The sequence below is a fragment of the Saccopteryx leptura genome, chromosome 3 (genome assembly GCF_036850995.1).
Source record: "Saccopteryx leptura isolate mSacLep1 chromosome 3, mSacLep1_pri_phased_curated, whole genome shotgun sequence".
NCBI classification, from domain to species: domain Eukaryota; kingdom Metazoa; phylum Chordata; class Mammalia; order Chiroptera; family Emballonuridae; genus Saccopteryx; species Saccopteryx leptura.
Window position 1 is genome coordinate 43,659,769 of NC_089505.1, and position 288,358 is coordinate 43,948,126.

The 288,358-nt window shown below is 39.5% G+C and overlaps 2 protein-coding genes across 2 annotated transcripts; one reads left to right on the forward strand and one right to left on the reverse strand.

The window, feature by feature from the left end:
• Positions 1-60,539: 60,539 nt before the first annotated feature.
• LOC136398847 (collagen alpha-2(I) chain-like) lies at positions 60,540-61,805 on the reverse strand. Its single transcript, XM_066373369.1, has 2 exons — positions 61,456-61,805; positions 60,540-61,249 (listed from the first exon to the last, which is right to left on the reverse strand). The coding sequence occupies exons 1-2, from the start codon at positions 61,803-61,805 to the stop codon at positions 61,228-61,230; spliced, it is 372 nt and encodes a 123-aa protein (XP_066229466.1). The 3' UTR covers positions 60,540-61,227.
• On the forward strand, positions 61,776-212,703 carry MAN1A1 (mannosidase alpha class 1A member 1). The gene is made up of 13 exons (XM_066373368.1): positions 61,776-62,006; positions 62,264-63,058; positions 107,677-107,773; positions 110,241-110,356; positions 116,955-117,035; positions 147,046-147,140; positions 190,686-190,809; positions 192,279-192,372; positions 197,661-197,776; positions 201,728-201,947; positions 202,710-202,882; positions 209,524-209,639; positions 210,004-212,703. The coding sequence occupies exons 2-13, from the start codon at positions 62,510-62,512 to the stop codon at positions 210,128-210,130; spliced, it is 1,908 nt and encodes a 635-aa protein (XP_066229465.1). The 5' UTR covers positions 61,776-62,006; positions 62,264-62,509; the 3' UTR covers positions 210,131-212,703.
• The last annotated feature ends 75,655 nt before the right edge of the window (positions 212,704-288,358 follow it).

Below are 288,358 nucleotides of genomic sequence, written 5' to 3' on the forward strand. Positions count from 1 at the left end.
GAGAGAGAGAGAGAGAGAGGAAGGAAGGAAAAGAAAGGAAAATGGAAGTAACTGCAAGAATTTCATCAGTGGAGAAATAAAACCAACCAAACAAAAAAAACCCAACAGGCAACCAGTTTTTTTTTTTTTTTTTTTTTTTTTTTTTTTTTTTTTTTTTTTTTCATTTTTCTGAAGCTGGAAACAGGGAGAGACAGTCAGACAGACTCCCGCATGCGCCCGACCGGGATCCACCCGGCACGCCCACCAGGGGCGACGCTCTGCCCACCAGGGGGCGATGCTCTGCCCATCCTGGGCGTCGCCATGTTGCGACCAGAGCCACTCTAGCGCCTGGGGCAGAGGCCACAGAGCCATCCCCAGCGCCCGGGCCATCTTTGCTCCAATGGAGCCTTGGCTGCGGGAGGGGACGAGAGAGACAGAGAGGAAAGCGCGGCGGAGGGGTGGAGAAGCAAATGGGCGCTTCTCCTGTGTGCCCTGGCCGGGAATCGAACCCGGGTCCTCCGCACGCTAAACCAGTTATTTTTATCTTTTTTTTTTACAGCAAAATTGCCTTACAGCCAATTATGTGGTAAAAATGTTTGCAGCAAAATATTTGTGACAAAGGTATCTATGGCAAAAATATAGAAACTATATTTTATGTAAGTATAAATGAACTACACCCTTCAAACAGACAATTGCTTTTTTGAAAGGTTTTTTCTAAACAAAATTAATCTCAAATCTTAGGTGACACTATTAAATATATTTTCAGCTTGATTTAGAATTTTTAATAGTGGAAGACTTTAGAAAGGCATTAATGAGCTTTTAAAATACTTCTGTGTTAAAAATAAATAAATAAATAAATAAAATACTTCTGTGTTGCAAAAAATGAAAGGATTCCATACCTACCTGAGCCGTATAATAATTTAACAATTTTTCAATTCCAAGCTATAATTTCTATCTGAGTAATGATCCCACTGTTATCACTGATGTTGAAGCCTTCCCAATGGGTTAAAAAGATTTCTTTTTATCATATCACGGTAGAGCAAGATGCTTTCTTTTGATAATCTTGTAGCTATAGAATTCTAATATCCAACTCTTTATAACTTCAAAATATTGAACACGGAGCACTTTCCGTGCTGGTTTGCATGGTCCTAACCTCTACGCTCCTCTGCCCTTCAGCGGGGCCGTTAATCAACCAGCAGAAGGTATGGCAAAGGGTACATGCTCAAGAAGTTGTTTACCAACAAATGGATGAGCTTTTCTGAGCTTCCCCTCTGATTCTGGCTTCCTTTGGGGATGATAATCTGATGGCCATATCCCTGCTGCTGGAAAGCTGAGCACAAGGGAAGGTCACGAATGGCAGCAAATGGGGAACAGCGACCTGGCTCAATCTTTCTCAAATTGTCACTGAGACACACAAGTCATAGAGGTGTCATTTGAGTGGGTGATAATAAAAGTTAAATGAATGAAAATCATTTTGAAGTGTTCTACTTTATTGAGTGATAGGAAAGAGGACTTAAAATGAATCCTAACTAAACAAATGAAAAAGATCCTTTATCTAAATCTCTTTCTTCCCAAATACCATGAAAATGCTAGAATTCTACCCTTAGCACATAGATGTTCATGGCCATGATTAGAACAAAAGCAAGAAGAGAAAAAGCATTTTATTTACCAATTCCTTTTCCCTTCGCTTCAGCCCCTAGGTTGTGGCTGATTATGGCAGTGGGTAGTTAGCATGCTACTGGATGAGGAACACTGATGCTAAGAAATGAACTCTGATGCTAAGTAAAGGTGAAGGCTACCCATGAATGCAGGACATATGATCACAGGGTAGCAATCATCCTAGATATGGTAGGATCCTGACACCAATTTCAATATGTGTGGGGCTTTCTACACCAACAAGCAATTTTTGGATAACAGCTGGTGTCCTACAATTCAGCTTGATTCTGATGCTGTCTGTCTGGAGATCGCATCGGATTCCATGGGTGAAGGACTCAGTCCTGCTACCCTGCTCTCCACTTCAGATGCCAACTGAAGTCCAGGCTGTCACCTATCAGCTACAAATCAGGGGTTCCAACAACCCCCTCCTTGGGTTTGATTAATTTGCTAGAGTTTGATTAATTGCCTCATGGAACTAGAGAAACATTTTAGTTATTACCTGATCACCAGTTTATTAGAAAAGAACAAAAACTAGGAACAGCCAGAGAAAGAAATACACAAGGCAAAATGTGGGGGAAGGGGCAGAGCCCCTACACACCCCCTCCCAGCGCCTCACTCTCCCAGCCTCTCCACTCGTCCCCCAACCCAGAAGCTGTCTGAACCTTGTCTTTTTAGTTTTTATGGAGGCTTCTTTAAGGAGACATGATTAAATCACAGGTCATTGGTGGTGGAAATCAATCTCCAGGCCTTCTCCCCTTCCTTGGGGGCTAAGGAGAGGAGCTGAAAGTTTCAGCTCTCTAATCACATGGTTGGTTCCACTGGCAACCAGCCTCTGTTGTTAGGTTACCTAGAGACTTTTCTAAAGTCACTTAATTAATATGACAAAATGCACCTCGATCACTTCCTTCACTTAGGAAATTCAAGAATTTTAGAAGCTATGTGACAGAAATGAGGATGAAGACCAATTAAGTATTTCTGACTATAAATCACAATATCATATATAAACACAGTGGAAAGCGAGAGGCACTATAAGCATCGTGACCACAGCGAGAGAGAAAAATGGTACTGAAGTGGAAGTCTAGCTAAAAGAATGAGAACTGACAAGAACAAGAGAGTGAGTTTAGGAGACGGAGCACTAGAAATGTGCTCTGACGCAATGCTGCATGCAGGAAAAGGGTATAGTAATCCATATGTGTTTTCTTAGGCAAGAGGTTGGGGGAAGCAGTTAAAGGACATCACAGATGTAAGGACATTTTTAGGATCATACTCTCAGTTCTTTACATGCTGAAATAATAAAGTAAGGACATAATGTGTGTGAATGAGTGTGTGTGTGTGTTGAGAAGGATGTTTCTACTTTGTCCCTTAAGGCTTCACAATGGCAACCAACAGTCTCCCAAGTAGGTAAGTCATTAATTTGGTTACTTGAGCATAAGGTAAGGCACAGCATTGGGCTGAGAAAAAGGCTGTTCTTCATATCAGTAATCCTGCCCAGAGAAAGTGTATTGTTCAGCAAGAGCAGAAAAGTGAGCTAAATAAAGGCTCTTTTCTACAAGGTTTATGACATTTGAAAAATTGTGTAGGTGATTGTTAATATCAAATAAGCTCCCCCTAAAAATATAAGAAAAATGCTCTGAAGGGATATGAATTACACATATGTGAAATATGCCCATATCTGCTAAACTGATGTGAGCCACAAGGAAGAAATAATGTGGAAATAAAACAGGCAACATGAAACAAACAAAACCATTTATAACACGTGAAAATGGGCAGGCAAGAAGGTTGGCAAGCATGAGGGATAGAAAAAGAGTGCACTTGTTTCTAATGCTCCTGATGAATTGTTCAAGAACACCTCACCCTTGGAGAAGGATTCCGTTTAATTCTGTCAAGGTTGGTGTCTGCATGGGTTATGTGCCAAGTAATTGTCCAGTCTCAAGTTAACAGTGTCGCGAGGCTATTTTAAAGATGAATGGGAACATAAAACATATTTTGTCTCCACTTTAAATATGTCTCTGGAACAAAACTTGTACTTGAAATGAAATGGAGAAATGTGATTTTTATGAGTTACACGTTCTTTTTTTTTTTCTTCACACCACTGACAGAACAAAAACATTTAGAGAAAGACAGCCCAAAGTCATGAAAGTATTTGTACATTTGTTCTTACCGTGGTACACAAGGGACATATGGAAGCCCCTCCCTGGCTAAAAATAGGACATTATTTAGGCTCTGCCATCATACTCCAATGCTTTTCTATAGCTAAAAGAATTTTGCATTTCTTCCCATTGGACCTGCAAACTAAAAAAGAAAGATTCTTCTGCAACACATTCTATCGATAAATTGTATGTTTTACTTTCTGAGTTACTTTAAAAAAAACATATCCTAAGAAAAAGGGAAAGGGAAAAAAAGAGGGCCTCCATTTATGAATTGCTCTTTCTTATTCATGCTATTTATTTATACTATTTCCAAGACCAGGCAAATCATCACCATCTTCCTAATGGAGGTCTATAATTCCACCTAAGAATTACCATTTTTCCTAAACCAGTAAAAAACCGAGTTTTCATTTGCTGGATAAGTCATCTGTATGTGCTCATATGTGCACCCTGTCAATTTCTTTTGAATTTTAAGGTTATAAGTAATTCCAAAACTCAAGTTTGTGCTGGTATTTTAATACGGATTCTTTGTACTCCTCTGCTGGTGTTAGTCCTTTTGATTTAATCATTATCTCTTACAGGCTGGCAGTAGTCCATTCAGTACACTGATGGGAACCAAGCCATCACCCCACCTCAGAATATCAATTATGTTTTGAAAGCATACATTCGATTTATGCAGAAACCACTGGACGTGCGTCATGGTGTTTTCACAAAGGCTGCTTTATTTACTCAGTTGGTCATGTAGCAACCGTTTAACCTCCTTAAATCTTTTCAAGAAATCTTAAAGAACAAAAAGGAAAGCCTGACCTCAAGAATACATTTTTTTTTTTGTTCTTATAAAAACCAGCTCCTCTATGAATAGCTAAAATGAGGCAAAGCTTCAGTGCCGCAGCCCAAAGCGCCATAAATACTGCACTGGGGAGACGGCTTTCAGCCAGGTCGGATCGATCAGCAGAAGGGAGCCCTCTGTCAGCTGATGTGTTCTTCACAAGTTTTTCTCCTCCTCTAAAAAGGATACCAGACTACAATCCCTACTCGATTTCCCACTCAAGGCCTCTTAGCAAGGGATTCTCACAATAGAAGCAGGGATATACACACACACACACACACCACCACCACCACCACCACCACACTCCTTCACTCAGGATTATCAGGACTCAGCCCTGAGCCAGCTCTGCTTACTGTGCCGCCTGATTTCTGGAAACACAAAGAGGCTCAAATGAGCCCAATATTTGCACCCCCACCCCCCGCCACCACCATCAGAAACAAACAAACAAAACCAAGCCTGCCTTTCTCTATGCCTTTTGAAATAGGATCATGGGTGGGCCATACACTGCTCAAGCTCTCTGTGCCTATGGACCAAACCACCTGCATCCTCTTCGTACCCATGAGCTCACCCACCAGCACAAACACACAGACTCACAGGTGCGTGCACGCACATGCTCTCAGCAACCTCAGAGTGGCCACCCTTCCCTTCACACACCCCCGTACCATGTGACAAAGATTGCGGCAAGGATATAAAATTACTTCGTCTCCCCAAACCAACCCCGACGCCCTCCCTTTGTTCAGTGGAAATGACACACGTTTCTGCACAGCGGCTTCCATGCGGGACCAGAGGCTGGGCTTCTCCGGACACTCACTCATCAAGAAATAATGAGCACAGCTGTACAGTGGGGCACACAGATAAACAACTGCAGTACAGTTGAGAACGGCTCTGTGCAGCCTGATCATCCACAGAGTGCCATGCTCTGCCAGGGTCAGCGTTGCAGAGGGGGGCTGTCTCCTCCATGTTATCCTTCTAGGATCAGTTATGACAACTCATGTAGAAAACTCCTCATTAAAAACAGCTGATGCCAGAAACCAGTAATGCACAGGAGAGAAGATTCTGAGGATATTCGTTCATACACCCCTCCTTGGTTGGTGTGTGCACAGGTTTGCCTGGGTCTACATACTATACCTCTTAGGATGGATTTTGAAATAAGACCAAACGATTTTAGTCATTTCCCTTCACTTTAACTCTTCAATAAACCAGCAAATAAAATATCTTTGTGACAACTTCTGCAGTGTTTTTATAGGCATACCTATGTATTTTTTAAAATTTACAATCGCACTATATTATGCTTTTTAAAGCATTTTTACTTACATATTTTATTTTTTTCACTAAATGTTCTTTGATAATAATGTTACTGATTAAATCTTCTTGGATGACATTGTTGGCCTTTATTATCTTAATTAAACATTAAACATTTAGGTGTAATTGGGGACAAACTCGTCTGATAAAGCGCGCTGAGGTCCAGATCCCACTGCGCCAAGCAGATTTCTTTTTCTGCGTTCTGTTATCGTTGTTTGGTATATGGATTTGTTCATGCTCACTGAAGGTTTCCAATTCTTGAAAGCTTATGTATGGGTCTTTATTAAGTCTAGGGGTGCTACTGTCTGGCTGAGTGTGACATATGTAGTATTTATTTCATTTGTAAACATAAGCAATTCTTTACTAATCTAGAACTAGATTCTCATTTGTTGTTAGACTTTCCATATAATTCGTACAATTACTCAAGTCTAATTTTTAGTCTAACAGAGCATGAGGAGAGCTTATAATCTTTATCATCCCCTCTCTAATCACCTTGTAAAGATGTATGTCAAGAATAAAACACAACATAGTATTGGTCACACAAGCAGCCATTCTGGTACAAAATGAAAGATTGTTGACTGTCCTTGGCCTTCAACTCTGCCAACCAGAAACAATCATAGGTTAAGCCTGTGCCCCAACCTGGTAACTCTTCCACAGAACCCGCTCTTTAGTGCCATCCTCAGACTGGGATCTGTAAAAAGCTCCCTAAAAGATCAGACCATAGTTTAAACCTTTTAAAATTTATATTATAATGAAATAAAAACCCCTTACGATGATTTGAAAGCACATTCTCCAGCTACGAAGAGAAAGAAAAATATCCCTCTCATACATTGATGACATAGTTTTATTGTCATGAACTGAGAGCAGCAGTAGACAATTAATTGGTTTAGGTGTCTAATGATTGTTCAAAAGAATAGGTTATGACCAATAATTCTGAAGGTAAAAAATCATTATTTTTGACAGTTATTCCCTGATTCAATTGATTTATATTTAATGATTTCATCTAACAAATCATTCCTGTGGTCACTTAGCGCCTTGACAGTTTCAGTGAGAAGCTCTTTTGCCAAACCAGATGTTTCTTGAACAAACTACTAACAGCTCTCTATGACTGACAGGCAATTGGCAACTCCTCCTTTGAAAATATTCTAGGATACATTATATGCCCCACATTCTATAGTATATAGCTTTGAAACATTGATAATTCATTTGTTTTTGTAAATGAATATAGAGGGGCTTTCTATAGAAAATCCTACACCCTCCCAAAGATCTTTTGAGCTATCTCATTGGAAAGTTAAAATAGCCATCCATTCAGGCGTGTAAGTTTTAGTTGTATTCCAATGGGAGCATCAAAAAATGAGATTGGCTGATAATGGAGGAAGGTGAGAACAGGGGAGATTTCTAGAGAATGTGATCCTTGATATGATTTTGAAGGACAAGTGGACTGGAGCTTGCTAGGAGATGGGAGGAATGACACGCCAGGTAGAAGGAGCAGCAAGTGGAAACAGGCTATACTGTAGAGAATGGTAGGAATGAAGGTGCCAGAAATAGGAGGGTGGGTGGGAATGAGGCTATAACATGGTCAGGAGACAAGCCATGAAGGACATTTTGCGTCAAACCAAAATGTCCAATCTTTATCCTGAAGAATATGGGAGCTCATTCAAGGATTTTAAAAGCAGGGACGTGACATCTTCTGATTTGCCTTCTAGAAAGGTTACTCTGGCAACAGTGCAGAGAATGAAGGTCGGTAAGACTGGAGGCAGAAAAGACAGATCAGATGTTATTGAAGCGATACCAAAGCCAAAGGGCACAGGAACGTGGTGACAGTGAGAACAAAGAGCAATAGAGAGGTGCAAAGGTATTTAGGAAGTAGAATTAACAGGACACATTGAAGGCAGAGAAAGAAAAGGAGAACAGAATTAAGAATGGTACTCAGGTTTCTGGCTTTGAAGATTACATGCATAGTGGTGCCAGTCTCTGAAATAGGGAATACTACAGTAAAATCAGAATCTTATACCAAGATAATGAATTTGATTGGGGACATGTTGAATTTGAAGTGCAGGTAGGCTATCCAGGTAGAGCTATCTTATCAGCAACTAGGTTACATGAGTGTGGAGGTTGGGAAAGAAATCTGGGCTTTGAGTAGATCTGAGATTTATCCATACGCAGATGGTAAGTAAAAGCCACTGGTTTAAAGGAAGTTGCCCAGGGTGAGTGAATAGTGATAAGGCAGACAGCCAGGGACAAAGATTATTGTCCACTGGAAAATCATCAGTAACCTCACTGGTAGCATTGTACTAGCATATTAGGAAGCAGGAGGCTCACAGCCATGAGTTAAGAAGTGAGCGGCAGGTCCAGATATTGTTGAACCTCTGGAATCAGTACAACCAATGCAGTAAGAAAACTAGGAATCTAGAATGAAGTCTGTAAAATAACTTACATAATCATAGGTTGGATTAAAGGGCTGTATCTGAAACTAAAAATGTTGTCACACATGGAATACTACACTCAATTCTGGGTATCACCTTAAATTTCAGCTTAATGGACTTTCAAAGCTCATAGATTTGCCCCTCCTTCCCATCACTGCTGCAGCAAGTGAAGACAAGATGTCAGCGATTAAGCCAAAAGGGAGACCAAAAAATATGATTTATCATTATGACAAGTGTTGGGCTTTATAAAAAAAAAATGGGAGAAAGTGGTGGGGCTCCTTTCTCTCAGCCACTCTGAATTTAAAACAGCCAGGCATACAGGGTATGGCTGTCCTGGAATTGGGAAAATTGGAAATTAAAGCAGAATCCTGATACTTCCTGACCACTTCTAGAAGACAGTCTCGACCCTGCCTCACATGCGCTCACTAGCTGGAAGTAAATAGGAGGCAAGAGTGAAGTTGTATGGCCCCTAAGGCTCAGGTGGACAGTGAAATAAATGGAATAGAGCCTATTTATCGCCTTTGAGGTCAAGGAATCCTGGTCATTGTGAGAACCTTGGCCCAAAGGTTATGATTCTCAACAATCAGATTAGCTACAACTCTTCCTCTCCATAAGAATGAAGAGAAAAAGTGAATGGAGAAACTATAAAGTGTTCACACCCACCAACTCCCGCACAGAGAAGGAATGTTCCACTCTTGTGTGGAAACATGAGGGTAGGAATGGAGAGCACTCCCCCGGCAAGGACAGCACAGTCTGAGCAGATCAAGTGCAAAATAAAGGATCTAAAACTGTCAGCTGAGAGTTTGGGGAGCAAGAGAAATAAATGTACCTTAGCTGTGTCAAAAATGGATGTTGTTTGGAAGAAGAAAAAAAATAGCACTCTTTGCATAGCCAAAGATGGAGAATAAGTCCAACAGATGAAAATAAATAACAGAGTGATCGGATATCCTGATTTTCCAGGACTGAGGGCCACCCCAGGATCCAGGACTTTGCTGAGCAAACAAGACCAGTTGAGCATCTGGAATGACATTTCAGTTCATTCCAGAAGACTGAAAAAGAAGACACTTGTTAACAGTTATAGGTGTCCAATGGGAGGTAAAAGTGAGCTCTCATTGGAGATTCTCAAACTGAGCTCAGCATGAGGCTGCCATTGAAAGTGAGAGCTGATGACTTCCCATGGCAAACCCATCTATGAAATCCAAGACTTCATAAAGGGTTTGGAAAATGAGGAGAAAAATTTCATGAGCCACCAAGGAAATGTTTCTTTACTATCAAACATGCTTCCTATTCTCAGTATTTGTTGTTTTGTGTTGTTTGTTTGCTTGCTTTTAGAGAGAAAGAGACAGGAAGAAAGGAACAGATAGGGAGAGAGATGAAAAGTATCAATTCTTCGTTGCAGTGACCCCTTGCTCAAGCTAGTGACCTTTAGGTTAAAGTCAGTGACTATGGGGTCATGTCTATGATCCCACACTCAAGCCAGTGATCCCACACTCAAGCCAGAGACCTTGTGGTTTTCAATCCGGGTCCTCAGCATCTTGGGTCGACACTCTATCCACCGTGCAACTGCCTGTTCAGGCTTTTGTTTGTTTGTTTGTTTGTTTGTTTGTTTTTCTGATGGTTGGCTGTTCATAGCTTAAAGTCAGTAGGAGGAACAGTGCTGGTGCCTTGCCCCAGGTCCAGCCTTAGGGTCTCAATTAAAGGGAAGTAACAAGAATCCCCTCACAGGAGCCATCCTAAAGGAGACATAGCATCCTAGTGTCCTGGCCTTTTCAAAATCTTACTGGAATATAGCATTATCAAATTAATGATTGGGTTGTTTTTGATATCTGTATAATAACCTTCCTTTAAAAGACATATTTGTTCATGCATTTCATATAAATATGCATGTATACATATATATGTACACATACATATTTACACATTTGAAGGGAGAGGGAAGAAAAATTTAGCTCTAAATCTAATCTCAGTTCTTTTCCATTCTCTTTTTCACCCACCCCATCATGTCTAACACACACACACACACACACACACCACTATATTTATATTTTTCTTCAGTTAGAAATTGCATTACAAGTAAGATTCTCTCTACAAAGGACTTGATTTTACTTGCCATAGCAGATTCTGTTTAAATTAAACAGTATTTAAGCCGGAAAAGGGAAGTTAGTTCCTCAAACCACTCTCTCACTTCCCTCTTAAAGTAATTTATTGAAGGCCTGCTTCACATGGAGCCTATATTGGGCATAGTCAGAGTAGGGGCTGAATCAGCATAGTCAGGGACACTTGATTACCCCTCTGGCTCTTTCTGAGTGTTAGATTCCTAACATATACCATGCTGAGTTTGAGTCTCAAGCAGATGTTTATGCCCATGTGTATGTAACAGAATTTTTATTATCATTAAATCATGATGAAAAGGAATATATGACCACTCAAAGAAGACATAAAACAAAATTAGAATTCAAAATGTTTCCCAATAATACCTTTGTGGGCTTTTTTTTTTCTTTCTTGGTCTTCTTGTTTGTTTAACACTCGTAGAATGAAGAACAGCATTATCTGGCTGGTAGTGGTAATTTTTTTTTTAATTGGATATTCTTTTTGGCACTGTTGCTAATCTGTCCTGTCAGACTGGCCAAATTCACCCTAGAAAAACATAAAGGGAATTCTCACAGGAACACTCATTCTACTTTTCACTATCAGTATGCTTCACTGGGTGACCACAATAATTTAGTGGCTAGATGACAAAAGTCAAGACAGCAAATAACTGTGACCCAGATACTTAAAATTTGAGAAAACTGCAAACAAGATCTGTAATGTAGCCAGCTGGCCCCAGACAGGGACATTTTCTAGACTTATAGAGCAAGAGCCAGACTGCAACATTCTCAAGCTGGTTCAGAGATGCCCACCAATCACCACTCACACAGTGACTTGTAATTAGTGTTTAAGAAGGAGATTTTAAAACTGAAGATCATGTCAAAAAAGAAAAGACAAGAAACATGTGGCCAGAATAGTATGGATAGGTGGGAAGAAAAGAGGAAGAAAAGGTGGGAAGCATGGACCAATTGTGTGGCTGGTCCAAGAACGAGGGCAGCCCACTAGGAGGTCCCCTTCTTTGAGGGTCTAGACAGCTATACTAATATGAAAGAGTCAGGCAGACAAACTTCACCCAGTTAACAAAAGCTTTGTTGTTGGAGAGGAGAGAAGATTCTCAATATAGTATTGTGTCTGTCACTCAACAAACCATTATGGGGCATCTATGATGTGCCAGGCACCGTTCTCTAGGTGGGGGCAGGAGACGCACAGTCAACAAATGAACAAATAAATGTACAAGATAAATTCAGATAAGTGCCATGAGGAAAATGCAGCAGAGTGATGTAATGGTGCCATTAGGGAGGAAGGAAGGGACTATTTCAGCTATAGTCATCAGAGGAGTTCTTTCTAAAGAGATGAAGTCGGAATGAAAAAGGGAGCCATCCTGTCTGTGAGTGAATCAAATAAAGATAAAGCAGCATCCACCGGATTTGACAGCATGGAATTCATTGGTGACGTTACAAAAGCAGTTTCGTTGGAGAAATGGTGTAGATGACAAGAAGGTGGGTGTACAGTAATCGTGGGGTAAGGAAGAGTGGAGACAGAGATTGCAGAAGTTCCACGTCAGACTAAACTTCCTAGAAATCGAAAGGATGTGAGCAACTGCAGGCGAGTTCCCTCCAGGAACATTGCTGAGAGGGAGAGTTAGACATGAAGAAAAGAAGGAAGAAAGTTGTTACAAATGCAGTAGAGACTCATATCCTGAATACAGGAAGAGGCTGGTCTTTGACAAGAAAAGGGACGGGAAATCCCTTTCTGCCTATGAACAGGAGGAAAGGAAGGGAACGAACTAATGCAGGGGTGGTTTCATGGATCTGGCAATGGGAAGTGGAAGAAGTTTCCTTTCTTAATGAAGTAAGAAACAAGGTCATCAATGAGAGTGAGTGCTAAGAGAAGGTGTGCAATATGAGAGATAAGGGGAGAAAGTATAAAATAATTATCTTGAGAGTGGTTAAGTTTTGCTAGAGAAACACTATACTTCAGACAATGCCAGTGCCAACTTAGGGCACTTAAATAAGATGATTAATTTTTCTCATGAAAGAGTCAAGCAGCCTGGTTATTGATTTTTCTCTAACCATACGCAATTGTTCAGATGTAGGTACAAAGAATGTAGCTCACTGGGCTCCACCAGTATTAAAGTTCTCCGGATGAGTGTGAGAGGCAGAGAAGTAAATAAGGGAATTGAGATCCTCTACAAGGACATGGTCATGATTTGAACCATCAGATCTGAGCTGGGTAAAAAGACAAGTGAAAGATAAATAACAAAATATTTGTGGTCATTACAGGGTTGGTGTCTCAGTGAGGATGTACCAAAGTGGCAGTGGGCTGTGATGACATAGTGAGAGAGGCGTTGGTGACTTCAGAGATGGTGAAGGATGCAGGCTGTGTTGTTGCAGTGGGTGGCTGAGCTAATGTGAAGAATGTAGAAGAAGGAGTTTCAGCAGAGGAGACAAAGAAAAGAAGAATAAATGGGGAATGAGCCACCCCCTCACAATTTAAAAAGCCTAGGCTAACTAAAGCAGAAATGCTTTAAAGCTGTGAGCCAAGGATATTATTACTGAATGAAGAGTGGTCAGTAGCGTGTGGCCTGGCCATGCATAATGATTAAGAATTATGTTCTAGAGTCAGACTGCCAGGGTTTGAATCCCAGCTTCTTCACTTCACACGGATCTCCCTTGAATAGCAAAAGTAACAGCAAATGTTTATGTGGTATTTACTGAGCACTTTATATAATTATTTATATCTCCCAATAACAGAATGAGTTAGACACTTATACCCACATATACAGATACGAGTAAGTTTCTTGGCCTCTGTAGAGCTCATAATGACATGATGATAATAGTTTCTACGTGATGGAGCTATTGTGTGTGTTCAGTGAAATAATCTGTGCAACATGATTAGCATACCACCTGGCTCAGTAGAAGTGTTCAATAAATTAACTGATATTGTTAGATGAGAAGAAAAGGGTTAGCCTCAAAGGAGCAGAGTTTTAGTAAGAAGGAATAATGCTCTGAAACCAATACTGGCAAGCAAGGACACGCTCCCACTTCTGGCCTTGAAGAACATGCAACATCAAACAAACAAACAAACAAACAAATAAAATGAAAGTAAAATCCTGGCTGAGAGTGTCCAGCTAGCTGTCAGGCAAGGAAAGGAACTAGAGAAAGGAGGTCAGCGAAAAAGGCTAAGAATATCGGAGAGTTTGCTGCTCAAGAAAGAGGAGTTTGAGGGAGCAAGAGTGAGGGGCAACAGAGGGTGCTGGGCTGGAAGAGAATGTACACGGGAGTGTGGGTGGTACTGAGTCCAGCACAACCTCATCACACACACACACACACACACACACACACACACACACACACACACACGTCTGACAGGCTGAGTTCAGATCTTAACCCTTGAGGAAGTTATGACTCTACTTTGGGGTAATGAGACCAATAGCCATAAAAATGACAGCCATCCAAAGAAGAAAAGTAAGTTGGAAAACAGGAAACAGCTGGCCTATTTTTAAAGAAAAGTGTATATGTTAATGTAACCAAGCAAGAGTTAACCTTGAATTCAGCAAACATTTTTTGAGTGTTTACCATATGCCAAAGCCCGAGCGAGGTACCCTTATGCTTATTATCTCATTTAACCCTTACCACCAAAAATCAAGCTGTATTAAGATTATAAAGGCTTAATAACTTTGCAGTCTTAATATAGAGTGATTACTCATCAGACGAGCTAGAATATTTCAGAATCCTGCACCCCATTTCCTGTCGGGGGTCATGGTTACCTTGAAGGAGATTAGTCAGCCACACCTGCCTGTACTTTTTCCCTTTGTTCCTCCCTTTAGTCTTCCTAGTGGTTCTCAAAGAATTGCTGTGGAAAGTTGCACCTTAAAACCATGTAAACAATTTTGCGTGGATAATTTAAAGGGTTTTCAAGAGTAATTCTGACTTTACCTCAAACACTAACTACAGAGCCCAACTTCTAAGTAAGATGGAAGTACTTCTGTCCAAGAATTTACAGACACATGGAGAGGCTTGCATTTTGGATAAGAACCCATAAAACAGGGACAATGGGCAAGATGGATCATTTCTAGTTCCATCTCCAGTGGTTTAAAAGCTGGTTGCCCTAAAATCCATTTTAAACATTGAGTCACAAGGCAGTAGTACTTTGGCCACTTTCTAGCAGAGTATTATATCCAAATAAAGAGAGAATGTCTCCCCAAACTGGCTTATCAAAGACAGATCCTGAAAGTGAAGCTAAAGAAAGAGTGAAAAACAGCGTTGATGGGACAGGGGAGAGTGAAAGTAAGATTTTGCATTAATTGAGGAGGGTGTGTGTGTGTGTGTATGTGTGTGTGTGTGTGTGTGTAGGGCAAAATTAGGTTTACAATTGTCAGTACACAAAGCACAGAGTTTATTACTTTTCTTTTTTTTCTTTTTTAAGATTTTATGTATTCATTTTATTTTATTTATTTATTTATTTGTTTGTTTGTTTGTTTTTGTGTTTTTCCAAACTGAGAAGCGGGGAGGCAGACAGACAGACTCCCAAATGTGCCCAACTGGGATCCACCCAGCATGCCCACCAGGTGGCTATACTCTGCCCATCTGAGGCATTGCTCTGTTGCTACCAGAGCCCTTCTAGTTCCTGAGATGGAGGCAATGGAGCCATGCTCAGCACCTGGGCAACTTTTGCTCCAATGGAGCCTTGGCTGCAGGATGGGAAGAGAGAGATAGAAAGAAAGGAGAGGAGGAAAGGTGGAGAAGCAGATGGGTGCTTCTCCTGTGTGCCCTGGTCAGGAATTGAACCCAGGACTTCCACACACCCGGCCGATGCTCTAGCACTGAGCCAATCGGCCAGGGCTATATTCATTTTCGATGGAAGAGAGAAAGACTGGGGGAGGAGCAGGAAGCATCAGCTCCCATATGTGCCTCGTCCAGGCATACCCAGGCTTTCAAACCAGCTACCTCAGTGTTCCAGGTCGACACTTTATCCACTGTGCCACCACAGGTCAGGCCTCATTTTCTATATAAAATACATATATGCATATATATATCATATGCAAAATTCTTGGTGAAAGTGAATTGATACAAGGCTAGACTTCTGCATGATCAGGTAGGACAAGGTTACAGATGGAAATTCTCAAAAATAAGAAAAATATTTGGTGGTGGACTTTAGAAGGATTTGTGCTTGTTTTGGTTGTTTATATTGTTGTTACCTGTTTACTTTTAACTTTTTAGATTAAAGCATCATTAGGCATATCAGTTTATTTATCTGTTCTTTAAATTTACTTTGAATTGTAAGAAGTTTTTTACCATTCCACAGAAGTCTAATAATGCTTAAAGAATAGACAGATATATGAATGCATACAACTACAGCACCCAGCATTGTATTTTTAGACCCCTAATAATTGCAGCATACCAAATTACTTGCTGATTTATTTACAATTACAGGTAATAGAAGCAAAAGTCAAACCCATTGTCTTAGAGTAAGTAGAAAAAACATTTGGGTGACTGTTGGCCAAATAAGCTTGTAAATATGATGTAGGTCTTTGCTTGCTTTGGGTGTGGGAGACAGGCTGTAAACTGGCAAAGTCATTATAGCCTAAGGCTTAGTTTTTAAGACTAAGCCTTTCCCTCCCTTCTAATACTAAGATCTTCTCAAAACTAAGCTTTTCCCCACACCCTTGACTGTTGCATGATAGGGAGTGGTGCACTCTTATGAGGAATACTATTTATGCCTCAGATAAGTGGCTTTGTATCAGAGACTTCCTTATTTGTATGTTGGCTTAAAGCAGGGGTCTCAAACTCGTGGCCCGCGGGCTACATGCGGCCCGCCGAATAATTTTGTGCGGCCCGCAGACTAATCCACGAAGTTCAAAATATTTTGGATAAAATTAAGTAAGCCTAGGGGCCTACTTGTATTTTTCATTTCTCTAGCATCCTAGCTAGATATTAGCTTAGTTAACAGCAGTTGTGATGCGAACTACAGTTTCTGGTCGTTTTGTGACACTGAGTAAACTGTATGTACGATTGTGCTCGTTGTACTGATTTTTTTTTGTTTTCAACTGCAGTGAGAAAAGTGTTGCATAACAGTTGCCTTTTGTAGAATGTAGAGCCAGGAGCCACGGCCAGAGCCAGCATCAGAGCAGCCCGGCCCATGCAGGTTCGCATTGGATTCGGACAGTCGGTAAAGAAACCATGGAGCCAAAAACTGGTGGGCCATAGTCTTTAATCTAGCTTGCACCCGGCGGGCAAGTAAAAATACACACTGGGCTCCAAAACCCACTCACACTCAGTGCTCACAAAGCTGCTGATTTATCCGAGTTTCCTAGAATCAAAGGTTTCTAGCTCACCAGCCTTATTCTCCTCAGTTCCCCATCTCCTTCCTTATCCCAGATACAAACTCTGTACAAACTGGCATCTCACTCAGCACTCCACCATCTTGGCTGCTTTTCCTGGCCTCCTCCACGTGGCTGCCTTCCGCTGCTGGCTCTACTTTCTCTGCTCTCTCATGCTAATCTCAGGAACCAAGAGCCGCAAGCTCCCGTTCTACCCCTATTTTATAGTGTAGTTTCACAACCTCTAATCCAATATACAAAATAGGGAAGTCTCTAATACAAAGCCACTTCTCTGAGGCATGATTGGATTGTACCACCCCACATCAAAAAGGGTGGGAAAGGCTTAATCCCAAACCCAAGCCCCAGGCTCCAACGATCCCCAACACACATTAATATCACCTGGGCGACGGCCTCACGTGGGCAACGTCATCTTTAACAAAGTGAGCATAATATATTTTATCTGCCCAACATAGACCTAGTGCGGCCCGCCGAATGGCTGTGATCTTGCTCTGCAGCCCACATGCTGAGTTGAGTTTGAGACCTCTGGCTTAAAGGCTTTAATTTTCTACACTATAAAATGAGGCAGACCAGGAGCTCTCGCTCTCTCTGGGTTCCTGCTATCAGCATTGCAGAGCCCTCCCTGATCCCTTGCCCTCTATGGGAAAAGCAGGTTTTCTGCTTTTCTTATGGCTTTTCTTATGGCTTGCCTGTCTTGGTGAGACACTGTTGGGCGGATAAAATGTATTATGCTCACTTTGTTAAAGATGCCGTCGCCCAGGTGATATTAATGTGCGTTGGAGGCAGGCAGGATCATTGTAGCCTGGGGCTTGGTTTTGGGATTAAGCCTTTCCTACCCTTTTTGGTGTAAGGTGGTACAATCCTATCATGCCTCAGAGAAGTGACTTTGTATTAAGAGACTTCCCTTTTATGTATATTGGATTAAGGGTTTGGATTTCTACACTATAAAATGGGAACGGAGCGGGAGTTTGGCGCTTGGTTCCTGAGGTTAGCATGAGAGAGTGGAGAGAGTAGAGCCAGCAGCTAAAGGAGGCCACGTGGAGGAGGCCAGGAGAAGCAGCCAAGATGGCGGAGTGCTGAGTGAGATGCCAGTTTGTACAGAGTTTGTATCTGGGATAAGGAAGAAGATGGGGAACTGAGGGAAATAAGGCTGGTGAGCTAGAAACCTTTGATTCTAGGAAACTCGGATAAATCAGTAGCTTTGTGAGCACTGATGTGACTGGGTTTTGGAGCCCAGTGTGTATTTTTACTTGCCCGCCGGGTGCAAGCTAGATTAAAGACTATGGCCCACCAGTTTTTGGCTCCATGGTTTCTTTACCGACTGTCCGAATCCAATGCGAACCTGCATGGGCCAGGCGGCTGCTGTGATGGTGGCACTGGACTTGGCTACTGGCTTTACATTTGGCGTAGTCTGTGGCAGGATTCGATACAGATCGGCAAGGAGCCTTTGAGCAGTGGAGTAGAGGACTGGCTAGTGTTAGGGTTCCCCATGGCTGTCCTCTTGGGGATCGTAGGCTGGCTGACTTTTACAGCCATGCGTGAGGAAACTGAGAGCTCTGTGGAAGAGGCTGCCCGGGACCTGCAAACCGAGCAGCAGAACGAGATGGAGCAAACGCAGGAGAAACCGATGCTGACCCTGGAGCTGGAGGAAATGCTGGAGGAGGAGGCCAACCAGGTGTTCGAGATTCGCCTGGAAATGGAGCAAACGCTGGAGGAGGATTCACAGGTTCGTGAGTTGCAGATTGCCCTGGATGTTGCGGAGAGCCAGCAGCGGCAGGAGGCCGGGGCTGAGGCTGAGGCTGAGGCTGAGGCTGAGGCTGAGGCCGGGCCCGGAGCTGCAAGGTCTGCGGAGCAGAAGGCTGCGGCAGACGGAGGCTCGAGCCCGGCAGCCGGAGCTGGTGTTTTCAGTCCCTCTTTGGAGGATGAGGAGAATCGGACTGGAGTTGCAATCCGCAGTCTCCAGAAGGTGAAAGCACAGCTGGAAGGAGCACCTACTTTGGCCCTGGTAGGTCTGCGATTTTGGGAAATAGGGCTGGACATGCTTTCCGGAGCAGAGATGGAAATGCTGACTGCCATTGCCACGTGCCCCTCTTTGGGACAGTGTAAGACCTGCCAGGACGGCAGGAATGAGGGGGGTGGCTGATGACCCACGTGCGTGGACTGATTTCCTGGACTACGACCGGAGTGGGCATTGGCTCCTTTGTTGGATGGACTTTCGGATTACGGATTTTGGACAATGTAAAATACCTTGATGGGGGTGGGGGATGGCTTTGCTGGAAGCACTCCCCTACCCCGGGAAGCTTTTCCCGTGGCTAGAAAGAAGCCAAGGACATTTTGCGCTTTGGGCTAAGTGCTCAGAGACTGGTGAAATGTACCTTTGTAATTGTTGAAACTATGATTTTTGCTGTTGTAATCTGTGTAATGTTCTAAATTCCTTGCACAGGGATGCCGGTGGTATAGATTGTGGGTAGTAAAGTGAGCATAGGGGTGGATTGTTGGGCGGATAAAATGTATTATGCTCACTTTGTTAAAGATGCCGTCGCCCAGGTGATATTAATGTGCGTTGGAGGCAGGCAGGATCATTGTAGCCTGGGGCTTGGTTTTGGGATTAAGCCTTTCCTACCCTTTTTGGTGTAAGGTGGTACAATCCTATCATGCCTCAGAGAAGTGACTTTGTATTAAGAGACTTCCCTTTTATGTATATTGGATTAAGGGTTTGGATTTCTACACTATAAAATGAGAACGGAGCGGGAGTTTGGCGCTTGGTTCCTGAGGTTAGCATGAGAGAGTGGAGAGAGTAGAGCCAGCAGCTAAAGGAGGCCACGTGGAGGAGGCCAGGAGAAGCAGCCAAGATGGCGGAGTGCTGAGTGAGATGCCAGTTTGTACAGAGTTTGTATCTGGGATAAGGAAGAAGATGGGGAACTGAGGGAAATAAGGCTGGTGAGCTAGAAACCTTTGATTCTAGGAAACTCGGATAAATCAGTAGCTTTGTGAGCACTGATGTGACTGGGTTTTGGAGCCCAGTGTGTATTTTTACTTGCCCGCCGGGTGCAAGCTAGATTAAAGACTATGGCCCACCAGTTTTTGGCTCCATGGTTTCTTTACCGACTGTCCGAATCCAATGCGAACCTGCATGGGCCAGGCGGCTGCTGTGATGGTGGCCCTGGCCTTGGCTCCTGGCTTTACAGTGAGACACCAATAAACAGAATGGCCCACCATCCTCCGACTCTGCCATTTCTTTACCATCTGCCCAAATTCATTGAGAACCTGCATGTGAATGACGACAATGGCAGCCCCTGGCAATACAGTGACTGAGTTGGATTACTTCACAAGCATTATACTTGAAAACATAGTGACAACATCAAAATGGCAATGAAAACTTGCATGTGGTTGATACACGTAGTAAAAATTTGAGAAAACATAATAATATTCTTCCTTTGGATTTTGAAGCCATTCAGCCACAAAAATCACTGATACAACACACTCAACTACACGAAGAGGAGTGGAATCAATGGAGCAAGTGGAGATTAAACTGACAGCAGGAAAAGGAAGTACTCTAAAATGGAGAAAGTACATTACATCTTGGTAGAGAGCTATCTTGGTAGAAGAGGGTGGAGAAAGAAAGGAAGTTGAAGTTGTCTCCTTCAGACTTCTTCTGGTTTAGGAGATTAAACCATCTGCTGAGAGCCTGGAGAATCCTACAGGGCTAGGGAGGAATTTCAAAGGTCTGGGATAGCTTCATATATTTATGGATGGGCTTGTTTGCTTATTGGTAAATAGCTTATTAGACAACTAATAATTTCATAATTAAAAACTTTTGTCAAAATGAAAAAATTAAAAATTATATTTTCACTACCCTAACGGTTGTTTTTTAATTTGGTTTGAATAACTGTTCCCTGCCAATAAGTGGCATTACAAGGATATGCTACTCAATCAGCAATATGCTTTCTATTAGGTGAATTGCAACACTCTTATAAAACAACCACAAAAGGTTATTGTCTCGATATATTTACCTTATGTTTACATTTACCATAAATTCCATTTCTTTCCGAGATGGTGAAATTCCTTTCTAATACTAGTGATATGAGAAGACCCAAGATTATTTTTATTTTAATAATAAAACTCTGCAAATTTAATTTTTACATGAAGAAAATACAATGTAGCCACAGTGTACCTAAATGTTTAACAAAAAGCTGTTATAATAAACTTTCAGTTGTAATCTTTTTTTCTTATCCTGTCATTTTAATTGTATTTGAATTGCATTTTTGATTATCTAAAAGAGAAGAGTAAAAATAAATGACACAAAGATTTACACATTGCAGTAATTTAGCCTAAATTACAGATTGATGATATATAATTTAGGTGAAATTTTCAGGGGAAAAAAATACCCCTGTTTTCATATGTGGTTAATAGTTGAATTCCTATGGAATCACATTTCCAAGCCAAAAGTAATTATCTAAATCTGAACAAAAACTTTCAATGGAAGTCTCCCAATAATTCATTGAGAATGTAAATGCAGTGAACTGTAAATGTATATTGCCTACAAAGACTGAGCTGGACATTTCTCAAAGTAATAAATTTGCTCAATATATTTTTTTTTATAATCTGTTTTATTCCTGTAAAGGACAAACGGCTACTGAGAATGACAAAAGATCAGTCAATCAGAGTAATAGTGGCACAAAATAATAGAGCTGTGTCAAGTACAGATTGCTGTTAGACAGAGCATCTTAAATTTGGTACTTCTATAACTGGACTACATCAAATTTGAGTTTGAACCATTTTCATTTTACAACAGTTAAGGATTAGTCTCTGGAAAAAAATTTTAAACATTTAGCTAACTAAGTACCTCTTTCTAGTGTTTACAAGAATTGTACTAAATTGGTAAACAGAAAGCCTACACATATAATCTCCTAATTATAGTGCAGTGCCTGATAAAAGAAAGTAAATTTGTAATTGTAGAATGGGCAATCTATTGATGAAATTTACCTATTAAATACTAATGCACAGTTTAAATAATATACAGTGTGTCCGTAAAGTCATGGTGCACTTTTGACCGGTCACAGGAAAGCAACAAAAGACGATAGAAATGTGAAATCTGCACCAAATAAAAGGAAAACTCTCCCAGTTACATACCTATTCAGTGCAGTTCGATGTGGGCTCATGCACAGATTTTTTAGGGCTCCTTAGGTAGCTATCCCGTATAGCCTCTACAGACTCGTCACTGACTGATGGCCTACCAGAACGGGGTTTCTCCACCAAACTGCCGGTTTCCTTCAACTGCTTTTCCCACCGAGTAATGTTATTCCTATGTAGTGGCGCTTCATTATAAACGTGCCGATATTCACGTTGCACTTTGGTCACGGATTAGAACTTAGCGAGCCACAGAACACACTGAACTTTCCTCTGTACCATCCACATCTCTACTGGCATGGCCGTGGGCTGCTCTGCTGCATACACAGTATTATGTCATCATCTGCACATGCGCACATGCTGCCACATCATCCTACAGAAACTGGGAGGGTTTTCCTTTTATTTGGTGCAGATTTCACATTTCTATCGTCTTTTGTTTTTTTCCTGTGGCCGGTCAAAAGTGCACCATGACTTTACGGACACACTGTAGTTTATTTCAACTAAAATTCTTTTGTTTACTCCCTAGCTTTTATTACTTATGAATATAAGATACTTTATTTAATGTCAAAACACTTTAAAAATTTGAAAGCAAAAATGAAAAGGTGATAGGAGTCTGTGTTTTTTCTTCTTAACTTTAAAATTTAAGAAGATTAAAAAGTTGCACTTTGGAACTGTTATATAACACTAATTGCAAAGTATCTAGCAAATGTTCTATCCTTTTATAATCCTATTGTAAAGGCATACCATTTAAACTCACTGCCTAGTAGCAATGCCATAAAACATTGGGCAAACATGCAGAAAATAGCTGGCCAACCTAACTCGTATAGTATCAGAACATACAACAGAGGGAAAATTAACTGGCTCAAAGAAAGACAATTACTGTTCAGTTTTAGATAAAAATTAAGTTTAAGATAAACCTTATTGTCTGCTCTAACTAATTGAGCTAATCAGCTATCATACAGTATTTACATTAAGAAATATTTATGCTTAATTGTGATAAAAAAGCATTAAAATTTACCATTCTTAAGTGTATAGTTCAGTAGCATTAAATACATTCAAATTGTACTGCGACAGATCTCTAGAATGTTTTTGTCTTACAAAATTGAAACTCAGAACCTATTAAACAACTCCCCATTTCTCCTCCCATCTTATAACCCCTAATAACTCTCTTTGAGTTTGACTCGCTATCTCATGTCCATGGAATCATACATTATCTATCTTTTTGTGACCTGTTATTTCACTTAGAATAATGTCTTTAAGGTTCACCCATGTTGTAACATGTGATATAACTTTCTTTTTTTTTAAGCTGAAAACATTTGCCTGTATGCATATACCACCTTTTTTAAATTTTTCCCCAATCATCCCTTGATGGACATTTAGGTGGCTTCCAACTCTTGACTATTATAAATAATATCACTACAAACCTGGATATACAGGTATCTCTTCAAGATCCTGCTAGTGATTACCCATTTTTAATCAAATAGTTATAAACTACGTAAAATCCATGTAAAGCCAAAAGCCATGGCCACTATCACAGCAGCCTGGCCCATGCAGGTTCATATTGGATTCGGACAGTCGGTAAAGAAACAACAGAGCCGCCTAACCAGGCGGTGGCGCAGTGGATAGAGTGTCAAACGGGGATGCAGAAGACCCAGGTTCAAGACCCCGAGGTTGCCAGCTTGAGCGAGGGCTCATCTGGTTTGAGCAAAAGCTCACCAGCTTGAGACCAGGGTCGCTGGCTCAAGTAAGGGGTTACTCAGTCTGCTGAAGGTTTGTGGTAAAGGCATGTATGAGAAAGCAATCAGTGAATAATTAAGGTATTGCAGTACGCAACAAAAAACTAATGATTGATGCTTCTCATCTCTCCATTCCTGTCTGTCTGGTCCTTGTCTATCCCTCTCTTTGACTCTCTCTCTGTCTCTGTAATAAATAAATAAATAAATAAATAAATAAATAAATAAATAAAAACAACGGAGTCAAAAACTGGTGGGCCATCATTTTTAATCCTAGCTTGCACCCGACAGGCAAGTAAAAAACACACACTGGGCTCCAAAACCCACTCACATTCAGTGCTCACAAAGCTACTGACTTATCCGAGTGTTGGGCAGATAAAATGTATTATGCTCACTTTGTTAAAGATGGAGGCCGTCGCCCAGGTGATATTAATGTGTGTTGAGAATCCTTGTAGCCTGGGGCTTGGTTTTGGGATTAAGCCTTTCCCACCCTTTTTGATGTGGGGTGGTACAATCCAATCATGCCTCAGAGAAGTGACTTTGTATTAGAGACTTCCCTATTTTGTATATTGGATTAAAGGTTGTGAAGCTACACTATAAAAATGGGGGCAGAACGGGACCTTGCCCTCTTGGTTCCTGAGATTATCAGAGGAGAGAACAGAGCAGAGAGCAGAAGGAGGCCACGTGGAGTAGGCCAGGAGAAGCAGCTGAGATGGCGGAGTGCTGAGTGAGATGCCAGTTTGTGTAGAGTTTGTATCTGGGATAAGGAAGGAGATGGGGAACTGAGGAGAATAAGGCTGGTGAGCTAGAAACCTTTGATTCTAGGAAACTCGGATAAGTCAGTGGCTTTGTGAGCACTGAATGTGAGTGGGTTTTGGAGCCCAGTGTGTGTTTTTACTTGCCCGCCGGGTGCAAGCTAGAATTAAAGAAAATGGCCTATCAGTTTTTGGCTCCATTGTTTCTTTACCGACTGTCCGAATCCAATGCGAACCTGCACTGGCTGGGCGGCTCCGATGGTGGCCGTGGCTTCTGGCTTTACACCGAGTTTCCTAGAATCAAAGGTTTCTAGCTCACCAGACTTATTCACCTCTGTTCCCCATCTCCTTCCTTCTTCCTGCACAAACTCTGCACAAACTGGCTTCTCACTCAACACTCCGCCATCTTGGCTGCTTCTCCTGGCCTCTTCCACATGGCCTTTCTCAGCTCTCCTCTGCTCTCTCCTCTAATATTAATCTCAGGAACCAAGAGAGCAAGTTCCCATTCTGCCCCCCATTTTATAGTGTAGAAATCCAAACCTTTAATCCAATATACAAAATAGGGAAGTCTCTAATACAAAGTCACTTATCTGGGGCATGATGGGATTGTACCACCCCACATCAAAAAGGGTGGGAAAGGCTTAGTCCTAAAACCAAGCCCCAGGCTACAAGGATCCTGCCTGCCCACAGCCCGCCCCAAACACACATTAATATCACCTGGGCGGCAGCTTCCATGTGGGCAGCGCCATCTTTAACAAAGTGAGCATAATATATTTTATCTGCCCAACAATCCATCTATAAAATAGAGAGATTTTTGATAGAGAAAAGTCCCAAACAAAATGATAAAAAAAAACCTACACACACAAACCATGTTCACTACTTAACTAGGCAACAACTTCAAAAACAAAAAGAACATCCCAGATATTATCAGGTTATGTTTGAATCTTCCAAGGCCCCGGCCCAATTGTTTGAGTCCTGTTAGGAATCGTGGCAATTAGTTGAGTTCAATTTGTTTCTCTGGCCTTTAATTCTGGCTGAGCAGATGCCTGAATGCCATTCTGAGGAAAGTTCAGATGAGGCTGGCATTGCAGGGCTGATTATGAGCAGCAGGACTGAGCGGCTGCTACCACCCGGAGCTTGGAAGCAGATGAGTCAGGAGGGAAACACAGGAAGACTGGAAGAGGCTCCCAGGAAACCATTTGTACTGCTTGTCTTTAGGATCTGACTTATGCATATACATGTTCTCATTCCTCTCTAAAGGACTTATCAAAAGTCAGTAGAAAGTTCTTGATAGTTTATTTAAAAATAATTATAATAAATTCCATCCCAAAAAAATTTAATTTTAAATTTCGACTCATACAAATGAGAGAAAAACAGTAGATGTCTAAATTAATAGTAATGTTCATTAACTTCTAAAAAGTCTTATTCATATGTTTGCATTAAAGATAACAGCTATACAGGGTGGGGCAAAAGTAGGTTTACAGTTCTGAGTATGCAAAACACAGAGTTTAGTCAGTATTATTATTTATTAATTATTATATTATTTTCATACAAACAAGTATAAACCTACTTTTGCCCCACCCTGCATATTATATGTAGTTTTAAGTATCAAAATAGATTTAATAGAATAAAATTCCAAAAGATATCAAAACATTTGTCCAACAATACAAAAACATTTCCTCACATTTTCTACCATGAATTTTTTTCATAAGAATAAAAAAACATAATAAATATTAGTTTTTAAAATACACAGAAAATTTGTCAAAACAATCTATTGACCATCAAGTGTTTAAATAGGTTAGAAAAATACTTCATGTTTACAGATTGAACTTGACGTAGTCAGAAAGAATGAAATTTCATGCCTAGACATCAAGCAGTGCAGCAGACAGATGAGTCAAGGGCTTTCTGGTGTCAGGTAGATTTTTTCTTCACTAGAGGGCTGGTTAAAATGGTGTTCTGTGCACTGTAATGAAAAGCTGTATCCTTCAAATGGCTCTATGGTGATTTAGCTTAGAATAAATATTTAATGCTACAATCTTAGCACAACGGATACTAATTATCTTCATGTTCACTGTCCCAAAAAAGATCCACAAGAAAACAACAATTCCCAGTCGCCCTCGATCCAGGGCCTTGCTTCTAGAGCCAGATTAACATCTGTTGATGAAGTCGTCTGGGAGGCTGATGCTGTTTCCTGTCTTGGAATTAGTTTCGAATAAAAACCAAATATATTTGCTTACAAGTCTGTCAACCGGCCTGAATGGGAGTGGCACAGTAGATAGAGCATAGACTTGAAATGCTGAGGACCCAATTTCGAAACCCTGAGGTCATCGGCTTGAGTGCAGGCTCACCAGCTTGAGTGTGGGGTCATCAGCTTGAGCGTGAGATCATAGACATGACCCCATGGTTGCTGGCTTGAGCCCAAAGGTCGCGGGGTTGAAGCACAAGGTTGTTGGTTTGAGCCCAAGGTCATTGGCTTGAGCAAGGGATCACTGGCTGAGCTAGAGCCCCCTGGTCAAGGCACATATGATAAGCAATCGGTGAACTAAGGTGCCACAACTACAAGTTCATGCTTCTCATTTCTCTCTCCTCCTGGCTGCTGTCTGTCTGTCCCTGTCTGTCTCCTGTCTCTCTCTCCTTCCCTCACTAAAACAAACAAACAAACAAACAAAAAGCCGAAAGGGACTGTCAACTAGCACTTCTCAAAAACCTATAAGACATATACATACGAGAACTCCATCTTTTCTGATTAGTCAGTGTTGAGGGAATTGGAGGAAATCGATAATATTTTCAGGACAATATGACTCCTTTTAGCAGGTCTCATTGGTTAACAAATAGAGGGTGCACTGCTCTGACTTAATAAAACACTAATAAAAATAAAATAAACAAATAATGACAGAATGAATAAAGAACAGGAGAATTCTTAAATCAATATTGATTAGATATAGTTTCAAATATTTATCTTGGTGATAACACAATTATATTTTACATAAAATATTTTTAAATTATGAGTGCTTCTTGTTTTTCCCCTACTTGAAATAACAGCTAAGAATTCTGATATTTCTCACTAACCCCCTCCATAAAATCAATAAATAAAATCTTTTTTTAAAAAAAAAAAAGAAAGTCTTTTAAAAAAAAGAATTATGTTTTAAATCTCTTAAGAAGCAAAGCTGACCAAAAAATATGATATATTGAATTTCTATGCCAGAGGTCCTCTGGCTTTGCAAACTAAACTTTATGAAAATATTAATTGGGTATTTATTAAAATACTGACTCAGGGTGGGTCTTAGTCCTAGAGTGTCTGATACAGGACGAATCTGACTCATGGGCATATACCAGGTGATTTTGAGGCAAATGGTCTGGGGAGCAGGAACGGCTATACAATTTGTGGAGCCCAGTGCAAAATGAAAATGTAGGCCCCGATGTTACTACATAGGCCCTGTGCGCATGAAGCCAGACCTGCTGGGAGATTTATAAATATTGTTCTAAATAGAGTTGAAGACAGGCAGCTTTGGATGTCTCCAGAACCCTTAGAGACTCAAATAGAACCTACTACCATTGGACCAAAACAGGTATTAATCCAGAAGGGGCAGCCCAAGATGACTTCTATTTCTCAGAAATCTTTGAGGAGTGGAGTAGTACCTGAGGACCTTCTTCCAAAAATGAAAGAACGCCTTTTAAATCCTGTTTTTGGAAAAATTAAAGAAAGAGCCAATTTTCAATAGGCTAATTTGATGCAAATCTGTGTAATTTCATTTTTCTCTTTGATAGCTCGTCTGCAGTTCCATATTATCCATGAGGCCATAACGAGTGTAAAGAGAAACAGAGGAGTTACAGAACAGTGTCGTGTGAGCCTTCTCACAGCTGTGCAGAGATCTGGCCATGAGCCTTAGCATGGTTTTAAATCCTAGTCTAACCCGCATGTAGAAAGGGTCAAAAAGCAGAAAATGACTATGAACCAGGACGTCTGTGTTTCCTCAAGGACAGTCTGTCCTGAGGCATTCTGCCTGGAGTCATTTCCTCCCTATTCAAAACTCCGGAGCAGGATAATGGCTCCTCTCTCCAGGGCAAGAGGGAGAGTCCCCGTGAATTCCTGGACACAAAGGTCACATCAGAACACAAAGGAAGAGTCTGAGCTAAAATGGTAGTGTCCAATAATTGAACGAAGGGGTCCTCAGACTTGCTTTCTGAGCTCAGGAGGCCACAGAAAATGTGTGTGCTTAGGTTACACAGCTCAGCAGAACGCAAGCATGAGGGAAGCCAAGCCCAGCACGGGGATTGCAACACAGAGCCCAAGTGCGCTGAGCGGAAAGGAGAAGCCCTGGCAGGAGAGAATCTATTGCAGCAGGTTGGCAAGTCATCATTCTAAAGCAATCATGAAGAAAAAGCCGTTAGGAAAACTAAAATTCTACATTAATGGTGAGGAGTATGCAAGAATCAGAGGAAAACAAAGAAGGCCCTGGCCAGAACTCAGAATTGGCCTTTAGTCCTAGGGAGAGGAAGATAGATGAAAGACAGACAGACAGACAGACAGACAGTTGATAGATAGAATCTGCCTGGTCTTGAGGAGGTAATAATATAAATAAGATAGTTCTTGTTGTACACATTGCAAAAAAATTTTAAGTATTTTTTTTGTTTTCTAATAGCCTGAGTTGAAAAGAAAAAAACAAAACTCAATTATTATAAATGGACAAATTAAACCAAATGGACCTTAAAGACTATATCATGCTCTGAGTTCCTAATTGGGGAATTAGGTTTTCCAGGTCACCAGTTACAAATGCATCTCTGCTACACTGCTAACTAACTCAAACCATGTAGGGTCCTGATCAAGAATTTCCAGATTATTTTATTCTGCAAATTGTGTTAAAATAAAACATCCTGATGATGGTTTATTGAGGTAAGTCTTTAAAATATCAACATCAAATATATAGTATGTAGTTGAAACAGCCTATATGTAATATAAATTAATGAGACAAAAACAGAGGGAGTGGCAGATAGGAGAAAATAAAGCATTAAAGTGACATTGAAATGTGGACAGAAAAGGGAATTGCAATAGAAAAATACTTCATGATATTCTACTTGAATATAGGCTTCAAAAACCTCCACCTTACTATATTATTCATTAGAAGCAAGTATATGGGGTTTCTACAAAACCATGGTCAAGTCATGTAATTTTTCTGAACTTCTGTCTCTTCACCAATAAAATGGAAATAACCTTTGAAATTATTAAGATTAAAGTAAATAATGTATGAATTAGGTTCTTTCAAGTTCCAAGGGGAAGGGATGCCTATTCCGAATGCTTTAATTTCAGCAGCTACAGTGCCAGGCGCCCTGGATGGAGAAGCAGCTGATCCCTCAGAGCTGAGCACCCTGCTCCCTCTCTAGCATCTCCGGTTCCTCTGCCAGCTTCCCTCCCTGTCTGCTTCTACAGCTTTCTTCCCTTGACTTACGACACTCTCTTTTTTCCTATTAGCCTCCACTGCCTCGTGACATATGCTTCCTCTTTTCTGGACGCAAGTGTGATCCAAACCTACCCTGGTAACCTACAGTCAAGTTCTTGAAAGAGAGACACTGCATGGGTTAGTCAGACACAAACTAGAAAGAGCATTCTGCTGGATAGAGTTCTCTTGCCAGGCCCACTCATGGTCACTGACTTGCCTTTGGACAATCAGTCTGTTGTCTCACCAGCTGTTGGGCAAATAAAGATGAATTGCCTGCAGTATTGTTCCTCAGGAAGGGCAATAGCGGGGCAGGCATTTAGAGTGCCCAGTCCTGGCCCTATGAATGGGTAAGCTCTTACTCGGTAAGGAGCAGGAGGCGTGGATTCCCAGATGTGCTGCAAGTGTAAAAGGAAGAAGTCCTAATTGGAATCAGCCTCTCTGTTCTCTCCATTTTCAAATGGCATACAACAAATCTTGACAAATATTAATCTTGATGTATAGCAGGAGACCAAAGAGAAAAAAAATAGTATGGGTGCGTGAGGGTAGCTTCAGAAGCAGGGAATATGAAGAAAGAAAAAAAAAAAAACAGTAATGAGGAGGGAGAAAAGAGAAAGTATGTGTGGCCGGGATAGGAAGACAATGAATAAGGACAAGTGACAGAAACTGTGAGCGAAGGGATAAACCTAGAGAAGAGTGGAGATGAGCAGAAAACTCCTAGAGAAAGAAATGCAAAATAGGAGTGCTCTCCTCAAAAGTCTCAGAATAGGACCTGGCCGGTTGGCTCAGCGGTAGAGCGTCGGCCTGGCGTGCAGGAGTCCCGGGTTCAATTCCCGGCCAGGGCACACAGGAGAAGCGCCCATCTGCTTCTCCACCCCTCCCCCTCTCCTTCCTCTCTGTCTCTCTCTTCCCCTCCCGCAGCCGAGGCTCCATTGGAGCAAAGATGGCCTGGGCGCTGGGGATGGCTCTGTGGCCTCTGCCTCAGGCGCTAGAATGGCTCTGGATGCAACAGAGGGACCCCTCAGAGGGGCAGAACATCGCCCCCTGGTGGGCATGCCTGGTGGATCCCGGTCGGGCGCATGCGGGAGTCTGTCTGACTGCCTCCCCATTTCCAGCTTCGGAAAAATGAAAAAAAAAAAAAAGTCTCAGAATACAGCTCACTGCAGAAGGCCAGCTGCCTGGACACTGTAGTCTTTCTACTTGTGATCTTCATTCTCAACCAACCTCCAATGGGGGAGGGGAGGGGAGGGTAGAGGTAACAGGAGACAAGAGTCTGAGTGGGCTTCTCATTTCCAGGATTTTCTCACTTCCTGCCCCTTAAAATGTGGCCGCTCTCCAGAGCTGAACCTGTTTCCTTGACAAGGAGACTTGACTATGGGGGGGATGAAGATACAATACAGTATACAGATGATGTATTATAGAATTGCACATCTGAAACCTATATAATTTTATTAACCTATGTCACCCAATAAGTTCAATAAAATTTTTTAAAATAAAATAAACAATATAAACATTTTATCAGCCACGCTAATTAGAAAAAAAACATAATATCCTCTTGCCTGTTTGCTACACACATTAATCAAGAACATGATAAAAAAACATAGCTGACAGTACAAAAAAAGAGGGAAAAGGCTCCTCCTCTCCTGCATTTCCTTTTTTCTTACCCCACTCCCACCTTGACCTGCTTAAATTCAGAGATTACCAGAGCAAACCGGTGCATTCATCAACTCCCTTGAAGGTGGACGTATCAAGCACATGCAGGGCAGGCATGGTGATTATAGCTGCACAAAAGCTGGGCCAACTTCTACCCTACCTCCTTAGAGGACGGTTTCTATACAGTATCCCATTCAAAAGATTCACCAACCTGACCTCCAGAAAACAAATGAAAATCGAAACCTAAAATGTCTCTAAAAGAAAACTGAGTCATTACATGTATAATGTGCAGCAGAACTTCAAATTAACCCTCACCCCATTTTTCTCTTAATGTATCCTATAGCATGAAGAGCTCTCCTCTTTACCTCTATTTTAAAATTCTCCAAAATATTTCCCCTCAAAACCAGCCCTTTCTCCTCCTTTCTTTCTTCCTTTCCTGAATCTAGTCTCTTTTTTTTATCCTGAAGAAACTTTATGGCTTTTCCTATCTATCTATCTATCTATCTGTCTACTTATTTATATATTTTTAAGTGGCCTGACCTGTGGTGGCACAGTGGATAAAGCGTCGACCTGGAAATGCTGAGGTCGCCGGTTCGAAACCCTGGGCTTGCCTGGTCAAGGCACATATGGGAGTTGATGCTTCCAGCTCCTCCCCCCTTCTCTCTCTCTGTCTCTCTCTCTCTTCTCTAAAAAAAAAAAATGAATAAATATATATTTTTAAGTGGGAGGAGGGAAGATAGTGAGACAGAGGTGCATGCACCCTGACCGGGATAATTTTTATCAGTATTTTCCATTAGTTTTGTGCTTTTACATCTTCTTTAGAAATCCTTCCCAGCTTTGATTCATAAAGATATTCTCAAATATATTTTTTTCAAAAGTTTAAAATGCTGCTCCTCACATTAAAATCTATACTTCTCCTGGAATTGAATTTTGTAGTGGGTAAGAAGTGAGATCTCAATTTAATTTTTTTTATGTTGATAATTATTTCCATATAGTTTATTGAAAAGGTTATTCTCCTACTTATATTTGATAAAACCATCATCAATCATGTATCAAATGTCCTTATATGCAAGGTCTGTTCCTTGTTCTGTACCACTTACATTTTTGTTACTAAACCAATATCTTACTGTATTAATAACTACAGTTTTCTGATACAATCTGGATATTAAATAGAGAAAATACCCTCCATGGTCTTCATAGTTAAGTGTCCACTGGCCATTCTTAGCCTGTGGAATTTTACATAAAATTTAGAATCAGCTTGTTACATTTGCTTGTTACAACAACTTCCCCCTAAATCCAAATAGAAAACTTACTTGAAACTTTAATGGACCATCATTGAACCCACAGATCAATTAAGGAAGAGTTAAAATATTTAAAATATTAAGTCTTCCAATCCACGAATATGGTATATCTCTTCTTTATTTGGGGCTTCCTTATAACTTTAAATAAAGTTTTATAATATTCTCTATCATAGTGATGTCCATGTACAATTATATTTATTACTCTATAGTGGATGTAATAATGATATTGTTGATGAAATCACTTTTATTTTATTTATATTTTTCATTTATTTTTTAAAAAATTTCATTCTCCAAATATTTTTCTTGTTGTACAGGACTTCAATTGATATTTATACAATGTGTCAGTAAAGTCATGGTGCACTTTTGACCGGTCACAGGAAAGCAACAAAAGATGATAGAAATGTGAAATCTGCACCAAATAAAAGAAAAACTCTCCCAGATTCATACCTATTCAGTGCAGTTCGATGTGGGCTCACGCACAGATTTTTTAGGGCTCCTTAGGTAGCTATCCCGTATAGCCCCTACAGACTCATCACTGACTGATGGCCTACCAGAACCAGATTTCTCCACCAAACTGCCAGTTTCCTTCAACTGCTTATCCCACTGAGTAATGTTATTCCTATGTGGTGGTGTTTTGTTATAAACGCGCTGGTATTCACGTTGCACTTTGGTCACGGATTCGAATTTAGTGAGCCACAGAACACACTGAACTTTCCTCTGTACCGTCCATATCTCGACTGGCATGGCTGTGGTCTGCTCCGCTGTATACACGGTGTTACGTCATCATCTGCGCATGCGCACATGCTGCCACATCATCCTACAGAAACTGGGAGGGTTTTCCTTTTATTTGGTGCAGATTTCACATTTCTGTCGTCTTTTGTTGCTTTCCTGTGACTGGTCAAAAGTGCACCATGACTTTATAAACACACTGTATATTGATTTTTAGATCTAGAAATACTGCTAAATAAGTACAGTAACTCTAATAAATTTTTAATTGATTCTTTTGGATTTCCGTCACAATTAAATTTTTTGAGAAAGATGTTTTATTTCTTTTTTGTACTATGCATTTTTTTTTCTTGACCTTTTTGTACCAGTTAGGCCCTCCGTGATTAGAATGAACAGCAGTCAAGACAGAGGGCATATTTATCTCCAGTATTAAAGGGAAATATATTTAAGATTTTACTATTAATATAATGTTTTCTGTAGTTAATTTGGGGTTTTATTTTAAAAGAGGTATTTTTTATTTTGTTGAAAAAGCTTTCTATTGCTAGTATAATAAGAGAAGGTTTTAGTTTTATTTAAAGTATAAATGGGTGTTAATTTTATCACATTTTTTACTACATCTATTGAAATTTTATATAGTTTTTCTCCTTTAACTTGTGATGCTGTAAATTAAATTAACATTTTAATATAAACTTTTTATTCCTGGGATAAAACAAAATTGGTTATTCATTCATTCTACAAATATACACTTTACTCCTAATTTGCCAGGCACTATTCTAGACATCACATAAATAACCTTGTAAGTATACTATAGGTAGAAAGCTGTAGAAAGAGGAATTGTGAAAAGAAATTGAGATGCTTGAAACAGAATTTTGATAGTATTAACAGTGATATTGAAAAGGTCTAGTGCATGTTATCCAGAGTGAATAGCTGGGGTAGACTAAAAAACATTATCATTAAAATAGAGGAGTTCTAGAAACTGAAAGGACAAGGTCTTAAAGGAATTGCTTATGTGAGTATTAAAATCTCTCATAATTCAGATAATAATAAGGTTGGAAAGAATAAAAGTAAGTCAGGAACTAAAAATTTAAGGATTGTGAGTGACTTAAGTCTAAGGAAATGACCTGAAAATGCAAAAAAAGAAATGCAGGAAAAAAAATTAAATAGACTGATAATTTGAAATTCAAAGCTTGAATAGAGGTAGGGGCGAAGGGCAGGAGGAGAAAGAAAGAATGACTTGGAACAGCAGTATGTCTGAAGGGCCATTTCTGGGAGCAGGGAAAAATGTGGTAGGTAAAACTGCCACCACTAAAGAAGGTTGAAGAGGGTGCAGTGTCCTCTGGAGAGGGATAGGTTTCCTCTAAAGCGAGAAAGGGAAGACAGTATTCTGACAAAAATGTTGAGAATGAAAGTTTTGCTAAAGATGGAGTGTTAGTTGCAGAAGACCCAGTGGAAAGCGCAGATATTGAGGAGAGGTGGGTGAGGAGAGAAAGAGCATGTTCAGAAGTATAGGGAGAGAGGGCTAGAGATGAGGATGACCTGGGAATAAAAGGTTTCTTGTGGCCCTGGCCGGTTAGCTCAGTGGCAGAGCGTCGGCCTGGCTGCAGGAGTCCCGGGTTCGATTCCCAGCCAGGGCACACAGGAGAAGCACCCATCTGCTTCTCTACCCCTCCCCCTCTCCTTCCTCTCTGTCTCTCTCTTCCCTTCCCGCAGCCAAGGCTCCATTGGAGCAAAAAGTTAGCCCGGGCGCTGAGGATGGCTCTGTGGCCTCTGCCTCAGGCGCTAGAATGGCTCTGATTGCGGCAGAGCGACGCCCCGGATGGGCAGAGCATCGCCCCCTAGTGGGCGTGCCGGGTGGATCACGGTCGGGCGCATGCGGGAGTCTGTCTGACTGCCTCCCGGTTTCCAACTTCAGAAAAATGCAAAAAAAAAAAAAAAAAAGGTTTCTTGTGGAACTACCATAGAAAGGGATAGCAGGCATAATGAAATGGTTTTGACGCTCTCTAGGTAGACAGTGATGAGCAGCTGTAAGATTGGGAGAAAAGAGTAATGGGGACCTGGGCTGTCCTCTTCAACCTTAGATGTGATAACAGCGGTCTTACTCCAGTGCACATGGAACATTTTCTTGGTCCAACCAATGGAAAGGGGTCAAGATGTGCTTTCTTTGATATTCGTGTGTGTGTGTGTGTGTGTGTGTGTGTGTGTGTGTGTGTGTGTGTGAGAGAGAGAGAGAGAGAGAGAGAGAAATACATTTTATACATTGTGGATTCTATTTGCTAATATTGTTTCTATGACTTTTCCATTTGTGTACATAAATGAAAATGGCCTGTCATTGTTCTCTTTCTATCTTTGTCACGTTTTGCTATCAAGGTTATGCCATTTTCTAAAATGAGTTGGGGATTGTTGTTTTTCTACAGCCTAGAATAATTTGTATAATACTAAAATTGTTTCTTCTTCAAATGTTTGGTAGAAATCAGCCTTAACATTATATGGGTCTGCAGTTTCATTTGAGAGAAGATTTCAAAATAGTGATTCAATTACTTTAATGAATCAGCAACCCTTTTCTGCGAAGGGCCAGGTAATAAATATTTTAAACTTTGTGGGTCATATACAGTCCCTGTCATATAGTCTTCTTTTCTTTTCCTTTTTTAAAAAAACCTTTTAAAACATAAAAACTATTTTTAGATTGCAGGCTGTGCAAAACTGAACGCAGGCTAGATTTAGCCTGTATACCGTTGTATACCAAACCTAGCTATAATGGACGTAGGATATTCAGGTTTTCTATATCCACTTGAGTCAGTTTGGTAGATGACGTTTTTGTATATAAATGGGCTCATTTCTTTTAAAGTTTTGATTATATTGGGATAAAGTTGATAAAACACTCTTACCTTTTTAATACCTGCCACATCTAAAGTTATGTCCCTTTCTGTTTTTCCAATGTTATTTGCTTTTTCCCATTTTTTTTTCTAATCGTGCTTGCCAAAATTCAATTTCATTAGTCTAACAAAGATCTAGTTTTTATCTTCATAAATACATAAATTCTATCTAGTGCACACAATTTTATATTTTTTTACTCATAAAAAATATATACTTACAACCAAAGAAGAAATCATTATAAACTGTTAATGTAGTAAATTTGGGGTGGAGCTCTATAAGCAAGAATTATCTCCCAAAGTTCTCTTACCCTACCATGTTTTTATAATTAAAATAGTTCAGAGCATTGTGCAGAATAACGTTAAGAAATAAAGGTACCAATTTTACATTGAAATCCAGTTTTTATCTATGCTCCAGGAATATTCATGATTACAATAGAAGTTAATATTTTGACTATTTTAGTCTTTATATATGAGTTGTCTAAAACCATTATTATATAACACTGGGGAACAAAATTTTTGTTGCATCAACAAAAATACTTGTTCTTACCTAATTTGAGTATGCTAATCTCAAATCTGACATTAGTTTTTCTCTGTAAGCTACAGTTTATTTGCAATTCAATATTTTAGGTTTTCATCTTATTGTAAAATTTTCAACATTTAGTTTAACATAATGAAGTAGAATGTCTTCTTGGGCATCATCTTTGTGAAAATATAGTAAGTTATATAATGCAGTAAATATACTAATACACTAAAAGATATGATTGCATCAGAATTTGTCTACAATTTCAAAATAGAACATATTAAAACCTTATTTTAATCATAAAATTTGCTCAAAACTTATTTAAATTCTATTCAGGCAAAATTTTGTGTTTGTAGCTCTTGCGTTTGTGTACTTGCTGAGGACAATCTTGTTTGAGGCTCCAGCAGTAGTCTGCTCATCACTAACAGCTCCAAGATTTTCAGGAAACTTATCAAGGTGACTGTTCAGGAAGTGAATCTTAACACTTGTTACATCCAATGTCATGGAAAGCCAACAGTATCCTTTGATTCAGAAGTTCATAGTTTTCTGCTTTTTTGTTGCCAAGCAAGTTCTTTGTAACTGCCACAAAAGACTGCCATGCTGCTTTCTCCTCCTTATTCACCTTCCTGGCAAATTCTTCATCACGTATGAGGGTTCGAATTTGAGGTCCATCGAATACAGCTGCTTTTATCTTCTCAAAAGACAAGGCAGGAAAAGCAGAAATAATATGTTGAAAGCATTCACTTTCTCTATTCAAAGCCTGAACAAACTGCTTCATTAAGCCAAGTTTGATGTGAAGTGGGGGGGAAATGATCCTGTCTCAATTAACTACAGGTTCATTCACAATATTTTGCATCCCTACTTCCAGAGCTTCACGTTTCAGCCACTCCTTCTGTGTCCAGTGTTTCTCCCAAGCTTGGCTGTCCCACAAACACAGAAAGCAAGGATAGTTTGTGAAACCTCTCTGTTGTCCTAGCAAGAAATTTACCATTTTAAGATCCACACAAATGATCCAGTTATGCTCCTCATACTTCGAAAAGTCAATGACAATTTTTATGTCATTCTTACTAAATCATTCAATTCAGGTTGGCTAAACTGCTGAGGGGTCAATGACTGCTTGCCACCAGATGAAGACCCTTCAGATTCTACAACCATTTCCTCAGGCATCTTATCAAAATACACTTGATCACCGTGTTCACTTTCTTAGTCCTTGGAAGAAATAAAACCATTGAAAACCGGAACCAGGAGTGTCTCAGAGTGTGGAATAGGTTGTATTGCTGAAGGAATATTAGGATATGCAATCATATGCCATTTTTTCTTGCTGATGCCCTTTGTAGGGATCAAACAGAAATAACAGTCACTGCTGTGGTCCTTAGGTTCACTCCAAACCATGGGAATACCAAAAGGCATTCCTTTGCGTTTTCCTTTTGTCCAGTCACAAAGCATTTCCTTACAATTATGGCATACAATATGAGGAGCCCAATTATTGTCTTGATCACCCAGGGGAACTTGAAAATGGGCAATATATGCACGTGTCACAAATGATGAAATATTGCACCTTTGACATTGATGTGTGTAACAGCCACATATATAACAGAAGGTGTCAGGACTATTCTTACATTTATGCCTACTCGAAGAAGCCGTGATTCAATCTTAAAACAAAATAAGAAGGTGTTTTTATCAGATAATAATTTTTTACATTTAAAAACAACTACTATTATGTAAAAGTGATGTTTGTAAAACATTAATTGCCTTGTGGTTATGTTCAATCCAAGAGCCGTTGCCCTTTAACTCCAATTTAAAAATCAATGCATGCCATTAACTGTAACAAAAAAGAAATTAAAATTGCATAAAAACTAGAGCATGCACTGAAAAACTGATTTCAGATTTGGAATCAGTGATGCAGAGATATATAGAAACAGTTCTAAAACTTCATGCAACAAAAAATTAAAAAAAAATTGTTTCCCAGGGTAATTCATAGTTTATCCATACATTTATCTTCAAGATTAAAAAATAATTTATGTAAAGCATTTAGTATATAATAAACATTTGGAAATATTAGGTATTGTCAATTAATAAATGATGGTATTACACACACATGAACTACCTTATGCAGAATATTATACAACAAATCTGAAGACATTCCTTCCAGTTTTGTCAAACCTCAGTGATAAGGAATGGCTAGTTAAAATAATATACAGTAGAAGGCATAGGGTAGAGGGACTTTTTAGAAACAATAAGTTTATTATTTACTCAGCCTATTCTACAATGAGAGAATAATAGAAACAGCATTCAGTCATCTAGCAAGTACGGTACTGAGCATCTCCTATAGGGCAGGTGCCGGAACATAATAGCAAACAACACAGGCAGAGTCCCTGTCCCCACTGAGCATGCCATCTGTTATGAAAGAGAAATATTAAGCCCATGAACAAATGTGATGAGTATTAAGAAGGAGAAACAAAAGCAAGTAACAAATCCTGAACTAAAATTGATCTGGGTTAAGAAAAGCTTCTTTGAAGAAATGACATGACCTCACATTTTATATAGATATGTAAGATTTTGTTCCGTTAGAGCAGGGGTCCCCAAACTACGGCCCGTGGGCCACATGCGGCCCCCTGAGGCCATTTATCCGGCCCCCACCGCACTTCTGGAAGGGGCACCTCTTTCATTGGTGGTCAGTGAGAGGACCATAGTTTCCATTGAAATACTCGTCAGTTTGTTGATTTAAATTTACTTGTTCTTTATTTTAAATGTTATATTTGTTCCCGTTTTGTTTTTTTACTTTAAAATAAGATATGTGCAGTGTGCATAGAGATTTGTTCATAGTTTTTTTTTTATAGTCCGGCCCTCCAATGGTCTGAGGTACAGTGAACTGGCCCCCTGTGTAAAAAGTTTGGGGACCCCTGCGTTAGAGATATTGAAATGCTAGGGACTGGAATTTCCAACTTACATGGGTGCTTTTAATACTTGTAGTAAAGTCATCTTAAGCAATAGTTAAATTCTGCAGTTGCCACCTGATTGTAGTATATAGTGTAAATTACCTTCGAAAAACTTCTTAAATTACCCTCCAATATTCAGTATCTGTAATAATATTTATATGCTCCTGACAACATTGAATTTTAACTGCACCCTGTTCTTCCGGAAAACAGCAAAAGTTAAGAATTGCCATCACCATCTTGTGTTCCAGGAAATGACTCACGATGAAGACAACCTTTTTCTAAACGAGTTAGATAAGAATTAGGGATACCTCTCTAGTTCCCTTTGATGAGACCAGACACAGACCCTTCAAATGACCATTCTTTGCTTCAAAAAGGATTAGCCGAACTGCTCACCCCCACTGATCAATGTGGACAAAATGCTTCTTAACTGAGTTTTGGTTAAGTTTCTCTCCCTGCCCAAGGTTCCCAACCCTCGGGTTCTCTTCAGCCTGAGCCATCACGCAGCTGACTCGGGGTAAAACCTCCTCTGAACTCCTCTCAGGGTGAGCCACTCTCTCATCCACTTCTCCCCGCCTAGACTCTCCGGCCTTATTTCTTCATCTTATCAAATAAAAACCAACCTTATTGCCCCACTCTTGAGATGCTTGTCCTTCCCCCACAGTGCAGAATCCTTTCAAATCAAAGTCTCTCCTTACTAAGTCCAGATTAGATTTTTAAAAATATAATTTGACACTAAATACTGGAAGCTAACCCAATAACTATAATACACTCTTTTTTTTTTCTACTCCAGTATTTGAAGAGTTTAATGTTTTCTCAGTTCAACAAATAAAATACTTATTTGGTAACAGGCACAAAAAATAAGTGCTTCAAACACTATCATCACAAAGCAGATGCTGGCATCATTAGAGCCCTAAGAGTAACTGAGATTAAAGTGACAGCAAAGACCTGTCTTCCATCTCAACGTCATGCCAAACTATGTGCGCACTGAGTGCAATGGCTGCATCATTTTTTCTACCTTTTTTTTTATTGTCCTGCATACGTACAGTTGCATTTAGGTAAGTGAAATGCAAGTGCTTTTCCCATGCTCTAAACCACTACAATAGAAAGGGAGACAAAGAAAGTATAATAAATCTCATCTATCAGGAATCCTTAGAGGATGTGTCACTCCGAAACATTGAAGATTTGCTCACTTAAATCTCTTTATGGAAATCTTTCTGAATTGTACTGCATATTTTATTGCTTTCTTAAACAAAGTGCTCTAAATAGAACTTAACCTTTTCTTGGATGATGTACAATGATCCTTATGTTGAAATGAAATTCCACTCCAGTGTAGAACAATGACGACTGCGTGATCTGCTGTGATGCATAGGACTATCACTAAGCTTTCGGAGTTCTCTCTGCTCGGCCTCCTTTTTTCTTTTGACTAGTGTCTCTTTTCTAATAAAAAAAACCTTTTTTTTTAACCTCATTGTATCACTCTGTGATTAGAACTCTTCCTCTTCCAAATGCTGCTTTTTATATGCTTTAAATTTCAGTGGAGGGGCGGGGGGAAGGAAGGATGGTAAAAATCCCGTACTTCCAGGGCCAGTGCCAGGCCATTCTGAGCCTAGCGGGAGGAGAGTCCAGGGCTCTCTCACCTGAGAGACAGTTTCCCTCTGGGTAAACTGCACAAGCTTTAGCATTTTGATCTTTTTGTTTCCACTTTGGCTGTGCAGAACTATCTTTATTTCCTGACTTTCAGCCATGTTTCAAACATCAAAAAGTAAAATATCCAGAGAATATCTTAGAAGAACATGGTGATGATAGGGTAAAGGCTGTTTTCTGGGGAATTGAAAGGGGCAGCCAGAAAAATCATGTGAAAAAATTGATTGGAACAACCAATTCCCTCTCAAGTAGTACATTTCCAAATCAGCTGTTTTTAATAGATAGAAGAATCTGGAAGGGCAAGTGAATGAAAAAGAATACTGACTCGGTTCAAAATAAGACCTGTCATGTATTAGCTGTGTGACCTTAAATAAATGAATTATCTATTCTAATTTTTAGTTCTCAACTATAAAAAGGAAATAGGATTGCTTGCTCTATCTATATGACAATGTTTCTGCAAAAATAAAAAAGTAATGTATTTTTTGATGCTGCTTATGAACTATAAAAGTATTAAAAGGGAACGGACTGTCCAGCTAAACACCATCTGTCATGGACAAATGCTCTATCCACAAGTTTTCCGTGACTCAAGCCTATTATATTCTCCATGGAAGTTTCCCTAAATTTCCTGATACAAAGCAACTAGAACAGTGCTTCTCAATCAGTAATCAGCACGCATCATCTTAGAATGCCTTGTTAAATGTAGATTCAAGGCTGGAGATCAGATGGAAATTCTGCATTTCTAACAAGCTTCCAGACCATGCAGATGCAACTGACCTGGAAACAGTTTGCTCTTCACCTGAGAGTTTATTTGACCTGCAAAATCCCCAACCTCACCCGGCCTACAGAATCGGAATCCATATTTAACTAGATGACCAGGGACTCATGTATACCTTAAAGTTTAAGAAGTGTGTTCATAATCTTATAGTAGTGATTCTCAAAATTAAAAATGCAAACCCTCAGACAAAAATGAGGAACAGGTCATTGGAAATTGGAAGACAGGTAATTATTCTTATAAAGAGGAAAAGGACTTAACTGAATTGTATTGTACTGTTATATGGAAGGTACAACCTTTGAGCAATGAAATTGTACATAAGCAGAGGAGATTTCTAAAAAGTATTGAAGGTGCAGCTTGAGTCCTTTTTACTGCCTTAATAAGACAATGAGAGAAAACATGAATTAAAGAAAAGATTTTTAAGTATAAAAGAACCAGCACTTGGAGATTTGGAACATTCTATGCCTATCCAGAGAGAGAGAGAGAGAGAGAGAGAGAGACAGAGAGAGAGAGCTTGTTCTGAAGAGAATACTAATGGATGGCTGAACAATCATTTGATAAAGAGATCATGGGTGTGACTCACGGATTTAATCAGCCATCTCAGCAGAAGTCATGAATAGGCTTGAGATTACACAACCCAGCAGAGGCAGAGAAAGTGAGACAGAAGGAAAGAATACTGTGAGGGTTCTTGGATTCTAAAGGATGGGCCCAGAGAGCTATCTGGCTGAGAACATGCTCTACCTTTCAGAAAAGGGAAAATGCCCCCAAAGGTGAGTCAGAGATCATCCCCAGTTTCATCAGACCAGATGGAGTCTGCGTGACAGAGCAGAGAAGATGTGACCCCTGCCTAGGATCTGGAAGGCAGGGCACCAAACCAGAGGATCGTTTCTAAACCTTAAAATCTAATGGAATTTGCCTTGTAGGGCTTTGGGCTTGCTAAGGATTCATCATCTCTTTCTTCCTTATTTCACCCTTTTGGAATGACAATATCTATCCTGTGCCTGTCCCATCTTTGTATTTAGATGCAAATAATTTGTCTGATCTCACAGGTTCACAACTGGAGAGGATTTTGTTTCAGAATGAATTATACCTCCAGTCTCACTTATATCTCATTTAAATGATACTAGGATGAGACTTCAGACTTTAGTCCTTAGAGTTGATGCTGGAATGAGTTAAGACTTTGGGGCTATTGCAATAGGATAAATATATCTTGGATGCATTAAGAACATGAATTTTGGAATACCGTGGGCAGAATAAATTGTGTTCTTCCAATTTGTCTGTTAAAGCCCTAACCTCCAATGTAAGTGTATTTAAAAATAGGGTCTTTGCGAGGCAACTAAGATTAAACGAGATTACAAGGGTAGGATGGTCATATAAAAAGAGGAAGAGATCCATCCTTCTCCTCCACTTCCTGCCTAGGCACTAAGAAAGGCCATGTGGGGACACAGTAAAGCCAGCTGTCTGAAAGCCAGGAAGAGAATTCTCCAGGAAACAAATCAGCCAGCACCTTGATCTTGGTCTCCCCATGCTCTGGAACTGTGAGAAATAAGCATTTGTATTTAAACCACTCAGTTTGTGATATTCTGTTACAACAGCCTGAGCATTCAGGGTCAGACAGCAATCATGAAGAAACGCTATGTGACAGAAGATGTGAAGGATGAGTATGAGTTAACAATGTAAAGGGTAACAGAGGAAAAAGCAAGCTATAGAGAGAAGGAACAGCATATGCAGAGACCAGGAAGCAGGAAGCAGTAAAGCAATCTCCCAGGTGACTGAGAGAGGATTTAACTGGGATGGGGGCTGTGTGTAACAGGATCAAATTTTACATTAGAAATGAATAGATCAGAGGAGGGGCAAATATACAGCTAGACCAGTGGTAGTCAACCTGGTCCCTACCGCCCACTAGTGGGCGTTTCAGCTTTCAAGGTGGGCGGTAGCAGAGCAACCAAAGTATAAATAAAAAGATAGATTAAACTACACTAAGTTGTTTTATAAAGATTTATTCTGCCAAACTTAGTGAAAATCTGACATAAAGTACTTGGTAAGTAATTATTATTATATGCTTTAACTTGCAGTAACTCTGCTTTATAAATTTTATAAAGTAAAGTTACTTCCCTACTTTATAAATCGCCATTACTGTGGAACCGATGGGCGGTTAGAAAATTTTACTACTAACAAAGATACAAAAGTGAGTGGTAGATATGAAAAGGTTGACTGCCCCTGAGCTAGACCCAATAGGTTGTTGTAATCCAGGTGGCTTGCACCTGGAGATTTGATGGTGGCTTGCACTTGTTACTGTTGATGTTGGTAGAGTTGGAGAGAAGTGGATAGAGTCTAGGATGTTCAGGAGGAAAAAAGAAATCAATAAAATTTAGTGATGGATTAGATGTGGGATCGAGAGCGAGAGATTGTCAAGGATGTACCCTGGGCTTTTGGCTTGTTCAGTTCAATAAATAACAGTGTCATTCACTGAGACTGGAGATATTAGAAAAGGACCAGGATTATGGAGAAAAGAGCATTAGCATTTAAATTCTGTTTCTATTAGGATACAAATAACATGTGCAGGTACTATAAATGAACTCTGACTAGTGCAAGAAAATGGAGGAGAAATGCTATAAGAAGCTCACCACTTCAAGTACGCTGAAGCACAAGCCCTGAAAACCAGGAGGAAATCACAGCTGGTCTACGCGGTCAAGAAGAGGGGTTATAAGAAGTCTTTTGACACAAATCATCAGGCCAGTCACCTCTGACTCTGCAAGAATCATTCAGTTATGCTACCAAAGATGACTTTTCATCTGTCTTCATTTATGTGCTCCATGCTTAAATTTACAACCCAACGTAGCAGTGTCCAGTTGGCTAGGTTGTATGCCCAACTTCATCATCCAAAATCAGGGAAAGAAACTGACATCTTCAATGTCAAGGTAGGAGGGGGAATGCTTTTCCTTTCCAAGACAATCTTCACTGGGAAAGGCCCCAAATAGGAATGTAGTAAAATGGTAGATAGAAATAAAATTAAAAATGTACACCCACCTTTGGTAGACCAACATCCACTCATGTCTTTTTTCCTAATATTATACTTCCCCCCAAATTGTTCCTCCTAACCTAATGTATACATTACTTGCACCACAAAAATACACTCTTTTTCCAACTGAAGACAATCTCAAATCTCATCTCTTACTCTATATCATCAAAAGTCCACAAACTCCAAGTAATGTCCCTTCCTCCTTTAGTTTCATGGTGATATATAGTCTGTAGCCTAAAGGATAAATTTTAGAGTTTACCACCACTAATAAGCTACATATGTTCTAGTATAGCATGTGGAGAAAGAACTCTTCACCAGACCTGTAGTTTTTGGCTAGAGTAATAAACTAATCTTATGGACTGTTTCTCTAATTTAAGCTCAAGGATTACATGATTAATTAGCCTCTGACTAAAGATTCCTATAATCATCCTGTTTCATATCCTGCTACATTCTAGGAGTCAGGCCCACCATTCCTCTAGTGGTGAGTAACTTATATCCCTTCTACCACCTTAGGGACTCGTTGTTTCTACTGAAATCAGGAAACCTATTTCTGTTTCAGTTTCTCCCACAGCCTCCAGATAAGAACCGTTACAGTCCTTTGGTAATATGCCAGAGCTTCCATCATAATGCATGTCTCAAAATCCAAGTGAAGGAATGTCTCCAGGGCCTGCTGGAGGAATACACTTATTGGATGGACAAATCCAGTCATTCTACATTATTTCTCTACATTATTATTCTAAAACATTTCTAACATCATCTCAAGTTCATTCATAAATTCAGATTAGTGTTAACTAGCCCAGCCTCTTCCTGTTATGTGGCATCAGGAATCTCTGATATGAACTTATATCAAAACATATAGCCTGGCCCTGGCCGGTTGGCTCAGTGGTAGAGCGTCAGCCTGGCGTGCAGGAGTCCCAGGTTCGATTCCCCGGCAGGGCACACAGGAGAAGCGCCCATCTGCTTCTCCACCCCTCCCCCTCTCCTTCCTCTCTCTCTCTTCCCCTCCCGCAGCCGAGGCTCCATTGGAGCAAAGATGGCCTGGGCACTGAGGATGGCTCCTTGGCCTCTGCCCCAGGCGCTAGAGTGGCTCTGGTCGCAATAAAGCGACGCCCCGGATAGGCAGAGCATCGCCCCCTGGTGGGCGTGCCGGGTGGATCTCAGTTGGGTGCATGCGGGAGTCTGTCTGGCTGTCTTTCCCTGTCTGGCTGTCTTTCCCGTTTCCAGCTTCAGAAAACAAAACAAAACAAAACATATAGCCTAATCTAAAATTATGTTTCTCCATCTTTGCTCAGATACCCTAAAATTCCACTCTTACATATGTTCTCCTAATTACTGCTGATGTAATTTGGTAACATCCTATAATGTTTTGATGTCTAAGCCTTCTCTTCCCGGGTTTTATTATAATTGGTGCTCTGGATCTGTCTGGGTTCTGGGTCCAAATCTACAAAATATTCTAGTTTTCTCTAGCAGCAAACCACCTCATGTAAAGAAATAATAGTCACATATTGATTTCATGAACTCTATCTTTCTAAAGCATCTTTTATTTTTTGACAGAGAAGGAGAGAGAGAGTCAGAAAGAGGGACAGATAGGCACAGACAGACAAGAAGGGAGAGAGATGAGAAGCATCAATTCTTTGTTGCAGCACCTTAGTTGTTCATTGATTGCTTTCTTTTATGTGCCTTGACCAGGGGTCTACAGCAGAGTGAGTGACCCTTTGCGCAAGCCATCAACTTTTGTGCCCAAGCCAGTGACCATGGGGTCAAGTCGATGATCTCACACTCAAGCCAGTGATCCTACACTCAAGCCAGGTGAGACTGCACTCAAGCTGGATGAGCCTTTGCTCAAGCCAGCAACCTTGAAGCTTTGAACCTGGGTTCTCTGCGCCCCAGTCCAATGCTCTATCCACCGCAGCACTGCCTCATCAGGCTAAAGCATCTTAACTTATAAAAGATATTGGAATCAAGAAGTAGGTTGTTACAGAGAGCCTCAAAAGTCTCCTTAACATTATAGAACAATAATCTAGAAGTTCATGTCATGCAATAATCAAAAGCTAATTAAATTATCATCTTTGGTTACCTGAACTCAAGTGCCTAAAATATCTAAAGGACAATGTTGCCATCAACAGTTAAAGATTAAACAAATTCAGTGACCATGAAAGGAATTTAGTGCATTTGATGGCATTAGAAATTTAAAGAGATTGCTAAATTCAAATACCTAATTTTTGGCCCACAGTATAAACTAAAACCTAAGAACTTTCAGTGATTAGGCTAACTGGACCTTTTATCTGAGGCTCTGTTATCCAAGAAAAACCAAAAACAGAGTTTCCTTATTTCCAGCATGAATTCTTTCTGAGTTGCCACATTTCAGTGTCAATCGAGTCAGTTCTTGAATAAAAATAATAGTTCATCGTGAAGAGTAGTACCAAAAGAATGAAGAAGGCATAGGAAAGCACCCCTTCCAAATAAGGACACTTACCCTCAGAAGAAACCCCTAATTTTCTGAATGATCAGGCTTAGAAAATATATTGCTCACAAAAATTAAGGGATATTTTATTGCTTCACATTCATTTAAAAATATCCTCTAATTATTCTCACAAAAATTAGGGCCTATTTTATAACTTCATATTCATTTTGAAATATCCTCTAATTTTTGTGAATGGTATAGATAAGAACTGAGGTCACTCTGTAGGTCTTAAAATCACAGAGGATCACAAACATCTTTTAGGAGCAACAATCTAGGCAGAACACTAAAACTACTGCTGCATTATTGACATCTAACCTTTGAATGAATGGTGAATACATCTTTGTCTTTCACACGGTTATGCAAGAGGCAAAAAGGTAATTGAAAAAGGCTTGATTATGTGTTCTGAACTGGATGCCTTGATGTCAGGGAGAATGAGGACTAGTTTCTCTTAGATTTAGTAGTATAAGTTTGGGAATTTCTTCTCGTCAAGAGTGGGGAGTCTCCCCCCAAATTGGAAGGGAAATGTTGGAACAAAAATGGTTTAAGAAATGAGGCAGATGTCCATTAGAGATATGTTGAGCTTGAAATGTTTTGAGACCAACAAAAAAGAAGAAGGAGGAGGAGGAGGAGGAAGAGGAGGAAGAGAGGAAGAGGAGGAGGAAGAGGAAGAAGAGGAAGAAGAAGAAGAAGAAGAAGAAGAAGAAGAAGAAGAAGAAGAAGAAGAAGAAGAAGAAGAAGAAGAAGAAGAAGAAGAAGGAGGAAGAGGAGGAGGAGGAGGAGAAGAAGAAGGAGGAGGAGGAGGAGAAGAAGAAGAAGAAGAAGAGGAGGAGGAGGAGGAAGAAGGGCGGGAAGAAGAAGAGGAGGAGAAGGAGGAGGAGGAGGAGGAGAAGGAGGAAGAGGAGATGGAGAAGAGGTTGAAAAAAAGCAGATAAATCAATATACAGATCGAAAACTCTGAGAGGTCTGTACCAGAAATATTAATTTGGAATATTGTGTGTGTGTGTATTAATGTACATATATTAAATAAAGTGATGAGTCTGAATGACATTAGTCAGGAAGAAAGTGAAGATTAAGTTGTAAAGTCCCAGAACTGAATCTTAAAGAAATGCCTACATTTAAAGGCCGAGAAGATAAATAAGCCAGAAACAAAGGAATTGATTAGAGGTGTTGAAAACCAAGAGACTGCTGTGTCTCAGAAACTAAGGGAAGGCTGGTTTCAAAAAGCAGGGAGTGATAGAATTGTTGAATGCTACGGAAAGGTAAAGTCAAGTAAAGACTTAAAGTTATCTCAGGAATTCATAACGTGGAAAGTGTTGGTGACCTCCATCAGAGCTGTTTTAATGGAGTGAGGAGGCCAGAAGCCAGCCTGCAGTAGGTTGAGCAATAAGTAGCAGGCAAAGAATTCAGATAGCTGGTGTCTTTAACAGTTATTTGGAGAAATGTGACTGCAAAGAGACAGGACAGGGTAGTACCTGGAAGGTAAGAATAATTTTGTTTGTTTGTTTCCTTTAGTTGAAGAAATTTAATCATGTTGAAAATCAAAAAGAAGAACCCAGAAGGTCAAACTGAAATTACAAAGAGAAAATAAATGTTATGGAGAAGATGATAGGCTTTGAAGTCCAAAGCACATCAGTGGGGTTAGCCTCAGCCAGGAGAAGGGGATAGCCCCCTACTGAAATCAGACGGGAGGCCAGCAGTGTGTGTTTGAAATAGAAAAGATGAAGGAGTTCCCAAAAGTCAGCAGCTATTTTCTCCAGAAAGAAAGAAAGGCATCTGTTGAGCATGAAGGTGCTAGAGTGGGGTTTCTCAATCTCGGCATTATTGCCCCGTTAGACAAGATAATTCTATATTGCGTGGGACTGTCCTCTATCTTGTGGGACATCAAGCAGCACACTTGGCTTTTACCTACTAGATGTCAGTAGCAATTCCCCTTCCCCCAGCAGGTGTGAAAATCTAAACAGTCTTCAGACATTACCAAATGTGCCTTAGGGGTTAGGGATGAAAAGAGGAGAGCAAAATTCCCCTGGTTGAGAATTACTGGGTTTGGGAAAGTAGAAGAGAATGGAGGATGGAAATTCTAGAGGTGAGCAGAAAAGTAATTTGACCAAACAGACACAGGAGGCTTGCTGGTCAGAGTCAAGGCCCATTTGAGGCTGGATATGTGCCCTGGTGGAATCAGTCTGTCATATTGTACTTTTTCTCCCAAGGTCTGGCTGCTGGGGTGCAGGCACTAAAGAAGGAGGTGTTTGTGTTCCCCCCAAATTGAGGTTTGGCCAGAGAAGTGTGACAAGAAGATAAAGGGCTTAGTATATGGGCAAAATTGTATTGAATTTATGAACCACTGAATCTATGCAGGTTGAGGTGGAGAGTAAGTAAGAAAAAATCTCTCTTTTTAAAGAAGAATGTTGAGATAACTTTAAGTTGAAGCTAGAAATAAAGTTTTAGCCAAAACATCTTGGCAATAAGCGCTTGCGCGCGCGCGCGCACACACACACACACACACACACACACACGCATTTATTTCAGTTTTACGGGATTACCTGATCATGTATTAAATGAAGAAAATGAGAATAGAAAATAACATGGGTTCCATTTACTTTATATCCTAATTGCAATACATTGTTTCCATCATGTTCAGTTGTTTATGAACTAGATCTGAAATCCTGCAATTTCACCTTTACATTTCACATTAATACATAAACAGTGAGGTACTTACGCATTGACAAAGGACTCTGTTTTTTACTTAAAGATTAGTGACTAAAACATCACATATGGCTGTTGTACGGCAGTGCCCAGAATTAAATCTTTATCTTTTGGAAAGACCAGTAACAGTGAAGGGAGAAATTAACAACAGAATCTATTTTGAGAGGTGGAAAGAACCAATGAATCAATTCCTTCTAGCCCTGGCCAGATAGCTTGGTTTGTTAGAGCATGAGCATCACCCCAAAGTTCAGAGGTTGCCTGTTCAATCCCCAATCAGGGCACATACAAGAACAGCTTAATGTTTCTCTCTCTCTCTCTCTCTCTCTCTCTCTCTCTCTCTCTCTCTCAATACCCCTCCCTCTTTCACTGAACTCAATACAAAAAAATTTAGCCTGACCGGGCGGTGGCGCAGTGGATAAAGCATCAGACTGGGATGCGGAAAACCCAGGTTCGAGACTCCGAGGTCGCCAACTTGAGCGAGGGCTCATCTGGTTTGAGCAAAAAGCTGGCTCGAGCAAGGGGTTACTCGGTCTGCTGAAGGCCTGCGGTCAAGGCACGTATGAAAAAGCAATCAATGAACAATTAAGGTGTTGCAACGTGCAACGAAAAACTAATGATTGATGCGTCTCATCTCTCTGTTCCTGTTTGTCTGTCCCTGTCTATCCCTCTCTCTGACTCTCTCTCTGTAAAAAAAAAATTATTAAAGAAAATAATCAGTTTATTCTAACTATACAGCATATAAAGGGTAAGGCAAAATAAAACAAGAAAGAACCATACATTTTAAATTGAACTAAAAACTTGAAACAAAGGGGAAAGCAAACCATAATCAAAATGAAAGAGTAGCTATATCTTTTAGTCAACCAAACAAGATTATATAATTTGATTATAATAAGCTTGTAAAAAGAAGCCCCAATGCTAAGAAAAGTCCTCTTTGACTCGTTCAGATAACTTTAATACTCTCTACATGTCAAAATTCAAAGAAATTCTCCTGATTGTTTAGATGTTTTACATGTACGGATTTAATACTTTTTGTATTCATGTGTATGTGTTTTTTTAATGACAAGGAAAATATAAAAGTATATTAAATGTGATTATTTCTATGCAGTGAGAATAGTTGGGTTTTTTTTTTCTTAATGTTTATTGTCCCAAGTTTTTATAAAAAACATGTCTCTATAATAAAGAGAAAGTTACCACAGTTTAATGTCTTGGCACCAAGTGAAAGTAGAGAAATAGGTGGTCAGCAAAAACAGAAAAGTGTAGTGATTAGAAAGAGGAAATCAATGATAAAACCTCTTTCATTTCCCATTTGTTACATGTTTAAAAATGAGAAGCTTTAGGGGTTTAACAAAAGCATTACACATCCCCATCTACAAGGTTAATTGAAAAGAGATATTAGTTACCGCAATAGAATTGTTCATGGTGACACAGGGAGAAGGGAGTAAATCCAGAAACAGTGTCTATTTGAACACATTAAAACAGAGCATGACTATGCAACTTTATATGTACAAATGCATTACTGTTGTAAGAATTTTGTTTATTTTACTTTTTGTTGGTCCATATCTCCTAAATTTTCTATAATAAATGGGTTACCTTTGTGATAAGATTATAAAACTATAACAGAGCAAAAAAATAAAAATCAACTGGAGAGGAGAAAATGTCAGCTTAATAAGGGGATGAATACTATATGACAGCAGAAAATCAGAAAATTTCTTAGGATGTCTTTGTTCTTATTCTTTATGAAGATATGTACAAGAATGATTTCTAGGCCCTGGCCAGTTGGCTCAGTGGTAGAGTGTCAGCCCGGCGTGTGGAAGTCCCAGGTTCGATTCCCGGTCAGGGCACACAGGAGAGGTGCCCATCTGCTTCTCCACCCCTCCCTCTCTCCTTCCTTTCTGTCTCTCTCTTCCACTCCTGCAGCCAAGGCTCCATTGGAGCAAAGTTGGCCTGGGTGCTGAGGATGGCTCCATGGCCTCCATCTCAGGCGCTAGAATGGCTCTGGCCACAGGGGAACAATGCCCTAGATGGGCAGAGCATCACCCCCTTGTGTGGATGCCGGGTGGATCCCGGTCAGACGCATGTGGGAGTCTGTCTGTCTGCTTCCCCACTTCTCACTTCGGTAAAATACAAAAAAAAAAAAAAAAATGATTTCTATTTTGGTAGGATTAACTGAACATAGAAGAGTTAAGTATAGGTTCTGCTTTAAATTTGATAATATGCCCTATTAAATATTCATGATGTTTTAAAACTTAAAAAGAATTATTTATTTTGATGAGAGCAACGAAGTGGGGGAGGACCTAGATACATTCTTGTATGTGCCTGACCACGGATTGAACCGGCAACCTCTACATTTTGGGACAATGCCCCAACCAACCTAGCTATTCAGCCAGGCTATACATTATTTCTTTAAAAAATAAAATAGCAATAAATTTTTCAAAATATTTCAACATTTTTTGTGTGTGAGAGAGAGATAGGCAGGCAAGAAGGGAGAGAGATGAGAAACATCAACTTGTAGTTGTATAACTTTTTAGCTGTTCATTGATTGCTTCTCATATGAGCCTTGATGGGGGGGCTCCAGCCAAGCCACTGATCCCAAACCAGAGAACTTGGGCTCAAACCAGCATCCACAGGGTCATGTCTATGATCCCATTCTCAAGCCAGTGACCCTACATAGCACGCTCAAGCCAGATGAGTCCCCACTCAAGCTGGTGACCTTGGGGTTTTGAATCTGGGTCCTCAGTGTCCCAGGCAGATGCTCTATCTACTATGTTACCACCAGTCAAGCCAAAATATTTCAACATTTTAAGTTAAATATTTTGAAGATAGGTAGATGATAGAGAGAAAGAAAGAGACAAAGAGAGAAAGGAAAGAAGGAAGGAAGGAAGGAAGGAAGGAAGGAAGGAAGGAAGGAAGGAAGGAAGGAAGGAAGGAAGGAAGGAAGGAAGGACAAAAAAAATCAAAGAAACAAGGAAAATTATCCCTTTGGTCTTCTTAATGATAATTGTGTTGAAATTCTAATGCTAGGTTCTCTGATTGCTTAATAATAATTATTATTAAATAATATTATTGTGTTAAGTAATATTAGTTAACAGTTGTCATACTTTATAGCTGTTGATTATTCTCTGATATACATACAATATCTAATTTGATCTGCACATCAATGCTTTCAATTAAGAGTTCGCATCATTTTACGAAAGAAGAGAACGAGGCTGAGTGTTTAAATAATCCAATGAAATCAGAGCTAATTTTAAAAACAATGTATTCTGATACCTAATCCAGCTCTCATGCTCCTACATCATTTTGCCTAGTTAAAGCTTCCTACTTTGAGCAAGATAACTTCTCCTGGAAACATTTTGGTAACTATAATGCTATAAGGTAATTTGATAGTAATTTTCTACACATCAAAAAATATAAATAATTTTACTTGTCCATGTTTTACTTAAGAAGGAGTGTAAAGTGATTCATAATTGTAAAACATTCCCTCGGTCTGACTACTCAAGAAATATAAGTGTTTCTCAAGCTGAGAAATTGTAGCATTTTCTTCTGTGTTCTTGAAAATGTTTCTTGATTTCATATTCTCTACTTACTACTTTTTGGATTTAAATAGTTAATAATACCATTTAGTATAATGTCAACTCTATGTTGTTATTTTTATCTTGTTTGCATAAGGTATTTTTTGGTTCTTGGGAAAGATTTTTATAAACCAGTTTTGAAAGGAAACATTCTTTCTTGCAATAGCTTTATTCAAATACAACTCACATACTATAAAAATCACCCATTTCGAGTGTACAATTCTGTAGCTTTTAATATATTCACAAAGCCATGCAACAATCACCACAATCAATGTTAAAACATTTCATCACTCCCAAGAAAGAAACCTTGTATCCTTCAGTGGTGAGCCTTCATTCCCTCAGAACCCCAGCCTAAAACAATCACTAATATACTTTATGTCTCTATAGATTTCCCTATTCGAGACATCTCCAAAAAATGGAACCATATCATATGTGGTTTTGGGTTACTGGCATCTTCAACTGAACATAAAGTCCCCAAGATACATACATGTTGTATCGTATTTCTCAGTACTTTGTTCCCTTTTCTTTCTTTCTTTCTTTCTTTCTTTCTTTCTTTCTTTCTTTCTTTCTTTCTTTCTTTCTTTCTTTCTTTCTTTCTTTCTTTCTTTCTTTCCTTTCTTTCTTTCTTTCTTTCTTTTCTTTCTTTCTCTCTCTCTCTCTCTCTCTCTCTCTCTTTTTCTTTCTTTCTTTCTTTTTTTTTTCCTGAATCATATGCCATTGCTATACCACATTTTATCAGTTGATGGATATTTATATTGTTTCCTCCTTTGGCTATTATAAATAATGCTCGTATGTGTTGTGTAATAATGTTATGTACAGTCATATACAGATCTTTACATACACAAATGTTTTCATTTCTCTTGGGTATAGACCTAGGACTAAAATCGTGGGCTGATATAATAATTCTCTATTTACTCACCCTTTTAAGGGACTGTCAGACTCTTCTTCAAAGCAGCTATACCATTTTACATTCCCATCAGCAGTTCATATCAATTTAAAACTTTTTCAAGGAGAGGAAAATGATGAAACTACAAGCCCTTAATAAAATGTACTTAATGATAAATTATACCTAGCCTATTACTTAACTGAAAAGTTTTACGAATTTATATTTTCTAACTTTCTTCTTATAGTAATTTATTCTACCTTGTTAACACCTACGGGACAAAAGAAATTAACTCTACAATTACTTAAGTAAATTAAATTCTTTATAATGGTTACTTACTTTTAAGAATATTGAAATTAGTTTCTTTTTATTGAATTTATTAGGGTAAAATTGGATAATAAAATTATACAGGTTTCAGGTGTACAATTCTATAGTACATCATCTTTACGATCTATATGTTGCATTGTGTATTGACCACCCCAAGTCTCCCTCCGTCACCATCTATCCACCCACCACCCTCTTCCCCGCTTTCACTTCTGCACTCCCCACACTGTTGGGTCTATATATTTTTTTCTTTGCTTAATCCCTTCATCTATTGCACCCAGTCCCCCAACCCCCATCCCCTCCAGAGATATATGTGGATTTTATATAAAATGGATGGCATCGTTAGACACTAGGAAGTTTCATTTCTTGTTATTGTTCAACATATGATATTATCATAATTGTAAAATACATTAACCCCAACTACTTTTTTGGAGAAACTAGGGAACCTAATAATTTCAGAGGATGTTCAAAACTGTATATAATCTAAGAGCCAGATTAAGTATCTCAACCGCAACACATCTTAAGCCAAGTTATCTGCAGAAACTCTATATGAGACCCTGCCAGTTCCAGATCATTAAGTTTAATAGATACACAGGTCACTGGTTTGCAATTCTTCTCTTCTTTTTTCTATGTTAATTTCAGTATGTACTGTTCATTTTTAGAGTTCAGACCTGTATTAATTATACCCCCCTCAATATACCACTAGTCACACATTCAGTAGATATTTGTTCAGGATCTATCTGCAACACAGATCTGCTTTTACCTTAGCTCCTCAATGAATCTATATATTTATTTCAGGAGAATGCTCTGCCTGAACTTGAAAAACAAGTTCAGTGGACAAAAAAATCACAAGTGAATTCCTATCCACTTACAGGACCCAGAACTAAAGCGAAGCTCTGCCCTGAGGACAATGTGAAAGACTGAACGTGAGTGCTGGCAGCACATTTAATGTGTAATGATAACGGGAAGCCAAGTGCTGTCGTGTCTTAGTTGCAGATAGTGTCTCCAAAATAGGAACAAGCACATGTGGTTTCATTTCACTTTATTTCATAAAAATTTTTTTCAACTGGGCAGAATAATATATCATAATTTTTCATTTTCTGAGTTTCTTTGTTTTTTTCTGGAAAAGCATATGATCTTTTATGGGACAGAAAATGTAGAGAAAATGACATTTTTTAAAGAAAAAAATTTCTAAATTTGCATTGTATCTAGTGAATTAAAAACTCAAGAAAAGTTTTGTATCTGTCTCTGGCCACCAAAAGAAAGTTTTTTCTTTAGTTTACACTCAGTTGAAATAGTATATTCTCCTCAAGTCCTAAAATTCAAACATTTTATATACAGCATTCCTAAAGATTGTTGGCACTCTCTGCCCAGCCCTTCTGCCCTGAACCCTTGGCTTCCTAATTCTTCAAGCTCTGAGCAATAATATCCTTCTTTCTACTTTGAAAATTTGCCATCATTCACATTTTCTCCATCCTTTAGAAACTGTAAGGTTGGTTAGTCAGTAAATTTTTTGGCCCTATTTATATAAAGAGTAGAGAAACATTGTAGGAACCTTTCCCTATCAAACCTGGGGCTGTTCTCCCCACTCCTTCTCCAGTGCCTATTGTTTAAATAGAGAACAGGAGTTGAAAAGTGACAAGCATATGAAGAACCACAAAATCCAGAATTTTTCCCTTGCCGCACCCTCTTCTGGTTCTTAGTTATAAGAATCCGATAGACAGTTATTTCTTGACTTCTGACCTGACATTAATTCCCTTTTTAAGAGAGGAGAAAAGGCCCTGGCTGGTTTGCTCAGTGGTAGAGCATCGGCAGTCCCCGGTTAGATCCCCGGCCAGGATCCCAGGATCGAACACAGGAGAAGCGCCCATCTGCTTCTCCACCCTTCCCCCTCTCCTTCCTCTCTGTCTCTCTCTTCCCCTCCAAGGCTCCATTGGAGCAAAGTTGGGCCTGGCTCTGAGAACAACTCCATGGCCTCCGCCTCAGGTGCTAAAATGGCTCCAGCCACAGTGGAGCGACACCCCAGATGGGCAGAGCATCACCCCCTGGTGGGCATACTGGGTGGATCCTGGTGGGGCACATGCGGGAGTCTGTCTGACTGCCTCCCTGTTTCTAACTTCGGAAAAACACAAACAAAACAAAACCGAGAGGGAAGAAATTGAATTAAATTTCTTGAATGCCTGTTGTGCCTGACACATTAGTAATACCACTTAATCTGAGAGCTGCAGCAATGTTACAGATGAAGAATGAGAGATACAGAAGATAGGTGACTTATAACCATGGTCACACAGCCAAGGACATGCATGTCCTCTATAATAAATTACTCTCTCATTCAAACCCTTGCCCAGTTACCTCAGGAAAACCTGCTTATTGCTTTCAGTCTCTTTTTAATCAAATAAAAACAAAACAAAAACACCATAAGGGTCAGACTAGTGGTATACATGAAATCGAAGGAAAACTTACTTAGTGATGAAAAACTATAGCTAAGAACTTCTATAACCTATATGACCTTGAAATATGCTTTAAACTCTTTCTGAAACAATCATTGTGTCTCTTCTTCCAAATAAATCTGTTTGTCTTCAGGCTCCCACATTTGATATAAATAAAACACTTTCTAATTTAATGCTACTTTGATTAGTAAGCATCGCAACAGTATTTTTTCCAGTATTTTATTCCCTGGGGTCTTAGATCTTTGTAGAGCAGCCTAGCAACCCAAAGTACCATTTAAAACTTTGTTTCTATGGAGAGAGATGTTTTGAAAATTTCAGAGAGCCAATGTACAAATACTTTGTGGGACACACAGTTTTTATGTTGGGGACTGCCAATATTTATGAAATGAGTGATCAAAACAAAACAAAAGATCTTTCAACAGGAGATTGTAGGGGCAGAGGAAGCTCATTAATTCATCTTCTTACTCACTGCCTCCCCCCCACACAAAGTGATTGAAGTGAAAAATAATGATAATAATATGCTACTTAGCAGTTCCAAAGTACATTGCAGGGTGTGGGGGGAAACGGTTAGGGGGCAGAACCAGAGCTATGACTACAGGCCCTCATATGACCACAAATATTACTGATAATTTTATATTAAAACTTTGGTTAATTCCCATCTTAATAAACACCATATGAAATTCAGAGTTGCCTATTAAAGTATTAAAATGTCAGGGTTAATGTTCAAAATGAACTTTTTTTGCATACTACATTTTGGTTTTTGTTTTTTAAATAAAAGCAAAAACCTATTCTGACTTGGAATTTGAGGACATTAGAAAATCAGCTATTGGAAGATTTTAACAGAAATCTAACTTGTTAGAGAATTTCAGTAGATAATTATTACATATATGTATTAAATTCATTGCTTTTATTAGATTACTTTTTATTTTTAAATAAAAAAATTTTTCAAAAGAATTCTTCCATAAACTTACTCCTAGTATCTTCTGGAAACTTCTTACTAAGAAATAATTTTGCGCTTTAATTTTTGAAGACTTCTAAGTTTCCAAAAATATTCATATAGCAGTTTTTATAAAAATATTGTCATTTTCCCCTCTGCAATGCTGTTTATAATTATTATTATATTTACTTTTAGGAATGTTAGTGTAGAAGTTAAATCTACTCTGTGTTAAATATAACTTTAAAAACAGAGAAATTCAAGCAGCCAAATAAATTGGGGATTTTAAAAATATTTTTTGGGGAATATCTCTAACCAAAATTACATTTTTTAAAATTACTTGATTCTAAAGATTTTATCTTGAAACTCAAAAATTTACAAATTGTTAAGGAAAGAGATAGAGATAAAATGAATAGGGAAAAAATGTAAGAATTTTTAAATTTAAAAGATTATTGATTTTAGAGAGACAGAGAAAGGAAGGGAGAGAGGGAAGTATTCATTTGTTGTTCCACTTAGTTGTGCATTAATTGGTTGCTTCTGATGTGTGCCCTGACTGGTGATGGAATTGCAACCTTGCCATTTCTGGAAGACATTCTAACCAACTGAGCTACCCAGCCAGGGCAACACAGCAAGCATTTAAACAGAATAACCACATGGAATTACTAAGGTTGCTAAATTTACATTAGAACATTCATAATGAGAAAACAGCAACTGTATTACAATCATTCTATTCACAAAAATCATGACAGATCTTCAAGTAGATATGGTAGGGGAATCTGAACTTTTATTATTTGGGGAAAGAATCCATCAGCTTTATTTTTGCTTTATTTTAGGATATCAAGCTCTATTTTTTCCAACTGTAGAATGTGAAGTGCTTATGGTATTGAAATCAGGGCAAAGTATTAGATTTTGCTTCAAAATGCACGTTTTTATTTATTGACCATTCTGTACTCCTCCCTTGTGCACACACAGGTCTATACATGGTTATTTTAAAGGGTTTTATGTGGTTCATTTAGTTGGTATGTCTCTCCAAATACCTTCTGTGAATTTTTTAATTTGCTCTAGCCCAAATACAAGCGCTCCCACATATTTCTCATCCAACCTAATACAGACTGCAACCCTTTAACACATATCCCATAATCAACATCAATGCTAATTTCTTGTTTCAAAAAGTTTCTAAGCCAGGTTTTACTCACAATGTCTTTTATACGAATACAGGTAAAAAGAAAGCAAACTTAAAAGAAGCTTCATAAAGGTGAACAGAAATAAAGCAATCATTTTAAAATACTTAAACACAGTATAGAGAAATCAAATTTAAAGTTTTAGGGGGAAAAGATAATCTTTAAGTCCATATGCTAAATTTAGAGTGTTTCCACTATAGGTGATGGTTTCAATGTCCAAACTAGTTGCGTATCATAATTAAAGAGTACCAGAAATAAAATTAGGTTATATTAAAGCCTCCTTTCCTCATCATTTTAACATGCACTTAAAAGCTGATTTTATTGCTTTCCTAGAACACTTGGTAGTATTAATTTTAATCAAAGTTTTAAAATATTTTGTGGCTATAAGATATCCCATTTTTAAAGCATAATAGTGAAAGTAATAAATTTATTGTGAAAGAGATTGACTTTTAGGGTAATTAACCCTAATCATTACCTATTTGTTATCTATCTGCCACGAGTAAATCAATTTTATAGTTGTTGTTGAAAACAATATTATTTCACAATGATCAAACTTTTCAATCTACCCATAACTTTGAAACAAAAGTTACCATTTTAGCATTTTGTTTTCTTTTCCAATCCTATATTTAGTTACCCTGCTTGGATATGCTGCACTCTTCTGGGCATACAATTTCATAGCAGTTATCAAAATAATCAAGCCATAAAGTTGGCTTTATCAAACAATATTTTTCCATCAACAGAAACTTTGGATGTATGATTCACTTCATACAAAACAAATATACAACAAATAATGATGGTTAAATGAATACTTAAATAAGAACTGTAATAAGGATTTCTGATTTACTTTTATATTTTCTCCTACAGTATAACACCTGAAAACAACTATTGTGGGCACTTCCCAGAAAGGTGCCAGCTGTTTCCTTTGTTTCAAGACAATAAGCACAGAGCTAAAATCACATTTCCAGAGAAGGGTGAGGGGTAGGATACGGCTGCTTCAAACTAGCTTTCAGAAATGGGAAGTCAGTCAGTCAACTATTTCTTCTCTGATAACCCTTTATTTGCAGAGCAACAGGGGAATTACGACCACATTTTGGAAAATAATACTGTCTTGAAAACAATCTCTTTTGGACAAAGTCCTTACTTCCACAGAAGTAGTCAAATCCAAGACTTAATTTCAACACAGTGTTCAAATTTATTTATTGCTTTTATGAAGCTCTGGCAACATAAAACTGTCTTCTTTAAATGGAAAATGTGACAACTATGAGGTAAATGAATTTCAAAGTGGGAGTGGGTGGGGGAGGCACACACACTTTTTTTTTTTTTTTTAAGGGGGAGGATGCATGCGAAGAATTCTAAACAACCACAAAACCCTCTCTAACGGCGTTAGACCCGGCTGCGAAGAACCTCCCCGGAGCACAGATCCTCACCTGGGGACTTTCGGTTTAACCGCTACGGGGCATTTACGGAATCCCTGCATGGGGTAAAAAGAGGGTAATTGTTGAAACCACGCGCTTCCAAAGGATCCAGTGTCCGGTGATTCTCTCGGAGACCCTGCCCTTCCCCGACCCCTCGGAGCCAGCCCACCTGGCCCGGCCCGAGTCCGAAGGGCGACAGGGTCCCCCGTCAGCCCAGGGACCCCTCAGTCACTGGAGAACAGCCACGACCCGGGGCCCGTACCCGAGGCCAGCGCGGAATGAACTCCCTGACATCGAGGCCCTCCCGCGGTCCCGCGTCCCGGGCCTCCGCCCGTGTCGGACCTCGCTCCCCACCACGGCTGCTGTCCGCCTCACGCCTCGGGGACCCCCGACCTTGCCACCCCGGGCCGGGCCCCCCAGAGGCTGCGCTTCCCGTAAACTCCCCGCCCCGCGCGGCCCCTTCCCCGCCTCGTCCCCGCCCCCGAGGGCCCCTGAGCGGCGTGTGATTGGCCCGGGCTCGCCGTCACTCTTCGGCCGCGTAACCGCCCCCGTTTCCGACCGCCTGGAGACCGGCAGTGGTGTTGGTGCTCGCGGGGCCGCGGCGGAGGGCATCGTGCTACCCTGCTCCGCGGCGTTCGCCCGCGGGTCGGCGCGCTCGCCTAGCGGAGCGGCTGCGGGGCTGCGGGGCTGTCGGGCTGCCGGGCTGCAAGCTCAGCAGCCGCCTGGGAAGCGGAGGCAACTAGTCCCAGTGTGAGATGGGGACCGGGCGAAGTTGACACGCCCGCACCCACGCTGCTCCCCGCCGGTCCCCAGGTGCGCCCCTCCGCCCGGGAGCTGCCCGCATGCGGGCCTGCCCCAGGTGCGCGCAGGACACCCCTCCTCCCGGGACGCGGAAACTTCACCTCAAGTCCAGAGAGTGGACTTGGAGGGCGGTGTCCGGGGCGCGACTCCCGGCTCCGCGCAGGGGGAGCTGTCCGGGAGGCTTGCGCGGCTGTCGGCGGGCGGAGATCCGCTGGAAACTTTATCCCCATCCTCGTAATTACTGCGTGTTACTGTTTCTTTCCCCGCAGGGGCTGCAGCCAGCTGTCTGTCGCGCTTGCTTGTTTGCCAAAGGAGCCACCCCAGGAAGAACACCCGGAGGGGAGGTGTTCGCCCAGGGGATCCCCGCAGCCCGGCCGAGAGGTGTGGGCGGCCTGGATGCGCAGGACCCAGCCCCGCAGCCGCTGACGCCGGGCGGCGGCGAAGTTTGGCTGCTGAGCGGCGGGGCGCGGGGCCATTGGCCAGCCGGCAGCCCGGCGGCCGCGACGGCGGGAGCGATGCCGGTGGGGGGCCTGTTGCCGCTCTTCAGCAGCCCCGCGGGCAGCAGCCTGGGCGGGGGGCTCGGCGGCGGCGGCAGGAAGGGGTCCGGCCCCGCCGCCTTCCGCCTGACGGAGAAGTTCGTGCTGCTGCTGGTGTTCAGCGCCTTCATCACGCTCTGCTTCGGGGCGATCTTCTTTCTGCCCGACTCCTCCAAGCTGCTCAGCGGGGTCTTGTTCCACTCCAGCCCCGCCCTGCAGCCGGCCGCCGACCGCAAGCCCGGGCCCGGGGGGCGCGCCGAGGACGCGGCCGACCTGGAGGACAACTTGGCCAGGATCCGCGAAAACCACGAGCGGGCTCTCCGGGAAGCCAAGGAGACCCTGCAGAAGCTGCCCGAGGAGATCCAAAGAGACATCCTGCTAGAGAAGGAGAAGGTGGCCCAGGACCAGCTGCGTGACAAGGCGGCGTTCAGGGGGCTGCCCCCGGTGGATTTCGTGCCCCCCATCGGGGCGGTTGGCCGGGAGCCGGCAGACGCTGCCATCCGGGAGAAGAGGGCGAAGATCAAAGAGGTGGGTGCACCATGCTAGAAATCCCCTGAGACCCGCTGTGTTCTTCAGGGAGAAACGAGAAACCTTTAAAACTCTTAATTCTGAAACATTACAGTGTAGGGGGACATGGAGGTTTAACACCTCCACCAGGTGTAGAGTCAAAGGCTCTTTCGTTTTCCTTTTTTCAGTATCATAGTAGATGTGGCCAGTTACCATCTGAGGTTGAATCTCGTTGCTTCTAACTTGCATGCTCGGCTGAGCATAAGCAACACGAGGTAGGCATTAAATATAAGGGCAGGCAGTGTGCAAACCTCTTCTTTCACTGACAGATACTGTTAATTGTCCCTGAAAAACAGTGACAGTGAAGATCCCAAACAGCCCCCAATAAGACTTGGAATGAAGCTTTAATGTACGGTAAATGCTAAGCATCAATCACGCTTGATAAAAGGGTTCTACAGCAAGCCAGCACACCCCAGCGTTCAGTCATGTGGCCTGATTATGCCAGGTGGCATCCTCTGTGTACTTACAGACTATAAAGGTGAAACTTGAGAACTGGCTACTATAGAGGATACACTCTTTACTTAAGAAAAAGAAAAAAAAAAAAGAAAAATTGAAAAAGCCAAACCAACTGCCTCTTGTTTTTTAGTGTAGTCAGAAAAAAAGTATTCACGTGATGCAACAGGTTTGCTCCACAGCAGCACAATGATGACAGGCTAGAACAAACATGGACTTTGATAAGTCTTTCATAATTTCTTTCATGTCACATGTGGTTGGCTCATGACTGGCTTAAAGCTGAAGAGAACCGTAAAATAATTTTAAACTGTCATTGTAAAGATGAAAGTTGAAGGGCCCAGAGCCCTAGAACCTGTTATTGATGGAGTCAGGACTTAAAACCTGGACTTCCTCTAGGTCACTTGTCACCAGGCATGTGGACATGTCTTCTTCTACAGCTGTTCTGTGTGAAACTACATACCAGCCTGGATGTTTACACAGTCCAAGAGCTGTAGGAAGCATATTAAAAACATTTCATCTCAAATCTTGATTCAGATTGCTGAAATACATTATGAATGGATATAATATTTCTATCATTTTAAAATTTTTTACAGAGTCTGAAAATAAATTCTGCATTGTGACATTGGATAGATAATCCGGAGAGGAAGCTTCCTAATCCCCCCTCCCCACCCCATTTTCAGACAGTAAACAGAATTATGAGGTGGTGAAGACGTATTTAGCTTGAGTGGCTTCAGAATGGAGGTAGCTCAATGGTCAAAGAATTTGTGACTTGATTTTGTGATCAGATGAATTTGCTTAAGCTGCAGCTGAGCAAGATAAAGTGGATTTGGGCCCCTTTCAGTGGACCCTAGGGAGAGTGCCTTCATCCCTCCTGTGCAGAGAGAGCTTCCTTCCACAGCCCTTCGGCCTTTCTGTTTGGGGACCCCTAATGGATTTTGGCTTCCTCTGACCATTTCTGGCTAGCAGTTTCCCTTCCCCATGAAATTCTACCTGGGCTACCAAACCAGGAAGTTGGAAAAAGCTCCACTTCTTACCAACCATTTTCCTCCCCTTTTTATCCCCAGCCTCCTTAAAAATATCCCACCAAACCCCAGAAGTAAATCAACCCCAAGTCTGTATCTGCTGGTATTTTCCTTAAGTTTGAAGCAGTGTAATTCACACGTCTCATGCCTCTAAATTCCTTGAGCTGCCAATTAATATAGCTCACCGTTGTCCAAGGAAATTATTTTAAATACTAAAGATACACGAATGTTAAAAAGCTATTGGTACTGACCAGTAGTGATTAAAAGTGCATTTGGAGCAGAAGCAGTGGGACAGTCGTAGTCCATTCAGTACAGCATATTAACAGTGTGCATATCTGTCCCCATCAGATCCGTGTTACTTTGTGTCTCTATATCAAAAGATCTTAATTAACCATGTAAAGGAAATTTATTTAGCCTTCTGTGTCTGTGTGGTGCTAATATCTTAGATCCTAGATGTTTTGATATTGCCCAGTCTTGCATAAAGTGGTGGAACTAAATGCGTTCTTTAAATTGCATGTTGTGAGAACCGCACCCCCCCCCCCAAAAAAAAATATAATTAGCTTCAGTACTTAGTTGAGGTCTAAAGGGAAGAAATGCATTATGGTTTTTCTTCAGATTAGTTCAGGCAGATTTGTTCCTGTGTAAACAAACAAAAAGAACTCATGCTATTCCTAAAACTGGGCTGTAAATGCTCGGTTTAAGAGAGGAAGAGCTGGTTGCCTACTGTGAAGAAGGCACTGGACTTGAACTTAACACATTCAGATTCAGTTTCAGGTACCACCACGGACTCTCTGTCATGGGCCAATGGCTCTTTGCCTTTGTTTTGATTTTTATTTGTTCCTATATTTTATAGTTCTCTTTATATACTTAGGTGCTCTATCACACCTAAATGTACTCAGAGTTTTATAGTAAAATTAAAAAATTAAATACAAGAGTCTGATATTTTGGGAGTTAGACTATAATTTAAAATTAAAACTTTTATATTGTAAATGTGGTTCAGAGATAGCCAAAACTATTTTTATATTGCCAACATGGTTGTGTTACTGATATTGTGTTAAATTTTTAACAAATTTGAGCCTAAAGGAGACAGTCTGTAATTTCATGTAGGATTTTGCCTAGCATACTTCACAAAAAGGCATTATCTGCTTTCCAGGACTTACTGATGGAAGTTAAATCTTGAAGTAAAACTTGAAGTTGAAGCACCCCTTTGATAACTTTGTAAATAAATTAATTCTGGAATTTCCCTGAAATTCATAATACATGTATACTACATATTTTCATGAGTTTGATCTTTTTAAAAATGGTACTTAAGTTGTTCTTAGCTTTAAAAGCAGTGTTAGAATAAAGAAGCACAGAAGTTAAAAGGCACCATGGAATTCTTAGAAAAATAGTCAGTTTCCCCTATTAAATTAGGAAGCTTGCCCTTTTTTTATGGGGGAGTCCCCACTAACATAAAGGAGGGGGGTTAGCAGCTGATTAGTCAGTTTAGGGTCTATCAGGTAAAGTTTTAGGACCTATCAGCTGTGGATCACTGTTGGTTTCCCTGGGTTTCTCAAAGCAGGCTTGAGTTTTTTTTATTACAGACCTATTTATATAATCATAAGTTTAATTTTTTCATATTGATGGCTGATAATTAAAATACATTTTATATGTTACACTAACCTTAGGTCATTCTTCTTTTATTTTTTAATTTATTTTATTTTCCCAAAGTTAGAAGCGGGGAGGCAGTCAAACAGACTCCCACATGCACCTGACTGGGATCCACCCAGCATACCCACCAGGGGGCGATGCTCTGCCCATCTGAGGCGTTGCTCCATTGTGGCCGGACCCATTCTAGTACCTGAGGTGGAAGCCGTGGAGCCATCCTCAGCACCTGGACCAACTTTTTTTCCCATGGAGCCTTGGCCACGAGAGGGGAAGAGAAAGATAGAGAAGAAGAAGAGGGGGAAGGGTGGAGAAGCAGATGGGTGCTTCTCCTGTGTGCCCTGGCCAGGAATCAAACCGGTACTTCTACACGCTGGGCCGACGTTCTACCGCTGAGCCAACCGGCCAGGGCCTAGCCTTAGGTCATTCTTAAGTCTATAATTTATGTTAATGATTGACAATTAACCCTTTTTTAAAAAATATCAGACATAGGAATACTCTACCTTGGCAGATTAAAGCACTTTTATTTTGAAACTTAACTTTCCAATTTATTGGTAGTTCTGGTGCAGAAAATAATTTTTACGAAATAATAAAAGCCACAATTTGAAGACCTGACTCCGAAGGAGCTTATTAAATACCTTTGGGTTGTTACATTGCCTGTTTTGCTCACCCTGTTCTGAAACACACACACTGAATATGGGCAATGTAAGATTTCCCCACTCTTAGGATCTTTCCCAGATCAAGTACATCATGGAGTGTTTGTAAAGGTTTCTCTCTTTAACAAGTACATGAATAAATTCAGATTTCAACAGTGTAAGTACTGGAGTAGATGGTGACTGTTGATCACTAATATAGGAAAGCAAGAAAAAATTGTTAGTGGATAATGAATTATGTTCAGCTTAATTTTTGTAAGCTCTTGAAAATTTGTGTGAAAGAAGTATTCTGTCTTTTCTCTTATCAGGTAACTTAAGATTCATATAAAGAAGCTGTCTTTAGGACTTAGAACCTAGTTAAGGGTGTGAAAAGAGGTAAAAAAAATGCATTTTTGAGTTAATGCATCTGCATTTTTTAATATGAGCTAGCAAACTAAACCATCTTGAGAAGTTTATCCTAGTATGTCACATGTGTAAAAAGTGCCTTTGTATGAGATCTGAATTTGTGGGCCTTCAGTGGAGAACTTACATATTTGTATTAAATTATTTTGTAATTTATGGTAGCACAGGCATGTGTCTCAAGGTCAGAGGGGCGGAATACCTACAGGTCTGTGTGAGTGATGAGGACTAAGTGTACAGGCATACCTCAGAGGTGTCACTGGTTAGGTTCCAGACCACTGCAATAAAACGAGTGTCGCAATAAAGTGAGTTGGAATCTTTTTGCTGGTGGAGGGTTTTGCCTTCGGTTTGTAAAAGAAATGCCACGTCAGTGAAGCATAATAAAGCAAACTGCAGTAAAATGAGGTATGCCTATACAAGGGCAGATCAAAACTGCCCGAAAGCCTGTTTATACCCTATAGCCCAGGAGAGAGCCTGTGGCTTTTTAAGTTTTTACAGCCTATAAAAATAAGAATGTCTGTGTTTGTCAAAGATGAGTTTTGATTGGTTAAAATAGAAGAAGCCATTCCTGTGAGCTTCAGCGATGTGATAAAATGCCTTTCCCATAAGTAGATTAAAATGATAAAAGAGAAACTAATGTTGGATAGTTTAAGGAAGAGATTCTTTCTCTAGGTGAACTTAAGACTTCTTTTCCCTCGGCGTCTTTAGCTCGGTGCCTTGTTTAGTGTTAAGTAATTGAACTACCGCTAACAACCTCCCCACACCCAAATCCTCATTCTTTGAAGGTCCTTTACACAAAACTCTGCAAATTAATGTTCCTGTTACCATCAATATGCCATGAAAATGATAACTTTTATTTTTAAAAGTAAACATTTGCTCTAATTCAGGTATTGTATCTGGATGAGACCTTAGAGATAGCTCAACTTGTTTAATATACTGTAGAGGCCACTGAGGCACAAAGATTGTCCTGGAAGTCACATTGCCAGTTAGATAAGTGTAGTGTTGAATGGTAGACCAAGAATGGAAGCCTCGTCCTTGGTGAGCATTGCTCATTATATTATCACAAGTTGCTTCCTAATTAAAATGCCAAAAAAGTGGATAAATTGATTGTTCATTTTCATTATTTGAGCCTAATATAGAGTGAATATAAAACACATACAACATAATTCTTCAGAAGTGTAAATATGACTTTATATTATTAGTTAAGTCACATTACCTATAGTAATTTTTTTAAAAATCTTACTAGTGGCATGATTTATAAGATTTTATCTTTCTAAAGAGACCCAGGGAAAGTTTGATAGACATATTTTTCTCCTTATAAATTCTCTGCAGGAAACAGAGGCATTTGTAATCATTCAGTTGGACATTTTTATTTTATCATAACCTAAGATGCCATCTGTTTTCTGTTTTGTTTTGTTTTTAATGTAATTACTTTTCTTATATCTTTAAATTTAGAAATTTCCCTTTTAGTTCTTTCTGAGATTAAGCATTTAAGAAATTTTTTCCATTGATTTGAAAGAGAATAAGGGAGAGAGAGAGAGAAAGAAACGCATCAACTCATTTGATTTAGTTCCATTTAGTTGTGCACTCATTGATTGCTTTCTCATAGGTGCCTTGACCAGGTGTTGAACACACGACCTCTGGTGTGTGGGGTTGAAGCTTTATCTACTAAGCCACCAGGCCAGGGAATTGGGCATTCTTTAAAATGGGAGGTGAGAAAGAAAAATGAGAGGGAGAAAAGAAGAGAGGAGAGAGAGCCTAGAGAAGAAGGTTATAACAACATGGGGGCTTTTTCAAACTATAAATATATATACTCTTTTATTTTTAATTTATTTTTTAATTATGGTTGACATACAATATTATATTAGTTTCAGGTGTACAATATGGTGATTAGACATTTATACACCTAATGAGGTAATCAGCATGATAACTGTAGTACCCATCTGTCATCATACATGGTGATTATATTATTGACTATGTTCCCTGTGCTGTACATCACATCCCTGTGACTTTTTCTGTAACACAGTTTGTGCTTCCTAATATTCCTCACCTTTTCACCCATCTCCCCACCTCTCCTCCCATCTGGCAACCATTAATTCATTGTCTGTATCTATGAGTTGTTACTATTTTGTATTGTTCGTTCATTTGTTTTGTTTTTTACATTCTACATGTAAGTGAGCTCATTCAATATTCATCCTACTCTGATTTACTTCACTTAACATAATACCCTCTAGGTCCATCCAAGTTGTCAAAGATAGCATAATTTCATTTATTTTATTGCTGAGTAACATTCCATTGTGTGTGTGTGTGTGTGTGTACGCACCACATCTTTGTACATACTGTCTTGACATTGCACTACGTGTAACAGAATTGACAGCTAATTTGAAGGATTTTTTTTTTTTTTTTCATTTTTCTGAAGCTGGAAACAGGGAGAGACAGTCAGACAGACTCCCGCATGCGCCGGACCGGGATTCACCCGGCACGCCCACCAGGGGCTACGCTCTGCCCACCAGGGGGCGATGCTCTGCCCATCCTGGGCGTCACCATGTTGCGACCAGAGCCACTCTAGCGCCTGGGGCAGAGGCCACAGAGCCATCCCCAGCTCTTGGGCCATCTCTCCTCCAATGGAGCCTTGGCTGCGGGAGGGGAAGAGAGATACATAGAGGAAAGCGCTGCAGAGGGGTGGAGAAGCAAATGGGCGCTTCTCCTGTGTGCCCTGGCTGGGAATCGAACCCGGGTCCTCCGCACGCTAGGCCGACGCTCTACCGCTGAGCCAACCGGCCAGGGCTTGAAGGATTTTTTAAAGGTAGTCATACATTTAAAAATTACACCAATCCCTAGGCTCTTCACTCTAGGAGTACACTGTCTCTTTACCTGAGTCAGTGCTGAAGTTTCTGGATGCCCTTCCCTTTCCCTGCTCCAAACATTTGTGACAATATGGTGGTAAGAAGGGCTGGTTCCAAAGCCAGATGCCCTGGGGCTGAATTTGGCCTTTTTCATTTACAAGATTTGTGACCTTAAGTAAGTTTTTTGATCTTTCGGAACTTCAGTTTTCTCATTTGTAAAAAGGGGGATAACAATAGTAGCTGTTTTGTTGGATCAGAAGGCTTAAATATGCCCTTCCACACAAAGCACTTAGAATGGCATCAGGCATGCAGTGAGTATATAATAAATGCTACTTGCTGTTACTACAGCTATTAGTAACTACCTAAACTCATCAAACAAAGACCACATTGTTTTATATACTGTTGAATAAATTGTGGAAGTGGGTAATGAAGTTTCAAAAAGTTACCAAAAATAGTTCAAAAAAGTATGATGCTTAAAGGGACACAACAACCTTCCTAGCCAGCTCTAATTTTATTGTAGTACTGTCAACTCTGATTTTCTCAGATTTCTGCAAAATTCCAAAATATTTAGGTGTCTTTAAAATTATATACTTCTTGCCTGACCAGGCGGTGGCACAGTGGATAGAGCGTCGGACTGGGATGCAGAGGACCCAGGTTTGAGACCCCAAGGTCGCCAGCTTGAGCACGGGCTCATCTGGTTTGAGCAAAGCTCACCAGCTTGGACCCAAGGTTGCTGGCTCGAGCAAGGGGTTACTCGATCTGCTGAAGGCCTATGGTCAAGGCACATATGAGAGAGCAATCAATGAACAACTAAGGTGTCGCAATGAAAAACTAATGATTGATGCTTCTCATCTCTTTCCCTTCCTGTCTGTCCTTATCTATCCCTCTCTCTGTCTCTCTCTCCGTCTCTATTAAAAAAAAAACTATATACTTCTCTAGCTTCTGTACTTCAAAATATGTGTTAAAGAGTTAATTTGTCTCTTTCTCACAGTCTAATGTGCTTGTACTGAAGTACCATCTTCTCAGCATAATCATAGTTCTTGTGTTACCTCCTTAAGCATGGAAATTGTTCCCCAAAATAGAGAGAGAGATTGAGTAAAGTGCATTTTAACCTATGTTGTCTTTGGAGGGATGTTTTTAAGAGTTGAGAAGAGCCCTGGATCACTAGCTCAGTTGGTTAGCGCCAAGGTTGCAGGTTCAATCCCCAGTCAGGACACGTACAAGAATCAACCAGAGAATGTATACAAACCATAAGTGGAACAACAACTCAGTGTCCCTCCCTCCCTCCCTCCCTCCCTTCCTCCCTTCCTCCTTCCTCCTCTTCCTCTCTCTCTTTCTCTAAAATCAATAAACAAAAATTTTAAAAGTAAGAAGAAAATTATTTTAGACTTGGCAAAAATTTATATATCATAATTATCAAGTCTGTAACCAGAGTTCAGTCTGTCACCTGATAGTAAAATTTATATAAATCAGTTGTATTTTATAATATATATAACTCAAAGATTTTGGCCTTTATTGAGAACTTTGAATTTAGACTAAGTAAAACCTATGTAGTAAGTCTATACTAGGTTTTCAGGCCCAGTCGGACCTCAGAGAGCCTGAAGCCCAGAACTCATTTTATGTCTGAGAAACTGGGCGCATGATCTGGGACATCCTGAGACTTCCCCAGTGCACTGGGGAAGAGATGGGAACAGCCCCGTAGTGCCCAGGCCTTGCTAAGCCTGGGATACACAGCTCCAGTGGCCCCACCCCACCTCCTGCTCAGCGAGGGGTAGGCCAGCAGCAGGGGCCCCACTGAGACCTAAGGCGCGATGAAACATCTCTGCTGGTAAAGTATCCCCTGAGAAAGCCATACTGGCTCTTTGCTTTGCTCTGAAGAATGCATTAGCCCTCCCCCAGCCCCACTGAGTCCTGATAAGGACTTCTGTGATCATTAGGTGCTTGAAAGAAAACCTAATGAGATTAAGGTTTAAGAGCATTTAAAAGGGGAAGCCCTCTTCTCAGTCAGGAATACTCCACAGTGGCTTTTGGTACTTTGGAGCCCAGCAGTCCCGCTGATAATTCAGAATAGAGATAATGAAATGAAAAAGCACAGGTAGGTATCCTTTGTCAGTACTTGACTTGTGTAACTGGAATGCCTCCTCACTTCTTTTTTTCTGTCAGCCCTCTGTCTCTCTGGCTCTTAAGCTTATCAAAGGCCCAGTCCCTGATTGTCCCCACTACTTTCTGATCACTCTTGCTCTACATCTTTTCACACAGTGACACTCGGGCCATGATATATTCTCTTTCGTTTGCAGTTTTCCAGGTACTTATATGTGGGTCTCCCGTTAGATCAGGGGTCCCCAAACTTTTTATACAGGGGGCCAGTTCACTGTCCCTCAGACCGTTGGAGGGCTGGACTATAAAAAAAAACTATGAACAAATCCCTATGCACACTGCACATATCTCATTTTAAAGTAAAAAAACAAAATGGGAACAAATACAATATTTAAAATAAAAAACAAGTAAATTTAAATCAAGAAACTGACCAGTATTTCAATGGGAACTATGGGCCTGCTTTTGGCTAATGAGATGGTCAATGTGCTCCTTTCATTGACCACCAATGAAAGAGGTGCCCCTACCGGAAGTGCAGCAGGGGCCGGATAAATGGCCTCAGGGGGCCGCATGTGGCCCACGAGCCATAGTTTGGGGACCCCTGCGTTAGATAGTCCTGCTTCTGATTCTTAGTGTGGGAGGAGACCTGAAGAAGGACATCACGTGCCCACGGGGTAGCTTAATGACACAGCACGCCGCACACTACGCGGTCTTTGTTGTGACGCTGGTGGGGATGCCTTTCTGCAAAGGGCGGTAGTTTATGACAAAAGGTGTGGCAGTAATTGATGTGCACAAGCTGTGAATGACTGTATTTGAGACAGGAGCTCAGCCGTCCAGAGGCCATGAGCTACTGCTCAAATCTGCACATCTGCCAAACCCTTCTTCATTGAATTGTCTCATTGAAGTCCTGTGAAGAACACTTGATTCCTCTTAAGGGACAAGAGAGTCAAAAGATGGAAGGCTGGGCCCATCACCCACACTGGCAGTGGTTGTGTCCAGCTTTCCTGAGCTGGTGTTTGGAGCATGACTGTCTGACCCTAGTTCCTCTCTCACCAGGTTATGTGATGGAGCTACTGAAAGGGGTGTTTTCTCACTGCGTCTCTGTCAGGGCATAAGGCAAAAGGACAAACCTGTGACATGATTAAGGCAGCACAGGAATGTGTGGCCGTTCTCAAAATCTTGTTCCCAGCTGCCTGAATTTTCAGCATCAGAGCCTCTCTTTCATTGATATATTGCTTCTTAAAGGCTGCTGTTAAAAGTCTTATCACTAGTTGCCTCACAAAAATTGATATTGGACTCGCAAAGGAGACAAAGTCCTGAAGAGCAGTAGAGAGCATTTTATTTTTAAAAAACATACAACAAAATATGCTTCCTGCCTGGGTTGACACCTAGGATAAAATGTAGTGTTTATTGCAAGGAGCACAGTAGTGACCCCTTATCCACGGGGATACGTTCAAGACCCACAGTGGATACCTGGAACCACGGATAGTGCCAAGTATGCTGTGTTATTTTTTTCTGGACGTACATAACTTTTAACTTAAAGAAAGCACTGTACAGCTGCTCCTCTTTGGTATATCCAAGTTGCCAGCATCACTACTCTTGTGCTTTGGGGCCATTATTAAATAAAATAGTTACTTGAATACAAGCACTGCAACAGTTGATCTAAGAACCGAGAGGGCTACTGAGTGACTGACGTTGAGGTCTGGGAGCGTATATGTCCTGGATACTCTGGAGAGACGGATGATTCAAACCAGCATCAGAGCAGGTGAGACATACCATCATTTTATCACGCTACTCAGAATGGCACACCATGAATTGTTTATTTAAGGAATTTTTCATGTAACATTTTGAACCACAGTTGACTATGGGTAAAGGACTGCTAAAGACACCGGAAACAGCCCATTTTATGTCAGTTAAGCCTCCTTCAGCTCGTCTTCATTGTTAAATTATAGTTGGATTTTTGCACCAGATATTTGAGGAAGGTTACAGCACCTCTGAAGACTGGGGGTAGGTGGGGAGAGATCTTCTCTTTTTAGAATTCATCAGGATGATTATTATTTTAAGATTGTAGTTGAAGATCAAAAATAATTCAAATAGAATTTCAGAAGTGATTTCAGTGATGCCAGAAAATGGCAAGTCTTAAAAAAACTAAATCCTTGAAAAAGAAAATTAACCAAACGGAAATCATTAGTTAGACTTCATAGCAATAACTGTATACATCTTTATGTTTGAAGGGGCAGGCTAATCTTCTGTATGTTAGGGGCCTTTCGTTTTATTTTTTAAAATAAGGTAAATGTGGCTTTTTATCTAAGGTATTTTATTTTAGAATAAAAGAAAAACAAATTTGTTTATGAAGTTTGGGCTCTTCATTTTTATTTTTCACTAATTCCTTCTAGTAACGTGTTTATAGTTCTGATTTTTTAATATAGCAAAGAAGTGCACATTTCAAAATGCATTTATAGTCTGACCTTCGCTATTTCATAAAAGTCTGCCAAACACCAGAACTGTTTAAAATTGGCTTTGAGACTACATTAACATGGTGAATAACGATTGACATAAAGGTACTATATTATTTTTATAAATTGTGGTTTGAGATGATAGTAATTTTAGGATATTTAGGATGCTGTTCTCTAAGACATTATTTTTATAGTCGACTAGCAGTGTAGACTGTCAACTACAGGTTTTCATCTTATAGTTAGAGATGCCTCAAACAGTACATATTATGTTTTCAGGAGTTATTAGCCCAAGTCAGCAATTTTATAAGGCATTCTTACTGAGTGTAAAAGGAATTTTATATGGTTTAAAAGCATATTTTATCATTGGCATATGTTAATACTTTCTGAACATTCACCCATATTAAGCATTTTGGTTGATCTTCATTATATAATCCTCCTGGGGGTTATTTAACTTAAGAGAGTATGAGGAACTCAGTAACTTTAAAAAGTGGGGAGCAATATGAGGGGCATAAAAAGTGAAGATGATTTATTAATCACTGTCAAAAGCTGCGTTAGCAGTTAGGGGGAAAATTAAGATTAATTAAGTGTTCTATCAGTAATAAGATAAAATTGTTGCATAGGTTAGAAGTACTTCTGTTTTTTCTTACTCCAAGAGTACAGAATCTCTGGGCGTTGGCTCTTCATAGCCGTGAAGCTGTTCCAGAACTACCATGTTGAGTAGGAGAAAGATTTCTCCTTATTCATCTACCAGGTCCACTAACTCTAGGCCTTGCCCGTAATGACCCGGTAAATATTTGTTGAATGAATATGCTTTTTTTTTTTTTTTAAGCGAGAGAGAGAAAGAGAAACAGGAGGGGGAAAGATGGGAAACATCAACTTGTAGTTACATCACTTTTGTTGTTCGTTGATTGCTTCTTATATGTGCCTTGACCGAGGGGCTCAAGCTGAACCAGTGATGCCTTGATCAAGCCAGCGACCTTGGGCTCAAGCCAGTGACCTTTGGGTTCAAGCCAGTGACCATGGGATTATTTCAGTGATGCCACGCTTAAGCTGGATGAGCCCATGCTCAAGCTGCGACCTCAGGATCTCGAACCTGGGGCCTCAGCATCCCAGGTTGACACTCCATTCCTTACACCACCACTGGTCAGGCTGCATGAATATGCTTTTTAAAACAAACATACCAAGATGAGTTAACTCAGGTTAAATCTGGCAATTCTCCACCTTTATATAATCTCATAATCCAACACATTTCTAGAGCCCCTCTACCTATCCTCAGGGCCTACAAGTCATTGTCCTTTGAGGGGAGACTTGATTTTTTATAACAGTCAAAAATGATTCAGAACCAGATCTAGTGAATAAAGGAAGTAATACATGTAGGAAACACCCTTTTCCAAATTTAAAGTTGTTTTTAGAATGATTTATAAAAAGAAAAACTGTTTTCAGTGAAGGTGATTCATAAAATATCTTTTGAGCAGATGTAATATTGCCGAAATAAGTGTAGATACTTGTGAGATTCCCTTGAAAGTACACACTTAGCTGAAGATAAAAGTTCTATTTCATTTCAAACTTAGTCTGCTTTATGTTTACACCCAGCATTTTGTTTTTCAGGTCTAGTAGTCCACCTTTGTCCATGGTTTTGCTTTCTGCAGTTTCAGTTACCCACCATGGTCTGAAAATATGAAATGAAAATTTTCAGAAATCAAAAATTTGTAAGTTTTAAATTGCGTGCTCATCTGAGTCATGAGACGAAATCTCTGCTGTGCTGTGTGGGGTGTGCACCTTCCCTCGTGCAGCGTCTCCACGCCATCTGTGCCCTGCTCCCCGCCCTTAGTCATGTAGTAGCCATCCCAGTTACCATATTGACTTTTCCTGGTGGTAGAGCTTGGGTTCAAGTAACCCTTATCGTCAGTAGTAGCCTAACACTCTGTCACGGTCAGTCTCTATGTCGTTCACCTCACTGCAGCTCCTCACGTAGGCATCGTGTCATCTCACAGCATTGCAAGAAGAAGAATGAGTTCAGCACAATAAGATACTTTGAGAGGGAACTACATTCACAGTACTTTTATTACAGCATATTTTTATAATTCTATTTTATTATTAGGTGTTAATCTAACCATGACTGATTTATAAATTAAACCTTATTATAGGTACATCTATGTATAGTAGTAAGAAACATGGTATATATGAGGTTCCATATTATCTGCAGTTTCAGATATCCACTGGGGATAAAGAAGGCTACTGTGTATGACTCTAATTTAGATAGCCCTCATTCATTTCTGCCCATTATTATCTACAGTTGTAGACTATATTTAATAAGAACTTTTTTTTTTTACATTTCAATTTTACATATGATGATACACCTAATTAAAGGTTTTTTCCCTATCCTAGCAAACAAACTCTTAAGGAAATGGTGTTTTAATAAGTCATGCTAACAGTACTACACTGAAATGAAAAGTAATAAATTAGGTGTTATGTTCCACAAGAGAAGTTAGAATTAATAAAAATTTTCTCTGTAAGAAGGTATATTTTGAGAAAGAACCTTGGTCTTCGGTTTCCTCATTTAATATGGGATCTCCTAAAAAGTGCTCTCTCAAGTAAATATTTGCATGGTGCAGGCTCTATGAATTTTATGAATTTGCAAATGGTCCCTTTTCCAATTCATTCTGCAGATCACTCTTAGATTAGTCTTTAAACATCCCTTCTCTCCTGTTGCCCAGCTCAGAGGTTTTAGTGGGCCTTCAGAGAGTCACCTGGAGGGCATGTGAACAGTTGACTGGGTGCTCTCCCCAAACTTTCTGATTCAGTAGGTCTGGGGAGGCCACAAAATTGGCATTTTTAACACATTCCTGGGTGATGCTGGCACTGCTGGTCTGGTGGCTGAAGTTTGAAAACAGTGCTCTGGAATGAAGTCCCAGCTACTGAGGCTGATGTTCATGGTCTTCCACAGCCTGCCTGGGGTTGCTTCTCAGTCACAACCCTGAAATCAGGCCGGACTCTGCTTCGGCTAACTTGCATATGTTACGGTCTCTGACACGCATCTATTCACGGTTTTGTCTTACTTTTTCATTCTCAATCTTTGCCAATCTCTTCTCAAAATTCCCGTGACATTTATGATTTTTCTTTGGCCTGTGTTTTGCTAATTTCATAGTTTTTAATATCTTCCAAGCAGACCCCCTAAATGTAAAGACACCTTTTTCTGTCTCTCACATTCATGGCCCAGAATTTAAAAGTGGATGGCAATTTGTCTTAAATTTAACCAGAATGAGAAATGCCAAAATTCTAGTCAGCCTGTGCGCCAGTGTGGCAGAGTGGAAACCCTTCTGAGCACCCCTTTCCTCCTCTGTGAAATGGAGCTAATAATCTGTTTTGCAGAGTTGTTGTAAGCATTAAGGTAAGAAAATGTATGTGACTCTTTCAGCACTGTGTCTGGCATGCAGCATAGCCAATAAACAGTATTTATTTATTAGCAGCTAGGGATTGATTGAAACAATAGCTTGGACTTTTCTTAAGAAAAGGGGTTGTTCATAAGTAATTGGATTCAAGAAGTCATTTCCAGGAAAGGAAAGGAAGTTTGGCTGCAGTATTGCTGTGTTAACCAACAGTTGTATTGCTGCTGCTACCACCCTGTTTAGTTGTTGTTGCCAAAATCTCTGCTTCCTGTGGCAGGAAGGGAAGTACTCTTTTGCCTTGTTTCAGTTGTTTCCTTGTAGAAGTGATGCTCATCCTTAGGAAAACCAGGGAAACGGTGTCCAATTATCAGTGTCCAATTACATCTGGCTTCCTGGCCTCCTATCACTCAAATATACACTCAGATGTATTTGTGTGGGGAGGGCCGGCAGAGAAAAATAAAATCTGGAGAGATACCTTCAGGGCATAGAAAGAAATATTTTGTGAGCCGAAAAGCTGAAAATGTTTCATTCTGAGATAGCTATGGGTATAAATTTAGCTTGATAATTAGGCATATGGTGCTTTCATTTAGGAAGTGTCTACACCCTTTGTGATAAGATCCGTTGAATATTAGAGCTGCTGCAGCTTTAACTACTTTGGGAGCAGAGATTCCTAATACATTTAAAAGAAGAATTGAAGAGTGAAATGGAAAAACGGAGTTAATAATTTGTCCTTGGTTGGTTTTAATCTGCTCTTTATTAACTTTGTAGTTTATGCCTGCAGGATTAGATTTGGAATCAGAACACCAAATAATGCTCTAAAACTTTACTTCCTTTTATTGGAACATTATATTCTTAAAGACTTTCTAAAAAACATTTTGGCTGAATTTAGACTTAACATAAGAGATGACATGTTTTTATGATTCAACCTAAACTAATAGAAAGCTTTTGATCTATGATGTTATTTTTAAGTTATTTCATGTTAGATTTCAAAGTAGGATTTATTTCATATAAGCTAATAACACAGAGAAGTAAAGGTATTCTTTCCTGGCTACAACTGTGTTTTAGTTTCCTTTTTCTAGCTTTTTTAAATGCCCCCACCCCATCTATTGATTTTAATGTTAGAATTTTAGGTCCACTTGCCATTAATTATAAGAAAAAGTAAAAACCAAAGGCTATTTGTACTTCCCATGCCTTGTCAAAATCAAATACTTCTAAGATTGACTGAAAAAAAAATAGACAATTGTAACTTTATAAATAAAAAGTCCTGCTCTAAGATACATAGTATATTCCAAGGGTCCTATTCCAAGATGGACTGAAATACAGAGTTGTAAAAACAGTTGCCCTAGAGGGATTGGGGAAGGGAGATTCTGTTCATCTCTTTCTTCCTTAATGCTTCTTTAATGTAGTGCTATTAGAATATGCCTGTTAAGTTGTGTATTTGCTTCTGTGGTTGTAGTTCTCCACCCACCTGCGAGCTAGAGAATTACACTCCCAGTTTGCATAAGGTAAACTAAAGAAAGGCAGGGAAATTTAGGAATCTAGGTTCTTTCTGGGACTAGGTAAAAGTTTGGCAAACTATAATATCAAGTCTGAGAAACCAGTTATAGAGTCCTCATTAGGAAAACTGCTCTGGGTGTATGTATTCTTGATAAGTAAAAGTTCTGACCTAAATTCTCTACTTTGATGTGATAAGTGAAGTTTAGGGTTTTATAATCATACAAGCCACGGGTAATCAGGTATTATTAGTTCCTTAGTTATCTTAATCTATCTTAACTTTAGTAGTCTTTTTCTGTCATACTTTTTACCCATTGCTGTTCATCATCTTCCATTCATTTGTGTTTTCTCTATAAAGAGCAGTGTAGCAGAAGTGGGATTCTGTATATTACACCTGTCAGATTACTTAGTAATCAAGCAGTGACCGTGGTTAGCAGGGACTCAGCCCTGTTGCTTCCCGGAACCTTGGGAGGTGAATTCCAGACGCTGGCACTGACAGAACACCTTTTCCCTGACAGCTGAGCACTGCATTTTAGAATTCCTGAGGGAGAAAGCTGTCTTGTAACATGATTGGTTAGTATATTTGTAGGCCTTTGGTTCTCAGTGGAATTGCTCAAAAGCTGTCTCAGGAAGGGACTGCCTTTGATAGACTTGAAATCTTTTGCATTACCATTGTGTTTCTAGGGTTTTCCCAAACACTGGGAGATTTTTGCAGATAGCACTTTCAGGAGCTAATCTGAAGGTGGCAAACCAAACTGACAGGGAGGAAAGGTTCTTCCTCCACCTCTGGTGAGACCCTTGCTCCTGCGCTTCACTCTGGAGCATCCTGTTTTCACAAACCCCAGAGGCACAGAGCATATCAGTGGGCATAAAAGACAGTGTCTGCTGTATATAATGTACCCCAGACTTTTCCATCATTATGTAACAAGACCTCAAGTTAGATATTTATTTTTTAAACAAAATTTTGCCTTATTTAAAATAAGATTTTTATTTCTTAATTGACTCTTAAGCCTCAGATATTAGTTTGCATGTATATTGGGTTTATGAAAAACAATAATAACAATGCCTGATAATTTTTCCTTTTTCTTTAGGTTTAAAATAGAGGTGATTAGTTAAGACCACACATTTAATAAAAAATACAGCTCCTCAGTTATACTCTAAAATATGCTCCCTTCTTCCTCCCAATAGAATGCATGTTCTTGTCCAGAGAATGGTCTCCTTAAGCTTGATCTAAACATAAGTAAAGCAGCCAAGATCTTGATGTTTACAGTCTCATCACTGCATAGATGGTTTTTCTCCTTTTAGTATGACTTCCTTCTAGTGTGGTAAAAGTGGAAAATAGTTAGAGCATACCATTTGTTGAGTGCTTGCTTCTCGTCAGGCAATATGCTATGCTCACCACTTTATATACAGAACCTCATTTAATTTTCAGAATAGCATTATGAATTCAGTATTATTTCCCCCACTTTACACCTGGGAAATGGAGGCCAGAGGGTCACGCAGATTGCCCAGGGTACAGAGTTTCTATGTGCCCGACTGGGATCTGCCTGGCCCTGACACACAGCCTGCTCCCTCTGCACTGGCTCCCGGTGCACACCCCAAGCCCCACCCCACGCCCACCGTGGCCCTCTTGAGGATCTTAAGGACCTTGGCTAAAGAATGAGACTCTTGTCTGAGAGTCCCTTCTTTGCTGAGAAACAGGAGGGAAGCAGGGGCCTGAGGGCTGACACAATTTCCATCTTACCTTGTGGCAAACAACATGCTGGGTGTTTTTTTAACTTAATTCTGAAAGTAAAACCCATGATCAGTTTGTTTGGAAATGCTTTCCTTAAGAGAAATATTGTGTTCAACATTAAGCACATGTTTATTATTGTGTATTAATGTATGTATATACACCGTAATGATATGTATATACACAATATATACATGATTATGTATGTGTATATAATTATCTAAAATAGTGCTTTTAAGCATTAATAAAAGTAATGGGGGTTTCTAGAAAGTTGGTTTTGTTTGTTTGTTTGTTTGGTTTTTTTTTTTAATTTAAATTTCTGAAGCTGGAAACGGGGAGAGACAGTCAGACAGACTCCCGCATGCGCCCGACCGGGATCCACCCGGCACGCCCTCCAGGGGCGATGCTCTGCCCACCAGGGGGCGATGCTCTGCCCCTCCGGGGCGTCGCTCTGCCGCGACCAGAGCCACTCTAGCGCCTGGGGCAGAGGCCAAGGAGCCATCCCCAGCGCCCGGGCCATCTTTGCTCCAATGGAGCCTCGGCTGTGGGAGGGGAAGAGAGAGACAGAGAGGAAGGAGGGGGGGGTGGGGAAGCAAATGGGCGCTTCTCCTATGTGCCCTGGCCAGGAATCGAACCCGGGTCCCCCGCACACCAGGCCGACGCTCCACTGCTGAGCCAACCGGCCAGGGCCTAGAAAGTTGTTTAAATCAAAATGAAGAAAAAGAAGACATCTCTGAAGGTAATTCTAAATTTGCTTTCTTTTCTACCCCTAGTCTTGGGGCTAGCTAGTATAACTTAAATTTTAGAGGAAATAGTCTTGTAATTATTTAATTTTTAAGTGAGTCATTTTATAAAGGACATAATAACACAAATGTGATGTGAATTTTAAATTCATAATGAGGTATATTACCAAAAAAGATTCTCTGAGTCAAAGTAATACACTGTTACTGACTTGACAAAAGCATATTGAACTGGTCCCAAGCAGTGATACCCCAGGTAGTATAACTCTTCCTAAAGTATATACAAAAGGGAAATACAGTAATCATTCATATCCAAATATCTTTTAAAATAATCTTAGTGTTGTCTTCCTTTAGTAAATCAAATTAAGAAACATTTGCCAGTAGTCCTCCTTCCAGAAATATTTAGGAGTACCACCGGTGGCGCTGGAGAGAGAGCAGTAAGCAGGACAGCTGTAACAACCGCCACTAGGAATCCAAAGAGCTGAAGCGTGGAAAGCCAGTGTGAAGTCTTAGGATGTTTGTCCTTTTCTATCTGATTTATTTCACTTACCATAATACCATCAGGACCCATCCACATTTTTGCAAAATGCGAAACATAAAACAAAAAAGTGTGATGAGCACACAACTCAATCAACATTTCAAATGGTGTAGGGTTCACCTGAACCCTATGTGCTCTGATTGATCAACGTCACCCCATTAAATTTAATATCAAAATAAAATATAAAAACCAACAAAAAGTAATGAACAAACAAATAAAACAAAAACAGTCTCATAGATGACAGACAACAGGATGGTGGTGACCAGAGGGAAGGAGGGTTGAGGGTGAGCTAAATGGGTAAAGGGGGTCAGATATGAGTAATGATGGAGCATGCACGAGAGTACACAGATACCAGATTATAGTGTTGTACGCCTGGAATTTATACAGTGTTACTAACCAGTGTTACCTCCAGAAATGTAAATAGATGAATACAATTTTTAAAAAGGTTAGTGTGATAATTGCTTTAGTAGAGGAAATGAGGTGTGGTGAAAGAGTGTGATCGGGAGAGTTAGTTCAGATTTGGGGGATTCGGGAACACTTTTGGAAGGCAGTCAAGTATTAGGGGAAACTGAAGAGGAGTAGGGTTAGCCACCTGAAGGGGAGGGTGAAGAATGCTGAAGAAATAGGAAATGGGCCTGACCAGGCGGTGGCGCAGTGGATAGAGCGTCAGACTGGGATGCAGAGGACCCAGGTTCGAGACCCCAAGGTCACCAGCTTGAGCACAGGCTCATCTGGTTTGAGCAAAGCTCACCAGCTTGGACCCAAGGTCACTGGCTTGAGCAAGGGGTTACTCGGTCTGCTGAAGACCCACGGTCAAGGCACATATGAGAAGGTGGTCAATGAACAACTAAGGTGTCGCAACATAAAACTGATGATTGATGCTTCTCATCTCTCTCCATTCCTGTCTGTCCCTGTCTATCCCTCTCTTTGACTCTCTCTCTGTCTTAGTAAAAAAATAAAGAAAGAAAGAAATAGGGAATGGACTAGGTGAAGGCTCTGTGGATAAGCTAAAGAACCAAATCAGGAGGTTATGCTAAGAGGAGGGCTAAGAAATGGGCCAAAGGCATAAAGCAGAACGTGAATCTTATGACTTTATCTTGAAGTCACTGGGAATCATAGAAGGGTTTTTTTTGTTTGTTTTTTATTATTATGTTTTGTATGTGAGAAGAGGGGAGATAGTGAGGCAGACTCCTGCATGCGACCCTACAGGGATCCACCCGGCAACCCCATCTAGGGGTGATGCTCAAGTACTGAGCTATGTTTAGCACCTGAGGCTGATGCAGTCCAATGGAGCTCCTCTCAGTGCCAGGGCCATGCTTGAACCAATCGAGCCATTGGCTGCTCGACAGAGAAAGGAAGAGGAAGGGGAGAGGGAACAGGGCAGTGGGGGGGGGGGGGAGCAGGTGGTTGCTTTTCCTGTGTGCCTGACTGGAAATCAAACCCAGGACGTCCATATGCCGGGCTGGTGTTCTATCCACTGAGCCATCTGCTAGGGTCATGGAAGGGTTTTACGTTGGAGAAATAATATCAAATTTGCATTTTTGGATGAGATTGGAATCAGGGATATATTTTAAAAGACTCTGCCATATTTTGGTGACAAGTAATGATGTCCTTAATGCAGAAAGGGGTAATAGGGATCCAGAAAACTCCTTGAGCTATTTAAAAAAGAACATTTACAAAACCTTGTGAGCACTTATATGGAATGGGAAGGAGAAAGTGGAGTCAAAGACCCTGCCTGGTTTCTTGGTTTGTGCAAGTGGTAGAGTGAAGGTAGGTACACAGGTGAAAGAGAGGAGTGGAGAGATATGATGGATTTATTTTGGGGTGTTTCACATTAGGTGAGAAAGATGTCCAAGAGCAGAGGGTCCCCTGTAGGCAATTGGAAATATACATTAAGTACTGCAAAGAGAGACCTAACGATACCAGTCTTAAGACTGGCAATCCGTGGATGTAAATGACCTCCCACAGGAATGTGTTGTCCAATCAGAAGAGTCAGGGCTTGAGGCACATCAGCATTAAGGGATGTGCAGAGGAACAGACAACAGACAGGGAGCCTGACCTATGGTGGCGCAGTGAATGGAGCATCGGCCTGGGGTGCGGCCGCTGCCAGTTCAGAACCCTGGGCTTGCCTAGTCAAGGCACATATAAGAAGTGTCTGCTATGAGTTGATGCTTCCCGCTCCTTCCTCCCTTTCTCTCTCTCTCTCTCTCCCCCCCTCTCTAAACCAATAAATAAAAAATCTTAAAAAGAAGAAGCAGCAGCCCGAGCAGGCAGTGGCGCAGTGGATAGAGTGTCGGACTGAGATGTGGAGGACCCAGGTTCAAGACCCCAAGGTCGCCAGCTTGAGTGCAGGCACATCTGGTTTGAGCAAAGCTCACCAGCTTGGACCTAAGGTCGCTGGTTCGAGCAAGGGATTACTCAGTCTGCTGTAGCCCCACAGTCTAGGCACATATGAGAAAGCAATCAATTAACAACTAAGGTGTCACAACAAAAAAACTAATGACTGATGCTTCTCATCTCTCTCTGTTCCTGTCTGTCTGTCCCTATCTATCCCTCTCTCTCTCTGTCTCTGTTAAAAAAAAAAAAAAAAAAAAAAAAAAAAAAAAAAAAAAAGCAGCAGCAGCAGCAGAGAGAGTAAACTAGCAGAGTGTGGCAGTGTGGAGTGTTTTTGGATATTTACTATTTGAAGGAATGTGTCTCAGCACTGTCAAATGCTGCTGGAAGGCAAGACAGGGAACAAGAACTGGCCTTGGGGTTTGATGACAAGCAGGTAGAAAGTGCCCCCCCTACTAGAGTAGATCTAGTGGCGTATTCTGGTGGGAGCCACATTGCAGTGGAGGTAAGGAAGTGCAGAGGCCCCTCTTTGCAGAAGCCACAGTGGATGCAACTGGAGAGATAGGGTGGTCGCTGCAAGATGACAGTAGGCAACAGGAAGACTGAGTAGAGAATCTGTTGACTTGTGGGACACTGCTGAGCACGCAGGTGGGGCTGATACCCATGGGTTTGTGATGGCCCCATCTGTCCATTTGTTTGATTCTTCCTTAGCAGGATTCAGCCACTCTGATATACTTGGAGAAGGCAGACAAGCAAATTGACCTATTCTTGGGGTTTTTTCTAACTTTGGAATAGAGCAGGGGTTGGGAAACTTTTTGGCTGAAAGAGCCATGAACGCCACATATTTTAAAATGTAATTCCGTGAGGGCCATACAATGACCCGTGTATGTTACACATTATCCAATAAAAATTTGGTGTCGTCCTGGAGGACAGCTGTGATTGGCTCCAGTCACCTGCAACCATGAACATGAGTGGTAGGAAATGAATGGATTGTAATACATGAGAATGTTTTATATTTTTAACGTTATTATTATTTTTATTAAAGATTTGTCTGCGAGCCAGATGCAGCCATCAAAAGAACCACATCTGGCTCGCCATAGGTTCCCGACCCCTGGAATAGAGAGAAGTCTCATGGTCCCAAGTGCTGTTTTTGAGAGTCTGATAACAATGATCATTGGGATAAGAGGGGGTTGTTTCATGGATCCAGGAGAGAAAGTACAGAAAGACCTCACAGGGCTTGAAACTATGAATCCAGAAGGCCCCGGGAACCAGGATTGCTAATTCCTCCAGTTTCTTTTCCTGAGCTACTTAATCTTTTGTCTATAGACACATCTGCTTCATTCTTTCCTCTGCAAACAAGCTCCTTACAAATCAATCCTCTAGTTTACATGGCCAGTGAGTTTAAGTACTAATAAAGGTTCTAAAAAGCATCTCAGAGGCTCAGTTCCAAATTCCCAGAACGGAGAGTCTGACCTAGCTGTAGTTAGGTGTCTAATCAGCTATGGCCAAAGGAAGGCATTTTGATTTTTAGTACCAGTGTAGCCAGGGCATAGAGCCTCTTGAGTCTTGGAGAGGAGAGGGTTGCCTGGCTGCACAGCGGTCTCCCACTTCCTCTGCTGCACCAGCTGCATTTATCTTATTGGGGGGTCCTCTGTTGTAGGACTACTAGTTATAGGCAGATTGTCTGGGCTTCTGCTATTAGTCACTATAGAAGGTTCTACCTTCTTGAAATGACAGTTCACCAGCATTTGCTTTTTCATGTTGTTTCATTAACTGTGATACCAACGTATCTGCAAAATATCAGTTCAAGAACCAAACATACCTGTCCTGAGATGTTCACTATTTAACAGCCTGCCATAGAGCTGCTTCATAACGTGATGAAGTCCAAACACTTTCACTCTGATGGCGATCAGTTAAAACACGTGCCAACACAAACACACACCAGAATTTGATTTCAGATTTACAAAAAAAAAAAGCAGGAGGTCTTAACATTCATCTTTTGAAATCCTATCTGTCCTTCAAGACCCAACTTAAAATCTCATCAGTTTCACTACGTCTTACCTCTTCCTAGTCCCCTTTGGCAGGAAAGCATCTGTTCTTTCATGGCTTACTTTGTCTAATCCTCTTTAATATATTTATTACATTTTTACTGTTAAAGGCAGTACATTCAAAGGCAAAGATATGAAAGAGTGTGGCTTTGTCACTTATTAACAGGCCAAGCCTGTGTAAGTACACAGTGCTGCGGAGCCCTTCCCATCTGTAAATGCCTACCTTCCAGTGGCTGTTCGGGGCCACTGAGCAAATGGGTGCAAAACTATTCACTTCCACTCTGATGCAGATGTTAATTATTTAGGGAAATAGTCTGGGGGTTGAAAGGCCAGTTTTCTAAACTCCATCTGCTACATGGTAATTATCTCAGGTATGTTGTGTGCTATGTTACTCTTCTGTCGCTGCTGTAACAAATTATCACAAAGATAGCAGCATAGAGCAATACAAAGTAATGTCTCATGGTTCTGCAGGTCAGAGTCCAAGAGGCCTTGTTTGGTTTCTCTGTACTGGGTCTCTGAAAGCCAGAATCAAGATGTGGTCACGCCTGATTCTTGCCTGCAGGTTCTATAGGAGAAACCACTTATAGGTTCATTCAGGTGGTTGGCAAAATTGAGTTCCTTGCAGCAGTAGGTCTGAGGCCCCATTTTCTTCCCAGCTGTCAGCCAGGAGCCTGTCAGCCACACGAGCAGTATCTGCTGAACCCCCAACTCCCCTTCCACTGCCCCTGTTTCCCCTCCAGACAAAGACTGGTCTCTGCGTTTAAGAGCACAGGTGACTAGATTAGGTCCACTTGGAATATGTTTGTGTTTTAAGGTCACTTTAATTATCCTCGTGCAGCTGTCATTACATCTACAAACTCTCTTTTTTGCCATGTAAAATACATAGAGCATATTCACAGGTCCGAGATGGAGGAGTGGATATCTTTGGTGGGGTGGGGGGGATGGGGAATTTCTGCTTACCACCTGTGAGTACTGCGTGTGTGGTGCAGTGTGTGAAGCTAGGTGCAGTCCCTGAGGTACAAGAGCTACTCAACGACCATCGGAAACTTTTGTGGCCTGTTGCTGTGGTTTGTGATGGGACACACTGCTATGCAGGAGGTATTTTGTGCCACAGATGACTGGGAGGGGTGACCTAAACCAAAAGAAGCCAGGTTTCATAGTATTTCTTTGTATAATCAATTCTAATTATATGCAGGTAAACAGGGAAGAGAAACCAAAGATGCATTAACATGTAAAGAATATATTGATAGATAGATAAGAAAGAATATGCCATTCTTCATTCTTAGAGCTTTTGTTGAAACCTTACTGAATGCCTTCGATAAAATACCGTATTTTAATTTCATATTGTTCCTATTTTGCAGATGAGTATCCTGAAATCAGTAGGGATGCCCAGTGTTATAGTGCTACTAAAAATCTTGAACGAAAATATCATTCTGATTTGTGTTTATTCTCATCTCATAGCAGGTAATAGTCAAAGTGAGGAGCCCAAACTCTGCAGCCATAGTCCTTGGGTTTGACTCTTCTCAGCCACTCATATGTCCAGTGGACAAGTTACTTAACCTCTGTAACGCGATTTACTCATCTGTAAAATGAAGATTAAACTAAGCCTTACTTTGTAGAGTTGTTATTGAGGGTCGAATTGAATTGTGCCTAGTACATAATGCTATATTAGTATTAGTATTATTATTGTAATCAAACAATTTGTGTTAACCGTAGGTAAGGCCAGGATACTGCTCAACATCTTAATGGGACAACCCCTACAACAAAGAATTATCCACCGGAAATGTCAGGAGTGCTAAGGTTGAGAAATCCTTTTTTAAGCCAATGGCTTTTTATGGTTTTAGTAGCAACTTTCTTTGCAAGTAAGACAGTCATGTTTCATTAGTGCCTTTTAACACGGAGGATATTCAGGCCTGGTAGCCATGGGGCTCTGAGTTCCTCAGTCAAATATAAAGAAAAACAACTAAATTTCCCAGTGATTAAAAAAGAAAACCTTTACTCTGTGTCTGTTTTTGTATGTAACATAGATTTCACAAGTGTATGCTTAACCTCCAGAATATGCAGTTACCATAGGTGTTAGAAACACTCTGTTCCTGTGAAAAATTGAATGGCGTTTCTAACTTTCTTAATCCAGTGAGCTTTCTTCTGAAGATCACAGGGAAGAAGTTACTTGAATTTGGGAATCTGCTGTTACTATATATGTTGAAACACTATAATAGTCAAGGCAACTGCCCCTGACAACGACCTATTTAGAATTTACCTACATTGTAGTGTATGACTTGGAAAAGCCTGAGAAGTCTCTGCCAGTGTCATTGTTACTGCTGACTGTTGTCTTAGGCTGTGTGTTTGCAGTGGCCACTCCTCCCCTCCCGTTCTTAGACATGCCTAATGCTTTGGTCGCCACTCCTCCCCTCCCATTCTTAGACATGCCTAATGCCTTGCAGTATTCTTTAACTGCTTCCTCTCTAGCACTCACCCGTCACCTCCACCTCCAGTTTAGCTATTTGAATTGCCTATCTCACTCTCCAAGGCTCTTTTTATCCATTCTCAGATTTTAGTGCTTGTGCCACTGATGGTGTGGTAAGTTACCCATCAACACCTGCATTACCACTGGGCACGGCGGCTGCCTAGACTGGCATCCTGGCAGGGAAAGAATTGGGCGCATTCCCATGCCTCCCACTCTCATCTGCCTGGAGAAACTGTGACCACAGGACACAATCACAACAACCACAATTGTGAATAGTTACGGATTAAGGGAACACTGACACACAGGGTACCAGTTAGGTGCTTAAAAATACTTAATAATTGATCATATGGTACAATTACTAACTGTTGCTAAAATATATGATTGTGATCAAATCATAATGGAAATAATTTTTCTTACTGTATTTAATAAATTCATGGCTTATATAAATAGCATCAAAAGGAAGGTTTTAATTGGAGTGGGGATGACATCCACTGTACTCTTTTTAAGTTGTTATGTTACAACTTTGACTCTTCTGGTACAAAGAGAAACACTGAGGCACTTCATTTAAAAGGAACAAACAAACCATTTTCAATACAAACCCTATCTGTCATGCTTTGTCATTAAGGCTAGAAACTACGAAAAGCAGTTTACAATAGAATTACATTTTTAATGGAAAGCTTCACAAGTTTGTTTTTGTGACACACTCTAGAAGTTGTGGAACAGTGATAACTGCTTCTTTACAGACTTCATAATGAAGAGGGATTAGCTTTAAGTGTGATTGGTATCTCTCCAGGGTTTGGACGGAGTCCAGCTTTTCTCCTGCGATCTTGGGCTGTTTGAATGAAGAACCTTGCCTGTCCATAGTCACCAAAGGGTCAAGCTACGTAGCAGTTGAAAACTGGTTAAGGCCTTTTTTTCAAATTTGAAATGACTGTTACCCCAATCTTATTTTGCTACTTCATAATTTAGAGCCTTGTGCTGAAGACATTTTGGAAAAACACTTAACAGCTATGCCAGTGAAATATGGGGAAACGCTTGAGTTTCTCTATCAGTTTGATGGAGGGGGGACCTTGAATTACAGTGAACCAGCATTTATGTGTATTATGATATAGAAAGATATTGTGTTAACAAGATTATCTCAGAAGCAAACATCACAGGACCATGCTCATGGAAGTTTATACACTTCTAAGTGAGTATAATGGCATTTTATTGTGATGGCCTCATCCATGGCTGCAGGAGCCTAAAGGCTAGATAGAGTTCATTCTAAGAAGGCAGTTCTTTTATAAGAGATGGTGACTAGTAGTTCTGAAAATAGTGTTGAGGTGTGAGTTTGGTTTTCAAAGAATAAGGACATTGTATAGGGCTTCAAAGGATGGCGTATCATGGTAGTCATTGGTGTAAGGTGAGTAGAGGCCAGTACCCAGAGGTCCAAGTGGATTAAGGAGAAAAAAGACAAGGGGAACCAGATTGCACCTTAGTAACATTGATAAGACTTACCACATAGACATATAGCCGTGCACAGGTCAGCCCCTGTGGACAGGAATTGAATGTGGTATTGGCTATGGAGCAATAGGTGTCCAGATGTTTGTGAAAGGGATGAACAGTTCAGCCTGGCAGATAGGAACAGGTGGGAATGGAGTTGGGAATTGGAGTCCAGAGATTTCAGCAGGACGGACAGCTGAGCAGTTGCCCCCACTGCCCAACTGGATATGTTCTAGCATTTACTCCCTACCTGGCTGACAAAAGTTGGTCTCCTTCCTTCAGTGACATCATGTCAGTAACCAGCCAGTGTGATGGAAGACTAAGGCTACTGCAGATCTCCACCATTGTCCAGGGTAAACATTTACAGGCCATGTATTTGATCTTTTAGATTCAGGACCTCGAATCTTTGCCAGTAGAGTTCAGAGGTCAAGTTGGTTGCGGGGAGAGTATCCTGCTAATATGGGGCGAAGAAAGCAGGAAGAATGAACAGATCTCTCATAGATCCTGATGGAGTAGGAAAAGGTGAAATATTCTTCTGGCTCTGAGAAGCATTTTAAACAAGGATATTTTAAATCAAGTTAGTGAGTCTAAGCCAAGGACAGTATTTTATATTCAGTACTAGGAAGGTATTTTCTGTCAATGGTAGAAGGTCACATTTCTCTATTTGGAACAACAGTCTTGTTTCCAAAAAGGAAAGATATGGAATTCTAATATTGTTCAAATGGTGAGAAGAAAATATACAATATAAGAGAGTCAGTTTATATGGAAATTAATAGTTGAAGATCACAAGTGTACTGACCTATTTTAAACAAGATTTGGTGTAGTTGCAATAAAACAATGGTAAAAAATGTATTTTTTCAAATATAAGTATATATATATATTTGATAGAATTTTTACATTTAAGAAAAAGAAATTGTAACTCAGCTATGATGCTCTATAAAAGTACAAAATCAAACTTTTTTTAAAGATTTTTAAATTAATTTTTTAGACAGATAGGAGAGAGAGAGAAGGAGGGAGGAGCAGGAAGCATCAACTCCCATATGTGCCTTGACCAGGCAGTCCAGGGTTTTGAACTAACAACCTCAGCATTCCAGGTTGACGCTTTATCCACTGTGCCACCCTAGGTCAAGCCAAAATCAAACATTTCAACTAGTGTTAATTTTACTAAGCAAAAGACTAGTCCAGTATTTAGTAAAAATAGTAATTATAATTTTTAAGCTAGAATTTTTTTTTACACATAATATTATTTTGTATTAGTTTCAGGTATACAGCTTGGTGGTTAGATAAATATATATATATATATATATATATATATATATATATATATATATATATATATATATAATTTTTTTTAAGTGAGAGTAGGGGGCATACAGAAACAGACTCCCACATGTGCCCTGACCAGGATTCACCTGGCAACCCCCATCTGGGACTGATATTCTGCCCTTCTGGGGCCACTGGCAACTGAGCTATTTTTAGCACCTGAGGCTGAGGCTCCACAGAGCCATCCTCAGCATCCAGGGCCAGTGCTCTCCAATCAATCAAGCCATACCTGTGGGAAAAAAGAGAGAGAGAGAGAGAGAGTGGTGATAGGAAAGCAAATGATTGCCTCTTCTCTGTGCCCTGACTGAATTGAACCTAGGACTTTCACATGCCAGGTCAATGCTCTACCACTGAGTCAACCAGCCAGGACTGACAATCATATATTTTACAAAGTATTCTCCCTGATATTTCCAGTCCCAGCCGACACCATACATCATTATTACAGTATTATTTACTATATTTTCTATGCTGTACTTCACATCCAATGACTATTTTGTAACTACCAATCTGTGCTTCTCAATTACTTCACCTTTTCTCCCAGGCCCCCAAAGCTACCCTCTTCTGACAGCTGTCAATCTGTTCTTTGTATTTATATGTCTGTTTCTATTTTGTTTCTTTGTATTGTTTTTTAGATTCCACATGTAAGTTAATCACATGGTATTTGTCTTTCTCTGTCTGACTTATTTCACTTAACATAGTAACTTCTAGCTCCATCCCTGCTATCACAGATTGTAAAATTTCATTCTTTTTACAGCTGAGTAATATTTCATTATATATATGTACTACAGCTTTTTTATCCACTTGCCTGTTGATGGGCGCTTGAGTTGTTTTATAGCTTGTAAATAATACTGCAGTGAACATAGGGGTTCATATATTAACCAGAACCTTTTCTAGATATCTAAGGATAATTTTATAGTTAACAAGAATTGAAATGAAAGTATTAGGATATCAGTTTTTAACGGCACGGTGATAAATTATACCACAGAAAATACCTTAATATGTGAGATTTAATATTAATTTAAATATAGAATAGTCTTCTTTGATAATATTTACTTGAATAATTTATCCCATTTTGAAAAAATATCCTACTTTTTTTCAAGCTAAGTAGAGGAACACAACATCTTCTTTTTCTAGCTTTTTAACCTTCCCCCAAGCCCTGCAATATATCAGACATTTAGACCTTGAACAGAGGACTTTACCCTAAATTCATTGATAAGTCATACAATTTATCATTATATAACTGTTTTGATCAAACCTTTATAGTACCAAACAATACTATGAAAAGAAATAATATGGAGAAAAACTTGCTATTTCTCCAAATTTTAAGTATGGTGTAAGTACAATTTTGATCTGACCATTCATTTAAAAGCTCAACCAAAGGATAGGTACTCAAATGTTTAACGCTTTAGTGGTGACAGTCAATGAGTTAAGTAACATGATAGCCTTGGTTTGAACTTAAGGCATAACTGGGAACAGGCTGTCACTGTCTCCTCCATCATGGCAATGCGTCTAAAGTTCTCCTGGGTTTACACTCATGTGGTAGCAGAACAGCCGCTGTGACAGCACATCCGCCAGCATCACACCTTCATTCAAGGCAGAAAGGAGAGGGGAAATGGGGCTGCTGGCTGGCCTCGCACATGTTTCATTGGCTGAAACTTTGTCACATCACCACCTCTCACTAGAGATAGGCTTGAGAAGCACACATTTGGCTTTTACAGCTTCTGTTCAAGGGACAAGCAAGGAAGAAGGAGATTTTGGTGTGGGATGAATTAGTCGATAGTTAGTATCTGCCTCAAGTAGACGATATATTCATTTTTCCTCATTTTTATTATTGTTTTTCAGTTTTGTGTAGTCTTTTGAAGAGAAGAATTTGACCTCTGTTAATAAACTTGGCATCTTTTTTAAAATTCTTAAATGTATAAAAGCCTGCCTTCTTTTTAAACTGTAAAATAGCTGAACAAAATTGGAACTCATTGTACCCAAAGCTAATACTACTAAGTAATGCGGTCTACTTTAACAGATCACTGAATTTTGCATATATTTAATGCTGGGCACTTGCCATCCAGCAACAGTAGGATGAATGATGATTATCTTTTTCTACTATTTGAAAAATAATTCAGGCTTTATCATATTTTATAGCTCTAACAGAATGGTTAGAGTAATGCATTTTCAGACCAAGGAAATATTTGCCATCACTTACAGAACATCTCAAATGATCTTCTATCATAGGAAAGTGTTTGTTTATAGAGAGGTAGTGATACAAGTATATTAGATGTTAATGCCTGCCTTAAAAATGATACCATATATAATACAAGATAAATTGTTTTTTACCTTAAGTAATAACCTTAGTAACATAGTAGAAGTCTATATGAAACTATAGTAGAAAGAGCATTGAAAAATAGTCTATCTATACTTTATTTTTGCAAGTGTTTAGTAAGAAATCTGATGTTGCTAATTTAGGGGCAATTTATACTGTTACTGACATGTAAAGTCATATTGAGCAATGTGTGTTTTTTCAATAGCCATAAAACAAAATTATGAATATGTAATGTGTTCTGTTAGTGATAATATATTATTTATAAAACCAACAATAAAGGTTGTGAGCTAACTCTATAATGATGCCCAAATAAAGATGAACAGATATCTTTCAAAGGAAGGAAATGGTAGATGTTAAACTTTATGTAAAGCAAAATATTTTTTCAACCTACATAAGATATCTTTATCCTAAGGGCACTAGAAGCAAGAGATATTCTTATTTTCATTTTTGTCTCTTAATCTACCAATACATTTAATGTTTCTTCTCAGTATCAGTGAGGTTTGCAAAAAACATAATAATTAGAAAGTAGTTTGCATATCTTGTTTCCCAAATTCTCATTATTAAAAGTTAATTTTTCCCCAAATAATTAAGTAGGTAATAGGAAACATTCAAAGATATATATCAATAACACAGGGGCTAACAGTTTATTTCGAAGCTTATTTGGAACTTGTGTTCCCCAGATTACATGGGTCACATGCTTAGATCAGGACAGTGTATAAGACATGTATATCATAGGCTTCAAAGTCAGCCTGAATTCAGAGCCAGCCTCCACCCATATGCTAAAGATCTGACCATAGGAAAATTGTATAACCTTTTGATTTCCTCATCTGTGCAAGGGAATGTCAGTAGGGAAACTACCTTCCTTGTAGGGTTGTTGAGAGTCTGAAAGAATATGCAGCTGCTTTGCATATTTCCTGACACATGTTAGATACAAGCTGGCTTCTTCAGTTTTTAAAAATGATGATTACGTACCCTTTGGAGACACACCAAATATGGAGTTTAAGTCTTCCAGAATCACTAATTATTACTCTAAGATTATACTCAGGATCCAGCATTTTTGGTATTCAGTACAAATACTACATTTTATGAGTAATTTTAGAAGTACCACCTTTTTATACAATATTTAAATTATTCCTGTGCCTGAATAATATTATCTAAAACTGTTATCTGCAGTGTACAAAAGGGTTTCTTTCAGAAAATCAGAAAATCATGCATTCTAGAATGACAGTGGGTGTCCCAATTATTTATTAATAATGGACAGTTTTAAGAGCAGTTATTTCAGAAGTTTAAAAAACATTTACCTATGCAACATTTTATAACCAGTATTTTTTATGAATTCTACCTTCACATAGTAATAGCTTGTAAAATTATGATTCATAACCTTTTAGTTAAGAATTTCTGGTTTTAATTTGTAGAGGAAACACTTGTGCCCTGCAACGCTCTGTTTGACAAGAGCTTTATTCATAATTGACAAAACTTGGAAGCCACCAAGATATCTTTTAGAAGGTGAATGAATAAATCAACTGTGATTGATCCAGACAATAGAATATTAATCTAAAAAAAAAGAATTATCAAGCTATGAAATTTTAGACATAGAGGAACCTTAAATTTATATTTACTAAGTGAAAGAAGCCAATTGGAAAGGGCTACATACTATGTAATTTTAACTATATGACATTCTGGACAAGGCAAAACTAGAGACAGGCACAAGATCAGTGGTTGTCAGCAGAGGGTGGGGATGAACAGGCGTCGCCCGGATTTAGGGAGGTGAAATTACTCTGTATAATGGTGGACACAAGTCATTATACATTTATCAAAGTCCATAGTACATGAAACAACAAGAGTGAATATAAACTGTGGACTTCAGGTGATAATGATATGTCAGTAGAGGTCACTGACGTACTCAAGTACCACCCAGGTACATGATGTTGATAATGGAGAGGTTGTGTTGTGTCCCAGCCATGCACATATGAGGAATCGTTATATTTTGTGCTCAATTTTGCTTTGAACCTAAAACTGCTCTAAAAATTAAGTCTACTTAAAGAACATACACACAAAAGAAAAAAGAGAGAAGAAACACTTGTGTCCTACAACATCCTTAATAACTGAAGCAGAACAGGACTTGACTCTCTAGGGCTAGTGGATTGCTGAGAGGGAGAGAGAGAAAGAGAGAGAGAGAGAGAGGAAAAAGACTAAAAAGGGAAATCTGCTAGCTCTTGCTCATTTTTATAAAATTCAATCTAATTATCTTTCACGTATTATTAGTTACACTGTAACTTCATAATATTTGTAAAGTTTAAATAGAGAATATTAAAGAAAAAATAAAAAGTTATTAGTCTTTATGAACTTGATATGTTCATAAACTAATTCCTTAAGGAGAACACATTTCAGTTCTAAAAATATCATTGTGTCACTACTGCAGAAAGGTAAATGTAGTGAAATTTTTAAGCTGTAGAACAACATGCCCAGGGGGAAAGAATGTTTGGACTTGCCTTTTAATTATAGATATTAAACCTACAAAGGGGGCTCTCTTAAGAAATGGAGTAGAAAGAATTAGAAAGGAAGAGTTCACAGCCTTGCTGTTCCTCTGAGCCATGCTGGGCCTCAGTTTGCTAATCTGTAAAATGGGGTCATGATACCCCAGAGAGCTGATGCAAAGATGAAGAGTGTGATGAGTTGTTTCAAGTTCCCCACTCAGTTTCTCATGATAGGCGTTTGACAAAGTTAAGTCACTTCCTTTTTTTCAGCTTCTCTGGTTGCATTTGGAGAACAGAGTATTTAGAATTCTAAATGCTTTCTAAAATGTGAAACTACCACTCATCTAGAAAAAAGAGAATTACTGAGAAGCGTATGCATAATGCTTTCTATATCTCAAGTCTCCAGGACCTCAGTCATTTTTGGCAGAGAGATAGGGCGACAGTGCGACGGGGGCAGTCCCTTTGGGCACTGAGGGCAGCCCGCGCCAGGAGCAAGCGGGCGCTGCTGGCTGAGTGGTGGGAGCAGGCGTGAGGGAGCGCCGTGCCCACAGGCTGAGGCAGTGCAGTCAGGTCTCAACAGGTGCAGACTGTTGGTCTGTGGGCTGTCTGTGGCTCACAGACATATTTTTTACCCTTAGCTAACATACCATTTTTTTTTCTAGACCCATGGAAAACATTTTCCATAGTATTTTTTAATGGCTTTAAGTCAGGGCCTTTACTTTTGCTTTGCCAAATCTCCATCATTTTCAGTTGTCCTAGACCTGGTCATTCTGTTGCTGTCTGGTCCCTGAGCTTTATGACCCCTCTTTCCAGCCCAAGTCAGAGCAGGGCCCAAGCCAGGGAGCAGGCCGTGGCTGCAGAGCCAGGATTTGAGTGTGTTCTCTCTGTCCTCGGGTTGCCAGATGAAGTGCAGGGCTCTCTGTGAAACACGCATAGCAGACAAACAGCAATACTTTTTTTAGCATAAGTATGTCCCATGCAATCTATTTATTTCTTAAAGCTGGCACCTTTCTCTGTCCTCATTTATAATTTATGCCCTGCCAACATTAGGAACTCAGTAAGTAGTAATTGTCATTGCAACATTGAGAAAAAGAATCTTGGAAATAGAACACCTTAGCCGCCTTGGGGAAAGGGAGAGAAAAATTGATCAAGGCGTGTGAATGAGTGTCTTAATTTGATATGGGTAAAGTTGGAAACTCACGGCTGAGGGTGTTTTTCACTGTGCTGGTTGATGACAGATAAGAAGGTGACTGGACTGAGGCCCTTGATCAGTGAAAAACTGTGTCAAGAGCAGATCATTCCTAGGGCTATCTCAGGTCGCATCTTGATGTTAAAATGAGAGGGTATTAAATGCTGGAATTCTGAAAGACTCCTGGCCAGTGAATGCAGAGTCATACCAAGCTCTGTGTCTGTCACCTCTAGGTGACATTGGCCTCTTTCCTGTTTTGTTCATTAACTTCTCCCGAATTGCCCTGCCCACTTCAGTGTAGTTACGTGTCCTCTTGCCTTCTGGCTGTTCTCCCTTATCTTGTTTAACTCCTGTGACCTAGAAGGACCGTGAGGAGGTGGCATGGATGAAGGCCAGGGACACTCACTGGATATCTTCCACTGGCCAGGAGTATTATCAGATGTGATCTCCAGACCATATTGTGAGGAAGATAATGTTATTCTTTTCTTTCTATTTATTTTTGAGACCAGTTTTAATATCATAGCAAAATTGAGTGGGAATATATCCCTGAGTTTGCATATAGAGTTTGCATATATCCCTGGCCAAAAACATCCCCTCTGTCCCCACTATTAACATCATGTATCACAGGAATATGTTTGTTAGCATCAATTATTGTTTTGTTTTTAATTTACAAATTAAATTTAATGGGATGACATTGATCAATAGTATTACATCAGTTTCAGGTAGACATTTCTATAGCATTTGAACTGTTGATTACGTTCTCTGCCCATCATGCAATGTCAAATCATTTCCATCACCTATATTTGTCCTTCTTTACTCCTCTCTCCCTGGTAACCACTTCATTTTTATCTATGTCCATGAGTCTCTGTTTTATATGCCACCTATGTGTGAAATCATACAGTTCTTAGCTTTTTCTGATTTACTTATTTCACTCAGTATAATATTCTCAAGGTCCATCCATGTTGTTGTAAATGCCAATATGTCATCATTTTTTATGGCTGAGTAGTATATAATAAAACTAACAAAGCTCAGCAATAAACAAGGAAACCATCCAATTAAAAAATGGGAAGAGGACCTGGTCAGACACTTCTCCCAAGAAGACATACAGATGGCCCAACAGATATATGAAAAGGTGCTCATCTTCACTAGGTATTAGAGAAACACAAATCAAAACTACATTGCGATACTAACTCACACCTGTTAGATTGGCTGTTATTAACAAGACAGGTAATAACAAGTATTAGAAAGGCTGTGGAGAAAAAGGAACCCTCATTCACTGCTGGTGGGAATGTAAACTGGTACAGCCATTGTGAAAGAAAGTAGGTGGTTCCTCAAAAAATTAAGAATAGAACTACCATATGACCCAGCAATCCCTTGACTGGGTATCTGTAGTACTCCAGCCCGCTGGGAACTACCAGTGTCGCGTGGAAGAAACCTACTCAAGACACAAACTTATGGCAAGAGGAAGAGGGGGAGGCCTACCAAGGAAGGCAAGGAAGACCTGCATTTTCTTCTCCCTTAGCTTTTATTGATCAGAAGCAGAGCAGAGGTAACAGGATTACAAGGAAGGGAGGTCAGGTGATAAGGGGAAAGAATGACTAATGGCCATTTTGCTGACATGGAGAAAGGGCTAATTTGATAGTACATTCTTTTTCTTTTGCTAATTAACAAGTGCAAAGGAAGGGCAATCTAGAACCTCTAGGCTAATTTTCTGAAGCCTGTTCACATGCATTCCTTTCTGTCTGCACAAAGGTCACTCACACAGCTTCTTAGTGTTTGCATCCAAGAGACATTCACTCAGGGCTTTTAACTAAAATTCCCCAATTCAATTCATAGAGGGTTCAAGGTTAGATGGGTGATTCCCTATAGGTATCTACCCCCAAAACTCAAAAACATTGGTACGTAAAGACACATGCACCCCATGTTCACCACAGCATTATTAATGGTGGCCAAGACATGTAAATACCCAAAGTGTCCCTCGGTAGAGGATTGGATAAAGAAGGTGTGGTACAATGTTTAACAAACATTGATTATTGTTTGTTAAAGATGAGAAAACTAAGAGTTTGAGAGGTCAGACCTGTGGCAGCCATCCTCAGCAGCAGGACCACCCCTGGCGGTGTTCCTGCTGGTCCTCTTGGGCTCCGTCCCCTTGGGAAATGTAGGCAGAGGGCTGGCATCAGATGAGAAGTGGTGGCTAGATTGTTGTCTGATAGTCACATATCTAGAAATTCTTTTCCAACAAACGAGAGGGTTTGGGTAAACTGAAACTTGATTCCCCCTCAAGTTACATTTTATCTTCTTCTTTTCTTTATTTGCCAGTTCTAACACAGAGTAAAATAAAAAGTTGGTACAATGATTCTAAAAGTGTGCTGTGTTGAGCTTTTATCTCAAAGTTGTAGAAGTTAGTTTCATGTTGACAATCAAGTGATTTTCAGGCAAAGTTTTGTGAACACTACCCTCCGGCTTTTAAAATTATTATTTTTTTCCCCCAAAGTCTTAACTGTGAGTATAATTTTAAGAGGGAAGGCCATGAATTTCTGTTTTAACAATCCGATAGGTAGATTGACCTGCCACCAAGAGCTCCCTGAACTAGAAACAGCCCTTCATTTCCTTTTGAACAGTGGAAATGTGTCATTGGTCTGCAAGCCTTCCCTTTCATAAAATGACAAGTAGTTGTGTAAATGAGCCAACCATGGACTTTGGGTCCCCAGGTTGCTTATTACTTCACTGCAAACTGCGACTTGTTAGCACCAAATCTAGCTGGCACCAAATTCAAATTTTTGCACATCCAATTGTTTTTAATACAAGCAGACTTTTAGCCATTTAGAGCCTGCCTGCTTTACATACCCTGCAAAACCTTACTCGGCATCTGTTGGCCATTGATAAGATAAAGCCTTGTGGTTATAAAACTCCAAGCCGCTGCTGCCTTTTGGAGTCCTCTGACCCAGAGATTCTCTACCATCCTCTGAGTGACAGCACTTACACATGCAAGCCCCTCTCTGGGAATTTTCCTGCCTTTCCCCTTCTGGATGCTGACTCCTCCCCTTAACCCTCTGGGCAGTGTCATGCTTGGGAGGCTGTTCCTCTCATGCAGTCCTGTCCAAGCACCACCCCATAAAGCTTGTTGAGTATTGCTTACCATCAGGGTATATCCTCTTTTTTTCTACATCAGCCCTAAAATTCCTCAGGCAAACTAGGCACAACCAAGATTTCAAAAAAGCCAGTATATGAACCTTCAGAACCAAAGCTGATTCATACTGCCTTAAAACTGGAGAAGACTCTTTGTAGAAATGATCTCTATTCTTTCTTCCTTCGTCTTTGAATACCAAATAGTTGTATATATTTATAGAGAGGTTTTGTGTACTATATAGGTTTGCCTGGTTTTGTGTAGATCGGGCCATCCTGTTTATTATAGCATATGTTACTAGAAAAAAGTATGAAGCTCTTTCACATTGCAAAGACCAGAGACATGCTTGAATTTTTAATAAAAATAATTATATTATTTTTATTAAATGCCTGTAAGTTATCAAGCATTTACTATGTGTCAAGTGACATAGTAAGCTCTTTACATGCATTATTTTATTTAATCATTTAGTAACGAGTGAGACTGGTATTTTTTTTTTAATTTGCATTTATGGGTGCAAGAAGTGAGCTCACAGTGACTAATTGTCTCATTAAGGGTCAGTGATGGCTGAGCTCAGATAGAAACCCAGTTTGTCAGCTGCCCCTGCCTGGGACCTGCTCTTATTCATTCCTCCTCAGTGAGTGAGAGGTCTTCAATAAGGACACATGGAGACTAAAGTAAAAGTCTCAGTAGCCAAAGGGCAGTTCCATGGAGTTTAGCTCATTCATCAACATTCAGAATTTAATAACATGGCTTATAGTTCCCTAGCAGATCTGCAGTCCTGACATCACTCCCCTGCCCACCGCCCAGCCGCCTCTGACGTCTCTCTCCTTGCCATTTGTCTCCTGCTTTCTCCTCATGGTCTCAGTTGCCTCGTGGCTCCTTTTTATGGTTTTTCCCCTTTGTGTATTTGTATTTCTCTGCTCCTGCATTTCCTGTGAATATCTCCCAGTTATACTGTTATACTTCCATTGGTAGGGTAGATGGCAGGTTGGCCCATTCATTGGAGAGTGCTTCACACCTGAGTGCCTGACCTGCAGCACTCACGGCCAACTCTCAATTGTCCACCCTCAGGTCAGGCACCAGGCCCTGAATCGGTCGGCGTGGGCTGGGGACCCAGATCACACTGTATAAACTATAGAAATTTTGTATAAGACCCGCCAGGAAGGGGTTATAAATGGGACTTGAACTTGTAGCCTCTTTTAAGGGGGCAGTGAAAGCTGAAAGTTTCTTTTTAAGTTGAAATTTTATTTTTTTAACTTAGATTTTATATATATATATATATATTTTTTTTAATTAAGTGAGAAGATGAGAGGCAGGAAGGTAGAGAGACAGACTCCTGCATGCTCCCCGAGTGGGATCTACCCAGCAAGCCCACTAGGGGACAATACTCTACCTGTCTGGGGCCACTACTCTGTTGCTTGGCAACTGAGCTATTTTAGCATCTGAGGCGAGGCCATAGAGCTATGCTCAGCACCCAGGGCCAACTTGCTTGAACCATTCGAGCCATGGCTATGAGAGAGAGAGATAGAAGGGGGAATGGAGAAGCAGATAGTTGCTTCTCCTGTGTGCCCTGACTGGGAATCGAACCTGAGACTTCCACACACCAGGCCAATGTTCTACAGGTAAATCAACTGGCCAGGGCCAGATTTTTAAAATTTAAGTATAGTTGGTGTACAATATAATATCAGTTACCATAATATTAGTTTCAGATGTAAGATAAAGTGATTGGACATTTGTACATCTTATAATGTGATAACCCTACTTATTCTAGTAATCATCTGTCACCATGCAGACTTATCCTAATATGAATACTATATTCCCCTTCACTTTTTTTCACTCATCCCCCATCCCTCTGGCAACTATCTCTTTGGACTCTGTTTCTATGTATCTGTTATTGTTTTGTTTGTTCTCTTTTATTTTAATGTCTCTTAGATTCTACATGTAAGTGAAACGACACTGTATTTGTCTTTCTCTGTTGGACTTATTTTGCTTAGCATAATACCCTCTATGTTCATTCATGTTGTAGCAAATAGCAAGATTTTATTTTTATTGCAGTAATATTCCATTGTACATATATACTACATCTTTATCCATTCATGTATCAGTGGACTCTTAGATTGTTTCTATATCTTGGTTATTGTAAATAGTGCTGCAGTGAACATAGGGGCAATTATGTCTTAGTGTTTTCATTTTCTTTGGATAAATACCCAGAAGTGGAATTGCTGGGTCATATGGTAACCTGGTTAGCAAAAGTGTGGAGATTTTCAAAAATGTTTTTAATGTATCTGTTGTGAATAACTTAAAATCATATGATTAAAACATCTGTTAGTTGGCTCTGGCTGGTGGTTTAATGGATAGAGTATCAGTCCAGTGTACGGATGTCCCAGGTTTGATTCCCAGTCAGGGTACACAGGAGAAGTGACTATCTGCTTCTCCCTGCCTTGCTCTCCCATCTCTTCCTCTTCCCTTCCTGCAGCTATTGACTCAGCTGGTTCAAGTGTGGCCCCTGCCACTGAGGATAGCTTCATTGGAGTGCATCAGCCTCAGGTGTTAGAAATAGCTTGGTACTCAAGCATTGGCCTATGATAGGGTTGTAGGGTGGATCCTGGTCAAGGTACATATAGAAGTCTGCCTCGCTATCTCCCCTTTTCTCACCTAAAATAAATAAATTAATTAATTAATTTTAAAAAATCCATAAGTAAAAATATTTGCTAAGGGTAGTTTCTGTCAAAAAACATGTAACTTCTGAAATCAACACATACCTAGAGAAATTTAAGCATATATTTTTTTATTCATGGCTTTGCATGTCCTTGATTAGGTCAGGTCTTAAAATTAAAAATGAACTGTTAGGTACAACAGTTGACTGTGCACAACATTTAATTCGTTTTCTTCTTGTTCTCTTATATATATATAAACATATACAAGTATGTAAGAAAAAAAAATATGAAGCTTCCATACATTACCTATTTGATTATCAGCATGCTAAAATAATGTATACTTCCCTTCTAGTTTTTTAGCATCTTGTTATTTATAGTATAACTGACTCCTCAGTAAATGACATTGCCTAATTACTCAGCCCTGGTACCAAATGAGAAGAAACTGCTAATAGAAGAATCTTCTATAAACATAGAGTCAAGGGGAAGTCATGCTATTTTTTTGTATATTTTATGCCTTGATTCCAGCTTCTCTGGGTAAAAATAATGGATTGCTATTAGGAAATTATTTTGTCATTTTCTCTTATTTGTTACCATTCATATCATGCATTAGCTGTACCTTTCACTAATGAAAATATAATTTTGGAGGAAAAAATAAAATTTTGGCTTGCTTTCAATTTATCTTTTTTCATGAGGGGTTCAATATTGCATTTGAAGCCCCAATCAACATCTAGTTTAGGCCTATTTTAATCCCGTACTTGGGATGCCTGGCTGTAGAACCCTAATTAAGTTGACGAAAGACTACAAAATGAAATTAAGGAGCCTGTGCAGAGGGGGTTTAATCCTATCCATGAACTTTTAGGTTGGTAGTTGAATTTTTAAAAAGTGACCTTCTTGTCCTTTCAGCTCACAAGCACACCAAGTCTGGAGAGATTAAATGCCTGTATCCCCATGGTCCCTCAGCTGGTCAGCAGCTTAATGCTGTAAAATTAGAAGCTGGTGGCATTGTGATATTTTCAGATATTTGTATAAGTCATAAACCTGAGTTACAAAGTTGATTTTATGTATGACTTGTAAATTCGATCTGTTCTTTTGCATGCGTGCACACGCACAGGGTGTCGTGTGGGGCTCCAACATGGCGCACCACTTCCAGAGGTCATCAGTCTCTGGAATTAGATTCCTGGAGGAACTACTCTTGATGCTCCACTAAGGGCATTTTGACCACCTTGTTTTCTTTTTATTTTCTCACTTTAACTCATAGAAATTCCATGGAATGAGGGACCCGTTTTGAGAAACATGTCCCAGAAACTGGGAATGTAGGAAGCTAAGCAATCAATGTCAGATTTTTCCTTGGGGAAAAAAGATAAGAAAAGTTAATAGACACAACAGAGATAACTCAAGCAAGTTCTGTAACTTGGTATAAATGATCATTTTTGACAGAGCAACTGTCTGCGATAGGAGAGCTTTATTCTCTTTGGAGTCATTGATAGGGTGTGGCACTGGCTTCCATTCAGACTTGGAGCTGAAACAAACCATTTTTTTTCTGATCTTGGGTCCTATGTATTCCAGGCACTTTTGAAATTATAAAGTACTTTTTTTTCTTTTGAAATTTACATAAATGGAAAGTTTACCAAATGTAACACATTTAATAGGAAACCAAACCAATATCAGATGTAATCTCAAGGTGTTTTTATGACTTTTGTTTTTAGCAAGGAAGACAGACATACAGACAAGGGAGAGAGATGAGAAGTATCAACTTGAAGTTCCATCTCTTTAGTTGTTCTTTCCTCTCATAGTGCCTTGATGGGGGGGAGGAGGGACTCAAGCCAAGCCAGTGACCCCTTGCTCAAGCCAGCAACCATAGGGTCGTGTCAATGATCCCATGCTCAAGCCAGTGACCTTGGGGTTTTGAACCTGGGTCCTCAGCATCTCAGGTCAACACTCTATCCGCTATGCCACCACCAGTCAGGCTGTTTTTATGATTTTTTTATACTTAGTCTTTTCAGGGGCTCATTGGTTTCTATTTCTGTGATGTTCATTTAAATGGTTTCAGCATAGGTTTAAAGTTTAGTAAAGTGATTACCCACCATGTGCCAAGTCGTGTGCTGGGTGCAGTCATGTAGGCCATGTTCATGTAATCCTTACATGTGCACCCCACGAAGAATTGTAATCCCATTTTTTCAAATAAAAACATTTTCACAAAAACTGACTTGTCCATGATTATGTGGTCTTACTGGGATTATAAATCAGGTTACTTTATCCTCAAATCTGTTATACTTTACAATAAAATTAATTTTCTTCTTATAAGGAGAAAATCTTAAAACACTACCCTATATGCATTTTATTGATTGTTGAAAGATCAACAGTCTGATTCATCAAAGGAAGGTTCTGGCACTGACTCATGAAAGGAAGATGATGCGGTGTGTTGGGTAATGCCATGGGGTTTGGAGGCGGGTCACACTGGGATGGACCCTGGCTCCTCAGCTGTGGAGGATTGTCATGACTGAGTAAAGCTGTTTGGGTTTTAATTTCCACGCCTCAGTTTCTTCATCTACGAAACAATAGTAATACAATACATTTTATTGGGTTCTAATGAGAATTGGGTACAATATTTAATGTAGAGCATTTAGCAGAGTTTCCAGCAGATAGTACAGATTTAAAACATTTTTAAATTTATTTGAATAACATTGATAATAACATTATATAAGTGTCAGGTGTACAACATTACAATTCAGCATCTGCATGCTCACTACCTGAAGTGAGCTAATTTCCTTCAATTACCGTATATTAGACCCCCTCTACCCACTTTATCCTTTCCCATCTGCCTTCCCTTCTGGTAACCACCATCCTGTTGTCTGTATCTTTGAGTTTGTTCTTCTTTGTTTTGTTTGTTCTTCTTATTTTGTTTGTTCATTTGGTACTTTTAGTTTTATACCCCCATATATGAGTGAAATAATATATTTTTTGTCCTTTTCTGTATGATTTATTTCAGTTGGCCTAATACCCTCAAGATCTATTCATGTTGTTGCAAATGGCAGTATTTAGTCTTTTTAGGGCTGAGTAGTTTTCCATTGTATATATGTACTTTATCTTCTTCATTCAGTGGGCACTTACATTGTTTCCGTGTCTTAGCTATTGTATATAGTGCTGCAGTGAACAAAGGGAGTACAGATTCTGGTAGCCATTATTAATAGCAATCGAGAGAGGAAGGTAACGTTCACATTGGTTAAACAAAGTGATAATCTTAGATATTTGTCTGGGATATTTGTGATATACCATGAGGATAAACAGAAAACCTTGTATAAAAGTATAAATTTTAAATAGAGTCTTTGCAGATTTAATCTGTCATGAGAATGAAATAGATAAGTTTAGGAATGATTCATCCTTTTAGGGATAAGCTGAACTTCTCTTTTTGGAAACTGACTTTTGAAAATGATGTGTGTCTTAAATAGGATTAAATGGATTCAAAAAAGAAAATCTCCATTTATAAACATAAAGGGGTGATATGTATATGTATGTGTGTATGTATGTGTTCTAGCTTATTCCTTATTCATACTATTGTCACCATTTTAATTATCTTTTTAACTAAAACTGTGAGTTTTAATATTTTAACTTTTATGTCTTTATTGTATTGTATAATCTATTTTGTAGCAAATACATCTCAAATTAAATTATAATCCCATTTTTATTTCTTTTCTCAGATGATGAAACATGCTTGGAATAATTATAAACGTTATGCCTGGGGATTAAATGAACTGAAACCTGTATCAAAAGAGGGCCATTCCAGCAGTTTGTTTGGTGAGTAGAATATACATTGTGTTACTTGTCTCAACACAAGTGACAGTAACTTCTCTCTAACTGACTGAACTTGTGGGTGGTAGAGATGTTTGTGTGACCCCCCCAGACCGTGTTGCTAGGAAACTTGCACACCTGATGGAGTTATCTGCAAGGACTGTGCATAGTGTATCCTTCAGACAGAGCACTGGCGCATGTCAGACCCACCCGCATGCTTTTGAAAATACTGATACCAGAGATTCTCATCTAAAGCATTTGGATACAGCCTCATGGTTTACTAGATCCCAGGATGATACCCAGCAGGGAAGCATTTGGTCAGCTGCATTAAGTGCTTTCTATCAGGTGAAAGCTGTGTCTTGATCAATAATCTGGCCACGGCAGCCAGCCGTGACTGTCACTGTATCTCCCTGACCCTCTCCTTTGGCTCTAGGTTTCTCCTGTTCGCTCCATGGAAGAGAAAGTGAGGGTGGATTAGATTATGATCTGAATTTCCATTTATACACTTGGGCATGCTTTAATGTATTTGTTCCTCACAGCGTCTGTGATTGGTGCTGTGGGTATTAGTAACATTCCCATTGTGGAGGCGAGGAAGCTAAGGAGCGGAAAGTTCAGATGGATTCCTTGGGTCACAAAGCTACCCAGTGTTCTTTCCCCTGCACTGGATAACCCTTTTTAGCCCCAGTATTTTATCTGTAAGTAGCAGAATTAAGAGAATGGAGTCTTACTCTGACAGTTCACCATAGAATAAATGTTACTTTCTATACTTTATTTTATTTTTTATAAAGATTTTATTTATTCATTATAGAGAGGGGAGAGAGAGAGAGAGAGAGAGAAGGGGGGAGGATCAGAAAGCATCAACTCCATATGTGCCTTGACCAGGTAAGCCCAGGGTTTTGAACCGGTGACCTCAGCATTTCCAGGTTGACGCTTTATCCACTGCGCCACCACAGGTCAGGCCACTTTCTATACTTTAACTGAAAGTATTAAGTAATATCAAATCATATCACAAATGACAGCAATAGCTGACACTGTATAGTAAGTGCCATTGATGCATCTCTCAGTTAACTTCATTATTATACACATTTTATAGATGAGAAAAATGAAGCTCAGAGTACAGCTTGCCCAGTATTAGCCACCTACTGACTGTCTGATTTGGGTCTTTACCCAGGTTGGCTAAGGGCAGACTGCTCCTAGTCACCACACCATGCTTTTCACTCATTTAGGACCTTCCATGTATTTGGCTCTACTGCCAGCACTGGTGTTAATAAACACAATGCAAGTCTTTGCAGAGTTCATGGCATACTGCTGAAGACTTTTTTGGTAAATACCGATTGTCAAAGCATTAGGTGATTCAGTAGATATTCATGCGAAGTTCTGAGGAACCAATAGGATCTCAGGGAGAGGGAAGGATGTTCAGTATAAGAACAGGTCGGGAGAGCTTGGAAGGGTAGAAGAAAGGCTGGTTGGTCTATCACGGTGACACATTTTAGAGATGAAGAGAGCCTAAACCTGGAGTGGTGACAGTTAAAGTGATTTCAGATGTTTCTGAAGTAGTGTTTTGAGAACATGGTCACCATTTAATATGGGTGACGAGCCATAGGAATTGAGGAGAGAAACTCGGAAACTTCAGGCCAACTCAGAAGCCGTTATTTGTCATGGTTTACTGTAACTTTTTAAATGCCATTCCATTTTTGCTTTTATCTCTATAAAGTTTCTCATACCATTATGAAATCAGTTATGTGTAAATTTTCCATAATCAAACAGATTATTTGGTTCTCTGTTATATTGATGGTTTTAAAATTTATTATTGAACATTAAAAACCTACTAAGTCTCTTACTATGGAGTGTGCAGATGAACAAAACATGACTTCTGTATTTTAAGGAAGTTTACAGACTAGAAGAGATGCGTATAAGTAATTGTTATAGAAGACAGAAAATACAAAAGCTATGTAAATCAAGGGAGTTGAGGAAATAAATCAGTCAGGAGTGACGAGGTGGTGGTGGGGAGGTTAGGATCATTCAGGGTTTCAAAGAGGGACCCAAGTTCCACTGTAGAGTGATAGTTCTTAGAGCTAATACTAACACTTTTAGAGCTAATTCAATTGAAACAGTTCTACACAGGTACACCTTGATATAATGACATTAAAGTTAGTATGTGTTGCTACTGTTTCTTAGGTCTATGTTTTTCTTAGAGAATGCAATCACGAATGAAATTTCTGAGATTGATTTTCTACAACTCAGAAGAAACTTTAAAGATTAATTTATTCATCTATAGCCTGTGATAATTTTTAGATTGGCTTTGGTACAGTTTTAAAATTTTCCTTCACTCTAAGAATTTTAGACTGTGTTCAGTATTACTGTTTATTAATAAATTCAGTATCACCTTCTCCCTTTCCAAGGTATGGTCAATTTGCATGTATCTTATCTGTCAGAGTAATATACTGAATAAACATTTTTCTGGTATTTTCAGGTAACATCAAAGGAGCAACAATTGTAGATGCTCTGGATACACTTTTTATCATGGAAATGAAAGATGAATTTGAAGAGGCAAAATCATGGGTTGAAGAAAATCTAGATTTTAATGTGGTAAGTTAAACAGAAGTTGCAAGTTTGGTTCTTAAATTTCAGTTAATATGGATAAATTCTGTTGTTCGAGACATCATTGTGTTGTACCCTAGCAGAAACAAAGTATGCAACTTTTAAGTAGTATCATGCTATGTTTTTAATATATCCTCCCTTACTACACAAGTACATGTCTTTGTTTTTTGGCAATTTAAAAGTAAGAAAAAAGAAATGAATATTTCGTGAGGCCTACATGTACCAAATATTCTTACTCAAGTCCCACAAAAACCCTGCGAGTCAGGTATTGTTTTCACACCTTTACAGATAGGAAATTGAGCCTCAGAGCTTGTAGCAGACCACACAGCAGTTCCCAGTCTGAGCTTTGAGCTGGGAGTGGGACACAGCTGTGTGGCTCTAAGGCTCACACTTGTGCACTAAGCCAAGGTGCATTGTTAAGACTTTGTCAAATTAACATTTGTTAAGGGGAGCACAGGGTGCCAGATGGGGAGCTGAAGTTTAAGAAAAGACCACAAGAGAAATTGAAATAGAAACTGATTACTCACAGATCCTAAGTTAATAAGGCTTGTTCCTAGGGACCACGAAGGAAGGTCAAGGCATAATACAGACAGGCTGAAAGACAGGACCTGGTGCACATGCCTTTATTAGGGTGGGTAGAATGCTTTGGAGTTCCCAGGCTAAGGCCAGATGGGTCCATTCAACCCCCCCCCCCCAAAAAAAAAGCAGAGTTTGATAAACCCAGTAGGGGTCTTTCTAAGGGGCTCACCAGGGAAGGCCCGGGAGGTGGGGAGTCTCATCACAAGGGCTGTCTAGGGAGTCATATCAGGAACTAACATTTGCTTGTAACTCCGCTCACTCTATCTGGGGCATGTGCTGACTTGGGGGGCTAGTTTCAGTTTCCGGGGCCCACAGGCCACCTGGCCGCACAAACCAGGTGCGGAGGCAGTAATACCACGGAGAGCTTAGCTCAGCGCTCCACAGCTTCCCGCAGCAGCTGCTTCCATCTTCCCTCAGATGGGCTTCAAACTTGGTTGATTGTATACCCTGAAGTATAAAATTTGTCAGTATACATTTTAAATATTTTTAAATTTTTGGCCTGACCTGTGGTGGCGCAGTGGGATAAAGCGTCGACCTGGAACACTGAGGTAGCCGGTTCCAAACCTTGGGCTTGCCTGGTCAAGGCACATATGGGAGTTGATGCTTCCTGCTCCTCCCCCTTCTCTCTCTCTCTCTCTGTCTCTCTCTCTCTCTCCTCTCTCTCTAAAAAAATCAATAAATAAAATATTAAAATATATATATATATATTTTTAAATTTTTTGTACATGTGCTATTATTCTTAACGAATACCTCAAAACCCATTGTACACCAAGGAGAAAGTTCAGAAGGAAGGTGGGTGGCCACTTCTGATACTTCCTGACAACGCTGCTTCGGAAGGAGCAAGGGCTGCACAGGTGGAGCTCTGTGTTCAGTGCAAGTGTCTGGAGAGGTGCATAGATCTGGGCGGAAAAACTGAAGATACACTCCAGCGGGATGGAGAGGGGCCGGTTTTAATTTAAAAATAATCCTAGGACACAGCTTCTAAAGCAGATCCTTCGTTATTCCTTACTCATTCATTCATTCATGTATTAATTATTTACTAAATATCTATTAAGTGTCAGGTACTTACTGTCCTGAACATATAGTCTAGGAGAAGTAGTCCAAGCACCCAGCTATGGTTGCATTTCCTTCAAAAGGCAGAAAGGAAGGGGGAAACTAGACTTAGAGAGTACTGAGACGTACCAGGTGCTCTTTTTCATAGGCTGTCTCATTTAGTCTTCGTGATAACTATACAGGGAAATAATATTTTCCTATTTTTATAGATCAAGAGGTGCTTGTGTAGTCGGCCCAAAGTCAGGCAGCGAGAGCTGTGATTTGAACAAGGTCTGCCTTGCTCAGTCTCTCTGTTTTTATTGGAGAGGAATTGCAGAGTTGAGAAATACCTAGGTGGACAGAATTTGAGTCCTCCAAGGTTAGGTGTGTAATCTTAGTATCACAGTACTCACGAAGTGCATTGTTCCGTAGGTATTCACTATATATTAATTAATATATCTTGTCCTGCTTCCCGACAGACTCAGCGGAAGAGGAGCTGACAGTGCAAGGGTGGCTGCATTGTCGCTTAGTTTTATACGGTTGAAATGATCTGGAGTTTCAAGTGCAGTTGATCCACTTGTTTTTACCTAATCTACTTCCAGAATGGATTTTTGGTGGCTCCTGTTATAGGAAGATAATTAACATAAAGACAAATGGTCCAGAGTTTCGTATTTGGGCATTTCTAAATTCAGTACTGAACTTCCTGTTCTTTACTGTCACTTTAAAGATGTATTGATTACCTAGATCCTTAAATGAGAAATATTGAAAAGTATCTTCAGTAGTGAATTTTGTAGAGTATGTAGAAATTTTCTTCCGATAACAATTTCTTATATAAATGCTTCGTGAAAGCCAAAGCTGTATTAAAATTATCCTTAAAAAGCTTTGTTCCGCATTGAGTAAAGCGATACCTCTGTATGAGAGGCCAGGTGTTGAGAATGACAAAGGAGAGGTGATTAGCTAGCGTGCTCCAGAAACTAACTAGCAACACACTGAGGTTGTGATCTTTGGCACATGCCTGGAGTGTATCTTTGATTGTAGTGAACACCGTATGTTTTAACAGATACTGGTAGCAAAAGTGAATTTATTGTTAAAAAATCCAGACTTCTCATATCTAGTCTGACTGCCACCATACTTTACAGGAGAATAAATTGTAAGGTTCCCTAGCTGAAGGATGTAAATTGACCTCAAGACTGCATTTTCTCAAATGCCTGAATAATTGGCTTAGGTCCAGAGCTCCAGGCCATAAAGTCTGAATGAAGTGAGTTTTGCCCAAATATTGCTCTTGTAAAGTTTACTGTCCTGTTGGGTGAAATTATTCACTATTTTCCATCTGAATGCTAATCAGTACTTGCCTAGAGTGATGATTTGGGTTTCGGCTTTAAGAGCAGTTTTTTCTTACAGTTATTAGGGGTAGATTGAACTGCTGTGTGGGGGCCCTTCTGACCTGTGTGGTAAAACCAACCTATTAACAGAGAAAAGATGATTATTTGCCCATCTTTGTAGTCCAGAGAACTTCCACTTTGTTCATCGAGTTACTTAAATATGAAACTAAAAGCTGCTATATGTTACACTAAGCTACACTCTTAATATTTCACTTTAATCTGTGAAAAGGAATTTTATACTTATTCTTCCCCTCAAAGTGTTTGTTAGACACATACTTTGAAGAACCATTTATAGATAAAGACACATACTAAGCCTAACATAGACAAGGCATATGTGCAATTAATTACCTGTCTTTAATTAGTGGCTTTGAAGTCTCATTTTTATATCTCTGATGGTGTCTGAAATGGTTCAGTTCTCTACTGTGCAATAGTTCTTATCAGATGTCTATATAGAGGTCCCGATTCTCCAAAATGTTTATAGGGGGAAGAGAGAATACATGTCCAGTGAACCCATAGCCAGAGTAAGAACATAAAATCATCTTAACAGGCTTCAGTAGGCAGAGATGTGGAGGACTGTTCTCAGGTTTAAAAACAGAAAAACAAAAGTACAAATTGAGAGTGATACAATTTGAGGGTTTAGATTCATTAGATTATATTATAGGACATTGTTACCCTTGGGCATAAGAAAACAGCTATGTGAGCCAAAATAAATTAATGGATTTCTTTATCTTTTTCTTATCAATAATTTTGTGGAACACTAAAACTTTTTTTTGTTTGTTTATTTATTTACTTATTTATTTATTAGCAAGAGAGAGAGAGAGACAGACAGAAGACAGGAAGGGAGATGAGAAGCATCAATTCTGTAGCACCTTAGTTGTTCATTGATTGCTTTCTCGTATGTGCCTTGACTGCCGAGGCTCCAACTGAGCCAGTGACCCCTTGCTCAAGGGAGCGACCATGGGGTCATGTCTGTGATTCCACATTCAAGACAGCGACTTTGCGCTCAAGCCGGATGAGCCCACACGCTAGCCAGTGACCTTGGGGTTTTGGACCAGGGTCTTCTGCCTCCCAGCTGACATTCTACCTACTGCACCACTGCCTAGTCAGGTAGTAATTTTGTGGAACACTAAAACTATTATAAATATTTACATAAAGTCATTTTGAGTGATAAACCTTGTGGATAAATTGTACCTATAGATAGAGTGCTTTTAATCAAATTATACTAGGTGCATGGTACAAATTATAAAATGCAGTTAAACAACATAAGAGTATTTTATGATACTTCTGCATAACTCAGGCCCAGTAATTCTTTCTCCTAAGTAGTTTTCATAATCTTTTTGCAGGAATGTTTTTGAAAAAAAAATTTAACTTAAGCAGTTAGCTTTAATTGTTAGATCCTTACACCTTTTTAGAGAGATCATGCATGTTTTAAGTTAAATATAACTTATTTTCTTTTTTTCTGAAACTATTTTCTCCCACTGTAATGTAGACTGTAATGCAGTGTTTGAGGTCCTTGTCAGTTTTCATTGCTATGTCCTTAGAACAGTGGTTCTCAAAGTGTGTGCCAGGGTGCACTGGTGCACCCTAGAAGATTTCCAGGTGCATCCTATGGTTTCCAGAGAAATATGTGCCTGTTGGGGACCAAAAACCAACAGGGTTTTTGGAGTTTAGATTTTTGGAGGACAGAGGTGTGGGAAATTGGCTGTAAACTGACAGTCTGCCCAACCCCCCACCTCACTTGCCTGATTAGGTTGCAAAAGGCTGTTAAGCTGTGGTGCTGGATTATTTACACTACCCCCCATGTTACCCGGAAAGACTGGAGGCAAGTTTCTTCTATCCTTTGTTTGGTGTCAAGTTAAGATGATATGTATGGTGGGGTTTTTTTGCACTCAACACAATTAAGAGTAAAAAGAGAGGAATTCTTCAATGTATTGACGAGGAAATGAGAGTTTGCCTTTCAAATATATGCCCGAACATTGAAGAAATCACTAGGACACATCAGGCTCATGTTTCTCATATAACAAGAATGAGAAAACTTAACACATTCACGCTGGGTCCTGCCAAATTTACTAAATCTTACTAAGAATATATCTATATATATAAAAAGATAACATTTTGTCATTTTTCATTTTTAAACCCTCTTTTTTACAAATTCTAAAAAGCATAACAAAAAATGTAACATAAAAACGTTTTTTAATGTCAGAATAAATTTAATTTTGTCATTTATTTTATTTAATTACCATAAAAGCACACTTGGATTTTATATATTTTTTCTTTAATATTTGACTTAATTATTATAACATATTTCTCAGAAATTTGTCTATAGTGCGCCTACAATTATTTGTAGGATTTTAAATGTGCCCCGACTTCAAAAAGTTTGAGAACCACTGCCTTAGAACGTAAGACAATGCCTAGCACACAGAAGTTGGTTAATGTTTGTTAAAGAAAATAATATTTTGAATGATTTTCACTGAGATTATCGGCTGGATATTTACTCTGTACACTGTAATTTGCTGTTCTCTCTCATGATTGTCAGTAAATGGTTTGATGTTAGGCAGAAGTGAACAATTACTGAGAAGGCCCAGAAAACAAGGAAAGAGTACCTTACATTTATTATAGGTTAGTTTTATTAAATTACCTAGTAACAGAATGCAGAAAAAATATATTTAGTAGTCAGATATTGTAAAATAAAAAATAATTTGGCAATAGTTACTAATTATTATGATATGACTGTTGATAAAGAGACTTGGTACATCATGTGAGGTGATACTGGAATTAAAATAGGAGAGCCCCATACCAAAAATTAAGTATTCAAGTTCAAATCCTGGTTCAAATAATTAGGTATCTGACCTTAAAAATCCTCTTTCTATCCATAAGTAAAATGGGCATAAGAATAGCCAAGTATTTCATAGAGTTGGTATGAGGATTAAAAGACGTGGTCCATGGAAAGAGATTAGCACAGGATCATAACTGTAAAAGCAAACTATTATTGACATAAATAAGAGCTATTTCAACAACGTACATCATACATTATAATTATCATCTCCTTTATGCAAAGATGAAATTTCTTCTCAGACAGATGTGACCATTCAAGGCTGCAGGGAGAAAATTAGGAACCAGGGCTAGAACCAAGTCCCCCAACTTAAAATCTAGTTAGCATTCCAGCGGTGCTATTTTAACATGATGTGAGAAGGATGCTAGAATAATGTTGAACTACCAGCCAAAGCATGGGTCTGAGTGACCTTTCAGGAAGAAGCAGCAAATGAATGAAAGGAGAAAGAACACTATAGAAAAACATTGCCCTGGCTCAGTGCATCTGCACAGAGAGGGAACCCCAAGCATCGTCTCTGCTGTTGAATAGAGGGAGGAAAGGACTCTGTCATCAATATTTTTATAATTACGATTTTAGGAGTCAACATTATTTTATCGCTTTATATATTTTGGCAGGATTTTCCCCTCTTGTATAGAAATCTCCTTGGGTAAGCATATAGGATTTGAACAAAATTTAAAGATTTAGTGCACTGTATCACAATGATATTTTTCTCAATTGTGTTCTATCATTTATATATGAACCTGTTATTTTATTTCCTCAGAATGCTGAAGTTTCTGTTTTTGAAGTTAATATACGCTTTGTTGGTGGACTGCTCTCAGCCTACTATCTGTCTGGAGAAGAGGTAATGAAAAATGGCATGTGGATATGAATTACAAAGTGTCTTAAAATTACATTTTTAGGGTAAAATGTGCCTTTTGCAGTATGTATTTAGGGGTAGCCACTGAATTTTCGTATTTTGATGGACTTCTGGGATACATGGAATTTCATATAATAAGTACTAATTCAGTGAACACACTGGGAAAGTTTGGCAGAACATATTGTCAGGAAATGGCAACCAATGCCTCCATGTGTTAGGTATAGTGTGATTCTAACAGCAAATTATAGATATGACTGTGGATAAAATGAAGAGAGCTGTATAGTGGCAGGCTTTAAAATGAGTTTTTTTCCTTTATAAATTATTATAACAGTATAATGTTAACTTAAGAAAAACTTTTTAAAATGAAGGTTGGCAAGTGAGATATAAACATTACAGCATTTAAGAAATTGAGGGGTGAGTGAGAAGGTCCGCTTTCCAGTGAGGAGTCCCGTGTGGAGGGCTTTGGGGCTTGCCCTAGGCCCTAGGGCAAGGCTCAGTTCATTATCTGCAACTCAGAGCAAAACAGGAATTTTTTAATTCAGCTGCGTTTTATTGATGGATTAAAAAAGGATTTTTGTTTCATTCTCATAAAAAGTACAGATTTTCTTAAAAGGTTTTGGACAACTTTATGAGTAACTTAAGTGTCCACTAAAGGTTGTCGCAATGGACCTCAGCCTGTAACGTTGAGTGTTAAAAGCTGATGTGAAGGAAAAACTGTCCTGTATTTCCACTGCATGCCAGTGAGATTGGTGTTAGCCTCAGCCTCTAGCTGGAGGGAGAGTGGATCTTACCTAGGGGAGGGTAGTATTTCATGTATTTCTATGCTCCTTCAAACAGATTAAGCAGAGCAATAAATGTTTAATAGAAAAAGCTGCTCTAATATTATCCTGTCTCTCAGGTACTTTCTTAGACATAACAAAACAGCCTGCACAATCTTAACATTTTCTCTCTCTTTAGATTTTGTTCTACCATAGAGCTTTTCAAAGTTATATAGAGGCTTCTGTAGTCCCCTGTATCTGTCCTGTTTACATCTCGAAGTCTGTTCTCCATTGCAGACTTTGTCACCCTCTCAGGCAGGGTAAAGAGACCCGCCAGGATGCTATGCCTCTTCTTCTGTTTTCCAGTCCTAAGTAATTTTATTTGTTCAGTTTGGCGTAGGGTGTCCTAAACATTAAGACAGGGAATCCATACTTTTAAAAAGTCATATTTAAAATTAGCTGATGTAATTTTAGTTAACACATTTCTGCTTTTAGAATGCTTGTCTTTGAGTATCCAGTGCCTGGGCATTCTCATGGGCTTTTCACATGACATACTTAGAAAGACCTTGATTTTAAGTTTCTTCATCATTTTTGTGGAGGTGAGACAATTTGGGGGAAATAATGACTACATTATTCTATATCTAAGCTCAAATAGAATAATCAGGTGTACCAAAAGAAACAAAGACATGTATTCTAAATATGCATCATGTTTAATTAGGATACTTTATCATTTATAATAACGTTTTTAGTTTATACACATATTTGTTTATGTTTATTATAGACATATAAGTGTTTACATGTTTATATAAATACCCACAGATACTATAGTTTGCCTGTAGAGAAAATCATTTGCCTGTGACCTTGGAAGGCTATGTTTTTATTCTATACTTGGTTAAACTTATTAAACAAAAGACCACAAAGAACACCTCCATTGAAAATCTTGTGTTTGATGTATGTGCTTTGTCCTTATCTCTGTGCAAACATTGTTTTATTATATCTATATTTTCTATCTTTTAATTTTATTATAATAAGTTACATAAGATATTTCCTTTCTTATATATGTCTTTATTTCTATAGCATGCATTTTAATTTTAGTTCATAAGATTGATCTTAGCATGGTTTTTACCTAACTATTCCCTAAACGTTGGATAGTTGGGTAGTTTTCAGTATTCTTATATTTTGATAATGTAACTATAATCAGTCAGTAAGTATTTATTTCCTGAAGTGGGGTTGCCAGGTGCAAAGTGACTAGTTCTGCACTGTTTCAGCCTCACTTCCTGCTCTTCCTCCCTGTTACCTCGTTGCTGACAATGGCCTCTCCTTGACCAGTGCATTCTGGGGAATTGGCTATTAGGAATGTATTTGGAAAAAATTATTTTACCTCAAACCTGTGCTTGAGGTATATGTCTCCATATCAAAAGGAAAAATTGAATATTCATTTAATAAAAAGAACACCAACATGTCCAAATTATGAATAAATTGGTTTCAGATTGTTGATAAAGTTCTATACCACACACTTTTAAGTAGATCAAGGTATTTACTAAGATAATCTAAGAAAGTCTACATTCCTAAATTATCTCATAAAGGAGCTACTAAATTACCACTAATTTAACATTCTAATTTCATCACTGAAGCTCAGGAGTATTTAGAGAGCATCTTATAAATCATCATCAGGAGTATATAGCCCCCATTGAGATGAGCTCCAAATTCTTAAATTTATATTGCTAAAATAGAAGAGGAAGTACCACTGATTTGTGTTACATGCTTCATGAAAATTACAATTAGAAACAGAACAGCCTTGACTGGGTAGTTCAATTGGTTAAAGCATCATCCTGATACACCAAGGTTGCGTGTTCCATCCCTGGTCAGGGCACATGGGAGAATCAATGAGTGAAGGCATAAATAAGGGGAACAACAAATCAGTTTCTTTCACTGTCATTCCCTTCCTCTCTCTCTCTCTCTAAAAGCAATTCATTTTTTTAAAAAGTGAACTCTACAATAAATAACACTGAACAATCAGGAATGCCAATGAAACTCTAAACCTATTAAAAGAGCAGTAGAAACATTAAATACATATAGTAAACTTTGATTTCAAGGACATATTTAGAAACTTTATCACCCTAGCTCACTTACAATAACTTGTAATACCAATGGGGGGGGGGGGGAATCAAGCTACAAGAATTTCAAAGTCTGTAAGAAATGCAAACAACCACAAACACTACAAACAGATAGGATAGAGATAAGATGAATACTAAATAGAAATGATCAGCATTACAGATAAATAAAAGAAATAACATTGCTCTATTATGAGCACTAGGGAATTTAAGTCCTCATTGGAGACAGTAAATAGTAGCATCTAGAGTATCATTATCCAGAATGTGTTCTACAGGCCACTAGTTTCTTTAGGTATGGCAGGATAAATCTGTCTGTACACATACTAAAAATAAGTCAGAAAAAGCTACATCCTGTATTCTTAGAAATTCACAACACACAGGAAAACAAGGGAGTTAAATTTTATTAATGTCTGTTTCCCATACTTAACTATGTATAATTCTCTCTCCTTTTTTATGTAACATTTCTAATGCTGAGTTACAAATACTGTTTCCCAGAACACACTTTAGAAAATGCCATTGTAGAGTAAGAGTAACCAAAGCAAAAATTATATTGAAAATTTGCAAGTGCAAAACTATTGGCAAATTGCAAGAGAAGATGGTACATGTAGAAATATCACATGTATTATTATTTGTCTTACAACAGAAACCAATGACTGTATTGAGCAGAAAATGAGTTTTGTAAAACATAGTGATGCCACAGAATCAGAGAGAGTGTTGAAGACCAGGTTGGAACTAATAGTCTCAAGTTGCCACAGAGGATCTCTCTAGCCTAATGGACCACTCTAGCATATCCTAGAATTAATAAAAATGCAACATTTTTATACCCTTGTCAAAAAACAAAGTCCTAGGAGAACGGGGTCAGTTGGCAGTTTCAGTTACATGTGGTACCTTGGGGACCTTGGGGAGTGAAAGAGAGGATATGATAGAAGCAGTGTTCCAGAGGATTTGAATTTAGTATCCTGTGACTACCAAGGAGAAGGGAGTATGCATAACTCCTGAACAGCAAATTGATGTCCTGTTGGACAGGTGGAGAGAATATATGTTTGGAAGCCAAACACAAAAACAAAGGGAAAAAAGATTTAAGCCTACTAAGAAAAATAAGGTTGTCAGAGAAAATAGACAAGCTTATGGAAATTGGTAATTTAAGGAAACGCTTCAAAAAATTTTCTGAAGTTTTTGAAAAATGACTTTATTCTATAAATTAAAAGGGAACTTTTAGAACTAATAAGGTATTAATCTCCAAAGGAAACATTTTGAATAGTATGTTTTAAGATGTGAGTTAGAAAAACAAGGCCAGCTCCTGGGAACTAAAAAGGCTGAAGAACTAGCTTTCAGTGAGAAAAGGTACTGAGAACATCTGATCCAAGACTGAGGAAGCACGTACAATGGATTTTCACATTAGGTCAATTTACTCTGCCAAGATATCCTTCATTTTGCAACAGGATTTTTCTCCCATGTTTACCAAGAGAAATCCACTGCTCCAGACAGCGGTACCAAGGATTGCTAAAGGACTTACTGAGGAAGAGAAATAGCTGATACCACTGAGTTTAAGAATATCAAGGGGAAACGTAATGAGAGTGTGGGATTGTGGAATGGGAAAGAGGGAAATAAGATGGAGAATATGAGTTCGGTGCTGGAAAGACCTAGTTATTTTCTTTCTTGTAATGGGATTCAGACATTTGGTGTGTTTAAGGTCCCAGACATTGATCTTGTAGAGTCTTTGTAGTGAAGACCATAAAAGTGTTCATAAATCCCTTAGAAAATTAGGATGCATTGACAGGGATTCCTTTTAAACTCAGTTTGCCATAGTTCACTAAAGAGATAAAGTCACCTCCCAGACCATCCCCCTCCTGCCTCATTCTGCCAAGAAATTGAAGTGACTTACAAAAAGTGCATAATATACACCGAGCTGTGAAAAAGTTCAAGTCACAGATAAAATTAACAAATAGCTGGTACAGCAACTCGGTTTATGGCTGATATTTGTCTTCAGATTTCCTAGTGACCAGAGCAAGAAGGGGAGAGAACTAATAGTAATTTGGTTTTGCTATTTTTGTGAACGCTAAAATATGATAATGTAATATTACCTGAGTATATACTGAATTTTCACAAAACACAGAACTATCTGGTATAAACGAGAAAAATCCAACAATTCAGTTGGAGCCATCAGAAATACATTAATACCCTTCCCCAAATCCTGCCTAAAATTGGAAAAATTGGGCTCACATTTATCCTGCACTCTCAGATATATGAAAAGGAGTTTAATTTTGGTCTTTAAAGTTGATTTAAATCTAGAAAGCAGAGATATCAACAGCTGGCATGACTGAATAAAAAAATGACAGAAAATGGAGAAAAAATCATCTTAGTACTCCAAGATCAAAATATAATATATTAATAGTAAATCTATATAATAAAGAAATGACAGATTTGAGCAACTCAGTTAAAAAAGAGGCTTGAAATAATGGCACAATGAAATAGAAAAATTAGGTAAATTCTTAGCCAATATTTATTACATGCTAGATGAGAATATTTCAGTAAAATATATATACAGTGCTAGCAATCAAAATATAACATTGGAAATATTTGATATACATATTTTAAATGGTGAAACCACATAAAAAATTTTAAAATAATCTTTTAAATAACAACCAGATCAGGGAATGAATATACAGGGCTGGGCAAAAGTAGGCTTACAGTTGTTCTTACGGAGAAAATATTACAAGAGCTTTGTTAACTCTGTTTATGGACTCGAACCTGTAAACCTACTTTTGTCCATCCCTGTATGATATTCACATAAACAACTTAACAAACAGCTAATGTATAAGCATCACTTTAAATTTTGTGGAAAGCAGCCAAAGTTGTACTTAGAGGAATACTAGTTCTAAATATCTACGGTATGAAAAAATTACTATATTATTAACGAAATCTATATTTTATTAATTAGAAAAAAAAGAATCAAAAAGGGAAATAATGAAAATAAGGACATAAATATATTGTTGAATGAGAAAATGGTTGGACTAACAAACCTTTTTCTCCCTCTTCCTCATTAACAATCTTACTGAGAATAATTTTCTGGGGAAGAATTTGGTAACAGGAAGACCCATATTATTCATCTATTAAGCAGGGGAGGCATTTGATGAGGGCAGGTTTGGGAGGCCCTCTCAGCAGGAAGACTCTCACAGGTGTGTGTCTGCAGCATAACAACTCCTGCGAAGAGGTGGTGGTCAGAGGTGGTGGTCAGATGAGGCCTGGTGCAGAGAAAGCAGCGGTGGGCGTATCCCCACAGTCAGAGCCGCGCCTGGGGCAGGGCATGTCTCTCTTCAGTAGATGTTGGTTGCACTCCTGCCATGTGTTGGACACTGTTCTTTGCCTTCAGATATACCTGAGAATAAAATCCCCTGGGCTCCTGCCCTGTAGAGCTTATCTGTTAGTGAGGGGATGTAACTTTCATAAACCCAAGCTGGGAAATTTGAACAGACCTTTAAGTAGAACAGATCTATGATTTGGTTTGTTAGTTATATTTTTGGTATGGCAGGACAATAGGCAGGCAGAAAACAGACTTTGAGATGTCCATCCAAACTGACCTTCATATTTTCAGCATTTGACTTCTTCAGTCAGTTCCCCACTTACCACAAAATGAAGATGAAACCCTGTCCACAGCCTTCTCTAACCTCCATCAGTCCAGTCCTTATGACCTTAAAAGTGGACTTTTGGTTTGGCCTACAAAGCCTGTATAAACCTGACCTCAGCTTACTTTCTAGTTTCTTTTATTACTCCCCTCAGACACTTTCTCTCTAACTACACTGTAACTCTTTCCTTCAAAAAATACCTTAAGCACATAGGTGTGCTTTTTATGTGCTCATTCTCTCTGCCTGCTGCGGGCTCTCCCCCATTCCTTCCACCGCCCTGCAGCCAATACTGCCTGCGGAGGCCCCCTAAGGACACTCTCAGCCCCTCCCCCTCCTGTTCTGCCCTGTGTTGCCACTATGCTTCCCTGTCCGTGGTTGGGTGCCTCTTCTTACCCCCGCATCCCCGCACCCAGGAGAATTTGTACAACTCAAAAACAAAGTTTGACTTTCAGCTGTTTTTCTGCCCTTTTGCTTAGCCCTGTGTGCCTAAACCTAGAGAAATGTTTAGTGTTTGTTGACTGACCTTCTCTTAGATTTTCTGTGAACCCCACCAGAAAATTCTTTCAATAAGTTTCAAGTCTGTACATTGATAGCGTTAAGAAGCAGCTGGCCCAGAAAACTTGAGGTGTGGATGGTTGGGAGAGAGAATGTAATCAGGAGATTGAAAATAACCCGGATCTCTGACCTCCTGTGTGAACCCCTGCGACTCAGCCCGCTCCTAACCCCCACCACCACCTCACCCCTCACCCCCCTCACCCCCTCACCCCCCTCACCCCAGCACCCCTCCCCAGCTCCACAGAACATCTTCCTTGTGATCTGTTCTCTGCATGCTGGTTCTCTGAAGATAAAGTGTTGAAACCAGTGATCCAGAGACTATGTCTCAATTTCAGTCATTAGTAAATATGGTAGGTCATTAATTGTGGACCTTCTAAATAGCATTGACATTAGTTAGAACATTTTCTGAAATTTTAAGCTTAAGAAGAAATTAGAAAAGGTAAGTGCAAAAGGGATTCAATAGCATATATTTGCTTTAATTTGAGGACACTAGGCAGCTGAAACTTTAGCTATGAATTGATTTATTTATGCTAATTTCCTGTAAAGGAACAGTTGTTTAATTGTATTTATTAAGTGGTATTGGTTGTTTCCTTATGTCATTATGTGCTAATGTTTTTGTCCTTATAGTTTCTTAGAGGCTTTTGATCCCTACATAGACTTATTAATTTACTATTTAGCATCCACTATTGAATTTTAATGAAAAAAGAATATGATATAACAAATAGCTAATATTTTTATTTAGAAGGTTTAATTTAGTAAAACATGATATTAGAAAACAGTAATTTTGCTTATACTTATAATTAAATTATCATGGTTAATGAGGTACAGTTGTCACATATTGAATATTTCATTATGATTGGAAGTCTAATTTGTACTTTAAAAGAGATATAGGAGCATATGGAGGTGATTTTAAAATAATATTCATTGAAGTTAAATGAAATTATCATTTTTGTCCCAGAGTAAATTAGAGAAATTGTGCTCGGGTTTGCTATATGTTTCTCTCCCAGTTATAAATCTCTATTCTATATTTTAGTTGTTTTCAAAAGCACAGAAGTTTTATCAGTTATAAGAACTTTATCTTAGCAACTCATGAAAGCTGTTATACAGTTTGCTAATAAGTCCAGCTCCCAAATGTATTCATGTCAATGTATAAATGGTAGAAACTGGTCTAACTTCCCATCTGATTAATTGACATGGTAGACCAAACAGGAGTGGTGGGTGCCTAAAGAAAAGTGAAGGTCAAAAAATAATTTGTGTCTTAATCAAATGTTCATTAACTATTTAGTTTAGCATGGTATAGTAAACTGACTACAAATTCACATCAGTAAGAATAGATCCAGGTTATGATGAAGTAACAATCTCAAAATCTTCCTCGTTTAAGTCAGTATGCTCTGCACGCAGTATGCTCTACCTACCCCACTGTGTGTTTTGCTCTCTGTTTCTCATGATCCTCCTTCCAGAGCCCAGACTGATGGAGCAGCTGCCATCAGGGTCATTTTGCCCTGGCAGGATTTAGGGGATTAGGGGAAGGGAAGTGGCAAAAGAGAACCTGGAAAATCACACAATGGCTTTTAATGAATCTATCTGAAAGCTTGTATCTCATTGGCCAGAGTAAGTCACATGGCCACTATAATATAAAGGGTTGTGGAGAGGATTTGGGGTTAGCCTCATATTCCTGGTAGACTAGTTAAATGAACAGTGTTAATAACTGCCACAGAGTGGCCACTTAAACTATACAGCCTTCTCAACTGCCAGGAGTATCAGAATATAGGAATTTGTGAGAAGACAGGAACTTCTTCAAGGGTCCCCAAACAGGACTGAGTCTGCAACAACTAGGGAAAGGCTTCCATCCTTTGCAACCAAGGAAGTAAGTAGAGAGTCGTGCCTTCAGATAGCAATACAGTACACATCTTCACTGACTTTTCAAGTAAAAGGCTACTGCTCTAGCACTTGTCTAAATTTTTCTGCTTCTCTAAGAAATAGCTTTTACCCTAGGCTTCTTCTCTAACTTTCCAACTGTCAAATAAAAAGAACCCCATGAAAAAACCGTTGTCTGGTGTGGGGGCTAGTCAGTGCTCTTTGGCAGCACCCTTCTATGTTGACCGGACGTTGAGGACCTGGTGCTTTTCCGTCAGTCACGCCCTCTTTTTGGTTTAAGTGTTCTCTAGGCCAGCCACTTCTTATTTTACAAAAGCCTACTGAAAGAGATGAGGTAATATGTTTGTGTTTAGATTAATGTTGAATCATTTCATATTTCACAATGTCTGTTAAAACCAATACTTCAAATCATTTCTATTGCCTAAATCATATTGATGTGGATTGATAATATAGGGGTGAGTGAGTGTGAGTGTGAGTGTGTGTGTGTGTGTGTGTGTGGTTTAAACAGAAGTTGTATTTTTCTAGGAATATTCTTTTTTTTTTTTTCTCTCAATTTGTGGTGTCCTTTAAAAGAGCACCATAAGGTAGCGATAGCAAGGAATTTAAAATTTAATAGGACTAGCAGAAAATTCCTCCAAATTGTGATAATTTACCATCTGGTAAGTTCATTTATTCAGTGAATCAGCAGATGTGTATTGAATACCTGCTCTGAGGCTCTGCACTTGGTGCTGCAGAAATAACGAACAAATACTAATCATTAGATTTCACAGTCACCATATAAAGTAGGAGTAGCTTGTGCTTTGATCCTCATTCTATAGAGGAAGACACCACACAGAGAGTGAAGCCGAAGGCTTGCAAAGAGACGGAGCTGGGCTTCAGACTTGGACATTTTGGCTCATGAGACCGAGTAGCGGTTAGACATTAGGGATCCTAAGATAGTACAAGCCATAGCCCTGAACTTGGGAGGCCTCTACAGCTAGATGATAATTGAAGGGGAAAGGTTACCTGGAATATATAAAGACTGAGCAAAGGGGATTTAACATCTAAGCATTTATGAGAAGAAAGAGCTAGAAAAAGAAGCTGGCAGTGGTGGTCTCAGAAGTAGAAGGAAAACCAGTAGAATGTGATTATCATAGAAGCCAAGGGAAACTAGTACTTTGACAAATGAGGAAGTATTCAGTTGTGTCAAAGGCTGCTGCTAGGCCTAGTTGTATAAGGGCTAAAAAGTGTCTTTGGGATATAGCAATATGGAGGTCACAGACAACTTTACTGAGAGTACAGAATCCATGTGGAGCTTGACTGAAGAGGAGAAGAGCTTTAAGAAAGTAGGGGAGAGTGGGACTCAGAGGACAAATGGCATTAGGGAGAGGTCTTTCCTCCATGGTAGTATGAGAGAATGGAGGTAAAGATGGGCACACATGTCAGTAACTTTGTAGATTTGGTGCCAAAATATGAGACAGTTGTCCCATGGTCCCTGTTAACTGTGTGAAGAAGTAGAAGACAGGGATATTGGCAAAGACTTGAGGAGAGAACAAGCATTTGAAATGAGTGTACACAATTTAAAATTGTCATTCTAGAGAGGGTTGACAAGAGAAATGGGGTAGAGTTTTTGGATAGTGTCTAGGTTGGTGACATCAGCCCCTCCAGGCATATGACATTTCACTCTCTAGCATGGCTCGGCAGTTCAGATACAGGTACATATAGAAAATATTTCGTTGATTTTAGTCGTGTTTTGCTAGCCAGGTGTAACAGACAAAGGCATGGATTTTAAGGTATTAGCAAAAATTTTATTGAAATTATAGACCTTGAAATCCAAAATGAGTATAAGACAGTATGAAAAAAAGCAAATGAGTGATGAGTAGAGAGAAAATGCACCAGCTAAATTGTCGGAAGCTTAGTAGAATAGGAGTTGTAGCAGTAATTTAGCAGGTTAGTAGAATTTAAAGCTATATAGTGGGATGTATGAATAAGGTTTTTTAAATGGGGCAGTTTTGAGAGATTTCATAATTCAAAATAGTATCACAAGACTGAGTGGTTAAGGAGAGATTTTGCCAGAATCTATGGGACTGACTATGAAATACATTTTAATTGAAAAACTAGAATGTAAAAATTGCTCTTCAAAAACATACCAAGCGTCACCGAACTTACTATTAAATTGCTAAGATATAAGTTGTTTATATAATATTAATTTGTATGAAAATATGAATTGAACAAAGGTTGCTGTTTAAACAAAACAGGAAGTATTTATGCTTCATAAAATTTAAATATTGATTGTTGGACAAACACTCACAACTTTAGAACCTTAAGAATTAGAGTTAGCATTAGAATTGTAAACAAAATTAGCTAATTAGTTGGATTTAATGCAACTTATATACCTATGCAGAGCTGTTTCTTTTAAACTGTAGATGAAATTTATATTCAGTAAATATAGTAAACTTGATCATGGTTATAGGAACTTGTTTTGGATTTCCTTTAAAAAATAAATCTTACCTTGTAAAGGTCATTTGATTTATAAAAATGTGCTTGGTTACCATGTTTATGGTTTAGGAATTAGGTACTGAGTTCATTCAGGCTGCTGTAACAAAATACCATAGGTTGGGTGGATTGTAAACAACAAGTATTTGTTTCTCAATGTCCTGGAGTTTGAGAGTCCAAGATCAAGGGCCCAGAAGATTCAGTGTCTGATGATAGCCCACTTTCTAATGCACAGATGGCCATCTTCTCGATGTGTCCTCTATGACAGAAGGGGTGAGGGAAGAATCTAAGGTCTCGTTTTAAGGGCACTAATCCCATTCATAAGGGCTTCATCTCATGACCTAATCACCTTCCAAGGCCCCACCTCCAAATGTCATCACACTGAGGATTATTAGTTAATATATGAATTTGGGAGGGGAGGGGGATACAAACATTCAGTGTATAGCAGGGGCCTTATAAAGTAAGGCCTCAAAAGATTTTATTTACAGCCTTTCTTGTTACTATTTTGTGATGTAGATTTATGCTATATGAATTTTTTTTTAAGTTTTTTTCTTTAAAACAGTTTAGAAAATAGTTCACGGACAAATCTTAGGGTTAACCATTCTAGTAACTCAACTCATTTCTGCTCCAATATCAAGTGTTTTTCCAAGCATGATCTGCTGATATATTTGAATATGCCACTATTAATTCTGCATTAGAAAGCAAACAGTTCATTTTATAATTTAGCTGAAATTGCTTTCACATTGATGATAACATGAACCCAAGCCTTGAGGGTGATGTTTGTTTTTAACTTAATAACCGATCTTTATTTTAATTTGAAGTATCCAATTCCTCTGAAGCAGTACAAATATTGATTAATTCTAGGGTTCTAAAAAATGAGGGACTTCAAGAGCTTTAAGGGTACAGGCACAGAACACAAGAATGTTTGTTTTTCAGCTCTTTGTTCTAAATACTTGTTTTGTTTTTTATTTTTGCCATTAGATAGAAGGTTAGGGTTAGACCAGATAAATGAAAGAGATTGTCATCTTTGAGTTATAAGTCCTGTTTGTTTAATATATTTACTTGTTTAAACTTACTTTAATAGATTTTTTAAGTTTATGATAATAATAGCAACAGCTACTCTAATTTATAAATCACTGCTGATTGCTGTACTCAATTCTTACATATAACTTGGTATTATATTTATTAAATAGCAGTTTTTTACCATAGTCTTCTCACACAAACTTCCTCAAGTCAGATAGAAAGTACATGTACTCCCACTGTTAACTCAGAGAACGATAGCATTTGTGTGTTTTTGCTGTCTAATCTTTATGACTATCTAATGCTATCTCTAATGCTTTATGATTAGGCTTACAATTTTATTAACCCAGAGTTTAACTCAGAAAAATTAGTTATAGTGGATCTTAAAGCTCTGTCATCAATTATTAACATACTTATTTGCTTATGATTTACACCTTTAAAATTAAGCAAATATTATGTGCCATCTGTGATTAACTTGAGCATCTATTATGTGCCAGACCATGTTCTTGTCTCTGGAGAGTTCAGCCATGAATTAGACAAAGTCTTCTTACTCACAAAATGTACATGCTAATGAAGTAAACTGTGAAGTTCACAGGATAATATCAGATAGTGGTAAGTGCTATGAAGAAAACACCACACACTCAGGTGATAAAGAAAGAGTGAAGGGGAGGGGGAGGGGGAGGGAGTTGAGGAAGACTACTTTAAACCAAATGGGAACCAGGATTTGAATGACACCATTGAAGATTTGGAGAAAATAACATTCTAAATACAGGAATCTGGGAGTTCTGAGTAGATTTCTCTTTCCTTTGGGATGAAGAAGAGGAGGTGGAGTACAGCAGCGGTGATGACAATGGTGCTAAGAATACCGTTTCTGTGAGGGTTTATTGTGTGCGGGGTGTACAGTGTCAGCGCGGGAAGGTTGCCTATCTCCGTTGTAGATATGCTGAAGCTCTGTGCAGCTTATTCCTGAGTCACGTAGGAAGCCACCGAACTGGGGTTCAACCCTCCTCTGCCTGCTGCATGATCCTGCCCACATATTATTCTCTAAACCAAAGCTACCAGGATTAGGACCACAGTCTTTGTCTTTTTTTTTTTACTTGCTCATTAGTTCAACACCTAAACTTTATATAGTGAGCTGGCAACAATCTTCTGTAATCCATGAAATCTACTTCTGAGCAATGAAGAATAGTTAAGGTATGAAAACCAAAACAGTGTGTTTACAACACTTGTGAGTTTATAACATATTTTTAATCAGGCTTATTTGAAATTATTTACTTATTGCATTTATGTCTTTACAGAATACAGACAAAGTTGTCCTTGAATTTCTCCAAATAATACTTTAAGTTGTAAGCATTCTTATTTTTTCTTCTATCCTTCATTCTGTCACACTCTTCATCAGTAGAATAAAATGCATCTCACTGTCCATTCAGTATCTATAGCAGACAGCTTATAATTATATATTTTAAAATGTGATTTTAGCACTAATTCCCTTTTTTTCTGAATTAGTCTCAGGTCCAGTTCAAAATGTTGATAAAATTTATATATATTTTGGTGTAACATTTAATGATTAAGGAATACATTCAGTTCTTTGTAAGTAAGACCTATTGAAGACATGGTCATTGAAAGCACTGACTGATATAGATGTACACAATTTAGGAAAGAAATAGTTTTTCAATTTTGAATCTCTTTTTTTGATAAAGAAGTATGAAGGGGAAAAATGATAGTACCCTGTTACTTCAGATGTCACTAAAATCTTTCGCCTTTATTAACAGACAAAAATTTTGAAGTTTACCAGTACAATCAGAATGCTTTTATGTAATTAGAGTATTCCAAAAAAGATTTAGAAATAGCTCATAAATCTACCATATGTTGACAGCACTTTAATAAATTTCTCCTGACTGTGAACAAAAATTTGGAATCCAGTTGCCTATTTGCTTTTTATATTTTATTTTAGACAAAGAGAGGAAGGAAAGCTTAGATTTATCATCTATCATTTAAATTAACTGGAAAAAATGATTAAAACACCTACTTATCATAGTCTAAGATTTGCAGTGAGCCAACATTTTATAGTATGTTTTTCTTCAATTATTTTAATGCTGTTAAAAGACAAGACTCAAAACAAAGGCCCCTAATGCCAACTAAGATTAGATTCAGTGACCCAGCATTCTGCCTTGAGTTTTTCCTTGGGGTCAATATCATTGTGGAATTTCAAGATGTCGCTTCGCACAATAAAATTTAATTAATCCTCAGGAAAACGGGCAGTTCCCATATTTAAGTACTGCCAAACCTTTCACTATGGCCTGGTATTGCATGTTCCACTAGTTTTACTTACCCATTCAGTGCTTTCCCCAGGTTCAGACAGATGTAGAATAATCATTTACTCTCTTTATAAATACTCAAAGGAAAATACTAACACTTCAACTCCTCTCTCTTTTTATTCCTATCAAATTAGCAAAAACTAATCCCTGTTAATACCTAATTTGGTGAAAGTGGGGCAACAATGTACTTAGACATGCTGAAAGGAATGTAATTTGATACAATTGCTCTGAAAAGCAATTAAGTACTACCTATATAAAGAAGATCCTTAATAAAGATATGTATATAGCTTCAGTTATTTTTTTATTAGGGAATCTATTCAAAGGAAAAAATCCAACGGCAATTATATTATCCCTAAAGAAGTTAATGGATACATTTTATAGACTCAGTAAATAAGAAGAGACATCTCAAATATGCAGCAGTAAGAGAATGGTGGACCAAACCATGAATGTTCACACAATGGTATATTGTGCAGCCATTAAAATTTATGCTTGTTCATGTATATAATGGTATGGACAAGTATTGATATAATAAATAAAGCTAGATAAAAAATTTCATATATAATTTCACTGTGGAACAGAGAATAATTACATAGGGAACTATTTCTAAGTAGAAGTTTTATTTGCTTCTGGTTGATATATGGTCTTTCCCCTGCCCTTTTGTTTTTCTATACTTATCAGATATTTTATAGTGAACTAGTAATAATCTTATGATCAGAAAAATATCAAAAGAAAATTGCAATACACATAAGAAAAAAGTCATTACCAAACTCTTGCCCCTAGACTTACTCAGGATTGAGTTGCAGCCTGTCTTTAAGATTTAAATTCTTTTAGCTTTTCTTGTAAGATTCTAGCCTGTGAAGTCTTGAAAGTCACCTTTTTCTTTTTCTGACATCTGTTTCATAAAGAAAATGACCTTTACTCAATGATAATTGAATTTCCTTTCTTAAAGTCAATTTATAGATTGCCATTGTGGATGGTGGTTTATTTACAGAAACATCTATTAGATGTTAATATTATCCTCAGTTTACATGGAAGTGGAGTTGAAACAAAGCTTAAGTAAACAGATTGGTCATAAATCTTTGCACATCTCAGATCCAAGTTAGTGTTTGCATTATCAAAAGCAATATTAAAAGACAAGGGTTTTTATACTAACAAGATTTTTTTGTTAAACAAATATATACAAATCAATCTAAAATGTGATACAGATTAGTATGTAGGCTTTTTCATATTCTAAAAAGCATATGTGCATTGGAAATTTCTTTACATTTTCTATTAGCAACCATTTAAAAGGCAAAAGAGTATAATTATTTGTGATAAATGCATAGACTCAATAATAAAGTTTATGTTTATTACTAGTATAGAAGGAAATCTGGGAATACTGAAGCACTTAGCATAATCTGTGACTGCCTTTCTCTACAGGACCTAATTAAAAGAGAGTATTAGGGAAGATATAGCAGAGGCCCTTGTTTCTGTTGTTACAACAGTATATATGCCTTAAGAAACTTCAAAAGCAATGCATGCTTGCTTGAGGATGAAGAAAATAAGAGAAAAGCTGTTCAGTATCGAGCCAGTGAAAAAGAAAACCTTGTCTAATAAAGAGGTGACTATGTAAGGGAAAGCAGAGAGTCTACCAAACACTCTCGAGGCTTCCAAATCAAAATATAGAGTCACTTTATGGTGGAAACTCAAAATAATTAGAAACTGTACTATGTTTCTTTATTTTTTTAAATCCAAACCAAATTCAACTATATGAGTACATGATATGAATTAATAGAATCTGATTATGGGTACATAGGTATTAGATATTTCTATATTTTTCAAATACAATTTTAAAAAAAATGTTTGGAGGAATCTATAGATGTACTTAAAAGTCAACAATGTCTTCTTCCATTTCACTCTCTCCTTACCTAGACTCTGCCTCTTCCTCCAGTTATGGGATATTAGCTAACTTGTCTGAGATCCTGTAATTAGAGGAGACTTTTGTGTAATGATCTGAGGCTCTCAATACTTAAAATTGTATTTCTTAGGGAAATTGTCAAATTTTGAGCCTATAAGTAAGCCATTTGTAAATAGAGGGCTACTTGAACTATTCATTCTATTAGAGACAGCAACCTAAGGAACTTAAGAAGTAACTCTTGTGGAATGGAAAGAACATTGCTCTCTAATCTGAAATCCTGGCTTCTCAGGCCCTTTAGATTGACTCTAGTACGGCTTTACTTTGAGCAAGTCATTTTATCACTTTTAGATATGTTTCATTAATTGAAAATAATAAGATATGAAATAAATGTCTTTTGAACATCCTTTAAATCTAGCACTCTCAAACTATGATGCACTAATTTCCAAGGTCATGAATGTTCTAAATGGGAAGAAGAATGTGGTGAGAGAAGTTTTCTTCCTATAACTCAAAACTTCTTAATTCATTTTTAGGAATAAACACAATGACTCCTTCTAGTGAACTGCAGAGTTGTGCTGGTGTTGTATGATGCTTTAGTAATTCAGATATGTAAATCCCTGGGAATGAAACAGACGTAGGGAAGTTGGACAACTTCATTCCCTGGAAGAACCGTGGAAGAGAGAGGCTTAGAAGTAGAGCAGTTCTGCAAGGAAAGCAATAAACTGCTGTAGACACAGGAACAGGGACACGCACTGGCTCTTTCCTTATGGGATAGCCACAGTCTTACCTCCTTCCTATCCTAAACTTGAATTCAGAGTGATTCCATTATGAACCGATCTCCTGTTTTAATGACAACATAGGAAGAATGAGAAACAAGATTTTATATCCAGTACAACTGACTTTCAGGTATAAAAGACACAAAGGCAAATTAGTATGCAAGAACTTAGGGAATATTGTTACAGGAGTCCTTCCTGAGGGGTCTACCAAAGAATAGGATTCAAACAACCAAAAGGCCACATACTGTGTGATTCAATCTTAATTTTAAAGTTGTATGTACATAAGTCTTCTTCACACTTTTAATATAAACCATTCCTCATTTTACAAATTTTTGTTAATTACATAATTCCAAATGTACAGTATTGGCATAGCTCTTACTGTTGAAAAATAATCGTTTTTTAAAAATGTTTTAAACCCTGTATGACTAGTCCTGTGCTAAAATAGGAATGGTTGTTTACCTGTGAACTACCACATACAGATATTGAGCTACTTTACAGATAAATGCCCTTCAAAGCTAAATACTTTTGTGTACTGATTTGAAACAGAGTCTGTGTATAAAGAGAAAAGACTAATAAATGCTGTGTTGTGAAACAATAATTAGGTTCTCAAATGTGGTACAAAGTACTCACAGGAGGTTCATTCTTGGCCTCATAAATTTGACCATATCTTTTCATTTTAATGCTATTAAGTGACTTAGAGACATGACTTAACAGTAAAATAAGCTACTAAACCACAGTGGCAAGCACAGAGGACTGAAATTATGCAGTCATGACTGCCATTCATTTAGGAATTGGCTGTCCCATTTGCTCTTAATATCAGGCAAACAGCAAATGGAGAGTTGGCTGTGAAACTGCACATTCAGCATCACATGACTTAATGCCTCTTGTGCTGTTTGCAAAACTTAAAGATTGCTAAAGATTTTTGCTTGATTCACTGCAGAAACAGTATAATACCTGGGTACTATATAATTATTTTGATTAAAGTATTGTTTTCTATTAATTTATTTCCCATTCTTACTGAATTACCTGATTCTACTTTCTGAGAAGGTCAATGCTTCTCAAACTTAGGAGTTTGAGAATCCCAGAAAGGCTTATTAAAACATTATAGTCCCCACTTTCAGGATTTCTTATTCTCTAGTTCTGGGTGGGGGCTGATAATTTACTGTATTTCCCCATGATAAGATGCACCTTAATTTTGGGGCCTGAAATTAAAAAAAAATTATTATATAAAGTTACTGAACTCAAGTTTTATCATCATAAAAATCATACAACTCCTCATCACTATCAAAACTCCTACCCATTAGCTTGTCCTCATCTGTGTCTGATGATGAATCACTGTCTTCATATATTGCCTTGTCCTCAGTTCCATGTCGGCATTTGAAATGCCACAACCACTGTATAAGACGCACTCAGTTTTTAGACCCCAAATTTTTCGAAAAATGGTGCGTCTTATACATGGGGGAGTACAGTACATTTCTCACAGGGTCCCAGGCAATGCTGATGCCATGGGTCTGAGAACCACACTTTGCAAACGACTGACCAGTGAAAGCCTCCTCTTTCAATCAACAGGACTCCTTTCTTTAAAAGAATGAACTAAGAAAATAGGCATCCAGATTTGGCTATCACCATTGTTTAGGAAACCATGCCCTAATTTACTAAATCCATAATTGAGGGAAACATTTCCTCTATTGGGAGTCATAATAAAACTCCTTTCCTAAAATCTGACAAACGTTGTATCAAATGCAGCATAAGCTATTTGATGTTTCATTTACATTAAGGAAAACCAGTTAAATAAAACAAACAGAAGAGCCCTCTCTCATAATTCCTGAAGAATTTATGACACAAGTTTCTGTCATTAATATATACTGAAGATTTTTAAAGTCTTCTGAAATCTTATTTCCTCCAAGTCCAAGGACCATGTTGGATTTGGCCAGAATTTTTGTTTCTATTTTCCTATCACAACCCCTTAAAAAAAAAGTCGCTTTTTCTCATGATTTTCAGTCATTTGTCTTCAACAGTACTGCCTTGTAGTGACTAAAATTTGGCCAAAGTAATAATACTTCACTCTTATTCTATTGTTGACACATGAAATTTTCTACCTTTATCTCAAGTTTTTACCCAGCGCATTGCTTTTGGTTTAATGTTAGAAGAACTGGACTGGCCACTTTGGTTCTGTCAGTCTACTGCCTGGCCTTCACTGCACTTCAGAGTGGAAACTTCTGTTTTCACCTCTTTTTTATCCTTGACTGCCATGTATTTCCTGCTGTGTTTTACCTCGGAACTTTGAGTCTTACTTTTTCTTTTTCAGCTTTATTGAGGTATACGTGACTCATAAGATGTGTATTTGGTGGCGATTTGATCCATTTCTATATTGTAAAATGCTTGCTAACCACGCTAGCATTAGTTAACACCTCCATCACCTCACATAACGACTACTTCTTTTGTTGTTGTTGTGAGAACACTTAAGACCTATTCCTTAGCAACACTCAAGTATGTAATACAGTGTTGTTAACTACAGTGTGTCTGTAAAGTCATGGTGCACTTTTGACCCGTCCCAGGAAAGCAACAAAAGATGATAGAAATGTGAAATCTGCACCAAATAAAAGGAAAATTCTCCCAGTTTCATACCTATTCAGTGCAGTTCGATGTGGGCTCATGCACAGATTTTTTAGGACTCCTTAGGTAGCTATCCCATATAGCCTCTACAGACTCCTCACTGACTGATGGCCTACCAGAACGGGGTTTCTCCACCAAACTGCCGGTTTCCTTCAACTGCTTATCCCACCAAGTAATGTTATTCCTATGTGGTGGCACTTTGTTATAAACGCGCTGATATTCATGTTGCACTTTGGTCACGGATTTGAATTTAGCGAGCCACGGAACACACTGAACTTTCCTCTGTACCGTCCACATCTCAACTGGCATGGCCGTGGGCTGCTCCGCTGTATACACGGTGTTACATCATCATCTGCGCATGCACACATGCTGCCACATCATCCTACAGAAACTGGGAGGGTTTTCCTTTTATTTGGTGCAGATTTCACATTTCTGTCATCTTTTGTTGCTTTCCTGTGACCAGTCAAAAGTGCACCATGACTTTATGGACACACTGTATAATCACCAAGTTGTACATTATTAAATGACCAGAACTTAATTCATCTTCTAACTGAAAGTTTGTATCATATTTTTTGACCAACATCTCCTTATTTCCCCCGCCATCCCCTTCCTCAGCCTCAGGCAACCACAATTCTAGTCTTTCTTTCTATGAGTTCAGCTTTTATAGATTCCACATATGTGATATGATACAGTATTTGTCTTTTTCTGTTCGTGAGTTACATTTTTAATTTTAAAATGCAGTGCTGCTATCCCAGCCCTTCTGTTAGAGTTAGTTCTTTTGAACAGATCTAAAAGGTCAGTTTCTTAGCAGTAAAGGTGATTCCCATCGGAATGATGAGATATTAACTGGTCACAGGAGAAAAGATGGATAGCTGATGTACATAGATCATACCGGGGGAAGTTTACTCTGTTTGAAGTTGAATTTATGATCTTCCAGTAACATAATTGGTAACTTTCCCTACAGTTTTATACAATTGTCTTTCTATATATCTCTGATACTTGCCAGTTTTACATAGTCAAACATCATTATGGATTTGCCTGATTACCTTGAGGAATACTCACAACAATATTATATCATCCATCTTAATTTTCTTTTTAAAGAAGAAATGGAAGTTATTACTTCATCCTTTCCTTTGTATCATAAAATACTACTCTGTGGACATTTCCCTACTGTTATACTTCAAAACCAAGTGTTATTATGAGTCATTGACCACAGCCGTCTTGTTTACTTATGTATTCCCAGTGCCTCGTGCAGCTTGGCATGTAGTACATAGGCACTCAATAAATATTTGTTGAATAAATGAGTTGACATTTTTAAAAGGTCAGAATAATAGAAGAGGTTCCTTTTTAAAAGTTTATAACTTAGAAAGTTAAACTATGTTGAAGTGTGTGTGTGAGAGAGAGAGCTTTAAAAACCATTCAGATAATACAAGAGTAGCCACAATGAATGAGATAAGTTATTTGTCCTGTTAGTTAATATTTATATTTTAAAGACAAAATGTCTCTCAAATTATTTCAATTTGATATTTTCAAAACTGTGTATAATAGAAAAATATTATGTAACATTTTGATATTTTGATGATTATTAATGCAAGGCATTGTTTCATTGAATTATTTATGATAGTATAAGAATATAACTGATCTATTAAAAACATATAATGTTGTCATGAAGTAGAATATACGAAAATATTTTAAAACTCTACTTAAATGAAAATTATGTAAGATGCCTTCAGTCAAGTTAACACGATCCAGGGATTGATGATGTCCAGGGATGTTCATTCTGCTGCTGTTTGTAATGTCAAGACAATGGAAGCCTAAGAGTCAAACAATAAATGACTGGCTAAATTGTGGCATATCCTTATTCTGGTATACAATATAGCAATTGAAAAAGATGTCACAGAAATGTATCCATTGATATAAAACAGGGCTCATCAAACAACACTGACCAAATTCAGTCTGAGACCTGTTTTTGTACTGCAACCAGAGCTAAGAATGGTTTTTACAATTTAAAGGATTATAAAAGAAAAGAAATTTTAAACATGGTATACAAAGAGTATGTAGTTGTCAGAGTTCTATCTGACCCTCTAAAATTCTATCTGACCCTTTACAGAAAATGTTTGCTGATCTTTGACATAGAATGTTGTATTTAATGTAGATTGAGTTGTTGGGGTGGACTTAACACATTACAACATAGTATATATGAAATAATGCCTTTTTTTCCTTAAAAAAATACAGTTAATACTATTTTGAATAATGGATACTTAAGATGTTAACAGTAGTTGTGTTTGGGTGTATAAAATTAGTGATGATCTACAATTTTTGTTTATTTGACAACTTTATGATTTTTCAATAATGAGAATATATTATGTAATGAGAAGTTTTAATTTGGGTGTTGGGGAAAAAAGAATAGGAAAAGGAAAGAACTTCTCTGAGTTCTAAGGTGCAAAGGTATATTTCTCCACTTTGTAGATGAAGAAACTGAGGCTGAGAGAGGTTAGTCACCTTGTCAAGGGGGACAAACATGAGAACAATTGCACTGCTCCCAAATTTTCTGTCTGGCAGCATCACCATTTAATCATTTTAAATGCTCGTCCATCAGCTGCCATCTAAATTTGAACTCTTTGCCCAAAGGTACTTTAGAGGTATCACTGTATAATATATATTAAGGAGGGTTATGCAGAAATCAAAAACCACCAATTTAATGGTATTAGATGCACAACCAAGTAGGTGTCCATTTACTTAGAAAACTTTTTAAAATTTACATTTCGCTTCGTTTACAGAAAACCAAACAAAACCTATTAGACATGTGTATTTGATTTTTTGTATTTGATTTACTTCATAAATCTGCAAACTGTTACTCCTAAATAATATATAATACTAATTCATTGCTTTTTCATAGCTATAGAGTCAATAGTTCACATTTAGTCATCTGACACAAAAAAGGCACATTTTCTGAAGTTCATTTCCTTCCCAAAAGATAGACACAGAAGAAACATTTGACTTCCTCAGTCCTGGGTACAGACAACTGTTTACAAAATTACTCAACAACTTAGAATGAGAGCAAACAGCCTAGGACAGTGGGTAATCTTCATTGTAACAAACTGAGAGCTAATCACAGGAAGAAACAGTAGGACAATAGAATGTGGACATAAAAACTCAGCAGTTTTTGGACCATTTAGTGTATGGACAAAAACTTAACATCTTTCAATTATTCCTGAGGGAACTCCTATCGTACAGCACAGAACAATGATGATGGTAATTATTGTTACAGCTCTTTAAAAAACACTTGAACATTTAATCATCTTGTGATGTGGGAGGACGATTCTCTATTCATCTATCTAGAAACTGAGGCACAGAGTGGGTGAAGTGAATGTTGAGGATAATCCAGCTCAGACAGCTGGTGATGGGCCCGAGATCACCCAGCCCCAGCTCAACATCTGCATGCGGTGCTGAGTCACCAAGACAGAATCCCTGTACATTTCACTAAATCAAAAGAAAAGATAAACGTGTTTTTAAAATTGATGCAAAGAAAAAGGTTAAACTATAAATATTTTGATGCTCTTTAGAAGTGAGATGTAGTCTCTGGAAAAAGTCACTAGCACAGAATGCCTCATAACTCAAAAAAATGCCAGGAACTCACAATATACTCGCATAGATGAGGCTGTTATTTTCTTCCTCTTATCTTTCTATTGAACAGAGGTTTCCTTTCCAAGGCTAGGTTTTGCATATTTCAAATGATTTGTGATGTTTACCTGAAAATGTGATAATAAACACAGAGGTCCCTATTTAATACTATGATACCACATATTATCAACCTCTATGTGGTAGATTGCACAAATTGTGCTAGAAATCATAGCAAGGTAGGGTGCATGCTTTCATAATTCCTGTCTCTTTAGGAGGCGTTATGGTTTATTTAAAGACATTTCCTTTCTGGTGTGGAATGTGTGTTCAGAAACTATTTGATATACTTATCTAATATTAAATGTTGTTAACAAATATACTGCATATTTTTCAAAACATGTTATTAACTTGCCTACTTTTTAAACCTAACGAGATAAAATGAGCAGCTCATCCACCCATCTGTAAACACTGCAGTGGTTCGGACTATGATGTTATTTACTGTTGTTGGGCTGGTACTTTAGGGGTTAAAACATCTACTGTAATACCATGTGGGGAACACCTAAGGATAATTCTAAGCACAGGAATTATAGTCTTTGGTTTTACTTTCCTTTTCTGTGCATTTTAAACTTCCATATTGAAAGCATGTCAGAAGAGGGACTTGTAACTCTTTTATCATCCTACTATATTCTTTTTCCCAGCTCCCTCCTCTGCACCATTTGCCTCTACAACAAACTTTCTTCTTCAGAAGACACTTTTTTAAAGGGCCCTAATTCTTTCTCAAGCTATTTCCTCTAATCAGACAGCCAATATAATTTCTTGATGTTGTCATTTGTGGGTCGTTGCTCCTTATCTCTCAGAAGAGTTCCATAACCATTGGGAAGGGAAGCGATACATCTATCTCCATGGTAATAGAACTAGTGAGTAGCTGGCCCTGAACTAGCATCAGGCTCCTGATTCCCTGATCAGTGTGTCTGTTGCCAGCCCATCCTGACTCCAGCTTGTGCTCAGGGAAAACACAGAGTGAGTTCCAAGAGTAGGTAGCATTGGCTGCTGCCCACGTGGATACTGGTGATGTCTACCTTGAACAGCAGCCTGGAGGTTTCCCCGGTATTTCATCTCACTCTCTTAGCTTTATAAAATCTTCCCAGCTCAAGAACTAGGAAATGAAATCAGAGCCCTCAAAAAAAAAAGCAGTCTCAGTATTCATTCACTTAACGTTTATTTATTTTGACTAGTAGATAGTATAAAAGCAAACTTTTAAAAAGAATTAACTTGCTGTTAATTTTTTCATGAGAATAATTATCTTTCAAGAAGCTGGATAAGTCTAAAATGCCTTCTCACTAGTGCGTTTTGCATCTAGATTTTTAAATCATAAGTTTTATCTTGCTCTTAAACTTCGTGTTTTCATACATTAGAAACTCAAGTTTGGGTATAATTGTATTGATTCTTCTTTGTTATGACTCAGGGTTACTGGCAGGTTAGCATGCATATCCTTTATAGTTTGAATAAACAATTTGATGAGATGTTAGTTCTTTAATTTTTCAAGAAAGTGAAGAACTCTCTGATCATCTAGTTGCCCAAAGGCTAAAAACGGAATTGTACTGAATCAGAGGGAAGAAAAACAAAACAACTGGCAAAAGTATTCATGTAATTAAAATTTAAACTTAAAAAAAAAAAAGTTCATAATGCAATTTGATAAATATAACAATAATTATTTTAATTTTTAAAATTTCAGGTTTGGGTTTTAATCAATTAGAAAATGCAAAGATTAGAAACAGGCAACGAAAGGAAGATGTGTGCACACACTCATTCTAGAAGAATCCCTCTGGGTGAAAAGAACCACAGGTGTCTGAGACAGCTTGAGTCCAGCCGTCACCTGGCTGTAGCTGTCATAAAACCATCCCCTATCAAAGCATTTAACTAGGACAGTGGTCGGCAAACTGCGGCTCGCAAGCCACATGCGGCTCTTTGGCCCCTTAAGTGTGGCTCTTGTACCACATGCGGGAACGCAGGTTATAATAACAGTGTACCTACCTATAGAGTTTAAGTTGAAAAAATTTGGGGCCCTGGCCGGTTGGCTCAGCGGTAGAGCGTCAGCCTAGCGTGTGGAGGACCCGGGTTCGATTCCCGGCCAGGGCACACAGGAGAAGCGCCCATTTGCTTCTCCACCCCTCCGCCGCGCTTTCCTCTCTGTCTCTTTCTTCCCCTCCCGCAGCCAAGGCTCCATTGGAGCAAAGATGGCCCGGGCGCTGGGGATGGCTCTGTGGCCTCTGCCCCAGGCACTAGAGTGGCTCTGGTCGCAATATGGCGACGCCCAGGATGGGCAGAGCATCGCCCCCTGGTGGGCAGATTGTCGCCCCCTGGTGGGCGTGCCGGGTGGATCCCGGTCGGGCGCATGCGGGAGTCTGTCTGACTGTCTCTCCCTGTTTCCAGCTTCAGAAAAATGAAAAAAAAAAAGAAAAAATTTGGCTCTCAAAAGAAATTTCAATCGTTGTACTGTTGATATTTGTCTCTGATGACTAATGAGTTTGCCAACCACTGCACTAGGAGAAGGCTGCTCTGAACCTCAGTTTCCTCATCTGTATACCAAGATTATGGAAATAGTGACCTTTGATGTCCCTTCCAGCTATAGTTTCTGCTGGATTAACTATTTTTATATGTCTTTATTTGAATATGTAAGCCTTTAGAGGTTTCACTTCCAACTGGAAAGCCAGAATAGTTCAATAAGTATTTATTGCTTAAATGATAAAATTTGATCCACATTATGTGTTAATCAACTCAGCTAACAATATATGGTTTATTTCAGTAGTTTTTTTAGCCAAAGATATTTATCATATCTATGACATCTTGTGCTGAAAGCTTTCAGTAGCAAGAATGAGTAAAAGGTAAACTCTGCTTTCACTAATGGGGAATTAGTGTTTGATCTTGTAACAGTGAAGTTCAGCATGAGCGTTTGAAGGGAGGCTTTGATATTGATTGTGCACTTCAGACTGAAGCATGCCGGAACCGAAACTGGTTCTTTCCAGAGCTGTCTCTTCTTACTCATTTTTTCTTTCCACTCTTTGCTCTGACATGTAAATATTCGTGTGCAGTTCTTCGGGGATCTGCAAACTGGAAAACCAAAGAAAGCCATACATCTTGTTTTACAGCCTTGTCTAATCCTATCTGTAAGGGTAAAGTGAAAAGATAAATGTTTTTATTTGATAGATTCTAAAATCTGAAGTTTTTAAAACATTGATCAAAGACTGTGATGATGTTACTTAAGTGTGATGAAAAGATACAGTTTTGGTACAGTTATTTTGAAATCCTTAACATCAGATCATAAATATTTTTGTTTAAACCTATTTCTAAGTTGCATGCTTGGAAGATTATTTTAGAAGCTATTTCATCATATTTTACCACTCTTCTTTCAGCACGTTATATTAGTTTTTATTTTGCCGTGAATGAAATGAGAATCTCTATAATACAGAATTTTTTTTTAAGATTTTTGTTGATGCATAAGATGTTTGCTCATCTCAAACTGGTCATTGAAAAAAAGAAACTATCCTTTTCTTGCTCAATCCCTCTATTACCAGCAAGGATGACAATTTATTATCTATTATTTCCATTTTGCCCTTTTAACTTTATAAAATCCTCCCCTCCAAAAGGAGATTGACCAAGAATCAGATGGCAAGTTAAGACTTATCTTCATAAAACATGACCATAATTTTGCTTTTTGCCAGTCTTATTTTAGCACTTGCTTTATGACTTCTAAATATTCGTTTTTTTCAGTGACAAATTGAACGTAGAAATTACAAGCCTGGCTCTCCCACTTTACAAGGGTAACTGGGAACCAGAAAAGTTAGGGGGCTGGTCAGGCCTCCCACTGAAGTCCTAGTAGAGCCAGTGCTAGCGCCCACATGTTGTGGGCCCCGGGCTCAACGCTTCCCCATCATGCCTGCCCTCTTTTGAAGGAACACTGAGATACCACTTAGTGTTCCTCTTATGAGCATTTGCTGTCCAGCACATTATCCAATATGTGCCAGTTAAAATTTAACTGCCCTTTAGAATGATTTGTGACATTTCTCCTTTATTCTTTTAACTATATTAACTTTGTAAGCTAGTTTGGAATTTTATTACCTACCCACTTTATTAGCTATGAAGATGTTCTCTTTTAGAATGTGGATTCCTTCTCCAAGTAACCTCTCTTCATATCTCAGGAGAAGGTAACAAATCAAACCTTAAGAGTTGGAACTGATTCAGACTCACATGCATTGAAAGTATCAATAGTTAAATTAATGTTTCAATCCAAAACTATTTTGTAATTGTACCAAGATCGAGACTCTGGAATACTTGACATCATTCATTATCTGCAGACAGTAGAAACCAGTCAAATAGGATGGAGCAGTTTGCAAACAGTAGAATATCAATTGTTTCTCTTTACAGTGCTCCAGCAATGTCTACTTATGAAATGAACATTTATTATTGAGTACCAGTTACTTTGCTGGAAAATATACATATACATTTATCTCCATTTACAACATGCACACCACAGAACAGGACACAGTCCATGTCCTCAGGAAGCTCACATCTGATGGGGTTGTCAAAAAATAAACAGATAATCAAATAAGATCTTTAGGATGTGATGCATAGTGAGATGAAAATAAAAAAGATGATACAATAGACAATAAATGGGAATGGCCATCTCTACATGGGGTTGCTAAAAAGGGACATTAAAAGGGACTGCTGAAGTTAAGAGTGAACCAGGCATTTGAGGAGGGCAGAGGAGCGTCGCAGCCAGGGACTCATTGTCAGTGTCAGAACTGGGGGAGTTTGCCTGAGACATTAAATGATTGATTTTATCTTGGACATGTCAAGTGACAGAAGATAAGACACCCAAATTGTGATGTAAACACACCAGTAGAAGTACCGAACTAAAGCTACAGTGGGAAGTTGAATTTGGGAATGCAAACAGGGTGAGAACTGAGGGCTTAGCTGTGGAGAATGAGTGCTTATGATTAAGAGGGTGTGCAGTGGGAGAGGGCGCGCACGCGCACACACACACACACACACACACACACACGCGCCCCCCCCCCCCCAATAGACGATACCAAAACAGCAGGTGGCTAAAAGCCAAGGCCAGAAAGAATTTCAGACAGTAAAGAGGAGCAATTCTTGGGGAAATACCATTATTATTGTCATACAAACTACAACTTAGCTTCATGTTTATGACCGTCCCTGATCTAGGTCAGTGCTATGTGTGTGCCTGACCTTGGTTAGCGCATTCCCCTGTTTTGGTCAGGCAAGCTGGCCGGCTGTTTCTTCTGCAGGCCCCCGCTTGCCTCCACCTGTGACTAGACTGCTGCCTTCAGGATGTGCCCTGCCCGTCCTGCCCCTCACCCCAACCCCTAGCTCCCAGGACATACTGTGTATAACCCGCATGGAAGTGCCGTCTCTACCACACAGCCTGACTGAACTTCTCTGAGCTCCTAGATGATTCTATCTCCAGCTCTTGTTTTATCTGTATTCTAGATATTTATGTACATATATTCTATTTTTTATTAAATTCTGGGCAGAATCTGTGCCTGATTTAACTTTGTATCTTTCAAATCACCTACACTTAACATCAGAGGAAGAGCTAAGAAGATGTATCAATTATCTGTAATACAGCCTTTTACAACTTCTTTTCCTTTGTTTGTGGGTATTATTTATTTACGTATTTATTTTTATTTCTTTTTAATTATTGGGGTAACATAGGTTAATAAGGTTAGATAGGTGTCAAGTGTACATTTCTTTGATACATGATCTGTATACTGCATTATGTGTCCACCACCCGAAGTCACATCATCTTCTGTCACCATATGTTTGACCCCCTTTACTCATCATTACCCCACTCACCCCCCTTCCCTCAGGTCTCCTTTCATGGTGCCCTAGTAAATAGACGAAGAGAGAACAGGACCAGATCTGATTTGCAGTCCAAGATTTATCTGCTAACAACGGTGGTTCTCTCCCTGGCTTGCACAGTGGAACCACCCGACATCACCTGTAATGCTTGAAAATATTCTCATATGGAAGCCCCAAACCATAGAAATTAGAATCTCAGGACTGCAACCCAGTCATCAGTGTTCTTTAAAGCTCCTTATGTGATTCTCATGTGCAACCAGAAGTGGAATCCATACCCCAGAACACAGTGAGCCTTAGACCACTCTTATTTTCTCGGTAATTCTATTTGGGAATTCTTTTGAGAAACTTTTAATTTTTTTTTAATATATAGAAAATCTTAAAATAAGTGCTAAATGTGAGATAGTAGCACAGTGTTTTGTTTTGCTTACAACAGAAGCTTACTGAACTGTTTAACTTTTCAGATATTTCGAAAGAAAGCAGTGGAACTTGGGGTAAAATTGCTGCCTGCATTTCACACTCCCTCTGGAATACCTTGGGCATTGCTGAACTTAAAAAGGTAAAACTCTTCATTTTCGACAACGTATTTTAAGTTGAAATAAACACTGGATGAATAATCACTTGTTTGATATCGGCCACTTACACCATTGGGAGTCTTGGCATCGGGCCTTGTGTTAGAAGTTGTTAATTTTTCAGTGTTCCATGGCCTTAGATGGGTCTCTGTCATGGGACAGCGTGACCCCAGTGGAGTCATCCAAGCTAGACATGTCCTGAGGTTTTCACTATCATGGGGACATTGCATCAGTGAAAGTGTCCCCATTATCTTTACAATTGTCCTGAAAGTATTTCCGAGGTAGAACACTTGGACTAACCGGATGTCCCCTGCAGTGAGACCAGGGTAGGTGGCACCTGAGGCTGTCCCACCCACAGTTACAACAGGGAGGGGAGCTGCTCCACCGACTCGGATCACCCGACCTCCTCATCCCTTCTGGGAGAAGAACCCGTTAGTATGACGAGGCTGTGGGAAAAACCTGGCTGAAGACTTCCTGGCATTCTCCCAGGAAATAGTTTGAATTTTCATGATAGCTTGAGTATTTTGTTAATAAACAATTTTAAGCTTCCTGAACTCCTTCTTCCCTATAAGTAATTAATTGCACATATGCCTTTGGTGTTGGAGGTGGTGGTGGTGGTGATGATGATAGCTATTTATGAAATCATAAAATATGAGGCTTCGTTGTACACACTTTACACATATTACCATATTTAGTTCTCACAACAATCCAACAATGTCAGTACTGTTATCTCCATTTTAATAATGAGGAACTCAAGTCACAGGCAGATGAAATCATTTGTCTGTCATCATACGCTATATAAATGGTAGAGCTAGAATGTGTACTTTGATATTTACGCACACATTGATGCATAGGCATAATGAAACAGCTTTCTTGTTTTATAAATGCTGAAAAGATGCACAGGCTGGTTTGGCAGGATTAATACAGATATTTTCTTCATTATTTATTTTAGTGACATTTTTTCCTAAAATTAGTCGTGAAAAATCAGTTAAACGTCATGTATTGTTTTCATTTGTGTGTTATATATGTGCACCTTGAAATGATCCTGTACCTGTCTATAAATGTGGGGTGGGGGGCAGCGGTACTGAATCAGTAAGGTGGGGAGAGTCCACACGACTGGTCGCTGTTAATGAGGCTGCTCTCTATTGTGTAATATGATATCCCAGGACCTGTTTCCCCTTGAAGGATCCTAAGGCTTTCTCCGTGATCTGGAAGGCACAGCGTATGCTGCTGCAGGGTCTGGAGGCTGGAGTGGGTATGAGCTTGTCTTAGAGGCAGCATGGCATTTGCTTGAGATTTTTATTCAATTCATGTAGACCACCGATATTACCTTCCACATCTTCAGACTTTGTATTTATAGACAGTATTCTGACCTAGAAACTACTCTATTACCTGAAGTAAAATCTGGTTACAAGAATGCCGTGCAAATTTAGCACGTTTTTCCCTATGTACGCTCTGAGAAAAATGATATGGGCAGAATAATACACTGAGCTAATTGGATATCAAGAGACCTGGTCCTGGATGTTTTATAGTTACTGTAGGTTTATCTTTAGAGTAGTCATTTTAGGTCTCCAGGCTTATTTGTAAGCTGGAAGTTAGGCTACTTTAATTGTTCTTCTGTGACAGTTTTCAGGTTCACTGGCCACTTTGAAATTCCAATGCAACGTGGCCCTCTCCTCATAAATTAGATATTCCTGAGTACACATCTCATTAGTTTCCAAAAGCTAACAGAGCCTCCGGAGCCGGCCTGCAGCCTGAGGACCCCAGGTTTAAAGCACTGAAGTGAATCATCTCTCTAGCCTTCTACCCGAAGATTCCGTGGAACTAGTTCTCTTTTTTTTTTTTTTAATTTTTAATTTAATTTTATTTATTTTTTGAGGAAGAGCAAGAGCGTGAGGGAGAAAGAGACAGGAAGGGAGGATGAGCAGCATTGACGCGGAGTTGATTTCACTTTGGTTGTGCATTTATTGCTTCTTGCACATGCCGTGACCAGGGAGGGTCAAGCCCATGTCCTCTTGCTCAAGCCAGCAACCTTGGGCTTTTTATGCCAGCGACCTTTGAACTCAAGCTGGTGAGCTCCCACTCAAGATGGTGACCCTCAGGGTTTCCAACAAGCAACCTCAGCAGTTTGGGTCAGTGCTTTGTCCCCTGAGCCACCACCGGTCAGGCTCCTTGGAACCAGTTCTTATTGCTTCTTGGAAGATAAAGGCTTACTAAAATTAACAGACATGTGGGCCTACTACATTTTTGCAAAAATTCAGTCAATTATTGTAAGGTGCTAATATCATTTAATTAGTTCTAGCCTCTCTTGATATAAGCATAAGAAATTGGGTTCTTTTAAAGCATACTTAACTTTACTTAGTGTTTATTTCTAATAGCCAAGAGAATATTTTCTCAGTTAAATCTGTCCTTAGTGTACAACGGGGATATTTTTTTGGTATATAAAGGTATATTTCTAAAACTATTAAATAGTGAATCCTCTATTCTCTTTCATATCTGTGCCTTTTGAAAATTCACTAAATGAGGTGTTCAGATTTTTCTTAACACCTTATAATATCAGTCCACTAAAATTTCTCCTACCCGTTTGCCCAGTCAGGCCCACTCATCGAATCCACTCTCCTTTCAGCTGTGAAGCTAATTTGTCATCTTAAAAGAATTTCCACTAGGGGAAGAAAACAGCATTTCATATTCATCTGCAATAATTGCATTTCAGGATACACTGTAGATAGCAACCTGGATACATATGCTGTTTCATCCGAATCCATATGTTTTTGCAGTTTGGGCCAGGGGATGAGGGACAGCTGCCATGGAGCTCTCTTTCTAGTAGCTTTTTGAAGACTGTCACTAGTAGAAATTATAAAGAAGAGAGGAAAAATATGTCTGGCACAATCATATTTTCTTAATTACCCTCTCAGAATAAGGGAGTGTCTGTGGAAGGATGCCAAAGAGGAAGGAAAGTGCTTAAGGATGCTTTTTAGAATAGCTGTGCATTCACTGTTGACTGGCTCTGAAATTCTTGGCAATAATTATGATGGGAGAGGCACAGGATATGCCATCTATAATATAATTTGGCTCTTCCCTCTAGATTTTGAAAATAGTTATGAATGCTGCTCTTTGCCAACAACTGTTAACAAAAAATGTGAACTTATTGGTATTATCTGTTTATATCTGTCTAACATTCAGATTATCACCTAAAGATAATAGGTTTCCTTACCTTTTCTTTGTAAAAATAAATAAGTAAGCATTTATTTATTTGAGTCCCTACTCTGATGACGTTTCTGTGCTAGGTCCTGGGAAGATTGTCCACTTCTCTTCACCTTGTTTAAAAAGGAAATAGACATGGCCTCTCCTTCTGGGTAGTCAAAGCCCAGTTGGTAAAGCACAATATATGTATTTTCTATATTACACAGACACTACTGTAATTGACAAATGTAGATAGTCTGTGCCAAGGAGAGATAATAAGAACTCACTGGATTAAATTTGAAGCAAGCAGTATTTTGAATTGGAGAAGTTTATGCATTTGAAGCCAAAACCTCAATCAGCCAAATTGGATTTCAGTATTTGTGCAAACTGAGAATAGCAGAGAACCTACATAATTTACTCTCATTCTACATTAGGAAGTCAGTCCCAAAATTTGTGCAGAAAAAAACGTATTTTATAGTTATCTCTCTGCTACATCTGTAATAAATTCTTAATTCAAGAGCTGCTATATTAAGTTGTAAATTAATTGGAATTGGGCTTTAATAGCAAATGGTGATTTGATTGAACGCCTAGGTGGTACATATACAGTGCCTGAGTAGGCTAACGTGCTTGCTTTACCAACACGACAGTAGAATGGAAATGCGTAACTTGCATAACACCTCCGCTAAAAGGAAACCATTGCCTTTTTAGCAGATTAGATTTTGGTAGAACTCAATTTCTCTAAAGTGAAACTGTCAAAATTTGATATCTGATCTTGTTATTACTATTAGCAAGAGACCATGTGCACTTTTTCTTCCAACCTAAAGAAGAAAAATCACCTCTGGTTTGTAAAATCAAGTATTTCACCATTTCCATATGTGTGTATTTCAAGCCTAGGTAGATTAAACTTATTTGATTTTGAGTTTTCTAAAGTGTGTTCTTAATTTTAAATAATATAGGATCTGTTCCCATTATTCATTTCTATCACAGGACATACCTTCTGGGGAATTTCAAATAATTATTCTGTCTTTCTTGATAAACGAGTTAGTCTTAGCTGTGTACCGTTTTATCACTTGTTCCTCTTTGTGGATTTTTCTGAACTGACACTTTCCTGGTGGTTGTATTAGGTTAGCAGAACTGTCTATAGCATGTGCTTTTATTGCACACATCAAGGGATGTTCTAAGAAATGACTGATCTGCATTGTAGCTCTCATTAGTCAGCCAGGCAATGAATGAGGCACAACTCTCTCACCTGTTTTTATTTCCTGCTATGTAAAGTTTTATTCACTGACTAATTATCCAATGCAAATGCGTACTTCATCATTAGTTACATTGCAGTTTGTATTATTATAATTAAATTGCAAATTGCTTTACTTTAACTGAAATGGGGCCTTAATTAACAATGGTACATAACTTAATGTTTTCTAATAATGAAAGATTATCCTGTGTGAGCATGTAGTATATATATTGTAACAAAAGGCAGTAGTCCTTTTATTGGGTTTCTCAGTACTTCAGTATTGTAAGATGATGAAATATTAGAGTTGGTTAGTTTTAATAGACACAAACTCTGAAAGACAGTGTAATTAGGTTAAATATTTTAAAAATATTTTTCTATATATCTCCTTGCGTTTCAACCTGACAGTTGAAATATAAATTTCTGGATCACTGAATTTACTAACCATTTTTTTAAAATAGCTGGTTTCAGATTTGAAAGAATGTAGTATGTTTTAGAATTACAGCTACAATTCTATACCTTAACATCATAAGAATAATAGAAAAAATATCTAGAAATAAATATTCTGAACATGAGCTGATCAAATTTATTTAATGATTTGTTAATATTCTAAGAGGCAAAATGGCCCTTTGTTGCCCTAAAAACTGTTCTGTAGCTGTGATATATCCTTAGCAGAAAATCAGAGCTGCATTCTACAGTTCTATCTTGGATTACATGTGCTATGGATCTGTTAAATTCAGTGTTCTACAAACTGTAGAAAAGTAAAAATGAAGTTACAGTCTTACCAAGTATTTTAAGCTAACCTGTTTTATGTTTTTATTTTTTATTAGATGTTTTATTATATAGGGTTTTTCTTCTATCTATTTGAATTCATTTGGTCATTTAAGCTCTTTTGGAATCAGTCCTAATCATATTTAATGTTTTAATACTTATATGCCCACCTATTAATATTAGACATTAGAATATTATTACCTTGGTTAAAGCTGCTATTTATTAACATTGTCGATATAGCTCTTGAGCTTGAATAACTCAGGTAACTGAGCTTGTTTTCTCATAAGTAAAACTAAAACAAAAACAATAGTAGTATCTGTCCTGATGATCTCATAAGGATTTTGTGGAAATCTAATGAATTTCTATGTAGAAGAGTAATCATTGCAAAGTACTATGTACTATGAAGTAAACGTAAATTAGAATGGTTAATTGATGGTCTTGTTCTGAACTTGCATTCTAAAATGCAGTATATGATAAAATAACATAGCTAAAACTAACGATTCTGATGCCTTTTTATGATAATCTTCAGTTTTTTAAGCCACTCAATGCTTCTAACCCATTCTCAAGCTCAAGTCCCACTTTCTTAGATCAGGAAGGAAGATGTCATTGGTAGAACAAGCTGGAAATATGGAGAAAATGTCTCCATGTAGTGCGTGTGGAAGAGTTGTGGCTCCATATTCAAACATTTATTTTTATATATAATTATTTTGGAATTTATCTATCAGGCCAAAACATTTTTTTCTCCAAAATTATATTTATTGTTGAATTTTATCCTCTAGAAATAAGAACTCTATAATCCATAAGATTTAAGAAGAGCATAAGGCAATAAAATGTAGTGTTTTCTCCCCTTCTGCATGCTACTAGTGCCTAATGCAGTACAACCAGCCAGTGGAAAGGTACATGTATCCTTGCTATAAACATTCACATTCTATTTCCTAGTTTCTCGGCTGTCCTGTTTCTATCAAGGGTCTGACTGCTGTGGTTACTTGCTTTCTGTCGATGATGCCCAACCCTCCTAGTGCTTTAGAATAACTGGGGCATTTTTAAAACTGTATGTATATCTTATTGCTATCTCTCTACACCCAATTTGTTTCAATCAGTTTGGAGTAAAGTCCTGGCATTTTTATAAGCCTCTTCGGGGCATTCTAATATTCAGCCGGGGTTGAGAATTGCTGCTTTATTATGTCTAGTATTTATATCCTGAGGATAGTTTCATTTCTCCTCTCAGTTAACTTTGAAACTTTTCCCTGCCCAGTGATTGTCAACTTATTGAAATATAGAATATTAGAAAATTGGTTTGAAAATGCCCACCAGCTTTAACAGAACAGTGGTTCTCAAACTTTAAAGTCTATGAGAATTGCTTATGAAAACACATATTGCTGGGTCCCGCCCCAAAAGTTTTAGATCCATTGGGCTTTGGCAAGGCTCCAGAATTTGCGATTCAAACCAGAGCCCAACTGATGCAGAGGCTGATGCGGCTGGCCCGTGGTCTATACTTTGAGAACTGTTACAGTACAAGCAGTGACTGAACCACCCACCAGAGCTGGTCAGAATCTGCCTGCCACAGCGGCTCTGAGGCAGTTAAATATCCATGGAAAGGAAGAGGGTTGCAGTTTCCCTCATTGACTCACTTTTGTTACCCAGCATTTTCACTTAACTCTAAGCTGCATGACGATTCTCCCAGAAAGCAGCTAACCCCAGTCACTGGTTACCCAAAAAGAGTTCACAATGTCTTTTTGTCTCTTGCATTATTATTATTACTATTATTCTATCAAGTAAGACTAGAAAGCAAGCTTTGTGCCATTTTAACAGAGCAGAAGAAAAACAAAAGCCATTTTTAATTAAGGACCTTAAAGTAACATAAAAAGGAGACGTTATCATAAAGCTGGTCTTGTGGCATCAGGCAAAGTGACTTTATTATAACCAGCTGATACCCTGGTCCTACACCTGAGGGCATTCCAGGGCCAAAAAAAAAAAAGAGGCAGCCAGTGTTCTCCCACCAGAGGAAGAGGGGACCTTAAGGCTGGGGACCGTGGCCGTGCAGGTTCCCATTGGATTCAGGCAGAAGGTAAAGGAACTGTGGAGCCGGAGGGTGGTGGGCCATTCTGGTTTTAGTCTCACAACTGCGAATGAGCAAGCAGGCAGGGAAAACCCCTTCTCTCTCTCTCAAGGCTGATGAGCAAACAGGCCGGGGGGGGGGGGGGAGACCTTCTCTGGCAAACAATAGCAAAAAATGTCCCCTCCCAATGGTGGCAGGCAATACGCAGTCTACAATCTGCCACCCTGAGGGCAAGCACCTGCAGCCTTACATAGACTATACACACAAGGTGCTGCCCTGAGCTCAGGCATCAATCAGGCGAAGTGCAAGAGGGCGAGCCTAACACACTTGTTTGCCCAACAGGACCTCAGCTTCTTCTGGATCCTTTGGTCCTCTCTCCAAGCTTTTGATCACTGTGTCCATGCCAGCTTGTGGGGGCTCGACCAAGCTAAAGGCACTTATTTATTGCAAGTGGACAAGCGGAGAGGTAACAGTTTACATGGAACTTGTATACAGGCCTTCTCTCCAAAGACTTGAGGGACCAACAATTCTGTGCAAAGGATGCTTTGCTGTGTCTTTGTCTTGCTTTGTGAGGCAGTAGGATTTTGAAGTGCCTCCGAGGACCTGAACTGTTCCCTTTCTTCTCACATCTCCAGTCATAATTGGAGTTAATATTCAGGTTAAATGGGGCTTTCAGTATTTTTTTAATCCCTGGAGGAAGGAGCAGACGTATCTGGCTCTGAACTCAGGCTCTAGCTGTCCTCGTTACCTCTGCATACCACCCTTCCTCTCTGTCCCCCATTATCGCTGTGCTGCTGGTGAGGCGGTGGCAGAAAATTGACATGTGAATGGAGTCAACTGGCTGACGTTTTACTCAACCATATATTAGATGTTTGGGGGAAAATTTTGTGTTCTATACTGCTGTAAGGTCCTGCATTTTAAGGTTAAATTGCAGCATACAAGTAATCGAAGTGCAGAAATGTATAAAAGGTAATGTGTAGGCAATTTAGAGACAATCTGTCCGCATCCCTTAAGAAATGACTGGTGGCATGTGGGAAGTCGGTTAAGGTCCTTTCCTCACTCTTCAGTTTTTGGTAGAGAGCCTTGGTACAGAAGCCCACGGGACTGGACTGTTAGCTCTGGCCACTGCTTTCCCCCAGCATCCCCATCGTTTAAGCAGTTAACTCACCAGGAAAATGCTGCTTCAGGAAAATTATAGTTATTTGAATGCAGCAAACTCAAAGTGGCTTTCCTCTCAAGTTTTTCGAATGCACAGAACTAATGTTTTACAGATTCAGCATTGTTCGCACTATTCACACAAATCAGCATTGGTGATTTGAAATGTATTTTGTGTGAAGAAATTAGATTAAGAGCAAGTCAGAACACAGAATTCCTACAATGCCTTTACAGGTCAGTGGTGGAGTCATCTTTTCAAGGAACTTGCCATCCTAGGTTTTTAATGGAACAGCGATCAATTTTCCTGTGATTCTTCTCAAGACCAGCTCATGTTGTTAGTGTGTAGCACATCTTTAAAATAGCTAACTAATAAAGTTTAATTTAAAGGTTCATAAAATTGTTTGGAAAAGTGTTTGAAAATCAGCTTGGTATCCAGGCACGTTCTCAGTACTTGTAACTCTTTCTCATTGTAAATATTAAAGTAACTGCATTGAATCTTTGAGTAAAAATTGGAAGGTCAATATAAAATATTTATACCACAGCCAATCATTTTTTAAGGCCTCACAATCTCCACTCCATGTTTCCTGCTTGTGCAGTAAAAGGTATAGTTGTTCTGTTTTTGAAAATGAGAGGAACAATAATTGATTGCAGTCTGTTTTATTAACTGGAAAAAGAAAAGTGATGGAGCAATAGTAATAATTAATTGTAATTATTAATCTGGAAATTAATGTGCAGCTGGGCCTGAGCTCAGGCAGTGCAATCTGGTGATTTAGCAATCGTGACAAATTACCTTCATCTGTAAGGTGGAGAGGTGCTCGCTTTTCTTTGTTTGACTTTTAGGAGCAGACCCAGTCTCAGGAAGACTGTATGAATGCTCACGGTGCCCTTTTCTCCTGGAAATGTCAAGTGGAGTTTAGCATTATTAATTAAATCTTGCTTTCCCTCTTTTGTCACGTCATGCTATAGTTTTTATGGAACATTTATACAAAACAGTGATTACTGGTAATTGACCTGCATATGTTGAATAATCTTAAGATGCTGAGAGTTTAATGTACCTTGTAAATTGAGAGGCTTCCAATTAAGTTGAGTTCTTAAGATAATCACTTTCAAAACTAATCAAGTAATAGGACATTAGTAAAGCTCTTATTGACTTAATTGTGACAAATTAATAAACAGACCCCGGTGCAATTACTATAATGGCTTTATCAGGGAGCAGTTTTCCAAACTTTAAGTATAAATCCGTTCTACCCCTCGAAGTACAATAAAAGTTACAGAAGTCATTTTAAGATGGATATCACTATTAATAGTTATATAGGAGTACATTGTGCAAGTAACTTGGATTTTTTTTGTTTTTCTTTTTAAATGTGATTACATTTGATACTGACCTTTGATAAAGGTCAGTGACTCCACTAAGTCCTTAAACCATTTTTTGAAATCTTCTGTATGCCTTGGGCAAAACTGTTAGACATTCCTGTGTTTTCTCATCGCTGCTTTTCTGTGCTTGTGCTTGGGGGATGCCCTCTCTCCTCTAAGAGCTATGAAGTGTCTGTCCACTGTCTCTGTCCCAAAGCGTTTTCATCATAGCGTCTTTCTGTACCTGCTTGGCACTCTGCAAAAGACTTTGGAAAACAAATGAATTATGGACTACAGATTTGCCATATTTTAATATCTGACGGTGTCAGTTCCTGTAACTTGACTGATTGTAAGTACTGCACCCACTACTTTAAGAATACTTTAACAAGTATATATACTGCTCACAAAAGTTAGGGATATTTCAAAATGAATATGAAGTGATATAAAAAAGAATCATTTGGTTTTTTTTTATTAAACAAGAACATCAGAAAAGCAAACAACAAGTCAAAGAAAGTTTTATTATGCAAATTAGATGCAAAACCACCTTTTATTTCATTGGTGAAAATGCATTATACAAAAGGTTAAAAGTACTTGGGGCCCTGGCCGGTTGGCTCAGTGGTAGAGAGTTGGCCTGGCGTGCAGAAGTCCCAGGTTCAATTCCCGGCCAGGGCACACAGGAGAGGTGCCCATCTGCTTCTCCACCCCTCCCCCTCTCCTTCCTCTCTGTCTCTCTCTGAGGTTCCATTGGAGCAAAGATGGCCCGGGCGCTGGGGATGGCTCTATGGCCTTTGTCTCAGGCGCTAGAGTGGCTCTGGTCACAACAGAGCAACGCCCCAGATGGGCAGAGCATCGCCCCCTGGTGGGCGTGCCGGGTGGATCCCGGTCGGGTGCATGCGAGAGTCTGTCTGGCTGCCTCCCTGTTTCCAGCTTCAGAAAAATACAAAAAAATAAATAAATAAAAAGTACTTAGGTATCTGCACATTCCCTGATCACCTAATTTTTGTGAGCAGTGTATATTTCTCAATATATGTGTTTAAGATCCTGTATTTTAAACCAAAGATAACTCTACTAAAAATAATGTCACATATCTTTTTGTAAGCCATAGTTTTCTCATTTTTTTAAAAGTGGGATTAATAATATCAATTTTACAGGAATAATGTTTGTGAAAAAACTTAGAAATTAAAGAAATGGGGAGGGCTTTTATACCTAGAAGAGTAGATCCCTATGGAATTTTAAGATCCTGAAATCATGGTAGGCATCCCTACAATCTATATTTAAGTTAGACCTTAACAAGGAGGAATGGACTTTCAAGTATGTGAGCGTGTGTGTAATATGTATACACACATCTGTAATTCTAGTAAGCCTCTCATGTGTTTTGTTTATAACACATAGTCTTTCTCAAACAAGGAAGCATTTTAGAGTAATTGTCATCATCTGGAACAACAAAGGGAAGAACACAATGAAACTGCCCAGCTGAAGAAGGGTTATTTTTAAAGTATTGGAATACCCTAAAATGAGGACTGCACAGAAAGACTAAAATTGTGGCAGTTTCATTAATTATGAGGTATTTAAAGTTGTGGTTCTTGAATTTAACAGGAAAAGTTAATTTAACACTGTACAGCTCCAGTACTTCTAGCCATTTATCTATATGCAGTTACTGCAGCTAGTGGCGTAGTGGAATTTGCACCCCACAGTTATATCAGGACCATAGGATATGCCTGTGGTTTTTAAACATTTTTGCTCTCTTATCAAAATACTTTACTGACTCCAAACATGTATTATTATTTGCAAGTTATATATACATATACCACTGTTTTATTCTGTCACGTTTGTTTTTAAATAATCAAAAATAAAATTACAAAAGGGTACGATATAGATGAGAAAATAAAATATGTATATTTAATCAAGAGTATATGAATGATATTTTTAGTGAGAGTAGTGTGAGTCATTATTTTTCAAACTTCAGTTTAATGCTTATAATGTAATAAGTGATTCAGTTTTTGCTTTGTGTTATTTCCAAACTTGGTTTTAAATCTGGTCCGGGTGGATCTTTTGGAGAGATGGGTGGTATTGACCAACCTTCATAAAATATTATTAAATCTCATTAATCTTTTAGTTATGCAAAGGATACTTTTGTAATTTTGCTAGAAAGTTTAAATCTTTCTTGATAGATTCATTTGTTCAGATTTTTTTATTCTTGTTAAATTGCCACCTTTATTTTCAAGAGGTAGGCTGAGTATGTTGTTTTCTTCCTATTAATTTTGTTGTTTTTTTTCTTTTTAAATTACCTGTTAGATACCATACTTCTGACAACCACTTGACCCAGAAAACATCAGCAAATCAGGACACATTCTTTTTTGTGAAATGTCACCTCTTGATTAAGTACTTTGCCTCAAAACAATAAAAAAATCTCTTTTGGTGCAAAAATATGTTCACAATCACTCTTCATCTCTTTACAAAGTATTGTAATTATTCTGTGTAAAGGTGTTGGAATTTAAAATTAACTGCACCAGTGACATTCTGTAGCTCACAAACCCCAATACAGTTGGCCCAGGCCCACCACTTCTGCAGGTTCAACATTCTTGGATTCAACCAACTATAGAGCAAAACTTCAAAAAAAAACCATTTCATTATTGTTGATACATACTGTGTAGTTAGGCCTACATGGTTGCTAATGGGCTGATCATGTACAAACTTTTCTTTCTTGTCATTCCCTAAAGAATACAATGTAGTTGGCTCAGTGGTAGAGCGTTGGCCTGGCGTGCGGGGGACCCGGGTTCGATTCCCGGCCAGGGCACACAGGAGAAGCGCCCATTTGCTTCTCCGCCCCCCCTCCTTCCTCTCTGTCTCTCTCTTCCCCTCCCGCAGCCAAGGCTCCATTGGAGCAAAGATGGCCCGAGCGCTGGGGATGGCTCCTTGGCCTCTGCCCCAGGCGCTAGAGTGGCTCTGGTCGCGGCAGAGCTATGCCCCAGAGGGGCAGAGCATCGCCCCCTGGTGGGCAGAGCGTCGCCCCTGGTGGGCGTGCCGGGTGGATCCTGGTCGGGCGCATGCGGGAGTCTGTCTGACTGTCTCTCCCCGTTTCCAGCTTCAGAAAAATACAAAATAATAATAATAATAATAATAAAAATAAAAAAAGAATACAATGTAGCAATTATTTATAGACTATTTACATTGTATGAGGCATTACAAGTAACCTAGAGATGATGGAAAGTACCTGGGAGAACGTACCCAGGTTATATGCAAATGGCACCTCATTTTATATAAGGGACTTGAGCATCCCTGGATTTTAGTATTCGAGAGGGGGTCCTGAAACCAATCCCCCACAGATATCGAGGGGTGGATGTACATCAGAAGTCTCTAAAAGCTGTCAAACCAGTGAAGCCCACTGTCAACCTCCCCTCATTGTGCTGTGGTCTCCACGGGAACCTCTGGGCATCTTTTATATGAAACCTTCCACATAAGCAGCAATGGAAGGGAGCAGTGACTCTCTGAATATTTTATTTAGTAAAGCTTTTTTCTTACATTTAGATAAAAAATTTAGAAATAGCAGCTTTGATAGTTTCTTTCTGCACTCTAATTAAGAGCCTTGCATTCTGCTTCAAAGGCTGTTTCTATAAACAATACATATCTGAATGTCACTCACCGTTATCAAGCCCAGACAAATATCTTATCATTTGGCAGTTTATAATGGGCATATTGTCTCATTATATTTTGTGGACTTTGATCCTTCTTAGATTACTCTTGAGAATATTTTTTAAATTGGTTTCACTGGAACTTCTGAATTAGTATTAACCAGATCTAAAATAAACATAATGACACTAAATAATCTCGTGGCACTTTTTCCTTTATTTGTATTGTTTCTCCACTTAAAAGTGGGCCAGCTATGGAAATGTGCCTGAAAATGTTTTTAATTAGAACAAGAGCTTTTCTTAGGTGAGTTATTGGTTTTAATATGCAATAGGTCAGAACGTGCTTGAAGACATTAATCTTTCATATTGATTTACGCAATGAAATGATGGAGGATGTCAGTCTGTGCTAGAAGAATGAGAATTTAAAATGCACTACATATTTGGTGCTGGAATACAACATTTTTACTAAATTCAGAGGGCTTCAGATTATAGAATTTGCTAATCTGTGTCTCTGAGACCTATGACCAAGAGAGTAGTAATTTTATAATTATATTTTTTTAAAGTTTCAAAAACTGGAATTTATAGAGTAAGTGTAAGTAATAATTTACAAAAACAGCAAATTCATTTTTAAAGTTTTTCTAAAGATGATAAAGTCTAGGTCTCTTTTCAAACTAAAAAAGTGCTATAAAATATATTTATTAGTATGTTGATTCCAAATAAAAAGTATATAAAGGGTAGGATATGGAAAGCAAGAGGAATTATGAGTGTACAAGCTATAGGCAGCCAGACAAGGTAATGTATATATTAATGCCTTAGGCATCTATGGTTCCCTGTAATCTAGAAGGGAGTTCCAAATATATGAATATTTTTAAAGTTTCATTAATTAGATTTAATCTATTTGGCACAGACATAAATATCCAATTCTTTAATTCAAATTTTTAAATAAATTGGAACCAAAAAAAATTATTTTATGCTTTTCAATTTCCTGATACGAGGAAGAAAGGGAAGAGGAAGCTGCCCTAACACCTCACTGCACTTAGGCGAGCACGTGTTTGTCTGTGTGTGCTATCTCGATCATTAATCACTCCTAGGTGATAATCAGTTTTCCATGGAATTCCATTTACTTCCAGACCGAATTGTCACCAGTAACCCTGGGGTTTGACATATACAAACAATCTTTTGTTAAGCTCACTTTCACTATTTAAGGATAAAAATACATGTAAACAAATAGAATCACCTCTCTAAAAAGTTAAAAATAAAAAATTACATGCATACCATCTTTTTTGTCTGGATATAGAAACTAGGATTATGCATATCTTCCCTTCATCTTCTCTTCTAGGAAAAAAACAAACTGAATTCTTATAAACCTTGTTGAAACCAATTTTTCTGTCTTCCTGCCATCTTAGTGACTCCTCTACTTCTGTGCTTTTTCTCATCTTTGTGATAATGTGATTATAACTTGAAACTGTATTCAAGTCTTAGCTAATTAAGAAGAGTTCATGCATTCCCTACAACTCAGCCACTCATCCTTTCTTTGGTGCATTGGCCAGGCCCTCCGTGCAGTGAGGGAGGCCTTTTGGTCCTCCCTCCCACCTTCTCTTCACTCTCGAAGTCACCAGTCCTTCTCTCTTCATCTTTCACACAACCTACTCTATCAGATACCTCTCATCTTCCCCACTTGATAGAGACGTGAAGATTTTCCCTGTGAGTCTTTTCTGCATTAATATGATATATATATAGTCCATTGTTATGTTCTGTATTTGTACCTGAACCACCTCCTATTCCTTTCTCACTCCCCAGAAGGGAGCATCTAAAGCCATCACTGTGCTCTTGAGCACAGCCCTTGTCATTCTTCCAGGAGCTTGTTTTTGGAGCCCTCTCCTCTTCCTTCTTACCAATTCTCCATTCATAATGTTTCATTCATTTCTGTTTCTTTCTGCTCCTCTCTTCCTTCTGTTCCCTTCCAGCCCTCATCATCACTACTTCAACCATTGCAGTAACCCTCAGTGGATCTCCCTGCTGCCAGTTTCCCAAGGCATCTTCCAGAGTTCCATGCTGTTGATGTGTTTTGTAAAATGGAAATTTTATCATATTGCTTCCTTGTATCTTCTTCTTTAGTGATTATTCATTACTGCTACTGATTGGTTCTTTTCAGTTCTGTTCCCTTGTTCCATAGACAGAAATGACTAGGAAACATTAAAGTAACGTGTTCATTTAATTTGGAAAAGAGTACATGGTGTAAAATATATTCTGGTTCAAAATTGCTGTAAGTAGGGATGAGTCCATCATCAAAAAATTAAACTCAGCAAGTGTAAGTCTTTATTAGTTTATTTTGCATTTTTTTTATAATAGAGAATAAGTAATTACATGAGTTGAAAACAAGACAGAGGAAGCCCTCAGAGAACAAGAGAAAGGTTTATGAAAGACAAAACATTCTACTTAGTATTATTCAAGCATTCATAGACGTGTGTGCTCTTGGTTGCCAATCAAAAAATGCTTACTTCCAACTCACTGCATTTGTGAAATATATATGTGCGTATATATGCACATACACATACATATTTTAAGCCAAAATAGCAGAGTTTGTAAATTAGTATTTCATAGAATATTATGTCCATGAAAAATTAGTAGGTGAGCTATGAAAAGAAAACCTCTCTATAGGTAAATTTAAACAATGCATTAAAGAGTTTTCCTTGTTTTAAATTTCTCAGAGCAATTAATTGGATAACATGCAATGTACATTGCTGATCTCTGGGATAGAATTTTATTAGAACGTTGCTCCCCAATCTTCTTTTACCTGGAACCTCTTTTATCCAGAACACCTATTGCCTTTTTTTGATCTGCATTTCTTGTCTTCAAAGCACACTGTTATAAATTGCTGATTGCGATGAATGTTGTTATATGTTTTTCAAAGTAGTCATCTTAGGAAATATATCATTCTAGTAATGAACATACTGCCTCAAATATATTTGGAAATAATTGAGACAATTCATTATTGTTCATTTACGTTACCATGTGTTTAGTAATAAGAAATCTTAATCTCAAAAAAGTATCAATTGTAGAAAATCAGTGTTAGTGCGTATGTTAAATTAATCATCTTTTTAATCAGAAAGAAGCTGGCTTACATATTTGCCCTCAGTGCGAGTATCGATCTCTGGGAGGTTAACTAGCAGGGGCAGCAGTGAAGTTACACGTAGTTACATATATAAAGCAGTGCCATTTGCCAGTACAAAGGCCCTCACTTTTTAATTCTGATTTTGTAATTTTTTTTTTTTTTTCATTTTTCTGAAGCTGGAAACAGGGAGGACAGTCAGACAGACTTCCCGCATGCGCCCAACCGGGATCCACCCGGTACGCCCACCAGGGGTGACGCTCTGCCCACCAGGGGGCGATGCTCTGCCCATCCTGGGCGTCGCCATGTTGCGACCAGAGCCACTCCAGCGCCTGAGGCAGAGGCCACAGAGCCATCCCCAGTGCCTGGGCCATCTTTGCTCCAATGGAGCCTTGGCTGCGGGAGGGGAAGAGAGAGACAGAGAGGAAAGCGCGGCGGAGGGGTGGAGAAGCAAATTGGGCGCTTCTCCTGTGTGCCCTGGCCGGGAATTGAACCCATGATTTTGTAATTTTTAAAAGGTATAAGATTGACACAAACTGGCTATTTCTTCTATGTGCTGGTAAACCATTTGCATTTTTATTTAGAAAGATTTTAATATTTATTTTCGTGTTCAGAGTTCTTCATATTTAGTCTCAATTTCTAGTAACCTTGTGACTAAGAAATTCTTTTTCTAACAGTTTCCTAAAAGAATCTGAGCTGTTTGGTTTTGTGAGAAAATTTAAGATGTATAGTTATAGAACTCTTATTTTTCTGAATTACAAGTTATTTTATGTGCTAATGATTTGTTCTATGATGCATGTTTGAAAGACAAGTCTAGATGGTTGAGTTTCTCAGTAAAAAATTGTTGGAAGAATCATTTTTTAAAAGATATTGGAGGATCACCAATATACTTGAAAAAAAACCCTAAAGCAGGGGTCCCCAAACTTTTTACACAGGGGGCCAGTTCACTGTCCCTCAGACTGTTGGAGGGCCGGACTATAAAAAAAACTATGAACAAATCCCCTATGCACACTGCACATATCTTACTTTAAAGTAAAAAAGCAAAAAGGAAACAAATACAATATTTAAGATAAAGAACAAGTAAATTTAAATCAACAAACTGACCAGTATTTCAATGGGAACTATGCTCCTCTCACTGACCACCAATGAAAGAGGTGCCCCTTCCAGAAGTGCAGCGGAGGCTGGATAAATGGCCTCAGGGGGCCGCAGTTTGGGGACCCCTGCCCTAAAGCAATACAACAATATCATGATATTTACAGAGTGTGATCATTTCTATTGACCAACACTTTGGATTCATTATAAATACATGACATATCAGTAGGGTTAGAATGAAGTTAATTAGATTCTTTGCTCTTGAATTAAAGGTAAAACTTTATTCAGTTAAGTTACATTGAGAAGTAAGTATGCTGGTGAATAATCAATACGTAATTATTGTACCACAAAGCTGTATTGCAAGGGTATCTCTGAACCATGTCACTTTCATAAGTCTGAAAAGTTTAGTTTTTCAACATTAAAGCTCAGTTGAACACATTAAACTGAGAGCTAGAAAATCAAACAATATTTTTGCCTCCTCATTCACTCCAATGAGCATTTTCACATATTTGGAAACATTTTAGTTTACTAATTTTTTTTTTCTGAAATAAGAAGCGGGGAGGCAGAGACAGACTCCCACATTGCAGACTGGGATTCACTTGGCAAGCCCACCAAGGGGCTATGCTCTGTCAAAATGGGGCGTTGCTCCGTTGCAACCAGAGCCATTCCCACACCTGAGGCAGGAGGCCATGGAGCCATCCTCAGTGCCCGGGCCAACTTTGCTCCAGTGGAGCCTTGGCTGCAGGAGAGGAAGAGAGAGACAGAAAGAAAGGAGAGGGGGAAGGTTGGAGAAACAGATGGGCGCTTCTCCTGGTGTGCCCTGGCCGGGAATCAAACCTGGGACTTCCACACACCAGGCTGACGCTCTACCACTGAGCCAACCAGCCAGGGCGGTTTCCTAAGTATTTGAATGTGTAGTGTCATGAAATACTACAGGTGTATTTTTCTCTATGTAATGAATTTTCTTTTAATGAACAAATTAATCTTTTATAAGTTTATTATTTTTAATGTTTTATAGCTTTTTTCTGATTATAGAATTTCAATCCAATGTGAACACCCTGTTATATATCACTCAATTTCCATTTTTAAAGGACAGTGATAACATATACTTTAGTTTTTAAATTAAATTCATTGTTGTAACATGGTTTAATAACACTATATAGATTTCAAGTATACAATTCTACAATATATCATCTGTTGATTGCCTTGTGTGCTCACCACCCGTAGTTTCTATGTATCTGACCCCCTTAACCCTCTCCTTCTTCTACCTCCCTCCCCTCTGGTAACCATCATACTGTTGCTGTGTCTGTGAGTTTGTTTTTTGCTTTTTGTCTTATATATCCATGTATGAGTGAAATCATATAGTTCTTGTCCTTTTCCATTTGACTTTCTTCCCCTTTTCTTCTGGAATATCAGTTACCTTCCTGTTTGACCTATAAATATTATTCCACAAGTCTCTGAAGCTCTTCAGTTATATTTAATCTATTTTCTCTATATTCAAATATGATCGCGTTTATCGGTATCTTCAAGCTTACTGGTTCTTCTATTCATTTCTTTGGCAAGTTTTCTTTTAATTCTTTGAATGTATTTAACTAGTTGCTTTGAAATCTTTGCTAAATCAGCATCTAGACCCACTCAGGGTTGGGTTCCTGTTAACTATCTCTTCCTGAGCGTGAGTCACATTTTCCTGTTTCTTTGCATATTTAGCAACTTCTGGTTAAAAACTAGATATTGTGGATGTATTTTGGAACCCTTGTTGTGTCACATGCTTCTGAAAATTATTTTGTTGTTTAGCAAGCAGCTAACTCTCTTGGGTTCAAACCATAAATGCTGTCTCCCTTGCACTATAAAACAGCTGAGATTTCTGCTCAGTTCTCTCCATTTCCAGCTGTTAGTGCTTTTAACCTGACCTCCTGGAAATCTTTCATATACCTGAGCAACTTAACATTCGGTCAGGATTTAGGCAAAGTTTGTGGTGGGCCATCAGCAGACTCTGTCCTTTGACACATTATGTCAAGTAAGGCTTTAAGTTTCCATATCCTGAGTTAGTCATGGGTTCAGGAGTACCCTGAGCAGAAAACAGCAAACTCACGATCTAATCTAGTACAGGTCTGCCTTGCAAAGATAAATGTTCTCTGGGTGTGTCAGCTGTTTCCTAGTAATCCACTGATGTTTTCTTAAGTGGTGCTGTAGGTTTTAGGGCAGAGGTGATACTCAGCTATTTGGTCCCACCCTTCTATGACTCCCCAGATCATATAACTTTAATTTTTTTTAAAAGATTCTATTAATTTTAGAGAAAGGAGAGAGAGAAAGGTCAGGAGGAGGAGCAGGAAGCATCAACTTACAGTTGCTTCTCCTCATATGTGCCTTGACCAGGCAAGCGCAGAGTTTTAAACCAACAACCTTAGCATTCCAGGTTGAGACTCTATCAACTGCGCCACCACAGGTCAGGCAACTTTAAATTTATTATGAGGTGTTTTATTGCTAAAAGAATTATTTGATTGGTTTTTATAAAGCAAAAAATTATTTCTGATTTGGAACTGTCTGCACATACCATGCTTACATTAGCAAGAGTTACATTTTAATATGGTTATATAACCAAAATAGTGGAATAAAAAGAAGCTTTAGTTTATTTACCTTAATTTTAGTTTAATTATTAATCTTTTATTTTAGTATAAGAATACATAGAAAATTTTATATTCCACTTTAGAAAACAGGATATTTCAGAGTAAGTTTTATACCTATTTGCTCTTTCCTCTTTTTAAAAATGCTCTATTGAGATAAAATTCACATACTATGCAATCACCTGTTTGATGTGTACAATTCAGTGGTTTTTAGTATGTTCACAGAGCTGTATAGCCATCACCACAACTGATTTCCCTTTCTTTTGAATAGTAATATGAGGATGCTAGCTAGAACCCTGACGAGGCCACTGAGCTGAGAGATTATGGGGCAGAGAAAAGGAAAACCGTGCCTTAAGGGGAGCTGGTCGTTTTCCTCCCCAATCCCTCACCACGTGGAGTCTTAGCTGTGGTTATGTAAATAACACTTTTAGAAAGTTTTATCCACATAAAATGTGGAAGGTTAGTCATGTTGAATAAAGTTTCCTATGCTAATGTCAGAAGACAATTCCAGTGTTTCCCAACCTTTTTTGTGCCATGCCCCACCTTAACCTTTCTAAAATTTTTATGTCCCCCCCTATGTAACATACATAATTTTTAACATTAAAAAATTGATTTGTTCACTTAATAAACATAAATGATAGGTTCTAGGAAGAAATCACTATGAAATTGTTAACAAAACACAGTAAGTAAAATTTCAAAACATATAATGAAAAACAGAAATTTAAATTCCAAATAATTTTAATACAGATTTTTCTATATTAATTTATTATTTTAATTTAGTGAGATCCTTGTGCTTGATGCTTGCTGCACAGAGATTTTATATTAGGTTCCAATTTGGTTAGCTTTAGTCTCAAGTCTCCACATTGTGTTATATCCAGCCAATTTCTTTTTTTTACCAGTAAATCATTTACAGCACTAAATCCACATTCAGCTAAAAATGAAGATGGAAACGGTAGCAAGAGTTTTCTTGCACATTTGGTTGAATTTGGGTATTTGATTTCTGTTTCCTAACAAAGCCATGCCATCGCTCCTTTGATATTAAATAAAGCTTTAACTGACTCATCATTTTGCAATTCTGCGAGTTCTTCTTGATACTGCATATTTGATATATCAGACAAGTCCACTAACATTGGCTGCATCATCCATGTTGGGAAATCAATTTGTTTTAAATCAGAAAATCTTTCTTTTAAATCAGCCGATAGAATATTCAAATGATTGACAATAACAAGGAAAGCGGTATCAGTTACTTCACATTTTTGGAGCCAATGAAACTGTTTAAAGTTTTTGTTGTTAATATGTTTCTGACATAACTCAATATTGATAATGAAACCAAATATCTTTGCTTTTGCATCGACAAGAGTTTTATTTGTTCCTTGAAGTTGCTTATTTAATATATTTAGTTTTTCAAAGATATCGGCTAAATAACTCACAAATGTTTTACCATCTATTGTTAACAGATACTTCATTTCAGGTTTGTCGCTTAAAAAATCACTAAGAGTATCAAACAGTTCCATAAATCTTTTCAAACAGTTTCCTTTAGATAGCCATCTGACTTCAGTATGAAGTAAAAGTCTCAAATGGTCTTCATTTTGTTCTTCCCAAAATAGCTTGAAAAGACGCTCACATTTGGCACTAGCTTTAATAGCATTAACACACTTTATTACTGTATGTAATACTTCATTCAGAACAGGCGAGATGTTTTTAGCTACCAAGTTTTCCCTATGAATAACACAATGCACAAGAATCATTTCTGGATTCGCATCTTTCATCAATTTTAAGCAGCCATTTTTCTTGCCCATCATATTGGGAGCACCATCTGCAGCACAAGATGTTATATTTTTCATTGGTATATCATTGACATCTAAGTAGTTTTTTAGCTTATTATATATATCTTTGGAGGTAGTGGTGCTTTCTAATCTTTTACAGAACAACATTTCTTCAGCAAAATGTCCTTTATCAATATATCTTACGTAAGTTATCAATACTGCCTCACTGTCTCTCAAAGTTGATTCATCCATATGCAAGGAGAATTTTCTTGTTTTCAGCTTTTCTTTTCTTTTTTTTTTTTTTTTTTTTTTTTTTTTCTGTATTTTTCTGAAGCCGGAAATGGGGAGAGACAGTCAGACAGACTCCCGCATGCACCCGACCGGGATCCACCCGGCACGCCCACCAGGGGGCGACGCTCTGCCCACCAGGGGGCGATGCTCTGCCCCTCTGGGGCATCGCTCTGTTGTGACCAGAGCCACTCTAGCGCCTGGGGCAAGGAGCCATCCCCAGCATCCAGGCCATCTTTGCTCCAATGGAGCCTCGCTGCGGGAGGAGAAGAGAGAGACAGAGAGAAAGGAGAGGGGGAGGGGTGGAGAAGCAGATGGGCGCTTCTCCTGTGTGCCCTGGCCAGGAATCGAACCCGGGACTTCTGCACGCCAGGCCGACGCTCTACCACTGAGCCAACCGGCCAGGGCCTGTTTTCAGCTTTTCAATAAGTTGTTTTTCAATATCCTCACTCTTTTTGTCTATTCTTCTTCTAACAGTATTGTCACTGAGTGGCATAGCTTTTACATCTTTGTCATCTTTTTCAAGAACCGTTTTAAGAAATGCTGATATTGATGGTTTTATTAAATTCTGTCCTATAGTGTGATTTTCTCCAGTTTTAGCGATGAATAAAGAAATTTGATAACTAGCCTCAAGAACACGATTATTAGTTGAAGTATGAGCAGTAGAGACTTTAATGTTCTTTTTTCAAAATTTTTCTTTAAAGTTTTAAGTAACTCAAATCTGAATTAATATGAGCACTATCTTTTGCCTTCAAATGCGCCTCAAGACGACCTCGTTTCATTGATTCGTTGGTCAAGCATTGCTGGCATAAAAGACAAAAAGGAATCCGCTCATTGTGAACAGCGGGTATGAACCCAAATTTTAAATATTCCTCCGAATATTGACGAGTTTTTTTTCTTGCTTGCACCACTCATTTTACTATGGGCTATAAGAAATAAAAATAAGATCAATTAAAAACTAATATTAAAATATGTGTTAAAATATATTCAATGTGACATAGAGTAAACATATACTAAAAATTCATATTTATTTAAATGTATATAACACATTTACTACACTACCACCGCAAATCAAAAGGTATCTATATTTTTTCCACTTGACAAAATTTTCTGGAAAGTTATGCTTCTAAAATTAAAATTGTTGTGCATGCACTATTATAGCCCCAATAATATTTATAAAATATTAGTGCTTTCTAGCCCCGATGCAAGAAGTACTTAATAAAGAGTTTAATATTGATAAAAATAAAATCAAATACTTACCAATTATATCTATAAAATATATATATGTATATTTATTAAATCAACAAGCTTTTACAACAATTTTGACTGACACTTATTTCAAATTAACACCAACTGAATGATGTGAAACACTACAGAAGTTGCGATGGGCCAATTAGGTGAGAATAACTGCGTTGTTTAGCGAGTTTTTAAAACGTCCGGGGTTCCCTGTGGCAGACGGCACGCTCCTCGGTGAACCCAGGACGAAGTTTACTTGATGACGCCAATCACCCAGTTGATATTTTGGTTTCGTCAAACGAAATTATACTTAATAATTATTTACTGCAATTATTTAAGAATTGCATTTTTTGTTAAATTTGACACCAATATCTAGCATTGCATTTAAATGGCCCGGGGCGAAAGAGTTAAAGTCGTGTTGAGTCCATTTTTAAATTGCCCCCCTTAACTATCGAATTGCCCCCCTGTGGGGCGTGGGCCCCATGTTGGGAAACACCGATTTAGACAGTGTTTTTTGATAGAGGTGAAAGGCACTAGTAAAAATAAAATAACATCAAAATTTTAAAAAAACACTTTAGAGTAAACTTTTATTTCTCTTATGCTACTAATACCACAGCAGAAATAGAGTTCTGTAACAGATAATGCTTCTTCACATTTTGAGGTTAGTTTGTAAAATTTGAATATGGACTAGGCATTAGATGAGTTGAAAAAATTATTGTTAACTATCTTTGGTGCCCTGTGATAATGTGGTCCTATAGGGAAATTTACTTGTTTTGGGGGGAGATGAATGCTGATATATTTTGTAACTTGATGGCTATAATTCTTTTTTTTTTTGTATTTTTCTGAAGTTGGAAACGGGGAGGCAGTCAGACAGACTCCCACATGCGCCCGACCGGGATCCACCTGGCATGCCCACCAGGGAGCGATGCTCTGCCCATCTGGGACGTCACTCTGTTGCAACCAGAGCCATTCTGGCACCTGAGGCAGAGGCCACAGAGCCATCCTCAGCGCCCGGGCCAGCTTTGCTCCAATGGAGCCTTGGCTGCAGGAGGGGAAGAGAGAGACAGAGAGGAAGGAGAGGGGGAGGGGTGGAGAAGCAGATGGGCACTTCTCCTGTGTGCCCTGGCCAGGAATCAAACCCGGGACTCCTGCACACCAGGCCGAAGCTCTACCACTGAGCCAACCGGCCAGGGCCCTATAATTTCTTTAAAATAATTCACTAATAAGCAAAATAGCGGCATACTCAGAGAACAGGCTGATGGTGAGCAGCTGGGTGTGGGGTGTAGGAATTGAGCAAAAAAGAAAAATACAGAAAAACTCACAGACACAGACAACATTGTGATGATTGCAGGAATGGGGGGACAGTGTAGGGTGATACATGGTGACGTCACAGACGGAGACCTGACTTGGGGTGGTGAATGCATAACACAGAGTTGTGCACCTGATTCCTCTAATATTTTGTTAACAGTGTCACCCCAATAAATTCAATTAAAAATAAATTAATTTTTAAATCCCCCAAAAGAATATTAATATGCTTACATATATATAGGTAAAGCAAATATGGCATTAATATAAATATAAAAATTAATAGGTGTTAAATTTAGGTGGTAGGTGTATGGGTAAATCTAAGTGTAGCTTGAACTTCTGCTTTATTTTGTATAATTGAAATTTTTATTAAAATAAAGCTTTTAAAATATGTCTGATGTTTAGAACTGAAATAAGATATGGTCTTAACAGTGTTGTCAGCTACTGTTTATGTAAAAAGGGGTAGATCTTTATTCATCTTTGTTAGTGTATGCAGAATATTATCTTTGGAATGCAATTCAAAAAACAGTCATGATTATCTGTGGACGAGAGGAAATAGGAAATGAGTGGATGGGCAGGCATTGGAAGTAAAATTTTCTGTTACTTTTTTATGTTTTTTAATATCTTTAAACATTTTATATCTAATAAGAATAAATATTGAGAGAGATAATATGGTCTCAAGGCACCATTAAGAACTGTATACTTGCCTGACCAGGTGGTGGTGCAGTGGATAGAGCGTCGAACTGGGATGTGGAAGACCCAGGTTCGAGACCCCAAGGTTGCCAGCTTGAGCACGAGCTCATCTGGGTTGAGCAAAAAAAGCTCACCAGCTCGGACCTAAGGTCACTGAGCAAGGGGTCACTCGGTCTGCTGAAGGCCCACGGTCAAGGCACATATGAGAAAGCAATCAATGAACAACTAAGGTGTCGCAACGAGAAACTAATGATTGATGCTTCTCATCTCTCTCCGTTCCTGTCTGTCTGTCCCTATCTATCCCTCTCTCTGACTCTCTCTCTGTCCCTGTTAAAAAAAAAAAAAAAAAAAAAAAAAGAACTGTATACTTAATAAAAGAAAAATTATTTCTTCATGCTCTCAAGACCTTTTAAATTTTCATAAAGCACCGGGTTTGTGGATCAAGTAACTATTGTTGACCTAGAAATTTAGAGTTTGTTTGGGGGGCTTTAAAAAACTGAACTTGTTTAAGTTTGTGGCATTATTTATATCAGCATTATTTTTCTTTTTTGTCCTTTACAGCATGTTTGCATTGGGGAGTTTTATTTTAAAGGAAAAAGTATATTATGAGTTAGTTTTGTATATATCATTTTTTCCTTTCTCAAATACCATCTTGTTTCAGACAAATAAATACTGATTGGTAATATCTCAGTTTTCACTGCTAATAAATTCCTTGTGCTCTCCCAGACTCAGGAGAGTGGCTTTTTAACCCCTAGCCTAGAGGGGAACATAAGAAATGCCATGATGTAGTATGTAGAGAGTGGAGCACACATTGTCTAAACAGTCAGGCACAGTGTGGAAACATACCCTGTCCCTGCCACTCCACTGAAGATCGTAGGCAAGCACCTTGCTGAGTCCCACTTTCCTTTGGTAAATATTAAGAGTATGCGACCTACATGGTGGTTGTGATGCTCAACTGAGTTATATAAAGAACATCCTGGCTGGCTGTCATGCTCTCATTTAAAGGAGGCATCCGTTGGCTACTTTTAACATGTAGATTACCAGTAAGTCTGTGAAGGGCTATCATTTTTTACATTGGTTACACTCCGTTATTTATTTACAGGTAATTCTAATGAGAATGAAATTTAAACCATTTATTTGCAAACAGGACATTATATGAAGGTAATTTTAATTAAAATTTAAAATTAGGTTAATTTCAAAAATTATTTTAGACCAAAGTCTCTTCAAACTTGCCAAGTAAAATAAATTCCTGATTATCCCATCTTTACTCTTTAGAATTAAGCTTTACATTTTCAGTTGGTTTAACCATTGGTTCAATCAATTGGGTCAGCAGCTCTAGAAATTATAATGTCCTTTGCAAATATTTTTTATTGTTTGTAGTAAAGTAGCTGGCACAGTGAGCAAGTTTGGGCCTAAGAGAGATTTCTGTGGTAGGCTTTGGAAATCATTCTGAAAATGAAAGTTGTGATAACAGTCCTCTTCTGGCAGGGGATAAGAGAATAATCTTAATTAATTTCCTGTGCATATGGATGTTTAAAAGCAGATGGATTTTTAAGTGAGGATTCATTAAGGACTCATAATTGATTATTTAGCCACCCTGCGGAAAGGATATACTGCATCTGTCCGAAATGGACTAAGATTTCTTACCTTTGCAGGTGGTATGAGGATCATTGGACAGGATTTTGGTACTCTACCTGGGTAACTCATATGTCATCGGTCTGTGCAGCTATCGCTTACTGCTGGAAATGTTTTTTAATTTCATTTCTCCAGCGGACTTGCAAGACATGAAAGATTTCTTAAAGTGCTACATATTTGCTAATTGTACAGCAATTAAATTGCTTTAGGAAAGTTGTCTAACAGTAACAATTTGTTACATTTTTAAATCTTGGGAATGCCTTACTTTGTTTCATTATTACTTGTGTTATAATTTCTGTCTCCAAATGAACATTTGGTGAATTTATTTTTGAGTAGACATCTCTAAAATTGAAGAAAAAATCTGAAAACAGATTTCTTTTGGTTAGATAAATATCAGTTGCTAATGCAAAAGTTAAAAATACTTTTCTGGACTAAACTTTTTTATAATTTTAAAGCACTTTAATGTGTATTATCCCATTTGATCCTGCTAAAATCCAAGAGGTAAGTTTCACTGGTGTTACTTTGTTTTAAAGATCAAGAGATTTCTGCCTTAGAGAGTTTAAGGGACTTGCCCAAGGTCACACCTGAAAATTCTCTACATGCATAAATAAATTTAAAGATTATCTAGTCCATTCTCTGATTTACCTATAGCTTCTCTATTGTCAAAATTCTCTGGATAAAATGTTTTCCATTGTTGTTTAAATGTACCTTTTTTTTCTTACCCTCTTAATGGAGAGTCATTGATGAAATTACTCTCTAAAGGAAGGAAATTAGTAAGACTTTGCAATAAGATCAAAAAGAGAAAAAAATACTAAGAAATTAACTTTATAAATTTTTAAATAGTCAATAGCTATAATTAGCTCTGCTATTGAACAGGTGAGCCTAATACAGTTTACAAAAAGGTGTTAAGTGGCATGAAGAAAATATTTATAGTTTTAAGACACAAAATTTACTTTTTTATATACAATAATACTGTGATTTTTCACTGCTGAATATGACTTAAAAGAAAGAAGTTATTTTCCAGATTTTCAAGATTTTTAAACCATAATCTTGGGTGAGGAGAGACTTTCTAAATAGGGCACAGACCAGAACATATATATGGGAAAAATTGGAGATTTTTACCAAATACAAATTAGTATAGTAAAACTATGACTAAAATCAAAAGACAAACTACCAAATGGGAAAAAAATACAAAGCACATGATAGCTAAAAGGAAAGTTTTCTTAATGTATGTATAAAAAAACTCTTGCTAAAAGCATTAATATGAATATGGATGGTTAATGTGGCAGGGTTGTTGTATTTAAAATTCAGATCTATCAGTAGAAGATTGGTTTAACAAAATGTGATTATCCATTTTATGAAATAGTTCTTATCATACTGCTTGCTATTAAAAATGATTATCCTAGAAAGGTGTCTGTGATGAACTACTAATTTAGACAGGTACCTTGCAAAGTAATGTGTATAATATAACTCCATTTCATTGAAAAGAATGGATCATACACACACACTATGCTTATATATATATATATCCATATGCTTATGTATGCATATGGGTAGATAAAATTATTTAACTAGGATTGGCAGGTGAGAGAACTTGCATGGGGGTAGGGATACAGTATTAGCTTTTCTCAATTCATCTTTACATTGTTTTGCTCATAAGAGTATGCATTTCTTGTGTAATATTTATTTATTTATTTATTTACAGAGACAGAGAGTCAGAGAGAGGGATAGGTAGGGACAGACAGACAGGAACAGTAAGAGATGAAAAGCGTCAATTATCAGTTTTTTGTTGCGACACCTTAGTTGTTCATTGATTGATTCTCATATGTGCCTTGACCGCGGGCCTTCAGCAGACCGAGTAACCCCTTGCTCAAGCCAGCGACCTTGGGTCCGAGCTAGTGAGCTTTGCTCAAACCAGATGAGTCCGTGCTCAAGCTGACGACTTCAGGGTCTCGAACCTGGGTCCTCCACATCCCACTCTGACACTCCATCCACTGTGCCACCGCCTAGTCAGGCTTGTGTAATTTTTAAAAGTATAAAAATAATAGAACCGGGAAAGGCAGTGACACCAATACTTCAATAAGACAAGTTCATAAACATGTACTTCTCCGAAAAAAGATTTGCATTAATGTTGGGTATGGGAAGCTCACATGTAAAGTAATGCAAATTAAAATAGTGTTAAGATGTTATTTTTTTTTATGTAACAGATTCACCAAGTGTTAAAATGTGATAAATGCCCAGAGTTAGGAGCTTAGAACATTCTCATGCACACTTGGAGAATGTACTGAGGCAAACTCTTCTGAAGGTAATTGGGTGATGTTTATTAAATTTTAAATACCTACTTAAGACCTGGACATTCCACCTGTAGGATTTTATCCTGAAGATCTGCTCAAGAATCTGCAACATTGTTTATAATAGCCAAACTGGAGACAAAAGAAAATGATTGAATAAGTCACTATCCACCCACACATCACCTTACTAGGCAGCTGTAGGGGTGGAGCGCCAAGACACTTTACCTTTTCATGAAACACAGTATATAACAATACCAATAGTATGCTTCCATTTCTGTGTTTTTGTTTTGTTTTGGGGGGTTTGTTTTGTTTTGTTTTGTTGCCTAGTTACCATGCACTAAGAAATTTTGGAAGAGATGTCAGTAAATTAATTATTGTTTTTACTTTGGGAAATAATAATGGGATCTGGAATATGAGGCAGTTTCTTTACATTATAAAATCTTTTGTATGTTTTCAATTTTTTTTTTTTACTTATGTATGTGGTATTCATAACTTAAAAATTATTTGAGGAAAAGCCATTGTAAAAAAAAAAAGTTTCTCGAATTGAATAAATTGATCTTTAGAAGAAACCGTGAAAGGAAAATTAAAATGCTAAAGTTTGGAGGGGTTTTTTCCTTGCAATTTTTAATTGTGTTTTTAGAGCAAAATCTAAAAGCAGAACCTGTGCTATGCTTTAGCATGGCCCCTTATTCATCAGTCTTTTCCATCTTCTTAATGGCACCAGTACCCACCCAGCTGCTAAAGCCAGAAAACTAGAAATCACCCTTAACTTCTGTCTTCCCTCAGCCCAAATCCAGTTCTTCCTGACAACTCTTACATCCGGGCACAGCTTGAACCCTTCCACACTTGCCCATCTCTCCTCTTGGTACCCACTCCATACCACCATCTGTCTGTTGCCTGGACAACTGTTTGCTAGCTTATTACCAATCTTGCTCTCATATAATCAATTTTTCAACAGTGTCCAGAGTGAACTTTTAAATATGCAAATCAGATCTTACCATCTCGGCTTTAAAACCCTTGAGTGACGTTTTGTTGCACTTAGACTAAATTCAGACACTAGCCCTGTCCTACAGGTTCCTGTGCTCTGCCCTTTATCAGCCCTTCAGTGCTCTGGTCCTAGTGTCCTCTTGCTGGTTACCCTCCAGCCACGCGGCAGCCTTCTTTTTTCGTGCCTTATAGAGTCATGCCCATTCAGGGCACTTGCAGGAACCACTCCCGGGTTTTGACTGACAGGTTCTTTTTTACCTTGCCGGTCTCAGCTTGAAGCTCTCCCCTTCAGTGTGGTCTTCCTAAGCACCCCTTCTAAGGAAGCTTTCATCACACTCTGCCACATCATCTTGTTCTATTTTTTTCTTAGTATTTAACGTTACAAGATAATGTGCCATGTATCACATCAGCATTTTACTATTAACTGAAGTAGGTAATCTTAAATTCTAAGAATGTACATTTTGCCCATGGGACCCAAGTGAGCATTTTTATTTTGAAGGAAGGGGAAATAACCCATAAACATTGTTACTGTTTTTAAATTGACATTTAAGGGAAAAAAAGGCTCTCATCAAAGCTGTTAAGATTTATTTTGTACCAAGAGTAGCCCCAAGCCTGACCAGGTGGTGGCTCAGTGGAAAAAATATCAAACTGGGACACTGAGTACCCAGGTTTGAAACCCTGAGGTTGCTGGCTTGAGCACGGGCTCACCAGCTTGAGTGCAGGGTTACCAGCTTGAGCATGGGATCATAGACATGACCCCATGGTCACTGGCTCTAGTCCAATGATCACTGGCTTGAAGCCCAAGGTCGCTGGCTTGAGCAAGGGGTCACTGGCTCAGCTGGAGCCCCTTTGTCAAGGCACATATGAGAAAGCAATCAGTGAACAACTAAGACGCTGCAACTTTGATCTTTGTGGTAAGTCTGGTCTGATCTTACTCAGGTATAATGTGTCCTAAGTTCAGCTTCCCCTTCAACTCTTGGTTCCTCTACCTCCCAGAGATCCTTTCATTGAGATCGCCACATCCTGTCCTCAGAGGTTAGGAACAGCCGTGTTGGGGGCCTAATTACTATATAAAATTCTCTGAGCTTGCAGTTTGCACTGCACCCTGACTGCAACGTGTAAAGCCTGGCCTCCATTAGCAGAGAGTAAAGGAGGGAGGGTTTTTTCTCCCTTCCATCTCCTTAAAGGTAAAATGAGTGTGATTCTTATTTTTTATTTTAAAATACTATTTTTGATGTTTTCATTTTAGAGTATGTTATAATGTTTTTTCAAAAATTAAAGTTACCAAAAGCTACAGCTTTTTGTGTGAGCACTTACTGATCTAAGTATTTCCTTAAAGGCATAATAGGAATGATTATATGGTCTCAAGATGCTATACTGATGTTTTCATTTTACAGAGCTAACAGATCTTAAAAAATAAAGATTTTTTTAAAGCTACAGTTATTTATGTCTGTTAACACTCATATTTTGAGTATGTCTGCTAGGAAATAGGCACTGTAGTTTTACTCTAAAAGTTCCACCAACTTTTACTTAGTACAATTGACCTTTGAACACACAGGGGTTAGGAGTGCCCCCACTCCCACCCCACACACACATACACAGTTGAAAATCCAGATAACTTTTGTCTCCCAAAAGCTTAACTCCTAATAGCCTTTTGTTGACCAAAGTCTTACCAATAATATAAACAGTTGATCAACACATATTTTATATATTATATATATTATGTACAGTATTCTTACAATAAGCTAGAAAGAAAAAATGTTATTTTAAAAATCATAATTAGGCCCTGGCCAGTTGGATCACTGGTAAAACGTCAGCCCGGCATGTGGATGTCCTGAGTGTAATTCCTGGTCAGGGCACACAGAAGAGACCATCTGCTTCTCCAGCCCTCCCCCTCTCCCTTCTCTCTTTCTATCTCTTCCCATCCTGCAGCCATAGCTTGGTTGGAGCAAGTTGGCCCCAGACAGTAAGGATGGCTCCATGGCCTTGCCTAAGGTGCTAAAATAGATCAGTTGCCAAGCAACAGAGCAGTGGCTCCAGATGGGCAGAGAGCATCACCCCATAGGGGGACATGCTGGGTGGATCCCGGTCAGGGTGCATGACAGAATCTGTCTCTCTGCCTCCTTGCTTCTCACTTAAGAAAAAAATTTTTTAAATCATAAGGAAAACACATCTATGGTATTTCTTGAAAAATATCCATATATAAGTGGATATACCCATTTGAACTCACGTTGTTCAAGGGTCAACTGTACTTTGAAACACTTTTTAATGTGAATATCAGTGTTAGGAGGCTACCAAAAATCGAGACCATGTAGATTTGTAAAAGTTGTTAGGAGTTCAGTTATGTTTTTCAGAATTTTTTTTCTATAATATAAAGTCTTTTTTTTTTCTGAGAACACTTTTTTTATTAATTTTAATGGGGTGACATTAATCAATCAGGGTACATAGGTTCAGAGAAAACATCTCCAGGTTATTTTGACATTTGATTATGTTGCATACCATCATCCTAAGTCATATAGTTTTCCGTCACCTTCTATCTGGTTTTCTTTGTGCCCCTTCTCCCCCCCCACCCCCTCCCTTCCCCTCCCCTCCCCCCGGTAACCACCACATTCTTGTCCATGTCCATGAGTCTCATTTTTATGCCCCACCTATGTATGGAATCATATAGTTCTTAGTTTTTTCTGATTTACTTATTTCACTCAGTATAATGTTATCAAGATCTATCCATGTTGTTGTAAATGATCCGATGTCATCATTTCTTATGGTTGAGTAGTATTCCATAGTATATATGTACCACATCTTCTTTATCCAATCATTTATTGAAGGGCTTTTTGGTTATTTCCAAGTCTTGGCCACTGTGAACAATGCTGTAATGAACATGGGGCTGCATGTGTCTTTATATACCAGTGTTTATGAGTTATGGGGGTATATTCCCAGTAGAGGGATTGCTGGGTCATATGGTAGCTCTATTTTTAATTTTTTGAGGAACCACCATACTTTCTAACATAGTGGTTGTACTACTTTACATTCCCACCAACAATGGATGAGGGTTCTTTTTTCTCCACAGCCTCTCCAACACTTGCTATTACCTGTCTTGTTGATAATAGCTAATCTAACAGGTATGAGGTGGTATCTCATTGTAGTTTTGATTTGCATTTCTCTAATAGCTAATGAAGATGAGCATCTTTTCATATATCTGTTGGCCATTTGTATTTCTTCCTGGGAGAACTGTCTGTTCATGTCCTCTTCCCATTTTTTTTATTGGATTGTTTGCTTATTTGTTGTTGAGTTTTATGAGTTCTTTGTATATTATGGATATTAGGCCCTTATCTGAGCTGTTGTTTGAAAAAATCATCTCCCATTTAGTTGACTATCTGTTTGTTTTGTTGTCATTTTCTTTTGCTGTGCAAAAGCTTCTTAGTCTGATGTAGTCCTATTCATTTATCTTTGCCTTCACTTCCGTTGCCTTTGGAGTCAAATTCATAAAGTGCTCTTTGTAACCAAGGTCCATGAGTTTAGTACCTATGTTTTCTTCTATGTAATTTATTGTTTCAGGTCTTATATTTAAGTCTTTGATCCATTTTGAATTAATTTTAGTACAAGGGAACAAACTGTAGTTGAGTTTCATTCTTTTGCATGTGGTTTTCCAGTTTTCCCAGCACCATTTGTTGAAGAGGCAATATAAAGAATCTTAATGACTAAAAACATATAAACATGTAAGCTAAAGGGAAATAACAATACATGTAAAATATTTTAACTATGAGTAATAAACCTTGCTTAGAGTATTTCCTGGATTTTTAAAAATATAGGTGAATTATAGTAATGTTAGAAATGATATGTTTCTGCCATATATAAATGAAACAATCATCAAATTTTGGGCATCTACTGTGCAGATATCTATTTGAGGAGGTGATGGTGGTGAAAGACAGAATTGTATCTCTGCCTTTAGGTCTTATTCTCCAGTTAGGGAGATGAGTTTAAACATGCAGAAAGTTAAAGAACAGAGAAGACGTCACAGGGTTGTCCGTTATGCCGACTGTGTTTTATATGAGGGTGTCACTGAGGGCTGGAACAGAACAGACAGTGATTCCATTGTAGTAGTTCCTGTTCTGTTGAGGATACCTGTCTCAACAATTTATTCTTTTTCTGTATTCTTTATTCTCCATTGTCCTCTTTATTCATTTTGTCATGGTTTTTCTAAGCTTTATGTCTTTAAAACTTCAGTTGCCACACTGTTTCATAACACAGCTTTACTCAGCCTCGAAACCATACGTTGTAGGCAGAAGGCAGGCAAGTGAGAATGAAGAAGCGGGACAGCTTTATTCTGCGGCATCTGTTCCAAGCACTCCTGTGTCTGTCTGTTCTAACCACAAGCTCTGAGCTTGTGCGGTACTCCTTACAGTCTTACATAAAAAAAATTCAAAACTAAGAAACACTAGCAGTTCACATTATAAGGTGGTTTAATTAATTGTCTGAATTTCTTTTCATTGCTTAGATTCTTATTAGACGTTAAGAGAAATATCTGAATGTACATAGTTCATCTTAAAACCACACGCTAATCGACCCTAAATTACCTAGACATCATGTATTTTTTTTATCTTTCTTGCTGTTTATTCATCGTTTGGGAATTTTATTAGCATTTAGAAACATTTTACCTCTATAGGTTTTGTAATTTAGCATTTATTTTACTGATCTTGCCTTAACAGCAACTTATTGCCTACCCTGAAGTGTAATGATAACTAATTTGTTAAGCATTAGGGAATGACTCTTCCCCAGTTACTCCCAAACAGTTTACTATCTGGAAAAAAACCTACAGGGAAGATCTGCTGAACTTCGTAATAGTATGTAAATGTGTTTCATATTACCAGTCAGACGAAGTTTATTTTACTTTATTAACAGTTAATTAGACCCACTTAATTTCTTCCCTAAAGATCTCTAAGGAATAAGTGCCCATAGAAAGACAGAAATTGTTCTCTAAAAAACTGTTGTACCTCTACTCGTGTGCCTGAGCAAAAACTTAATTGAGTTGCAGTTGATGTTCCAGAGCTCCAAAATTTCTGAGCAGGCTGTCTCGGTTATTAAAAAACTTTGCAGGTTTCCTACAGCGTTTGATGACTGCATTGCACACAACCTGGCACAGAATAAGCACTCAATAAATTATGGTTCACTGACTGACTCAGTCTTACTTGCTGAGTTTGGCAAGATAACCCCAAAGTACTCACCTTTTAAACTATTGAGCAAAATCACTTAATATTATTCTTCTCTACCTCAGAATTTCTGCCAAAAACTTAGTACATTGGTTATGGCATAATGGATAGTGAGGTGTCCTCTCCGTTAGTAATTGCTCTGTGGCTTCAGCTGCATCCGAAGATCTATGGTGCCAGAGTTTTCACTTTCATGGACCAAGTAAAATTTCCCCAATTACTGGGCGACTAGCCTTAGTTCGCAATGTTTTTACCTCATCAAAAAAGAGAACAAAAAAGGAAAAATTGCCTACTCTCATCATTTCATATTAAAAGAAAAAGATGAGCCTGACATCACAAAAATGGGAAGGACATGGATTCAGAATAAAAGGCAATCATTTAAACCGAATCAAATGTAGCCTTCATAAAAACTTACCATTACTCTCTCATTCCTGTCCTTACTTTCCTCATTTCATCATCTCTCAACTTTTGGCAATCACAACTTCAGACCACTTCAACTGTGTGATCGTCACCCACGTGACCAGCCTAGAAAGGAGAATTTTTTTTTAACTGGCTATAACAGAGCTATATGGTCTGTTAATTTAAGCTTAATTTAATATGGTCTATAATATATAAGCTTAAATTATTTAGCTGTATTCGGGGTGGAAACCAATGACACAACTCTTTGTATTGGTTTTTAATTTCATTAAATGAAACATGTATAGAGCACCTCTGTTTCTTGGCACTGCCCCCGACTTAGAGATTACACAGGTGCATGAAGCAACGTCTGTCCCTGAGGATCTTAGACTCTAGGACAAGAGAGCAATCCTAGACATTCTGGCTACTAGAAGACACTGTAAAACAGAACTTGGAGAATTAAAAGCCTGGAGTCTGTACTCATTTGATTTCGCTTGATCCATAGGTGATTCATAGACCTGTAGAATGAAAGGCAGAAAAAGAGCTAAGCAGCCCAACTTCACTGTAGTCTTGACCCTTGAGTAATGTCTTAGAATGATGATATGTGTTAAACTATTGCAACAATGGAGCAGTTGTATATAAAACCTAAAGCCGAAGGAAGGGGATGTCTGGCAAACTAAGATTAGTGGATTACCATTTCTAAAAATGGACTATGCTGTGCATCCTGAGGTTTATTAGAAAGGTACCTGGATTAAAGTGCTTGTTTGTAGCTCCCCATTCTCCAATTTTAAAGGACTTGATGCAGTGATTTATAGCAGATGGATTTGAGATATCTCAAGATTTCTAGAGACTACCAAATGGAATATAACAGGCCCACACTATAAAGAGAAATAACTACACAGCGGACATTTATGCCTTTAATACACATTCCCAAATCCATCCTCATTATCAGTTTAGACAATTAAACTAACATTTTTTAGCTGGTATCTTTGTAGACATTTTTGTATGAATATAAGTTTGCTTATATTCACACAGAAGAAAAAAAAGAACTAGACATACTACTAAATTTTTTATAGTGGCAAAAAATAAAAAATAGCCTCAATGCCAATTAGTAGGTATATGTTTAAATAAATTAGAATTTATCCAAATAGACACTATGCACTCAACAATGATAATATACATTGATTGACATAGAAAATGCTCATGAAAAAAGATGTAATATACATATACATATATATATATATATTTTAAGTTCAGTAAAGTAAAGCTGTTTACATGCCTGCACACCCTAAAGGCATTGAAATGCTTTCTCTTCAGCACTGCTAGCCTTTTCCCGAACCTAGTAACAGACTACCCCAATTTGCCTAATAACTGGACAGAAAACTACATTCAATTACTGCAGTCTGTTTATAGTGGTAGGCAAGGAGATATTACCCAAAGGACAGCTGGAAACAGGACTTTGGCATGTTTGCACCTCATGAGCAGATTACTTAGGGAATTAGAGAGGCTTCCCACTGTCTCAAGCTTTGTAACTCCCAGCCTTGCCTCCAGTCCTCAAATAGTCAAAGCAGTATGGAGAGCGAGAATAAACTAAAATAATAAGTATTCCATTTTAATTTTGTGTAAAATAACTACCCAGAATGTGAAGCAAGATATGGCTAATTTTAAAACATAAAATTTTTGGCCCTTTGTTAAAAAATTTTAAGTTTGGAAGTTCTTTGGAGATTTAACCCACATGCTACTGTTCAGAAGCAGTAAGTTGTAGATTATGAATTAATGTGATCAAATGGCTGCCCTTTATGGCCTTTTTTTTCTGTGCGATAAACCTTGGGGAAGTAGTCCTCCATGGTACTACTACATGGTACTACTACTATTTGGTACTACTACAAATTTTCCATGTACCACCTACAGTAGAGTCTTGACTAGTTTGAGAATGCCAGTCCCTGGAACTGTTGGTTTAACTCTTAGTGAGGTCTTAAACTGCACACCCGAAAGAATGGCACTGTGTGAACCTTATCAGGAAGGAGGCATTTCTAATAAGTGAAGATGAAATCATTTTATCTCAAAATCAGTGAACTTTGGGAATACAATTAAATGAACTTTCTAGTCTTTTCCAATTTGTGCTAAAATCCAAAAGGAATAATATTGGATTATCATCTTTTAGGAAATAAATATCTCTGTGTGCCTCTCTATTTGCATATATAAGTAAGACTTACCATAATGTACAGAATGTGGGGGATGTTTTTCCTTCCAAAACTTGTTAACTCCCTTACCCCCAAGGAGTAACCTATATTCTGGACTATGACCTTGCAGGGAGTTTGTTTACTGATGAACTAATCAGAAATTATTCAGGCATGAATCCTCAAGGAAAATTTTTATTGGCCCATTTCCCATTTTGCATAGAATAGCAAGCAGCAAGGAAAAGTAAATTTGAAGGTCATAGTTAATTGAGACTTTCTAACTATTTAATGCTTTGTTTATATATTTATCTGACTTTTTAGAATTGTTTCAGTTCTGTAAAAAAATTTTTGGCCCTTAATTACACTAAGTAGCCAAATGTATTTGTTAATAAAGCAGACTGTAGCTGAGCAGTAACTATAACATGTAATTTTAGGTACCTCAATTTAAGATTCTTTTGAAGATACATACCATCAATCTAGAACAACCCTCTAGCTACTTGGTTCATTACAAGCTCTAGCAAAAGAATTAGCAGCTGTCCCATGGGATTCAGCCCTGAGTAGAACAGTGGCATTACTGCTGTAGTTTCTTTCTCTGGTGCTATTAACCATTCCCAGGAGGGAGAAGGAAAAACATTTCATGTTCATTGCTTATCAGAGCTATAAGGTCAGTAAATAATTATACCTTCTTGTTTTGTGTGCAGTAGGATGAGGAAGTATATTGCCACTGCTAATAAAGTATATTCAGATTAAATCTCGAAAGAATAAGGTAATAATCCACATTTTCGGAAGAACCATAGTGGTTCAATTTTTTTGAAGACATGATACTAATTGCAGTTGCCAAAATCGGTTATTTTTTTTCTGTATTTTCAAAGAAGTTAACCTTGTAGACTGAAATTTTAAATCAAGTTAAAAATTGAAATATATACATTGAAACCTTGAACAACATTGGAGACGAGAGATGCTCCCCCACCAGGTAGTTAAAAATCCACATGTAACTTTTGACTCCCTAAAACCTTAATTACCAATAGCCTACTCTTGACTGAAAACCTTACAGATAACTTAAACAGTTGGTTAATACATTTTTTGTATGTTTGTTAAATGTATTATATCCTGTATTCTTACAATAAAGTAAGCTAGAAAAAAGAAAATGTTATTAAGGAAGGGAAAATACATTTTACAGTATTTATTGAAAAAAGTCTGCATATAAGTGGACCCATGCATTTCAAACCCATAGTGTTCAAGTGTCAACTATATAGCAAATGACACTTCAATTTAAAATGGAAATACTGGCTAGCCTGTGGTAATGCAGTGGATAGAGTGCCAGCCTGGAGCACTGAGGTCACTGGTTCAAACCCTGGGCTTACCCAGTCAAGGCACATACAACAAGCAATCAATGAACAACTAAAGTGAAGTAACTATGAGTTGAAACTTCTCATTCCAGCCCCCCCTTTGTAGAATCAAATTTTTAAAAAATCTTTTAAAATAGATGAATGAATGAATGGAAAAACGAGATTGGAGGAAATAGAAAGAAGTGACAGAGTGATAGAAAAATTCTGTTCCAGGATTCCTTGAACTGAAACAAACACTTGGCAGCTCCCCAGATCATGTTAATTGCCTTTTTGTGTATACATTTCCATATGCTGACTCATGGTTTGGACTTAAAATGCAGTGACTGTAACAAAATTGATAATATCTAACTGTTCTTTCCTTTCATGCCTGCTTTATAGAACTAATAGTTTCTGAACAGTTTTTCATCTTTAAAACATTTTTTAAAATACTATTAGTGTTGGTAAAATATATATAAAATAGATAAAGAACACCATGACCGCCTTTAAAATATTGTGATAATGGAAGTAAAGTTAAAGACATTTTATTTTTAATTGAATTTATTGGGTGTCATTGATTAGTAAAATTATATAGGTTTCAGGTATACAATCTTATAGTATATCATGTGTATATTGTGCTATGTGTTTACCCCAAGTCAAGTCTAAGATATTTTAAATCCGCTACTCCCTGAGATGAGATTCATTTTGGGCCAGAGGTTTAGAAATCTTAACTTTTCATATCATGAGATGCCCAGGGCACTGGCTCCCTACGCCCCACCCCCCAACCAGGGGAATAAAATGCTCTCTAGACTCATTTCCCTTTATCACAACTCCACCATTTTGATGTCAAATGCCCACTGTTTGTATGTCCCATTTTAGATATTAGAGCCATACAAATATATATATTCCTGAGTAGACTCATAGAATTTAAAGATAAGATCTTGGAGCTCATTCTGTGGGTGACCAGAACTTGATTCTCACTCATTGCACCTGTGCTGTGCAGGTAGACAGCCGTTTCCCTGACACACATATTAAAGCTGTGAGAGCGCACAGATTGTACCTCAGGCTCTCCCCCCAAACCAACCTTCAAGTTTTTAAACCTTTTGTTAAGAACAGGCAAGGGACCTTATTTAACAGCCCACTCTGATTTCTTGAAGCCCTCCCCTGATCAGCGTATCCATTGATCTTCTGTTTTACTGAAGTACATAAATACTGTGGGTTGGAAAAGTGGTAGCCAAAGCCATTCGTTCATATAAACATGCCATGTATTCTAAACTCAGCATTCTTTCTGTTATCATGTCATAACCTTTGCCAGAACTTGTAATGTTATTGCTCCCTATATAATTAAACAGTGAGAGCCTGACCAGCGGTGGTGCACTGGATAAAGCATCTACCTGGGGCGCGGAGGACCCAGGTTCAAAATCCTGAAGTTGCTGGCTTGAGCATGGGATCATAGACATGACCCTAAGTTCGCTGGCTTGAGCAAGGGGTCACTGGCTCAGCTGGAGCCCCCACAGTCAAGGCACATACTAGAAAGGAACCAGTGAACACCTAAGGTGCCACAACTAAGCGTTAATCCTTCTCATCTCTCTCCTTTCCTGTCTCTCTTCCCTCTCTCTCTCACAAAAATAATAATAATAATAATAATAATTAAATGATAGAAAAGAGTACTGTTTTCCTTTTCATATGAATGTGTGCAAAGAATGAGAGAATATATATATAAAACCTTTTAAATCTTAATAAAACATAACTGAAAGTTTTCAATGTCTCTATTTTTCTCTTGATTAACCACATTAATAGCAGGAAATAAATGCCTAGATACAGAAGTAACTTTAATTTTAGTTTAGTACTGTATACTGCTCAAGTTTCCCGTCCAAGTGTACCACTGGTCTCTCTCGTCCCCCGAACTGAAAGAGCCAGTCCCTGAGGATCCGGGAGCTGGGCTGGTTCCGGAGCACGCTGTCCTCTCCCCTCTCCAGGATGAAGTCATCACTTCCTCCTATCCTGACATTACCATATGTTGCAGCTTTGGGTTTAATAGTTTCTCTAGAACACAGAAATTTGTAATTTTGCTCAATATGCTTATTGACTTCAGTCAGTGATGGAATGGTTGGACTATAAAAAATAATGTCATGACAACAAATTAATGACCAATTACTGTGTGCATTTGCCATATGTTAATAAAATTTGAAAGTAGCTGTTCATCCTATTTGGATGATTGGATGTTCCTTTTATCTAAGCCAACCATGAAAATAAAAACTGACTCACATTTTCAGAACTTAATAAATATCAAGTATTTCTAAAATGAATGAATATATGATTTTCAGACCTCTTCTGCTTACTTTTCATTAGGTTGGCTGTAAATCAGTGTTTTGGAACAAAGTCTAGGTTTTGTTCTACAAAGAAATCAGGACTAAGAGTGAGGCCAGTTTAGAAGCCAGGTAGCAGTGGTCCCCGTTTTCCTTCTCTCCAGCCGTGCTCAGCAGCGCCGCAGCAGGAGCAGTGACAGCTGGAAGGGGTGGCCCCGAGCTGTGAATAACGGAAGGAGAAGACAGAGGGGGCAGCAAATCTAGGCACACCAAGCGCAGTATTTAAATGGGGCCAGCTTGGAAAGAGAGGAGTGTGAGAAGTCCACAAGACTAGACTGGGCTCAGTGGAACCTGTGGCTTTCTCTCCTGCCTCCCCGGCCCTCCTCTCACCAGCCTCAGGGGCCACCTCCAGTTCCCGGGGAGCCCGTCTGTGCATCTCTCCACATCCAGCTCCTCCCTCTCACCATTCTTCCTTCATGGATTCTCATGTGTCCTTCAAGAACCTACTCAGGAAGCTCCCCTTGTAGAAGCCGCCTGTGACCCCCGCCGTGCTGGATGGTGTGTCCTGGCGCTAGGTGCACCAAGAACTCTCCACACGTTTGTCTTGGCATTTACCGCTTTCAGCTGGAATTATTTATGCCTAGATCTTTCTCTCCCATTACACTATAAGGTCTTTGAGAAAAGAATGATTTCTTCATCATAACCATCTTGTAACCCAGTTTCATGAATAGTCCTTGACAAATAGTAGGCACTTAATAAATGTGCTTCTGATATAAAACCAAAATGTGGGTTTTCAGATTTCTGCAAGGGAATTTATTGATCAGAGGAATCGTTTACTTTACTCTATTTGAATTACCATATATGTCTTGACATTTTAAGTGGTTTTCCAGAAATAACCTGTAACCAAGAGTATGACCATGTTTCAATAGCTTCTTTGTGTATTTGTGTGTGTGTGTGGGTAGGTGTGTATTTAGGACAAATTCTTTTTAAAAAGCATTTCTCCAAGATGAGCTATGAGGCAGTAATTTTTGAAGCGCCTACCTCTGATCCCTTTCAAATTTGATTTACATAATTTTGCTGACATTTTTTAATTTAAACTAGATTAAATATGTCAGGGAATGAGTCAGTGCCTTAGAAAATATACTTAGCATATAGGTAAAATATTGTTAATAGAGACATAAGAGAAGAAGTTCAGTAAATGGAAATGTCCAGAAGGGTATGGTGTGAGTATAGCACTAATGAATTTTTGAAATTTATCCAATATCTGAGAAAAAAATTGTATATAATATGAATGTCTATAACAGTCCATAGAATCTCAGGCTGAAATTAATTAAAATGTTGAAGTGCTTTAGGTGGGATTTGGGGCATAGTGTTTTGGCCTGGTTTTGTTTTATATTCTACTTGGAATGGGTGTACATCTCCATATGGCACCTAGACCTTCCAAAATATTTTTCTGTTCATCAACAGTAAGCGCATAGCAACTTCTTTGTGACATAAGTGAACAGTAATTTTCAATTTGGAAATAGAAGTGAAAGCCTGAAACTAGTAGCCAAAGACAACAGTGCCGGAGGTTTTTAAATATCCAAAGTCGACAATTGCTAAGGAGCCATTATTCCAAAGCTGTCTCTTTCACTTCTGCTATTTAGAGCAGGGAAAAAAAAATGGAATTAGTTTGACCCATAACTCCTCGATCTCTTCTCTTCTTTAGTGGGATTGGAAGGAACTGGCCTTGGGCCTCAGGAGGCAGCAGTATTTTGGCCGAATTTGGAACTCTGCATTTGGAGTTTATGCACCTGAGCCGCTTGTCAGGAAACCCCATCTTTGCTGAAAAGGTGAGATTCCCCCCCGTGCCTTGCACTGCAAAGCATTGCTCGTGAGAAACAATATTCTCTACTGAGAGATTTGATAATATTGGACATGGAAAAAAACAACCAAGTTTAATATAGCTCTTTATGAAGTTTTGTTACGTGTAGTATTTATTTAACCAAACTGTAGACCAGGGGTCCCCAAACTTTTTACACAGGGGGCCAGTTCACTGTCTCTCAGACCGTTGGAGGGCCGGACTATAAAAAAAACTATGAACAAATTCCTATGCACACTGCACATATCTTATTTTAAAGTAAAAAAACAAAACGAGAACAAATACAATATTTAAAATAAAGAACAAGTAAATTTAAATCAACAAACTGACCAATATTTCAATGGGAACTATGCTCCTCTCACTGACCACCAATGAAAGAGGTACCCTTCCAGAAGTGCGGTGGGGGCCGGATAAATGGCCTCAGGGGGCCGCATGTGGCCCGCGGGCTGGCCGTAGTTTGGGGACCCCTGCTGTAGACTCTCAGTCTTTCCACAATGCAGCCTTTCCATGGAGCCGAGTCAGCATTTCACTGAGAGGTCTAATAGACAACTCCCATGTCAGGGGCTCCGACTCGACCCCCAGACCTGCTTCCACTCCAGCCTTCACTGTCTTGGTAACTGGTACCTCAGTTTACCCAGTGGCTCAGACCAAAACTCTTCCTCTTTCTGGTAAACTTTCGGTTCAACGCATCAAGAAACCCTTTGGCCCTAGGCTGTGACTCTGCTGCCACCCTGGACCAAGCATCCGTCATCTCTCCCCGGACTCTGCAGTGGCCGCCTGACCGCCACTCCCTCCTGCGCACCCTGGTCACACCAGTTAACAACACGTTTCCTCAATGGCTTCCCATCACACTAGGAATAAACTAAGCCCTTGTGGCCTACAAGGCCTGCATCTCCCCTTTCTCCTATCCTCCAAACCCACTCTCTTCTCACAGCTTTTCAACTTGCTCCTCCCTCCGGCCAGGCTGCTCTTCCTCCAGGTTTCTGCATGGCCTGCTCCTTGGTGCCTTAATATCGCTGCTCAAATGCTTTGCCATCAGCGTCCTGAAGCCACCCTCACCGCTGCACAGCACCTCTGTCCCACGTACATCCTGTGCTTTTCTCCACAGCATTTGTTACCATGTGATAGTGCTGGTGTTGCAAGTGTTGTATTTCTTGGTTTACTGTCTGTCTCATCCCGCTGCAATGGACTTTGCTTATCTACTGGAATACCCCTAGTTCCTTGTATGGCATCTGGCCTGCGGTAGATCAGTGTGACTCTGCTTACTTACTACCTATTATTTTTGTAGGCTGGTGGCGACAATCTTTTTTCTAATTCTGCATTCATTTAAATCAACTTATTTTTTTCTCACATGAAAAACTATAATCAAGAAAGAGAGAAGAGTGGCAGCAAAATTGTGTGTTTCAGATTTTCATGGTAACATTTTATTTTCTGCTGTAGGTCATGAATATTCGAACAGTACTGAACAGCCTGGAAAAGCCACAAGGCCTTTATCCTAACTATCTGAATCCCAGCAGTGGACAGTGGGGTCAATGTAAGTCAAAAACTTAGCATTGTCTGAGCTCTTTATGATACCCAGCACTGTTCTAGTAACAGAGAGAAAAAGCAGACTAAAGCACAGTCTTTGGGGAGAATGTTTAGAAAAGGGGGAAGGAGGCACAGTCCCTTTAATAAATAGGCTTCTGTCGTAAGACACACTGTAAGTGTTACCAGGAAACTCGAGTATTTATTTTTCATGGGTAACTGTAAGCACGATGACATATAAGCACATTTAAAGCTATTAAATCAGAAAGGGAAGGTCTAATCAGGGAAGTGTGGGGATGTGAGCCTGTAACAAGCTGGTCATGTGGACAGGTGGGGAAATTGTTCCTTTGTTTTAATGACTATCACAGGGGTTTGTAGAGAGGAGCTAGGTCATTCTACTCCATAACATTTTCTTGCTGCTTGACTACAAGAGGAGAGTGGAGTCTGAATCTTTAAGGGTTGGGAAATTAAAGAGCAAACAGGGTACTTTCTCTACTTAATTTTAAGCCGGCTGATAAAGGTTTCTGCCAGAAGAGCTACCTTTAGGTAAGAGAGAGTATTATGCCAAAGTCTCTCACTTGAGATCCTCACAGACTTTGACCAGAGGTTGCATGATTCAGAGTGGGTGACAGAAATATTCTCCAGCTGATTTGGAAAAACAGTGGTAGATTAAGTAGCGACTGAGAACAAGTGGAGAATCCTAAGTGAGACGACGCCTGCTGTGCCGCCTGTTAGAATGTCTTAACATTTACTCTGAGTTGAGTTGTTGCATTATATTTAAATATCATATGTTTTTAGGTGGCTGTGCCTCAGTGCTACTTTAGAAGTACTTTGCTTAAAGAATGATTTAGTAGGAAAGAGAAATGCTGAAATCTATGTCACTGTGTTAGTAATGACTAGGGAAGGCCTCCATTGAGATCATAAAACTAGAGTCAAGGTTACCACTTAACTGAAGTGTAGTCTGCAGATCCCTGGACATTATTGAGACCTTTCAGGGCATCTACAGGGTCAAAGCTGTTTTTATAAACATACTAAGGCTTTCTGCCACTGTGTGGACATTTACAGTTATGTTGCAAAAGTATTGGTGTGTAAAACAACTAAAGCCGTAGTGAAAACCATGACAGGGGCTCCAGATAGGACTAATAGTCACGTTCTAAATCTTCCCAGCAGGTTAAAAACAGGAAGACAGAAAAGTCAGTTTCACCTATGAATGTTCTTAATGAAGCAAAAGTAAATGATTGGTTCTAGTAAATCTTGGGCATCGGACACACACTGTTGTAATATTCTGAGGATTAGATGGAAAGTACTCTTAAAGCACTCCTGCTCCACAATAGGAAATAGCGAGGATGGCCTCATGGACAGGCGTTTGTGTGGTTGTCCGAGGTGTTTCGCAGACACCAGTTTTATTTGACAGAACAGCTGAAGACAAACTGGTTTTTCCAAGTTGGGTAATTAGTGGATGTGTTCTTGAAAATGAGCCTGTCACTTCAAAGAAAACATGTCAGTTGTTGGTGCCAATGATAAAATTTGCAATTCTAAGTGAATTTCAGAATTTTAGATAACTTGTATATGCCACATGAATGAGCTCATTGCCTTTAGCCAACACTTAAAGACCGTTCCAATGAGATGGGTGGTGATATTAACAAAAATGGTTTTTTGGTTTGTATAATGAGAAGTGTCAACATTTGGAAGATCTGCATAATTCAGTGAGCAGTCTTTTCCACAGGACCAATGCATGCTTTTTACAAAGTCGTGTCTGAGAAAAAGACCCATTCAAAGTGCAAGACAGACCAACAAAAATTACTGATGTGGTTTCTAACTCTACATTGCAATTAACTTAAAAAAATTAACCTTTAAAAAAACCACTTGTCAGGTTTTGTTGCAATAGCAGAGAAAAATATCCACAGTAATCTGCAAAGACTATTAAAATACTCTCCTTTTGCAACTGTGAGGCTGCATTTTCTCAATCTGCCTCAGCCAGGACAACACATAGAGCGGATTGAATGTAGAGCAGGTATGAATTGCAGCTGCTTTTCCCTGCAGGAAACATCAGAGATTTACAAAAATGGAAAGTACTGTCACTCTTCTCACTATTTTTATTATGTAAAATATAATAATATTTTTATGAAAAAAAAACCTATATGTTATAATGGGTATATTGTTGTTTTAAATAAGTTAAAGTAGAAAGGGGTCCTAAGGCTATAAAGAGTGTGAGGGCCATTAGAGTATTTGGGATAAAATAGAACTTGAGTAGCTTTCTAAGGACAAGACGACTGAAAGGGTGAGAGTTTTTAGAGTTCTCCTTATGAAAGATTCAAAAGTTGAAGAACAGGCTTTAGGATTTACTGTTTTCTTCCTGTCAGTTAGGGTGTAGAAGTCACTAGGAAAAGGGACAAAAGAGTCGGTTGTACTGGCACATCCCAGCTTCACCACTGGGTCACCAATGTACTATGTACTTGGCCATGTTTCCCGGTACAAAGAGCTCTTTATATTTGGATTGCTTGTGGGTCAGTTTCCTGATGGAAAAACAAACAGGGTTGATGAGCCCCGTGTTTCCCCTCGCCCAGCTCCATCCTGTGCTCCAGCCACAAGGAAGGCACAGTTAGTTTTTTATTCTTTAATCAGGGCATCCTTGGCCATGCCCAGTTCTGGGCTTGTCCTGTTTCCTCGGCCCTTTTATCGTCCCTCTGCCTCTACCAAGGCCCAGCTCGGTCTCCACTTCTGGGAGGCCTTCTTATTCCAGACCCGGGTTGGAACTAGTTAGCACCCACTCTTCCTCTGCCGACCGCCTCCCTCCTCCCTCCTCCCTCCTCCCTCCTCCCACACCTTGGGTACTTTCCTGTCACAGTCCTTTTCCTAATGATCCTTATACATACTCATCAGCCTAGGGACCCAAAACTTTGGAGGGCGGTGACTTTGTCTTAGTCATGTTTGTTAACCCAACACCCAACACATAGCATCTTGCACCTAGTGGGTGTTTACTTACTTGAATTTTGTGAAACTCATGCACTCTGTATCCATTTTGACTGTCTTTTAATCTTTTAAAAAGCTTCTGTTTTAAATAGTGGTTCTATTTATTCTCTTTGAACAGTTTGCCTCTGCTTCTCAATTGTGGCTGCAAGGCAGCATCTAGTCCTGAAAACCGACAATATAAATAAATCTTAGAGGACAGTTGAGGCCAGACGTGGGGCTCCTTGTCAACAAAAAGAACAATCATCACCTTTCTTTGATTAATATAACAATACTAATATATATTTGTATAGTATCACTAGCATCATTGGGGGATTGCTTTGAGGAAAGAAGTTCAGATTCAAGTGATGTCTACAGAATTAAAATATGAAGATATTATTTAATATTTTTTATCTCGATTGTTTTGTTTTGTTTTTCCCCCCTTTTAAGCATTGGGAATCCTTTTATGAGGACCTATTTCTATTGGGAAGAAAAGAATAAATTGCCCCCTGTAGAGAACAGCATAATATTTGTGTGATTATAGTACACATGACCTTCAGAGCATTTGGGAATAAAAATGCCCCCTATGTTCTTTCTAGAACTAGGCGGTTCTTTCCTGCTGGCAAAATCAGGCATGTTCTCTCCTACATCCACTAAGATATTTACACAGGACTCTGTTGCCAACACAAATAGTCATCCAGACACAGGGGAAGCTTAGTGAGTGATATGCTAAAACCTCAAAGGGACTTTCTCTTGCTTAGAACCTCCATGTTTATTCTGATTCTTTCCAACTATGAAAATTTTATAGGCAGGAAATTAAAAATAGAAAATCAACTAGCACTTACCAAAACTAATTAAAATACATGTATTACTATGTAATCCTTTTTCCTTTTTAAAAAATCGTCAAATGGCCAAACTTGTTCCTTTCTTGCGTTATAGAATCATAACCCAAGGGGGATGAAAATGAAGCTGCTTCTGGGGTAGTTCTCAGCTTTTGTTGCTTTAACTCTGCGGGACTCGGCTGGAGCACGGCCATCACTTCCTATTACTTTATTTAGTCCTTGTTATTTGACAGGAACAGGACAGTGATTTGCTTTACCATGCATCACTTGCATTTGTCTCCTGCAGTCATGTTTATAACAACAAGGCTTATTATTGATGAGATAGGTCCTAGCCTATTTAATTTTTAAATGTCAGAGGTTTCCGTGGTGATTTATTTAGGAAACTATAAAGGTCACTTCAAACATTGCTATTTTAAGAACCAGTTTTACAATTGTAAAAACTTAAATTTTATGTTAAAATTAAAACTATAATTCTGGACTTTATTAATGAAATCACATATTTAACCATTTAAAACTGTAGCCCTTCTGGCTTGAATAGGTATAGCCTTTCATAAGACTGAATTAAAAGATTTTGTTTTGGTCAGTTGTTTACTGAGTACCCACTCAATGCAGTTTTTCCAAAATAAGTGCATCTTTATTAATGTGCAAGTTCTCTGTGACTTCTAAGAATGATATTTCAAATAGATTACATCGTTTTTATAGGTAAATATACTTGAAAAGCAAAAGTATTAATTCAAGCAGCAGGTAAAAGAATCCATGTGTTATTGCAGAGCAAGCAGGTGAAAATGCAAGACCGCGTAGGTCCAATCAAATTCCATTTACCAAGGTTGTAATCTCATCTAGCATCGATAAGCCTCAGTTATCTCACTTTTAATGAGGGTACCGTGAGATTGTTGGTAACATATGTAGTGGATCTGGCATAATAAATAGCGGAGGAGGATTGTGGGAATGGTGTATAAAGGAAGAAAAAACTTCTGCCCTATCTTCTTTCTTACTGCCCCACCCAAGGATTTTGACCCTTCGGATTGATAACACTAGAAAACCCATCTAATAACAGCAGTAATAATAATAACCACAAGAAGCTGAGGAGCTTCTTGGTTTATTGCAAGCCACTTTTAAAAAGATTTGGTAATACTCAATTGCTTTTACATGATTTATATTATTGAGAGTCGAAGCAATTAAAAATTTATTTGAATATATATTGTAAAACATTTTAATTTGGTATTTTTACTAGAAAACCAAATTTTTAGAATTGGGAGGATTATATATTTTCTATCTTTATGCTCACAAAAGTACCCTGGTAATTATGTAAAGTGTATTGCATTAGTTACTGGCACATCTGCTCATTGCAGAATGCCTTTCTGAAAACAAGAGATTTGTTGGAATTTAAATGTAACATTGAGTTGCAATTGACGTAGGGTTTTACGTCCTAGTTGCTAATGTGATTTTGCTGCATTATCTGAATTAAAGGCTGAATCACTCTAAAATTCATTTTCCTCTCTTGCAGATCATGTATCAGTTGGAGGACTCGGAGACAGTTTTTATGAATATTTGCTCAAGGCATGGTTAATGTCTGACAAGACAGATCTAGAAGCTAAGGAGATGTATTTTGATGCTGTTCAGGTAAACCCAATAGTTAAATCATCTTTGCCACTCAGATCTAACTTGTAACTTATATATTAATCAAGCTTTAATGATAAAATGGAATATGGAATACTACATGGTGGATTACAAATCATTTCCAGTTAGGTAGGGTAAAATTCTATAACTATAACAATATTAATCATACTTGTACTTAGTTCTAAGAGGGAAATTAAGTTTTTTACATGGTTCAAATCTCACTGAAGATCTACATAACTGAAAAAAAAGGTTCACATATCTGGGGTGTGGGGAAGTATTTTTCTTCAGTGAACGTGAATTCCTTCCTTAGAATCGATTAAAATTAGGAAGAGGAGAAAAGGTCTGAATTTATATTTTGAAAATTGACTAAATTAAAATTGCCCAAGATTATAAATAATCCTAATGCCTACCTCCATTTGAATAAACTAATCTTCAGAGATATATGGACAACACTTTCAAATAAAAATCTGAACTTAATCAAATTAATATTTCAGAGAAGGTTATTAATGCTTTTCAAAGGTCCATTAAATGGAGGAGAAATGAGAGGGAACAAATACTTGTTGACTTGCATACTGCGTGTGAAGTCATGTGTTAGTAAAATATTCGTTTGTTTCCTCACAGTAGTTTAGATATTATTCACCTTGAATTACAGATTGTGTTAGTTATATACAGATAAGACAACTGAGAGTCAGAGCAGTGAAGTGTGAAACCCAAAATTCAAACTAAAACTTGTGTCAACACTTGCTCCTTCTCACCTCACCACTATGGGTTTATTTGCGAATAGAATTTTCCTGCTTACATGTCAGCAGTAGGAAAAGACTTACAGTCTTTATCGGCAGTAAGTTAGTAAGGTAAGTTACAGATTACTTAGCAAAGTCTATAGTAGGTGGCCAGGGTAAGAGTAGAACTAAGCCTCGGTCAAAAATGAAAATAAAATTTGAAGTAAATAAAATAAAAAAAGAAAATAATTTTATTTAAAACTCTGGAACTTGCACCAGACTTTTCAGGAACAGTTTGTAACAAGTATCAAGTGCCTTTATGGTTGATAAAAGTAGTTTATATGGCAACATATATTTTTTATGTTAATTATTATCAGGATAATTAACAATATCTGCATGTTTAAAATTATGGGTCAATCCCCAGAAAAATTGACCTTTTATTGATGGCTTAGAAATTTTTTTATTAAGACTAATACTTCATAGGAAGAAAAAAATGAAATGTGAAATTTCATAATGTAGCCATTGTTCTAAAATTGGTCTCCCTGAGAAGAGGTCTGGGTGATTTTGACATAGGCTGATTTATTTATTTGAATATAAATGCAATTTGCTTCGTTCTGGTTGACCAAACTAAATGCCACATTTTCTTGTCAAGGTCAGTAGGGAGCCTCACTAAAAGAGCTGATACAACATACTGTTCCACACACTGGTACCGAAGCACCTTAGTTAGAATACTGGCCTTTATTCAGCACAGTCTGTAGTAAGGCAGACGATGAACATCGAAAGCCCACAGGCTCTGGTCCACACAGCCTCTGTCAGGTTTCGTTTTCTTCATCCCTATGAGCTTTAGGTTTTAACCTAGGGAGTTCTTTCCCATACAGCACGGTTTCCATTGTATCATTTTTTAATTCCTGTCCTGGCTAGACATTTTAATTATTCTAATCTTGGTCCCCTAAGACCTGGTGGTCCAAGAAAAGCAACTTTAAAAAAGTCTTTGAAATATTTTCCCTCAGTTTCTAGAACTATACCCACACAGCTTTTAACATTGTATTTAGACAAACCATTGACAGGAAAATCCATTAAGAACAATTGAAGTCAAGTGTTTCCTGTTTCTCTTAATAGTAAAAACACTTTCAACCCATTGTGTTTTCAACTTAGAGAGCAAAGCTAGAACACTTAAACTTGGGTTTTTGAGAAGTAGTCATGTCTGACATAGCCAAGTTTCTTTGTCTAGCCGTGCTCACGAAGATCACTATTATCAAGGAGAGGATCCCGTACATTACTGCTCCAGTATAGCTGAGTCACTGGACATAGAGTTTATCACTTTTAGCTTCAAGTGGATTTTAGAAAGTCTTTGATTCCAGAAGGACATGTTTTCTTTAACTGGTGATCGTGGTCTTCTCTGGAGACCACACCGGGAACCCACAGCACTGGGTGCTGCCCCTACCAGAGGTCCACTTGAGTGAATGGCACCTGGCGGGCGTTATGTTGGGATTCTACAGGTATCCTCACACTTTTTTTTTTCAAATATAGAAGGATAAAATCACAAAATATAAATACTCCTTTTTTCTAATCAATTCTCTGTAGACTTGACACAACATTTTTTTTAAAGCCACTAAAGACTGTTTTGTCCTCTGTACTTATTTACATATTCTAATTGTTACACAAACATTGCTTGACAGGTCTTGGAACTTTGTTGCCTAATTGATGTTGAGAGTAGCAACTTGGTCAGATCATGACAAAAGTAATATAGTACGTTATGCAGGATTCATAACAGGGTAATAATGTTTTTCTAATCTGTGCTCCAAAGCCATCACTCTTGCTGTGTAGAAAGAATAATTTCTTGGGTGATGAACAGGTATCTGCTTGAAGGACTTTATTGCAATGTGTGCTATGACAAGTGTAAATAGCTAAGATGTTCCGTCACATGAGTAAGAATGAAATATTAATGTAATAACTAAAACATCAATAAAATTAGCTTAACCACAGTTAATGAGCACAGCACTGTGTTTATTTATTTATTACCATCTTGGGTTCATTTGTTTACTTCTAATAAAGTTAGGGAAAGTTTTATCTGCGTAGGTATTCATTTTAATTCATTTTTCTCTAAGACATGTTTTATATGTGTCTACTATTTCCAACTGTGCTTCCTAAAAACCCCTCTTTTCCTGATAATAGTATAATAAGTATAGACACTGTCATAGCCCTTGTCCCTCTATGAAGTTTTTTGAAGGGGACAGGACATTTCCTGTTACAGTAATGAGAAATTAGTAATTCCAAGCATACTTCATTTTTGCTTTTTAAAATATAAAGCTTATTTTACTTTTTCTCTCTACTTTAAAAGAATATGAACAGTCCAGGGCAGAAATAAAAGGTATTATATAAATAAATTTTTGTAAGCATTATTATTTCTCCCAAATTTAAAGATCTTTATTATTTTAAAAAAAATGCATTCCTTGTATACTAATTTACTATGTAACAGAATTATTAAGGGGAAACTTAATACAAGTGTTACCACATGGGGAAATGAATGAGGTAATCAATTATCTTTATCAAGTGCTAGTCACAAGACTGACCACTTTATAAACAAAATGTTGCAATTTTCTCAGCGGAAACTAATACTTTCATATTACAAATAAGAATACTAAGAATTAGGGATATAGTAAGCAAATTACTCACAGGGTTCACAGACAGAAAAGAAGTTTATCAAACCGGGCTTTGACTCCAAGCAGCCTGACTTGCAAACAGCTCCTCCTTCCCACTCTGTTTGGCCACGCCTTCACCCCCAGGAGAGCAGAGGAAGGGGAGCACCCCAGCTTGGATTTCATACACAGACAGGCTCTGCCCTTCGTTCACGGCAGGGCCTGGGCTTCGTGTCCTCTCCTTTTGTGAAAATGGTAATGCGCTCTTCCAACTATTAGCACTAACCCCGTGGCCCACGCTTGAGAAGGGGACAGCCCTTTGGTGTGTGGACTACAAGTGTCTGATCACGAAACTGAGCAAAACCCAACTGGGCTGGCCCAACGACAGTAACTGAAGCACAACTAACAAGGCATAGGGTAGAGGAGCACTACGGAAAGCAGGAACATAACATCTCAGCTTGAGTTGGATTTGTAACACCAGATTCAAATTGTGAGGGATGATATGTTATCTTTTGGGGGTTTTTTAATGTTGTTGGTAGGGGTTTAGTATAAATTTGAGAAGAGATTACAAATACTGAAAATTAGTATTATTTCAGGCAATCGAAACGCACTTGATCCGCAAGTCCAGCCGGGGACTGACTTACATCGCAGAGTGGAAAGGGGGCCTCCTGGAGCACAAGATGGGCCACCTGACCTGCTTTGCTGGAGGCATGTTCGCGCTTGGGGCCGACGACGCTCCCGAGGGCCTGACCCAGCACCACCTGCAGCTCGGGGCTGAGATTGCCCGAACCTGCCATGAATCCTATAACCGCACATGTGAGTGCATGCCAGTCTTCGTGTACTGTCTATGGCCACATGGTTTTATTCCATTCAGGCAGGAACATTGTCATTGCTGCCCTCCAAAGAATATCCACTGTGCCTGATGAAACTTGATGATCATGATTAACATCTTAAAGGAATTTATATTCTCAGTTTAAAAGACACTGCTTTTCTACATAAAAATATTTACTTGTAGTTTGCCAAGAAACAGAAATCCAGGCCGTAAAACATTAAGCCAGTCTAATTTATTGACCTTGCTTTCAATAAATAACATTGGATAAGAGTTTCTATCCCAGTGCAAAAGAAATTTAGTATATATATTTTTGTAAACCATTATAAATCTTCCTAGTTTCTCCATGAAATAGGTTTTGAGTCTGACTCCCTCCTTATAAAATAGGGTTTGAAGCACAAAGATTAAATAACCTTTCATGACATAATGACTTAAAATTTACAATCCCTGGTTTTCTAGCTAGCTTACAGGGTGTTTCGTGGTGCCTTGGACCTGCCCAGTGGGGGCCCCGTAAGTGGCGGCTAAGGGAAAGGGAATGAAGAATCATTACCATTTTCTCAAATGGGCACTTTGGGATGACTAAATTTTAAAAGAATATTGAATATTATTTACTATACGATGTTTATAACTATTCTTTAAGATGATTTGGCATTATTCTTGAATGTTGTAAACTACTTTCCAGGTTCAGTTAAGTTGTAGACACTAAGCATTGTCCAGGACAGTAATTTTTGCCCTTACGTTTTCCTTAGTCGTGAAACTGGGACCAGAAGCTTTCAGGTTCGATGGCGGGGTTGAAGCTATTGCCACAAGGCAGAACGAAAAGTACTACATCCTGCGGCCAGAGGTGGTTGAGACTTACATGTACATGTGGCGACTAACTCACGATCCAAAGTACAGGACATGGGCCTGGGAAGCTGTGGAGGTGACATCTTAATTCACTTACGTTTCTTATAGATAAATGTCTCAGGGGAAAAAAAAGTTCAGTGGTACCTACAAATCTAGCATCTCAACTTTTCTATAACTTTTAAAACTGTGACCAGACTTCTTTCATTTCAAGACTGAGTCTTCTCAGGTAAGGCATCCTGTATTTCTGGCTTCAGCTTTACTGAATATAACAATAGAGATCAATTTCACCCACTTTGGTATAGAAGGATATATCCAGGAAGTCTTATTATAAGATTAAGTTCCCATGGCTATAGTAGTGATGATCACTGAATTCCACAAAAGGTTTTGGCAGTTTGGGGGATAGTCAGCCGTGCCTGTTGCTGTTTCAAGAAACCACTGTTGTTGTTTTTTCTATTAGTCTTTGAGCATTGAAATATAATGCCGTATATGCTTTTACTTAGAGTAAATTAGCTACTTCATTTTAGAAAGACCTTATGGAAGAACTACTTTCTGCAAGAATATTCCTTCAGGATCTCAGATTTCCTTGAATATTGATAAGCTTTTCATCTGTCCATTGTACTGTTTTAATTGTCACTTTTTGGGTCTCTTCCTGCCGAACCTGGCACATCATCTTCCTGAACGGATCTATTGTGTGCCGGCAGCCAGCGGAAGCACCCTCCAGGTTATGCACCAAACAGCGTCTAATTTTATGAGCTATTATTCTGAAAAGAGTGGGAGGGAATTCAGGGGATAAGAACAAGCAAATGCTTTAATTACTCTCTCTTATTTTCTAGCACTCTTTGTTAGAAAGTTAGCTGTCTTTAAAAAGCAGTCCATTAGGGAAAACTTCTCTCAGGAAATAAATCTAAAATGAATATTGCCTTTGTGTAAAATTTAATATCTTAGGAAGCTGTTGATGAATCTTGCTTATTACCTTGTTCCTTTAGTGTGTGTCTTATCACTAGTCATCAGTCATTTTAAGTAATAGCAATTCTTTAGGCCTGTTTTTTTTTTCCCTCAAAGATTTCTAATTATCTTTAGTCAGCAATAATTTCAATTTCTTTAAATTCATTCTTTTCTCTGAAAAAATGTATTAAGATTACAATTCATCAAAATTTTGGTTGGTGATAGGAAATTATTTGGTCTTTAATAGGCCAACAAGGGAATTAAGGCTAGTACTCACCTTGCAAATATTAGTTTGAAGTAAAAACAGCAGAAATAACTTATTTCATCAAATCTAAAACACCATAAGATAAGAAACACCATTATTTTATATACCATTAAGAAAGTACAACACTACCAATTAAATTATGACATGACAGTTTTAGAGATGTTAAAATGTAAAAAATGCATGACAGAATTGGTCAAAACGGAAAGTGAGTTAAAGCTCTATTGCTGTATGGGGCGAAGCTTTCGTCTGGTTCTTCAGGGGAGTTAATCGGTTTGTAAAGTAATAGGTTGGTTTGATGTGTTAGGAATTTTATCTATTGCCAACTTCAGTGTAGAATATGATGAGAATTGTTTCATTGTGTCACAAAGCAGGGATCCCCCTGTTTTTGCCACTCGTCACTTCTGCTAGGACTTGAGTTATAGTGGGAGGGAGGAGCGCTGGGGGCTCTCGCTTTTCCACATCAGAAGTCACAGACCTAGAAGGTGTGGCAGCACCGCTTCGCTGTCCTGTCCGCTTGGCCCCCGGTGTCTGTGCTTGTTTCAGGGGCAGCTGCAGTGGGCGGTGCCCCCGCCTGCTGGCAGCCTTACCACCAGTGCCCGAGCTTCTCGGCTCTTCTGACTCAGAGCTTCTTCCCAGGCAGCTGCGGTCTGGGGAGTGCGGGAGAGTTCATGTCCCGGGGCAGCCCTCCACCAGTGAGCGGCTGGAGCAGACGGATGACGCTCCGGGTCTCCCTTCTTTGAAGAATGGCTCTGAGATGTTCTGCACGGTCCCTCAGAGGGTTTCCAGCGGGCCCACGGCTGTAACCTGCTCACCGTGTTTTACGGCCCCTCTCCCTTCCCTGTTTCACTCTCCCGCTCCCTGATATCACACCCCGCCCCCTGCGAATGCCCTGCATCCAGCCCTTGTCTCATGCTCTGTTTTTAGGGGAACCCAAACTAAAACATGGGGGACTTTTAAAATCATCTAGCCCAGGTTCCACTCAAAGAAAAGACTCCTCTACATACCTTTGCCGTATGGCTGTTCCTCCTCAATTCAAGGACTTTGTAGCCAAAAGGAATATATTACTAATAACATAATTCATGTCATTTTTAATGGCCAAAAGTGTTAGAAAGTTACTCCTTTTCAAACCAGAATTTGTGCTGTAGGGCTACTGAAAAAAGTAATCCCCTCTCTCTTGTGCATTTCAGCTCCTCACCTATCTGAAGGCAGCCCCGTCTGCTGACTGTCCCTTCCCTCCTGCGTCCTTCACCTCCACTTTCTCGGGACCCGGTTCCCAGCTGTGTTCTTCAGGGCTGAGCCCTGTGACTCAAAAACCTCTCTTCTGAGTGCTGTTTTCTACAGCCTGTGCTCCAGCTTGTTCTTTTAGTAGATTTATAAAACCGCTGGCTTACACCGAAATTATGGTCAAATGAAGCTAACTACACCGTTAATGACTGTTGAGACATCTCTTTGTTCCGCGCTTGTATTCACCCATACTTGCAGTTTAGAAGGGATTAGTCTAGCAAGCACTCTCTTCCCAGCCTTCTTTCAGTGTTGCACTTGATAAACCTGCTTTCCATGTCTTAACTGCATTTCTGAATGGTGTCAAATAAGATAGGAAGGTGTATAATCTAGCGTACAGCAAGAGAGACTTCCTCCACAGGTCACCAGCAATCCATTAATCACAGGTGTGCAAGCACTTGGGAACTGACCTAACAGAACAAACAGCTGCCTGGATAGTTCTTTTGCTTTTTCTCAGTGTCACAAAGAACTTCATTAAATTCCTTCCAGTTAAACATGTATAATTAATATTCCTGTAAAACTCATAAGTTATACATATACATTCATATTTATGAAGGTAAATATAGATTGTATAATATCTATAAATAAAGGTATGTGTGGATTATATTGATATAATGTCTCCACTAGGCCACAGCTTTGGATAAACCTTATGTAGGAATGCTCGTTTCTTTATTTGCATAGATATTTTTTCCTAATCCCCTTAATATAACCTTTTCCACCTGGACGTTCTGGCTCTCAGAGAAAGATTTATCTTCTCAGTTCCTGCCTCTTCCTCCATAGGCTTGATACCTGTTTTCTGACTCTTTGATATGTCCATTTTTCCCAGTTCTCAGACCAAACTCAACCAGTTAGCCTTAGTATTAGCATGTTTCGTGGGATTCACTCTTAGAGATTTCCATTGGTCAGCTGTTTGTCCCACCTGATAGATGAGAGAATGCTGTTCTAGTCTCACAGTGATGCTTTCTGACTTATGATGTAGCTCATGCTGCCCACTATTCCTTTAGCTTTCTCCCTCCTAAAAAGTAGGCCTGTCTTTCCTCTTTTTTTAGAGTTACAGTCACTGTAAACTCTCTTCTATCCTTCTTGTCTAGCTATTAGCCCATCCCAGTTACATGTGATCACTAATAAGTAGTGTAAACATTTACTAAAATTGAGGTGGTTCATATGCTCGAGGCTGAATCCCAGAAACAGACTGCCATCAAATGCTGCTCTTGATCAGACTTGGCTCCATAGCTACGTCCTTCCACTGTTGAGACTCTGTAAAACCAGGGGCTGTCATGGGGGCCCAGGAGAGCTGCTTGTCCCAACTTTACACACCTAAACTCTTAAAATTTAGACTTCACATGAAGGTTTTTATTTTTTTTAATTTAAGTATGTGGAGGTCCCAAGTTCAATGCCCAGTCAGGGCACACAGGAGAAGTGACCATCTAATTCTCCACCCCCTCCCCTCCTCCTTCTCTCCCCCCCTTCCCCTCCCACAGCCATGGCTCAAATGGCTTGAGCAAGTTGGCCCCAGGTGCTGAGGATGGCTTCATGGCCTCACCTCAGGTACTGAAATAGCTCAGTAGCCGAGCAACAGAGCAGCAGCCCCAGATAGGCAGAGCATCGCCCCATAGAGGGTTTGCCAGGTGGATCCCGGTCGGGGCACTAGCGGGAGTCTGGGTCTGCCTCCCTGCCTCCCACGTAATAAAAGAAAGAGAGAAAGAGAGAGAGAGAGAGAGAGAAAAGAAGGGAGGGAGGGAAGGAGGGAGAGAGGAAGAAAGGAAGGAAAGGAAGGAAGGAAGGAAGGAAGGAAGGAAGGAAGGAAGGAAGGAAGGAAGGAAGGAAGGAAGGGAATTTAAAATGTTGTATCTTTGCCATTTTCCTTTTTTTTTTTAATGTAGCAAAAGCTTGAAAAAAAAAAGAAAGAAACTAGGCCTCTTGAGCCCCTGACAGGCCCCTGCATTATGCTAACTGTGTTTTCATCCTGTTTTGTTGTCACAACAACCCCATATTGACCGAAGGAACAGGAACACTGCCTGGATCCAGGAACCTTGGGCCACAGTTCGAGAGTCTAGAGCTGGGACACAACCCCCTCCTCTAAAACTTTAGGTTGTGTTCTGAACTACTGTGGCTCGCCCCATCAGGACTATGGGGGGAAAAAGAACAAATGGGGTGAACTGAAAAAGAGGAAAAACTTTGGGCATAGCCAGCCCCCCAAAGCAATTCTTTTTCTATAACAAAAGAAGGAACTTACAGAGATTTCTGTGTGAGAGGGCAGCCTGGCAGCCTGGCACTCTCACCCACTTATCACCCAAGAACTTCAAGAAGAAAACCAAGAAAAACTTTTGTGGTTCAATTATTTGTTTGGAAATAGGATTTTATTATGTTCTATAATAATAAACTCACCCATTCTTTTAAATCTCGATTTTTTTTTTTTTACAAATAATTTTTAACCTACTCCAGTGTATCTGGTATTGGACTTTTTATCAAAGGAAACTTTGATCAAAAAAGGAAGAAAGGGGAATAAAATAATTGGACCTGAAAGTTTCTTTCTGCAGGCTTTCCTACACTTGGCTCATTGTCTGCAACTAAGAATATAATCAAAGCTTTTTTTTTTTTTCCTAAGCTGATCTTATTTTCCCAGGGGCTTTTAAAAAATACCAAATCATGAGACATTTTCTTTATTCATGTAGCCTGTCAGTTAGATTTTCTTGAACCTGGTAATTAAATGCTTCTCCTCGTGGCGCTGCGCTCTGACCCCCCTGCCCTCCAGCCCTAGTGTGCAAAATCAATTTCCTCATTATCAGTATCAGCAGATGGAAGCGAGCTCAGCGCCCTGTCCCTACGCACGGGCTTTGCCTTCTCTCTCCTCTTGTCGGGACTTGGCATTCTTAAGAGCCATGTTTTCCTCCAAAACCTTTTTCTAGCCAAGAAAAGATTTTCCTCAACTAATACAGGAAGGTCTGTGTTCTCCATCTTTTTGGTAGTTGGGCTAAATGGGAGAAAAGTGGAGTATAATTATGCACATAAAAAAGAGGGCCAGGATTATGGTTCATAAAAGAAAACCGAGAAACAAAACAGCACGAGAACCTAAGAATAACTTTTATCTTCATGTTTTCTGTATTTATTTCATTATAAACATTAGGGTTTATAATAAGTCTTGAAGGTTATTTCTTTGGTCCACATTCTATAAATTTCAGACAGCAATTTTTGTGACCATATAGTTAATAGGATTAGTAGGATGTGGTGAGTAAGAAATAACTTCTTTAGAGATGAATAGGCCTGGCCTGGCAGCTAGCAAAGCAGCCAGTGTAAGTTCAAACTACAAAGAGCAGTCCACTTAGTGGCAGCGGACAGTGCAGAAGGCACGTTAGTGTAGGTTGTTACCTGAATTGTAATTCTGACGCTGCCCAGCCCATCTCTTTTCCAAATACTCCTTACAGTCAGACAGCTACAGGAAGGTGGGGGCCTTTCTAGATAGTTACCGGTGGACTCATCCCATCGTCTTGCATCCCAGATTAAAGAAAAGAAAATGTATGTTTTAGAATATCATCCCCATTTTTCTCACTGCTTATTCATGTAGCTTGTCAGTTAGATTTTCTCGAACCTCCTTCTTTTGTCTCTACCACCAATATCACTAATTAATAGTACTCTGCAATCAATTTTTAAGCAATAAGATATTCTTATTATAGTAACAGCTGTTTTTGTCCCCAGCACACTTTCTTAACCAGTGGTTTATAATCCCATTTGACATTGAATAATCTTTCCAGACCAGGGGTCAACAAATATTTTCTCTAAGGGCTGGAGAGAATTAGGTTTGGGGGCCATACGCAACTACTCAGCTGCCATCTTAGCAAAGAAATAGCCAGAAACAACATGTAAACAAATGAGGATGGCTGTGGTCCAGAAACACTTGTACCGAAACAGACAGCAGACGGGCATTCTCCTCTGGTCCCCAGTGTGATGAACTCTGCTGGAGATTGTCAGAGGCAGTGGTTCCACAACTCAATGTAGAAGTGTTTCTAATTAGGTGAGAAGATACATTACCCATATATCCTTTAACTTTTCATACTTTATTTGCATTTACATTTTATAGTTTTTTTAAATTCCCACCTAGCCACATGACAAATTTATCAGTTTAATTTGAATCCGTTTTTTATTTGAGTTTGACAGTCTAATAATAAAAAGGAGTGACAATCACGTGACTGACTTGTGACCATCTTTCCCCTCTCTCTGTAACGTAGGCCCTGGAGAATCACTGCAGGGTGAACGGAGGCTACTCGGGCCTCAGGGATGTTTACCTCAAACATGACAGCTACGATGACGTTCAGCAGAGCTTCTTCCTGGCAGAGACTCTAAAGTAAGTCACCATGATTTCACAAGTCTGTGGCCAAGGGAGCTGGCCAGGCCTTTGTAGATGTCCTTACTGTGAACACAGGCAGGCAGTATCTGGTGTGACTGCCTCTGAGTGCCAGTCTACATGTGTGACAACGTTTGCAGGTTTGTTTTTGGTCACGTGTAAGTTTGATGATTGGGGCTGCTTTAAAGGTTCTCGTACACCAGCGTCAAAGCACAGAGCAGCTTCCTCACTCTGCATTAACAGACTCTCCCAGGGCTTTGCTGTGTTGCCCATGGTTCTCGGTAAGATGAATGGAGACACTGATGTGGTTTTCGCTGTGCCTTTGTGGTTTTACTGCCTCATATACTCGTGTTTCTCTCTCTAGATACTTGTACTTAATATTTTCTGATGATGATCTACTTCCACTGGAGCATTGGATCTTCAATACCGAGGCACATCTTCTCCCTATACTGTATACGAATAAAAAAGAAGTTGAAGTCAATGAAAAATAAGAAGACATTTTATATTTTACTCTGCTGCATTCCCATCACTGCATACCTTGAAAGTTCCTTTTCTGGTATTCAGGACATGATGAATTTTTATTACTAGGTCTGTGATTATTCTAAGTTCTAAAATTGTTTTGCAGTCTTTTATGTTTATTATCATAGGCTTAGATGGACTCAAATTCCTTATTGTATCCTCTATTATTCAGTCAGTAGATCACAGGTTTTTTTATTTGACGTAATCTATTATCTCTGGAGTTCATGAAGTTGTAGTATCATTTTTATTAAACTAAATAGAATGGTATACCAGTGATCTCTTAATTACAGTTTTGATATGACTGCAAAACTTTTTCCTCCTCTATGAGGAGATGATGTCTGCTTTAAGCTGTAATGTTTTGCCATGTTGCAAAAAGCCATAATTATAAATTAAATATTAAAAAGGCTTTTTCCTTTTCAATTTCATGTTAATATGGTTTGTCTATCCACCAGAGACAGATCTTATAACTGTGACAGCCTCCTTATGCAGGTCTATCATTATTTGATAGAATGTCTTCTAAAATACTTCACTCACATTTTAATTCAAAATAGAATGTCGTCCCAAAAGGATCATCTCATATTGACCTCATTTCATTAGAACCACAGTATATTTTTGTTGGTGAATTGTATCAGTGTTTCCTAATTTGTGAATTAGTTCTCAAATTTTACTTTAAATGCCCTGTCACTTCTGGATCATGTACTGGTTAATTTCTTCTATACCCTACCACACAGTGAAGTGAGCTTCCAAGTTTTGCAGGTCTCTGCTATTACTGAATTATATTTTTTAAAGGGAAACAGTATCACTCAGTGAGTTAGCTTTTGCTTTTTACTGAATATATGAAGAATTAGGCCTCTCTAAAGAGAGGGTGAATATTTCATATGGTTTTTAATTTGCATTTCATATTTAACCTTTTTTTCTCCTGAAGTATAAAGTAAGGATTACATTTGGCTGAGATTTTTCAGATTTGAAAAGGGCCCTTTCTCAAATTAGTCTATTATTTTAGTTCAATTCATGAAAGCAGGATTTAGCTCTGAAAGCAGCTTTAGCAATGTCTATTCATGGTCAATTGAGGAAAATCTAATTAACTTTTAGATCAAATAAGAATATAGTCTATTTTTTTCTGGTTAAATTAACAACATAGATACCCCAGTTTAGAAGGAATATATAGGAATGGGTGCTTTTCAGCCCCTGCAATCATATAGTAGATCAAAATAATTATATGGTCCTTCAAAACATTGTTTTGAAATATGAGTGGTTGTCCCAAGAATAGATTTGCTGACGTCTTGTGTTTTCTTATCTCTTTGGATCATATAATATATTCCCATGAAAGGGCCAGTATGGGGGAGCCTATACGGAGGGACAAGGACTTGAACCGCCTGCGTTTTCAGCCTGCAGGGGTCAAATCCGTCAGTGTAACCCCATGGATTAAGCTGAAGCATATGAACTTGCTGCATTTGTAGTTTAAAACTATTCAGTATCAATGATTTCCTGTGGTTCAACCTAATATTTTTAAGACAATTATTTTCTTAGATCTCTATAGACTTAATTGTTTTAGTTATTTCAGCTTTTTAAAGTCTTTCAAAAGATTTGCTTTATCTGAAAGGATCACCTGTGTGAGCTGCTCTTTTTTTCAGTATTGTACATTGGTATACAAAGAATATGTCAAAGAATCAATTAATATAATTAGTAAGTGAAAAATATCCTTTAATGCATCGTTATTACCATGTTAATCTGTTTGGAGACCCAGAACATCTTCCACTCATCTCAGCTCCCCTTATGTAATGAATGGTAGTGAGAGTTCTTTTCTCCCAGGACTTAAAGGCATAACATACAAGATTATTGCTGAAATTAGGCCATATGTATTTAGATTATACTTTTTATATAAATGTCCTTTTAAGCTATTTTCTTTGCTTTTAAATTTGGTTTGAAGGAGCACAGAGCTGATACATATTTCTGCAGCAGATAGGATTTTAATATCAGGTTTATGTACACACTGCACTATAATGTACCTTGTACTCCCTGGTATAACTAGGCAAAAAGATTGTTCTACATGTTGTATTCTCAGATCTAGAACTTGGATTTTTTAACTTTAAGTCCCAAAACACCAAAAATGTAAACAAGATAAAGATGACTAGTATAGTATGTAATTTAATTAAAGTTATATTTTGTGTTAATTATTTTAAATAACCTAAGTATACATTGTCTTTCCTTCCTGTTCAGCAGTTTCACCTAAAAGATGAATAATTAAAATAGCACTTAATTTGCTGTTTCTGTCTATGTTTTTGGTATACTTTGTGCAATTAATATTACACATATAAGTTGTATGGCAATTTACAGGACTCAGTATTTGTCATAACTCCTTCATATGTGTTACCCATTCTTGACAATGATTGTTTTTGATTTGTGCATAAATCCATTCTGTCATTTCCAACTTTATATAAATCTTTAATGTTATGGGAAACATAATAGATTGACACATAATTTTTAAAAACTATATTTGTAAAATTTCTCTATTGTGAATAAAGCCTTTTAATATATCTCCTCATTTGTTGTTTTTCTCCTTTTAAGTAAGTTTTTATATGTGTAGGGGTGAGTGTGTACAGTGCAATTAAAAATATTAGATCCTAATACTGATTCCATATCACACCCAGAGTATCCTGACAAGGAAACATTTTCCATTAAAAATTTTAATTTGCAAATTATTTAGCACACACAGCCTTTGGTTAATCAAATATCTTTATTAAGAATCTAACTATGTTCAACACCAGGGCATATGGGGTGGAGGTGGGGAGTTGGTGTCAAAAATAGCATAAAGGTAAAGATCATTCCTTGTTCTTAAGTTTACAGTCAGAGATCAGACTCCTCTGCCGCCAAAACAAAACCAAGCAGCATTTAGTTGTGTTAAATGACAGGTTAAATTCTTCTGTTCAAGGAACAAGAAGAGGTCACTAGGATTTGAGCAGTCAAAGAGGCTTACTAGAAAAGAGATAACTTAAGCCGCAGGATAGCCTCCAGTATTTTTCGAAAAGCCTCGATTTTTCAAATGCACGTCCTACTTATTAGAATGTTTTAGACATTTTGGGTTTTGTTCTCACTGCCCAGAACTCTCTTTACTCAATGATTTTATGACTCATTTTTCACTTCCTTGGAGTATCTGCTCACTTGGCACTTCACCAGAGGGGCTGTTTTGACAAATCAATATAAAATTTCCGATTACCCTTTATCTCTTAGTTTTATTGTATTTTGTACTTAACATTTGTTAGATTACATATTCATTTCCTTATTTGTTGATTGTCTTTCTAACCCCTTAGAATTTAAGCCTCATGAGAACAGAAGTTTCTTTATTTGGTGCCCCTCCGCCATGTTCAGCACCTAAAGCAGCACCTAGGACTTGGAATGTCTGCTGAATAGTGAATGAATGAATGAATGGATGGATGGATGGATGGATGGATGAATGGATGGATGAATGAATGGATGGATGGATGAGATTCCTACGGTTTGCTACAACTATATATTTACAAATGTCTTTTAATAAGCTCTATGTTTTTTAAAATATTAAGCATCAGTGTTACATACCATGCTGTTTTTAAATAAATAATTATAAGAAGGGACGATTTCTTTTGCTACTTATAGTAGTTTTGAAAAAAATATAGAGTAAATTTGTATTTCTGACTGTAATTAACGCTCAAAAAACTGATTTTTAAAAAAATAACATATCATGTATGGCATTATGTAAAATACCAAAAAAAGGTAAGTTGTGATTTCTTCAATAAAGAGTATTTTCAGCGTTACTATTTGAATAGCCTCTTCTGACTTAATCCCACAGTCCTTGTCATATATATATATATATATGTTTTATATATATATATAAACTTTCTTCAGCATCAAAAAAAATAATTAGTTTTTTATTTAAAATAGAGCTAGTCAAGTGGGAACCTTCTGAATTCAATTATTTGTAACAAATGATGTTGGTTGTATTTACTCTGTTGGTGACAAATTTTTAAAAAATATTCTAAACATAATTTTTATTTATACTAATGGTCAACAGCCCACCCAGAGATGGCAGCCTGGCAATTAATACATCCAATTTCTGATAATTATATGTAGACAGTTTCTTAAATATTTAAGAAAACAAGATAAATCTTTTTTTCATTTCAGCATAAAATTCACGTATCAAATTGCCATCCCAGCTCCCTAATTTGTATCTGAAATGTGAGGGTGGGGAAAAAAACATTATTTAATCTTGATTTAATGGCTCAAAGACTGATTTCTGTTTTTCCTGGTTTATTCCATCCACACTATCCAACACATGAGTCATAATCTTCAAGAAATATCTGCCAGGCATCAGATACGCACATAAAGTATTAGAACTACATAGGAGTCTAGACAGCATTTAGTCCAAATCCTACTTTAAATATGAGGAAATGGGATTTTCCCAAGGTCAGAAGCTATTTTTTATCCTGACTATGCTGCCAGAAACAGTGATTTGGTAAGATTTATGCTAATAAAAAAGAACAATATATGAAAGCACATGCTATAGCCAACTGCTCCAAAATAAAGCCATAAATTCAGAGTTCACCCTCAGAAATGGGTCTAATGCCATATTTCTCAAGGTGTGGGCTACCATTCACTTATACCAGAACCCCTTGCAAGTCTTGTTGCAGATTCCAGAGCATACTGTAAATTGTAGCACATCAAAATTGCGGGGGGGACCCTGGAATACTAAAGTTGAGAGTCACAATTTTAAGTTATAGGGAGGTGGAACTCCCAGGATAGCAGAAGAAATAATGAATTATTTAATAGCAAGGCATGACAAGCACATGTACCTTCTTTCTGTATTTTCGTGTCTACTTCAAGGTTGAAGCACAACAATAACTTTGAAACATGATTTGGATCACTTTGGAAATATAGTCCACCCTTTTACAGAAGTATTTCTGAGCACTAAGCCATAGGAAGCTAAAAGTTTTAACAGAGTCACATTGGATTTTTAAACATAACTTTTTCTTATTTGAGCAAACTCTGAAGTATTAACTTCAATCACACCTGATTTTTATTCAGTGACTGATTCATTTGCTTTCTTCTCCCAAAAGCTGCTTTTAAGTCAGTTCTCAAATTGTTTCTTCTGTTCTTGTTGAATTTTAACATGATTGTCACTTGCACAGACTAGACAAGAATTCTTAGTTTGGCCATGTGTCTTGTAAATATATAAGATATTCTTGGAAATGACCTCTGAAAAGCACCTTCATTTCTGTCTCCTGTCCCCTGTGTTTTTGCATTCATTGCAATGCTAATTGTCAAAGATTTGTTGGCTCGCCATTATTATGATCACTTTGAGTCCCCTTAAAACATGCCATTACTTACTGAATAAATTAATGTAAATTGTGTCACAGATTCATTTAATTCCCCAGTGCCTGCAAATTACCATGAAAGCTTAGAAAGCAGTAATAGATACATAGCTTTTTAAAAAGCTTTCCCACATACTGGGATGTTTCGGCCTTAGGCTATGAACACATATTAATTCATAAGTTTACAAACCAGGCCTTAAAATGTACTACTTTTCAAATCGTATTTTTCTTTTTTTCTTTTTTATTAAAGATTTTATTTATTCATTATAGAGAGGGGGGAGAGAGAGAGAGTGAGAGAGAGAGAGAGAAGGGGGGAGGAGCAGAAAGCATCAACTCCCATATGTGCCTTGACCAGGCAAGCCCAGAGTTTTGAACCGGCAACCTCAGCATTTCCAGGTTGACACTTTATCTACTGCACCACCACAGGTCAGGCCACAAATTGTATTTTTCAAAATGACTGGCACCTAAGAGTTTTTAGTTTTATTTTGTTTTGTTTTTCATTTTCTCTGGGGAAACAAGTAAATGACCCTAATTCACAAAATCTTTAACAACTTTGTTCTTGACTTTCCAACCTTATTGGCATTCTCTGTGGAAAGTGGAAACAAAGCTTAGAATAATCTCCCAGAACCAGATGGAAGATCACCATTATCAACTTCTCCAAGCAGGCACAGTGCTGTTGGCCCATTTTGTGGATGTGATCACTTGCCTTGTTGTGACCTCTGTTTAGTAAATAACAGAAGGAGAACAAACTAGATCTCTTCCTTCTGTATGCAAAATGTCATCACCACTCCGCCATGCAACACAGCACTTTAACCTGGCTTCACTGCTATTCACACTCCTAGTTTGCTAGTGCTAAACTGATAACTTGGTAATTTACATAGTCTTAGCCAGGAGCTGCAAAATTATATACATTTTAAATGCCGCCATTATAATACATTAAATCCCTCTAGTCTCTCTTCTTTATCCGATCCAGGATAGAAGGGATAGAGCGCATGGTGCATTAGGACCAATAGTAAGCAGATGTCACTTGGAATCGAGACAACTGAGTTCTAAACTTAGTTCTGTTATTAACTTCCTGAGTCATGTGGGACAAGCAATCACATCTTCACGTCTCAGTTTCCTCGTCGGTAAAATGAGAGAAGCAATTAGTCCAGGGGGAGCTGCTACACAAACCGGCAATTTCCTATCCGTGGACTAGAGACCACCACACCCAAATTACAAAACATCAGAACTTCAATTTCCTCATCTGTAGAGTGGGATGAACAATACCTACTTCCTGAGGATTAAAACTGCTAATGTATGTGAAATTTCTTAGCTCTGTTTGGCAGGACCATGCGCTCAACCCCTGCATCCCAGCCCTATTTCCAGCTCTTCTATCCCGTGGAAGAATCCTCTCTCCTCCACATTGGGAAGCTGCCAGCTTGTTCTGCTACAACAACACATTTGCTATTATTTTGCCTGCTGTGTCCAACTACCCTCAGGTTTCTGGCTGCCATCCTACAATCAGACTGCTTCAAACGCATGCCATTGCTCACCGTCCAGTGTCAGAGCTTAGCACTTATTTTCCGACATGAGAAGATAGAAATATTAGGCTCTTTCTTCAAACCTGTATTGTGCACTAATTGAAGACTTGATCACTTTGGGTTTTTTTTTATTTTTTATTTTTCTGAAGAGCAGACGTTTTCTTTCAGCACCTGTAGAAGAAATAAGGATCTACCTGCATGACTGCTGCGCCAGTAAAAACACTATCATCAATGTGGCGCTGATCTATTGAAATAATCAGTGAAAATAAAGCAATGACTGCAAGTTAAGAACTCCTTTTAAATTTTAGTTTTTCAACCCAGAGTGGCTTTGAAAACCAATAAAGTCAATTTTATGAACTGAGAAGGACTGCAGAAATAATTTCTGGAAGAGCCAATAACTGCTTCCAAAATTAGCTAATATATTTGAAAATCACTTGCAGTGACGGAAAACTAATCATATCCAAAGAAAAAGGCATAAAGAGATTTTGATTGAGAGTCTACCTACCCTGTCCCCTCCCACGCACCCCACACACCCCCAAATACCTTTCTTTAGTTTGTATAGCACTGGGCACACAAATTCTGTGCAAGTAACTCTTTTGTTCTGGTCCTCCTCCCACAGGAATATAAGACAGCTTCTGACGAGAAGCTCGCAGTTCTTCCCCAGATTCCTTTAACTAAGTACTCAGGGTCCCCTTTCCTTCGCAGCAGCCACCGGCTCGCTGACCTTGGCTCTTCTGCGTCTGCCTGAAATGGCCCTCCCAGTCTCTTCCTCCTCTTCTTGGGAAACGCCTACTCCTTTAAGTCTCAATTTACCTGCCTGCCTCTCGGGTCCCTCAACTTGTTCTTGCTTCTTCCGGGACTCCTGAGAACTTTATGCAAACTGATTCACAAGCATCACACTATAGTATCACTGTTTGTTTCCATTCATTCATTTCACAAATATTTACTAAGCACCAAGAATGTTCCGGGCATTTCCTAGAACCCAAGGATTCAGCAAGGAGCAAGTTAGACTTGCTTCTTATTTTTATAGAGCTAAAGACTAGGGGCAAAAACAAAAAAACAAATATGCACCAAAAAATAAATAAAATTTTAAAAGAAAGGCAAAATGGCTTGTTCATTCATATAAACACAGGACTTAATACGGCATTATGTACATATTTGTTCTCAACCCGATTGCATCCTTTTATCCTGTATATAAGAGGCACCCAGAGAGCATTTGGTAAAGAGTTAACCAATTATTAGGAAATGGAGAAAAAGTCACAAACTTTTGTTCGAAAATATAAACCCAGTTCTGGTCTTAAGTTTCTCTATAAGAGGACTAGACACTTGCCTGCTAGACATTACTAACTCAAGAGTGGCACACCTACTTGCAAATGTGAATACAGATTTTATTTTTAGGGGATACTCTAGTGTTTACCTTAACTGTGAGAAACCTAATTATAAGCTCTCATCAGAAAATATTCCTGTGTTGGCCTGGCGTGCAGGAGTCCCAGGTTCGATTCCCAGCCAGGGCACACAGGAGAAGCACCCATCTGCTTCTCCACCCCCCCATCCTTCCTCTCTGTCTCTCTCTTCCCCTCCGCAGCCAAGGCTCCATTGGAGCAAAGATGGCCCGGGCGCTGGGGATGGCTCTGTGGCCTCTGCCTCAGGCACTAGAATGGCTCTGGATGCAACAGAGCAACGCCCCAGAGGGGCAGAACATTGCCCCCTGGTGGGCATGCCGGGTGGATCCCGGTCGGGCGCATGTGGGAGTCTGTCTGACTGCCTCCCCGTTTCCAGCTTCGAAAAAATGAAGAAAAAAAAAAAAGAAAGAAAATATTCCTCACTGCACTTGCAAAAGCAAACTCACCAAAAATAAGACACTTTTCTCATCTTGTAATATGTTCAAAATACAATAATTGTCTCAGGGAAAACATACAGGAGTCTAAGCTGTGTCCCTCCATTTTAATTTCTTCTGGACTCCAAGCTGTTGGTAAGGTCAACAGAGACACATCAGATACTCGCAAGGCCATCAGGGTCTGGCTTATTTTGTTTGTGGGGGGTGAGGGGTTACTTGTTTGTTTGTCTCAGCCATCATAGAATAAGGCTCTAACTGGCATGCCCACACATCCAGGGCTGGCTTTCTCTGGTCAATGAAACACTTAAAGGGACATGAAATTTCAGTGACGTAAACAAAGACAAGAACTCCTCTGTGGTGACTGCAACTGTTTTGTAATCCTCTCTAGTAATAAGACAAAGGATTCTAAGACTAAAGCAAATTTATTACTATCTTTTTATATTCTTTCTAATAATCTCAGCTTTTTATTTCTCAAACTGCCTTTCTTCAAACAGTCTAACATATGACAAAAAATGACTGATTAGAATTTTTACCCTCCTCCACCTTATCTTCTCATCTCTAATGTCTGGGAGAGGTGCTAATATAAATGAACACACGCCAGAAAAATAGAAAAACGAAGGATCTCACAGTGATGAATCAGTCCCTGAAAAATCTGCAAGTGACATTTATCACAATTATAAATCAGTCTGCAGGATTTCTTTAAACAGCTGATAATAACTATATATAGTATGTCAAAAACGTGATTAAAAGGTAAATAAATATAGTGAATTCTGACAAGAGCTTAGATTTATTTTACAGCTTTAAAAAAGTATTGGATAGATTGTTTTCTTCTTTCTGGTCCCCTTCACACAACAATGATTACATTAAGGAGAAATTTCAAAATTTCCACATTGAATATCTGGGCTTTTAACCTCTCGCTAAGATCAGATAGAGACTGCCAAACCAAAAAGCATTCTTGGCTCTTGTACACAGCTCATTCTTTAAACAGGAGTTTCAGCACGTCCAGGCAGAAGCAAAGACTTCTCAAGAGTTTTTATCTATTGATTAACTGTGGAAGCATTTTTGTTTAAAATGATTCATGAATACTCTGTAAAATAAATGTTTTATTCTATTTTAGAATGAAGAGTGCAGAGGGAGAACTGAGACATACACATCCCTCCCCCATCCTGCCAATATGTCACATTACTTTTCTGCCCATGATATTTCTATTAAGAGCTAGAAGCAAAAAAGAAAAATCCATTTGGCAATAAGATTTTTTTATTTTTCCTCCTCAGATGGAAATCCAAGACCAAGTGCCAGTTATTACTCTACTGAGCACAGGTCACTATGGAGCTCTCCGGGACACATTAGGAACTGCCCTGAGACCTTTGGGGACACTACAGACATGCCCCACATCACAAAGGGAAATCAGGGAAACCTTCCTTTACCTGCGATTCTGATGGTTAAGACACCAACATTCCTAGATAAAAGCCTCAGAAGCAGGCATCACATTGTGAAAAAATTATTTTAAAATGAGAACTTTTTGTATTGTTTTGTGGTGAATGTTTTTGTGATTATTACAAGTGGTGTATCAGCCATACACAAACACACATACACACACACACACACAGAGAAAACATTTGTCTCAACTAGAAGAAATTTAACAGAGGGACTTGAGCACTGAGAGAGAGGAGAGCTGAGAAGCCAAAAGGAATGGTGAATTGTCATGGAAATTTAGAAATTTGCAATAGCAGGATGCACTATCTGGGACATGAGCTTGAAGGACACAAGGTAGATGTAATGTTACCAGAGAACAGAAATGTCCAGAGCATGAACTAGATCTGCAAGGGAGGACTTTACAACAGGAACTAGTCCAACAGGAGCAAGAATCATGAAGGTGATGAAGCTACTGCTTGAGACCTCACTAGAAGCACAATCAATGGGAGAAATACCCTGAACTCTCTGTCTCCTACTTTCTAATCTTGTTTAAGTGCCTTCCTTTGGTCAAGACTACCAGAAAGCAAGGCAAGGGAGTCTGGGAAATGTAGTTCCTTGAGATGCAGAGCCATGCTGAGGAATTTAGGAAATATTTATGAAAAAAAAACCCAGGTAAATGACAGGCAAAAGTAACAATATCTAGACTCACCATTTAGGACCTCTGTTTAGCCTGAGATGCCTTTATTGAAAAAAACAATCCTGAAGATCACCAGATACTAGAGCTGATGGAGAGCCTGGGCTGCAGTGGTCTGTGCACACTCCCTGACTTACGCAGCAAAATCACTGTACTTCCCCATGGATAAGACACTCCCATGTGTAAGACGCAATTTAATCTGGGGGCCCAAATTTTGGAGGAGAAAATGTATTATATAAAGTTATTGAACTCAAGTTTTATTCATCATAAAATTCATACAACTCAAAAAGCGTAAAATGCAAGTAAAAAAAAAAAATCTGTAACCACTATATAAGATGCACCCAGTTTTTAGACCCCAATTTTTTAAAAAATCGTACATCTTATACATGGGGAAATATGGCAATCAACATATTGTTTAGCTTTCATATCTCAATAGTGAACTTGTTAGTGAAAAGCCACATCTGCCCACCCATGACACTTCAAAAAAGTTTAACAAGTGTGTTCAGTAAAAGAATAGGCTTGGGAGAAGGAAGTCTGTGAGTGCAGGAAGCACTTGCTGTCAGAGAATTAGGAAGACAGGCAGGCCTACAGGAAAGCCTGCAGAAGCCATGGCCCTCCAAACGATCCTCTTTAGATGTTGGTGATTAAACTGTGGCCAAACTGCTTGGGATCACAATTGATTTTAACTCCAAATTTTCACATGACTGATAGTAGCACTTTCAAAGCCTTTATCTGCCGACCCAAATACGTCAGTCTAGTTTTATATCCTACTTAGTGAAGCATAAAATGATGAAAGCTAAATGATCATGCAAGGGAGACAACTCAGATTTTTTTTTCTTAAGATTCTGACTCTGTTTAATAGCACTACGTTCCAGCACAAAACCCTGTGGTTTGAAAAAAAAAATTAAGAGACATTTTTGATCATTTTGTTTTACATGCCTCACTGGGTTTAGATAGCAAAGCCTACTCTTCTATGCCCAGTTCAAATGTCACATCTGAACCTTTCCTCGTCTGCCTCCTTTTCACTGGTAGCAGCTTGGATAAGCTTGCACAGGTGTGCTTATTATACTATGTTGCAATTATCTGTTGCCCATATATCTCTACTAAAGATTTAGACCAAGACAACCTGTTGAAAGCAATTTAACTTTACAGATTGGACAAATATAAGTCGGTCCACATTATAATTTGGTCAGAAATTAATATCCTTAGTCACTGTTGCCAAATTTGATCATTTTGTTGTGGAGTGAGGTTGTTTTGCAATATCTTGTGGGTCCAGAATTTAAGCTTTTTTGACATTTTTACAGAAAAGAGAATGGACCTTCTCTCATTTTTGCTAATTAATTTTCAGCTAGTTTTTGCTACTCTGCATTTTTTGTAAAAGTTGAAACAATCATAATATCTGATTTAAGAGATTGATTGTGACAATTTTCAGTATAAGGGCAAACAGGAACAACCTTAACATCCAAAATTGATTGGCTGGAAAGTAATACATAAATTATATTTTTCTTTTTATAGAAAAGTATTATAATGATACCTGTTAGTACTTGACTCTAGGCTAATGGTATAAAATAAGCATTTAATAAATGAGTAGGTACTCTAGATGAAATGTTTGTGATTCCTCCCACCCTCCAAATTCCAATGTTGAAACCTAATTTACAATGTGATGGTATTTGGAGGTGGGGATTTGGGGACGTGTTTAGGTTATGAGGGTGGAGCCCTCATGAATGGGGTTAGTGCCTTCATAAAAGAGTCCTCAAAAATCTTCTTCATCCTTTTCACCATGTGAAGACAAAGCAAAAAGACTATAAACCAGGAATCGGGCCCTCACAAAAAAACGGAATCTGCCCACACCTTGATCTTAAACTTCCCAAGCTCCAGAACTACGAGAAGTAAATTTCTGTTGTTCATAAGTCTATGCTATTCTGTTACAGCAGCCTCGGTGGAGTACCACAGTATGACTATAATTTTTTCTTCCTCCTTCTACGTTCACTCCATCTCAAAAGATGGCTGGCCCTCTCTCAGGCATTGAACAAATATGTGTATATTTCTTTACTGAAGATTTAGCCTGAATGCTCTGGTTCAAATTTGATTTTACTGAGCTAAGATGTTATTTTTCTAACTGGGAACTAAATGTTGTTTCTCTCCCTACTCATCTCTCAGACAGAAGTCTGCTTCTCCAGTTCCCAGTTCTCCCCATTCCCTAGTCCTCCTCCCCAAATGTTAAGAAAAACTCTATCTATAAACCATATGCCAGGACAAAGTTATCCCCTTCATAAGTAATTTTCTGCCCAACTCTAAGAATTCATTTAGACAACAGTCCTAAGGGTTCTCTATATCAGAATTGTATGTTGTCACTTAAGGCACAAGGAGGAAAAGAATTATCAAGCTCATATGTTATTCTTGAGTGGTTATCTACTTCCAACATCATACAGGAGAGTGTGAGTGCAGCAGGCATCCTTAATCTGGCAAAGTGTTTATTGGTGTTATTTCCAGTATATGGTACAGGAACTATGAGATCTAATTCAATATATGAATGCACATTAATGGTTTATAATCAGATTATAACAAGAAATCAGTCAAACAAACAAGTAATTGGCTTGCTTAAAATGTAATTAATAAAATGATTAATTCAGGTCAGAATTGAGTTACTTTTGGCAAGACCTTTGTTGGAATCATAGCATGGTGCAAGCCCATCAGAGAATACTACAGAAAAGTGTTTTGTTGTTGGTGTGTATGTGTGTGTGTGTTTTACAGAATGCAAAGGGCTTCACATATAGTATGCACCCGAAAGTTACCTGTCCTATAAAATTGGAGTGTAGGCATATAGCAATCTTTTTAATTGAACTTTTTAGGGTGATACTAGTTAACATAATTATACAGGTTTCAGGTGCCCGATTCTACAGCACATCTCTGTACACTGTATTGGGTATTTGCTCCCTCTCACCACCCCTACCATGACAAGTCTTTATCCATGTGGTAATTTTTTAAAATGAATCATTAACCTGACAAAAGAATAAAGAAGTATTTTGGATTGTGAGAATGAAAAGATCGTGTTTTAGAGCAGTTTCTATAATACAAAGCATTTGCTCCAACATCAATCAACAGCTTTAGTGCTGAATTTTTAAATGGTCAATGCAAATAATAATAATAATTAATAATAACATCAATGCACTTACATTGGCTTTTGGTGACATAGCCTCACATAAATTATTTCATTTAATCATTCTAATGGTGAAAATGTCATTCATATGTGTATTTATTATGTGCACATGCTTCAATGTAAGCAGCAAATTTTGACACATTTCCAGAGTGCATCACAAAGATCATAAACACAAGAAAATCCTGGCATGGTGTCAAATAAGCAAATTGTTGACCAAGGGGTCCATGCATGGGGTCTGTGAGTGTATGTGCATTTCTCAGGGATGATGATCTAAAATTTAGTTAGATTCTCAAAGGAAGAGGAGGAAAGTACCTGACCCAAAAGAAGATTGGAAACTGCTGTTTTAGATAAATGCTATAGTTAACAAGGTTCTGTTGACCTCAAAGCTCTCCAAATATAAGTCTGTTGCACTATTTGGATAGGAAGAATCCTACTAGAATTCTCAATTTTCCTCTGTGATCCTAGTTAATGTAAGGTGAAGAAGTGAGCCTGCTTTTTATTCCATTGGTAGCTTTTCCTAGAATACCAAGGGAGAGATGCGCATGTGTAAAGAGAAGTTGCTATGTGTGACACCTGGTGTATTTTCTTCTAGACCAGGCAATCTGGGGCCAGGGGCAAACTGTATCTTGGTCAGTTCTACACGTTGGGAAGCTATGTATACTCTCTCAAGTCACCAGGGTGCTAATTAAAAGATTTGTTGCATTTACTTTTTAGGTCATCAAAAAGTGCAATCTGAATCCTACAACATCCTTTGAGATCTTGTGTTACAAAGCAGCATGTATATCCATTGGGAGCAAAACTAAATCTCCCAGGATCAACTAAAACAATGCCACGGTCGTTCCAAGTACCGGGATTTTCTGCGGAGACTAGTTTCTTGCAATGGGAAGTCATACAGAGGTGGTTTATTTTTACTAGGCTCATTCTGTTTCTAAGTTTTATTGCATCTATTGGGGTGACATTGGTTAGTAAAATGATAGAGGTTTCAGGTGTGTAATTGTATAATACATCATCTGTTTACTCTATTGTGTGTTCACCACCCCAGGTCAAGTCTCCTTTCATCGCCCTCTTTTTTTTTATTTTTTATTTTTTTATTATTTTTCTGAAGCTGGAAACGGGGAGAGACAGTCAGACAGACTCCCGCATGCGCCTGACCGGGATCCACCCGGCATGCCCACCAGGGGGCGATGCTCTGCCCCTCCGGGGCGTCGCTCTGCCGCGACCAGAGCCACTCTAGCGCCTGGGGCAGAGGCCAAGGAGCCATCCCCAGCGCCCGGGCCATCTTTGCTCCAATGGAGCCTCGGCTGCGGGAGGGGAAGAGAGAGACAGAGAGGAAGGAGAGGGGGAGGGGTGGAGGAACAGATGGGCGCTTCTCCTGTGTGCCCTGGCCGGGAATCGAACCCGGGACTTCTGCACGCCAGGCCGACGCTTACCACTGAGCCAACCGGCCAGGGCTCATCGCCCTCTTTAAAGTCCCCCACTGCCTCCATCCCTCTGGTAATCACCATACTGTTGTCTGTCTGTGTCTATGCGTTTGGTTTGTGGGGGTTTTAGCTTTGTTTTGTTTTTGCTTAACTCCTTCACCTCTCTCACCCAGCCCGCAAGCCCCCTTGCAGTGCTGTTCTGGGAACCTGCACTGGCTCCCCTCTATGTCATCAGACAAGTCCTGATTTGTGCTTGTGTTCTGATTTTCCTCATCATAATATTTCCCCAAATACTGTTTTATACTTATGTGTACAATCGATCTCTATATAGAGATTTATGTCAAAATAGATGCCACAAGCTAAGAAATGCTAAATTAATCCCATTATTCTCTTTTGTAGGGAAGAAATGCTTGCTGTTGACCAAATACCAGCCTAACTGGCTGCTCTCTGACTGGGTTAATATGTTCCAGAATGCTATTCCCAAGCAGTTAGGGTGTTCATTAAAACATTAATTCCAGGGCTATCCTAGAAATACAAACAGTGAGCCAGTATGAGAATAAATATGACTGTCTCCTTTCACCCGGAATCCACATAATGTGCAACTTTCTATGACCAAGCTATTGATATTAGGGTGAAAATTGTCCTTAATGCCAACATAAACAAGGTCAGCTAATAACAGGGACAAAAGCAAGAAAACAAAACAGAAACCAGAACCGCAGCATAATGAGGAAAAGGGTCGGGTGAATGAGAGTTCAGGAGAGGATCTGTTCTGAGGGATCTCAGCAGGGAGGGCGTGCATCCTTCAAGCCAGAGGCCCCGTCGGCCCAGTTCTGCCCTCACATTAGAGAGTTACTTCATAGTAATTAGGGTTCATATCTAGACCCTAATTGAAAACAAAAACAACAAAGCCACTGCAGCAACCCAGCCCTCAGGGGCTCAGCTGTATGTATTTCTGCCCAGAAAGCAGCCACCCAGGTATGCTTAGTGTCCCTGCTCCACAGGCCTCTCCTCACACCCTCTCAAGCGCTCTCTCTCCTGCATGCCTTCCAAGTCCCAGCTGTTTTCCTCCATCCTTTCCTAGAGGGTGAATCCTTCGAGCAAGGCCGGGAGCCAATTCCAGATTTGACAGGTGTCTGACTTGGACAGATCACAGGCATATGTCTTGACCACTCAGCATGGGCCCAACAGCTTGTGTTGTTTTCAAAGAGGATTCATTCAGGACATTCTCAAAGACCACAGAGCTGAGTACCTGTGACCAGGAATGCGCCACCTCATCAGGACAAGCAGGATGCCAGCAAACCTGTCAGCCAGGAAAAACAAGGCAGGTCCCTGGGTTCACACACATAACTTTAGTATCTCTGCTATGAGGAAGCTGTCCAGTGAGGAAAATCTAATTGACAGGCATGTCTTGAATAGCCAATGAGGATAGGCCACGAGTTCTGAGACGGGAAAGCAGGATGACCAGCTTTGGAGCTCAACTCCAGTTCTGCCTCTTGCTAGGTTGACGCTAAGGTCACCTTTCATTAAATTGATTTCTTAGCTATTGATGGACTAGCACGTGTCTGTCACTATTCTAAGGGCTTTGGAGACAGCGGTGGACAGGCAGAGCAAGCTCCCTTTTCCCGGGCAGCTTACATCCTAGCAGAAGACAACAACAACAAAAAAACTTTATAAATAAGAAAATTACATACATGTTAGAAGGTGAAAACTACAGGAAAATTAAACTGTGAAACAGGATAAGACAGTCAGGAGTCCTGTTTTGGGGACGGCACATACTGTACATGTTGTAGTATGAAGATCGGGTGGTCAGGGTGGACCTCGTTGAGAACAGATTGGAAGCAAGGGCACAGAGGATGTGAAGAATTAGCCAAGGAATTACATGGGTTATCCAGGCAGAGGGACTGGCTGGAGCAAAGGACTTATGAGATTATGGGGCATGGGGACAGGGTAGGAAAGGTTAAGGAACATGAGGGGACAGGAACGGAGTGAGTGGGGCGGCGTGGAGAACACTGTCAGGAGCAAGGGCCCTTCTCCCGGCCCTCATTTTTCATGGGTGTGATACATACAAAAGTGCCTCTGCAAGAGCCCGTGAGGACGTGGGAGCAGCTGTGAAGGGCCCGGCACAGCAGGAGGCAGAGCCTCCAGAAGGCTCAGAGGACCTGCTTCCCCCTCATTCACCCCCAATGGCACAACTAGTGCAAATGAGCCCGAATTTAGGGCTGGGAAACCGGAGCTGTGCCCTACAACAGAGTAGCAGAGGGCACAGATTTTAAAATAAGGTATTTTTTTCCAACAAATTTGAATCTTTCTAACTCCCTCAATCCCTACTCCCTCCATCCCCTGCAGCCAGCGGTCCAAGCTCATGGTCACCACAGTCCCTGGTTACAGGTGGAGACTGTACAACCTAGAGACCCAAGGTCAAGGGAAAGAGTCTGAAATAGAGGAGCTTGGGTTCTCAAAGGGGTTTCCTTTCCCTCCCTTGTCCCCCATCCCTGTCCTACCCCCCAGGGCTGACCAGGCCCTCAACAGAGTGGAGGGGTCTTATCCTGCTGCAGTGTCAGGTGGGCCCCGGTGGTGTGCCACCAGGCACAATTAAGAGTTCCATACTTGGCCCTGGCCAGTTGGCTCAGCGGTAGAGCATCAGCCTGGCGTGCGGGGGACCCAGGTTCGATTCCCGGCCAGGGCACATAGGAGAAGCACCCATTTGCTTCTCTACCCCCCCTCCTTCCTCTCTGTCTCTCTCTTCCCCTCTCGCAGCCAAGGCTCCATTGGAGCAAGGATGGCCCGGGCGCTGGGGATGGCTCCTTGGCCTCTGCCCCAGGCGCTAGAGTGGCTCTGGTCGTGGCAGAGCGACGCCCCGGAGGGGCAGAGCCTCGCCCCCTGGTGGGCAGAGCGTCACCCCCTGGTGGGCAGAGCATCGCCCCCTGGTGGGCAGAGCGTTGCCCCCTGGTGGGCGTGCCGGGTGGATCCCGATCGAGCTCATGCGGGAGTCTGTCTGACTGTCTCTCCCCTTTTCCAGCTTCAGAAAAATACAAAAAAAAAAAGAAAAGAAAAAAGAAAAAAAATTAAAGAGTTCCATACTTGCACCTTTAAGGAATGAGGTGGATGTGAACCAGCAGGTTTTGGGAAGGAGGAGGGCACATTAGAAAAGAAAAGCCAGCAGGTGGGGGCTTTCCCAGGGAAGAAATGCTCAGCGCCAGGGAATCTAAAGGACTGTTCCCCTCCGCATGCCTTGGTGGTAAGAGAAGCTGGTTGCAACTGCTCGGGCTGGGGCTTCCCCCGCTTCTCTCCTGGCCAATGAGAGGAGGTGAAATGCTGACAGGAAGAGAAAAGATTTCCCTTCCTACCTCAGAGGTGCAGGTGCTTAGACGGGTGCCAACTGCAGCCAGACTTCCAAAAGCACAATTACTTGCGGCAAATCTCTCTCTCTTCACACTGAGCCTCCCCACTCAGGGAGAAGCCCCACACGGTGGGGTGGGGTGGGGTGGGGTAGACTCCTTCCCAGCAGGCCCACAGGCTGTGGTTTCTTTTTCAGCCCCACCCATACAGCTAGTCTGGAGGGAAAAGAGAAGGGAAGAAAGAGAGGGGAGGGAGGAGGGGGAAGGGAGCCCTCGTAGTCATCCAGAACCTGTCCCACTTGTCCATGTTGGACTTCCAGGAAGTCTTCATCCTAGTTGTCAGCCAGCAGCTGCCCCATTTCTCTTCCCCTTCCAAGAGCTAGCTGTCTGTCCCCATTCCAGAGCAGGTCGCAGCTCAGAGTGCTTGGGCCCAGGGACAAACCCAAGACCTGAATGCCAAGGAAAGCTCTGCCCTTGAGTCTTTTTACCTATAGGGGAAGAATTCTTTACCAAGGGGAAGAATTAGGCAATGGCTCTGACCTTTAAGCATTTTTAAATAAGTTGGGGAACCAGAACTGACAGAAGAGAGACAGGAGTGAGCTTCGGGAGAGAGCACGTAATTCCTGTGTGACAAGCGCCGCCAGCGATGGGGAAAGAAGAGAGCCCGGAGGCCTGGAAGGGTCTAGGAAAGATGAGGAATTTACAGATAAAGCCAACAGGGCAGCCAGACTGCGGATGAGATGTTGAGGATGAGTCCAAAACAAGTTGCTCAAGCAGGGTGGGGTCAGAGGAAGGAGGGTGTTGAAAGCAAGGAAGAAAAGCTTAGCATTCCCCATTACGAAATGATCCATTAGGAAACACGGGTCATCGAAGGTTTCGTGCGTGGGGCTGCTGTTGTTGACGCAGATGCTGCTGCACAGCCCACGAGGCCTCCTCCGGACAGCAAGTCACATGCTCAGGCCTCACCAGGAGCCCACGCACCCCTCCCCTCCCCCACCCCGGGGCCCAGCGAGTGGGCAGCCACAGAGGATGTCCTCCGTGAGTAGGTCAGATCCCTGGGGCAGCGTTCAGACCTGGTACTCTATTTCTGGCAGACCAAGAGGGCTGCCAGGAGAGGGGAAGCTCTGCTAGTGAAAATAATGCGGGCTGTCCCTGGCGGGGTGGCTGGAAGCAAAATCAGTCCGAAAGCTCACAGATGGCAGGCTCACACCGCCCCATTTTGGCGCCACCCATTGGTTTTATTTTATTTTGCATTTTCAGGTTCCCACCACGGTGACCCAGGAAACAGGTCTCCACAGAAAGCTGAGTTGGGAGAGGGGAGAGGGACAGGGAGGAGGGTCCCAGGCCCCATCAGTCCTTGACAGAATCTGCCCCTCGAGCTGTGGCCTCGCCTCACCGAACCAAAACACGTGGTCACCAAGACACTCACAGCTGACCCCTTGTCCTCCACTTCCATCCCCTCTCCTCTCATTTTTATATCTACCCACAAAAAAAGAACATTCTCCTCTCTTTTTTCCAACTGGCAAGGGCTTTCCTTCTTTCCTCCTCATCATGGCTTAGTTTTGATGCATAAACCTGCCAGGGAGGAAACAAAAAGACAAATCTGTGCCCATTACACACTCCACACCGTCCTTCCATCACCGGGCAGAGGCTGGGGCCAGAAGGGTGGTTGCTGCCAGGAAAAGAACTAGTTACCTACACTTCTTAGTATAGAAAAGATTTCCTCTTTCCCTCTCTCACAGTGTTATTGGTGGATGAAATCACTGACTTCTTCCTTTAGTAAAGAGTTATGGGCCTGACCAGGGGGTGGCGCAGTGGATAAAGCATCGGCCTGGGATGCTGAAGACTCAGGTTCAAAGCCACAAAGCCCCCAGAGCGCAGGCTGACCAGCTTGAGTGCAGGGTCACTGGCTTGAGCGTGGGATCATAAACATGACTCCAAGGTCACTGGCTTGAGCCCAAGGGTCGCGGGCTTGAGCAAGGGGTCACAGGCTCAACTGGAGTCCCCCAGTCAGTGCACATATGAGAAAGCAATCAATGGACAACTGAAGTGCTGCAACAAAGAATTGATGTTTCTCATCTCCCTTTCTGTCTGTCCCTCTCTCTGTCTCTCTCGTTAAAAAGAAAAAGAAAAAAAGAGTTATGGCACACTTAGTCCACGCCCCATGGCCAGGGTTCGATGCCTCTGTTGCTGGTCCGTGTGGCTGCTGTGCGCCAGCAGCCCAGTGCCTTCACCCAGCATGCATCTGCCCACCTGCCCCAGCACTGCGGGCCTTGCGCCACACACAGCACGGCCAGGGCCAATCTGCGGAGAACCTCTGGGAAAAGCCAGATGTCAGGAACCTGTCTGCCCCTCCAGCAGGTTTCAGCTCCACTCTGGATTAGTTACCCATTAAATCTTAGCCAAACACCAGGCCTCTGCTTCCACTGATACTGAAGCACACGCTGAACCATAGCTTACTAATCATGCCATTTGGCTAAACTGTCAGGAAATTAAGAGAAATGTCAGCAAAGCAGAAAGGAAGTCTCCCTGGGAGTGGAGGAAGCCGCCCTGGCCAGGAGGGCATCCACCAGGGCAGGCGGCAGGCCTGGCCCGGCCACAGATGCCGCGAGCATCTGATTAATGCTGGGCCTCTCTGACTGTGATGATCTCAAAAAAGACCTGCTCCTGATCCGATCTTGGAAAGGATCGTTGGCGTTTTACAGGGCATCACACACTAAAGCGAAGGTAAAGCCAGGAGAAATTCCCAACTCTAGTTCTGAGATGTAGTCTCGGGGTTTTAGAAGACAAACCCCAGGACTTGGCTTCTCTTACTCCTTCTAAGATGTCCCACTCCGTCTAATTCTCTGGCTACATGCCACCAAAGGTACGGCGGTGAGACCTGCATCCTGAGGGCTGGCCCCAGCGGGACGTTCTGGCCCCCCTGACATGCTGCTGAGCTGCATGGACTGTGCCCCTCGTACGTTGAGTCTTTCACAAAAACACGGTGCTGTGCTCTGTACCACGATATTCCAGAGTAATTTGGCTCAACATCAGAGAGTGTTGGCAGTACTTAACAGCCTTGTAAAAATATATTGGCAACAGTTGTTGGCTGTGTAATACTTTTTAAACCACAGTGTTTGGGCTACAGTTAAGTGTGTGTATCACTTATTTAAAGTTTATGCTATTAATTAATAAATGTCTGCTTTAATTCTGCCTGTCATCTATTTCTGAACCAAACGTTTCTTTTGTTCTAAAAGAAACAAAGAACTGTCAGAGTGGCAGAATGGACGAGGTGACTATGACTGGGCGTGCTAACAGTTACCTGCACCCTCCCTCCACCACTCCTCTCACCCGCTCCCTGGCCCTGTGCTTAGCTCTTACCTGACATACGCTGCTCTCCAACATACAACTGCAATTCCTCCAATTTTCGAGGATTTCCTTTCTTCTCTCGGGGAACTATAACCCATAAATATCCTAAAAACCAAAGTAGGCCCTGTGGCATCCTGAGCTTCTTCTGGGAGACAGGACAAGCTTGAGCACCATCTGGTCCCCTCAGCTGGGCCTCCTTACGCAGGCCACTCAGCCTCCTCCCAGGCACAGCAGGAGGCCCCAGGGCAGCAGCCACGGGGGGCTGCACGGCAGCGTCCTTGGTGCGTGCAGAGCTGAGGACCAGGACCAGTTCCACGTCTTTAGCCTTCTGGCAATTGCTTTGCAGCCCTGTTTAAGACCTGCAGGCACTAAGCCGGGAAAGGACTACCTCTGGACTGTCAAGGTAAGATGTCCCTCCTGCAGTGGGGGCCACCTTGCAGCTGTAACGTGTTGGGCTGCAGCAGGGGTAGTCAACCATTTTGTACCTACCGCCCACTTTTGTATCTCTGTTAGTAGTAACCACCCACCAGTTCCACAGTAATGATGATTTATAAAGTAGGGAAGTAACTTTACTTTATAAAATTTATAAAGCAGAGTTACAGCAAGTTAAAGCATATAATAATTACTTACCAAATACTTCATGTCGGATTTTCACTAAGTTTGGCAGAATAAATCATTATAAAACAACTTACTATAGTTAAATCTATCTTTTTATTTATACTGTGGTTGCTCTGTTACCACCCACCATGAAAGCTGGAATGTCCACTAGTGGGCGGTAGGGACCAGGTTGACTACCACTGGGCTAAAGGATACTTAGCTCCTCTTCTAATGAGGTGTTTCAGGCAGAAAGAAGAAAAGATGACTGACTGCTGCAGCCTAGATTTAGAGAATCAACATGCCCTTGAGTTTGTCTCATCCAAAGTGCTCTTCAAAGGGTTACGAGGAGCATAAACAAAGGGGTTTATTAGGTCAAGAGGTGTTCAAGATGACTGAAAGCTATCATAAAAATACACTTACCTTTTATCCTTTCCACCTAAAGAGCACACTCCTGAATGGACTCCAACAATCTCAGCTTTTTCACAACCTTTCTTTGGATATCACAAAAATGTTCAGAGTACCCAGATTTCCCCGGAGGGAAGGGACCCACGATAAACCTGGCCAAGAAAACAATGCAATTTTGGAGGTGGTCACAGGGCTAGAGTAGTAGAAATAATTGGATCACTAGTTTAACATAAGGACAATTAACAAACTAATAGCTGTAAACTGTGTTTATCTCCTCTTGGAGTCACTATTGAAAGACAGAAAGTAGCAATATTTTCTTGAGTATATTGCCCTGAACAGTTTGGGAGAAGAAGATTTTTAGGAATCTATTCTAAGCACACAATCAAAAATACAGACAGAAATTTAGATTCAAAGTTTTCACTCCAATATTATTAACAATAGTGAAAAGTCAAAACCAACCTACATTAGAACTGATAATAGAAATAGCTAGGTAAAATGAAGGCACATCAATAAGTCAGAATATTGCACAGCCCCTGAAAAGGGTGTTAACCACAAAGATTTAACAATATAGGAAAACAGTCACAATTAAGGAAAAATCAGGATAAAGTAGTGTGTGTCACGTATTAACAGTTCTTAATTTAGGAGAGAATTCTGTATCGTTTTCATTTTCTTCTGTGTTTTCCTGATTTTCTTTGAGAACTGTGTATTATTTGTACAATCAGAAAACCTAAAGAGAGAACTAGAAGATTTTAAGTAGCTAAGCTAGTCACTTTATATAGGATATGTTAAATGATTCTCAAACTACTTAACTCCCCAGCTGCATAAAATATGATTTAATTTTAAGCACAAATTCCTTAATTGAAAAAATACTTAGGCCCTGGCCGGTTGGCTCAGTGGTAGAGCATCGGCCTGGCGTGCAGAAGTCCCGGGTTCGATTCCCGGCCAGGGCACACAGGAGAAGCGCCCATCTGCTTCTCCACTCCTCCCCCTCTCCTTCCTCTCTGTCTCTCTCTTCCCCTCCCGCAGCCGAGGCTCCATTGGAGCAAGGGATGGCCCGGGCGCTGGAGATGGCTCCTTGGCCTCTGCCCCAGGCGCTAGAATGGCTCTGGTCACGACAGAGCGACGCCCCGGAGGGGCAGAGCATCACCCCCTGGTGGGCGTGCCAGGTGGATCCCGGTCGGGCGCATGCGGGAGTCTGTCTGACTGCCTCCCCGTTTCCAGCTTCAGAAAAATACAAGAGAAAAAAAGAAAAAAGAAAAAATACTGATTAAGTACCTACAATTTCCTGGGTAATTTATTTATTTATTTGTGCAACAAATATTTACTAGAGACTGAGTAGGAGGTACTGAAAATAACAGAATGGATTCTCTGCCCCTTGGAGCTAAGAATCTGCTGAGAGGAATTGGTGATCCTGAAATAAAAGACAAAAAGAAACTCTCCCTCAAGCAACTCCAGAATTCAGACAGAGAGACAGGCTGGCGTGTCAGGGCACACGGGCTGGGCTAAGGAAACCGGCCAGGAAAGGAGGGAAGGGAGCATAAACTGGATGTGGGTCAGGGGCCCAGGCCTCAGTCCAAACACAGGTAAACTGCTCACAGTTTCTTTCTTGTGGCTTCTATTATTAGCTTGCTAAACATTTCCTTATCCCTCCTACTCAGGGGGTTTAACTGTGTTCAAAATAGCATTAAAAACATTTTCATTTTTAATTGAAAAAAGAAAAAAAAAAGAAGACGTGAATGTTCCATGACCATAACCACCCTCCTGCTAAGCAGAGGACTCTCCCAACGCCACAAACTGAATGTCTGTGCCGTCCTCCCTCAATCATGTGTTGAAGTCCTGGGTGATGATTTTAGGAGGTGAGGCCTTTGGGGGGTACTTAGCTCATGAGGGTAGAGCCTTTGTGAATGGGATTAGTGCGCTAATAAAGGAGACCCCCTTGTTCCTCCCACCACGTGAGGACACAGGGAGACATTCAAGTTCCCCCTGGGCTCTCTTAGGCGCCTTATTCTTCTCTCTGATCATGCAAACTATGTAACTGACCCTTAACCACTAAGCTGTCGTGAATCTGAGTCATATTCAGAGCTTAATTACAGAAGCTACGTAGCCACCCCACCCCAAACATCTGAACATGTTTTTCCTAACTTAGATTGACTTTCTGCTATCGTGTGTGAGTTCCTTGTTCCTGATTCCTTACTTCACTGTTTCCTTATTTCACTGTTGTTTTCTTGTATGACATCTGTGGTTAGCAGACAAAAATCTTGGTTGATGGGAAACTTAGCATTAATTAGTACATGAAAATACAATTCCCAACAATGGCCCTGTGAAATAGTTGGCCCCGTACCGTGTCTCTGTTTTTCCAGATAACAATACAAAGGTGAAGCTGTGTCCAATTGTGTCCTGTTGTGTCACCTTGAGTATTTGGACGTTGAAAGAGATAAATCACAGAATGACATTTCTAGCATCAGTAGGGGAGATCTCTGTCTTTTTCATAAACCAATACGCCTAGTCCTGTCAACGGATGCCATGCTCTTCCTGCAGGTAATGAAAACATTACCTCTGGAGCTTAAGTGACTTTTTCCTAAGTAATGGAAAAAGAACTGTCAGGTGATGTAGAACACAGAGTTTGGTCTCCTAAGGAAGGCTTGGGGACACGGACAAGGGGACCAGCTGCTGGAAGAAAAGAAAGAGGGGAGAGCTGAGCAGTTTCAAATGAAAAATTAAATTAATTCAAAAACCTAATTTAAAGCAAAATAGAGCAGCAGATGTGGAGGGAGTTGAAACTCCTCCTTGGATTGTATCCCCTAAACTTTCCTGTTCTTCATTCAGCCTGAACATCATCCTATTTATAACAAATAGCAAAACTGGATTAATTAAGAAATAAAATACTCCAGACAGTTTGTTTCCAGGGATTGTTTGTACACAGCATGTATGAAGGGAAGAAAATGCTTATAATTTTAATTTTTCCTGAAAGGAAGGCCACTCATGATTTCTACCTCTCCTATTCTAGTGTATTTTCCTGTGAGGCTGTCTTAATAATCTTTAAGTCCAAGAATTAAGTATTAGTAAAGTATGTACTTATTTTTGTAGTTCATTTATTCTTTTTTTTTTTTTTTTTTTTTGTATTTTTCTGAAGCTGGAAACGGGGAGAGACAGTCAGACAGACTCCCGCATGTGCCCGACCGGGATCCACCCGGCACGCCCACCAGGGGCAACGCTCTGCCCACCAGGGGGCTATGCTCTACCCCTCCGGGGCATCGCTCTGTAGCGACCAGAGCCACTCTAGCGCTTGGGGCAGAGACCAAGGAGCCATCCCCAGCGCCCGGGCCATCTTTGCTCCAATGGAGCCTCGGCTGCGGGAGGGGAAGAGAGAGACAGAGAGGAAGGAGAGGGGGAGGGGTGGAGAAGCAGATGGGTGCTTCTCCTGTGTGCCCTGGCCGGGAATCGAACCCGGGACTCCTGCACGCCAGGCCGATGCTCTACCATTGAGCCAACCGACCAGGGCCGTTCATTTATTCTTACAACCCATACTTGTTGGACACCTTGTGTTAGTGAGTCAGAAGCTGTGTGAGCTTCTCTGTTGGCTGGCTGGGTGATTTTAGAAACTGTCTAGAAGCCAAGATCCAAAGTCAAGTCACTGGCCAGACCAGCCAACACCTCTGCTCACTTGACATCAGTGAGACAGGTCATATCAGAAAACAAGAGAATAACCCTGCCTCCTTTCTGCTGTCACAGGACAAGTGTAAAATAAAGCAGTCACTGAGGAGCCCTACCAGGAACCTTGTGCTTTTCAGGAGATTAATTTCCACTCCTGGAGATGTGTGAATAGCAACTCCAGATGCCCAGGGCCCCCCTCAGTACTGCGGGTTTGTCTCCTGCTAGTCACTGGCCTGACACCTGCTAAAACACCTCGAAATTGAATCATGGAAGTTGTCTGTTCTACCCTCATCTTGTATGAAATTATTCTTTATACACCAGGCTTTCTATTTAGTGATGCTCTGCTCAAGGTGTTCAAATGTTTTAAAAATCTAATCAACAGCTTGATTGAAATCTGCTTTTTTCTGCACATGTTTAAACATCACAATAAAATGCAGGCTCTTGTAACCAGGGAAGAGAAGCCACGTAGGAATATTCATGAACAAAGGAACTCATGTTCGGAAAGGTAAGAAATCTCACTAGCCCACAGCAACAGCAATAATAGCTAACATTTATTGAATGCTTACTAGGTGCCCAGGACTGGGTCAGTGCATCCATGCTATTTCAGTTTCCTGGACAGACATAGTAAAGTACCACAAACTTAGGTCACTTAACAGAAATTTATTGTCTCACAGTTCTGGGGGCTAGACACTGGAGATCAAGGTGTTGGCTGCCTTCTGAGGGCTAAGTGGCAGAATCTGTTCCATGCCTCTCGCCTAGCTCCTGGTGGTTTGATGGCAATTTTTGGCATTCCTTGGTTTGTAGATATATCACTCGATTGCTCCCTTCATCTTCACATGGCATTATCTCTGTGTGTGTCCCTTTCTCCACACTTTCTCTTTCTTTTTATAAGGACACTTGTTGTATTATATTAGGACCTACCCTAATAACCTTATCTTAACTTTACCATCTGCAAAGACCTTATTACTAAATACAGTCACCTTCCCAGGTACCAGGGATTCAAAATTCATATCTTTATGGGGGAAACACAATTCAACCCATTACATATGCATTCTCTCACTCAACGTTGAAGTGGGGGCTATGATTATTGCCATTACAAACAGGGACCCTGAAGCTTAGAGAGCCTTGCTTACTTTTTCTAAATTCATCTACTGCACAAATGGCAGAATCAGGGTTTGGATCCAGACAGTTTAACTCTAAAGATCATGCTCTTAATAATTGCCTAGGGTTTCCAAAGAAGCATGAAGAACTTTCCTGACCTTTTTGTTGTTGACATACATTATGTTCTGTAACCATCCAATCTATTCACAGGAATACTAGCTACCAATGAGCAGGCAAATAGTATGAATATTTGCATTGTCTCATTTAACCCCCTTTCCAAATAAAACAACTTTAGGAGCCAAATATTCTTTATACCAGTTTACAGATAAGCAAATTAAAGGTCAAAGAAGTTGAAATAATTTAATCAAGGTCATAAATAAAGTAAGTGTTGAGCCAAGATTCCAGTCACTCCCTCTCCAATCTTGACCCTGAAGGGTATATTCCTACCCATTGCCTTCATTGCCTTTCACACAGAACTTGGAGAATATCAGGCTATCATTTGATCCCATTAAAAAATAAGACCCATGGGATTCCAAGATGGCAACAGATTAGGCAGATATTCCAACTGCCACCTCCCAGGACCAAATTGAATGACAACTTAATTTAGAGCATAATCAAAGGTCAAAATAATCTGGAGATGTTTTCTCGGAACATATGTACCTGATTTATCAATGTCACTGCATTAAAATTAATAAAAAGATTAAAAAAAAAAAACAATCATCTTAAAAAACCAATTTTGGACTAAATGAATAGGAGTCCATAACCACACAGCTGCAGGAGAAGGTGGAGCCAGAAAAATGGAGGCAAATTTTATGAAGCTTGGGGCTTTTAGGAAGCTGCTGTCATCTCTAAACAGGAGGAAGCTGAATCATCATACACAGGTCGGCCCCTCTCACACTATCCAGTCACAGAAAACGCAGACACAAACAGCAAACAGAGCAGTAGCTCCAGACAGGTAGCCCATGGCAAGTTACAAAAAATGTCTGTTGCCAACTCCAAGAAGACCCATAACCAACACTACCAGCAGTGGGTGGCAGACAGCACCAATATTAGACTGAGCTAGCTACACAAGCAGCACACCCAAAGGAGGAGTCCAGCAGCCACCAGACACTGTGGAGAATAAATACACCCAACAGGACAGACACTGCACAGTGTCTAATACACATAATTAAGGTTGACCATTAAAGCCAGTCAGCCTGAAAAGATAACAGCACCCATGAAAGGACCAACTGCATTCAATACTCACATACAACACTAGCCTCAAGAAGCATTCCTAGAGCAAGGAACGCAGGTGGCCTGGAGTTCAGTACCACTAAGCCCGTCTTCCTTATAAAGACACCACAACAAATTTCAAAGTCAAACTGCACTACCTAATACACAGACAAAATGGGCAGACAAAGAAATATGACCCAAATGAATCAAGAGAATTCCCCCAAAAAAGAACTAAGTGAAATGGAAGTAACAAAACTGCCAAATGCAGAGTTTAAAATAATGATTTTTAGATTTGCTCAAGGATTTTAGAACAATGGATGATCACAATGAGAACTTAAAGAGATAGCAAGCATCAAAAAGGATATTGAAACCATAAAAAAGAACCAGTCAGAAATGATAAATACAATATCAGAAATGAAGACTGCACTAGAAGGAATCAACAGCAGGCTGGATGAAGCAGAAGATTGAATCAGTGATTTAGAGAACAAGATAAACAAAAGCATAGAAGCAGAGCAGCAAAACAAAAAAAGCTTAAAAAGACTGAGGAAACTCTAAGAGAGCTCTGTGACAACAGGAAGATAAACAACATCCACATCATAGGGGTTCCTGAAGGAGAAGAGAAAGAACAAGGGAGAGAGAATCTGTTTGAAGAAATCATAGCTGAAAACTTCCTGAAATTGCTGAAGGAAAAAGTCATACAAGTTCAAGAAGCACAGAGAGTTCCATTAAAGAGGAACCCAAGGAGACCTACACCAACACACATCATAATTAAAATTCCAAAGTTTAGAGACAAATAGAGAATACTAAAAGCTTCAGGAGAAGAGCAGTTAATTACCTACAGAGGAACCCTCATAAAGATGACAACTGACTTCTCAACAGAAACACTTGAGGCCAGAAGGGATTGGCAAGAAATATTCAAAGTGATGCAAGACAAGAACCTACAACCAAGACTTCTTTATCCAGCAAGGCTATCATTTAAAATTGAAGGAGAAATAAAAAGCTTTTCAGACAAAAAAAAAAAAAAAAAAGACTCAAGAAATTCATTACAACCAAACCAGTACCGAAAGAAATGTTAAGGGGCCTGTTGTAAAAAGAGCAAAGGAAAAAAATATTGAGAGAAAGAGGATTGTAGGTTTAAAGAATAAAATGGCAATAAATAAGTACATATTAATAATAACCTTTGATGTAAATGAATTAAATGCTTCAATCAAAAGATATAGGGTAGTTGCATGGATAAGAAAACAGGACCCATACATATGCTATCTACAAGAGACCCACCTCAGAAAAAAAGATACACGTACACTGAAAGTGAAGGGTTGGAAAAAAATATTTTAGGCAAATGGAAATTAAAAAAGCTGGGGTAGCAATACTTAAAACAAAGGCTATAGTAAGGGACAAAAAAATTACATAATGATAAAAGGAACAATCCAACAGGAGGATATAACCATTGTAAATATTTATGCACCTGATATAGGAGCACCTAAATATATAAAGCAGATTTTGATGGACCTAAAGGGCAAGATCAACAACAATACTATAATAGTAGAGGATTTTAATACCACACTAACATCAATGGATGGATCCTCCAGGCAGAAAATGAACAAAGAAACAGCAACCTTAAATGACACACTAGATATAATTGATAACTGGATTTAATTGATATCTTCAGAACACTTTACCCCAAAGCGGCAGAGTAAACATTCTTCTCAAGTGCTCATGGTATATTTTCTAGGATAGACCACATGTTAGGACACAAAACAAGTCTCACTAGATTTAAGAAAATTGAAATCATATCAAGCATCTTCTCTGATCACAATGGCATGAAACTGGAAATTAACTACAATAGAAAAACTGAAAAACATTCAAACACTTGGAGGCTAAATAGCATGTTATTAAATAACAAATGGGTTAACAATGAGATAAAGGAAGAAATCAAAAATTTCCTTGAAACAAATGAATATGAACATACAACAACTCAAAATTTACGGAACATAGCAAAAGTAGTCCGAAGAGGGAAGTTCATAGCATTACAGGCATACCTTAGGAATCAAGAAAAAGCTCAAATAAACAACCTAACTCTGCACCTAAAAAAAAAATAGAAAAAGAACAATGAATAGAAAGAGGGAAATAATAAAGATCAGAGCAGAAATAAATGACATAGAGAGTAAAAAAAATAAATAAATACAAAAGATCAGTGAAACCAAGAGCTGGTTCTTTGAAAAGTTAAACAAGATTGATGGACCTTTAACCAGATTCATCAAGAAAAAAAGAGATAAATAAAATTAGATATGAAAATGGAGAAGAAACAACGGATACCACAGAAATACAAGGGATTGTAAAAAAATACTATGGGCCCTGGCAGGTTGGCTCAGTGGTAGAGTGCTGGCCAAGTGTGTGGATGTCCCAGGTTTGAATCCTAGTCAAGGCACACAGGAGAAGCACCCATCTGCTTCTCTACCCCTTCCCCTCTTGCTTCTCTCTCTCTCTCTCTCTTTCTCTCTCTCTCTCTTCCCCTTCTGTAGCCATGGCTTGATTGGAGTGAGTAGGCTCCAAGTGCTGAAAATGGCTCTATGGCCTCTGCCTCAGGTGCTAAGAAGAGCTCAGTTGCTGAGCAACAGAGCAATGCCCCAGATGAGCAGAGCATTGCCTCCAAGTGGGCTTGCCGGGTAGATCTCAGTTGGGGCACATGCAAGATTCTGTCTCTGCCTCCTCTCCTCACACTGAATTTAAAAATATATTATTAAGATCTATATGCCAAAAAACTAGACAACCTAGGCAAAATGGATAAATTTTTAGAAATATACAATCTTTTAAAACTCAATCTGGAAGAATAATAAAATCTACCCAGACCAATTAAAACAAATAAAATTGAAACATCAAAAAACTTCCAGCAAATGAAAGTCCTAGACCAGATGGTTTCACAGGCAAATTTTACAAAACATACAAAGAAAAACTAACACCTATCCTTCTCAAGCTATTCCAAAAAATTCAAGAGTGAAGACTTCCAAGCTCATTTTATAAGGCAAGCATTATCCTCACTCCAAAACCAGGTAAAGACACTACAAAGAAGGAAAAACTACAGACCAATATCCCTGATGAACATAGATGCTAAAAATTTCTACAAAATATTAGCAAACTGGATCCAGCAATACATTAAAAACATCATCAAACAAACAAACAAACAAAAAAAAAAACCATCATACACCATGAACAAGTGAGATTTATTCTGGGGAGGCAAGGGTAGTACAATATTCACAAATCAATCAATGTGATTCATCACATAAACAAAATGAAGGATAAAAATCACATGATTATATCAATAGATGCAGAAAAAGCATTTGATAAAGTCTAGCACCCAGTGATGATCAAAACTCTGAGTAAAGTGAGAATACAGGAAACATACCTCAACATAATAAAGGCCATGTATGACAAACTCACAGCCAACATCATACTCAATGGGCAAAAATTAAAAGCAATCCTCTTAAGATCAGGAACTAGACAGGGATGCCCCATTTTAACACTCTTATTCAACATAGGTCTGAAAGTTCTAGCCATAGCAATCAGACAAGACAAAGAAATAAAAGGCAATCAAATTGGAAAAGAAGAAGCAAAACTGTCACTATTTGCTAACAACATGATACTGTACATAGAAAACCTTAAAGTCTCAGTCAAGAAGCTACTAGACCTGATAAATGAATTCAGCAAGGTATCAGGATATAAAATTAATATCCAGAAATCAGTGACATTTTTATACACCAACAACAAATTGTCAGCAAGAGAAATTAAGGAAGCAATCCCCTTCACTATTGCGACAACAACAACCACCAAAATAAAAGTGCCTAGAAATAAATTTAACCAAGGAGGTAAAAGACTTGTACTAGGAAAATTATAAGACATTGAATAAAGAAATCAAGGAAGATACAAACAAGTGGAAGCATAAACCATGTTCATGGATAGGAAGAATAAACATCATTAAAATGTCTATACTACTCAAAGCAATCTATAAACTCAGTGAAATTCCTATTAAAATGCCAATGGCATACTTCACAGATCTAGAACAAATACTCCAAAAATTTATATGGAACCAAAAAAGAACCCGCATAGCTTCAACAATCTTGAAAATGAAAAACAAAATGGGAGACATCACATTTCCTGATATCAAGTTATACTACAAGGCTATTATACTCAAACAGCTTGGCACTGGCATAAGAACAGGCATACAGATCAATGGAACAGAACAGAGAACCCAGAAATAAACCGATGCCTTTATGGTCAATTGATATTCGACAAAGGAGACAAGAGTATACAATGGAATAAAGACTGTCTCTTTAATAAATGATGTTGGGAAAATTGGACAGGTACATGCAAAAAATGAAACTAGACCACCAGCTTATACCATTCACAAAAATAAATCAAAATGGGTAAAAGACTTAAATGTAAGTTGCAAAACCATAGAAATCTTGGAAGAACAAATAGGCTATAAACTCTCTGATTTCTCTTATAGCAATACTTTTGCTGATGTATCTCCATGGGCAAGTGAAATAAAGGACAAAATAAACAAATGGGACTATATCAAACTAAAAAGCTTTTGCACAGCAAAAAACATCATTAACAAAATATAAAGACAACTCATACAATGGGAGAACATATCTGCCAATGTGTCTGATAAAGGGTTAATAACCAAAATTTATAAAAACTCCTAAAACTCAACATCAGGAAGGTAAACAATCCAGTTAAAAAATGGGCAAAGGAACTGAATAGACACTTCTCCAAAAAAGACACCCAGATGGCCAATAGGCATATGAAAAAAATGTTCATCACTAATCATCTGAGAAATGCAAATTAAAACCACAATGAGATATCACCTCACACCTGTCAGGTGGCACTTATTAACTAATCAACACACAATAAGTTCTGGCGAGGGTGTGGAGAAAAGGAAACCCTCCTGCACTGCTGGTGGGAATGCAGACTGGTGCAGCCACTGTGGAAAACATGATGATGTTTCCTCAAAAAATTAAAAATGGAACTGTCTTTTGACCCAGCTATCCCACTTTTAGGAATATATATATACTAAGATTCCCAAAACACTGATTCAAAAGAAGATATGCACCCCCATGTTTATTATAGCATTTTTTATAATAGTCAAGATCTGGAAACAGCCCAAGTGTCCGTCAGTGGACAAGTGGATTAAAAAAGCTGTGGTTCATATACACAAAGGAATACTATACAGCCATGGAAAAGAAAGAAATCTTACCTTTTGCAATGGCATGGATGGACTTGGAGATTATTATGCTACGTGAAGTAATCCAGGCAGAGAAAGAAAGATATCATATGATCTCACTTATATGCAGAATGTAATGAACATGGTGAACTGAGGAACGGAATAGAGGCAGAGGCGAGGTCACAAGGACCAGAGGGACAGCAGTCAGAGGGAAAGGGGATGAGAGGACGGGATCAGAGAAGATGAAGGGATTAGTGAAATTATATATACATAACACAGAGATACAGATAACAGGACAGCAAATTCGAGAGGGAAGGAGGGAAAGGATTAAGGGGGAGGGGGACAAAGGGGTGTAATGGGGGGCATGTTGTTGGGAGGTGAGGGTGTTAAGGACACTTGAATCCTTGTTAACACAATAAATTAAAATTTTTAATTAAAAAGAATAAGACCCACATAAATCTCACCAATGTTGTTTTTATTTTTATTTTTTATTCATTTTAATTTATTGTGTTTACATAGATTCTAGTGTTGTCCCAAATGCATCCCCCCTCCCCCATATTCCTCTCAACATCTCCCCTGCCTCCCTCCCCATAGCACCCTCCCCCCTTCCCTTCAGGTTTATCCCATCCTATCATCCCCTTTCCCTCTGTCCTCTTTTCCTCTGGTCCCTTTGATCTCTCCTCTGTCTCAATTACGTTTCTCAGTTCTCATTGTTCATTGGATTCCTCAAATGAGTAAGGTCATATGATATTTTTCTTTTTCTGCCTGGCTTATTTCACATAACATAATATTTTCCGGGTCCCTCCATGTTGTCACAAAAGGTAAGATTTCCTTCTTTTTCATGGCCCCATAGTATTCCATAGTATATATGTACCACAGCTTTTTAATCCACTCGTCCACTGATGGACACTTGAGCTGTTTCCAGATCTTCGCTATTGTGACCAATGCTGCCATAAACACGGGGGTGCATTTCTCCTTTTCAAACAGTGCTATAGTGTTCTTGGGGTATATTCCTAAAAGTGAACAGTGTTGTTTTTAAAAGCGTGCCTAAAACAAATCTTAATTCCTAAGAACTTGAATCAAACAGGAACATCATGGGAAAATATCAAATGTCTGTGTGATTACCTGGAGGACCTTGCCTGTGCCAGGTAAATATGTAATGACTAATCAGCCAGGGCAGCAGAAGGACTTCTAGATGTGGGCAGTTTTCATTTCGGCATGTGATGTGCCCAGCTACCTATGTGGAAAGGGAAAAGGCATCTATGTATTTATTCAGCATAATAAGGTATCATAACAAAAGGAGAAATCATTTCACTTGTGCTTAGGTACAGTATTTCCATCTTTCTTAAATCTCTCTGTGTGTATTTTCGGCTTTATAGCAACTGACAGACAATTTAGGACAGAAAGAGCATGTGCTGAGTCCAAAGAGAAAAAAGGGCCTTGGGCAATGAGGACGTCTGCTGAGGAAGGAAACTTGACGTTGGCAAGTGTCAAACACTGCTGGCCATTGATTAGCAAGAGTCCTTGGCAAAAAATATTAAGATCATCTGGAGTTTGTTGACCATTATCAATTTTTATTTTCTGACATTCACAAAAACAGAAGAATACAGATCTTGACTCCCTGGAGCTCTGCAGTTTGTCAACTTTCGGAGAGCATCGGCAGCTCTCTGGTGCCATCATGTGGCCAGTTCTCAGTCTGTTCAAAGGTTCTGCTAGAGGAGCCAAACTTGGCAGGAGGACTGGGAATGAGTCTAATTGGACTGTACTGGGTGGCTTGTGAGAGAGTGCAGGCTAGTGCTGCGTCTGATACAGGCAGTGATAGTGCGTGTGCTGGGGAAAGGGACAGAAAGACAAGGATCCCTGGAGGAGAGCAGGGGCGGGACAAGGAGAATGCAGACAGCTGGGCTTGGTTGGCCATTGAGACAGGCAGCTGGCAGAGAGGAAATCTATCCAGGGCAAATTCATGCCACACTAGTGGGCTTAGGTTCATTGGCCAAGGATAGACCCTCACCCTCACGGGGTAGGTGGGCCCACAAAGTAAAGTAGGAACTGGGCTTAAGCTTCAGTTATGATCTTGCCTTATCACTGGCTCTTAAAAGAATCCAGGTGTCCCATGTGAGTCACGCAGGCAAGTGCCAGAGGTCTGGGCCCTTCCCCAGGAAAGGGCTGCTGCTGACACTCCACTGGCCACATGCTTCTGCCCAGTAGAGGAAGGTAATTCAGTCCACAGAGGAGACTCTGGGTCGGAGTCCCATCACCACTGGGCAGGCTGCTAGGAGGATGGGCAGGTTACTGGCTCTGTGAAAAGAAACAGAGACCTGACGGGAGGCTGTTGGCCTGGGGACACTGGAGTAGGGATTAACTAGAAGCGGGGTATCCCGTATAATTTGTTAGGCGGTTTTCTCTGATTGGTTGTAAATTGGAAGAAGGGACATAAATTCAGGAAACTGTCCATTATTAATCAAGTCTTGACCAATTGGAGGCAATTGCTGCAGAAATTATTTTTTAGCTTCCTGGATTGTTCCTAGAGATAGCAATCTGGCTTCCTGTAAATATGACTTACTGCACGCTGGCTTTCTGGGTTGTTTATTGTGGGTGAGAGAATTGGTTTTCTGGAAAGGTTGCTGCAAATTGTGGGCCACAGCCTTGGGGCCAGCAGGGAAGGAGAAGTTTCCATGGATGGATTCTCCTCCTGCCGAAGGCCCCCTGTCAGCGCCTCCCAGGGGATGAACCTGACTGGAAACCGGAGGGCAAGGGGAACAACAAACATGTCATTCTTAGACGGGCCGAGAATGGATTTAGAAGGGCCAAATGGAGAATAACCAACACATTTACATAAGATTGTGATGTTGATGTATCTGTGATGCCCCTTTGGACCCCTTAACCTCAGTAGAGTGAGCTGTAAACGTCAGGTAAATCAGACGGGAAATGTGTGCATCAGCCACACAGAGATGAGTTGGGCCGTGAGGCAAACGAAACAGAAGCATGTACCACCCCTCCAGAGCGCTGAGAGAGTGCCCCCTGCAGGCTACAGCCCTCCGCTCCCACCCAGGAAACAGTACTGATGCTGTTCTCAGCCAGGGCTCTACCCCGAGGAGCGTGGCTTTGAGAGTGAAAGGAGTGGTCCATAGAAGGGAAACTCGTGGCTCTCCTCTTCACTACAAGCTAACAAAGTCAGGACGCAGCACAATTAAAATCACTCTCCTGTTAACAAAGAAAGGGAATGTTCCCCAAATCTCCGGAGAGAACCTAGCACTGTGAGTCTTGGGGGCAGATGCTAAAGACCTGAGCCAAGCTGCCTCCAACAGCAGTTTGGAATAACAGCCGCAGAGTGTGTGCTGGCAATGTTGGTACGGGCTTGCAGGCCCCACCAGAGGATGGCAGGCGACAGGGTACAAGTCCCAGACTGGCAGAAGTAATGTTTTCTTAAATGAGAAAACCAGCCCGTCCAATCTGACTGCGTTCTCATGTCGAGGTCCAGCTAACAATCTGCTGTCAGAGCAAGCTTCATCCACACCTCTCCTTTATTTTAAATTGTGGTAACGACACATAAAACCTACCGTTTGACAGTTTTTTAAATTATTTTTATTTATTTTATTTTATTTTTTTACAGAGACAGAGAGAGGGTCAGAGTGAGGGATAGACAGGGACAGACAGACAGGAACAGAGAGATGAGAAGCATCAATCATTAGTTTTTTGTTGCGCATTGCGACACCTTAGTTGTTCATTGATTGCTTTCTCATTTGTGCCTTGACCATAGGCCTTCAGCAGACCGAGTAACCCCTTGCTTGAACCAGTGACCTTGGGTCCAAGCTGGTGAATTTTTCCTCAAACCAGATGAGCCCGCACTCAAGCTGGCGACCTCGGGGTCTCGAACGTGGGTCTTCCGCATCCCAGTCTGACGCTCTATCCACTGCGCCACCGCCTGGTCAGGCCCGTTTGACCGTTTTTAAGTGTACAGTTCAGTAGTAAGTACATTTAGGTTGATGTAAAACCAAATACTTTTTTACATGGTTGTAAAACTAAGAAGTCTCCTCATCTTGTAAAACTGAACTCTCTACTCATTAAACAGTTCCCCATTGTCCCTCCTCCGAGGCCCTGGCAACCACCCTTCTACTCTCTGTCTCTATGGAATTAACTACTCTACTACCTCGTATAAGTGGGATCATACAGTGTTTGCCTTTTTGTGGTTGGCTTACTTCAGTTAGCAAAATGTCCTCCAGGTTCATCCGTGTTGCAGCATGTGTCAGAATTTCCTTCCTTTCTAAGCTGAACAATAGCCCATTGAATGCATATTCTACATTTGTTTATCCATTCATCCCTCAATGAACATGTGGGCTACTCCCATCTTTTGCCCATTGTGAATAATGCTGCTCTAAATGTGGATACACAGGTATCTCTGAGACTCTGCTTTCCATTCTTTTGAGTATAGACACAGAAATAAAATTGATGCACATCCCTTTTTTGTTCACTTTCTATGCCAACTGTTTTCAGAGGTCACGTGGGGGAAAGGGACTAGGACTTGAAGTCACAGCTATGGCTTTTAAGTCTCCTTGTTAACCTTCTACTGGCTATGTAAATTTGGGCAAGTTTCTTAACATCTCTGAAACCTGTGCTTCTATAAAATGAAATACAATATAATACCCACAGTATTAGTTTCCTAAGGATGCTATAACAAAGTACTGCAAACTATGAGGCTTGGAAGAATAAGAATGGCCTGATCAGTGGTGGCGCAGTGGATTGAGTGTTGACCTGGGACATTGAGGTCTCAGGCTCGAAACCTCAAGGTTGCCAGCTTACGTGCAGGCTCACCAGCTTGAGCTTGGGGTCACCAGCTTGAATGTGGGATCATAGAAACGATCCCATGGCCACTGGCTTGAGCCCAAAGGTTTGCTGGCTTGAGGCCCACAGTATCTGGCTTGAGCAAGGGGTCACTGGGTTGCCTTGAGCTCCTCATCAAGGCATATATGAGAAGCAATCAATGAACAACTAAAGTGTTGCAACTGAGTTGATGCATCTCATCTCTCTCCATTTCTATCTGTCTGTCTCTCTAAAAAAAATAGAAATGTATTTTCTCACGATCATGAGGCTAAATGTCTCATGATCAGCAGGATTGGTTTCTTCTTGGCAGCTCAGCATCTGTTTGAGCCTCTCTCCTGGCTTCTGGTGGTTGGCGGCAAACCTGGCCTCCTTGGCTTGCAGCTCCATAACTCCAATGTCTGCCTCTGTTGTCACATGGCTGTCTTTCTTCATGTGTCTGTGTCTTCATATGGCATTCACCTCTCTATATGTGTCTAAGTTTTCTCATTTTATAAGGACACCAGCATTGGGTTAAGGCCCATTCTAATCCAGTATGACCTCATCCTAACTTGATTACATCTGCAAAGACCTTATTTCCAAATAAGGTCACGTCACAGGTGCTGGACTTAAACATTTATTTCTTTTCTTTTCTTTTTAGTGAGAGAGAGACAGAGAGAGGGACAGATAAGGACAGACAGACAGGAAGGGAGGGAGATGAGAAGCATCAGCTCTTTGTTGTGGCTCCTTAGTTGTTCATTGATTGCTTCTCATCTGTGCTTTGACCTCTTACTCAAGCCAGAGACCTTGAACTCAAGCCAGTGACCTTTGGGCTCAAGCCAGTGACCATGTGCTCAAGCTGGTGAACCTGCACTCAGGACAGCAACCTCAGGGTTTTGAACCTGGGTCCTCTGTGTCCCAGGCCAATGCTCTATCCACTGCGGCACTGTCTGGTCAGGCAAGACTTGAACGTTACTTTTGGTGAGATGTAACTCAGCACACACCTACCCTCCAGGATCTCTGTGAGCATTACTTGCATTTGCATATGCTGAAGCTTCAGTACTGGGTGGGAGTGATGATCAGATCACAGCTCAGCTGACATTTAGCTTGTGTGTCTTCTGACTGCAGGAACTTCTTTCTCCCTGTGCTGCTTGGTTTAGTTTAGAGGGTTAAGTCCATTCTTGTTTACTGAATGTCCCTCTAGATCCAACTGGGACTACATTCGCTGTGTACTGTTAAAAGTTCAATGTCGTTTTTATCCCTGGGAGAAGGGAAAACATTAAGTGTGGACTTCAGTAGATCAAGCCGGCGCCTTACTCTGTTTGTGTGTGTGTGTTGCTTTTGATCTCTGCAGAACATGTTCCCTGCCGCTCTGCATTACTCTCTCCCCAGAGGACAGGCAGCAACAAACGTGCCTAGGATACTCTGGGAAGTGAGTCAGGGCTGTGAGGTCCCTGAATCCTTCCCTGGCCCGGTGAAGAGTTGCCACTTCCATAAATACCGCACCCCAGAGAGGCAAGGGCTGCCTTGCTGATATACTTACTGTCTTCAGGTGTTTGAGTGCTTCATGGCGTTCTCCAAACTGCGACACAGAAAACAGACTTACTGGCAGTAGGAATAGAAATGATTAACTCTCAACACTTCAACGATATTGCTGCTAAACGGCTTACTTGCCCATGTGCCCTGTTCTCTACAGGAATAACCATTTTCCAACATATGAAAACCAGCATTTCTAGAAGAGAGAATATTAAGGGAGGATTATTTGTGTTTAAAAAGAACTCGTTAAGTGATTCCTTTAAAGAGAAGACTATAATAACAATGATAATTTTATTTCACTGAACATTTTTCTGGGTTCATCTCTTGAGAAAGGTGCTACTGATTATTTGTTGCACATCCTCATCCTGGACTGTGCAGCCCTGAGCCCCGAGATGGACTTTTAAAGGCGCTCAGCTGATCTCCCCGCAGATCTGCCGACACACCACTCGGGTTGATGCTAAGCTGCATCTTACTGTTGAAACAGCATACAGCCAGAGGGAGAAGTGACACACCAGGTGACACAGACTTCTCTGAGATTTGAACAGGGCCACCTGGTGATTTATTTACAGAGGCAGCTTTGCTTTAAAATCAACAGCAGGGCAATTTGACTAGGCAGGTCACTAAACCCTAAGGCAAAGTCAGAGTGTAAGTGCTGTTATATTATGCTCTCTGTGTCTAGTTGGTTTTAATGAGCTGTGGCTTTCTAGTGAAAGAATTAAAGAGCAGTTCCTCATAGGAATAAATCCAAGAACTCCAGACACTAATGACCATGTTTCCTCTGGCCCTGCCTCCTATCTGCAGCCCTATGAAGTAGCCGGAGATTTCACACATTCAGACACACCGAACATCAAAGTAGCTTATCACCAGTTGTAAAAGCCCGCTTACTGCTACTAATAGCAGAAGTAATTTTGCTGGAAAGCCTGGGGAAGATGCTCCCGTTTATTACCCCGGGACTCAATTCTAGCTTTAATAGAAAGACTTCGGCTGTACACTGCAATGCACAATGGAGGAGGGCGTGTATATCCTAGTAGGGTTTTGATGCCAGGATTCTGAAAAGGAAAAAGAGAGCCCCCCAACCTCTCTTTCACCCGTTTTCCTGCTTGCGCTGTGGGGAAGGAGACTCAATTTCTGGGGGAAGCAGTCTCTATTCTTCTGCTGGTGCCATTAAGACTTGAAACCAGAGCGGCAGAGAACGCCGGCGGGCGGGCCGGCTGCGGGCACCGTGGTGCCAGCTCCTGAAAGGTGCGGGGCGATGATGCCGATTACAGGAACAGAAAGAAAGAGGAGGGCGGGGTCCTGGAAGTGGCCGAGGAAGGAAGAAAGAAAGGCCCTGTGAGTCCAGGAAAGTGGATATTGCGGATTGGGTGTCTCGTGTGCATTTTTTCTGTCAAAGAAGAGCCCCCTCCCCCTCCCCGCAGTGACTTTACCTGCTTCTCCCAGGAACCTTCTCACGAGTCCAGGGAAAATGGAGAGCCATTGTCACTGAAGAAGCAAACCTGACCACAGGACCCATTAGCAAGGCATGTGGTAAAAAAAACAAAGACACGTGGCCAGAAATGTCACTCTCCTGCCCCTTTCTCAGCTCACCTTTACATTGTCAACTCTGTCCCTGTCACAGGGGAGGCAACTCAAGAGGGCGGACTGCATTGCCTCTCAGACAATGCCCTTGCCTTCCTGAACATTCGAGTGCCCAGCTTTCCTTTCAAGCCCACTTTCACACACACATTTGAAACCGCTGCCCGCGGGCAGTCCTGAAGCCGGTCGCTGCCGGGGGCGTGGGGGTCCCAGTCAGGCGGCTGCTGAGGGCTGGGAGCCAGTGCCACCCTGCAGCCACGCGGTGCGCAAGCACTTCACACAATCGTGCAGCTGAAGGCAGGGGGTTTCACCTGCTCTTATTGAGTTGGCAGTGTCCTGGAATCAGGAAACCCTAGTCATTTACTTGAAAAAGAAAAAGAGGACTTGAACACAATCTTTTATTTCCTTCTCAGAGCTGCTCCTCCAGAGAGGCCACGGGAGAGATTTATGAAACCACAGCCTGGTCCCTGATGGTGAAATGCCAATTAGTTTGGTTTTAAATGGGTCACTAAAAATCCCCAGTGCTAGCTTTTCTCATACTGTAATAGCAGCATTGTAAGAAAGGTGAATACTTTAAGGACTTGCTGAGAATCATTTCCCCCCCCCCAAAAAAGGATACAAGTTCCATATCTTCTCTTAGTCACCTGAATTTTTTCCTGCCCCTGTGCTGTAAAATGTGTCAGAAGATATTCTTTATGTGCCTTTTTCCCCCCACTAATAACCCTGGAGGTAGGAAATCTTGTTCAACAGAAGGCTCACAGTTAAAGATTTCCAGACACTGGCTGGGACATTCTGAGAACAGTGAGTCAGCTGTGACAACCAGAAACAGGCCTCCAGGCGCTGCTCCCTGGCAGCGCTGGGCGGCCGTGGCATCACCGCTTGGCCCTCTCATCAAGAAGAAGCTCTCTGGGATTCTCTTAAAACCTCTCTGATTCCTGATAAAGACTGACTCAACTTTGCTTGTCTCTGTGTTTCCGTCACTTTTCTGCTCAGTAACACACAGAGCAAAACCGAAAGCAGAGAGGAGAAAACTAGATTACACTCCATGACTGGACTACAGCAGCTGCTCTGGAGAGTGTGGTGGGCGGAATAGTGACCACCCTCGGAGATGTCCGTGCCCGAACCCCAGAACCTATGACTGTGTCACATGGCAAAAGGGACTTCACTGATGTGATTAAGTGAAAGACCTTCAGATGGAGAGTTTCCCGGGTGATCCAGATGGGACCACAAGGATCCTTATAAGAGAAAAAGAAAGGAAGGAGAGTAACATTCAGAGTGAGACGATAGGAGAAAGACACTACTGTCCATTGCTGGGTTTTTTGTGGGTTTTTTTGGTTTTTGTTTTGTTTTGTTTTGTACTTTTCCGAAGCCAGAAACGGGGAGGCAGTCAGACAGACTCCCTCATGCGCCCGACCGGGATCCACCCGGCATGCCCACCAGGGGGCAAAGCCCTGCCCCTCGGGGGCGTCGCTCTGCCACGTCCAGGGCCACTCTAGTGCCTGAGGCAGAGGCCATGGAGCCATCCCCAGCGCCCGGGCAAACTTTGCTCCAATGGAGCCTTGGCTGCGGGAGGGGAAGAGAGAGACAGAGGAAGGAGAGGGGGAGGGGTGGAGAAGCAGATGGATGCTTCTCCTGTGTGCCCTGGCTGGGAATCGAACCCGGGACTCCCGCACGCCAGGCCGACGCTCTACCACTGAGCCAACCGGCCAGGGCCTCCATTGCCGGTTTTGAAGATTCAAGAGCCATGAGCCAAGAATACCAGTGACTTCTAGAAACTAGAAAAAAAATTAGGAAATAAATCCCCCCCCCACAAACCTCCAAAATTAAGGTTGCCCTGGCAACACATTGATGTTAGCCCAGTGAGACCCACTTCAGACTTCTGACCAGCAAAACTAAAGGTAATGCATTTATAGTCTTTTCAACCACTAAGTCTGAAGTAATTTGTTAGAGCGACCACAGGGAATTCATTCAGGGAGGAGGTGGAAAAGAGTGTTCTCTAGAAGTAAGTGAGCTGGAGACCCCGAAGTCACCATTCACGTTTGTTGCTTACATATCTCATTGGACCCTACAACAACCCTACTAGAATTGAAGCCGTTTTCCTAGAAAGTAAGCTTTCTGAGGGCAGGGTCTGCATCTGTTCACTGCTGGATCCTCAGCACCTAGAAAATGCCTGGTTCAATAAATGTTGTTGAATGCAATGCTCACCAAATAATACTCTCTGCCAATCAGGTAAAAAGATGCCTGCGGACATTGTAATCCTGGTTAGAAATGTTTGTTTCTATTCTCCCCATTCTATTCCAAACCACTGTCATCCTGGGCTGCTTCCCTGGTCACACCATGGCCACCTCTACTCCTCTCCAGGACATCTCCACATTCTATTTGGAGTGATCTTTTGAAAACATATTGGAGCTCGTCTCTCTCCTGCTCCCTCCACAGGTCCTGGGACAAGGAACAAAACTTTTAACAGAGCCCGGCATCTTGTCCCTGTCTTCCCGCCCAGCCTCGTCTTAGATCACTCTTCCCAGGCCTCTCTCTTTGATCCAACCAGAAGCTCAAAGTGCCAGACTCCTCCCACCTCAGGGCCTCTGCACGTGCTGTTCCCTCTGTCTTCAGTGTGGTGCCTCCCCCACTACACGTGGCTAACTCCTGCTCATTGTTTCTCTTATCAAAGGTCATTTCCTCCGGAAAGATCAGGTGAAGTTTCCCCACCCTGCTCACACAGCATTCTACACTTTTTCTTCAGAGCATACATCACTAACTTCTCAACACCTAGTCCCAAACTTGTGAGAAAATAATACACGTTTGTGGCATAAATGAGCTTACTGAAGTTCAGTGATTTCCCTACAGTCATACTGCTTGTGATGTTGGAGCTAGGAATAGAGCACAGGTGTTCTGCCTTCCGCGTCTTTCCACGATTTCACATGGTCTCTCCAGTAATTCTCGCTGGAGTATCTGAAAATCAGAAGAGGAAACACTACCAAATAGAACAGCGATGGCTGTGGAGCTGACCAGCAGAAAAGTAATGGAGGCAGACAAACCAGCCTGCTCTCAGACAAGCCCGCCTGGCAAGCGGACATTGGAGATGGGGCCTTAGGCTTTCAGTACAGTGTTTCTCAGTCCAGGAGGAGGAGAGGCAGGGTCTCTTAGGAAATGGCACACACTCACCAGAATTTGCAGTCAAATTTGTGCATGGGATCGAGAAGACTATCCAAAGTGAATTAGCAAATTGAAAGTCCCTAGTGGGTACCCAACATGGATTAAGCTGTATCCCCACAAAATGCATGTTGCGTGCTTAACCTCCAATGTGACTGTTTTGGAGGTTTAAGACATAATTAGACTTAAATGCAATATTAAGGGTGGGGTCCTCATCTGATAGAATTGGCAGCCATATAAAAAGAGGTAGAGAGAGGGAAGGACATGTAAAGATATAGGGCGAAGGTCATCTGAAAGCAGAAAGTGAGTCTCACCAGAACCTGACTGTGCTGGCACCCTGACCTTAGACTTCTAACCGTCAGAACTACAAGAAGATAAATTTCTGTGTGTAAGCCACCTAATCTATGGTATTTTTTAATGGCAGCCCAAAGCAGACCAAGACAGTGCCTAAATGTTTATAGTGTTAATTTTAATTATGCAATGATTCTAGATAAGAGTACAGCAAAATTAATTTCTGTTCGAAAAGGTTATAGTGGGCCCTGGCCGGTTGGCTCAGCGGTAGAGCGTCGGCCTGGAGTGCGGGGGACCCGGGTTCGATTCCCGGCCAAGGCACACAGGAGAAGCGCCCATTTGCTTCTCCACCCCCCCCTTCCTCTCTGTCTCTCTCTTCCCCTCCCGCAGCCAAGGCTCCACTGGAGCAAAGATGGCCCGGGCGCTGGGGATGGCTCCTTGGCCTCTGCCCTAGGCGCTAGAGTGGCTCTGGTCACGACAGAGCGACGCCCTAGATGGGCAGAACATCGCCCCCTGGTGGGCGTGCCGGGTGGATCCTGGTCTGGCGCATGCGGGAGTCTGTCTGACTGTCTCTCCCCGTTTCTAGCTTCAGAAAAATACAAAAAAAAAAAAAAAGGTTATAGTGAATATTGGCTACTTTGGCAGCCCAACATCAATTCTCCATCTTTTCCTTTGGAAAATACTGGATCGCTTACCCTCACCACCCCAACCCTATATTACTGCAGCAGTCTGGGTGGAATTGTCAATTATACTTTCCTCTTGCCAAGAAGTAATCACATGACCCAAACCAGGCCAGTCTTTGGCAGGAATTTTCAAAGCTGAGCACAAAGATGCAACAACTGAAAAATGTCGACGCTGATTTATTTTCAAAATAGTACCTAAGAAAAAATATTGCCCAGTAAGTCCTACCATCGAGATTCCTGGAGCTACTCTAATTCCTGCCCTCGGTGGTCAGTTCCTTGTTCACTTTAATGAGACACTCCATTTTATTCCAATTAATTCTTTTATAGATTTAATCAGTCATATTTGATTTTGGTTGCTTACAAAGAACACTGATTGACATGTGGGTCTGTCAAATCTGTGCTACTGATCTTTTTAGTGCCAATGAATTACTTTGATATAATTATACACCTAAAATAACTATATGTTATTGAAAGCTATCTATGATTTGGAAAGAATTGTCTTTAAAATGCATTTAGTGATAGTATACACATTAGGAAAAATGTATTCTATTTTTAGAAATATTCTTTCAGCTGATATTTTTATCAACAAGAAAACCCTGTTGATCAAACAGGGCCATCTGGGTAACTCATGGGGAGTTAAAGAGATTTGTATTCTGAAACTTTTGCAGAATAGTGAGAAGAATAAAGAGGTTGATATACATTTTAATATTAAGGTGGTATAGATGCCACAGACCTGAAAAATAGTAGAATTCACCTAGCAAATCAATTTCAATCAAATTCTAATTGTTCTTTTGCATGAAGTTTGGATTTGGGCTTATGCTTCTCAGTCTATTTTAGCAGTTCTTCTGAAAATCTACATCAAATATCTGGAGCCAGACAGTGACTCAGAGGGAGCTCTGAGGGCAAATTACCAGGACTTTTGTGGTAACATTTATGAACTGAGGAAATTTAGCTCTTTTTTCCCAGTCGTGGTACATTTGTGCTTTTCTATTTTGATGAAGAGGAATAGAGGATGAGATGACACTTGATGCATAATGATGAATATTTAAGAACAATCCGTTGGCTCACTAAAATAGCCCTGACATTTACAAGTATCTTTTTTGAAAGAACATTTTCATTTGCAAGTTTTTATTGTCAAGCTTATCCTTTTTACAAGAGGACTGTATATAATATATCTGTAGAGTTGAGAGAATCATAATAAACTGCCAGGGTATTTGATAAATAGAGCATTACCAGTGCTTCGAGCCCCTCTTGTGCCTCCCTTCACAATGTCTTCCCAATCCTAACCTGCAGAAGTAGCTACCATCGTATGTTATGTATTAATCATTCTTTTACTTTTAAAAAAATTATTGATTTTGGAGAAAGAATAAAAGGACAGAAAGAGACATTGATTTGTTGTTCCACTTATTTATGCATTCATTGGTTGACTCTTATATATGCCCTGACTCAGGCGCAAACCAACGACTTTGGCATAAAAAGACAACTCTCTAATCAACTGAGCTACCTGGCCAGGGCCTCCCTTACTTCTCTTTATAGTTTTATCTCCCATGTATAGACTCTAAATAATATATTGTACATATTCCTTATGACTTGCATCTTTTCTTCAACATTGTTTTTTAGGTTACTTAAGATTGATACTCATACCATAGTTCATTCGTTTTTGCGTTGCTATATAGTATTCCACTTGACAAATATACCATAATTAGTTGATCCATTTAGAAATTATTTATAAATTTTTTTCTCTTAAGAGTAAGGCTTCTGTGAACATGTTTTCTATTGCACCTGTGCAAAACTATCCTTAAAGTATATCCTGGGAGTGGGATTATTATATCACAGATTGTGTACAAGTTCAACTCTCCTAAGAAATGTAAAAATATTTTTGACATGGTTGTGCCAGTTTATATGCCCCCCCATGCAGCTGACAGTTTCCATTGCTTTAGACTCTTGTGTTGAGGAGAGACAACATGGCTTAATGGCCCTGGTGCCTCTCTCTCTCCAGAAAAATGACAAGAAAATAAGGGACCCATGCAATGCATAACTCTTCCACCTTGATTTTCTCCCTGTGTGGTCCTAGTGAGTATAATTGTGTCCCTTTCATGACAGGGAGTGAAGGAGTTTTACATTTTTGTCAATCTGTTAGAAGTGCAATGGTGTCTGTGGTAGCTCACATCCAAGATTGTTCTCATTGAATCTTGCCTCTTGATCTTCACCTACTTAAACACTGCACTCCCACAATAGAGACAGCTGATCCGCAGAAATGACAAACTATGATTCCTGTGGTCAGAAAGGAAATCGTAGCTTTGTCTGGCTTTCCTTTGGTTCGCTTGCTCTGGGAGAAGCCAGCTGCCGTGTTGTAAGGACGCTTAAGCAGTTTTTTCCACATGACACCAGCCAACAGCAACTTGCTAGCCTTGTGAGTGAGTTGTCTTGGAAACAAAACTTCCAGTCCCAAGGAAACCTTTAGAAGACTAGAGTCCAGCCCTGGCCGGTTGGCTCAGTGGTAGAGCGTCGGCCTGGCATGCAGAGGTCCCGGGTTCGATTCCCGGCCAGGGCACACAGGAGAAGCGCCCATCTGCTTCTCCACCCCTCCCCCTCTCCTTCCTCTCTGTCTCTCTCTTCCCCTCCCGCAGCTGAGGCTCCATTGGAGCAAAGATGGCCCGGGCGCTGGGGATGGCTCCTTGGCCTCTGCCCCAGGCGCTAGAGTGGCTCTGGTCTCGACAGAGTGACTCCCTGGAGGGGCAGAGCATCGCCCCCTGGTGGGCAGAGCGTCGCCCCCTGGTGGGCGTGCCGGGTGGATTCCTGTCGGGCGCATGCGGGAGTCTGTCTGACTGTCTCTCCCCGTTTCTAGCTTCAGAAAAATACAAAAAAAAAAAGACTAGAGTCCAGCTAACTTCTGGGAGTTAGCAAGCAACTTCATGAGACATCCAGACAAGAATCACCTAACTAAGCCACTCTCAAATTCTTGACCCACAGAAACTACGTGATAATAAATGTTTATTGTTAGGGTTGGGGTCAAAAGATAACTGATAACTTAAATAGTTTATTTTAATTTTAGTTTTATTTGCCTGATTACTAATGAGGTTGATATGTTATGAACTTTCTGTGTTCCTCTTTTGTAAATATCTGGTTCATGAGTATTCTCCATTTTTACTTTGTTTTCTCTTTTAGGTATTGATTCTTCAAAGTTTTATACTCCAGATACTAATCTATTGTCAATAATATAGGTTGCAAATATCCTTCCAACTTGGGATTTGCCTTTTTATTCTCATTATTGTGTCTTTTGATTACCTGAGTTCTTAATTTTAATGTAGCTTTGTATATTAATCTTTCCTTTCAATAATTTTTATTTTTGTATCTTCTTTAGGAAACCCTTCCTTACTCAACAACTTGATAATATTCCCTATATATTTTATAAAATTGTGTGTTTGTGCCTTTCACCTTATGTCTTTTACCACCCAGACTGATTTTTGTTTCTGATACAAGGTTAGGTAGGATCCATTTTCAATTTTTTGTTTTGTTTTGTTTTACTTTATGGGAAAAAAAAATTGTCCTTAAGCGATTTATGAAATAGTTGATTCTTTTTCCAATCATCTGTGCAAATCAAGTCCATATATGCATGGATTTCTTTCTGAGCTCTATTCTGTTCCATTCTCCATTTGTCTATTTACCTCCTCCTGCATCAATATCATATTCTTAATTATATAGTCTGATAGTAAGTCATCATATCCAGTTATGCAAGTCTTCCTGCCTAGGTCTTTTATTCTTCTGTTTAAATCATCTTGTCAAATTCCACAAAACCACAGTGGGAGTTTTGTTTTATTAGAATTTCCTCAAGTCTATAGATCAACTTGCTAGAATTGAAATCTTTATAGAACAGAGTTCAACCATAGACATATATATGTATAACTTTCTATTTATTTAGGACATTCTTAAATATCTTTAGATAAAGTTTTATTATTTTTTCCATAAAAGAGATTACATATTTTTATCAGATTTATTTTGATTTAGATTACATTTTTCTGTCAAGGTAAATAGCATTTTTAAATAACATTTTCTAAATAATTATTGCTTGTGTATAGAAATGCCATTGGAACATACATATACATGTGTGATATGTATATGTATATGTGTATGTAGGTATATATTGGTATATGTATATGTATATGTATATGTATGTGTATATATACATATACATATTGTGGTTCTTTGTGCCCAAGAATCCTGACACTTTTTTATTGTAATAATTTATTTATAAATTATTTTCTTCATAAACATTCATATCACCTGCAAATCATATTCACTTTGTTTTTCTTTTAAGCAATCCTTAAATTTTTTCTTTCTCATGTCTCACTACACAGTGCTGAGTAGAAGTGATAATGGGCCTCCTTGTCTTGTTTCTAACCTTAAAGGGACTTTCAACATTTGACATTAAATATGATGTCTGCTGGAGCCTTTTTATATGTGCTTGTAGTGGACACTGAGATGCCAATGAAGTCCCCCTTCTGAGCTGAAGTAATTCTCCCAGCAGCTAGGAGTACTAGTAGAGAGCCCTTGACCTTCCTCCTCTTCTGCTGAAGGAGAAAGAAGGGTATGACCTTTCCGAAGTCACACCCACCTCTTGGGGCAACCCACCTCAGGTGACTGGCTGACATAACTTATAAAGGCAAACCTACTTACTCCAAGTCAGAACAAATCCAACAGACCAGCCTCACATAGGAGCTCCCTTTAGGGTTTTGCCTGAGGCTACGCTGAGGCGCAACTCCTCCCTCTGCCTTATCCTCATTCCTTCCTTCCCCTTCCATATTGCCAACACCGAGAACACTCTCTAATAAACTACCCATCTGTTCATCTCTATCTCGAAGTCTTCTTCTTGAAGAACTCAAGCTGTGACAATAACTCTTATCAGAGTACCCAAAATTTTTCTGATCTGAATAAATGAATTTTTCTAATGTTTTTCCTGCTCTATTGAAATAATCACATGACATTTTTTTAATTTATAAAGTTTAAACAAATTTAAAATATATATATATATATATATTTTTTTTTTTTTTCATGTGAAACAGGGAGGCAGAGACAGACTCTTGCATGAGCCTGGACCAGGATCCACCTGGCAAGCCCCCTAAGTGGTGATGCTCTGCCCATTTGGGGTCACTGATCCATTGCTCGACAACCAAGCCATTTTTTTTTTTAGCACCTGAGGTGAGGTCATGCTGCTATCCTCAGTGCCTGGGCCCAACTTGCTCAAACCATTTGAGGTATAGCTGCAGAAGGGAAAGAGAAAGAGAGAAGAGAAAAAGAGAGAGAGAAGGGAGAGGAGTAAAGAAGCAGATGATTGCTTCTCCTGTGTACCCTGACCAGATATTGAACCCAGGACATCCACACGCCAGGCAGACACTCTACTGACTCTACTGCTGAGCCAACTGGCCAGGGCCAAAAATTTTTTATTGCATTGTGTGCCCACCACCCAGTCAAATCACCTTAAACAAATTAAATGTAAAACAATACTAGATTTGTAGGATTAATGAAATTTGATCATAGTATAGTATCTTTCTATATTTTTTCAGGTTCATTTGCTAATACAAATTTTCTTTTGTTGTTTTTGTATCTATGGTCATGGTTGAGGATGACCTGTTTTATTTCTTTGCCTTTTTTATTTTGCTCACAACGTCCTTGTCTAGATTTGGTATCAAGTCATACTGGCATCATAACGTAAGTCAGGGAGTAGCCCCACAGTTTCTGTTCTCTAAAGGGGTTTGTATAAGATTGGAATTATCTGAAAGCCAGAATTTCTTTGTGCAATAATTTTTTAACTACTATTTCATTTATTTGGTAGATTATTCAGATTCTTTATTTCTTCTTGAGGTAGATTTAGCAACTTATATTTCATAAGAATCTTATCTAGGTTTAAAATTTATTGACTTTTTTTATAATGACTCTTAGGCATCTTTAGTTATGTCCCTCTTTTTTTTTTTTTTTTTTTAAACAGAGACAGAGGGAGAGTCAGACAGAGGGATAGACAGGGATAGACAGACAGGAATAGAGAGATGAGAAGCATCGATCATTAGTTTTTCGTTGCGCGTTGCAACACCTTAGTTGTTCATTGATTGCTTTCTCATATGTGCCTTGACCGCGGGCCTTCAGCAGACTGAGTAACTCCTTGCTGGAGCCAGCGACCTTGGGTTCACGCTGGTGGGCTTTTTGCTCAAACCAGATGAGCCCGCGCTCAATCTGGCGACCTCAGGGTCTCGAACCTGGGTCCTCTGCATCCCAGTCCAATGCTCTATCCACTGCGCCACCACCTGATCCGGCTCTTCTAATATAAAATTTTTCTAAGTACAATTTTATTTGAATGCCCAAAGACTTTGTTCATATTCTAATGTTTTATATTTTTTTTTTGTTTTTCTTTAACCTTCAGGTGTGTGTGATTTTTTTAAAAAATATCTTAATGTATAGGACTTTCATAGTTATGTTTAATAATTTTTTTTTTCATTTTTCTGAAGCTGGAAACAGGGAGAGACAGTCAGACAGACTCCCGCATGCGCCCGACCGGGATCCACCCAGCACGCCCACCAGGGGCAAAGCTCTGCCCACCAGGGGGCGATGCTCTGCCCCTCCTGGGCGTCGCCATGTTGCGACCAGAGCCACTCTAGCGCCTGAGGCAGAGGCCACAGAGCCATCCCCAGCACCCGGGCCATCTTTGCTCCAATGGAGCCTTGGCTGCGGGAGGGGAAGAGAGAGACAGAGAGGAAAGCGCGGCGGAGGGGTGGAGAAGCAAATGGGCGCTTCTCCTGTGTGCCCTGGCCGGGAATCGAACCCGGGTCCTCCGCACGCTAGGCCGATGCTCTACCGCTGAGCCAACCGGCCAGGGCTTGTTTAATAATTTTTAAGCTAATTGCATGTAGGTTCTCTAAGCTAGTTAAAGAAGTGATCTATATGACACCAGGCCTTTGACTTGAGGCTTTGTACAGAGTGGGTGTGATTATGACAGCACAATGTAAATTTCCAAAATGTTTCATGTGTACTTCAAAGACATGTGTATACTCTAATTTTTACAATTAGTGTGAATTTTCTTTTTAAATCTTCTGTCCCTTTACAGATATTTTTGCCTGCCTTATCTATCATTTACTATAAGAGATATTTAACACCTCCCACTATACTTATGGACTTATCAATTCATCATTAAAGTTCTGTCCATTTTGACTTTATGTTTTTTGAGACTTCATTAAGTGCATACAAGTTTTGATTTGTTATACTAGCCTGATAAATTTAACCTTCTCCATTTTAATGTGATCCTTAAATTATATTTTGTTAGGTATGAATTTAATTATATCTTTTTTTTGTTTAGATATTGCCTGTATATCTTTTCAACCTTTGCTTTTCCTTTTTGTGTCTTTATGTTTATATATTTCTCTTACAGAGAGCATACACAGTATTTTATTTGTTTGACAAGATTTGCCTTTAACCAGTTATTGTGATTATTTATATATTTGGATTTTTCTCTAGCACCATATATTATGTTTTCTATTTGTTCTACTGTTTCTTTTTTCCTCCTTTTTCCCTCTTAGCTTTCTTCCCTTCTTTGAGATTAAGATTTGTTTTATTTTTCTCAATCCACTTTTCTTCCTCTATTTATTTGGAAGTTATATTACTTCTAGCTTTTTAATGGCAATGCAAAGTCTTTTAATATACATACCTTAAAACTATAGTCAATTTTGCCTTCTGGAATTATTCTTTCACTTCTGTGTAGGAGGTCTTAGTTTTCTTCTTTTCTATCAGCTTACTAGTGCAGAAGGGAGGAAAGGAAGGAAGGAAGGAAGGAAGGAAGGAAGGAAGGAAGGAAGGAAGGAAGGAAGGAAGGAAGGAAGGAAGGAAGGAAGGAAGGGGAGGGAGGGAGGGAGGCTGGCTTTAAAGAAATCTATTTATTCAAGATTTTAGTGTTTCAAAGAGAAAAGTCATTCTTTTGAAGACTCAAACAAACATTTATATACAAACACAAAAGATTCACTGTGATATAGGAGAAGTATAATAAAGTGCTGTTAACAGAATATTCTGAACTTATGAAAAGGACTCCATTAGAAACATTGCTTTGTACCCCTGCTAAAACATGGCATGGTTAAGTAATTTAAAGGATACCTTATTGGCTGAGAGCTAAATAAATATACACACCACCTCCCTCAACCTACCAAACTATCAAAAGTGGCAATATAAATTACCTGCCTAACATTTTTATATCAGTTAAGATAATTCACAATAAATTAGTAAACCAATCCAGAATAAATTAAAACTCACACTGAAAAGCCTGTATAAGAACTGAGCTGTTGACGGCAGCTGGCGACAACTAATTAGTAGAGTTAGTTGACTTATGTACCAAACATTCTGCCAGGTTTTCTCCTCTGAACTCATGCTTCCTCCTGAGAATTTACTATTTCTCAAAACTCTGATAAGATTATCATTCATTGATCACACAAAAATAGCCACAATTCAGTATAAACAAACACAATCAAATAGGATTTATTATGACCCAGTTCTTCAACTTTGTGAGAAGTCTCAGCCCAGTAATATTTATGAACAAAGCCTGTCTTTATTGCCAGGTTTAGCTCTTTGTCCCCTGATATTTTCAACCCCAAATGTTGATTAAAATGAAGGGAGCATTTGTAATTAACGGTGTCCCTTCTGTGAAGCAGGCCATTTGGACCCCAGCCACTCCTGGTCTCTTCACACTGTTTTCCAGCCTGACATGGAATGAAAGTAAATGTTGTTGCTGCTTAGATTTTCTCCTGTCAGCTCTGTATTACACTCTCAAAACTTTAATGGTTCAAGAACACAAACCACCAATATGAGCTACTTAGCACACCTTTTGTGGCTGAGGCATCCAAATTTACTTTTTTGACTTTGGCCTGACCTAGTTGATTAGCTCAGAACAGTCTCCAAATGCTGGCTGTGTTAACTGAGACAGGACAAGAAGGATTCAGTTGCCAACACCTTCAGTTCCACTACTTATTCAGCGTTGCATTTATTTTTTTATTTTGTTTTGTTTTGTGTTTTAGATGAGAGGAGAGATAGAGAGACAGACTCCCACATGCACCCCAACTGGGACCCACCTGGTAAACCCATCCAGGGCTAATGCTTGGGTACTGAGCTATTTTTAGCACCTGAGGCTGATGTGCTCCATTGAAGCTATCCTCAGCACCTGGGGTCGATGCTCAAACCAATCGAGCCACTGGCTGCAGTTGAGAAAGAGGGAGAGAAAGGGGCAGGAAGAAGGAAAGCAGATAGTCACTTCTCCTATGTGCCCTGACCAGGAATCAAACCTGGGACATCCATACACCAGGCCGACGCTCTATCCACTGAACCACCAGCTGAGGCCCAGTGTTGCATTTGTCCCTGACTCCCCTGTGGACTTTGGTGGAGACTCTACTCTCCCAAAGACACCAGCACTCTTAGGAAATGTCGCCATCATTTCCTCAGAGAGTGACCTCAGAGCTCCAGAGAAGGATCTTTTTTCTATCCTTACCTGACATCAGTTGTCTTATGTGATCACATCGACCCTAGTTCAATCCATGCTCTAAGCTTACTTACTATCAAGGGAAAATTAACTGTAATCTGATGCTTCTGTAATGTATCACATAAAGTGCCAACTTCCAACGAATGGTAAGAACTGTATGAATCACTATGCTACAGAGGATTAGAAGACTACATTCCCATTCCAAGGAAAAGAGAAATGTAACCCACTAAGGATATCTCTCACTGGGTTGGGTAGACAGGGCACAATGGAAAGTGGTTCACGTGTGACAAAATCAGAGATTGAATAAATAAGATTTGTAAACGAATGAGAGGTGGCATTTAAAATTGGAAAACGTTTCTCTTCTAAAATGTAAGTTTGGAGTGTAGGAGTTTTTGAAACTGGGATCCAGGCAGCTGTTGTAGGACCAGCTGACAGTTTAAATCAGGTGTCGGGAACCTATGGCTCGCAAGCCAGATGTGGCTCTTTTGATGGCTGCATCTGGCTCACAGACAAATCTTTAATAAAAAAGTAATAACATAAAAAATATAAAACATTCTCATGTGTTACAATTCATTCATTCCCTACTGCTCAAGTTCATGGTTGCAGGTGGCTGGAGCCAATCACAGCTGTCCTCTGGGACAACACCAAATTTTTATTGGATAATGCGTAATGTACACAAGTCGTTGTAAGGCTCTCATGGAATTACATTTTAAAATATGTAGTGTTCATGGCTCTCTCAGCCAAAAAGTTTCCCGACCCCTGGTTTAAATGATCTTGTGGGATTGGAGCTGTATCGAACTTCAAACAAGAGCTATTGTCCTCTAGCCAAGCCAGTCTAGTAGGAATTACCGGGGTTTGCATCCAACTAACTTATTGCAAGTTGTATTTCATTTGCAATCACACACTGACAAGAGAAAAATATTTATCATATAGGAGCAGGCAAAGGAACAAAATAGATCCTTCTGGTAAACAGTGTACATTTATTCTTTTATGAGAGATCTATTCTTTTTTATGTTTCAATTACAGTTTACATTCAATATTATTTTGTATTAGTTTCAGGTATATAACACAATGGTTAGACAATCATATACTTTACAACAGGGGTCCCCAAACTACGGCCCACGGGCCACATGCGGCCCCCTGAGGCCATTTATCCGGCCCCCGCCACACTTCCAGAAAGGGCACCTCTTTCATTGGTGGTCAGTGAGAGGAGCATAGTTCCCATTGAAATACTGGTCAGTTTGTTGATTTAAATTTACTTGTTCTTTATTTTCAATATTGTATTCATTCCCATTTTGTTTTTTTACTTTAAAATAAGATATGTGCAGTGTGCATAGTGATTTGTTCATAGTTTTTTTTTTAGTCCAGCCCTCCAATGGTCTGAGGGACAGTGAACTGGCCCCCTCTGTAAAAAGTTTGGGGACCACTGCTTTACAAGGTGGATTCATGATATTTTATGTACCCACTTGGCACCAGACATAGTTATTACAGTATTATTGACTGTATTCCTTATGCTGTATTTTACACCCATGTAATTATTTTGTGACTACCAATTTGTATGTCTAAATCCCTTCAGCTTTTTCACCCAGTCTCCCAGCCACCCTCCCCTCTGGTATCCATCAGTTAGATAGACAAATATATTCTGATACTCAGTATCATTAAAATCTACAGGAAACTTGGAATTTGTTGTTTCAAAGCAGAAAATAATGGCCTACTCTTATAAAAAAAACTTTTTAAATTTTTATTCTCAAAATAAAACATGATTACCTAGGAAATGACATAGTCATGTGTCTCATAATGATGTTTCTGTCAGTGAAGGACTGCATATACAACAGTGGTCCCATCGATTACAATGGAGCTGTATAATTCCTATTACCTAACGATGTCATAGTCATTGTAACATCACAGGGCAATGCATTACTCACATCTCTGTGGTGTGGCTAGTGTCAAGAAACCAGCTGTGCTCCTAGTTGTATAAAAGTACAGCACATAATTTTGTACAATACACTATACTTGATAGTAATAATAAACAACCATGTTACTGGTTTACGTTTTTACTGTAGTTTATTGTGGTTTTTGAGTGTACTCTTTCTACTTATAAAACAAATGCTGTAAAACAGTATGCAGTGTTATACCAGCAGCAGCTTCACGTACCTCCTGTCAAACTCATCTCTTGATTGCATCATTTCCCTTGTGCTTGATTTAATCTTGAGAGTTTTTGTTCATCACGGCCTCTAGACATACAACATCTACTGCTGAAGTTGCAGTAAGAGATCACATCTAGTGATTGACATGGAAATTAAATGAAAAGTGATGAACGACTGAAAAAGTAAAACATCAGTGATGATCATCGCTTGCCAGTCAGGCACGTCCCATTCCACCACATTTACAATCTTGACAGAAACTGTTAAAAGATTCACTTCATTGAAGGCAACGAGACTAACAAAAAATTTGAGAAGGGCCTAGGTCAGACATGGTGAAGCTTCTAATGACCTGGACTGAAGACCAGACACGGAAGTGCGTCCCTCCCTGCACCGTTACAGTCACTGCCACAACAGAAGGTGTGTGCACAACAAACACAGAAAGAAACGCCTAGACTCGGCTGCGGTGTTGCATTATGGCTAGCCCTGGGATTGTTGCTCATTACATAACGTGAAAGTGAGTGATGAGTCTGCAAGTGCCGATGTCAAAGCAGCCAAAGAATTTTTGGAAACTCTAGGTGCACTAATTGTGGGGGAAAGTTACTTGCCAGAGCAGATATTAATATAGAGGAAACCTTCCTATTCTGGAAACAGATGCCTGAAAACACTTTATACATAAAATGATGAAGTCAATGCCAGTTGACTTCAGTTAAGGACAGAATAGCAGTCATGCCTGGGAGCAATATTGCAGCCTTTTGTGATCTGGCACAGTGAGCACGCCAGGACCTCCCGGCATACCAACCACCACACACTGCTGGTGTTCTACAGGCCAATAAGAAACCACAGATGACCCAGCTCCTCCCCCCCAAATGGCCTTTTGAATTGCTATGCCAACAAAGTGGAGAATAAGATATCTTTCAAGATTTTGCTTATTGTTGATAATGCTCCTGGAGACAGCTCTGTGACAACCTCCTAGTGGGACAAGATACAAAGAGGAAAAACATTATTGATGGCCCTGTGTGCCTAGGCTAATGTGTGTGTTTGTGTCTTAGTCTTTAACAAAAAAATTCATAAAGTGAAAAAAATTAAAAATAGAAAAAAGATTATTGAATAAGGATGAAAAGAAAGAGAATGTTTTTGTACAGCTTCGCAATGTATTTGTGTTTAAAACTATTACAAAAAAATCAAAAGGTTTTTAAAAAAGTAAAGGTTTTTAAAGTAAATTTACAGTAAGCAAAGGTTAAGTTATAAAAAAAATATTAGAAATTTAATGTCCCCTAAGTGTACAGTGTTATGACCTCCTCAGTGGTGTACAGTAGTGTCCTAGGCCTGCACGCCCACTCACTGACTTGCCAGAGCGACTTCAGTCCTGCAAGCTCCAGTCACCGTAAGTGCTTGATCAGGTGTTCCAGTTTTTATATTTTATACCAGATTTTTACTGTGTCTTTGCTACATTTAGATATATTTAGATACACAGATACTTATCATTGTGTGACATTTGCCTATGGTATTCCACACAGTAGCATGCTATTTAGGCTGGTAGCCTAGACACAACCGGCTACACCATATGACCTAGGTGTGTAGCAGGCTACACCATCTAGGTTTGTGTAAGTGGAGTCTACGATGTTTACACAATGACAAAATCACCTAATGATGCATTTCTCAGAACGTATCCCTATTACTAAGCAATGCATGATTGTATAATCAAGTTAGCAGGAATGGAATTTTATTCATTCACATGCTTTACTTGTAAGAGTCAGTATAAATTATTATATTGCTCTCCCTCACATAACCTCCCTTCCAAGTGCTACTTTGAGAATGAATTTGTTTAAAAAATGAGATTTACCTCTATAACTTCTTCCACCTCATCTCCCAATACTCTACTGTTTTTCTGAGTTGAAATAGTTCCGTAACATAAAACATAATACAAGACTGTATTATGATTGAGTAGATTGGGCTATAAAAGTGTATGAGGACCCTCCATACACAGTAAATTAACCTGTGAAGAAAGAATAAAGAACTCTATGATTGCTGCCAATCTGCCTCTACTTATCTGGGGCTGTTGGCCTATTGGGCTTTGCAACTTTTTAAAATCATGGTTTTAAAATTATTGATCCAGAACAGTCATTTAGGAGAAATGTTTTAGGTTAGACTGTGCTCAGACTCCTTCTGTGTTCAGATGCAGCAGTAAGTCAGGAGGTGTTCTTTCTGACCTTTGACAGAAAATACATTGGCATCAAGAAGTACAATTCAGACCGGGAGATTGTAGCAAATACCCAGTTAGGGTAGACCTGAGTAGGGGTGTTCTAGAGTGTTTATTTGATATTTGAGCTAAGTTTCAGAGACCTGTTATAAAGACCAGCTCTGATCACCAGGATTCTGCCTGTATGATGTTGATTTAAACAAATAAATTTGTATGAGGTGGTAAACAAACACTACAGTGTACAGATGATGTGTCCTAGAATTGTGCACCTGAAACCTGTATAATACTGTTAACCAGTGTCGTCACCCCAATAAGTTCAATAAAAATAAAAATTAAAAATTAAAAAACATAAAAAAACCCAAAATTGTAAATTTCCATGGGGCCAGCAGCGTCCATAGGGGCAGGCAGTGCAGTGCAATGTTAAACTGGGTTACTAATGTTCTCCATATTATTTAGGTTTTTTTAACACATTTTCCTATAAATCAATAAGATTACTTCCATTTTAGTTTAAACTGCTTTTTATGAGGAAAAATTTTATTAAATCCCTGCCTATGACGATGCCTGTGCCCTCTTTTCTTCCTGTGATTTAGTAAGCAGCTGTGTGCACGCGCCGGTTTGGCAGGACGTCCCCGCTACTGGGGAAACATCTGTGCCTAATGGCAGTCTGACCAGGGCATTCATTTCTAGTCCCTGGATGAGATCCACGGGAATCTGGCGGTCTTTCTTGAAATGCTTGTTTCTGGAATAATATACTGTTTCCTGACTTGGGAGGTCCCTGAAATCTCATTTCTGAAGCTGGAAGTCTTACTCTCATTGTAGTTTTCAGATTTTCCTATGCAGCTAAGTAAATGACTTGGGTTCTCTTTAACAATTGAAACTGTTTAATTGGAAAAATATATGATTCATCATCTAAATATTGACAATTATTTAACTTCTATCTTTTTTATGTTTAAATCCTTGTGAGCCTCTGGATTTTTACATTTTATATTATTTATTATTAATACAATATATTCTACTAGAAATAATATATACTTTATATTACATTTTTTTTTTTTTTGTATTTTTCTGAAGCTGGAAACGGGGAGAGACAGACAGACTCCCACATGCACGCCCGACCGGGATCCACCGGGCACGCCCACCAGGGGCGACCCTCTGCCCACCAGGGGGCGATGCTCTGCCCCTCTGGGGCATCGCTCTGCCGCGACCAGAGCCACTCTAGCGCCTGGGGCAGAGGCCAAGGAGCCATCCCCAGCGCCCGGGCCATCTTTGCTCCAATGGAACCTCCGCTGCGGGAGGGGAAGAGGCCGGGAATCGAACCCGGGTCCCCCGCACACCAGGCCAACGCTCTACCGCTGAGCCAACCGGCCAGGGCCTATTACATTTTTAAATTGCAATAATTACATGTGATTTTGTTTAGGTATTTAAAAAAACAGCTTTATTGAGGCATAATTGCCACAAAATAAACTGTATATATTTAATGTGTACAAATTGATAAGTTCACGACATATGTACATGTCATAAATGTAAAAATATCAACATCTTCAAGGTAATAAACATATCTATCACTAGTCTCTGTTTTATATCCTGCTGTGTTTGCTACATAGTATTTAATGTATTCCTGCCCCTGTTCTTGGCTCTAAGTTTATGTAGTTAAGCAGAGTTTTTACAAAGGGAAGGATTCCACTGACCCTTATCATAGAGATTTCCAAAGCTTCTGATTTAGTGAATCAGGGCAGAGTCTGAAAAGCTACATGTTTTTAAAACTACCCTTCTTCTAAGTTTGCTGTGAACCTATAGGTGCTCTACAAATAAAATACATATATATATTTTTTAAAAATAAAAACCGAAAACACCTCCTCTTCCCCCAGTGATTCTGATAGTAAGCTCGCTTTGAGATCCGCTGGAAATTTCTCTAATACTACATTAAGAACCTTAGCTATATCTTGTTGGCTCCAATGTCTAAGTCCCTCTGGTTCCCTCTAGTGGACTAAAATAAAATGCACTTATAATTCATCTAAGTAATTAATGAGTAAAATATATGTAAAGGTGAATTATGAGAGGAATTCAGAAAAAGGCAATATCAATCCCAATGAAAAGGGCCCAAGTTAAAAGGGTGGATAAGCTCCCCCACATCTGCCTCCTGGCTGGTTTCCTGCAGGAAGCTCATGATAGCACCAGCAGGTAAGTCATAGGCAGAATCTTCCCAGCACTGTTCCTGCAGATTGTACCAGTGTCTTTGCCCAGCCAGAGTTCCAATACTGACTAAAATTTCTGAGGAAAAAGCATAACGAACTTTATAGCTCAGTACATTTTATGTTTACCTCATGACATGTACTCAATACATCTTCTTCCACTGAGAGAGGATAAATTAAAGGGAAATTGGTTCCAGTTAAAGAACCCCCTGTGTTCAAGGTACGTCACCTCACCATGTGACAAGTTGGGCAAATTCCAAAGAGACCAGGCTTTGAAGCCAAGTTTATAGGCATGGCTGTCTCTGGCTACTAGTTTTGCATTGCTCCTGGGGCTGAAGTCGTATAAAAGTTCTTCCTCGGGACGTCCCACCAACTCCTCCAGGACTGCAGCTGGCAGCTCAAGCAGCCTAGGGGGGGGGGGGGGGGCAGAGTGGGCCAGTGCCTCTGATTAGCTTCCGTGGGTTCAGAAAGGTCGGACCTAGATTCAGTCTTTGAGGTTTGCAATCCAACCCCCTCATAGAGCAGATTAAGAAACAAGACAGGCCCTGGCCGGTTGGCTCAGTGGTAGAGTGTCGGCCTGGCATGTGGAAGTCCCGGTTCGATTCCCGGCCAGGGCACACAGGAGAGACGCCCATCTGCTTCTCCACCCCTCCCCCTCTCCTTCCTCTCTGTCTCTCTCTTCCCCTCCCGCAGCCGAGGCTCCATTGGAGCAAAGATGGCCCGGGCGCTGGGGATGGCTCCTTGGCCTCTGCCCTAGGCGCTAGAATGGCTCTGGTCGCTGCAGAGTGACGCCCCGGAGGGGCAGAGCATCGCCCCCTGGTGGACAGAGCGTCGCCCCCTGGTGGGCGTGCCGGGTGGATCCCGGTCGGGCGCATGCGGGAGTCTGTCTGACTGTCTCTCCCCGTTTCTAGCTTCGGAAAAATACCAAAAAAAAAAGGTAAAAAAATAAAAAAAAGAAACAAGACAGTGAAATCCAGATTCTGTGTCCTGCTTAAATACTTACAGTAAAATACTCCAAACCGCTGGAATAAGTGTTCCAAGAGGGTACAAAAGATCTGCTGTCTTGTTGCAAACTAGACATCTTGTGAATGGAGAAGGCACAACTTTAGTAGTTTAAAGGAACAACTGTGAATTAAAATACAAGCAGCCACATCTAATCCTATGGCTCCTATGACTGCAGATACACACACAGATCACTTCCAGTCCGACCAAATGCTGTATTATTGACTGTACCCTCTGCATCCCTTTGTCAAGTCAACCTTCTTTCCACGCCCACGGACACTGTCCAGTCCTGGCCAATTTCACCAGTCTCCCTGACTACCGTATTCCCCCTCTTCACTATGTTTCAAAAACTATAGCCAGGTGATACTTTTAAAGCAGTGGTCTCAACCTTTTTTGGGCCACGGACCTACTTAATGTCAGAAAATATTTTCACGGACTGGCCTTTAGGATGGGATGGATAAATGTATCACATGACCAAGACAAGCGTCAAGAGCGAGTCTTAGATGGATGTAACAGAGGGAACCTGGTCATTTTTTTAAAAATAAGACATTGGTCAGACTTAAATATAAATAAAACAGAAATAATGTAAGTTATTCTTTTTCTGCAGACGGGTACCAAATGGCCCATGGACTGGTACCAGTCCGCGGCCTGGGGGTTGGGGACCACTGTTTTGTTTTTGTTTTGTTTTTAATTTTTTTTTTTTTTTTTTTTTTTTTTGCATTTTTCTGAAGCTGGAAACGGGGAGACAGTCAGACAGACTCCTGCATGCACCCGACCGGGTCCCGGCACGCCCACCAGGGGCGACGCTCTGCCCACTAGGGGGCGATGCTCTGCCCCTCCTGGGCGTCGCTCTGCCCGATGAGAGCCACTCCAGCGCCTGGGGCAGAGGCCAAGGAGCCATCCCCAGCGCCCGGGCCATCTTTGCTCTAATGGAGCCTCGGCTGTGGGAGGGGAAGAGAGAGACAGAGAGGAAGGAGGGGGGGGGTGGAGAAGCAAATGGGCGCCTCTCCTGTGTGCCCTGGCCGGGAATCGAACCCGGGTCCCCCGCACGCCAGGCCGACGCTCCACCGCTGAGCCAACCGGCCAGGGCCGGGGACCACTGTTTTAAAGTACCAACCTGTTCTAGTCACTCTTGCTTAAAACTGTTCCATGTCTTACCACTTGACTTCAGATAGAAATCTAAGCTCATTAGCATGATTTGTAAGTCTGGCCATGACATGTACCAACTCAGGTCATAATGGACTAATCATAGTTCCTTAAATGTATCTTTGTCATATGCTTCCACCCTTCGTAAATGCTTTTCCCTGGCCTAAAACAGCCTTCATCTTCCCCACTTGAGTGTATTTCCACCCTCCTTTCCTAGCTAATGCCTACTCCTTATGCATTACTCTTCGAGGAGGAGCCTTCCTTGTACCCTGTGGTCCCCACTAAATAACACTCATCGTCTTGTACTCATTGTCTCTGTCTCCCTGTCTGGACAGAGCAGAGGCTCTGTCTGCTTTATTCTCTTTAACTTCCCCAGTGCCTAGCATTGCATTGGGAACGAAGTAAGTTATCTTAAATGAATATTTGGGGTTTGGATGGATGGATGGATGGATGGATGGATGGCCTAAGGGACAATTTTGCAATGCACATGTCCATCTACTTGCCTTGTCAACCTCTCTCTCCTGCCTCCCAGCACTTTTACATCTTGGGAAAGAAGGGGAAATGCTTATTTTTTTCTCTACCCTTGAAGTACACTGATTTTGTCGGCTGCATTTCTAATGCCCTATTTCTGTTTTTATTTCTTATGCTGCAAATCTGTCACATTTGGAATCTCTAGCAAGTAGAGCATTCTTCCAAGATGAAATGCTGTGTAAATGACTGCAAATATTAAATATTTCTACAAAATGCCTATGAACACCATCTTTAAAATACCATCCATGCAAAAAGACAAATACTATATGAGTACAATCATATGAGGTAGCTAGAGTAGTCAAATTCGTAGAGACAGAAAGTTAGAAAATTGGTTGCCAGGAGCTAGAGGGAGAAGGAAATGGGGAGTTGGTTAATAGGGAGATTGGTTGTACAGCAATGAGAATGTACTGAACGTGACTGAACTGTATACTTAAAACGGTTAAGATGATAAATTTTATCGGATATGTATCGAAGGGATTCAGATTATATCAACCCAAAATGTGCCACTTTGTCATTTGATTATTTTGGATAAAGGTAATTAAGAAACAGCTGATACAGAAGGATGCTCCGACCTTTCTTTGTGCCTCTGAAGCAGGAGCTAAATCTGCCAAGAAAGGTACCCTCCCTCTACCAGTGGGTAGAGGCATCCTTATCACAAAACAGGGAAGTTAGGGTCCAGAAGATGGTATAAACAAATCTTATTATTCTTCAACAATTTATTATCTTTAGCCCAAACCCTTTTGACCTCTCAATTCTTCAAAAATTATTGTTTCTTTGTCTAAAATGTCAAAAGGTATAAAAGCTTCCTGTGGTCACTTCTTTGAGTATCATATTTTTATGGGGCTTCCATCCATACAAGATTCAGTTTGTTTGTTTTTTTTCTGTCTTATGTTAATTTAGTTATTAAACCAAAGAACAGAAAAGTAAAGAAAGGCATTTTTTATTCCTACAGTGTTTTATCACAATTTAAAAAATTGTGGCCTGACCAGGCGGTGGCGCAGTGGATAGAGCATCGGATTGGGTTGCAGAGGACCCAGGTTCGAGACCCCAAGGTTGCCAGCTTGAGCGTGAGCTCATCTGGTTTGAGCAAAGCTCACCAGCTTGGACCCAAGGTCGCTGGCTCGAACAAGGCGTTACTTGGTCTGCTGAAGGCCGGCAGTCAAGGCACATATGAGAAAGCAATCAATGAACACATAAGGTGTCGCAACAAAAAACTAATGATTGATGCTTCTCATCTCTCTCCATTCCTGTCTGTCTGTCCCTGTCTATCCCTCTCTCTGACTCTCTGTCTCTGTAAAAAAAAAAAAAAAAAAAAAAAATGTGAATGCCTGACCAGATTGTGGTGCGATTGGGTTGTGGTGCAGTGGATAGAGTGTTGACCTGGGATGCTGAGGACCTGGTTCTAAACCCCGAGGTCACCAGTTTGAGAACAGGCTCACCAGCTTGAATGCTGGGTGGCTGGCTTGAGTGTGGGATCATAGACATGACCCCATGGTGGCTGGCTTGAGCCCAAAGGTCACTAACTTGAGACCAAGGTCGCTGGCTTGAGCCATGGGTCACTGGCTCAGCTGGGGCATCTCTCTCCTTATCAAGGCACATTTGAGAAAGCAGTCAATGAACAACTAAAGTGACGCAACCATGAGTTGATGCTTCTCATCTCTCTTCCTTCCTATCTGTCTGTCCCTGTCTATTCCTCTCTCTCTCTCTCTCTCTCTCTCTCTCTCTCTCTTTCTCACACACACACACACACACACACACACACACACACATACACACACTTAAAAAAAAGTCATTTATGATTGAAAAAGGACGGATTTTCAAACATTTAACTACGTGTTGAGGTTGCCTGGAGAAACCCTCCCTTGGCTCTAAGATTTACTCTGTCACTTTCTGTCCTGGGAGGCTGACCTGTATAAGACTCTTGTTGAGTTCTTGCCAAAAGAGAGCCCAGCAAGAGATCTGAGGGGGGGTGGCAGTGTGAGGTCACCCTGGGCTGGCTGTGTCCCTGGACAGAAGGTGACCTGCTCTCTGTGACTCCCTCCTCTCCAGCTTCTGGTAATCTCTCCCTCGTCTTGGCCCTTCAGACCGAGGAGCGGTAGTGACAACCCCCTGCTCACAGCCACAGTTTCCTGCACTGTTATAATGCGTTCCCTACCCCAATTGGTGTAATGATCTCTTTGTAAACGGATTCCTCTATAATTATCCTTATTGAATGTGCCATCAATTTCTTATTGGGACCCTGACTGATGCACCCACTAGTCAGAAGCTCTTCTTTCAAGGTGGCAATCCAACTTCCTCTGTCAAACTTCTTCCTGGCCGGTGTGCTGGAGGAATAGGCTCCCACTTACTGGCACAGCTTTCCTGAGGCAAACGCTATGGAAAGATTCTGAACACTCTCCCTCATAGTGTTGACCTATGACCCCACTGCAGAATGACACCAATTCTTTTGGGAATTCAAAAGTAGTTTGCCAGTTGTGGGGGCAAAGTTGTAGATATATGATTTATATGCCAGAAAATGCAAAATCCTCAACATCTTTAAGCAAATATTGCTAGCTTTTCAATGAATGTAAGAAAATAAATCTGAAAAAAAGGTACAATACAAGGTGTCCTTGGATTATGACATAATACTGTTCCTATGAGAGTGACGTAACCTGAGTTTGGTGTAAGTCGAAACACACCCTAGCCTCAGTCACTTACCTATCCTAACACAGTTGTAAAATCATAATCTAGAACATAAAAACACAAGTAAGCCAAAAAATGGCGTAGGTAAGCATAGTGAGGGATGCCAACACCCCTCACTCATATGCCGCATTACTGCGTATTCTTCTGCCACAGGCAACCAAACTAGTTTGCCCACGTAGTCCATAAATATGATTCTAATGGCATAAGCCAAAACGTGTTTATATTTTTTCAAGTTTTTATGGGAATGAGCATCATAAACTCAAAACGTGGTATGTTGAGGACTTGAGGACTATTGTAACTTAAGGACCTCCTGTATTATTTCACTATTGGACTTGCTCATAGCTGGTCACAATAGTAATTGCTAACCATGCATTTGTTGACTGATTGATTAATAAAGCTGGCTGAGAGCAGACTTCTATACAAAAATTCTGAAAGCTTATCTTAATAAAAACTATTAATAAGTGTGGCCTAGCAGTAAATGAAAATTTCTAAATATCAACCACAACAATATTTACTTAAAACTATTTATAAATAATACCTTTCAAAGTATTTGCAAAATTAGCTTCATTACAATGACTATTTCCTTGGAGACTAACTGAATAAGAGTTCTAGGGCTCTATTACCCCAGGAAATTTTATGCAAAGTTAGGTATGCAAATACAAGTTGTCCTGGGCTAATGTCTTCATCACTTTCATCAGACACATAACCCCAAGAGAGCTAAAAACAACTGTTATACTGTAAAGGTTCTGAGGTTGTATCACTTTAAAATATACAGATTAGTAATTTCTACCAAAGTACTTTAAAAATATAAAATAAAATAAACCAATAAGACCATGGTTTATTTGATCTTCTGAATGAACCATTAGTTTTTTTCAAGATTTTATGTGTTTGGAAGTATTGTGAGATACACCAGGAAAAAAAATAAGACCTCTATTACCAGGAGGAAACTTACTTTGGTCCCCATTATCATCTAGATGAACCCCTTGTAAGCAAATATGATCTCAGCATAACTCATTTTAACAGCATATAAAACTATTATCTTTTTAACAAGGTTTTTATAACCCCAGGTAAAAATTTTATAAATAAAGGTAGATTTTGAAGTCATGCTGACTCAAATAAACTTAATGCCAATGGACTAATTATAATCATTATTACCTTGATTTAAACATTTAAGAGATGCTGTCATAAATTTCAACAAAACTTAATTCTAAAAATACATAAAATATTGCCAGTCAATAAAAATTGTTGAACTTGTAAGATGAGCTTTAATACTGTAGAGCTTTTTGCATAGTTAACATGTATAAGAACTCTTCAACACAGTGGCTAAGAACTGGAGTAATACAATAATAACCCTGCATGAATATGCTGTTTACTGGCAAGGTAATTAAACAAAGTAAAATAAAAAATTAAAAATCCTTTAAATTATAAATTTTCTTTGACTATAATATTTAACTTCATAAACACTGATTAACTAAAACTATGACAAGCCAAGAACATTTCCAATTTTGCTTATAGTCAGTAATATGGGGTCCATAAATAATAATACAGTAGATAGTAAATACATTTTGGGTTTGTCCTTTTAAATGTTTCTATCTAAAGATCTATCTAAACCAGCAGATTTCAACTAGGATGTAACCCCAAAATCAGAAAATGAGTGACTTAGAATTAAAATTAGATTAAGGGGGAAACAAATGTTCCAAACATATTTTTTCTACAGTCTAAAAACATAACTGCCTATATATATTTCCTAATATCTATTTGCCTCACAAAAGCTTCTGTGGCCAAAACATCTATTTATACTGCTTATAGTATAAACAGCAATCAACCTGTCAACATAAACAACATAAATGGTGATGGAGGGAGACTTGACCTGGGGTGGTGAACACACAGTGCAATATACAGATGATGTATTATGGAATGGTACACCCAAAACCTATGTAACATTATTAACCAATGTCACCCCAATAAAGTCAATTAAAAACAAACAAACAGAACTTCCTCTTGTTAGACCAGCAATACCTGAATTCTCCTAGAAGTCCTCTTAATGTGAGGCATGCCCTTCAGAAGCCGTTTTCTGCTTCTCTCTGGCCACTGAAGCTGGAAGGTCCCTTACAGGGAGGGCTGACTATCTAGTGCTTCTATAAAGATCCGCCACTCCACACAGAAAGAGTAGTCCTGCTAGGTGATGGATCAGTTAATTAAAAAGGTCCACTAGGAGATGACGTCAGAGTAATGGCGGTGTAGGAAGCGATACCGATAAATCTCCCCCAAAACTCAACAAGATCTTCAACCAGAAACAGAAAAACCTATACTTGGAGCTTCCAGATGCTTCGCAATACACCCAAAGGTATGATTGAGTGAAAAATTGGCTAAAAATATAACCAAACCCCGAAGGAAATAGGGAGTAAGAAATGCTCCACCTTCCTCACTAACCTAAACAGGGCAGCTTTCTCTAGTAACTGTGAATATAGAAACTGAGGCGGGCAAAGGGGGTGAATACATCCAGGCCACGACACAAACGGCCGAACCAGGCTGTGGCACGGAGATCCAAGCCGAGGAAAATCTGATCCTGTGGCAACCCAGGCAATACAAGCTAACACTCGCGCCAACCCAAACAAAGAAAGACAAGCGGCGTTGCCATTTTACCCGGTCTCCTGGTTGGTGCGCAGTTAGTGGGCGAGAGATTTCTTCCTAAGCCCCGGCAGTGGGTGCCCGTGTTGCCCCACGGAGAGGCAGGGTCAGAGGCCTTTCTGTGGGCCGAGGGCAGAGTCTCTGGGCAGCCCCAGCGCCCTGGGAAAGCCACGCACGGGAGGGAGTGAGAACTAATTCCAACGGTGGAGATTTTCCGTGCTGGAGGGTGTTTCACTCAGAGGGAAATGCGGCCGGCCTCATATCCTGGTTTGCGCGCGCAGATAAGGAGTGAGCGATTCCTCCGAGTGCCTCGGCAGTGCGCGCCCATGTTATCGCACAGAGGGGCAGAGTCAGGGGCCTTTGTGTGGGCCAAAGCAGAATCTTGGGCCGCCCCAGCGCCTTGCAAAAGCCGCGCACGGGGACGGAGTGAGACTCAATTCCAACGCTGCAACTTTTCCCTGCGGTTGGGGGTTTCACTCAGAGCGTGAGACTGCTGGCCGGATATCCTGGTCTGCGCGCGCAGCCAGTGAGTGAGAGTTTCCTCCAAGCTCCCCGGAAGTGGGCGCCCGCTTGTGTTACCGGACAGAGTGGCAGAGCCAGAGGTCTTTGAGTGGGCGGAAAGCCCGCCTGATTATGCTAGCAGCTCTGACTGACTGAGCCTTACCCAGAGCCCTGTGCTGAGTGGAAATAGAGTGGGGAGTTGCCAGCTCTTTGAGCCTCTTACTATCCAGGCAGAGGCAGCAGCAACCCCATAGCTGGATTATCAGGCTACTAATTGAGGAAGGAAAGACTAGGAGAAAGGCTCCAGGAACACGGACTCTCTCACTGTCGGAGCCTATAAATGCTAATGAGCTTCGACTGCCAACGAGACTAAAGCACAATACATGACATTGCCATAGAGACTTATCAACTGCAAACCTCCACCTGAGCGTGCCAAAGGGGCAAAACCCGGGATACAGAGTCACCGACCAGGAAGAGGGAGAGAAAAGAAAAAGCAAGAAGATAACTTCTCAAAATCAAGAATAATCTGCAGACTTTATAACCTATCCCATTTTATTATATTTGTTCGTTTGTTTCTCTTATCTTCATTCTTGATACTTTTTTTTTCCTCCTCCAATTTGGCTGATTAACTGTCTACCGGTCTTACTCTCTCCTCTCCTTGAACTACACTACCCATAAGTGTTACATCTCCCATTATCTTTTCTCTTCTCTTCCTTTCTCTCTATGAGGGTTGCACTCCAAAACCCTTAACTCTCTCTCTCTCTCTCTCTCTCTCCTCTTTTTTCTTTTTTCTTCTTTTAGTGGTTCCCTCTTTTTTTTCTCTCTCTCTCTTTCTTTTCTCCCTCTATATTAGTTTTTTCCTTTCTCCTTTACATCTCCTCTCATTCAAACCTCAATAACAAACAAATTATCTTATCTGGGACTCAAACTTATGTTTGTGGCATTTTGGGGGGTTTTTACTTCACCTTTTTAACTCACTAGCAGTGCTACCATCCCTGGCTCTCCATATTATCTAGTTCTTGTTCCACTAAATACAATAGTAATTTTTTAATTTGTCCCCCCATTTTTCTGTTTTCCTCTTAATCCTCTCATCATAACTCTTAGACAACCAACACCTAAAAGCAAATCATTTTATTCTTGACCCAAATTTTTTCCTTATTTGCTTTTTGTGGGTCCATACGCTCTTTTTTTTTTTTTTTTTTTTTTTTTGTTGCCCCTTTATTACTTTTCCCCAATTCAGGCCCTCCATCACAGGCATTGTTTGTTATAATTCACAGTCCACCACAAGATTTTCTCAAGAAAGAGGGGAGAGGAGAGGAGAGGAAAAAAGGAGGGGGGGGAATAATTTCCTTTTTTAAAAAAATTTTTATTTTATTTTATTTTTCTTTATTTCATTATTAATTTTTTTAAAAGAACAACTCTTTTCGATTTTTTATTTTTTTTATTATTTTTTTAAAAATTTTTATTCTTTATTAAATCTCATTGATACTATCAACAAAACCACCCTCAGATGCCATTAAGGAAGAGAAAATCGAATATCATGGATACAAAAGAAAGAGAGGTAACACAGCTAGATGAGGAAAAATCTATGGAGAAAAAATTTAATATATTGGAAACCTTGGAGCTAAATGACAGAGAATTCAAGATAGAAATCCTAAAAATCCTCTGAGATATACAAGAAAACACAGAAAGGCAATTTAGGGAGCTCAGAAAACAACTCAATGAACACAAAGAATATATGTCCAAGGAAATTGAAACTATAAAAACAAATCAAACAGAGATGAAAAACTCAATTTACGAGCTGAAAAACGAAGTAACAAGCTTAGCTAATAGAACAGGTCAGATAGAAGAGAGGATTAGTGAAATAGAAGACAAGCAACTTGAGGCACAACAGAGAGAAGAAGAAAGAGACTCAAAAATTTAAAAAAATGAGATAGCCCTACAAGAATTATCTGACTCCATCAAAAAGAATAACATAAGAATAATAGGTATATCAGAGGGAGAAGAGAGAGAAAATGGAATGGAGAACATACTCAAACAAATAATAGATGAGAACTTCCCAAGCCTGTGGAAAGAACTAAAGCCTCAAGTTCAAGAAGCAAACAGAACTCCGAGTTTTCTTAACCCCAACAAACCTACTCCAAGGCATATCATAATGAAATTGACACAAACCAACAGCAAAGAAAAAATTCTCAAGGCAGCCAGGGAAAAGAAGAATACAACATATAAAGGAAGGCCCATTAGATTATCATCAGATTTCTCAGCAGAAACTCTACAAGCTAGAAGAGAGTGGACCCCAATATTTAAAGTCCTGAAAGAGAGGAACTTTCAGCCATGAATACTATACCCATCAAAGCTATCCTTCAAATATGAAGGAGAAATAAAAACATTCACAGATACAGAAAAGATGAGGGAATTTATCATCAGAAAACCCCCACTCCAGGAATTACTAAAGGGGGTTCTCCAATCAGATACAAAGAACAAAAAAAAACAGAGCCACAAGTAAAAGCTCCAAGAAGAACACAATAAAACCAAATTTAAACTGTGAAAACAACAAAAAGAAAGAGGGGGAGAAGATGGAGATTAACAGTAGCAAAGGACGATGGAGTGCAAAAGTACTCACAAAATAGTTCACTACAATGAACAGAGTAGGGACCCTTTTCATTACTCAAAGGTAACCACCATTGAAAAAACCACCACAGAAGCACATGAGATAAAAAAGATACCAACAGAGGAAAGATGTATGGAATACAACCAAATAAAAACAAAAGATAGAAAAACAAAAGAGAAGGATCAAACAAGACACAAAACTAACAGAAAGCAAGATATAAAATGGCAATAGGGAACTCACAAGTATCAATAATTACACTAAATGTAAACGGATTAAACTCACCAATAAAAAGGCACAGAGTAGCAGAATAGATTAAAAAAGAAAATCCAACTGTATGCTGCCTACAGGAAACTCATCTAAGTAACAAGGATAAAAACAAATTCAAAGTGAAAGGCTGGAAAACAATACTCCAAGCAAATAACATCCAAAAAAAAGCAGGTGTAGCAATACTCATATCGGATAATGCTGACTACAAGACAGGAAAAGTACTCAGAGACAAAAATGGCCATTTCATAATGGCTAAGGGGACACTGAATCAAGAAGACATAACAATTCTTAATATATATGCACCAAACCAAGGAGCACCAAAATATATAAGACAGCTACTTATTGATCTTAAAACAAAAACTGACAAAAATACAATCATACTTGGAGACCTCAATACACCGCTGACGGCTCTAGATCGGTCATCCAAACAGAGAATCAACGAAGACATAGTGGCCTTAAACAAAACACTAGAGCACCTGGATATGATAGACATCTACAGGACATTTCATCCCAAAGTGACTGAGTATACATTTTTCTCCAGTGTACATGGATCATTCTCAAGAATTGACCATATGTTGGGCCATAAAAACAACATCAGCAAATTCAGAAAAATTGAAGTTGTACCAAGCATATTTTCTGATCATAAAGCCTTGAAACTAGAATTCAACTGCAAGAAAGAGGAAAAAAATCCCACAAAAATGTGGAAACTAAACAACATACTTTTAAAAAATGAATGGGTCAAAGAAGAAATAAGTGCAGAGATCAAAAGATATATACAGACTAATGAAAATGACAATACGACATATCAGAATCTATGGGATGCAGCAAAAGCAGTGATAAGAGGGAAGTTCATATCACTTCAGGCATATATGAACAAACAAGAGAGAGCCCAAGTGAACCACTTAACTTCCCACCTTAAGGAACTAGAAAAAGAAGAACAAAGACAACCCAAAACCAGCCGAAGAAAGGAGATAATAAAAATCAGAGCAGAAATAAATGAATTAGAGAACAGAAAAACTATAGAAAAAATTAATAGAACAAGGAGCTGGTTCTTTGAAAAGATCAACAAAATTGACAAACCCTTGGCAAGACTTACCAAGGAAAAAAGAGAAAGAACTCATATAAACAAAATCCAAAATGAAAGAGGAGAAATCACCACGGACACCGTAGATATACAAAGAATTATTGTAGAATACTATGAAAAACATTATGCCACTAAATTCAACAACCTAGAAGAAATGGATAAATTCCTAGAAAAATACAACCTTCCTAGACTGAGTCAAGAAGAAGCAGAAAGCCTAAACAGACCTATCAGCAGAGAAGAAATAGAAAAAACCATTAAAAACCTCCCCAAAAATAAAAGTCCAGGCCCTGACGGCTATACCAGCGAATTTTATCAAACATTCAAAGAAGACTTGGTTCCTATTCTACTCAAAGTCTTCCAAAAAATTGAAGAAGAAGCAATACTTCCAAACACATTTTATGAGGCCAACATAACCCTCATACCAAAACCAGGCAAGGATGGCACAAAAAAAGAAAACTACAGACCAATATCTCTAATGAATACAGATGCTAAAATACTAAACAAAATACTAGCAAATCGAATACAACAACATATTAAAAAAATAATACATCATGATCAAGTGGGATTCATCCCAGAATCTCAAGGATGGTTCAACATACGCAAAACGGTTAATGTAATACACCATATCAACAAAACAAAGAACAAAAACCACATGATCTTATCAATAGACGCAGAAAAGGCTTTCGATAAAATACAACACAATTTTATGTTTAAGACTCTCAACAAAATGGGTATAGAAGGAAAATATCTCAACATGATAAAGGCCATATATGATAAACCATCAGCTAACATCATATTAAATGGCACTAAACTGAAGGCTTTCCCCCTTAAATCAGGAACAAGACAGGGTTGTCCACTCTCTCCACTCTTATTTAATGTGGTACTAGAGGTTCTAGCCAGAGCAATCAGACAAGACAAAGAAATAAAAGGCATCCATATCGGAAAAGAAGAAGTAAAGGTATCACTTTTTGCAGATGATATGATCCTATACATCGAAAACCCCAAAGAATCCACAAAAAGACTACTAGAAACAATAAGCCAATATAGTAAGGTCGCAGGATACAAAATTAACATACAGAAGTCAATAGCCTTTCTATATGCCAACAATGAAACAACTGAGAACGAACTCAAAAGAATAATCCCCTTCACGATTGCAACAAAAAAAATAAAATACTTAGGAATAAACATAACAAAGAATGTAAAGGACTTATATAATGAAAACTATAAACCATTGTTAAGGGAAATCGAAAAAGATATAATGAGATGGAAGAATATACCTTGTTCTTGGCTAGGAAGAATAAATATAATCAAGATGGCTATATTACCCAAAGCAATATACAAATTTAATGCAATTCCCATCAAACTTCCAATGACGTTTTTTAAAGAAATAGAGCAAAAAATCATCAGATTTATATGGAACTATAAAAAACCCCGAATAGCCAAAGCAATCCTAAAGAAAAAGAATGAAGCTGGGGGCATTTCAATACCTGACTTCAAACTCTATTATAGGGCCACGACAATCAAAACAGCATGGTATTGGCAGAAAAATAGACACTCAGACCAATGGAACAGAATAGAAAGTCCAGAAATAAAACCACATATATATAGTCAAATAATTTTTGATAAAGGGGCCAACAACACACAATGGAGAAAAGAAAGCCTCTTCAATAAATGGTGCTGGGAAAACTGGAAAGCCACATGCAAAAGAATGAAACTGGACTACAGTCTCTCCCCCTGTACAAAAATTAACTCAAAATGGATCAAAGATCTAAACATAAGACCTGAAACAATTAAGTACATAGAAGAAGACATAGGTACTCAACTCATGGACCTGGGTTTTAAAGAGCATTTTATGAATTTGACTCCAATGGCAAGAGAAGTGAAGGCAAAAATTAATGAATGGGACTACATCAGACTAAGAAGTTTTTGCTCAGCAAGAGAAACTGATAACAAAATAAACAGAAAGCCAACTAAATGGGAAATGATTTTTTTCAAACAACAGCTCAGATAAGGGCCTAATATCCAAAATATACAAAGAACTCATAAAACTCAACAACAAACAAACAAACAATCCAATAAAAAAATGGGAAGAGGATATGAATAGACACTTCTCCCAGGAAGAAATACAAATGGCCAACAGATATATGAAAAGATGCTCATCTTCTTTAGCTATTAGAGAAATGCAAATCAAAACGGCAATGAGATACCACCTCACACCTGTTTGATTAGCTGTTATTAGCAAGTCAGGTAATAGCAAATGTTGGAGAGGCTGTGGAGAAAAAGGAACCCTCATACACTGTTGGTGGGAATGTAAAGTAGTACAACCATTATGGAAGAAAGTATGGTGGTTCCTCAAAAAACTGAAAATAGAACTACCTTATGACCCAGCAATCCCTCTAATGGGTATATATCCCAAAAACTCAGAAACATTGATACGTAAAGACACATGCAGCCCCATGTTTATTGCAGCCCTGTTCACAGTGGCCAGGACATGGAAACAACCAAAAAGCCCATCAATAGATGACTGGATAAAGAAGATGTGGCACATATACACTATGGAATACTACTCAGCCATAAGAAATGATGACATCGGAACATTTACAGCAAAATGGTGGGATCTTGATAACATGATACGAAGCGAAATAAGTAAATCAGAAAAAACCAGGAACTGTATTATTCCATACGTAGGTGGGACATAAAAGTGAAACTAAGAGACATTGATAAGAGTGTGGTGGTTACTGGGGGGAGGGGGGAATGGGAGAGGGAAAGGGGGAGGAGGAGGGGCACAAAGAAAACAAGATAGAAGGTGACAGAGGACAATCTGACTTTGGGTGGTGGGTATGCAACATAATTGAACGACAAGATAACCTGGACTTGTTATCTTTGAATATATGTATCCTGATTTATTGATGTCACCCCATTAAAAAAATAAAATTATTAAAAAAAAAAAAAAAAAGTCCACTAAATTAAAAGGTCCTCTAATTAAAAAGGTCCACTAAAAAGTGGCAAATAGTCTGCTTAGAAACATTAATAAATAGAGCCAAATTCTGTTAGGCACTGTATCACTTTCTTGGCAAAACAGAGTGCTGCACTGTTCTGTTTCAGTGACAGTGCAGACCTTAGGACTCGCTGAGAAATTGTTTGCTTTGCCTTATTTTCACTTGACTTAGCCTTTTAATCTACTTAGCATAAAGCCAAGTTAAGTGATACAAGTAATGGGTCAATTTACACTTAAATATCAACTAATCATTTTTAACTGAGAGCTAATATCTTAGAAATCTGCACTAGAATGTTGGTGCCGCTAAAATAAGCCAATCCGTGGACACAGAAAGTAATGTTTGCCAGGGGCCCAGGGAAGCAAGGGAACAAGCAGTGACAACTAAGGGACACAGGG

What these genes read in the sequence shown, in the direction of transcription:
- LOC136398847 (XM_066373369.1), bottom strand. Translation starts at nt 61,805, where the DNA reads ATGCCCTCCGCCGCGGCCCCGCGAGCACCAACACCACTGCCGGTCTCC. An exon ending in TCATTCCGCGCTGGCCTCGG is followed by an intron (nt 61,250 to 61,455) that starts GTACGGGCCCCG and finishes TACCCCATGCAG; the next exon opens with GGATTCCGTAAATGCCCCGT.
- MAN1A1 (XM_066373368.1), top strand. Translation starts at nt 62,510, where the DNA reads ATGCCGGTGGGGGGCCTGTTGCCGCTCTTCAGCAGCCCCGCGGGCAGC. An exon ending in ACTATCTGTCTGGAGAAGAG is followed by an intron (nt 117,036 to 147,045) that starts GTAATGAAAAAT and finishes TTAACTTTTCAG; the next exon opens with ATATTTCGAAAGAAAGCAGT. An exon ending in TTCCTGGCAGAGACTCTAAA is followed by an intron (nt 209,640 to 210,003) that starts GTAAGTCACCAT and finishes TTCTCTCTCTAG; the next exon opens with ATACTTGTACTTAATATTTT.